This window comes from Simochromis diagramma, unplaced genomic scaffold (genome assembly GCF_900408965.1).
Source record: "Simochromis diagramma unplaced genomic scaffold, fSimDia1.1 OVJJ01000271.1, whole genome shotgun sequence".
Classification (NCBI taxonomy): Eukaryota; Metazoa; Chordata; class Actinopteri; order Cichliformes; family Cichlidae; genus Simochromis; species Simochromis diagramma.
The window spans coordinates 519210-807567 of NW_024386909.1; the positions used below are offsets into that span (position 1 = coordinate 519210).

At 39.8% G+C, this 288358-nt stretch overlaps 2 protein-coding genes and 1 non-coding gene across 5 annotated transcripts; all 3 read right to left on the bottom strand.

The window, feature by feature from the left end:
* Positions 1-14065: 14065 nt before the first annotated feature.
* ntng1a (netrin g1a) lies at positions 14066-130831 on the bottom strand. Of its 3 annotated transcripts, none has more exons than XM_040036209.1 (8): positions 130317-130831; positions 115803-116474; positions 73952-74595; positions 48316-48488; positions 34345-34371; positions 27256-27423; positions 23575-23709; positions 14066-15527 (listed from the first exon to the last, which is right to left on the bottom strand). In XM_040036209.1, exons 2-8 carry the CDS (start codon positions 116052-116054, stop codon positions 15271-15273), a joined length of 1656 nt encoding a protein of 551 aa, XP_039892143.1. In that variant the 5' UTR covers positions 116055-116474; positions 130317-130831; the 3' UTR covers positions 14066-15270. The 3 variants fall into 3 exon arrangements, with proteins under 3 accessions (XP_039892143.1, XP_039892142.1, XP_039892144.1); XM_040036208.1 differs by lacking the exon at positions 130317-130831 and adding an exon at positions 127774-130310; XM_040036210.1 differs by lacking the exons at positions 23575-23709; positions 27256-27423; positions 130317-130831 and adding exons at positions 30047-30091; positions 127774-130308.
* Positions 130832-138337: 7506 nt separating this feature from the next.
* On the bottom strand, positions 138338-140702 carry prmt6 (protein arginine methyltransferase 6). Its single transcript, XM_040036238.1, has one exon. It carries the CDS (start codon positions 140587-140589, stop codon positions 139534-139536), a length of 1056 nt encoding a protein of 351 aa, XP_039892172.1. The 5' UTR covers positions 140590-140702; the 3' UTR covers positions 138338-139533.
* A 52624-nt stretch (positions 140703-193326) lies between these two features.
* trnas-uga lies at positions 193327-193408 on the bottom strand. The gene has a single exon. It is a non-coding gene; the product is annotated as a tRNA-Ser (tRNA).
* Between the last annotated feature and the right edge of the window lie 94950 nt (positions 193409-288358).

A 288358-nucleotide genomic window follows, 5' to 3' on the forward strand; every position in this document is an offset into this window, starting at 1 on the left:
GGAGGATAACATTACCCATCCCCGCTCAGCGCTGCTGTCAATACTCTATTATTACATTGTTGTGTACTTGAATGGTTGCTTGAGAGTCAGCTCTTTCTCTTGGCGATCATTATCTAACATTTCTTTAGTTCATGTTCTCAGTAACAGTCGAGCCTTCGCCCTTTTCCTCTGTGCATGTGTAGTGCACTTGTGGCTCCTGTATGCCACACATGTATGTATGAGTTTTGCTGAGGTCTGTATGGACTAGAGTTGCTACGGGCATCAATTAGCTTGTTAACAAGATCAGTACCACAACTTTCTTGACAATATAAAGGCAATCAAGAAAGTTATCACAATGTGTCAGTAAGGAGGCATCAGTGTGTGGTATTGCCAAATACAAAGACAGTGGGAAAGTATGTAAAATTAATTTAAAGGTCTGCGACAGCCTGGCAGCCCATCCAGCAGCCTCTCGCCCTGTGACAGCTGGGATACGCTGCAGCCCTCTGCACTGGATAAACAGAATAAAATGAATGCATAGTTTAAAGTTTTGGAAACTCCAGGACAGTGCGTTGTCAGAAACAAAGTAACACATTACTGTAATCACATTACATTTTCCAGTGATGTGGTAATGTAACACATTACTGTAATCACATTACATTTTCCAGTGATGTGGTAATGTAACACATTACTGTACTGAATTCAGTAACAGTGTCCAACAAACATGTTTTTCCACACACGTCACACACTGATAATCAGCTGATTTCAGTTCCAGTTTGGGAGGAGGAAAATGGTGGAGCCATACAGATTTAGAGGAGGGACATATGGACATTACTTTTATTTTATTTATTTATTTATTTTTACTGCACAAAAGGACAAGAGCACAATCAGGACAGAAACAGTTGCATTTCTCTGCTAACACAACTTCAGGTCTTTGAAAGCATCTGCACAGACAGCATGCTAACTAGGGCTGGGTATCGTCACTGATTTCTAGAATCAATTCAATTCTGATTCACAAGGTCCCGAATCGATTCGATCCACGATTCGATTTAATTCAATTCGATTTGAATCTGGGAAATTTTGACAGTCAGAAATATTATAATTCAGATCAGGACATTTACATATTTTTGTATCTATAAAAAGGAAGCTGACACACGCAAGACTTTATCAAAGGTGTGAGCATCACAGCAGATGCCTTTGTGTCAAAGTAGCTGAAGATAAAACACAGAAGAACATGAAGGTGATTTTCCTGGCCTGGGATTTTATAAAAATATTCTGCAGTACATAAAAACCAAAGAAAACCATTAATATGAACTTACCTCTGAAGTTACAGCGGTTTTATTAGAGACACAGCTGAGCGTTTTGCATTTTGCATAATTTTAAAAAGTTTAAATTTGTTCAGTATTGAACAGCAGAAATTAGGTTTTCTTTTCGGAAGTATATAAAACAAAAAAAAAAAACGTCGGCCGACAGCGCTGTAAACAACGGTAGACTTGTGCATAACAAGCAAGCGAATAATGAAGAAAACAGATTTTTAGACGGGAAACTGTTCTTGAAGTACAGAGAGAGAGAGAGAGAGAGAGAGCTGTGGATAGTGGTGGAAGCAAAACAGTAAAAGTCAGAGTGAATACATGACAATGTTTATGTGAAGCGTAGTTTGGATCTTCTTTTGCTGCTGGTTCGGTCAATATTGTTTGGAGAGAGATAAAACTAACAGCTTTATGATCAGCGCAAAAAGGGCGTAAACACACAGCGCGGACCCGCCGACAGATCAGAATCAGCGAGCCGTCGGCTTTCAGCCCCGACTGTGAGAAAGGCGACATCTAACTAATTCTGATCCGCGGGTTGCGCTATGTGTTTAAGTCTTTGTGCAGAATCCGTGTTCCTGCTCTCATTTACTGTCTTAGCTGTTTGGTGGTTGTTGAAATTTTGTGAGATTTCACCTGAGATTCTGGCATTTCGGGAAAAATAAATTTATATCAAAAAATCGATTCAGGATTTTAATGAATCGATTTTACGTTATCCAAGCCAGAATAGATTTTAATTGATAAATTGATTATAAAAACCCACCCCTAATGCTAACATAGTCAATTACTTTTAGGAAAAGTAATTTCTCTGTGAATTTCATATTCCCGTGGCAGCATGCTCTGGTGCTTGCTCAGATTTGAAGTTTAATTTTTGACTATAGAAACAAGTTTTCGTCCCACACAGAGTGTTCAGCGGATGCTAATGTTTTTGTCACTTTTTAGGGACTCAAACTCAAAGTAATGTCAGTACTTCCAAGCTTTAAACCAGGGGTGGGGAACTCCAGGCCTCAAGGGCCGGTGTCCTGCAAGGTTTTAGATCTCACTCTGGGTCAACACACCTGAATCAAATGCTTAGTTGGTTGCCAGGCCTCTGGAGAACTTCAAGACATTTTGAGACGGTAATTTAGGCATTTAAATCAGCTGTGTTGGATCAAGGACACATCTAAAACCTGCAGCACACCGGCCCTTGAGCCATGGAGTTCCCCCACCCCTGCTTTAAACGCTGCACGGTCGCACTCTCTCCCTCACTCCATATTATCCATTGTTGATCAACACACGTCTGTTGCTACCACGGACATCGCATGCTTGTACGTCATTGTCATGAGACACTCTCACAAACAAAATCGCATTTAGTAACGTAGCAACATAGCGTACTAACAGGAAAGGAAAAGTAATCTAATTACATTTTTTGCAACAGTAATCCCTTACTTTACTTGTTACCAGAGATGGGCAGTAACACGTGACTTGTAACGTGATACTGCCCATCTCTGGTAATGTCCCCAGCACTAAATATGATAAACACAGCTAGTATGTTAGCAGTTTAAAGGTCTAGCAACCCATCCAGGGTGCAGCCCGTCTTGTGCCATATGACGACATGACATTGGTACCTGATTGGTGAGTAGTCGGGGTTAGTTGATTATATAGTAATAAGTAGGGGTGCAACGATACACAAAATTCACGGTTCGGTTCGGTTCGATACTTTGGAGTCACGGTTCGATATTTTTTCGATACAAAAAAAAATGTTCATGCCTTTTTAATTTGTCATTTATTAAAATTATAAATATATATTTTAACTCAAAAGTACAGTTTTTAAATTTAATGTTGCTGAAACAACAAAGTAATAAAAAAAAATAAATCTATCTGATCGAGAAATCGCTCATCTTTGGAAAAGAGAGTTTATTACAGAGAAATGGCTCTTTCCAAAATAAAAGCTATACTATACGCTTCTTCTGAGCTATATTCTCAGCAGCATATTAAACATATCAGGTCCCCATAAGGAGAATCATGTGCTAACGGCTGTCTAAATGACTCGGGTAAAGTTTGTAGCATGCGTGCTTGTTGTTTTCGTCTGCTTCCACTTGTCTTTGCACTAGGATGATGTCGGAGTAAATGTGCAGTCATATTCGTTGTGTTCCCACTAGTGCTGTCAGCGTTAATGTCGTTGAAATGACGTTAACGCCACAACACGGCAAATCTCCGTTAACGAGCTACCGCGGATCGCCCCGTGCGTGGGGCTGGACGGCCAACACGTTAACGAGCTAACTGCGCTAACACACTAGTTCCCACTAATGTAATTGAGCATTGCGTGGCACATCCGACATACTGTTTTACTTTTGTCCATGACGCGCTTACCTTCAGGGTCATACGTCACATGAAAACCAAAATAGTTCCAAACGCCAGATCTGAATGAGGGTGGGGGAGGTTCAATTTGCCATGTTGCAAGGAGAGCTTAACTTCTGTCTCGCTAGCTTGCCCTGCGCTCAGTGAATCTGCGTTCGACTACTCCGCCTAGGCTGCACTGTCGAGCGCAGATCCACTGAGCGCTCAACACAGACAGCATCGTCAGAAGGAAAGTTGATAAAATAAATTAAAAATTTTGTATTGTTCGATTCATATGCGTACCAAACCGAAAGCACTGTATCGAACGGTTCAATATTGATACGAGTATCGTTGCACCCCTAGTAATAAGGTATAGAGTCAAACTATACCCATATATATATATATATGTATATATATATATATATATATATATATATATATATATATATATATATATATATATATATATAAACAATTTCCCCGCTCGCCCCTGTGGGCGGTCAATCCTCTACCAGAGGCCTGGGAGCTTGAGGGTCTTGCGCAGTATCTTAGCTGTTCCCAGGACTGCGCTCTTCTGGACAGAGATCTCCGATGTTGTTCCCGGGATCTGCTGGAGCCACTTGCCTAGCTTGGGAGTCACCGCACCTAGTGCTCCGATTACCACTGGGACCACCGTCACCTTCACCCTCCACATCTTCTCGAGCTCTTCTCTGAGCCCTTGGTATTTCTCGAGCTTCTTGTGTTCCTGATGTTGCTGTCATTCCTAACCGCTACATCGATCACTACGGCTGCCTTCCTCTGTTTGTCTACCACCAGTATGTCCGGTTGGTTAGCCACCACCATTTTGTCTTTATCTGGAAGTCCCCCAGGATCTTAGCACCACCACCCTTGGGGGCAGCTTTTGGGCATATTTTGTTTTGTTTTTCAGCAGGGCACTAATGTCATACCAAACAGGGAAGACTTCAGTGCAAACTTGCCATGTGTGCCATTATTTCACTCATATGTTTGTGTCCTTGGGGATAAAAAACAGGAAAAAGGTATGTTCTGTTGCTTGCTAATGAAGCTCTTCCTAGGCAACAATCTCAGTTACTGAGTGCATTTGCTCATCAGTGAAACTTGACAAAGGAAAGATTCTCAGCTGGCTGGACACAACTTTTAGGTAACTGCAAGAAAAGGAAGCAAGTAAGATGTTTTCCATGAACTTTAAATGAATTTTAAAGATCACAGTGTCCCTCTTATTCATGCTTCTCTGTCACCCGCCTAAACCTTTCAGTTTTCACCACCTACAACCTGCATTCATGGAAACATTTAACTCATATTTTTGCAGAAGTGTCCTGACTTTATTTTGAGCTGCACAGCCTAGTCCGTCATGTGAACACAGAGCAGATCCACTAAGGTTAGTGGGTTGCTCAAGGGCACTTTAATTCCAGTGGATGTGAAGCAGAGAGGGATGTTTTAATTTACTTTCCCTGGTTGTAGCAGCTGAGCTGCCAAATAACACACTGTGCTATCCAAACCCTGGAGGTTGCCCAGCAGTCCAGTTGCCAGGCCAAGGGACCTTTAGCTATGTTTGTGTCTTTACCATCCAATAACCTGATTTTGTTTGTTTCATTGCCAGAACCTTTGCACGGATACTCCCATCTGTATTGCTGGACCACAATACAGATGATTATGCCATCCTTATTAAAGCTGCAGGGATGCCGACGGTGGAGCAAACTGTATTTACAGCCTCAGAGATGCTATTTTGCTCTCCCAGTAAAAAGAGGATACAGAAATGTTGCCTAATGATGGCACAGATGACCATCTTGGCCCTTATTTATGGTTATCAAGCTCCATGAGGCAACAATCTCTCCCTCAGATCGTTACCTTTTTACTCCCATCTTCCACTACATGGTGTACCTGCAGGAACATCAAAGATAGCTGGAATTAGCCCGCCTCTTTGAAGGCGAACAATGCTACAGTCATGTTAATTCTCCTACCCCTGTCTCTTCTCTTTAAAGTGAAAGAAACTTCAGATAGAAATATCAGGATCTGTCAAGCATGGCCTCATTTTTCTCAGGTGCCAGAGAGGAGATAACTGAGCAAGCATGAACTTACATAAGGCATGAAAACATCAAGCCATGGCTGACAATTTCATTCACAAATTGAAACAAACTAAGAAGCAAACAAACAAACCCCCCCACAAAAACAAATAGCCGGTTCCGACACTTCTTTCTTTTTCCCAGCCAGTTTTCTCTTTCCCACTGTGGGATGTTAAAGCCAAAGCTGTGAGTCTCACATGTCTCAAAGTGTCTGCACATCAGGTGTCTTGCCATGAGCATGGCGCCGAATCAGTTCTATTTCTGATGAGACAGATGTCTCTGGTCTTATTAGTGTGACACAGACAACACAGAACTCTGACATAACTGGCTTTAAGAGAAGACATGTGAATAATGCCGGTTGCACTGACAAATTACTGTCAAAACAAACCCACACTGAGTGACAGTAATATGACAAATGGCTTTTCACTTACATCTCTGATTCATTTACTTAGTTAGCTATTACACCCAACGATTCTTCTTCATACGTATCGAGACAAAGATAAAAAAATACAAACAGGCATGTGGGCTTTGTGACTTTCTGTTTGACCCCGCATTTGTTCAGTCTATCAGTATACGTATATAGTGTTGATGCAGTGGTCGCACTTGCGACCACTTGTTTATCCACGGCACACACTACATCTGTGGAAAACAGCCAGTGTGTACTCAGGTTGATACTATACACACTGCAGGGAAGAGCATGACACAGAAAACAAACACAATCTGTTACGTCAAATCTCCGCACTTCTGTATTCAGTCATGTGCTTTATTTTTGACTTTGACACGAGGATACAGCTTAGTGAAGTGGGACGTGAGACTTTGCGCTCAAAAGACCTTATGTAAGTATTTGTAGGGGAGTTGTACGACTCCTAAAAACATACAGTGATAATGATGCGTGCTTCTCTCAGTATGGCTGAAGAAATGTAATGTTTTTCAAAAAACATTCACAGGACAAATGTCTGTTTTATTTTATTTTTTTCTTTTATTGCAGTGGGTTGGGACAGTATTCACAGTGGTCATAACTGAAGAAAGAGTCAAGCTAAGAATCTAGGTAAAAGTGAAAAATAAGAAAAATAACTGGGAATATCAAACTAACCTTCATATTTGCGGAAACATCGCTGCACTGGGCTATACCCTATTTTAGTTTGGCCCCTGGCAATACAGCTAGCTTAGCCTGCGTTTCATTGTGTTGCCCAAAACACAGTGAAACTTCAAAAGAGCTGCAGCTGCTGCCCAGAGTCAGTTGCTCCTTACACTACAGGAAACAACAATTAAGCACTAAAGGGATTTACAGCAATCCATAGTATTTTACTCCAAAGACAACGATAACAACAGAAAAGACAGTGAACTTGAGCTCAAACAGTTTACAATCAGCACACTCTCCAAACATCAGAAAAAAGTCCCCATCCTTCATACCACACTTGGTACATCCCCCCAGGAACTGAGCTATAAAAGGAGTCCAAAATGGCCTGGACTGGTCTGGCACTTCCTGTGTCCAAACCAAAAAAAGGCTGTGGGTCCAACTGAAAAGCCGCTGTTTCCCAAGCTTCCTTTAACTTGACATGAATGGAAAATGTATTTAATTTAAGGAAATTTGTGAAAGAGATTTTTATAAGGTGAATTGTGACTGTGGATTTTTGCTGTATCGAAAACTCCATACCCCTGGATGCAGAAACGATACCAATAAATACTAAAACTACCATGACAGACATAATGATTGCAAGCTGAATCATGGTCAACTTTGATCGTTAAATCTTTTTTTAAGTTTTTACAAAACCCAACACCTTAACAAGAAGCAGATTTTATCACAGCAGCCTAATCTTCACTGCTCAGCTGAGGATTTACTCTAACAAAGCCTGTTGTTGAAGATTCAAAGCATATCAGCAGGTTGTGTCATCAAATGAGACACTCATTAATGAATATTCACATGCGCTTTGTTGATTGTTTTCAATGACGCCTGGATATCATAGTTCCTTCCTCGTCTCTTCTCCTTTGATAAAGGATGGTCTTATTACAGCTGTCTCACTGATACACTATATGAAGAAAGATGCAAATATTCGTGACAGAATGGGTCGCTCTGAAGAGTTCCATGAGTTCCAGCACGAGGCTGTAAGCGACTGTAATTGTTGCTTCAAGTCATTTTACTGAAAAGTGGAAGTGATCATTTAAAGTTAGAAAGCAAATTCACAGAGTGCAAAAAAAGTCACCAGTGACTCAAAATGTGCAGAGCAAACCTCCTCTGGCATTAACATCAGCACAGCACTGTGTGCCAGGAGCGTCATGGCACTGTTAACAAGCACAGACAATGTATAGGTGTCTGCAGCACTGCCTACTCTACCTTTATTTCCATTCATGCCCAAGGTGCCGAAATGACATAAACAGCCTCAGTGTGCGTAAAATAAAGTCCTTCTTGTGTCTTTTTTAATGTACAACTAATATGCAGAAAAAATTACACATTACTGTGATTTGGATTTTTGTGTCTTCTCTCATCATAATGTGTATGTGTACTTTAGAATTATTGGTTTCTAGAAATTGAACCGCATTTACCATAATACTCCAGTCTTCATTAATATTTATTTAAAATGAGCCCCAGGCATTCTGTGTTGCCCTCTGATATTTGTATATGCACCCATAACATTAGCGAGGCATTTCCGGCAGATCCGGGTACATACAGACGATTATTCCTTAGGTGTATTGGAATTCCATTCATGGAATCCCAAGCTATATCTGGCTGTGGTTTCCATTTCCAGGTGCAACCATTCACAGTGCAGAAGAAGCCTGTCACTGCAACATCAAACCTGCTCTAACCATGTGATGGTGGCTTGTGTCACTTCCCCTTCACTCCAGACTCTCCCTGCCATTAGAGCCGTATTTGACATCCATCAACTGTGTTGAGCCACAATGGGAATTCACTCTTTACATTTCAAACACTTCCCCGCGAAAACACATCAGGGGTGTCAAGAATTTTAAAGTTGTGGGAAAAAGTATGAAAAAATAAAAAGTTCCAACCCCGATGGCTTTTCTCCATGCAAAATTCTCACTGCAAGTCGCAATCTCACTTCTCAGTGACTTTGTGTAACATGTGCTGTGTCCCTTTCACAATGAGGGGCCCAAACTAAATTAACTGAGTGGACTGACTGCATATAATTCACAAGACAATGAAGTGAATAACTTTCTTTTTAGAAGTGCAAAGTGACTTAGTTGTGTTCCTATTGTAGCAAGGGATAAAAATCAGTAAAGCACAATACCACAGATACTAAGACTATACTAATTCAAAACCAGGCTTTTGGTACCGCTGGTTGCACTGGTTCAAAAATATCACTGAATGTGTCGTTCCTCAATCTCTGGCACTCTTCCACAGTGTGTCTTTGACCTGTCTTCCCCCAACTGGTTGTGGCAGATGGCTTCCACTTCCCAAGCTTGGTTTGGTCAGAGGTTTCTTCCTGTTTAAAGGGAGTTTTTCCTTCACTGTCACCAAGGCGCTTGCTCAAAGGTGTAAGTTGACTGTTGGGGTTTTGCCTGTTTGTATCTGGGTCTTCAGCTTGCAATATAAAGCACATCGAGACAACTCTTGTTATGATTTGGTGATATATCAATAAAATTGAATTGAATGGAATTATGACAGTAAAACATTTCCCCGAAGAAAAAAATGGACACAACACTAATACACTGCAGCTATTAAAAATCCTAGATGTGTAACACTTAATCACCAGAAGGGAGACATATTGCTGTGGTAACATCACCGTGGAAACTCTCAGGTGCCCTGGCCTCCAAAGGCATCTGTAGCTTTGAAAAATGGAGCCTTGAAAGTATTCATTAGTCAGCCAAGCAGTGAGATTACCCTGCTAATGCCAGTGTGATTCAGAAATAAATAAAAAAAAAGATGTGGGACAAAGAAAAAAAAGTTTTCAGCTGTTCAAAAGAATTATTTCTAAAGGAAAATATGGGTATGGAAGACTTTCAGTCCCGTTCTGCAAAGGCCCCCAGCTGAGTAGCAGCTTAGTATCCATTAATGGTCTCACTGTGGAGAAAACCGGGCAATGGAAAAAAAGCAGCGGCCACTCAGCACCCACACTGTAGAAAAAAGAAACACTGATCAATAAGTGCTGCGTGCGGTTCGATAAGTGCATTGATCATCGCGCAAACAAACACATCACAACCATAGCGGGAATAATAGTGCTGGGGCAAAGTAAATTCTTTTCAGCCCGACCTAATGTGAGTGTACTTAGGCTTGTGTTCACCCGCCCTCCAAGCATCAGTCAATGAACATTTGAAGTACAGACACTGATGCTAAAATACACTGAAAAGAAACCAGTTTGACATGTGTGATGTTTCTGTTGATGCCTGCAGGTACTATTCTTTTATCTTAAACAATGTCACGATGCAGTGTTTTTTCTTTTACTGTTAGACGTCTGCTAGCTAGAGAAACATGCACAGTGCAGTAGTCTCTATGATTATTGTCTAAATATGAATGAATACAAGGTTTATTGCCCCACCCAAATGTTTCTCTCAGACCTGAGCAGCACTTTTTGCTCATTATCTTGGCTCGGCCTTCAGCTTTGGTTTTGTTCAGTCTTACTGCTCTGCAGTTTGCAGCTTTGCATTTCTAAAAACTGACTGTAGGCTGTACTGCTTATCCAACTCCAAACAGCAGAGAAGTTAACAACTAGCTTTAAAACATTGCAAAGCTTTTAGCATTTAATGCATCTTCTTGAGGAATTGGGCCAAAATCCAAAGGAAAACAGCATTTTTTTCTGGCCACATGCTACTTTATGAATGGAGGTTCAAAGCTACAAGCTATGGCTTGCTGCAGCTCGGGAGGACGAGCGGGTTATCTGCTAATTTGGAGGCTGGCAGTTTGATTCTTCGTTACTCCAGTTGCATGCCAAAGGAACCCCCAAGTTGCTCTCCGATGCATCCAATGGAGGGTGAATATGTGCAAATGCTAGATAAAAAAGAGCATGGGTGAATCAGACATGTTGTATAAAGTGCATTGAGTGCTCCAGTAGTGTAGAAAAGTGCTGTATAAGAACCAGTAAATTTATAATGTTTGCTGTATTGTTTTAAAAGGAGTAGTATGGTTGTACAGGAAATACAGTTAAATGCATAATTATCTGGACAATTTTCAGAGGTTTTAAAGAAAAGACAACATAGGATTTGATTTTCAAACTGATATATATTATGATGTAATTAATGCAACGGTGTGGTGTTTACTAAAACTCTCGGATGAGTTTGAAGCTTTGTGATTTACACCTCAAGATCAAGGTCAGAGGTCAGAAGTCAAGTTTTCTGAAAATCTTGTGAATGCAATAACTTGAGGACAAAGTCACCTAGGATTTTCAAGTTGATACCATAGGTGCATCTACTAAAAATCTCAGATTAGTTTAAAAGTCTGTGACATTGACTGCAAGGCCAGAAGTCAGAGTTCAAGTTTTCTGAAAATACAATTTTTTCAGAGGTTCAAAGGTACTTGGACACACTTTCTGTAATTTCAAATATATATATAAATCGTTTTTAATACATTAAAATCTTTTGTTAGTTAGCTATTGAGATGCTCGGCCTGGGCTTTACTTCTACCTTCAGGTGCTGCTTGTGTGGGGCTCTCTCTGCATTTGGTTTTACGTTACTGGGTTGAGATCAGAGACTACGGCACTGACGAATATCTGATTTCTTTGCCTTGAGAAACGTAAAATCTTAATTGTCTGTAGGTACATGACATCACCAAATACAGTCCATCTCAAAGAGTGATGCCGCCAGCTTCCTGATTTCTTTGAGTCTGCCTTGTTGCACCGAGACACCTTGCAAAGTCCTTGAAGTTTTGATTTGACACTCACCTTTTTATCTTCGAAAATGTGACAAAAAGGCTCGTCCCCTCTGAGCGTCGGTGGCCTGTGAGTGACACCAGTGGATGTTATATGACAGGAGAATTCTACCTAATTACAGCACTTTCAAAGACATCTATTGCCGTTGCAGCTGAAATGCCTTTGCTGAGTCACAGATTCCCCATAGATAAATTCCACGCTGTTTTTGCTACAGGGCAGAAATAAAAAAAATAACACACCCGTGGCCCCTTTAAACACTTTTTACCAGTCGTTTCCACAAAGCACGTTACAGGGGGAGATAATCCAGTGGCGGTAGATGGCTCGCTTCGAGGTATTTCGGCGATGCTTCATGGTTGGGTCAGGCAACAGCTGCTGGAGGTGAGATATCTAGGATGAAGTCCTCTCCCCAAACGACATCAACTCTATTTTAATTCTCCACGCAGCATGGTGCATTGACACCTGGGCTGAACACATGGTTAAAATTAGGGCCGCTGTAGGAGACCTTGACAAACAAGTGACTTTGACTGAATTCATCAGGGCATCCCTGGAGTCACAAAAGTGTTTTAGGAAAGTTGTATTAGTTTTAATTGTCCATATGGCCTTATTTCAGTTTTTCAGATTTCCCTAAAATGGTCTTCCTCATTGTCACATATTGTGCCATCTATAGCGTATTTTATGGTAACGTCATTGTCTCTAATGTGTTAAACTGAGCTAGATTTGTCTGTGTCTGGAAGGAGCTCAGTGTTTTTAAAAATTCATGCTTTGGAAAAGTAAAATATCACAGCTTAAATAGTGTCTTTTTTATTATATTTTCACAAAGAAATCCCAGCACCCGAACGTAAAAGTTAAAAAAGGCATAAAAGGCTTCACTTTTTCATTTCACTAGATAAAACCACGTTTCGCAGAATAAAAGGTTGTGAATGGAATTTATTCTTGGGATTTGGATGTGAGTTGGTGGCTGTGAGCAAAATCGGAATCAATTAATCGGGCATATACGAGCCAACTTGCCAGGAAGCAAGCATCTGTTGTTTTTGTTATTGATGCATTAGCAGAACAATCAGTGGCCCTAAGTTCTTTTCCTCCCTTTGAGTTAAACTTGGGAAAAAAAGGAAAGCAAAAAAAAAAAAAAAAAAAGCTGGAGCAATGGCTTGAATATTTTAGGTTATGGATGAACTGTCGAGTGTCTGACAAGACCCACTATATAAACTTTGAACACAGGCTCTCCGGGACACATCGATAGTTGTAAATATTTAATTTGGTGCCTCCGACAATGCATGCCCACTGAAACAAATCTTTACCAGATTGAATTCAAGATAAATAGCACGGAAATATCGCAAAAGCTGATACACAGACTTTTATGCTATCATTTTGTCAGGTTTGCCTCTTTGGGGCTTTCGCTTCACGTATCGCATATTAATTTATTTGAAGTGTCAGCAATTTTAAGAAGTAACAGAAGCTGCGTGCCCCTTTATACTGCGTGTGCAGTTCTAATTAAGATGGGAATGCATTCGTGGACATCATAAACACATATTTCTAGTGGTTAAGTTTGACTTTATTTGTATATTACAAAAAGGCAGATTAGCGCGAGACTGTGAATGCATGGATTATAAAAGCAGCCATTATAAAGTACATGAAAGCTTTAAGTGAAAGGCATGATCTATTGTCATGATATCTTTTTGGATTATAAGGCATTTGTGCATGAATAGGTTCTAATCGAACAGCTGCTTTTGTGAAAAAGCAGAACTACACAATATTACTATGTATGCTATATGTACACATCCACACAAACATGTCTCTGTGCAGATTATTATACAGTTATTCTATGCAGGCTGTGCTCTCTTGCAGTCTGGACTGAAATGACTTTATTGCATTTTATTGAAATGTTAATGTAGTCTCAGTATGATTTTTCCAGCTATAATAGAAATTGTGTTTTCTAAAGACCTTCTTTTTAATATATACAGACATCATTTATAGCAAAAAAATAAGAAAACTTGCATATTCCATTTGTCACTTTGATAAAGTCATTAAAGCTAAAATTGTTGTGTTTGTTTGCCGATATTTCTACAATGTGGTTAATTGTCATTATTTAAATTTCCAAACAGCTACTAAATTTGAATGGATGATTTCCGCAGCGATGCTCTTATGATGTGGAAAAAAACAGCGATCGCATCTTTTCTTTCTTAGCACGAACAAAAGATCAACACGGGCTTAATTTTTTAACCTTTTATTCATTTAAATTCTCAAGTGTTAAAGCAAGAACAAAACATTTATAATGTCCTTTGGTGGGATTTTATTACACTTTATTAATACTGTATATGTAAACTGATATTCTTTGATGCCAGCACGTTGCCAATACAAAGGAAAATCAACTGCACAACGAAAAGTAATAAACAGAAAAGGTGAAAAAGGAAGTGAAAATAAAAGAGAAAGAGAGAGAAAAAACAACCCAACTGCTTCTGCATTTGAATGACTTAAATAGATACAGGTTGCCTTTTTTTCAATCACAGTTCGGCAAAGATACAAAAGGACTACATGACTCTCTTTTTTTGTTGTTTTTTTGTTGTTTTGTTTGATCTGTCGAGAAAAGAACTTGCAAATACACTGATGGTTTTCTATGCACTTCTCGTCTGCTCAGGTGAATACTATCCCCTGACCATGACAGTAGGGAGAGTGGTGGCTCTAAGATAGAAAAAGAATCAGACAGCTTCACTGGAGTATCTTTTCGGAAGAGAGGAAAGGGGGACGAGGGATGGGACGGGGGATTCTTACATGTGCATCACTAACATTGGACAAAAGAATCTTTCAACCAACAAGGGTTTTACAGAGTAACGTTCACGAAAGCACAGGTCAGTGGCGGCGTCTGGGGGTGGAACTAGGATCGGAGGGAAGGGAGGGGGATGAACGAGAGGATGAGGCCGAGCTCGAAGGAGAGACAGAAAGATAGAGACAGAGAGGGATCAACGTGGGCAAGGTTTTGTGTCACAATGTGGCAGTCCGGACAGATTTCCTTCTATCCACAATGCACTGACAGCAAAGAATGCGTCCTGGGGTTTTTCACCTCTTTCTGTTTGTTATCACGCTGAAGTGTAACGGGTTTGTTTCTGAGGCCAGTCTTTGCCATTCAGCGGCGGGGACAGGTTTGCTTTTTTTTGTTTTTTTTTTTTTTTTTTGTTTTTCTTCGGCATCAGTCCAGCCAACATTAACAACGCACAGAAGCATCCCAAAGGGGTCGGCGGCCACCGTCGGCTTGTGCGAGAGCTGATTGGTCGCAGCTGTTGTTGCCGTGGCAATATGAGAAGAAGTGAACGAGTCTGTCATCTTTAGTTATCTCCTCTCAAAATCGAAGGGGGCTCGTGTACTGTACCTGGTATGGCTTTTGGGGGGAAGGAGAGAGGTAGGGTAGGGGTCGGGGTGGGACTCACCATTCTCTGCTCATTTTACTTTTGTTAGGCAAACCCTCAGTTACTCATATTTCTAATAATATCTGTATTTTTTTTAGAAGTATAGTTTTTCTTTTTAATTATTTCTATATATTCTTTGAAATTAAATGAAAAGCTTCTGCACTCATTTGACTGGCACATTCCCTTTATTGTCAGTGCGAGTGTCCATTGAGTCTGGAGGCGGAGAAGCTCAGAACATTACAGTCCAGAAAGCTCATGGTTGTTCTTTTTTAAATGGTTGTTGATTATCTGAAAGGGGAGGGGGATGAGCTTGGGTTAAGGTGGAGAAGGTGGGAAGTGTGCGACTCCCACCAGGTAATGGGTCACTTTAGAGCACAGCGGGCCGGCAGGAGACCCCTCTCAGCAGAGCCGAGCCTAGCAGCAGGAGCAGCAGCAGCCTGGAGGTGGATGGAGGTGTCAGGTGAGCCTGGCCTGAATCTGGGCCCCCACAGCCTCCCAGCTCTGACTCGCAGCGGCGCTTCTCACACAGCAAACCCGTATAGCCCGTTGGACAGCTGCAGCGGACGTTGCTGATACACGTCCCACCATTTTGGCAGCGCAGGAGTTCGTTGTCACACACCCGGGCTGCGGTGGAAGCAATGTAAAGACAGGAAAGACGTGTGAGAATTTAACACACAAACACGTGTTTGGGTGACACTTTACTTGAAGTGTGTTCTGGTGCATGAAGGAGATTCTCTTCTCATTAGCTCCCATTATCAAACATCACAGCAGAAGCTTTAAAGATGGCCAATTATGGAATCAAAGACTGACAAAAAGTGTTCTTCAAGTAAAGCGTTGCCACATTTTATTCCATTTTTGATGTCTATGAAATCTTAAATTTGAAAATATGCTTATTTATGGTCTTGATAGTTACAGTACAGTAAATATGGAGACAAGGCTTAGCCCAAAGACTGGAAATTGGGTTATACTGTCCTAATTGTGTAGTCTATAATTTCATGGGTGGTTATTTGCCCATAATCTATACACCAACACATGCTGCCATTAAATTACAGTAAAGTAAATGTAGTTAGATTCGGTAGCCTAAAACCATTAATCTTCCATGTAGCTAGCATGATCTACAACAGTGTACCTATATGAAACTGCATTCCTCATGAGGGGCTTGGTCTTTATAGCCTCACATATCTAACCCACATTTAAGTTCTTGTTTTATACGGGAACGCTGCCATATTAAGCATTTTGAGAACCATGCTAGCTGCTGTGCTGGTGGCTACTGCACGGCTAAAACTCATCACTGTTCTTGACAACAAAAACAAGTCTAAAAGCAACCTAACAGAATTTACAATCAGTACACTGCTGAATTAATCACTAACTCATCAACATCCCCTCAAGTCTTTGCATAAGAGAAACTACTGACAATCTGTGCAACCAAATAGTTTTTAAGCTAACTGCGTACTAAATGAAGTAGGGCAACATAACTTCCCTTAATGAATTGTGGGTCGACTCAAGCAAAAGAGTCAGATTTCTTCCACTATGGCCACTCAGACACTAAACATCTCTCACAATGGCCTCCATCTACATTTGCATGTACCAAATCCTGACACTACATGACCCCACACTGGCAAAGCGTGTAGTTTTAGGGAAATGGCTTCTATAACAACTGAAATGCATAATAATTTTAAGTTGTAACATCACCCCTTAATAAGTAAGTTTCATGGGTGCTGGTGGGCAATGCTCTTTGTCTTTGAAACCTTTGAGCACATTCAGATTAGCTGGCACAGCCTGGTTTTGATCTATTTAATGTGCAGAGGCTTAGATCTCTTAATAAACTCAAGAAATCAAATAAGCATATTTTCCAACATGTTCAAGTATTGCTTCAACATTTGGCACATTTTGGATTGTAAAATGTATGAAATATAGATTATATGTCATATCTAATAATTAAATCTAGTAAAATTATAAAATTAAAGTATTAAATGAAATTGACTATTTTATATAGGAAAATAATTAAATGTGATGTAAAATTTGAACAAAACACGTTTGTAAGACAGCGAAAATGTTGTGTAATGTTGTTGCTTCGAGCTGTGGTAAAGATGTACTGTACACAGAGGCTGAGATTAATCTTAGGCGCTATACAAGTGCTAATAAACTCTAATGAATATATACACATGTAATTAAAAGGTGGTGAACACTGGCTTTATCTTTTAATCACCTCTTAAAGAGTATAATGCCACTTGAAATTAATTTCACAGTCTTTTTTCATCATTATTACTTAAATGACTCTGAAACATTTCATATATTCCCCATCAGTTTAACTTTACAGCCTCTAATCTTTAAACAACACCAAATTTCAGGTTTCAGGATATTTTTTCAGCATCTAAAAAGACGCGTCTATTTGTTTAATACCAAAACCTTATTCAAGCCCCATCAAATCAGCTACGTTACAGCACAGAAATCCACACTTTCCTCAAAGCCTGCGAGGCTTTCCCCAAACACCACTGACTTTAGACAAACTGAACGTCAGGTGAAAATTGGTGTATATTTAGAGCTGGGACACCGAGGCCACTCTATTCCCAGCGGAGGCAAGCTGTCAAGCAAGCTGGAGGCAAACAAAGCTGCGCTGCACAAACTAATAAACCAACAGAGACAAATAAACACTGATAAACACAGGGGCCACTTCTGCCCATTTCAGTCCTTTATAGGAGTGGAAAACAATGCGGTGAGCAATCTATGAACTCTATGGGACATAAATATCACAAACAAATATAAGACCTCTCTCCTAATAATCAGGATTGGATGCATGCTGTCTCACAGGAATAGCCAAATAGAGCTTTGATGGGAGCCTTGTTAAGAAACATTGACTGTGCGAATCCTATTTGTGTTTCGTGGGAGAAAAGAGAGCTGCTGTTTGGCTCAGTAAGTTTCGCTCCAGGCCACAGCTCACCAATTACCATGCACAACTACATCCAAATAAGACATCTGAACTCTATCTTTGTTCCCCCTGTTTTGTTTTTTTCATCTGACACATCAATTGCATGACCACCTCAACCACTCAGGAGAAACTACAGTAATGAGTCAATATGAGACTGCAAAACAGACTCTTTCTATGGAAAGCCTTTGTTCACTTTGATTGCTCTCTGTGATGAGGCAGCGGCTAAACTTGGTAATTAGATTGTCTCCTCGAGATGACAAGGAAGAGCGATCAAATGTATTAATTAAAGAATCATGAGGCCTTGATATGATCAGTACACAGGAGAGACTCCTTTAATTAGACAATAACCTTTCGTCTCGTCTATCTTATCCTTCCTTGCTGTCACAATAGAATGATAACGCGAATTTCTAAGAATATTCAGACTGGCTTTTATTCAGAATGTGCTCTAAATTGATTAGAAAAATAATTGGAAAAAAGACGTTGGACACGGTTGTGAATGCCCACTTTTTTGGACTAAAAATCTCAAACTATCCTAGTCTGATAAGATATGATCACGTCTTTAAAAAGGCACGTCTTTAAGGCCAAATCAGACTTGCTGTTTGATATAAGCAACGTCGGATTTAGTCTATGTTCAGGAAAGTAATCCATACTTACAGACAACCACTTCCTAACTTGTTGATTAAAGCTTGGAACATTTTGAAGGTGAGATTCGATTAATTTGTCTAAATTTGAGGTAAAAACTACATTTTCAGCAATTTGATTGGTTGTTGATAGGTTAGGCTTCAGTCACACTGGACTTTAGACTAGTCAGTGACCCCCATTGGAAAAATGTGTATCCCTGCTCCAATCAACATGTTTGAAAACATACAGCGTTTACTTACTAAGACAAATAGTCTCTGATTTCACTGTTTCAATTCAGTGTAATTCAGTTGTATTTTTATAGCTTCAAATCACAACAGCAGTTACCTCAAGCTGCTTTATATTGTAAGGAAAAGACCCTATCACCATATAGAGAAAGCCCCCAAAATCAGATGATCGCCCATGAGCAAGGTGACAGCGGGAAGGAAACGTTCCCGGGCTCAAGGATGGGAAGTCATCTGCAGCTGCCAGCTGGGGGTGAATGGAAAGGAGGACAGCAGAAAGACTGCTTAGCAAGAAGCTGGCAAGTGTTTGCAGACCGGAGTGTGTGTTCCCAGTCACCTTTCTCACTCATGTGTTAATAGACCTCTCTGCATTGAATTGTACTTGTTATTAATCTCTGGCTCTCTTCCACAGCTTGTCTTTATCCTGTCTCATGTCTTCCTTCTCTCACCCCAACCGGTTGCGGCAGATGGCCCCGCCCCTTCCTGAGCCTGGTTCTTCTGGAGGTTTCTTCCTGTTAAAAGGGAGTTTTTCCTTCCCACTGTCGCCAAAGTGCTTGCTCATAGGGGGTCATATGATTGGATTGTTGTTTTTTTCTCTGTATGCATTATTGTAGATTCTACCTTACAATATAAAGCGCTTTGAGGCGACTGTTGTTGTGATTGAAAAATTGAATCCAAAACTGAAAAGATCATATAGAAGTTTTTAGTGCAGCACTGTATACCTCTTTGTGACTGATTTGCGATGGCCAGCAACCTCCCTCACCAACAGGCTGACAAATACATATTGTTGCCTAGCAACCAGCTGGGTACAGAGGGGGAGGCCTGCCTGAATGGGGTTTTTTACAGCAACTACCACCAACCTCCAGCAACCACAAATTTCTCCATAGCGACTGGTGGTTGCTAAGTGTTTTTTTTTCTTATTTTCAGAATAATCCCATTAAAATAATTTTAAGAATCTTTCTGTTCAAAGGAAATTTTAGTTCATTCTAAAGGAAATTTTAGGTCATGGCTATTCCCTGGAAGCAGAGTGATTCATCAGCTGAAGGGACTATAAAGACAAATAGATAGTGATGATTTAAAAAAAAAAAAAAAAAAAAAAAAGGAAAAAAGATCAATAAAATCATCAAGATATAAAAAAAATAATGACAAACAAGAATGATCACGTTCAGTGTTGTAAGATTGAAAACACAGCAGAAGTAGGAACTTCTTGTCCCGCACCTTTATCTGATTTCATTTTCTCACATTAACCATTTTGCATTACTGCACATAAACAGAGCCGGCACAGGCAGTAAAAGACAAGATTTGTTGTGTTTGCTTTTGATATGAGTGATAATATTTAGAGAAGGGGCCGATGAACTAGGTGCGCCTGTCTGGGAAAGTGATGTGTTTGACGAGAGATTTAAGTTTTAATTGCATTTTTCCCCGCTCTGCATGCAGACGGCGTCTCGTCAACGCACAGAACTCCTGCAGCAGCAGCGGGGATGCAGAAGAAGGTCGAGACTAAAAAGTTTTCCCACATCAGCCATAGAATCACTCAGTGGTTTTGGACTAACATTATTCTGGGGGTTTCTCGTTCTCTTTCCTACTTTAGAGGACATTTTGTGAAGTGAAAGCACTGCTATGGGTGCTTTTGTGGCTCATTTGTTGTTGGGGCGATGAATCAAACTCCAGTGAAAAACTTCACATTTGTGTTACTGCCAGAGCAGCAGAGCCTGGAATTTTTTCAGTGACCAAACAAACAAACAAACAAAAAAAAAAAACAACCCAAAAAAGAAGAAGAAGAAGAAGAAAAATCAATCTCTAGGGGAAAAAATCCAGTCAGGAATATAGCAATACTATGCTATTCTTTTTCTCGATATGAGCATACTAATACAGTCTCTATGACATTTACAGCTAAAAGATCCCCCTTCTTTGGATGTTGCACTCTTTGAAATGCCACCAATACTTTGATCAATGTAGAAAAGTCAGTGCACAAGCAGTAAATTACAACCTCAATACAAAGGAACCTCTTTGCCTTTTATTTGTAGGCAAAAGATATTAAAGCAATCAAAGTATGTTTGTGCTGAAAACATTGAGATATTTGACCTTTTCGGAGACTGTCTTCAAATTCATGTGATGAGAATGTCTCTGAGCTGTTGTTTGAGTGATGTAGGAGAAATTTTATACCAAGTAGTTAAATCTTAAAGACCAAAAAATATTTACATGTTAAGACATTCTGGATTTTTTTGTGTTACTATTTTAATCAGGGAGAAGGTGTAGATGTAATTGAACTTCTTTTCAGACCGACATTACTATGCAAATCCCAGTATTATACCTTTCATCGTGTCTGGAGCGGATCTTTAACTTTAGCAGCTTTTTAAGTGAAGTATTACTCAGACCTCTTGGATATAGAGTTTGAAGTTTTGAGAGCATACAAACACTTCAAACAGTAATGTTTGTGGATTTTCTGATCACTGCTTCATCTGACAAATACAAACTGATCTGCTCCGTGCTCACTCCCGCTGTGTGTGGCTTCCTATATGTTTACCTTGGCGCCGCCTCTCTACGAAAACATTCTTTCGCCGTTTTAAACATTTTTACGTTAAATGCTTTTTCCTGCTTTTGTACCACTCAGCGTTCTCGGTACATCATTAGGTTTGGGTTGTGCGCCTCACGTTGCAGGTCATGCTAGGACGCCTCTCTCTCACCTTTTGTTTGAAGCAGATTTTTCCATGCTGACAGTGTCTTTGCACTGTACACACAGAATATATTAGTACAGTCACAAAAAACAGCGAATTTTAATGAATGTCTTTCTGTGTCGAGAACCACTAAAAAAAGCAAGTGACTCATTTTACACTGAATTTAAATCACAATGCAGCAGACTTTAAAGCATTCGCTTTCTTAAGTTGGACGCTAACAAACACAGTATAAGCAGCGGGGGTAATTCGCTATATACTCAATGGGAAACGCTTCTATCTGCTCGTGTTGTATTGATACAGTTCGCATAATGAAATCGTGACACTTAGTGCATCTCAGAAAGTCGTGACAAGTGCTGTAAGTGGCTCCTTCGGTGAAGCCCTTTACTTTAACCAATCTCATCTCCGTCCACAGCACCACAGATAAAACAGAACATGCTGAGCGCACTTTGCCTGCCTTGCATGTTGAGTTTGCTGTTGTGAAAAAAGTGATACTTTGCCTTATATGGAATCGATTTTTCTCTGTGCTGTTTTAGTTACTCTAACATTATTGTAGGGTCTTTACTTTACAATATGAAGCACCTTGAGGTAACTGTTGTTGTGATGTGAATATTAAGCCATGTGTTTTAAACATGTTCACAATGATATACCTTCTTTTGTTTTTTCACAAATGTTCACACTGTTTATTTATTGGGTGTTTCCCAATAAATTCACTAATTGATAACACGAGATTACACTCTACTTATGCCGATGATCACTTAATATCCACATGAAGAAGCAAAGGAATCAGCTTCAGATCACAAACGTTTTTTTTTTCCTGCACTTTAATGTTTTAGATTGATATATATTCAGAGATTGACACTTAAACTTTCTAAAATAGTGATATTTTTCTCTCCAGTCAGTAAAACTCAGACATCAGCCAATTTTAGTCCAAATATTTCGGATACACGAGAATGATGTTGAAACCTGAAGCAAACAGTGGCAATGTAATTCACAGAATTAATATCTAGCGATCAAACTTCTCTAATGAAGAAAGCTAGAATAAATTACACTACCAAAAATTATTTCTTTAAATTAAAATTTTCCCTTTTTTTGGCTTTTCTGTAGGATGTAATAAAAGTGTGGAGTCGCTGTTTAATCTCAAAATCACGTCCTCGTACTCTATTGAAGTGCCTCGTTTAGGACGCCTTTGTTAGTCGGGACAGAGATTAATGTTGAGCTGCAGGAGGCGGGCAAATAGATGTCACTGTCGTGTTGAAAAGGCCTATTAATCTGAGCTAACTTGATACAAAGATGGGTCGCGGTGGGTGACCGCCAATTAGAAGCAATTATCACCTGTTCTGACAAAAAAAATTGACGCGAGCCTTTTTAAACCAGCGCTCGACTAGTCAGATAGATCCAAAGAGGCCTAGTAATGCGTGCCTGGAGCATAAACAGTGTTTGCAATGATGTTTTCAGTCTTTAAAGTTCTTTGTCAGAGAGTTAAAATCCATCATCCTGAAGTGTTTACTCTATTTTGTCTACCTCTTGCAGGTTTGTCACTGAGATTTGACTTGAAGGAAACAATGAAAAATTGGTGACATTTGAAAAAAAAAAAAATACATAGGGCATGCACTGCAAAACGAGCAGGGGAAATATAAAGTGTAGACAGTAATAAATGGGCTGGAACTCAAAACGACCTGCATTCCCCTTTAAAAGAAAATGTTGATGTTGGATGACATTGTCCTGTTGTGGACTGTGAAGGGGTGATGGCTACTCAAACAGATCACAGGCAGCCTGTCAAGCAGTCAATATTGACTCAGCTGTTGTGTTGCTGGTGTGCGACACGCCTGAATAACTGAGTTACCGAGCAGCATGCATCCCGTCATTCCACTGCTTTCTCTCTATTTGAGCCATAAACGGCGCCTGCTGATTCGACGCTGGTAATGCAGCCACAGCGAGTGTGAAATGCAGGTACAGGCTATGAAAGGAATGGCTTCGTATATATCGGGTTAGGTGGTGTTATGTGTTAGCTCTGTGTTTGTCAAGGCAGCTGGGCAGTCTTGCACGTGTGCAGTGTTTTTTTTTTTGTTTCTTTTTCTTCCAGCCAAAGCTTCAGGAATCACGCAGAGAGAAAAGACATCAGAGAGAGAATAGAAGAGAAAGACACAGCTGAGGGGGAGAACAGTCAGGAGCTGCACGGGGAGGGTTACGGTTCTACTTACATTTGCAGCCATTGTCCCACAAATAGCCGGGCAGACACTCCTGACACTTAGGCCCTGTAGTGCCCTCCTTACATATACAAAATCCTGTGCCATTACAGCGATCATTGACTGAGCCATAGGGATTACAATTACATTCTGGAAAAACAAAACACACACATACACACACAGGCTGGAGAAAAAAAGGGTAGTGCTTTGACTTCCCAGCACAAGTCTAGGATTTTCACAGCGTGGTCTGCGGTCCTCGAGCTCTAGCTTAAGAAGGTGCTTGATTATTATAACTGGTAAAAGAATGGGAATAGATTTAAAGACTCATACAGGGAAAAATGCTACCATTTCAACTGTAATGGAGACAGAATGAGTGAGAATGAAGCTGGCTCTAGATACATGAACATTTTCTATTCATTACAACATACTTGTAATTAATATAGCATTAATTTGGCTGTTTTAAAGAACACAGCGTGCAATGAGCAGATATGCAAAGCACTATCAGTAGCTTTGATTTTTTCTTTTTAGATGGACAAAGTGAGCCTATCTGAACATGCTCTTCCAAAATCTGAGTCATTCAAACAGGTAGAGGTAGCAAAAGATGGCAAGAGAAGACAGGAAATGTGATGAGAAGGTAGAGATGGATAATGATATGAGACAAAGATAAAGACTGAATGTTCCAGAGGAATGAGAGAGTACATTGAAATGGGCATTGTAGTAATATGTTCTTTAATTCCCTCTAATTTTTAAATGGCTCTGTAGACTTATTGTTATCCTTTGATATGAATTTGGCTTCATCTTTAATTGCCTATTACAAACAGAAGACAGCGGTGCTCTGGCTGCAATTTGAACATAAAGTGTTTCATGAAAGCAACACGCCCAGTCTCTAGTGCCTCACACTCAACTGACCTTCCCACTTTTCAGAGCACCTGGAACACTCTGCAGTCAAAGTGACACTTATTTTGACAGTCCCTGACCATCACATTGCACCTTCTGTGTCTGTGCTGGCTGCACGCGGCTGCGCCTGAGTGACATCCAGGGGTCAGGCAAGAGGAGAGAGGTGACGGCAAGTGACAAAGTGGGGGGTCAGCGAGAGAGAGGCAGGGTGACGGCGAGTTTGGCACGCAGTAACGCCTCGGCGACTTTTAATGCCTTGTGACAGGTTTCAGCTGCTGCTCCTGAGGCCATTTCATGTATATGACATATGCACTTGTGTGGCACCTCTGACTGGCGGTGTGACTTTGCTGCAACATTTCTCTCAGAACTCTTGTTGCTTGTCAGACTCCCCCCTCAGGACTCACAAATGCACCTGGCACTGAGCGCTGTGAATTCACACTACATGTGCTAGCTAAAAAATTCAACGGGGAACCGAGATACTGCCCTAGGAACCGTAGGAAATGCAAATTTTTACACATAGACAAAGTAGATAATGCATTTTATGAATGCCTGCGTAAAAGTCATGAACAAAATAACAGGAACACCAAGTGGAAATGGCCTTTTACCTCAGACATAACCATAAAGGTGGCATTTGCTTCACCAGCAAGTATTTTGACAATACTGAATACATTTGCTTGTAAGTTCCACCACCAATTTTATGTAGCCTACAGTACTGTGCGAAAGTCACAAGTCACCTCCAAATGTTTTTAATATTTTGCTAGGAAAATGGAGAATAGGTGCAGTGATTATTCAAACATGTAATCATACATGGGAATGAGTATATGGTATAACCATCTTTATTCTTCAACACAGCCTGAACTCTCTTCAGCAATAGTTTTCCAGACTTCCTGAAGGAAATTCAAAGCTCTTCTTTGGAAGTTTGCTAACTTCTATTTCCTTCTCTGTCAAGATGATCCCACGCTGCTTCAATAATGTTGACATCCGGGCTCTGGGGAGGCCAATCCATGACTGATAGCCTCCCACTGCGTGCTTTTTCTATCCAGGCATGCTGTCAGTGTGTTTGGGATCATTGTCATGCTGGAAATTCTTTCTTTCCAGATGCTATTGCATGATGGATCAAAATCTGCTGGAACTTTTCTGCAATTTTTTCAAGATCCCAAACACCACTGGCTGAAATGCAGCTCCAAACCACGACAGAGCTTCTACCGTGTTCACAGATGGCTGTAGACATTCCATTTTGTACCACACTCCTGGCCTCCTTCATACATATTGATGATGTCCAAAATTTTTAATTTGGATTCAAGACTCCATCCAACCTGTAGCCACTGATTTTCCGTCCAGTTCTTGTATAATTTGGCAGAACCTCAGCTCCCCCCTTATTATTTACCTTGCTTGTTGATAATGGCTTGTTGACAGCCACTTTTCCACTAAGACAAGTTGCGGGTTTGGTCATCAGCAGATCAACTAAAGAGCCAAATCTATCTCTCAGGTCCTGTGTCAGGTGTTTGCTGGAATTGTTTCTTATTTCCTAAGGACATGACTTTCAGATACTGTTCATCTGCTGCAAATAGTTTTTTTGTAAGTTCTGCCTGCTTCTTATATTGTCCTGCTTTCCTAAGATTTTATAAGGGTACACGTGATGCACAGACATGCCAAGCTTTTAGCTAATAGCTCTTTGAGAATCTACCTGTTGGTGCAAAAATACTATTTGATATCTGTTAAATTATGTTGTCCTTGGCATTTTATTTTATTTTTTTGTAGATTCCACAACTGGCATATACTAAGAAAGTGCCTAAAACACAATTTAAATTTGGTTCTTTCCCATTTGTCTGTAATGTTGGACACAACAGTGATTCATCCCGTAGGTTAGGTGCCTTTTTATGCTTGAGTGATTCACATGTGTTAAGTGGCTTAACAAAAAAACACTCCTGTGTTTTGCTCACTATTGCTCAAGACCACTTTAAACATAAGAAAATCTGACTCCTGGGAAGCAAAATATTAAAACATGAGGGGTCACTCAACACTTTGTGGTCTATATGTCATGTCATACAAGGTTTCGAAGGTTACCTTTGGACAAAGCAAGACTAAATGTTATCCTTAATCTATAATGTCCTAAGCTAAGGCAACATGCTTCTGTCTGTACCTTAATAATAAACATAGAGACATAACAGTGCTCTCAGTTTTCTTATCTAACTCAGCTATATCCTAACATTTGAACTGTTTCTCCTTAATGACAGAATTTGTACAGAAAATTGTGACAAGGCACAAACCTGCTAACGTTTCAGATGTAGCTGTTGTGACCATTTCACACTAACCAATTTCTAATCACCATGCAGCTATTCAGGAGGACATTTATTCCTCAAATTATAGTTTTCTCACCTCGCCCACATGCTAAACCTTGAAAATAGGATCATTTTGGCTTCAATATACACCTTTCAAATAAAACCTAGCTAGCAGCAAGAGATTACAATAAAACACAATATATGAGAGCTAGTAGGTAAAAATAAAGGTATATTTAATAAATGGTAAACTGCTAATTTTAATATGATGCTAAAGACTCCCTTAAGCATCACCTGCTAACACCCAGGCTAACAAGGAGATTTATGAGCAACAACCTTGTGTGAAAGCAGAAGAAGCAAAAGAGGAAGATGACTGGACATGGAAACAGGAGAGTGTATGAGTGATGACGTGTTGGGGATGAAACTGACAATTTCTCTAATGAGGAGTCAGAGACAGGAGGTGAGGTGAAGAGAGTGTGAAAGCGTGGTGGCGGTGAAGGGGCCCGGATGGGGGACTGACCTATGCACACATTTTCATCGTCCAGTTCTGCTGAGGCATTGCGGTAGTAGCCCAGCTTGCATAGCTGGCAGTGCTGGCCCCTAGTGTTGTGCTTACAGCTCACGCAAATGACGGTGTTTAGCAGCTCGATATAGCTGCATCGGTTGGAGTGGCCGAAGCATTCGCAGTCTTGCAAAGAGAGAGCAAGTGTGAAGTGAGGAGAGGGGAGGAGGAGAGAAAAGAAGGAGAAAGAGACGCGGGCGAGAGCGTTGGAATTGTTGCTTTTGCAGCGAGTGCTACGGCGGTGGGGTTAGCAAGTCTGATGGAGGCTCCGTGGCATGCGAGGTTAAAAATGGAGATGGTTTGAGGAGAAGATGTTGGGGGGAATGACAGGTAAGGTTGGTCGTGATTAGTCTCGCATGGGCATGGCCAGAGTTAGAAAAAAACAGAAGTTTCACATAAAACACCACGGCGTTAGTAGAGAGGTCACATCACTTCAAGCACACCACAGCACGAGGCGACAAAGGCTCTGAAATGACAGCACAGAGACACGATCACATCAGGAGCACCACGCAGCATGAGGCAGGTCAAACCATGAATGAAATGGATGTCTCAGCCGCTGAGAATGGCGTGTGAGGGAATTTAGAGGTTTTTGTGTAAGTCTTAATGTCAGCGGTTGTCTGGTCTGAAGAGAGGATGAGATGAAACCTTTGTGTTTTCTTTTAAAACCCTTTGCAATGACTGATGTATTACTTATCTTTAAAACCCTTAATTCATCCAACAAACATTTCTTTAGTTGTTTTTTAGTCCGACCCAACTGAGTTTTCAACAAGCAATCAGCGAGGCAAGTGAGTGTGTGGTGAATTGCAGCTGGGCGGGAAAGTGACATTGCCTACTATGCAGTCATGCTTAATTAGATAAAGCTATATTGAGTCGAAGCTGCTACAATCCATGATACTCACTGGCAGTCCTGCCCTAAGGCTTGCAGGATGGGGCGTGTCCGGCCCCAGCTCTGTTCCAGTGAGGATCAGCCCATCACTCTGAGTGACCACTGACACCATGTGTCACAGCACAGACAGATGTGACCCTTAAGCCACACTGGCAGCTGCTTGGACAGAATGCCCACTCACAGCTCCACGATAAAGTGGTTAGTGCAGGAGGCTTTCGTCCAAGGGATTGTGTTTATTAAGAATCTGTATTGAGGTCAGTTCTCTCTGTCCAGACACTAATAAACTCGGCACGTCTCGGAAACGAAGGTACAGCAAGTCCAGTCCACACTACCTTTCACCTAAATCAGCAAGTCTTATCCAAATGTAAGCTAAGGTCCTCTACATTAGATGCCTCCCTCTTGCAGGCATACTCTCAGAAGACAAATAATCTCTCCTTTCTAGAAATAGGCTAAGGTTATAAATCATGCACGCACAGGGAATAAAAAGTCTCAGGTACATGTTCCCCCCCAAAATAGTTGTAGCCTCAAACACCCACTTTATTTTCAGTGAAAAAAGAAATGATTCCAAGGGACTTTTATAGTGTTTAGAATACGATTCCATAGATGAATGAGTCGTCCAGTGAAAGCCATCAGTCTAGCTCTGAGCTGGAGATACGGATACAGAGTGCTCTAGCACTGGGGTAGTGTCACAAGGGTTGGGGAGGGTTGGCGGGGGGGTAGCTCACAGGTTAACAGAAACATCAGTTCATACAGGAAGAAGGCTTTGGGTGTCATCTGGGATTGGGGGGGGGACAATGTGGGAATTCCAGAGCTCCTACCTCGCTTGCTGTTTGCAACGTGGACAGAAGGGGCAGTGGACAATGCAACTTGAGGAGCTACTAGACAAATTAAAAGAAACAAACAAACAAACAAACAAAAAAACCCCATGATATTGCAATTCAACATAACACATGTAATGCCAGAGAATTAAGGATACCAAGCATCACGCCTAATAAAAATATAACAATAAAAAAGAAAAGAAAAGAAAGGAAACATACGCAATAAAGATGAATGATGGCATTGAGAAATAAGGAGTGACATTGCCAAGGGAAGCTGGCTGCGTGTAGCAGCATCTGTTACAAATGCCTTCGATTCAACAATTCAAATATTATGGACCCTCTTTTACGCTTCATTTCATTAACAAGTGCTTAGTATAATTCAAAACTGTCTGTGTATGTTTCCCCAGACAGAAACTATACCCTGACAAACTACTCTCCACCTCGGTGGAGGCCAGCCAAGAATTTTCACACTATAAATTTGTGCACAGCTGCGTGGGTAAGGAAACTGGCTAGCAGTGAACACATCAATCCCTCCATTCTTTTACGGCTATAAAGCAAACAGTGGGGAAAAGGAAATAATGGGCCCGGCCTCTGCCATTGTACCAGGTGACATAAGCCCTTGCCACATACATTGTGAGCGCTTGGCTGCAGTCATGGAAACACAGAGCTGAGCGGTTGTGCGCTAGTTGTGAGGTGGCTGAACACGGCATCTACATGATGGATTAAGCTAAGTTGAGCCCAACACTTTCAAAAAAAGACAAAAGTGAAACCTCTCCTGCTTTTCTATCTAATGAGCTAACACGGTGCTGAGAGCTGAGCACCTAACTGAAACAGTGTTAATGTATAAATCAGAGCTGCAGCAACCTCTTGAGCCTCCAGTGTGCGACAGGCTGACTTATAATGTTTTTGGGCTTTTCAAGAAGCCAGGAAAAAGGGAAGGATAGTTTGGGCTACCAAAGAGTCATTTTTGACAACTATACAAACACCTGAAGTAAATGAATCTGCAAAACAAAAACATAATTGTTGCATAATCTTAGATGCCTACCTTCTTTTCGGTTAGCGACACCTAGGGATGACACATTCGGCCGAACTGCGTGCAATTGAGAGAAATCAGGAGTTAATGATGTGTCCTCGTGTGATGCACTTTACAGATCATCTAAAGAGGGGAGACTATGTGGTAGTGGACACAGACAACTGGAGATATGAACATGTCCAGCATGACTCAGATCTGTAAATCAGGAAACAGCACGATGGGGCAGGGCTGACATGGACGGGCAGAGAATGCATCCAAAGAGCCATTAAAAGGACGTCGGAGAGACGTTGTATGTAATTTGTGTGACGTCCATGACCTTGCTGTGCAACTGTATGTTTATGGCAATGGCAATGATGAGTGGGAAAAAAAACTGAAGACAAAAGATCAAGAAAAAAACCCAAACTCAGTTAAACTTAGTATTTAGGTCATGATTTATGCAAGGGACTCTATGTATAGCAAATGAAGACGTTAGGGGGCATTTTGTTTAATTCATCACATTGACTGAGTAATCAATATCTAATTACAGTGTATTTCTGGTGGAGGAATAACAATGAATAAATAATGGCAGGTGTTGGGACTTGGAATGACGGACTGCTGTGGGTAGCATAACCTCATAATTACATACAAGTCAGTATTTCCGTGTCAGGGAAATACTTTGCGGTTGGAAATGGAGAGGACTCAAGCAAAGGGAGGAATACGGATAAGTTTCCTCATCGTGCCCCTTCATCTCTTCACTTGATCTTTCTGTCCTTTCGCTATTGACTCCATGAATCATGCAATCTTGGGTAATTAACATCCAGCGGTGTCTTGGCAAGAAGCCACTTACTCTAACTATGTGTGAATGGAGAATATGACTGCTGTTCACCAAGTGCAATCTTTTAAATAATGACTTTTTTCCCTTGTGAAATAATGGTTTCGACTCTTTTTTTATTTATTTTTGTAAGTGGGCTGGATTTCAATAAAACATTAGTTTTGAGGTTTTTATGTCTTTACAGAGTGACAGTCGCTTTAAATACCCTCAGTGCTGATTTCAAAACTGCTCGAACGAAAGAAGAATTTGATTCTTCGTGGGGATTCTGGCATCGGTGACGACTTTGACGTCTCCGCTGGGTCTGAGTCACACGAGTCACAGAATGAAATGCTGTTTGAAAATGAGATATTAACAAATAAAGAGCTTTTAAAAAAAAGCTCTTTTTTGAAATCTACTTTGAAATACTTTGTTCGTGTGATAATCACTTAGCAGTGAAACCGTTTGGTCAAAACAGCTGCAAAAAAAAGGCTCTGCCAGGAACATTTGGAGGGGAAAAAAGGTGAGAACGCTGCACAGTCTAGATCTGAAATGTCGAACAGCTGATCTAATTGCTAAAGTATGATGATATTTAATCACAACCTGTTTCCAAAAAAAGTTGTGGTGCTGTGTGAAATGTATTTCAACATAAAGCACAATCCTTGTCAAATCGTTTACCTGAAAACGGCACAAAGACATTGAAAAAAAAATCCAGGTTTGATCATTTTAAATTTGCTGCCAGCATCAAGTAAAGGAGGCTGAGTAAACAAAAGCCTGGAACCTGTGTAGCATCAAAAATAAAACAAAGTAAGACAAAAATATTAAACAACTGTTGAAACATCTCCTAACTAATTGGTTATATTAGCATAAGGTCAGTAACACGACCGATTATCAAAAAGAGCAAGAAAGCCTCTCAGAGGTAGCAATGGAGAGGCGTCTGCTCCTCTGTGTATTACTGGGTGTGCAAACAGTTCAACAACGATTCTCTGTGCTAAATTTGAAAGGGATTTAATAATACACGGTACATAATATCATCAGTAGATTCAGAGAATATTGAGACATCTCTTTACATAATGAACAAGGCTGCGATCTTCTTGGGCCTTTGAACAGCACATTTGGTTCTGGAAATCACTGCATGAGCTCAGGAACACTCAGCAAACACAGTTCAAAGCTGCAAATACAAAAGAGCCACGCTAAAGGAGAAGACAACAAGAAGTAAAGAAAACTGCCCTTTTCTGAACCTGAGCTCATTTAAGATGAGCTGAGGTCAGGCATTTAATGTTATCTGTGCACAGTCCAAAATCCAGCCTTCATGCTGGTAAATGGCTGCTTTGGTGTACACTGGGTACTTTGCAAATTTATAAAGTAATGCTATAAATGTTAAACAATACATATAGGTTCTTAAGCAACAATGCTGGCATTTTATTTTCTTTAGAGAAGGTTTTGCTCATTTCATGAAGGTAATACAGCTCCAGAAAGTCTCAATGTATTGTCTTTGTACCACTTTCAGTGAAATATAGTTTCAAATCATAACAATAATTTTATTTTCATTTTACACATTTCCAAAACTTGCATTCTTTTGGAAACAGGGTTTCTGTGTTGGCAACTGACGGGATGTAATGCACATCTAGGTTCCATTAATTATTTTGTTATGGGGAATATTCAGGAGTGAAATGAGTGGTGACGGATTTTAATCAATGCCATACTTATAATGAAATGCAATCTTGCAGAGCCAGAATTGTTTTTTAAAATATTAATTTCACTTTAATGGTCTGCATTAGGCAATTCTGCCTGGCTTAATAAACTTGAAATAGAATTGAGGAAAGTCAATAAGGAATTCAATTACCTTCAAAAAACAACATAAAAAGTGCAGGGCTTTGTTTTTTCTCCCCCAAACAGTAGCTTTGTTTCCAATCCTTAAAAAAACAAACCTCAAGGACATCATAACCTTTTCTCCCCCTTAGCCTGTTCTTACTTTATTAATAATGCGACTTAACGTTGGTTTGTGTTTGCGCTGAAAATGGCCTCATCCTCTTCAGTGTGCTTAAAAAATAAGACAGTCAGCATGTTTCATTTTTTTGTGTTTTGTTGGTTCTGTGGAAGGCTGCTGCAACAAGACAGCCACTCGTGAGAAATCTAAATCCCCGTGGGCCAATCTGGATGAGAAACGAAGACTTTGGTTTGTCAGAGTGTCCTTTCTACATCGCCCATCCTCCCTCCCCAAAACACACACACGTACACACACACGCACTTATCAGCATGCACACCCGCCCTGTAAAGGGTTTGAGGACAGCCGTTGGACATGGTCTGGCCTGGCATTTTGGAAGGGACGGAGAGGATGGATGTGCAGCAGTGAATATGTACATGTACACAGCATGTATGAAGAACATGCCCACACACACTAAGCACTAATAATGCCGTGCATGAAGACGAAGCACAATTCGGAGGCAAGCAGTGGAAGACTGTAGTTGGGTTAGGGTGGGGGGGGTGAAATTGGTCGTCTTGGCCACATGTCCATTTCTGACTCATGACGTCATAGCATCAGACTTTATAACAAGTGTTCACTTACTGAGTAAGCTACCACACTAAAGCCTGATTAATAACCACCCGGGAACAATCCCTACGTCGCTCGCAGCACGTTTTAGGAAACTTGCCCAGAAGTCGTCTTAGCCTTTAAATGATAAAAACAAGACAAGCACGCATGTGTCCTTTGGGGAACCTTGGGCTGGCTTGAGCACACAATTGGATATTAAATGAAAGCAATTTACTACTGAGCTTAAAAAGAGCTCACAAATAATTGGAAATATTGAAAAATGCTGTTGATCTTAATTTAACGGGTAACTTCATCATGGAGGAAGCAATTTATTAATCAATCCGCTGCCCCGGGAATAGAGGATACTCATGAAGAACAGGGCGATGGGAAAAAAAAAGAAAAAAGATTAAGGCGAACTGAGCCAGGCTGTGAATGCACTTTGACTTGTTCAATACAGTCCTATGTTTCCTGCATCACACAGCCTTCCAGGCAGCGGTAACTTGAGACATGGCACCTCTCTTCCTCCTCCTCCTCCTGAGGGGCTACTGTTTGACGAAGATAATACCAGCCGAGGCGCTTGCGGCTTATATTAAAATGACCTCCTGTGACATTACACTGTCAGAGAGGTCTTGGCACTTTAATAAAGTCTAGATGCCATTTATTTATAATGCATGGGAGAGAAGGAGGGGAAAAAAAAAAACAAATGACATTTGCCATGCAGAGCCAGGCAAGTATTATCTGGTCGAGTTGAATCAGGATAAAGTAAATTAATATGCCCACATTATGACAATATAGCCCCCAGCTATGGCTTATCCCTCCCCCTAACCAAAAAAAAAAAGGTTAGTCGACAATTGCTGAGTGATTTTTCATAAGATTGGAATCAGAAATGAACACCTGGCAATGGGTTTAGGGGTGTACGGTGAAGAGTGGGACAGTAGGCAAAGCAAAGCATCAAGCAGTCATATTGTTTACTTGTAACTGTTTACTTACTAACTGGACCAATGTTACTAGGAATACCTGCAAGAGAGGAAGAGAAAACAACAATTAATATTAAGGCACATAACACAGACATTAGAAAAAGTTACTTTTGCCATCCGTCCTCACGGGGGACTGACTTCCAGCAGCAACATCCGTGATTCATGCTGCTGAACTCTACCCCTGAAACCACGACATCTAAAGCAATGCCAGCAGTGTGCACCGTGATTTAACGGCGTTGCCCGTACCCGTTTATCCTTACGTCTGCTTGGTGTCTCGTGGTTTTCCTCTGTTATTTGTCTTTTGATGTGTCTGCTGTTGGCAGTGTCAGATAAGGTCACTGCTGCCCTCTCCCACAGCTAAAGGTGCACACCCCTAAATGTCACAAAAATCACTGGAAAACTCATGTCAGGCTCATGACAGTCATGGGATACTTTTGTGATTAGTGAACAGTGCCTGTTTTCATGAGAATTAAGTTGTCAGCACGTATTCCAACACACGCAAATATCAAATGGCATCAACTCAGTCTCTGACACCAAAGCAGGACATATCTTATCCTGTTGCCTAACCGCCCATCCCTCCACGGAGCAATCTCTTGAGCCAGGCGGCCGCTGAGCAGATAATACAGTCTGTCTCATGCCCACGGTGACCAGATCTCTCCCACACCAGGACACTGGCTGGCTGTGGATCTGAGCACGCTAAGACGTTCACAGGCTTCTTCCGCCGAATCAACCGCTACCATCTTGGTTTGGGTTTTAATTAGGACCTCAGGACCGAGTGACGCACATTTGTGGCCGCATCAGACAGCACGAAGCAAAGATGATGTCAGACAAAGTGCCGAGGACTCTGCCACGTTTCTGTTTGCATCGGTATTCCTCAAAGGCACGTGAATGCACCGGCTGTGTATTTTTGGTCAGCGTTTGTCTTCAGAGGAATTTGCTCTCAACTCTACTTTTTCTAATCATCCCTTTAAGGCGAGGCCCTCCCTCCCATTCGCTCTACCCCCTGCCCTCATTAAGGCAGTCTGCCCACCAAAACAAACAACCTGCTCGCCATGAAAAGAGAAGCATGCTGTGCAAGAGTACCCATACTTCTTCTAAACAGTAGAAACAGAAATGAAATAAGAAGAGATCTCACTCTCCCTCCAGCTCACATCTCCCCTATCATTCGCTCGCTATCACACCTGCTGCTGAAGAAGCTGAGAAGGCACATGTGCAGGATTTTTGGTGGGGTCTTTCATCTAATGGAGCCGTCACGAAATATCTCCAAGTACTCAGGGGAAACGAGGGTTTCCCGAGTGTGTGTGTTTGTGTTCGTGCACTTTGATCAAACTGCTGTCATTCAATCACTCTTCCTCTGATCTCTGCCTGCCGGTTGTATTTAGGAGCCAAAGCTATGACCTGCTTGATAACCGTGAAGTACAAAAGTCTATGCTGACACATGGAGACAGAGTGTAATGGGTGTCAGACCTCAAGGGGGTGGACAGATGCTAACCCTGAGACAGGAAGGATGAGGCAGAATCCATCAGGATCCCAGTCATTTTCATTGTCACACTCGGATTTGGGAAGTTGGGCTGGATACAATCATTTGCAAATGAAAGCTGCCACCTCACAAAACACAGTGCAACAGAAAAAAATAGTTTTTTTTGTTTTTGTTTTTGTTTTTCCTAAATAGAGGCCAACAAGTATGAAAAAATTGTTGGGAGACGGGCATGCCAGAGGCAGTGTTTCATTAGTCTTCTTTTCACACAGGTCCAGGTTGATCGCTAATTAAAGCCACAGAGAGCAACAGATATGCTGCACATATGTTCATGTTAAATACCTAATGTGCAGTGCATGAACAGAGAGCATCACAATGAAGTTATCATATTTTTTTGTACATAGAGATATCCATGAAAATCCACTGCCCCTGTGAAATAAATGTGCATGTAATGAAACCGGATATTCACGAAGAATTTTAGGTCCTTAACTGAACTGTAAAAAGAAAAAAAAGGGGGTGGGGTTGGGGGGGGGGGGGGCTTGCAGTGCTACAGAGGGGCTGGTTAAGTAGCTGACAGAGCAATAATACACAAACGTTATCTGCATCTAGTGTGAAAGATTAGCAGGGGGACCCACTATGTTTAATGGAAAAGGATATAAATAAAGAAGCAGAGCTGGTGTGTGTGTGTGTGTGTGTGTGTGTGTGTGTGAGAGAGAGAGATCACTAGGTCTTGTTATTACTGTACAGACTTTCATTAGAGTGCACCACAGAAAGTTTACAATTTAAGTAGAGATATTCTTCATAACAGAGAAAATATTCACTATGGGCTCCACTGTACCAGCTACACAAATGCCAAACAGATCACAGCGGTCTAAAAGCCATGTGTTCATTATGCAGCGCGGTCTGTCCTCCACCCATCCTCAGGTTAAATGTATCTATAAAAACTGTATAAATCATGTTTCGTACAAAGACGTGGTTCACAGTGATCACTCATTTGACAAATTACACTTTGCCACTTCACTGCGCTCAAGGCCATAGAACTTTTTCTCTCAGGTCATAATCTCAGACACCAGTGGCCCGTCATTACAATTATTCAGTGCTTTAGGCACAGCCTGTGGGGTCCTAGCAGATCCATGGATCTGAAGTCAGGTCACTGAAATGATTTTTAACCGCCATCGTTTCCAATTCCCCTTCACCTGCCCGGCCTCACCATTATGGGCCACTGGCTCCAATCTAATTTTGTCTTATCGCACAGGAAGAGCATTAGGAGCCGCATTTGTTGACTCCATTGATTTTTATGTGTTGCGCAGAGATCGCAGTTCTGAGCTGCTAGGCTGGTGAACACGATCTCCTCGGGCCGTGTGATTCACCGCACATTTGGGGTCAGCACATATGACACATGTGCAGATCGGTGCATTACAATACAGTGCAGGCCGACTCATGTGGGGCATCAACCGATTTGCAACAAATCTCACTTCACAGTGTGGTTAGAAGTCTCATTGCTTGATGTTTACTCTATATCGGATGCTTCCAGCTATGCTGTCAAGCATCCAAGATCTCACTAATGGATTATCAGAAACCCATAATAAAATGTTCTCCCATGGATATTCAGCCTTTAAATCTTTGGCATGCATTCTGTTGCATCACTGAACTGGCTCGTCTGTCATTTATTCAGTGTGTCTGCACATGTGCAGAAAGGGCACTCATCTTAGGAAAATTTCTGCATGCTTTCTAGATTTTACTGTCAAGAGCGTTCGTTAGCATGGGGCTCAGCTGGTGTGTGCTTGCGCGTGTATGACCGTGCGTGTCGCTGTGTTGTTTCTGTCTGTATCACTTCTGTTCTGACCTTCAATGTGTCTCACCTGTTTGCTTTGGCAATACCTGGACTTCCCTGGAAAGGCGCTTATCAGCTGAATTTCCACCGCAGGCAAAGTTGGTAATTACTTTCCGAGGCTGCCATCGTTTTATAGCAATCCATCATCATCTAGAGCTCTTTGGCTATATAGAGCTCAGTGATGGTGACAGGCATTGCTAACTGGTTAGCAGCGGAAAGACTGCCAAAACACAAGCATACAGCATGCAAGCTGATTGAATTCCTCAGGAGCAAAATTACGTCTTGCCCGGCTTCCCTGCTACGTCTTAAAGCCTTAAAGTCCCCAAGAGCCAAGATGGACAAAGCACAGTTAAGATTTCAGGGATGGAACGAGGTGTGCATCAGTGGCAGCACGAAAAGTGAGAAGGAGGGGGGGAAATCTGGAGATGGAAGAAACAAATATTTGAAAGAAAGATTACCGTCACAGCTGCACAGAGCCGAGATGTGGAAAAGACAGAGTAAACAAGCTTGGTCTCTGGGGTGGTTGGGGGTGTTGTGGGGGAGAAAAAGAAAGAGAGGGAGAAAGACAGAGTGAGCATGAAACAAAAGAAAGAGATGGAGCGAGCACAGGCAGAGGCAAGAAGAAGAAGGAGGAGAGAAAAAGGTAGCGGGGAAGATGGGCAGCAGGAGAAGCAGAATGACAGGATGCAAAACAACAGCCAATAAGTTTTATAGAGAACAAAGAAGGAGAATGGGGGGTAAAATGAAAATTCAAATGAGTGGGTGTTATACATGAGAGCAAAGCTCCTGAATGAATGTGTGTAGATGCATAAACATATGACACTAATTGAAATCACAGTAGAGCTCAGAGATGATGAAAAACCCACATTTAAAACAGTTATTGGACCTCACTTAAATTCAAAAGGAAATGACAGACCTTCCTTTTTATCGAGCCACGAAGCTAAACAAAAGAAGAAAACACTAAGCGCTAATTTTCTTTAAATGATATCTTTAACAAATGTACTGTGTGGATTGGTTAGTAAAGCAAAGTCTTACTACTGCAGTTGGTAAAACATCACACAGGATTCATTTTAATGCTTTTTGCAAAAGAACCATTTTTTTAAGACGGGTGTTTATATCTGCCCAAATCTGCCCAAGTACAGTAATTGTAAGGAAGAGTGAGCTTTATTCCACGGTGGCACCATCAGTTCCTGAGGGATTTGGTCTTGCTGCTGAAACACATAAATCTCACAAAAGGAGGAAGATCGATCAGGCAACCTAAATATGTGTGTGCGCGTGTGTGTGTTTGTTCACATTCCTATGATCAGCTCCCTCAAGTTGGCACTCATTATAGAAAAACCACACAAGGAAAAAATTAACATGCTATGTGTAAGTCCAATGAAATAATACTTGATATTGTCACTGCCGGCTCCAGATATCACAGCGCTTCTCATCATGCTAATGTGGAACGTGGGAGAGGCAAGGTGTTCTGCGTGAGTGGGATACTGAGGGTTGGGGGTGGATCTTCTCTTCCAGCTGGGGGTGGGGAATGAATCCTGCTGGAGAAATCCACTGCATGTTCGCGCCTTTCACTGCTTTGATCAAAGGGGATCCATAAACTCCGAGGCTGGCTTTAGCTAAATCTGAACAAGTGCCTCTTAATCCTTCTCTGATAAGCCAATCTATTCATTTTATCAAGATGCAGATGGAACAAATCGGGACTTAATTAATCTGAACGTTAGGCGTCGTTGGATGAAAATGACATTCTCTGAGTGGAAGGAAGTTGCAAAAGTTTAAAAGAAAAGAAGAAAAACTATCTATCATTTCCTCCTTACTACGGCCATTAAAATGTCTAGACACTCGCACCAAAGACTTTCAATTAGCAGTGTCAGTCAAACACATCACACGATGAAAAACCTGCATGCCGGCCCCTCGATAAACCAAAGCATACATGTGTGCCGTGCAACAGTGTGATCGTCATAAAAAGGTAATAGCTACAGGTGACTGGTAGGATATGTTATTATGGCTGCCATAACAGCTATCATCAAACTCAATGACTGAACTTTTACAAGGCTGTCACAGTGCAGCAGAGCCATGCTCCCCTCATAACTTCACTGCTTACATCCCCGTGCTGACACTGGTCACAACCTTCAAAAGCCTTTCTCTTTCCTGTCCCACCAGCTTGTCTTTCACTGGCGATGTTCATCGTTTCTTCCATCTGCATTCGATGAAGACAGAATACACCTATACATGCATGAGTGCATATACTGTAAGGAGATATGAAAGCAATTTGAAATGGATTTGAAGGCAGTGTGAGTAGTGACGCACAAGTACAAAGCTGGTCTTATTTTAAATCTTAAGGAAAATCATATGTGTTTGTGTGACTTCACAGACTACCCGCTTCCTATTGTTCTACTTCCCCATGCTGTCTGCAATTCACTGCTGAACATGTAGCAGCTAAGGATGTATGCTTTTATTTTTAAAAGTGGTTTAGTAATATCCTAAAACAGGTCAGCACTGCAGCCTATCCCAGCTCGTATGTTGTTTCTCTCCAAGTTAAAACTGAGATTAAAACATCTCTTTTTCCAAACGTGACCTGACCAAGAGAGCAGAAAATATTTTTTTACAGATACAGACACAAACAATATAAGGAGACAAATACAAAACTCACAGCTGCCAGAGCTTCCTTCCTGTTAAAAGGGAGTTTTTCCTTCCCACATTCACCATGTGCTTGCTCATAGAGGGTCGTGTTACTGTTGGGGCTTTAACTTAGAAAATAGAAAATTTGGTGCTATATAAATAAAAATGAGTTGAACTGATTTGGAGTATAAATGAGTGTTTAGGTGTTAGTTTAGCTACTGAGAAGAAAATATTGATCATCTAACTTTGAAACATATTAACTTTCTCTTAACTTTCTTTTCACACATACACAACTAACTATATATATGGATATGTGAGCTTCATTTTGGTTTCTTTCAAAAAGTCAGGTCAGCAGGCAATCTTACTAGGTTGGACCTACAGCATGCAGAGTGCACCCAGCCCCATTAGGGTAGACAGAAGGTGACTACTGCACATTTCTCTCATGTGTCTTTGTGAGTTGCTTAGCTCACCGAAAGGGACGGATGTACTGAAGAAATTGCTCAATTATGCATTTTTGCAAATGAGATCGCTCCTTCTCTCCCACTTTGTGCCTATGTGTGATGGGTGGGGGCAGCTGTCTTTCTCACCATGCAGCACACTTGCACACAGAGAAGCCGTGCTCTTAGCGACATCGGTAGAGTGAACTAAATGTTCAAAAGTGTGATTACACTTCGCTAAAGCTGACGTGCAAGAAGTGCTTTACACATATGGTAAAAGTCACATGTGCACCATGGATCTCTCCATCACTGCTGTGGGTGCGTCTGAATGAAGTGCTGAGGAGCATTAACTGAAAAGTGAGTTACATCAGAATAACAGACTGCTGCCACTTTAACAGACTGATGAAGTCAGGAATGTTACCTACAGATGACCCTGAAACCCTGAAAGCTGAAAGTGTTTTTGAAACAGAGCAAGGTATTGTCAACATAGAAGTTCTAAACATGCCAATTTTCTTTAGAGATCATAAATCATATCATAAAATTCGCACACAATAACAGAATAATAAAAAAATTGACCAGGTTCGATGTTATTAGCCTACTGAAAACAGATCTTTTTGTAGACCAATAGCACAAACCAGTGCTGTGAAAACATGTGTTTTAACTTTGTAATGCTTGAAGCTGGTAAAACTGAGGGTTATCTTCCCATTTACATACAGTACAAAAACTTAAGCAGGGGTTTGAGCTGACACTGTCACTGGGAAAGCATTATGCCAATAACTAAAGTTGGGAATTGTAGTCTCAAAGAAGACAGTCACTGGGACCCTGCACGGGAATGAACTGCGAGGTTGCAGACCAAGAAAAACTTCACCTCTGCAGAAAAGTTGCCTTCAAGCCAGACTCAAGCAAGCTAATGACAACCTGCAGACAGATTATGCATACTGAGATGAAACCGTTTGGAGAAAGAAGGGAGAGGCATACAACCCAAAGAACAACATACCCACAGTGAAGCATGGTGGTGGGAGTATTTTGCTGTGGGGATGCTTCAGTATATCTGGAACTGGGAATCATCAAGACCGAAGAAATTACAAAAAAGAATATGTGAAGATTTTGAAAGGAAACCTCAAGCACTCAACAGCAAAATGGTTCTGTCTCATCACTTCCAACGCGACAGCGACCCAAAACATAGATCGGTCCTGGCAAAGTACTACCTTCAGAAGACCAAAGCAAACATTATTGACTGGCCTCCCAAAACCCTGACTTGAATCACAATGAAAATCTTTGGGGTGAACTGTAGGCCAAGATCCAAGCCAGAAGACCATCAAATCTGAGGGAGATTAAGAGATTTGCCAGAGAAGAAAGGGCTGAGGTTGCTCAGGAGACGTGTGTGAGACTTACCGAAGTCTGCAACAATGACTGCAGGCTGCTATCCAGCAAACAGGATACACAGTTTACTATTAACATCAGGGAGGCTAATAATTCTATCCATCTGTATTCCATGTGTGAAAAGAAGTTATCAGGTTTATGTGTTTCTTTCAAAAAAAATTCGAAAAACTTGTATTTTTGACTTCTCAAGTTTATCTTAGATGCATGTACTCTCTCACTGTTTCCCAATATTGTACATACTCTGTATCATACGTTCTCTAAATCAAGAGATCCAGTCTGTAAAGTGACAACAAAATGTGAAGAGTTTTGAAGAAGATGATGCTTCATGAGCATAGTACCATATCACCCCATGAGAGCACTTCGCTCTCACATGCACTAAAGCATATAGTTAGGGCTGGATCAGGTGACCCTGAATCCTCCCTTAGTTATGCTGCAATAGGTGTAGGCTGCTGGGCGATTGCCATGATGCATTGAGTTTTTCCTTTTCAGTCACCTTTCTCACTCACTATGTGTTAATAGACCTCTGCACTGAATCACACGCTCTCTTCCACAGCATGTGTTTATCCTGTCTTCCTTCTCAAACCCCAGCCAGTCTTGGCAGATGGCCCCGTCCCTTCCTGATCCTGGTTCTGCCGGAGGTTTCTTCCTGTTTAAAGAGAGCTTTTCCTTCCCCCTGTTGCCAAAGTGCTTCCTCATAGGGGGGTCATGTGATTGTTGGGTTTTTCTCTGTATGTATTATTGTAGGCTCTACCTTACAATATAAAGCGCTCTGAGGCAACTGTTGTTGTGATTTGGCGCTGTATAAATTTTTTTTATTGAACCGAATTGAAATTGAATGAATGGATCTTTGCATACTGACATCATACACATGCAGTACTTGAACTAACTCATTTCTTTAGCACACAAACTGCACAGAGAAACATGGGTTCTCTAAATCAAGTCATCCATTTGAAGTGCATACATGGATTCTGGGTTTAATATAACACAGAGGATATATTTTTACAATCTGAATTCAACTTTTCAGAGGCCACCAGTTTTCTGCCCCCACCACCGACAACTTCTATTTCCCTCAGTGTCCTCAGCCCTACAGTGAAATGAACTGCCATGGTTAATTCTCCAACTGATCTCTCTCCTTCTGTCTCCACAGAGGAAGGAAGCAAGAATGAGTGAGGATGAGAGAAGCATGGGTGGGGTGGCTGGGTGTGTGTGTGTGTGTGAGGGGCTGAGGGGGTGAGAGACGCAGATGAAAAGAGCGAGAAAGACAGAGCCACCCCAGAAGGCTGAGTTAGCTGTGACAGAGAGCGATGCCCACTTCCCCTCCTTCTATCCTTGCCATTCCTTTTTTCATCACTTTCTAAATCCCGCTCTTCTTCTGCGCTCTCAACACAGAGCCATTGTAAGACGACATATCAACGACCCCCCCCAACCCCACCACCCACACACACACTGCACCCCTCCCCACACCCAGACTCCACACCCTCTCTGAATGATGATTCATCGAGCTCCTTATCGCATCAGACTACTTGATGGGCATAGTAAAAAGAAATTAAATCTTAATTAAATTTTCATCTTTGACAAATTTGTCTCTGCAGAGCTGCCATATGCTCGCTGGGTTTGGGGGAAAACATTGAGAGGGAAGGAGACTTTTGGAATTGGTGTTGAATGGGCTTGAAAATTACAAAACAGCACAAGGTGCATTTTTCTGTCAGCCTTGAGCATTTTCTTTTCTATTCAGGAGGGATAACCTTGCATTCCTATAGATTTTTCACAGCGTTATTACATTATGGATTTTTCTTCCTCCAAGACAAAGTATAATAACGCACTTTATACTCGGACTGTTTTTCATCACTTGCAGGGCAAAGGGAGCATGTGTGCGTGAGTGTGTCCTTGTGTAGTTATGAATGTGTGTATGTTTGTGTGCATGCAGGTCTGGATGATCACCTGTGTGTGTGTGAGTGTCACCTTTTTTAATAATGTGCTGTCAATCTGGGCTCTGGGAATGGGCATTTCACTAACCCTCCCTAAGTCTCATAACGTGGATCCTCTGGGAGGTAGAATAAGTCATCAGTGGCCGGCGGCCGGGAACCCTCGAGCGCCGCAGAGAAAGGCAGAAATCACAGCGGATGCAATAAGGAGACAGGGTGGAATAAAAGTTGGGCTTTCATATTAATGCCACGGCACTCAAAGTTATAGCCCTGCTGCTCATCACTCTTTCTGGAAATGATGTAAGGGAGGAGTAGTGGCTGCTCTGGAGCCTGTGTTCACGAGGGGCAGTTGATACTCACTGTTTTTGTGCTAATTGTTATGTTAAATACACTCACAGATCCATCGCCTATTTACTCACTGAAGTCTGCTAACAGCAGAAAGTCTAAAGGTGAGACGCAGTACCCGGATCATCTCCCAGCCCCTCATTTCAATGACACTAAACTGCTGTATGAACAGAGTACTTCCCATATTGTGTGTGTACCCCAGGAAGAACACACATTCCTGCCTTTCAGTTCAGGAACAAAATAAACAGCGAGCAGTAAAAGTCTGGGGGGAAAGAGGCCATGAAATGATAATATATTCCATATTTCTCAAGCTCATAGACTGCTGTATTTCTCCTTCTTGGCAAGGGAAGTTTTACTGTAAATTCCAATATTACAAACAGTTGCCTTCATGCAGTTGTATACTTCTTTCCCTGAGGTTTGCTCAGGGCTGCAAGTGAGATTCAACAAACTTTCTTAAACTCACATTTTTAAAATCAATTAATTATGATTAATGTGATGAAGGTGATGATGATTATTTGGCTGCTGGGGGGCAGTGGGAGCAAGCTGAGAACAAAGCATTTTCATTTCATCACCTTACACAGCAAGGAGAGCTTTCAAATGAAGTCATGACTCTGGCCACCTGGTGAACCCAGGACTAATTTTCACTCCTCGTTGTTATTTTGTTCTGCACTGTGGTTTGTTACCAACTGCCGAGGTTTGATGTCAGTTCACTAGTTGAACTCTCTCTGCTTGGCTCATCCACAAAACTGCATTTGAAAAGCAAAACAAAAAGTATTAAAAAGTGTAAAACAAAGAATTCCTTGTTGTCTTTGCATTGAGTCAGATATAAAACATGGGTCCACACCAGCAAATGTTCTTCAGGCTCTGTGAGAAGAAGATGTGATGTGACGTCATGCCAACGCATTAGACAAAAGGAGGTTGGCCCACTTACTTCAGCTCGAGCAGGAGTAATTGCCTCTGTTCTACATTAGCATCGCAGCTGCAGCTTAACAACATTATTTATTAACTGTAATCCGTGTTGTTTATTAGTGGAAAGCTCGAGCCCCCTTCAAAATATAACAATATGAGATTATGCAGTCTGGATGCACAATTTCCCCATTGGCGACATTTGTTAGCATTCTACTTTTTAATTGTGACATTCCTTTGTGTTTCCGAAAACACCTCGGGATCAAAAGTAGAGAAGCCTTCTGCTAAATGCGCATTTCAAAATCGCAGAGAGCCGCCCCAACCTTCGTCCCCCTGACCAACGCCTCCAGCGCTTCCGGTGGATAGCGAGGTTTTCCCAACCCGTTTGAGAGTCACAGTCTCTCCAGCGTATCCTCAGTCTGCTCAAAACATCTCACCTTTGAGACGCCCAGGAGGCGTCCCTAGCGAGACGCATTAAAAGTAGCCAGTGGCTACCCCATTGGCTACTTTTAATGCAGAGCAGCAGCGGCTTTACTCTGAGCTCCTCATGAATGACTAAGCTCCTCATCCAATCTCCAAAAATTCCTACCTTACAATGGTGAAGAGGTCTGTATGCCTGAGTGATCCCAGGAGCTGTGCTGTCAGGTCCAACTTGGCCCTACAGTCCTGGTTAAAGGGCCAAACTAATGCGGTCCTACTGACCACTATGAACTCCTTGCATCTTTTGAGCAGGACTGAACAACACGATGCAGCCAAGACGTAATTTTTCAAAAGCATGAAAAAGTAAAGGAGCACACGTGTGTGTTGGTTTGTATTTAGCCTAATGTTACATAACTTTGTAAGCAGCCTGTTCTATTGCAACTTCTCGAAATTCCTGTTTAGTAGAAATAAAAGTTTATAACTAATAAAGTTGTAATGCAGTTTAGAATTTAAAGCAAAATAATCATGTGGTTGCTGAACCTCCCACAGATTTATATAATCAAGAAAAATCTATTTTGCCTGAAGGATGGAAAGAAGTATGAAAAAGGGCACACACTGTTAACGGGAAAACTACAGGCCAGTAAGTCTGACATCTACAGAGGCGATGCAAAACCCCATCAGTACCTTTATTGTTGACAATGCGCCACGTAGAATTTCATCAGCGAGCAGGTGCATTTAGTTTCTTAGGTACACCTGTTTACCTTACAGGAAATCTCTAATTAGCCAATCACATTGTAGCGATTGAGTGCAAGCAGACATGGTCAAATATCAAACTGAGCGTTGGGAATATTGAAGAAAGGTGATTTAAGTGTCTCTGAAAGTGACAGGTTTTTTACTTACCGTCCTGGGCTGGTTGCTAGTTTAGTTTAGTTCTTAAATTAAAGCAAAAAAAAATGATAGAAAACGAGTTTACACAAGAGCTACTAAACTAATCCAAGTGTCAAAGGGCTGTCACCTGTGGACAGGTTAAAAAAGGTTCACAGATACCAGATGATACCACAGTTAAACCTGTGATCCTCTTTTGGAACAACATAGAAGATTTAACATCCTTTAAATAAATTCCACTAACATTGTCCAGTAGTACTTAATAATATGGCCCACGACTAAGAGTGCTGTAATTACATGAAATTTCAATGTATTTTATTGGAAATTACATTGTAATTAATTTACGCGTGGATAGTTAAAGGTAGGCACACTAGAATAAGGAGATAATAAGAAACAATTGCACTGTTAATATTTTATTAGTAATTTTAGGTAGTGCATGAGTAGTTTTAAGTACTGGAACTTCAAGTTTTTTGGGGGGGTTGGTTTTTTTTTTTTTTTTTTTTTTTTTTTTTACAAAAAAGGAGACACAAATTACTCTATAAGTAATTTTAAGTGCTGCATAATTTGTTTGGAGTGACTTAACTTTGCTTAAACTTCCAGGTATTTTACAGGAAAGCAGACAATACTTCCCTCAACACTGCTTTTCAAAGTTATGCTTGGACAGTGATGGTAAAAGACAACAAAGTTGACTCCATCATTTAAAGATCACACAGTCCTGCAAAGTCTGTTTGTTGTTGCTTTCTTTTTCTTGTAAGTTAGTAAGGGGAAACGGCCCTTATCACATTTATGTGGTAAAATACAAGTTAAATAATAGAGCACCATCATGCATAATGAATATTATATAAAGATGTATACATATTCAAAAAACATACTTGTTAAGTGTTGAGTGTGCTTGCAATATAAGCTGGAGAAATACTGTTTGTTTCTCTGCAAAATTACCAAGAAACTACACAGTACTTCAATTTACTTAAGCAGTAGTTAAACAGTATTATTTGTGTCTCCTTTCCTGTAAAATACCTAAAGTTACACACTACTTATATTTACCTACAGTATAATTATTTCTTTGTTTCCTGTAAAAACCTGACTTATTATTCCCTTGTTCTAATGTGCCTAGCTTTAAATATCTGTAGGTAACTAAAATTACATTGTAATTTCAAGTGTTAATTACAGGGGACTTACACTAGTTTGCTAAAGTGCTACCCATGTTTCTCTAAAAAAAGGGAGAAAAATGATTCTTTTTTTGCACAGGCTGCATCAGCGTATAACGAGCTTCCAGAGGACGTAGTGCAGGTTCTTTCACTTCACTCTAATTAGAGCGGTCGAGAAAAGGACATTTTCTAGAATACAGAGCTGTAGAAGAGAGAACAACATCCTATTTACACTGTGGTCTTTTAAATAGACTGCACTCTGGTCTGGAAACATTTGCTTCAACATAACATCACTAATCATACACACATCTTTTTTGCATGCTGTTAATTGCTTCACTTTGCTTTGAAACGCCACAGCTCAGCATCTCTGAATGCAACGACCGTCTGAACTCTCTAAAAGGACACACAGGATACTGATAATTAGGACTGGACTTTTATCACTTGTCTCTGTAGATGCATTTTTTTAAAAACAAATTCAACAAATTTTCCATTATTTTGTTGAGATCTATAAGACCTCCTGAAAGTCCTACACTGCCATGTCATCCATCTTTTTAATTAGCCAACACGTCAGAGGTGTGCTTGTGTTCGAGTGTGCGTGTACTCACAGATATTTGCGGTGCCCTTGGGTATGGGCAGGTATGAGCCAGCACTCCACGCTCGCCCCTGGTAGTTCCTCTTACAGCGGCCGCAGTCGGGCCCAGTGGTGTTGTGTTCACACTCACAGCTCAACTTCTCTTTGTCATACACGCAGCTGTTGGCGTGAAGATTGCACTTGCACCTGTCAAAGCAGAGGAGGGGCAGGGTTGAAAGAGGACAGGCACGTCAACATGAGTGAATTTTCCGGTGCTGAACAGAGAACAGACGGCTTTTATTTTGTTGGACAATGCTGCTGAAGGGCAGCGTGTCCTTGAATAGCAGTGGCACTGGAACACAGGCAGAGCTGCTAAAACAGTCGCCTTCTCAACTTCAAGAACTGCTAGTTCAAAGAAGGCAGGCGACTGCACGAATGAATCCGGCATCATTATTTCCTCCGCTTTTTTTCTCCCCCTCTCCACTCGGGAAGGTAGCTCGGTTTTAATTGTCCCACTGGAGGATGCGTAATTGTTGTAAGGTCACAGCTGATGGACACGAGAAGATCGGGAGGGAGAGGGGGACAAAGAGGTGCAGGGAGGGCCGAGGAAAACAAGCTAAGTTAAATTGCGAAACAAGCACTTGGAGATTGAAGACGTCGAAAGGCTCGCAGCTCCGAAAGATGACGAATACCTCGGAGTCAGCCAGAGGGCGGCGTGGAGCAACAGCATGACTACCTTCTCCATGACAAATTAATATGAGATGAGATCTCAGAAGCACATTTTCAGTTTGGAAAGAGGGACTCCCTCAAGGTGCACTAAATCCTCACTCACATCCTGCTCACTAGAACATCCATTTAACAATAAACTCAGCAGATTCATTTTCTGCTGTGGCTAGATGAGTATTGGGGGTGGGGGTGGGGGGGGGGGGGGGTGTATCTGTTAATTTAATTTATGAGCTTCAGTCAAGCACTTTGAATTTTTAGACCTTTGCTGCAGACAACAACATGACTGAATGTTTCCACATTTCTCAGAGATGAGCTGTGAAAATTTGGTGACAATGCATTCTAACATAGTCTGATTTAAACATGAAGTAGGAGTAGGAGAATATTCCCTGCCCACAAGTGGATTAAAGGATTAAAAAAAATCTTTTCTACTCAATGGCTGTCTACATTTCTACTTTCAGGTTCCGCCAGTGTTATGTCGGTGGTTTCGTTATTTCGTCCATTTTCTTTATAAAATCACTACTTTTATTTTGACAGCTAATGCTGAAAAAGGTGGCACGACACACTCCCCAAAATCATCACCGTCAAGCATAACCGTGTTGTTTTTAAAGAGTACCTGCCATGATCCCGAGCCACTGCCTGCACTGGCTGAAACAGGCATGACTCACCATAGATTAATGGTGCTGTATTTGTTTAGTTTGAGAGAGGAGGAAAAATGCTGAGAGTCAGGTAAAATGCCACTGTTCAAGCCTGTCTCAATCATTTTAAAGTGCAGTTTCATTCAGCATACTGGGAGTCCGTTACAAATGTCTTTTCTTTCTTCTCAAATCAAAAGAAATGTACACAAAAAGAAAGAAAATTTGTGTTTAGTCGATTATTCCTTTGTTGTAAGAACGCTTCTTGGTAATCAATCTTTTACTGTTGGAAAGCCTATTTATTGCTGTGAATGACCACAGCAGACCCGGTGACATCAACATGCTTTGCAGCATTCTTTATTAGCACACACGGTTGCTGTTCACAATGCACACAGAGCTGCAGCTCTCCCGCTGCTCAACATTACCACAACAACCCCAACCACAGGAGACAGTACAATATTTAAGTCGACGGGGCGTGATTGCAGATGCCGTACAGGTGCGTCCGCCTTCCCTGCACGGTACCGCAGGCCCCGCCCGACACAGTTGCCCTTTACATGTTATCACATTTGTAAGGAAAATGCATTTGTGGGTTGAGCAACAGAGTTGAGTCGATGAGTTGTACCCATGAAAAACTTGCTAAATCTTCTCTGTCAATGCCAAACAACTTATTCTGATGTAGATGCTTGTTTGGTGTCATTTATTGGATGTCTGGATGATTGAAAGCTGATGAAACAGAGTGGCAGTTTAACAGCTTACTCATTTAATAAAGAGGGGCCTCAGTAGCATGTGGAAGAACCACTAAATGCCCACAACAGCCTGGCGCCTCCTCCGCATGCTGGTCACACATTGGTGTGGGGTGGCATTACATTCTTCAACCAGCATTTGTTGCAAGTGATGTGGTTGTGTTGGTCACACAATAAGCTGTTTGGCATTGGCAGAGAAGATCTAGCATGTTTTTTAATGGGTACCACTCATCGACTCAACTCTGCTGCTCAACATACTAAAACATTTTCCTTACAAATGTGGCAAAATTTAAGGGGAAATAAACTGGCCTTTTATCTGTTAGTGAGAAACGTCAGTACCAGCTGGCCTCTCTCACCCTGCCCATCCTGCTTTGCCACATCATGACTCATAAATAAACACAATAACTTCTAAAAGTTTTAAATCACACACTGTCTCTGACCCTGGAAATACACCAACCTGCTGTTCGCACCCCTAAATGAAATGCTGCAGAGCTAATGAAGGTATTTAAGACAAACTGTCAAGAACCCCGCGTTTCACTTATAAATGTCACCAGCTGCAAATTATATCATTTACAGCTAATTACCATCAAGTCTGTAAATAATAAGCCAGCATTGTTATTTGGTTATTTTGTTTTTTTGGGGTTTTTTTGTGGCTAGCTCGCTTCACTTTTTAACACCATTCCAAGAACACGAGGAGCACACTGTGTGCTTTTGTAATTTAGCAAAACTAGCGTAGTCACATTCATTTCAAATATTCCATGCATATCATATCATTTTAAATCACACAAAAGTTCTGATGTGGGACATCTGTTGTTTTGAGCAAGTGGCACAGAAACTGAAAGGTGTGAAAAAGCTTTCTCGCTAAGTAATGCTACAGCTTTTATTTCTCGTGATGTCAGGTATATTTTTAATAAGCCGCTGCTACCTTATGCTGGTTGTCTCATTTTCAGGTTACACTGTAGCAAAAGGCTGCGCATAATAATTAGGCTGACACCTACAACTTTAGTGTTTCTAAGACAACAAAAGCTTATTTCATGGATCTCCCTATACTTTTTTTTAAACTACAAATGTGAAAGCTCATCCAAAATGGATATGATTAACTGGAAGCATTCAGATCTGACATGCATTACAACCACGTGAAATGAGTCTATTTATTTCCGCCTGATAAATGGGTGCACAATACTATTAATGCTATTAACCCAGGAGTCACTCCTACTGGTGTGCCTAATATAAACCTTCTCGACTTTACTTTCAATCCAGAGGAGTGGTGGCTTCATTCTGACCTTTTCTGGAAAAACTAAGCTCCTCGTCATGTCTCCAAAGTCATGACCACACAATGATGGAGGTGAAAGGACTATCGAGTCAGGAAAAAGTAAATAAGATATCCAGCTAACTCACCACGAGCAGTGATACCAAACTCCTCAATGCATTTAGAGCCCCAGTGGGGCATAAGCTGCATGAGGAACAGTGGGGGTCTATTGCTTTGTGGACTGGGAAACAATGGCTTGGTGTTGGCATGCTTTTCTTAGTTTTTGTGATATTTTCCTGAATTTTTACTCATGTAATGCATCTGTCAGAAAGCTTTCTGTTGTCTCGGTTCTGTGTTACAGATTAAAAAAGCGTTAAAAAAGAAATAAGAGCAGAAACTCTGTCATTTCACAGTCACCATGTGAGGCCCGTCTAAGAGTCCACTTTGAGCTTTGAGCTTGACTGGGAAATTCTTTTGTTACACTGGCTTAAACGTATCACAGCGTTACCCGGTCGACACTGAGACGTAGCAAAATTGATTGAGAAAAAGTGCCTCGAGTTGAGTTGACGTGCACGCGCAGCTAAAAATCAAGACAAGATCAGAATCGGGTCCCACGGAGTGCCGCTCAGCGCAGCTGCTCCCCACTCTGTTATAAAAATCTGATTTTTACAGTGCGTGTATGTGGAGTGGATAGGCAATGTGGTGTGAAATGACTTCACACAGAGCCCTTTGCGGTTTAACCTTCAGCTTCTTTTAACATCTGCAACATTTTAATCAGCGTCCAGAAGTGATAGTGCCGTCGGCATAATGATGGAGGCCGCCAGTGAGGCCCGCAGGGCCTCATACCCGCCAGTGCTGTTGTGCTTCCAATCAACATCGGCTCCTGAATGCGAACACCAGGGGACTCTCCCTCACTGCTGCACCAGCAACAACATCTTCAGAGAAAGAGCCAAGTAAAATTGTATTTAACAGCAATTTAATAGCAAATCTCCTCCAGGGTTTCCCACGAGTTCGATGTTGTGTCTTCGTTTCCTGTTGGCCCCGCTTTACTTTGAAAGCTCTGTGGCATGTTTTCTCCTACCTTATCATTCTCCTCATTTCTCTCTCCTCCCTCCACCTATTAGTCTGTCATTTTTTTACTTAGCTCCAGTCTCCCCCAATAATAAATATTCATGGACCTAAGGCATCTTTGTTTTTGTGTGGTGCTCTCAAAGTGATATTGCTCAAGGCATTATTGAGTGTGCCAGCCACCTGTGAGCTAAAGGTCCTGATATGTATTCACGAAATAACCCATGAGGCTGTGAGCTCAAATTGCTGGACTGGCAAAAAAGAAGAAGAAAAAAAAAAAACAGGATGGAAAAAAACTTTGAAGTTTTGATTCCATTTTGTCCAAGAGAAAGGAGCGAGCATATTCTATCTGAGCAGGGTTTAAAGTTTTCCTTGAAATGTTGGAAATAGAAGATACTGTTGGGCACAAATTTATTTTTTCCCCTTTATTCCGGTGCAGCAGAGCAGCCCGCTGAGACTTAACTTACCTGCAGCAGCTTGTCCATGACCTCTGCAGTAATGGGATTCTGATTGACACTGGGGGTGCCGACGACATATTGGAGCCTTTCCATTGATGACAGCAGCAACAACAAACATAAACAAGTCAACACAAAGCTGTTGTTTTCAGGAAAAACACCCTTATCCCTTCCATTGGTTCAGCCACTATCCGCGTAATTCCTTTTAGCCGAGTTCATTCCCAGCCATCGCTCCATTTTGCTCGTTGCGGCATCAAAGCCAAAAGTATCAGCCACTAATTAATAGTAATTATCCACAATCCAAGCAACAACATCCCTGATGCACAAAGCTGCTGATCCCAACAAATTGAGCAGACTAAACTCAACACGGTCCTTAAGTGGGTTAACTAAGTGAAGCAATTAAATTTCAATCAAACGGCCAGGTGTTTTCATACTCAAGCCAACTGGGTCAAATGCTCGGTTAATAAATGCTTCTTTTAGCGCGTCTGCATTCAGTGTCTGCTGTACATGAGCGACAACACACCAGGGGTCGTAGGGGGGCAGGCGATAGGGTGAGGGGCAGCTGGATCAGAGGACAGTACAGCTTAATGATGTGTGATCAGAATGGAATTGAAAAACAGGAATGGCTGGGAGAAAAGGTCTTGGGGTGTGTGCTTAAGTGTGATTGGTAAATTGTACAATATATTTGTCCCGCATGATCTCATCCCCCCCCCCCACACACACACACACACGCACACACACACACACACACACACACACACACACACACACACACACACGTGCATCTATCGTAATATCCTGCATTGACATGTAAGCTTGCAGCTGCTGTCTGTAGTAAGTTAAAATGGATCAGCCTGCCTGCTAACGTGTTACCTGCTAATTGCCTCTTCTACCTCTTGCCCCCCTGTTCCCGGCCTGCGGTGCATTGTGGGAAGTGGAAGAAGTGAGATTTCAGCAACAGCTCTCCTGGGATGGACCTCAGCCCCCAACCTCCCCCCTAATTATATCCGCCTTCCCCATCGCTCCCTCTCTTCTCACTAGAAAGCAGACGGTTAGAGAAAAGTGCAGGCTGTGAGAAAAATCACGGCAGATTCACCGAACTCCTCGCCTCTTTCGGGTTTAACTTGCATGAGAGAATACATTTACACAGCCGATGAACGAGCAGACCTTACAGATCTGTTAAGTGAATACGTTCGCAGTTTAACCTTACAGGAGCGATGCTGAACATAAAATGCCTTCACACGTCGATTTGAATTCCTCAACACAATACCCAGCTTTAAACAACCCGAGTGCTTGTGACCTCCACCTTTCAATTTGGTGGAAATCTTTTTATTCTTATTTTCTAACATATTAAACATTTATTTCTGTTACCTTCTAGTCTGCTTTTAATTTATTCGCACAGCTGGCAGCAGGAGAGAGCAGGAGACAAAATATCAGTTTCAGAAAATGATGTGAGGCCAGAACGGGCAGTGCAAGCTACAGTCATAACAGCGAGTTGCACTGGCTGGCTGCGCGCCTTACGATAATAAATACTGGACAAGTGATACGCTTAAGGAGGCAATTAAGTCTTGAAGTGGCACACACAGTGGGGAGCCTGTGAACTTAAAATTTGCAGGACTTTTAATTATTTCAGTGGTTGTTTTGGTGAGTGGATGAGCAACTCTTGCTTTCTGTTGCGTAATACTCTCAACATTATTCACTCTAAATATGAAAAAACAACAAGATCTTGCCAGACTAACATAACCTTGACAATAAATACTTCTTTAAACCACTCAATCTATTACAATCCATATGACGCCTAGAAAACTTTACAGTATATTTTACAATTGCTGTGCAAACGTGGTTCTCCTTTTGTCTCATCCACTGAAAATGCAGAAAAGTGTAAATGCGGAGCCTGCCTGCATCAATCAGCCCGAGTCATCCATCTATCGAATCCTCAGCATTACTAATGTATGGGGTTGGACATGCTATCCAAGCAGGAGTCAATCAAGAGGTCTTTACTGCCTGTGACACGCCAGGCCAGTTCAATAGAATCGACATGCTGGGCCTCAGTGATACTGCGCTCAGCTAAAGACTACTGGCTGTGGACCCAGCGACAGCAAATGCACCGCAGAGGCATGAGAAAGCTCCATCACAGGGAAGACACACAGTTTGAGGTGAGGCCAGGTGGAGAAGCGACATTAGCTGATCCTATCATTTCATAGGAGACATTGGAGCCCTGGATAGAAGTAACTCCCTAAAGACGCTGCAGCATTGATCAGTTTGGGTCCGCAGACTGCGAGGGGTGACTGCTTTTGTTTGTGTGTGTGTGTGTGTGTGTGTCAGAGAGAGAGAGAAAGAGAGAGACAGAGAGGAAGCAAGCATTTGTAACGATGATTTGTAGTGATATAGAGTCAATCTGCAACCATACAACTAAAAAAAAAGCATCAAAAAATAATAAAACACCCCACTTTTCCTTGTTTAGTCTTATCTCACTGCTTCCTACTAACATCACTATCCATTAAACTTTGGCAACACTCTTCTTTGTTATTTAATCCCGGTGTCTGGAGCAGACACTTCACACGGCTACACCCACTAGGGGCCATAATCTGAAACCAGGGTAAGACCCAAAGAGCAGGTGTAATTACAGAAAATGTTGACAGTTTTCCAGAGGGGTTAAGTCTTAGTACACTTTGCTCTTTATCCGGGGTGAGGGTCATTAGTAGCTCAGGTGGTTACTATGTTCGCTTCTTAAAAAAGAAAATCCCCTGAAAGACCTGTAGTGCAATCATCTGCAGTGAGCGAAATGAGGGATCGCAAGGCTTCCCGAATGAGCCAGAAGTAAAAGAACAAAGTGGGTGTGAGGAGGAGATAATTTGAGCCATACATCAAAATATAACTATCTGACTGACTCTGCTTTGTGATTGCAAATCTACACACAAGGACACTGTATTAGAAGGTATTTCTAGATAAAACTAAAAAAGAAATGAAAGTAAAAAGGGACATTTTTACAAACAACACCTGAACAACACAAGCAAAATGCTATTAGGATCACTTTATGGGAGCTGTCCGTTCAGCACCACAGACACACAACCAATGACAACATGAGCTGAAATCTGTAATCGCTCTTTAGTCAGTGGAAATCATGCCAAAGTCGGACTCGAAAAAAATACTCAGAATATTCACAAAAATCTTGCACAATATTATTGTTATAACTATTAGTATTTATTTATTTATTTAGGATTTTTTTTTCTGATAATAATTAATTTACGTGGAAAAAATGTGCAGAAATGTATAAAATTAGATCCAAAAGTAAAAAAACAACAACACTTTTTTTTTTTTGTCATTTTGCCTCTGTACATTACACTTGGAATTGTGAGCTGTTTCTCTCCTTCTCCATACTTTATTCTTTCCATCATTCCCATCAACCAGGTTCATCTAGGTTTCATATGTCCAAAGAATCTTTCTCAGAGCTGTGGAGGCTCTTTTAGGTGTCTAACCTTGAGTGTAACCACTGATCTCCACCTTGTTGTCAACCATCTGTACAATATTTACATTCATGAAGAAATCGCTTGATACACCTACCACATGAAGGACGTTGATTGCATTGGTGTGGTCTGACCTTCTTTTTTATTTGGGAGGCATGGTGTGGCTAGTACACCTTCCCACTGTGTGCTGTCCACACTTCCATGTGTGTGCGTGCAGAGTTGGAAGTGGGGAAAGCAGCCACAAAACCCCAGCACGGAACAGATTCGGCACCAGTGACAATAGATAGGGCATCTATTAAGCCAGACATGATTGAAAAAGCTAGAATGGAAGTGGGTTGCAAAGTGGCTTGTAGATGTGTTGACACTGTGGGCAGTCTAATGTAGCTTAAACAGCTATTGGTTTGCCAATGGTGTACTTGCTGGTGTGGGCTGGCACTGATATACAGTGGGGCAAAAAAGTATTTAGTCAGCCACCGATTGTGCAAGTTCCCCCACTTAAAATGATGGCAGAGGTCAGTAATTTGCACCAGAGGTACACTTCAACTGTGAGAGACAGAATGTGAAAAAAAAATCCATGAATCCACATGGTAGGATTTGTAAAGAATTTATTCGTAAATTAGGGTGGAAAATAAGTATTTGGTCACCTCAAACAAGGAAAATCTCTGGCTCTCACAGACCTGTAACGTCTTCTGTAAGAAGCTTTTCTGTCCCCCACTCGTTACCTGTATGAATGGCACCTGTTTGAACTCATCATCTGTATAAAAGACACCTGTCCACAGCCTCAAACAGTCAGACTCCAAACTCCGCCATGGCCAAGACCAAAGAGCTTTCGAAGGACACCAGGAAAAGTATTGTAGACCTGCACCAGACTGGGAAGAGTGAATCTACAATAGGCAAGCAGCTTGGTGTGAAAAAATCAACTGTGGGAGCAATCATCAGAAAATGGAAGACATACAAGACCACTGATAATCTCCCTCGATCTGGGGCTCCACGCAAGATCTCATCCCGTGGGGTCAAAATGATCATGAGAACGGTGAGCAAAGATCCCAGAACCACACGGGGGGACCTGGTGAATGACCTGCAGAGAGCTGGGACCAAAGTAACAAAGGTCACCATCAGTAACACACTACAACGGCAGGGAATCAAATCCCGCAGTGCCAGACGTGTTCCGCTGCTGAAGCCAGTGCATGTCCAGGCCCGTCTGAAGTTTGCCAGAGAGCACATGGATGATACAGCAGAGGATTGGGAGAATGTCATGTGGTCAGATGAAACCAAAGTAGAACTTTTTGGTATAAACTCAACTCGTCGTGTTTGGAGGAAGAAGAATACTGAGTTGCATCCCAAGAACACCATACCTACTGTGAAGCATGGGGGTGGAAACATCATGCTATGGGGCTGTTTTTCTGCCAAGGGGACAGGACGACTGATCCGTGTTAAGGACAGAATGAATGGGGCCATGTATCGTGAGATTTTGAGCCACAACCTCCTTCCATCAGTGAGAACTTTGAAGATGAAACGAGGCTGGGTCTTCCAACATGACAATGATCCAAAACACACCGCCCAGGCAACAAAGGAGTGGCTCCGTAAGAAGCATTTGAAAGTCCTGGAGTGGCCTAGCCAGTCTCCAGACCTCAACCCCATAGAAAATCTGTGGCGGGAGTTGAAAGTCCGTGTTGCTCGGCGACAGCCCCAAAACATCACTGCTCTCGAGAAGATCTGCATGGAGGAATGGGCCAAAATACCAGCTACTGTGTGTGAAAACCTGGTAAAGACCTATAGTAAACGTTTGACCTCTGTTATTGCCAACAAAGGTTATGTTACAAAGTATTGAGTTGTATTTTTGTTATTGACCAAATACTTATTTTCCACCCTGATTTACGAATAAATTCTTTACAAATCCTACCATGTGGATTCATGGATTTTTTTTTTCACATTCTGTCTCTCACAGTTGAAGTGTACCTCTGGTGCAAATTACTGACCTCTGTCATCATTTTAGGTGGGGGAACTTGCACAATCGGTGGCTGACTAAATACTTTTTTGCCCCACTGTAAGAGACCTGCTGGGACTGAACTTGACTTGGACTACTTGAACTATCTATTAACTACAGTAGCAATCTTGGTTTTCTTTAATTCTGTTATATTTGAAATCTATAAATGGTTTTCACATTCAGATATCCAATCAACCAGTTCTTAAACACACACAATAAATACAGTATATGTTTATAACTTTAAACAGCATATTGCAAAGTGTTAATTATTATTCATTTCCAAATTAACTCAACTGCTCTAAAAGTGAAATCATTTACCAGAGATAAAAGAATATTTATGCTGCCATGGTGGTAATCAGCTGAGAAATAAAATATCAAATATGCTTTGTCTCTAACCCCCATCACCTAACATCACAGTCACCTTCAATCACAGCTGTTAGCCCAAACCATCACTCAGTCATTACCTTGCAAAAAGTTACAGTACCTTCCTAAAGAACTGAAATCTGGAACTTTCCATATGGCACTTTTTCTTTGTTTGAATGCATTGTCCCCCTCCTTTGTTAGTTGCAGCTCTATTGTGCATTCCCATTCTGCTTGAAGGCTAAAGCACCATCAGATGGCAATACATAATGAGCACCTACATTCACTGGCCTCCGCAAAAGATAACTCGCTCAGAATGGCTTTTCATGTCTCAATGATCCCATTATCAGGCAGTTTTTATTCATCACTCCCTGTCGTCTTCAGATCAGAATCAAATATCTTGCTCGGGGAGGTTTTGGATCTTACCACAGAAATGCACACGCCGCTGTTGCTGTGTGTATTTATTTGCGATCGAGGTGATTTTGACAAACAGAAACAGTATGACGACGCTGTCAACAGTTCTCCCTCTGTTAGAAATGCTGTATCTGCTCCAGCTTGTGAGGGGGAAATACAGCCATATGGTGTTTTCTTCACTGACGAGGCTCTCTTCTCATGTCGCCTATGCCGATATGGCTAGCTCGGTGGGAGGTCTGACTGATAAAATGAAGCAAAACTCTTTTTGGTATTTCAGATTATGTACCACTGTAGAACTAATCATCACATTCTTTCAATGAGGTCATAATGAGCGTCTCAGTCGCCTTTAAGTTCTTAGTTTATTAGCATGTTTGTTGCAAAGTCTCACATTTGCTATTTTCACGTCAGAAAGTCATTATAACAATAACTCTGAGAGACTATTTGGGACTGTCATGTAGCTGTAAGTAGGCGCTGTCTTACAATGATGTGTGGATACTGTTTAAAAGTGCTGCTTTGTGAGCCAACCCTACCAGACAAAACAGTATCTTAGTCCATCCACTTACACCCTGAAAAAAATGTTTTTTGAAATACTTTACTCTATTATTTTAATGTCTTCTGGAAGGATTTTAAAATTCAATACATGCTGCCACTGCATGCATGCGGCATCCCTGCTGCTTGGCCAATCACGCACTAAACATTACTGTTGAGCAGCAACTCAGGTAACGCATCGAGTCGATATGAATGTATTTCCTAGAGATATGGGGATAAACTGAGATGGGGACGGGGATAAATGGAAACAGGGTGAATTTAATTCAGTGCCAATGAAATTAATTTTTGCAGAGTTGCTTGCAGATAGTGGGAGGAATGGCATAAAAAATAACCTCTAACACATTCACGTTAAAGCAACACAGTGAGTGTTATGAAGCACAAACGGTCAAGGGCTGTGGTTTTAAGTTTTAGACTTGATGGCCCAACACAGGCCTTTATAACACATAAAATCTGGTCACATCAAATCTAAATTAATTTTTTAAACCATCTAACACAACTACATTTTCTGCACATGCCTGCATGATGATTTACAGTTAAAGACAGAAGTGTATTTAAACTTGCCCTTTATTTTTTTTCCGAATGTTTTTCCTGATGCAAGTGTCAATAACTGCCCTATAGCTTCAAAGCGGTTACTGAATCATCAGTGTGGTGGAGGTGGCTGCGAGTGAACGAGAGGTCAATGAGCAGATTAGTCATGAAACCCCGACAGGAGGGCCGATTATGAGGACGACTGCAGCCGAAGAAGAAGGGGAGGAGACATGGTGAAAAAGGCTCTCTCCATTAATGAAATGGGTCACCGCATGAATGTTGAATGCGCTCGGTGGACGGTGAGGAAGAGAAAAATGTCTCTGATATGCCTGGTTTCTGCACTAAGATCCCTTTTCTAGGAAAAAAAAACCTGGCTTGAGGATAAGATGGTTTTATGAGAAATCAGATTGAAAAATGTCTGACTGCACACTCAATGACAGTGTCGAGATTTTAATGTAACGCCCGTAAACCCTTTGAGTTTATCATCTGTATGGGAGTATTTATATTTATTCATCAGGCTGGGATTAAAAAATGACTGCATTATCTCTCTTGATATGTGTGCGTGTGTGTATGTGTGTGAATTAGGTAAAATTCCCATTGAACTAGATTTGGATTTACGCAGAACAATAACGGAGAGCTATTGCCTGGCACATTTGCTCACACAAATGCACACGCATATATATATGAAAGACACACCTGGTCTTAATAGTAGAAATCCTGCAAGTGCTGCAATATGAAGAGTACACTATTTGTAAACACATATATTTTTCAGTCAAAAAAAATCAGTTTTATATATACGCACGGAAATTAACACACGATCCATTTTGTATGACGTGTTAATGTCATCTTTCAAAGTAAAAAAAATGAATGTTGCTGCATCCCTGAGAACGAGAAAAGGATTTGTCGAGGCGAGGTGCCTCCTGTCCTCTGTTCTGCTGATATAATCTTTCATGTCACTTGTCGCTTTGCTCCTCATATCTGTGGACTTGGTTGATTTCTCTGGCCTGTGATAAAAAGAACGGATTGGCTCGTGCACCTTCTGTGGGTTCAGTGTCAGTGAAACGGTGGCTTAGCTCTTGATTTTTTTGTGCAAGAAGCTTTGAGTGTACTTCATCCTGTAGTTGGACAGAACTGTCCTCTGCTATTAAATCCGTTGTTTCTACAATTTGTTTTGGTATGCATATAGTAAATATGAGCATCAGCTGTTTTTAGTAAGAAAGAGAATATGTTGATATACACTCACGGGACAATTCATTAAGTACACCATGCTAAAAGGGGATGGACCCCCTTTTGCTTCATGGCAAACAGGTTGAACAAAGTCCTGGAAACAATGAGAGATTTTGGTCCATACTGACTGAAATGAGCACAGAGGTTACACTGATCATGTCTACATGACTAAATGAACTGACTTGCTGCCATGTGATTGGCTGGTAAGAAATTCGTATTAATGAGTGGTCGGACACGTGTACCTAATGAAGTGGTCATTGTGCATATGTTCTAATTCTGACCACTGTGGAAGTTAAATAAGCTAAAAGCTGACTTGACTAAAATGAAATATAATTATCATAAGAAACTGTTTTGCAAAAGTAATGCTTGTGTATTTTATGTATGTCACTACCAGCTGACCCGGGAAAGATTTTTTCATTATAGCAATCCGCTTCAAACATCAGCAATAATTTGAAAGCACTATCTCAAAAGCAAAGATTACACTTTCACCTGACTTACTCTCCTCACACAAACTACGCCTACAGAGATTTCTATAGGCTGCCCTCTTTTTAAATTCTGCTTAAGCTGCAACAACTTCAGATGGGGAACAACAGAAGGCAAACACTTTGCTGTTTGTGTTATTAAAAAAAAAAAAAAAAAAAGGGGTCTTATGAAAGTCCAGTACAATAGGTTTAAGCTGGATTGTCTTTGGAAAGGGGCTATTCAGCAAACAGAGACTAAGCAGTCAAAATCCATCCTTCTTTCATCCAGTTATTTGTATGTGCAAGTGGTAGGCACTGAAGGGAGAAGACAGAGGAGGTTTGAAAGGGAGTGAAAAGAAGCTGTACTTGGTAAAAGACACTTTACACGTGGAAATGTTGTGGTCCCACCTGTGCTCCTGATGTCCCAGTGTTTCTGCGGTTTTACCTTTCACTGTGTTTCTTCTCGGTCGCCCGTTTGTCCGCTCTCTCACGGCTCCCCATTTCTCTCCTGCTCCTGACTCACCTGCACACCTGTGACTCATCTACCAGTCAGGCTCCTGCAGTACATATATCACAACTCCACACTCTATTTTCCGCCCCATTGTTCAATCGCCCACGTGTTCCTAATGGCCAAACTGTGACTTTCGTTCAGCCTCGCCTCAGATTGTTTAAGCTATGCTGTGCTTACCTGTGCTGTATGCCCAGTCTCCCAGTGTTCCCCGTGTCCTGTCTCAACCTGTGAGCTCTAGGCTTCCCCATACCACCCTCCTTTCATTCACAAACAAAACTGTATTAAAGTGTTTTCAAATTTTGCCCGAATGCTGCTTTTAACCCCAAAAGTGTACATATACACACAATAGATACAGTTTTTCCTTTTTTCACTTTTCAAGGTCTTTGTAACTGATGTGATTTTTCTGGACTAAGGGATCCAGCAAAAAAAAAAATATATAGAAAGAAAACCAGTAACTGCTTCAGTAAGGTGATATGGTGGTATTCAGGGTGGGGCATCTTACTAGCATGGTTTAAAGGAATGACAGCTGTAAATCATTAGAAAGATCCCCTTTTTGGAGGACGACAAAGCCCCTGTCCTCAGGGCACTGAATGGTTTGATGAGTATGAAAATTATATGGATATGGCCTTCATACTCACCATCGGTCCCTGGGTGGACAGCTCAAACACTTGGTGCCTGCATAATGTAAAACCTTACTGCTCGGTGTGTTTATCAGAGTGTGTGGAGCCTGTGCCAGTGTTGATCCTTTTTTAAATCTAGTGTTTCATTTGAGGACTGTATTCGTGATTTGATCTCTTTGTTACTCAAATAGTAAATCTGGTGATCTGTGTTGTTGTTGAGTTTTTCCTCCCTGTGTGCTTTGACATTGGTCTGCAGTCTAACCCTCAGTCTGTCCTCTCCTGAGGGGTGTAGCATGAGCTTTAGTGAGATATACTGAGTCTAAGAGTGTGCAGTGTTATAAAGGTGCCCCCTTATTTTTAATTTGTAATTTTTAAGTTGGATGGAAGAGTCATCTTTTCACTTCGCTGTCATCTTTATTTACAGACCACTTCAAGTTCACCATTTAGGAAATTTGTACTAAATCTATATAAACATATCTATGTTTATATAGGTAACTTATTAAGCTGTACCTCAGCTCTAAAATTACAACAGCATAAAATGCATGTAGTGCATTGTCACTGGAATTTGCATTCAGCTGATTGTGTAAGAAATGTAAAAATGTCATCTTGCTTATTTCTAATCTGCTTTAAATACTTTTTTTTCACACTGCTGGTATTGCAGCTACATGGACACAGATTAGAAAATTGATCAGCTACATTTCTCTGCTATTTATCACTGAGAATACCTCGTCAATCAATAAAATTAATTCCACTTTGATCTCGTGACAACCTGAAGCGATTCCCGCGCCTCCTTCGTTACTCTGTGGGACAGTGTCAGAGCTGAACATTGTGTCTAACCTTTAACATATCAGGACAAGGATACAGGGCTGTGTGCACCTGTCATGTTAGAAATGCACTGAAATAAATCTGTGAATATGAGTTAGGGTATTTATTTTTCTCCTTTTGAAGGCAGACTCTCAAGATTCGGTGGTCAGTTGAATAATTTTGTGCTGAAAGAAAAGACTCAAAAGATGTCAAATTCCCCCTTTTGTGAAAGTGTGCAGTGATCCTGCAGCAGAAAGCCTGAGTTCACAGGAAGTTAATAACCACTGTTTTGATACCTGTTATCTCAGAATTGGGGGTTTCGGTGGTTTTAGGTTACATCCTAAACGTCTTAAATAGGTGAATATGAATGGAATGAGCATGTAATGCTAAAGGTTTTATTCATGGGAAAAATGACTGCTTTGGTAGAGACAAGGTGTTTCATTAAATGCTGCGCTATAGTTCAGATAACATGACATTACTCTCATTAGAAAAATGTATTTTTTAATAATTACATTTACCTTGTAACTGTTACATTGCTACACTTGTTACATTGTAACTGATGTCTTTATTATAAAGGCAGCAGCTTTCTTTGTCGCCTCCAGAGTTCTGTGACATGCAGTAATCATCCATCCTTGCTCTCACTAACAGTAACTACAGGTGTCAACAAATCAACCAGGAATGAATTCCTTAAAAAAACTGAAAATAAGTTAAAATAAAAAAGAATAAAAATGTACCAAGTGCCTTTTATAGCAGTTAATTAAGGCAGCCTTGATTGACGGGGTACATTACTGCTCACAACACTTTGGTCTCACCATCCAAGAATAATCTCCATTTTTGTCCACTGTCACAGAGAACACAGATGTGGCGACACTTTGCCACTAGCTGTATACAGATGACTTCACACAGCTGTGGCCTCTAAATACGATGCACTATGCTCTGCTGTTGCTACCGCGATATGTTTTCTTCCTGTGGCCTGTGCACTGCCGAATCCTTCAAACTTGCTCTTTCCCTTCTCTGTTTTACCTTCACGGTTCATATGTGTAGTGTTTGGGCAAGTTTTTGCATTTGGGAATATCAGATTAATTGGATGGGAGGTAACTTTCTATATTAATAGGGCTCACAGGGGAACACACCCACGACAGCTGGCTTCAGACTGGTACATGTTAGGTACTGGACCGTCAATACTAAATGCTCCACTCAAGTAGTATTGCTTTCATTACTGACGTTAACAAGAGGTTTAAAAATGGAGATGTCACAGCATGAGTTGCAAGAGAATAAGACGAGGACTCTGTTGAGTTTTTAAATACTTTACAGGGACAGATGGCGCTAATAAATCATACCAGGATTTAGTTTGTGCAGGCGTATATCAGCGTTCGCCTGCTTGCCTCCACCTCTCTGCAGCTGCAGGTTGGTACCAAAGACTCAGATGCTCTTGTCCAAACAACCTTACATCTAGTATGCACAATTTTCAAAGCTCTTACAGCCTTCTGAAGCAGATTCTTCCAGCACAGTAAAGTTTCTGCTCCAACTGATAAAAATTTCTTTTGAGCTCCTCAACCTGGCAATCTCAAGCTGGGAGGGTGTCAGCTAGAGATGAACTAAAGGAGGAGGATCAAAGACACGGAGGTAAAGAAATGGCTAAGACATGAAGTCTGGAGCAACAGGTGATTTGGTGTTGATGGACGGAGGAAGCGAGAGACATAAAGAGGCAACGGCGGCTGTGTGGTAGCTAGCTGAGGGAACACAGATGCTAGATAATAATGTGAGCGAAAGAGGCTTTCTGAGATAAATGAAGGCCCATCAAAAGCATAGCATTTCCTCACGGCTGTCAACCAAGATGTCAATATCTATTTTCCTTTAAGCTATGAAGTGGATCTCAGTCCTCACACCAGAAGCAAACTCGTTGTACTGTAGAGCCATTTAAAGCAGGCTAAAGCTGGGCCAAATAGAAAAACAAAAACGTCTCCAGAGTGGTGACTATGAACTATTGAGAAGAGGTATGAGTTCATCTGAAAACTTGGGGTCAGTAGGTCAATATTTTACTAGTTACTTTTCAGATTATTTCGACCCCTTAACTCTGTTAAAATAAACCATCTCATAAGTCATTACTTTTTTGTGCTGTCTCCTCCCTTCACCCTCAGCCAGTTGCATCTGGTTTTGTCAGAGGTTTCTTCCTGGTAAAAGGGAGTTTTTTCCTTCCCACTGTCCCCAAATGCTTGCTCAAAGGTCATCTGATTGTTGGGGTTTTCTCCATATTATTGTACGGTCTCTAACTTACATATAAAGCACCTTGAGGTGATTGTTGTTGTGATAGGTTGCTTGATAAATCAAACCTAATTTAACTGAATTCTATTGAACTTTTCCTATAATGTGTTTATTCATCATATAAGGAATTCGCCAGTGTGTGGGATAAAAAAATCTGTGGCATGCTTGGTTTCCTAGCAACATGTATCTGTTATACACATTTTTATTATGTAGTGTGCCACAGCTAGGGAGGTGCGATTGGTAGATGAATATATAGGAGACTGCAGTTAGATAAAAAAATGAATAATTACTGCAGGGCTGAGTGGGTCATGGATGGATGTTGTGGGTCAGGGTGGGTCAGTGTGTGATGGAAGGTGTGGAGAACTGGCGTGTTGCTGGCTGTGTTGTTGGCACAGGAAGTGTAGCTGAACTGAACACAGAGTCCAGAGTGTGGTGGAGTTCTAATATGAACAAATAAAGAGTGAAATCCGGAGCAGAGTAGCCAGATTTTACAGTATTTCAGGCCTGAGGAGCAGAGGAGGTGGAGGGCTGGAGACTGAGGCAGGACAGTGTGGACGGTGGATGAGAGAGACTGCAGGTCTTCTACAATAATTAAATTATTACAATGTGTCGTGCTCTCTTGTATCGTTCTACCCATTGTTTATTAGTGTATTTTAAAATATATTTTACCCTTACAATGGACAATGAAAATATCTAAGTTATTTGTAAGACTAATAAAACCACTAATGCCTCATCTTTAATGCTTACTTTGTTAAATCTTTCTTTCAAAATGCCCCCAACAGTTCCACTATTAAAGATTTTTTTTTTTCTGATAAAAAAATATTTTTCTCTCATGCCTTGATGAAGGTCAATAGGACATGTTTGTTGCTAACATGGTTGCAATAAATTGATGAACCTGAGATGTGTCAATTTTTTCTGAATGTGTTTTTTGTGTGCTATTTATTTACTTTTGTGTATTTAACAATAAAAATGAGACTTCTTCCAAAAACTCTTCTTTGTTTGCTTTATTCTGCTTCTTTTTTATTTCAGATTAAATTGAAACACCTCAAATGTATCTTGTGTACAACACTGTATATGAAACAGTTAAACTGAGCCGCATCCCAAGCTGCTGCAAGATTATGCATTAATATGCTGCAGATTAGTTGAAAATAAAAATAATCAATAGCTTGGAATGAATGAGATGGGCCTATATGTGGAAATAATTTAAATTTAGACACCACAGTATCTCGTAAATGTAACTGAATTGGGTCTATGATTACACTATTTTCTCAGCTCTGGCCTTTGAGTGACAGCCACATCATACTTCCTTTGTCTCTCTTTGATGAGTCTCCCTCCACCGTCATGGACAGAGACATACTCGTACACTAGATATTTTGTCTTACAGCCTCATTACCTCTTGAAATGGCTCACTTAACACATCGTTCTCAACCAACAAAAGGCCGTTGGGTCATTTGATTGCAGCCATCAAACTAACATGTGGTGTGGTTTTTTAACAGATGGTGCAAAGTTATCTGGTCCAGTCTCTTGGCCTGTCCTACAAACATGGCATTCTCCCACACAGTGACTAATGTAAAATGCTGGTAAAAAAAAAAAAATGGATGAAATGCAGAGCACAGCTAGATGTAAATAGATGCTCATGGCGGCAGAGAGTGAGGAAAAGAGACAGAGAGAGACTAAAGAGGGTAGACAAGTGAAATGACTTATTCAAGGGGGAAGTGGGCAGTAAGAAACATGAAATTAGCACAAATAGATTATCTGTCGACTACAGGCAGGCCTAAGAGCAAGCCAAGCACTGTGGAGGGAGAAGGAGCGAGAGAGAGAGCGAAAAAAAAAAAGCAGATCGACTTCTTGTTTATTCCTGCCTCAGGGGAGTTTCGATGGAGCCATCACTCACCAAATTGCTGATCTGTAGTTGGAACAGCTGTATCCATAGCACACACGGACTGAACTATACTGCAATTATAATGCAGCAATAGTGCGACCTATGGTCTGTAGGAGAGATGAAGTGTTTAATCCCTTACAGATGGTGTGTTTCTGCATTCCACAGATGAAAAGCTTTCCTTTCATTGCCATTTTTTTGTAGTATTGTGGATTTGAGCCAAAAAGATAATACAGTAATGACACCGCTATAGCAGCGACAACTCATTCTAAGTGATGTACAATTATTGCAAAACGTGCAGCAATGCAGATTTACAGTGGTTTCAAAGCAATTCATCAAACACACACAATGCCAAAAACACACACATATTCCTTTGGGTGGGTGGGAATGAAGACTAAATTGTGAAGGCATGATGACGTGATTATATTCTGTGGGCAGTGAGAATGGGCACAGTAATACGATTGCTACAGATCAATTTCATGCCAGTTTTGTTAAAAAAAAAAATCAATTTTCAGATATGATTTAATATAAGATCAGAAATGATTATAATCCAAATTTTTTTATTTGGAGTGGAGTGTATTCTTTGCTTATTAATGTAAACTTAAGAATGAACAACCTATTTTTTTAACCCAGGTAAATGAAATGAGAAAATAGCACAAGTGTAAAGGACACAGTATACATTAGCCTAATGACTCATACACAGAGCTGAAATGAGACTGTGCTGTTATTTTACAAAGTTTGGATCTGTAATTAATGTCGGCAGATACCCAAAACAATAATATCAATATTGTGTTGAAGCTAAAAGTTGGATCATTGCATCACAAGAAATAATCTTTATCAAAAATATCTTCAGTAGACTTAGTTTATGCAGTATTTGTTTCGAATAGCACTATGTAAATTAGCATACTCACTTACTTATTCACTGATTGTTTACTTGTTACCTTTATTACATGGTGACAGTGTAAGATGGCAGGTGAATTTCAAACTGCAGCATGTATTTGATGTGGTCATGTGGTTTGTTCATCAACAGTACCGCACGGCTATCAGTTTGCTCCTTGTAGTGATTCATTCAAATTGAATGACTCACTGCAGTAAAATCTAACTATTTCCCAAATGCTGCTTAATTTTGGAGAGAGAAGAGAGAGAAGGTTCCACTCCGGCTTCCTCCCACAGTCCAAAGACATGCAGTTAGTGGGGATAGGGTAATTGGTTACTCTAAATTGCCCATAGGTGTGAATGTGAGTGTGAATGGTTGTCTGTCTCTATGTATTAGCCCTGCGGCAGACTGGCGACCTGTCCAGGGTGTACTCTGCCTAATCGCCCTAAGACAGCTGGGATAGGCTATAGCCCCCTCGCAACTCTGACAAGGATAAGTGGAAGAGAATGGATGGATGGATGTTTAATTTTGGACACCGAAACCAAATGTTGGTTGTCCAAATTATTGGTCCGTCCCCTGAGCAATCCCACCCAATTCTTCCCAGGTGAATCTCTCAAGGTCTTTCAGAGTTGATGATCTTCTGGCGTGAAATCCTGGTCCTCAGTTCACTTCACAGAATTTCATTGTGATTTAAGTGAGGGCTCCGTGCAGGTCAGTCATGTTTGGTCTTTTGGAGGTAGTTCTTCACCAGGAATGACGTGTGTTTTGGTTCGCTGTAGTGTTGGGAGACTCAGGATGACCTGGATCCAGTTTTGTTGCTGACTGCTTGAGGTTTACTTTTAATATCTTCCCATATCCTTCTTCCTTTGGTGATTCCTTCCATCTTGACAAGATTCCCAGTTCCAGACGTACTGAAGCATAATACTCCCACCACCATGTACTGTCGAGGCAGTGTTCTCTGGGTTGTATGCCTCTCCCTTGTTTCTCCAAACAGCATCTCTGTGGCTAAAGAGTTTTAGTTTTGTCTCATCTGTTCTAAGGATGCACTTCCCTCACCATACCTCACTGTGGCCTGAAGTCATGTCTTCTGCAGAAGAGGAGTTTTTCTTGTTCCACAGCCCGGCAGTCCATTCCTGTGCAGACTTCTGGGACTGTCATCTTTGAGACTACAGTTCTAGACTTGGATAAGCCATTCATTCGTGTCTTGGCAGTTGTTCAGTGGTCATTAGACACACCTCTCACTAATTTATTTTTAAAGTCTTTTGCTTTCTACCACTGTCAGATTTGTTCTGGACGGTGGTGCTCTCTTTATAATTCTTGATAATACTTCAGTCCTGTCGATGACACCGTGACATCTGAAAAGCTGTAATAAATTTATATATCCATGTCCTGCTTTATGAGCATCAAAACTGATTTCTTTAGTTTTTAGCTTGATCCCTTCTTAAGTGACAACTCAAAGCCTAACCCAATTTATTTATAGTGTGTAAATTAGAAGATAAACCTCACTTTTGGTGTGATTTTACAAGCTTTGAACAAGTTAAAGCAGGTCATTGCACAGGAGTGGTTTGTGCTATGGGTCAATGAAAAATGTCAGATTTTCAGTAAGGTAATAATATTGACCCCGCGTTTTTTTTTTCCTTAATTAATTCTGAATAATGAATGATTTATAAAGAAAACTAAACTAATATGTTTAAAAATTCAAGGTTCTACTGTTAAAAAATCCTTTTGTCCTTATTTTAACTGAACATATTCATCAATAAGTGTACAATGAAAATGATTGTTAGGTAATTCATAGTTTAGGGTCATATGTTAAATGGTTTAAAAAGTAAAAACGAATATATTAAAAATGTAAAAAATCCAATGATCCATGATATTTCCATTTCTGCACATATATGCTCTGGAAATTGAATCACAACTTCCAGGCAGAGGGATAAATTGTTAAAACAAACTTTCTCTTCACTTATCAAATCATTTGCTTAACACAAGCAGGGTGGAAACAGGCTGGAAAAGTAGTTCATGATGGTTCTTAAATGATATTTTATGCACTGACAGTGGGAAAAAGGTTTGTAACAATCTGTTGCCAGATTGGGAGGTTATTTAAATCTCTGGCCTAAAAGGATTGTCCTGGTAGATTTTGGCAATTAAAAACCGTGACGGTGATTAAAAAAAGAAGTGCCAGAAATCCCACCTACAGTTCTTCCTATTAGCTGTATTTTTCTTGGTTTGATAGTGGGAAGTGCTTTTGTGGGTATGTGATTGGCACACACACACAAACACACACAAATATATATAAAACTGTTTGATGTATACAGGCCTGAAACAGAAAAACCGATAGCCAGAAAGAGATCTTTTAGTAGCCTGAATCTTCTCCAGCTTTAATTACACTATATTGATCAGAAGCAGGAGGAAGGAAAAGGAAGGGGAGATCGAGTGAAGAGAGGGACACAGTTGGTGAAACTGTCTCTCTGGCTACGGCTGTAGTTACTGTAAAGCTTGTAAAAAAAAGGAGGGGGGCAGGGTGTTTGAGCAATTACTCCAAAGTCATACAGTAGATAATTAGAAAATTCCCCCTAACCCACCACAGTGTCTCTCTGCATACATCCATTTAGCTTAGCTGATACAATGAAACAGTGAGGGTGTCAAATTCATTTAAGTCACCAGCCAAAATGCATTGTTCACATCCATCTCGCAGCTTCATGCTTGGTTTGATTTGAAATTCTCAGCATTGATTTTTCGGTCCCTTGTGCCTTTGGTCTGTTTCTTTCTTGTAATCAGCTATAATAGAATGGTCATGCATGACACTCCTGGCGTCCCTGTACCAACTTTAGCTATATGTTAAAGATGCAAAGAGGACTGCTTCTGCAAAACTGCGCTTCTTCTCTCATTTTTAGGTTGACCTACTTTGGCAAAGAGCTTAGGTTCCTTTCTTTGTTTCTCGCACTGTTGTGGCAAGGGCAGAAAATCTGCAAACTCTCCTACTGTATTTTCCTCCACACCCACTCCTGCTTCTGATCCAGGCGGATGGTAGATGAGTCCAGCACAGTAAAATATGCCAGATTCAACCTCACTGCCCCAGCGAAAACTTTCCTGGCGCGTCTCACAGAACTGTATTCTGGGGGTTAAGGAGCTTATGTCTAGTATACGACGCATGGAGAAAGGAGCTGAGCAGTGATTCGCCATGGGGGGGGGAGCAGAGTGAAGCCTCTCTGTGTAGAGTGTATCTCATTATGGCTGAACTGTGTGTTACCTTTGGTAAACAGTGGGGAATATTTCTTAGTCGAGCGTCACTCTAAAAGCAGCAGGCTGGTAAACGACCACGGCCCGACGGTGCCGCAATGCCATTGCTCAAATATACAGCCCCATAGCGATGTATGAGTTCGGTCATGATTAGTCAGATAGAATAAATAATCTGCTCTTATGACAGCCCTCTTCATTTCACCGTGTGTTAAATGGATGCCACGTCCAACTCTTTTGTGTTAGTAAATTCCCTCCAGTTATTTTTGCTGAATGACCTTCTCAATCACGAGAAAAGTCAAAAATTCAATTTCTGAGAGAAGCATTCATTATAATAGCCTTTGTGCTGAAGGGTACCTGCCCATTTACTGTGCATTAGAGCGATCCATAGTATATTTGTAGGCAATTTCAATAGCATATTAAGCAAATCAACAAATTAGAGAATCATAAGGCATTTGGCAATATAACGTGAATACTATCAGAGCCACACAAACATGCAATGCCATGAGTATGATGAGAATGACGTCATTTCTAAATTCTTATCAAGTGTTGATGCTCATATTCAGAACTTTTGATTTACTTTTCCCCAACAACTACACTGGCTCAAACAATTATTTGATGAGACTGAACAGGACACTGCTGATGTTTATATTTCTAGTCCTCTTTCCAAGTCTGTCTTGAGGCTGAGAAAAGCTGCAACACACGCACTGCTGTGTGCCAGCCCGACTTCAACACTTCCACATATTTCCTCGAATTGTTGTGACGTTCTGCACACTGTGCTTCTGTACAGCTGAGTCTCTCACATGTGAAGAGCAAAACATGAGTAATTAAATCTTCATTCCTCCACCCACACTACCGCATTCACGTCTGTTAAATTGAAAAACTACACGGTGTAAAACAGATCCACTTAAGTCGACGCCTCACTGACTCTTGTATTATAGCGTCACGAAGCGGGGGAAGCTTTCGTTAACCTTTGCGCTAACACTACAGCGGAGTCTTGTTTTGATGTTATATGACCCTCCAGAGACTTTGTAAATCAAACACTAATTACAGCGTACAGTGACCTGATGGCTGAAATGTTACATCTGATGTGCTCCGTGGGCTAAAAGACAGCTGAGTGAATTCTTGTCTAAAGTAGAGTGTGCTTCAGCAAACTGTAAGCTGCTTGGTTAATTAAGACATGCTGACAACTGGTGAACTCTGCACAACATTATAGATCCACTGCCTAATTGGAAAGAATGGACAACAGTCAACACATTTTCTTCACTTCTTGGCAGCTGCACTGTAGTTGTAATAATGAATATAGAAAATATAGAAAAAAAATGAAACAGTCGATTCTAAAAGGATCCTTACAATGAATGAGTCAACTCATTGTTAGATTAACCTATATGGGCACCTTTTTTGTTACGCCCCTGCTGGCCGATAACTGATTCACTGCCAATTTATATGAAAATTTGAACTGACTCACTTATCAAAGTTAAGACAAACACTGGACCTAGCTTTTTTAAAGTCCCTTGCAGTCTGAGGCTCATGGGTTGTAACCCCCTTTTCGTTTTTGGTAATCCAGCCTTGAGTCCATCAAACAGTATTTGTACAGATTATTTTATGCCTTACCTGCCCTGAACTTTGATGTCAGAAATGGCATAGAAGTATCTGGACAGGTTGTTCTCATCCACCATCGTTGCTCCTGTGGCAGGCCGAAGCAGGCGGATTCTCAGATCAGTAATGGTAAAGAAGTCCCTCAGCTTCTTGGTCGTGTCTAGCTGGCCGTAAAGTGAGGCCATGTTGTGGAGCCGGGGTCCAGCAAACAGTGCAAATCGGTCCTTGATCTCAAAGCGTACAGTTTTGTCGTTCTTCCACACGTACCCTCGTGAGTAGTCCTCGGTGCAGATAATGTCCAGCAGGGTATGCTGAGTTAGGTCTTGCACCGTCTTGGGCTCCATGGTGAAGGCGTCCAAGCAATCAGTGGCGTAGAACTGGTAGGGCTGCCAGGTTCGTCCATAATCTAGTGATTTTTCTAGGACCATCTGTTCGGGTCGGCCTGACTCAAAGGTGAGGACAATGTCTTCAGTCAGCTCAATGGTTTTGTTCCAAGATAGAGTGATGTTGACCAGTAGGGGTTTTGGGTACTTCTTCCAGGAGGTGGACTGCCAGAAGGTTGTGGGGTTGCGGCCCTCAGTGTCGAACATCAGCCCTGGGGGGTGGGCGAGCTCTTCAGTGGTGGCGTCACATTCATTGTTACACATGTAAGGGTTTTCCTACATAAGGGGAACAGAGGAAACAAAGAGCAGAAGAGAAAGCAATAAAAATGTTGCTCACAACAACAACTAACAAGAACAAATCAGGCCATTGTCAGAGTTGATTATTCAGAAAACTTTATATAATAGTTGAATTGTAAATGTCATGCAACACCAAGATATTTGGCGATTTTTGAAGACATGAGCTATTCATGAAAGGCAAGCAGGAAAAGAGTGAGGTTGTCTCAGTAGTGGGCATACAATTAGAAGCAGTCAAAGACACACTGATTTGTGTTGCACATTTATCATTTAAGAGTCTGCCAACAACCTATTGCCAGGTGGAACAAAGAGGTGTCCACTAAAATTTGATCACTTGGCAAACCAAATTGTGAAGCTTGTGTAAATAATTAGGTGCATCAAGTAACTACTATTTTTCTCACTGAACCCTTACTATGGCCATTGTTCCCACACAGATATTTAAACATTAAAAAAACACATCCCTTTAATGACATTATGGGCAAAAACAAAAACTATAGCAAGGATTCTAGACTATTTTCCTCAAATAAGGATTTAAGTCCCTGAAGCATGCTTATCAGGGGTTAAAGCAACCCGATATCATGCAAAGTGTATAACAGGCGCGCTGGTCCACCGTGTCCATCACGCTATGCCTCTACAAAACGTGAAATGTCCCGCTTGCAGAAGTTGCAGTAAGGTGCAGTAACAGCAGAGGGAAATATTTTAATTCAAGCCAACATGAAAATAATCAAAGGAAAGCATTTAAACAGACATTACGTGTGTGTGTATGTATATATATATATATATATATATATATATATATATATATATATATATATATATATGCCTAGCCTGCCTAGCTTAATCGTTTCCAGCAATTAAGGACCCTGCAATGTATTTCATACATTTTCTGCACTTCAGCTTCTTGGCTTTAAATATATTATCTCCTTCTGCCGGTAATGCAACTTCTGCATGGGTGTACATTTCAAATTTTGAACAGGCAAATGGACAAGTGACATGAACACGGTGGACTGGCGTGTCTATACACATCTGTACACAGTATGTTGTGATACTGGGTTGGTTAATGTGGACCAGAATTATCCAGAACAGCACCTTTGATTAATTGGTAACAAAATTTCATTAAGCTAGCTAACCTAGCTTAATACATAGTACTGTAAAGAGAGTTCATTTTTTGAGTGCTGCTGTCTGGCATTGTTTCCAGTTGATGTCATGGAGATACTTGCATAGTACTAAGTATGACGACCCATGTTTTTTTTTTTTTTTGTTTTTGTTTTTTTTGTCACTGTGATTTCATGATTTCATGTCAATAAAGTTGTACTTGTGGAACTTTGTCCTTTAGCTGAGGGCTTTGGCTAACACTAGATCAGCAAGCATATCTGAGAAACATTTGAATTGGCAGGTAACTATAAATTTTTCAAACAACTCAACAAATACTTCTAAACAAAAAATGTTTCTGTGCAGTCTGGACCACAGTGTGTCTGCAAACACTGTATTTCCCAGGGAGAAAACAAAACAACAATGTGTGATCAGTTTAGTCTAAGAGATGGAGAAAGACGTCAGTAAGAGAGGACAGGAGAGGAAGAAGAGATTATTTTCAAAGATAAAAAGAGCACAGTGACATTTGATAAGTCAGACAGCGTCTATGATGTTTTGCAGAAGTTATATTTTTTTACATTCTGAAAAAACTTGAAAGATAAATTGAAGGGTCCTTGAGTACTCCTTGATGGAGGCTAAATTAATTCGTTTGCAGTACTGTGTAAGGTTTACAATGCTGGGTTGGACTGGTGCAGAGCAGGCTGTGGTGTTCATGGTCAATGTTATGTTATATTGAAAGCAGCAGACATTTAAGTTTGATCTGATTGGGCTGCTTATATATGTCAGTTAATTCAATTAAATCTACAAGAAGCAGGAGACTTTAGAGCAGCAGCATCCAAGGTCAGCTGATCACATCCTGTATGCAAAGAAAACAAATCTACTTGGAGTTCACTATGCAAATTTGCATTTTTATTTCCTATGTGATTCTTTTCCCTGTGCTGCACCACCACATGGCTATAGCAGATCTTAGGATTCTCCCTGGCAAATGCCACTTTAACCCCTGCTTATATATGGCAGCCATGCCTGGATAAGCTAATGATAAGCTGGGCCATGAAAAATTATTCTTCAGTCTATAGTGATATGTATGGAAAATGATCTTGTTCTGTTTTTAACATATAAGAGTTTATGTAAAGATAACAAAATTATATGATAAAAGAAATACCTCCTAAAAAGTGACTTTCTTTTCAGTTTCCTTTGGCCTTCATATTTGTCTGACTTTATTTTTCATTTTCTTTAAAAGATTCATCAAAATCTTGTGGGCAGTTGAATCACTTTTATCAACTTCATTCAAAAAAAAAAAATTATGCACACATAACATATAATTTTCACATCAGAAATTTCTCTTGAGGTTTCCAGAGTTTCTTCACATTCTTTAAATTCATCAAGCTCCTTGCTTGAAAGAGGTCTCTCCAAAAACATTTGTCCGATTTACCACAAATCATTACCAGGCAATGTTCTCTCTCCTTGCTCCCTGGGGGCTCGATCTAGCTGTCAGGGGGAGGAGGCACTCTTCCAAGAGGACCTTTCAAGTGCTACAAGCTCCAATTTATCAGGACAAGATAATCCACTACTTGATTAGGTGGGAGATGTCACCCTGTGTGTGTGAGTGCGTGTGGAAGTGAGTGTGGCGATGTGGTGAGGAAACAGGGACAGGAGCGGGTCTCTGATGTAAGACAGTCTAATGAAGCGGCGAGGCAGAGATCGAGTAAGTTAGAGTGAGAAACAGCTCTATTCACCTAATAAGCTTTGCAAGTTTTTCCTCGTCCTCCAAGGCAAGGTGACAATGAAACAGGGCTCTGTCAGGCCTTCTGACTTTTGGAGGGACCCATTAATATCCTGTCTGGGCTATCCCCTACAGGCTTCTCCCAGTACTGGACAGCGGTGACAGAGGAAGGCAGGCTGGCAGTGGAAAATTCCACTTGGGTTTTATTATACCGACTTAATGGCGGAAGGTTAGGTGTGGCATTAACTGCAGCATCTGGTGCACCGTGCAGCCACAGACAGATGTGTAATAAGTCACATGTGACAGTTATGCATGATTAGGGGGTGGGGGAAGTCTCTAAAAACATACTTGGCATGCAGAATAGTTGTGTTTTTATGGCTTGTTGGGAATGTGTATTTATTGAGAGAGACCTAAAACTGAGCTCATATAAGATTCAAGAAGGAAGAAAATTTGGATTTATTGTTGTAGATTTTCCCACTGTTTCTAACATAGCAACTAAACTATTTATGTTATTTCCTATTAAATTATGTTTTTAGTTATAATGAATGCTGCTGCTGACATCATACTATGCATTCTTACACTGAGTCATTATCTACTTGCTTTCCTGCAGAATTTAGTTTTGTAATTAGCTCATTGTAGTAAATAGACTCCATCAGACGTGAATGTCATTCTGAACCGAATTCAACACATCAGTCAAGTAAAGACATATTATCAGCAGGATTTTGTACTGAATCTCATCCACGCTACGTCACTTTTTAAACCTTTCACATTGACATTACCTTATAGCCAATCCTTTCTCCTTTTTTCTAAGTGCTCACATAAATAATAATGAATTAATTTGAATTGAATCTATGTAGATATGAGGGTGAAGTGTTCAGCACGGTGGATCTCCAGACACTATGGTGGTCTGGACACTAGAAAAGACCTGAGCATAGACTTCTTGGATGGTCTGTTAGCAAAATTAAGTATGAAGCAAGCCATCATGACTAATCAGCGACTCAAGTCAACTTAGATGAATTGTGTGGCTCATTGCGACCACCCAGTAACGATGGTTATATTTGAGTGTTAGTGGAGATCAAACAGCTATAGAGACCAAAAATGCTGGTTGGCTGTGAATTTGTTCATTTCTGGCATCTGCTCAGTAATGAACTCTGGCTTTGGCACTTTTACATTGGAGTTTGAGGTTTTTGGGGGTGTTTTTCGGCCCCAAAGCTGCCAGTTGATCTTCCCTAGTGTACCAAAATGACTAGAGCAGGATTTGGCTTTAATACGTCTGAAGAAGCAAATTTCTCATGAATGCCCATCAGCTTATAGTATGCCATGCTATACAAAGTTGAAAGGCACTTGTTTTGGGGTCACATCTGTGACTTACTTGCTTAGGCCAGTGGCTGAAGTAAACAGTCTTAGGATGTCTCTGTGGGAGCAACTATATCATCTCTGAGGTCAACCCTACTTATTCCTTTAAGTCTAAATAATGCTGATCCAATGATCAGCTATTACTGTAACATCCAAACACACACACACCCAGGCTACTCACACAAAGTGCCGGTACATCACAGTAATCAGACAAAGATGTATCCCTATCGATCCCTGTGGCCGTGCAGCTGAAAATCTGCTGCATGTAGCACCTTGCAGCCCTGACCAGTGGTCCTGCGATCCCCTGAACACGCAGGTTAAAAACCTTTCATTACTGTCTCCTCCGCTTCTCGCCTAACGACAAAATACTGCCTTTATGAAGATCAATAACCACACTGGTCTGCCAGAGAAGAGCAAGGAGATAAAATGCTGAGTATACGCCTTTATGAAGATCAATACTAGATTTCTGTGTTTTACTGTGGGGTAGTGCTAAGGCCTTTACTAGTGAATTAATGGTTTGGCACGCGTTTAACCATCTGACAGGACCCGGCACGACAACAGCAGCATTTTTGTAATTACAAAAGATGTTTCTATTAATCCCAGTGTGATGATAAGTGGCCAAGATGGGGGGCAGCCAGCGCAGATTACAAAGCCAGCGCTGAGATAGCAAGAGCGGAAAGGTCATGCCAAATTGGCACTAATAGAGATGCAGTCAACCAACCCAAAACACACTGGATTATTAGCACTGTGATGCAGTGATATAGTGTGAGAGAGCAGTGGTGTGCATGTGAGTGTGTTTGTGTTTGCAGGTGGGTGTTCATATACCACCAAGTATGTGGTTGTGGGTGGATAATATCAGGAAGCTGCTCTAAATTCCTTTGGTGTTGTCCCCATTATAGTCAAACTGTTCAGGCTAATTTAACCAACCGGCTAGAGGAATAAAAATCAGCAGTGCTGCAACACAGTGGGTAATGAATTAGACTCATCTCATTCAGCTGCACTCAACAGACCAGTGTTATTTGTAGTGTTTAGGTCACAGGGAAGTGTTTGCCTATTTGTTTACAGGCTAAAGGCTTTTAGATATGTTTAAGCTATTTGCCTGTTGTAGGCTACTCACAGAAGTAACACAAGACACCATTTTGGCTTCAAATTACGGATCCTGGATCTTTTATTGTGACTCTGTAACTGCTACGATTTAGTGAACAATCATCAGGAATTTAAGCAGCTGCAGTTAAAACGTCCTATTAAACTTAACAAAACCAATTATCCTAGAAAAAATAAATATATTCTTACTTTTATGCAAATTCTCCATGTGTATCTATGCTGTACTATAGTGGAAAAAACAGCATGCTGTTATGATCTCCTGTTAGCATTTTCTCATCACCTGTACAACAAAGGGTCGCATTAACCTTATTTCAAAGGGATCTTTGACCCAAACAGTTGGATACGGAGGCTTCAGCGGATGCATGATGAGCAGACGGGCGAATTCATACACAAAAGAAGAGAAGAGCAGATAAGTTACTGAGGTTTAAAATAAGATATGACCATGCTGGCTGACAGCCTTGGCCTGGCCACACAGTAACCACTGATGGAGGATAGGACCTGAGGGAATATAAATTTACTAACTGCAGACAAGCCATCTTGATAGATGGGCTCACACCAATCAAACCAATCCGCTTGTGTGACAGATGTCTTGGACGTGGAACCCAGATAGCAAATTGAATTCACACTCCATCGATTCGTCTTTCCAACTCGCTCCCTTTTTCTTTTGCTTCCTGTTCTTTGTTTCATGTTCTAAGAAATCTCATTTCAGAGTGGGATCAGTGTTTAAATATAAGAGAAATAAATCAATTTTAATATGTGGCCTGATCTTTTTTTTCTTACTCTTTTAAGAGGAACTTACTGGAGCAGGACCTGTACTACTTCATTAGAAGCAGTACAAAAAAATAAAGCATATTAAATCGATGGGGGGACTTTTCATCAGGTGATCACTGCATATCAGTGTTATTAATCAGTGAATATCTTACAGTTTAGGCGGTACACCTCCAGTGACCTTGCTGATGAAATCACTCCACTCTGAAACCATGCTCTGGTGTGGATACTGTGTCACAGACTTCACGCATCATATCAGTGTAATATCCATGTGTAATTTAGTGTTATAGATGATGGCAGATATGGCAGACATCTAACCAAAACACACGAGCAATCCTTCCTTGCGGGTTCTTGTAACAAACAAGAGAGACAAAGACAGATGATGAGTGGCTGCAGTTTATCACTAAGCACACATCAATACCACATCTTCAGAACACCTGTTTATTTCACTGACCCGCCCTCCAGCCTCTGCAGATTTGATCAAAGGAACCAAAAATGATTTGAAACATTTCTGGACATTAACCATCCATCTGTGGTTTGTATTAGAAAACAGGATATTATATAGCAATGGGATAGTCAAAAACAGTATTGGTGTGGTTGTACTGTTTTCAAGGAATCTAAACATTGTTCTTCTGCATATTCTGCAAAAAATCATGTGGAAATGGAAAAGATGCACCATCATTCTGTATGAGAAATAAATCTACAATAACACAAGTAGAGTGGGGCATCAGTTTTACATGAATCAAGAAGCTCCTGTGATTTCTGTGTTAAATGTCTCTAACTTTGTACCGTTTGTGGAAATCTTTTTTTTTGTTGTTGACAGTGTAGAATTCCTCCCACCTCCGCTGCAGAAATCCATAATCCCTTCCTTATATATATATAAATCTATTTCTCTTCCATGTTTGTACCTCTCTCTCCTCAGCCAGGTGTGTGTATAAGTGTGTACGTGCATGTGTGTAGGATGTGGGGGTTGGGGGTTAAAGCTATCCCTGCTGCATTAATGAGACCTTGTGTTCCACAATAGATTTCTTCACCCCAACCCAGAGGCTTGATTGAAGCATTGCTCTCTCAATTTCAGTCTCTTTCGCTCGCTCTCTCTCGCTTTCTCTCGCTCTCTCTAGTCATGCCAACACCTTCAGTGGATCCCTCCTCTCCCTCTCCCCGTCTCCCATGGTGATGGGTGGTGCAGACAGAAAGAGGAGCTTAACCTGGACGTGGAATGAATATTGGATGCCAGTGTGACAGATTACAGTGGTAATAGACACCCTGGTCAAATCCTCACAAGGATTACAATCATATTTTCAAATGGCTCAGGGTCGGCCGGAGGTCGTCCAGCCTGGACTGTGGTCAACAACCCAGAGGGAGCCCTAAAATCCCACACTTACACATGCTGAGACAGGTTCCTCTGCCAATTGTGTGTGTAAAGCATGGTTTTGCATATAATGTTAGCGCTGATGTTAATATAAACACTTTTTACTAAACCAGTGCAGCTACTGGTCATTAATCATGCAAAACAAGGAAGATGAGGGCCTTAAACTCTGGAACAATTAAGGAAAATAAAATAATACATCATCAAGTTTTAGAATAATATATCAAAGCAATAATAGTCAATACACTTCTCGCTTATTTGCTCTTTTTGCTGAGACACTTTTTGGAGTTGGAGCTAGCCGCCGGTTAGCTAAGTTGACCGTAAAGACTGTCAAAATGTGTCTATATGAACCACTAACCTGTATGTGACTATCATATACAACCATCATATACCAGCATACTGAGCTTAGACTCAGCATGAAATGTGCTGAAGCCCTACACAAGCACTGACTGCAGACCACCAGCTCAAAGGGTCCGATAGATGAAATGTGCTGTTTTGTAGCACCACTGGGGGAAATCCAATAGTGATCCAAAAGGCAGTGAGCTGCACCATTCAGCCACCTTAAGCACCACAGCATGGGCCGTCCAGTCGACTGTGGAGGGGTTATGAGGTGAGACGATGTGTAAATGTTCTCCTGTTTCATTCATCGTGATCACTGGCAGCGATTTAGAAGATTCATGAGCCTTAAAACAATAGCGGGAAAGCCTTCAGCATGCGGCCTCTGCACATTCAGAGGATATAAAAACAATTTTATATTCCATTATCTTTTATATGGCAATGCGGGCCCTACAGGGTGCCACTGCGATATGGTTTGGAGGACAGGACAACACCTCCTGCTTAAAAGATGTTATATTTGTGAGAGCGAGGTAAGTACAACCATTGAGAGCAAGAGCCAAGGAGTGTTTGATGGCTGTAGGTGTACCTTTAACAGAGACAGGTTAATGGCCCGCTACAGTATATTGGCATTGTATTCTGGCACATTTAACACCAAATTAAGAAAATTTATTCATGCAGCACATGAATGTATAGTTCACTGCTTCCCTCCTGTACAGTGAACATGCATTTGAGGAAATTAAGAAGTTGTGCAACATGCAAAAGCCAGTTTGCATGTTGCAAAGACAGTTTGTCTCCAGTGCACACGAGGTTACCCCAGGAGTAGCCAACAGTTGCTCCAGCAGGAAACCACTTATGTAGAAGACTTTTAGAATAATTACATATCTGTGAGGTCTTTTCAAAGAGGACCCAGTGGTAACGGCTGTGTGCTGAAATGTAAAAAGAAAAAAGTATGCATCATTTCAAAGCCTAAGCCTTTTTTCCCCAAGTCTATAAAGTGTAATGGAGCATTAATAATGCACAAGTAACTTAACCAAAAATAAGTTTCAAACTTTTTCTGTTTAACTTCTGTCTGGAGCTGGTTAGATTTTATAGATTATATATTACTCCTGGCATATCAAAGTGTGGCTCATGGAGGGAAAACTCTATACAGTGCTGTAGATTTGGTTCTTTTGTAGTAAAAAACTACTAAAAAAATGTTTTGGATGACTGCATTGCTGCCTGCACCAAATCGCAAATGGAGGAAGGTTATTTTTCACTGTCATTCTCATCTCTTCTTTCATTAAGATGACATTTCTGCAGTGAACTAATACACGAGGGTATAATCGATCCACTGGCTGCTGCAGTGCTACATCTCTCAATCAAACTGTCTTGTCAGATAAAACGAAGACTTTGGAATTTTTCACGACACATTAGGACCAGAAACCTGTAGACATGATCACCCCTTATCTTCTAGCCGTGAAATCCCTCACGGCTTGACAACACGAAGCTGAGGCTACATCAAAAGCTGTCTACCCCACTCCATCGCCTGTCGCCATTCTTTCTCTCTTGCCATCTCTCAATCTACTGGTATTTTTAGTGTTATAATAGTGCTACACATCCTACATGGAGGCCCTCCAGAGAGACATGGATCACTGTCACCTTGACCAAGCTAAGAGTCTAAAGCCCAGCACAGGGAGCTGCCCTGGCTTCCTCCCCGTGGACACGAACCCTGCCTGACTGCAACAATAAGCCTACCTTACAAATTAATTCCAGATCATTTGCCAAAGGCGAATGAGTGGAAAACACAAAGGAATATTTGAGCTATATAGAAAGGCACTGACGTCAGTTACTATTGGTATGGCAAAGGAAAGCATGGGAATTTAGTTTTTGCATCAGCGAATTGTATCACACTGTGTGCTTTAAGTGCATTATTTTAAAGTACACAGAGCTTTTACAGCCATGGAGAAAGTTTAGTAGGATGTGCTACGACGTGATAAGATGAAGTAATTCTTTCATCTTATCGATAAATTGTAGCAGAATTTAGACAACAAACAGAGCACATATAGGTAAAATCCACTCAGAACCAGGAGGTTAAAGAGACGTAGAGCCTCACATCAGGACAGTGCACAGTGCGGTCAATTCAATTAACTGACGCGCCGCGACAGGAAATAAAAACCTCACGCAAGCTCTGATCTTCCTCCACCACTGCTGCTGTGGCGCTCCTGCTCAGTCCCCGGTCGAGGTGTGTTGCATGGGTTGCAGCTTAATGCTGTTGCTTTGTTTGCCCATCCAGATTGCAGACTTTTAAATACATTTCAGACCAATGCTTTCCGCCTGCTCCCCTGCTGCTCTGTTAATATGCCCTCAGAGGAAGCTTAAAGGTACAGAAGCTGGTGGGTGACATTGCTGTTTGAAGCAAGTTTCCTGCTGGAGATAATCACTGTGTAATTTCGGAACAGTCCCTGCCAAGCCAGAACACTCACACAAGATTGTGTGAGTGTTTGGGGCTCTCAAGGTATCCTCTTTACGAGAGTTGACTTAATAATGTTAAAAAAAAATGTGACAACCGTAGCCGGTCCTTTTATGAAAGAGACTTCCTTTGCTGCTTTGTTAGCCTGTCATTCAGTTTTCTCTCAGTTTTATTGTGCTACATAGTGTTTTTGTCGCTACTCCCACTTTTCTCTTTGACACTAAGTTGCGTCTGTAATTCTTAATTACTGTGTAATTACTAACTGGGAGGTGCTATTTACACAATATCATTGTAATCTACTGTAGTTCTTGTTTTCAGTTCACTTTCAGTACAATTCTCGATGTTTTTCATTCATATATTTTACTTCTGTCCTTTAAGTTTTTTTCATGTAGACAATTTATGGTTTCATTTCCCTTTTTTAACATCAAATTAAGTGAAGCGTTACGCTTGTTTGGTTTCTCTTGCCTGTGTTGGGGGAACCCTCCTGTGTGTTTTTGTGTGGTTGCTTGGTTGATTGTATGACCTGCAAAACAACCTGGTCAAGCTCTTTTGCCAGCAAAGTCGCACAATTATTAGCAATAAAATGGAGCAGAAAAAAGGTTACCAGAGCAATACGATCACAGTTGTGGTCAGAAGTTTACATACACTCATCATGGAGATGAATGTCACTGTAATTTGGGGCTTTTAATTAATTCTTTGTTCTTTTGTAAGGTGGGATGATTGCACAGGATACATCTTTAACAGCTACTTCACAAGTTAATCTTTTAATAAGTAGTGCTTAAGGTGCTATAATGTGTTTTAAATTGACAAGACTCAACTTATGAACTTCTCAGTCATGATCATGATCAACTGGTACATATAGGATTTGTCTGATAGCACGCATTGGATTGATCAGTACTTAAAAATTGAAAAAGTGCAATATTGCTTTAAGCTTCTGGAATGACCTTCCTGACCTCAACCCTGTTGAGAACTTGTGGACTATGTTTAAAAGGCCGGTTTGTGATAAGATAACAAGAAATTTAAATAAACTTTGTCTGTTTTGTCAAGAAAAGTGGTCAAATATCCACCCAGAATCATGCCAGAATCTTGTTGATGGATATCAAAATGTGTGGTCGAAGTGCAAATCTGCTAAAAGACATTTAAGAAAACAATAGTGGGGTGTATATATGCATATCTGAGCCATTAGAAAAAATTAAAAATAAATTCAGCCTCGTGCACCTAATTCTTGCTTTTTAAAGCCATTAAAGATGTTTGCTGTACAGTCATTCTTCAATAAGAAATTCGAAGAAATGATTAAAAGCCCAAAATCACACTGACATCACGCTGATAACAAGGTATGAAAACTTCTGACCACAGCGTGTGCGTGTGCTTTTTTCTCCCATTGAGTATAAATGTTGTAGAACAAATGTTTACTGTTTTATCATGTGATTAAAAATGACCAGGCTATTGTGTTTACATCGCTATATTTATTTTACCTTTATAGTTCATTCATGCTATCACTGATTTCCACCACTTTAGTCCAGCATAAAATATTTCCACAACTCCTAAATGAAAGGTCACGACACTGTGGCCAGTTGTGACCTTCATATGATGATGGATGCCTAATGGCTATAGGCCGATCTCTGACTTTTGCATCCAGCATCACTATTTATTTTCTTTCACTTATCCAGTAAAAATATGTCCACCTCGACTAGACAGACTGCTACAAACATACATTTGCAGTTACTAGATTATGAATTTGGAGCAGCCCATGTTTTCCTCTGGTGACATTTGAGTCAATGACCTTTGGAAAATTTTGTACCGACACAGATGCGTATGTTAGGATAACCTTTTTGATCTCTGCTTTGAAAATTTGTGTTTACTGTTTCACCGTATTTGTGCAAGGAAATATTTAAGCATAACATATACATACCATAGCACATTGGTATATATTTGGTGAGAGTATTTCCTTGTATTTTTCTTGTCACGGCGTGTGACTTGCTTCCAGATGTGGCAAATGGAGAGGTAGAATTTTAACGTGAAGTGTTTACATGATGTTACATACACATGCTTCTTAATGTTGAGCTGACTCAACCAGTAATACAGAGTCGTGTGAACCTTACAGTAAGCTAAGCTAATTTATTAAAGAGTTATTGAGAATAAGTCATTTGTTGTAACGACCTGCCCCTTGGCTGTACCGACTAATTTATGAGGCTTTAACAAGGTTGTTGTCAGTATTTCTAACACAACTCTTAAATCATGGCTATCTGATAGATCACGATTGTTTACACAAAAGCTACCAACATATTTCAGCAAATCATTGGGCAGTTCATAATCGTCTCTAATGGAATTAATAGCTCACTGTTTAATGAGTGCAGATAAACTCTGATCCAAACACTGAGTGACACAAATCAGTAACTTCTAATCAATTACTGATTACTTACCCTGTAGTTGCTTTCCCTTTAACTTTAGGATCACGTCACCATTCACTACTGCGTCTGTGTCCAATCAAGTAAAGTAAACCATCAAAACCGCTATTTGCTCAGTAGCTCCTTTTAAGCATATTGATACTTTGCTATTGCTTACCATTAATAATGTCCTGGATGAGTAATTATTAGTTTCTGATAAATGACTCATTAACTGTTCGGCTGCTTCTGATTTATTTTACATTAATTTTCTATTAGCCAAGCAAGTCCCTGTGTCTGTAAGTGTAAGGTATTGTAAAGTCACTTATAGAAATAAGTTATGAGAATGTAAATGATATGAGTTATTAACATGTTAGCATTGTTTTTAGTCTATTAAGAGGTTTGGAGTCTTGTGTGGCATACAGAGGTTTTTCACTGACACACCTCGTGACTTTGGGTTAAAAGACTGTAAGAAAATCAGGGTTTGGAGTGTTTTCATTTAATTGATATTTGATTCCCCTGCAAATGGCTGCTCTGACCCTCAGACCAAAAACGAGATATTGGCTCTTGGATATATGCCAGAGTTCCCCCCCCCCCCCCCCAATTCTGTTTTGGAAGTGTTGAAAAAAAATTTTTTTGTCCTTATAAAGCTCAAAAACACGAGCGGTGATGAAAACGAACACTGTCAGGAGAAATAGCTTCGCGTCTGGCTTGCTGCCATTGAAGAACAAGCAGAGCAGCGTATTGTCCGTCACATGATTTTTGCTCTGAAAGCTCTTACAGTTGTATAAGTGCCATCACATTTCACTTCTAGTGGAGGCTTTTCAATCAAGCTTCACCCCTCATTAGTGGCTCTACAGACAGCCACGAGAACGTCAAGAATCTATTCCCCTTAATGAGCACTTCTGTGACTCGGTCAGCAGCGGCCAGAGCAGGAGGTAAATTTAGATCCTTATAATTATCTCAAAAGTGGTCTGAGAATGTTCGAGATGTCAAAAATATTTCAATCAGTCATCATCTTACGGATTCACAAGATCTCTTTTCCATTTCTTTCTTTTTTTGCTCAGGCCTTTAGGGTCTCCTATTTTATTTATTTCTTAAAAGTCTGAGCTTTTAAAAGGATGATTAAAATCAATAGCGTGGTAAAGCTCAGCATTCCCAGCGCGGATATTTAACTGTGCAGAGCAGAGCGTAGTTGGGATGCAGCTCCAGGCCTGTGTGTCAGATCACTGAAGGTCTATTTAGTCATTCTACGGGGATACTTTCTTCTTTTTCTTTTCCCCCTTTATTCTCCTTTCTCAGTCTCTTACCCTTCCCGCCATTTTTTTTCTTACCGCAGAATCTCAGAAAATGATTGGCAGATGACTCTTGGGAAAAAGAACTTGGGCCTTTTCCTCTCTCACGGCTCACAGGATCACGACACTCAAACGCACTGACAGGCAAAGTGCGTACACACACATGCGCGCGCACACACACAAACGCGCTCTTTTTGAAGGCAAGTCACACAGAACATTGCAGAAAAAAGTAGTGACACACATAAGCACACAGTGGAATTGACTTGGCACTATTCCTATGATCTTTGACAGCTTAGGATATTTGCAAATATGAAAGAAAGTCTTACACTAGACTAAGAATTAATATTTCTGGACAAATCATTTTCATCCTTAATCACAAATTAGTGTGAGCAGTTGTAACCACTAAAAATGTCCGTGCCCCTTTGTAGTCAGCACTTTCAACTTTTGCCATGGGGCTGTTTTTGTAGATGTGGTCTCAGTAGTATGCTATCATGACAAATTCCTCTTTCACAACTATAGAAAACAGCTGTGAACTGTCAACAATAAAAAAGACAGCCACCAGAAACCCCATAAATAACAAATCAAACACCAAAACATGTAGTTGTCCATCATCATACATCATTAAAACAAAATTAAAAGAACCCTTCAGTACTACAAGCAGCGGTGCACCCATGCAAAAGGATCAAGTCTCTAGAAACTTTGCCATACAGAAGTATGGCTCCCTCATCACCATATGAGCTAATAAAAGGCAGCAGTCCATAAAATAAATACATTTAAAAAGTTGAAGGAGAAATGTGAAGGCGTGCAGCCAGCAACAATGAAACACGAGTGTATCCGCTTAATTCCACGACCGCAACTTCAAGCACCCATCGCCATTGTAATCACAACCATCAAAAAGGAGTCAAGGGTGCTCTGCCTGCTGATTGTCTCTGAGCTCCTGATGAGCTGCCATTATAAAAGATGAGAGAGACGCTGCAGTGGGTGGAGGGTAGCAGGGTAAGAAAAAAAATCAGAAAAGGAAATCAAAAACTTAACAGGGCCAGAGGGAAATACTACACTAATCAACTCCACTCTGCCGAAATTATAGATGAATTAAGCTCTCTACTAGTGATTAATTAAACCAAGAGATTCAAACTAATGAGACCATACAGAGATATGGGTGTATGGGTGTGCTGCATGCATGCTTGTGTGTCTGTAACTGGTGGTATGGCTGGGTGGGGGTGGCCTGTTAAATTTTCTTGTGTACATTTCTGGTACCAAACACTGCAGAAGCACACAGGTTTCAGGCTGCAACCCACTTTGAAGAGGGATTAGCTGCAGTGGCTGATCTTGTGATCGCTGCACACAGGGTGTGCTCATTAAGTAGCCAAAAAACAGGCTTAGAAATATCTGAGAGAAAGGGATATCTGCAAGTAGTGTTTGGGCTTCAGGGAGGAGAAACTCTTTGTTTACACTCAGAGGACATTAAAATGTAAATCTGCTGTATTTTAACAAAAGATTCCTCATAAACACACATATTTACCGTTCATGTTGTCCCTAAAAAAGGAAATAGATTTGATTGAAGAGTAAGTTATGTGGTTAGCAGAAGGGGCAATTAAATTTTTTTATGTGAATTGATGGGAAAGCTTTTATATTGATGGCATTTCTTGCATTACATGATAAAAATGTTAAATACTAAACGCACATTTGGGGTGTAATGCAATCCTTCTAGTGGTTAAGTAAATTCAGCAATTATGCATAAACTTATGCGACAGTATCTAACTTCAGCTCATTAGTTTCTCATTTGCTGTCAAGTCCTAGATTAAGGGAGTAAATGGGAAAAAAAAACACCTTTGCAAAACAGCTCAGGCTTAAACCCCCGCTGCCCATCAAATCAATGATCCAGAATGACCTCCACAAAAGTCTGAGTGTTAAATTTAATGGTTTTTTTCTGATCTCTCGCCTAAAAAAAATGTAAAAATCTGAAAAAAACGTTACCATCTGTAGGTGTTGATGTCCAAATAACGTATTCGTATTCATTTAAATATCAAAAAGTTAAAACTGAACATTGACAGGCGTTTGCTTCTGCTTCTTCTGAGGTGCTTTTTTAAACTTAGCACAAGTGGAGTATAAGCAGCTTCTCCGCTAATGAGCTGCTTCTCTGATTGGCAGCCCTACAGGGGAAGAGTCACACTAAGTTAGAGCTGATTGGTAGACTTCAGACAAGTCTACTGTCTGACAGATGCTAGAACAAAGTCAAAGTATGTGTATTTATTTAGTACGTGTGTGTGTCTGTCTGTGTGTGCATCTGTTTTAATATAATCCCTAACTCTGTGGGAATTGTGTAACAAACACCATTCAGATTTTCACTAACTGTCCTGGGAATCTGTCACCATCAGCCTTTAGTCCATTTCTTTAGCTCTTAATAAATACAGTAACTGCTAAATTCTTACAGTGTACAATCTGATCTGGGACATAGAATAAAGTAATCTCCCCCAGCTCTACCATTCCTTGTTTGTAAAGGTGTTAGAAGCAGGTTTTTGTAGACTGGGGTTGTAATATGAAAGAACAGTGCTGACTGCAGGCTCCCATGCCCTATTTTGGTCCTCGACTATTTATGAAATTCTACAGAAATGTAAGCAATCAAAACTGCATTTGTGCAACCACAGACAGATTTCAAAGTATATTTTTAAATTCTGAGGATGCCCATTAAAGAAGATGCCGAGGAAATATTTGTGCCGGAGGAATATTTCTTTACTTGGGTTAGAAACACATATGTTGATGTTAAGAAGTTGGATTCCTACATGCACAATATGGCATTTTACCCAAAGCACCACACGTGTGCATTTGCAAGTGACTCATAAATTACTAGGTACAGCCACAAAGAGGGTCATTAATTAATGAAATCAAGCGTATGTGAATGACAGCCTCGAACCTCACATATAATTCATGTGCGCAATTACTTCTAGCATGGGCTTTGATTTATACATTTCTCCTGTGCGTCACAGTGTGTGTACACCAACAAACCCTGGTGGTGCACAGGTGTAATCACAGGTAACACAGAACACCCCAAATCCTTTCTCTCCAAACAAAATAAGCCCTTGATTAACTGCATAACTGAACACCTGTAGCTACAAGTAAAAGATCAAGAGGATCTGTAAATGGCTTTCAAATTCTAATAAAGGTTCATTGTATTGTTCTATCGAGTTAAGTCACACACGAATATTTTGCTATGCTTAATTAAAAAGCTAATTTGTATTTTATGAGCTACACTTGACAGATTGTGTGCCCGGTGTCTATGACTTGACTGTCACTAGAATGAAATCCCAATACAGTGATGATCTCCAAGTCTCAGCTACTGACCATATATTACCATCTGTGGTGTTCTATGTGTAAATGAGGCTGTCTGTGTAGAATAACGTGGATGGTGAGATGAACAGGTGAGGTTTATTTTGATAAATACTATAAAACTATTAAATATAGGCGTGCTTCAATGCTGAAATCATCTTGCTCATCATGGGGAGAAGTAGATTTTCAGAATCAATGTTCTACTTCAGCCCACAGGCTCTATACTTCCTTATTTTTCTCTGTTCTCCAAAGAAGCCAGGATGGAGACAAATATATGTGGTCTTTGTGGGAACCGACTGCAAGGCATTCTAGTTGGGGGATTTTTCTCCTTTTGAGCAATATGGGCTAACAAAGTCCTTTTCCTCTGTTTTTGCTGTTTACCTGTTTTAACAATAACTGCATTTCCAGCACACAGACAGCAAACCTTTGTAACACACCTCAGTGGTCTGCTATTTTCATTCAGGACAGTATCTATAAACACTGTGGTTGTTTAATTCCCAGGCACTTAACGCACAACCACCGTTTCCCTTCTCAGTGTGCTTTTCCTGTTTATTCTCACCCTTGGATTCCTGTTCAGGTATTCTGCACTTCCCTCCACGTCCACACACACCCGGGGCACAAGTAAGATTTTATTTTATTTTTTGCTTGTGACTGACAACAATAATAATACATAGTGAAACTGGGGTGCAGTGTTTTCATCGCCAGCATCTCCTCGCTAAGCAGAAAAATATCCTGCTCTGACTCCTCTATGTGCCTCCTCCCTTTCCCTCCTCCACCACCTCTTCTTTTACCTCTCTCCTCTCTGAAAGTTGATTTCATCTGACGTGACAGAGTTGTGGAAGCCATGGGCGGAGGTGTTACAAATGCTCTGTCACAACGCTAAACATGGCAGGAAGCGAACGCCTCGACAGCTCTCGGATGCAACTTGGGAAACAAGCGACGATGCTCTGCCTTGCCACTGCCTGTTTGACTTCAGCCTTTATCTCTCATTTCAACTACACCGGCAAACTGCTCTGTGCCTACTCTCTTCGGCTGGCCTAGTTTTGTTACTGGCGAGGGAGAACATGCTGGCAGGGAAGAGGTGGCAATGAAAAAGGCAATGGATGCCGAAGGGAAAAATTCCTAGTTCAAATGATGCATACAAGAAGTAAACATAGTTTACTATTAGGCTGAACAGACTATTTGCATGTTTGAAACAATGTTTGTACTAAAACACCATCGACAAATAAGACACATTATCAGATGCAGTGTGCAGAGCAAAGCAAATAACAGCAGATTTTTTATGAGAGAGGGGGATTGACAGTGTCAACACCACTCAACCTGGCATTTCTTTCAACATAAACAAGGTGTCAGTGGTGCAGTGCAAAACAGAAGATAATGTATATCACGAAGGAAGATCAAACTTCAAGCTTTCCTCTGACTCAACAGTATTGATGGGAATGAGCGCTGGCTGTAATTCAGCCTTCCCTATGGATTTAATCTCTCGGGCGCTGTCATCCCACTGCCTGGATGTGTGGGTTTGTAGATTTGGTGTACTGTGTGTACTCACATCAATAATGACTCAGATTTGGTGATACTGATGATGATATGTAAGTTCCTATTATATCACATTATCATCAGCTGGGGCTGGTGTAAAACCTTTACACGCATTTGTATGTGGACATATGATGTTAATGTCCATATGGTCATATATATATGAGAAATCTTTTGGCTGGATTTACTAAACAGGGCAAATTAGCATGTGGGTACAATCTTGCTGATTACAGGTGACTTACAAATATTTTGCTGTTTTTTTTAAACAAAGGTGCAGTCAGTTCATTTCAATATCACGAGTCCAATCTGCCAACAGCTATGCAATTTTGAGCAAGGTCACAGAGTAAGCAGTGGTGCCTCCAGAATTTTTTCATATGGGTGGCCATATGGGAACTATTGAAAATATTGGGGTGACACACCAACAGAACAAAAACAGAATTTCTTCTTTTATTGTGCTGTTGTCAAATATAGATTACTTGAAAAATATGTCAAAAAGAAAGAGAGAAAAGAATTATATGTCTAAATAATTCCCTGCTAGTTAATATCACTGAAAATAGGTACATATGAAAACCAAATAAATTTTGAAATCCATAATAATCTGTTTTAAGCAGGTATAAATATCAAGTTTGTGTTTCAACTCGATGCCTTCCACAGTCTTGTGCTCACATCTATTTGGATTATTTCCAACATAGGGACAATCTTGTTGGGCGGAGGGCCAGAGGGCCAGTGCCCCCTCTGGCCCTCCCCTTGGTGGAATATCAAAGATGATATTCAGCTGTTGTTTTTTTAAGGTGTGCTAACAGGATAGGCACAGTGTGAATTATAATTAGAAAAGCATAAAAATGTAGGCCATAGATGTATACGTTAAATGTAGTCCTGTGGCAGTGACAGACAGACAGAGTAGTTATGATGAAAACAGGCTTCAGTAATTAACAGCCTCTGATCTACGTCTGACTGTGAACCATGCAGAGTCTGTAGCAGTCTTGTATTAAGACAACTATAATCCCTTTAAGGGGTAAAAACAGAAACAAAACATACATGCCTGATTGACAAAAGATTATTTCTACACTCTGCGGCTGGTGGTGTTAACAGTGTGTGTGTGTGTGTGTGTGTGTGTGTGTGTGTGTGTGTGTGTGTGTGTGTGTGTGTGTGCGCGCGTGTGAGTGTGATCTAACATACTGCATGCAGCTGAATATGTGTAGGTCCACCAGTTGAAACCTGTTATGTGCTACAGCACAACTCATGGCATCACAATGAAACCCACATGCTCTGTCCATGGTCCTGAAACTATAACAGTCTAATTAGTTCAATATTTCACAGTTAATTTGAGTGTAATAGAATGTTATGAAGGAAAAAATATGCACTCAACTCTAAGAAAGCCTTTTTTTCTTCTTTCAACCAGACAGTGACACTCTGCTCAAAGTAAGGGCCACAAAGGGCATTTCTCTCCAGTGGAGAATCATCTGGCAGAGTTAGGCCTAAAGGTCTGATCACATATCAGACCTTTAGGCCTATCACATGTGATGCTCAGTTCTGATCCGCACAACCCTGCATGCAAGCTGACAGGTTGCTGCTTTGCAGTAGGATAATGTGACATATTTTTGGACAGTGTGTTTCAGTATTCCCACAGGCACGCTAATAAAATCTCCTCAGTCAAACATGAACAAAGGTAACCTGTGGCCTTCAAACCTACAGGGGCAAACTGAACACTCAGTGAAATAATAATAATAATACTAATAAAAATAAAAAAAATGTTTCATTTCAATTTTCTTAGGGAAGTTTACACACATCAAAATACTTTGAGCATTTGGTGTAGATTGACATTTACATAGAAGCTTCCAAAGACAACACCCAGACCTTCTCATTTTAGGCACGTTATCATTGCCAACAGGTTTTTAGTATTATGTAAACTCAGTGACTGTGGAGCACAAAATCAAATTTGTCTTGTAGCATTTGGATGAAGATACAAAATAACAAAAAACAAATCACTGACAGCTAGCAGAAATCTTGGTGTTTTCATATATTACTTAATCCACAAAAAGAAGCCACAGCACACGAGGCTACTTGCACTGACATGCACACTGAAAGCTGTTTCGTTTCACTGGCTCTGCACTGTGTTTCAGTGTGTGTGTCTGCCTGCAGTTCCAGACTGAAACCCTTGGAGAGAGTCTGTTGGCAGCTAGAATGAACGGCCAAGCCAAACCTCCTCCCAAATTTAACTTCTTAATAGGAACGTGGCAGCCAATCTATGTGAATTAATAAATCTCCCAAATATCAAGAAAGTCTTGAAAATTAGCTGTGGCACGTGGAAAGAAATGAAAACTGAACTGTTCATGTTCTGGCAGGAGACGTCAACGCATACTGTAGGATCTCCAAGTGGGCAACACAGTTTTCCATAGATCCAACTTTCTCCCAACAATGAAACCCTTTATTTACACTGAATGACCAAAGAATTATCAAATAAAAACATACAAATTTCAAGTCTGATATTTTTGGATTGTAAACTTTCAAAAACTCAAACACTTGGTGACGTTTTTACACTTTACAGGTTCACGAATTGGATGTTTTAAGTGTAAGAGTTTATTCTGATGCTTAACAGACTAGAAGATGGAAAACTATGCTGAGCTGTGCAGAAGCATAGAAAGCAGGCATGCAAAGGCTGCTCTATAGAAGTGGTGTGCAGTCCTTATATAATACACAGTCAGTGCCATTTACAAAAAGCTTAATGTGCAGTCTCCACACAGATCTATGTGTATGCTAAGTGCTGCCTTTTTTGTTGGATTTTTGTGTATTTTCAGATTAGAAACAAGCTTTTTTAATAAACCAAAATCAAAGAGAAATGGGAAACACACTTTTTTCATTTGCAGGACATGTAATACACATTTATTGCCACAAAAATAAATCTAAAATCTAATCCTAAAATATGATCAGCTTAATGACGTTTAAAGACATACAGTTCACATAGCAATGCAGACAATGCATATGACAATACAAAATGTTGATAATTTTGTTCTTTCTTTTTGTTTTCCTCAGTTTGGTTTGTGATGCTGACACAGGCTGGAGAGACCGGACAGATGGCCTGATTCTTAACCCTCGCTCTCCTGCGAGGGATGCTGGGTTATTCATCCAGATATTCAGATGTGGAGTAAAAAAGAAAGACTTGTGGCTTTATTTTGTGAATTCTGTTACTAAAGGTTTGCAGTTTGTACATCACAGCCTTGATTCAGACATATGTGAGGCTGCATTAAATGAGCTGGAAGCACAGACTCCATTGTAAATCAGGTAAGGAAGAGAAAAAAATGTTTTGTAAAGCAGATGTTTGCAAGAAAAAAGAAAAAGATTAAAATTGTATATAAAATCAAAAGAGTCTAACAGCTTTATTAAGGAAAGACGAACCAGTGAACAAAAACGACACAGTGAAAGAGAGCGATGAAGAGGAGCGCTACAGAGAAATCCTGGTGTTTTTACCCAAACCTGTAGCTCCTCACAGCAGGATCTCTCTACCAGGGGAGTAGGAAGGGTGTGATCAGCAGCCAGGCTGGCTGTCAATAATTCAGGGTAGTCTGCTCCTCACCTCAGCGTGCTTCACACGAGTCAACTCACATCCAGATCTCAGCTTTAGATCTCTACCTTCAAGAGACTCTGTGAAATTGAGTACATCTATTTAGCCTTCAGCACAGGACCTCTGCACACGTCCAAAACACAAGGCACAGGTCACGAACACTGGTTCATCTCCTGCAGGTATGGTCTATGGCTAATGGGAGAGTCCAGTGTTTACAGGTTGGTCTGCCTCAGCCCTCCACGTCTTTCAGCAGAATAAAATATTACTGTTTGTCTGTTTCAGAACATTAGCTGATTACTCCACAGGCTCCACTTACGCTGCGTTTTATGGCCAACAATGAGCCTAAATCACTGCCGTAATGCTGGTGTGATTTAACATAATGATTCTTTTGCTATTTCGCATGCAGCTGAGGTCTACAAGCGTTTTGATGCTTAACAGAAATTGATATGACACCCAGCAGCTATGCTGACAGCTCAACTAAGTCCAAATTACTGCACAGTTGTCTTCGCCTTCTTTTAAACTCTGAATGCAAAACCACACCTGTTAGTCATTTAAATGACTGCAAAGCTACAAATCAAACTTTCCTTTGTTAGATATTTCACTGAGCTGTCAAACGGTTCAAAAATATAACTTTATCTGGAGTGTTTTTTCAAAGTTTTTGTCCCCTGTACTCATCTAGCTTGTCCTGACTACTAAGTGGGCAGTGCTTATGCGGGAGATCAAGGCTTCATCATCTCTATAATGAAGAAGATTAAAGCACATATGGTAGAAGACAGTTTGCACCATAGACAGTACAAAAGAAAGAGATTAAGCACTGTTCATACGCAGCAAATCCAAACCGAAATACTCAGAACTTCGTTAATGGTGGCAGTAAACTGCTGCAAATGTCAAATCAAACTGTCTGTCAATTTTCAGCAACGCGAACACAACTCGCGCCATGCCTGGCTGCATTCCCTCAGGGTGTACTTTTTTCTTTTTCAGCAGAGGAAAAACAAAGACCATTGTGAGAATATCCACTCGCTAATTTAAAAAGCGAACTAAACAGTGAACATGGCTGACTTGATGACAGCTGTCAGCACGACAAGAGGTATTATCAGGTGGGATTTAAATTGTTGTGCTGGAGGCAGCCAGGCGGTGTCCAGAAGGGATTTGTTTGGGGTGTTTAGTGGCTGTCACTCAAACCTATATCATACTTCTACTAGCCCTTCAAGTAAAAGTTTCTCTTTTGAATATTCATAAAAATATTTTATCATCCATCATAACTGCTAAAGAAAACACAAAAAACATGCTACAACAAAGTCAACACTGGATTGGTGAAAACTAGCCAAAAATAGAATAAAGTTTAGTTTTCATGTGTACTGTAATTCTTTCAGGTAGCATTTATGGTGGTCACAAAGGGTTAACTAGATTTGTTATGTTAGTTTAACATGTTAAAGTGTAAAGGCGACAACTGGGATCCTCTACCTGTAGCACCAAAAATTGTTGTTTTTAAGTGGAACTAGCAGTTAGAAAGGTGTGCTGTAGCAACGTTTGGACAAAGTGATGAAAAATAAAAACCACTAAGGAGTATGTGAGTAGCTGCGGGGCTGCTGCACACTGCTGGAGTAGCTTCAGTGTGCTGGCAGTGAGTCTAAGGCTCTCCTGGTTGAGACATCATGCCGCCAAAACAACATTCCCTTATTTGGTGTTTTGATGATGGTTGTGAAGAGCTCTGGAAACCCCAGCATATGGGTTACATCATTTTCACACTTCATAATTCAGCGACTCCTCAAGTCTTAAATATACAACATAAGACAGTCCCACTGTAGGGGTCAAGGGCTCAGATTTTTTCTTTAATAGAAAAAAAAAAAATAAAAACATTTATTAATTTTTTCCTTTACGTTGTCACTGTTCCATTTTTAACCAGCATGTTCTGTGTTGGCTTTCTTCACAAAGTTGCAGTAGTACATTCTCAACCATTGGCTGCTGCTTAAGCTTCCCAAATATAAAAGACACATAAAAGTTAGCAACTCGGATGCAAGCATGGAACAAAACAATTGTTTCTGGAATCTTTCATATCATATTTAAAACAAAGCGCTCTGTGTCTAAATGTGTTTTTAATGTTTTCTCTTTACCTTCTTTCACCCTGAGTAGTGTCCACAGGTCTTATCAGCAAATTATTACTCATTCACACAACAGTAAGAAAACAAGGTGATTGCACAGTTCACCTGGTGGGAGGCAACCTGTCTGCAAACAATTGCAGCTGGACTTAGAGTGACTGCAATCACTCTCACACAGATGGGTGAAGTTTGTAAATAACTCCTGTCTAATTTATAAATGCAGACAGACTGCCAACATGGAGTCAGATGGAGTTGGTCTGTGCAGAAGAGCGAAATTCATTTATGATACGCTTCTTTGTAACAGGATACTTGACTCAAATGGTTTTCAATTGATTATATCCTGCCTATATTCCCACAAAAAGGCAAGGTCATTTTGCACTTCAATCGCCGTCGTGTAGCAACACACTTCAAAGCGTGTCAAAATGAAGATAGCAGCTGATTGCAGGTGGTCACAGCACAGGTCCCCATCTTCTATAAAAGTGAAGACAACAAAATAAGGATTTTGAAAGCAAAGGCAGACACAACTTCCCTCTCCATAGCCAGTGAAATGTACACCTTCAAATGCACAAATGAAGAGTAAATAGGTCCACAAAAAGGTCAAGATTTAGCCTTGATTAAGAGTCTGATCTTGTAGCAGTGCAAAGGCAAAGACACCAAAACGCAGACAAGACTGCACTAAATCACATAAAGGCAACATTTCCTGTTAACCAATCACCCCTTTTCTTCAATTAGACAGCTCCTCCTTTTCTCCAGCTATATCCAGATACACCCATTAATCCAGCTGGTAACCCTTAATATAGAAGAAGTCTATATTTAGCAAATGAAAGATTAGTCTAAAAATATTGGAATTAATTGCTGGATAATTTTGGTAAATGACTGGCATGACACTGCGTGCTCACTGACCCTGCTGCCTAACAATATAAGAACCTGAAATATCACTATGGGATTAAATTATCTCAGTTCTGCACACAAGAAACAAGCTAAAAAGGCGGCCTAACAAGGGTAAGCACTGGTGAGCACCATCAACCATATGCCAGCTTCCACCTCCACTTCCCAGCAGGCACTCCCCTCTTGTTGCCGACCCGTTTGCTGACTGCTGCCAACATTTCACTGGCAGAAATCTTCTGCAAGGCATGCATCCAGTCAGCACAACAGTCTAACACCTTTACTTCAGGAGCCAGTCTCCCCCTTTTTTTCCCTCTCTGTACTGATCTAAAATAACAGATTAAACGGTATCTATCACACGGCCGAGCTGGAATGAAATAAGGTGCTTAGGTTTAAAGTACTTTCATAATTAAAACAATTAGACCTACCTATTACACGCTAATATCCCAAACCGCCACGTGAAGCTGTCCTCGATGCACAATGATTTAACAACCCTACCATTTCTTGCCATGGCAGGATTTAACTGCTTTTTTAACTGCTCTCAAGTGCTTTGTCATTGATAATGTATTTCAAATAGCTTCTTGCGCTGAACATATACAGTACATAAAGTCAATATGGCACTCTGCAAGAACTGTCACATTAGAAATAGAGCAGCCCTACAACTTCCAACAAAGAAGATTCAGAGGTGAAATCCAGTAGGCTGGCGCAGCGAGCAGCTTACCCTGTGTTCTTATCTCTTGGCAGAGCAAAGCCGAGTCGCTCAGTGCCACATGGCACCCGGATACACAGTGAGACGCAGCCACACACATCAACAAACACACAAACACACGTTGGCTTTTATGATCTATTCCCCCAAAGCACTTCCGCAGGTTCAAAAGCATCGCTAGCAATAAATCAGGAGCTTGAGCCAGGTTTTGCTTAGTTATATCATTAACATGAGGAGAAAAGCTGTAAATATGGATGTCTTGGTTTTTTGTTTCACCATCAGTTGTGCTTCTTCTTTGTCAGGATCATTTTGATACTTCCTCAACTTAATCATTATTTTATTTCTAGCTCAGACTTAAGACAATGAAGTACTATGATGGATTTAATTTCTCACGACAGCTGCTAAAATTTGGCAACAATAATGTTGCAGAAGAATTCTTGGACAAAGCTCAAAATACAGGAACCCATACTCACGGCCAATCTTCCATACACTGCCTGATACCGATCCTGATTATAAATCAAACGTTTGCTGTTTAGGAAATTTGGCATCTAAAATCTAAAATGTAAGCAATATTCTCCTAAGGGTTAACGGCTATTAATACCTTGTCTCCAATAATCAAACAAAAACTGCTTGGTCTTAAACTGGGTTGGGTTAGACTACTTAAGGATGATAAAATACCAACAACAGAATGTAAAATCCTGTATGGTTATCATGTAATATTTGCTAGTTATTGATAAGCACAAAGTCTGGTGGAATTACATGTATTTGCATGTATTTTTCCAGAAACCAAAAATACTGATAAAGTTTTTTTTAAAACTAAAAGATCAATACACTCTTTCAGTTTTTCATTATGGACCTGAATAGATGCACCACATTATCCACAAATTAATATAGTAGTTATAGTATTAGTAGTATATAGAAGAGAATTAAGTCACAACCACAAACCTCCAAATCGCCTGGTGGCACCAGATCACAGGTACGGCCTGCAGAACATGCAAGCCAGAGGGGCGAGTTAGGCTGCCCACCGTTTGGCAGTGCAAGATGTGAAAAGTAATTATTATTACTAAATATAAAATATCTGGATACATTTTTATAATCATACAATGTAAGTTGTTTACTTATAAAAATGTTACATTTGCTGTTTGTCAAAATTGCAAGATATCTCATGCTGTTCATCATCTGGTTTGTAAACAGGTTAAATTAAATGCTACTTTTCACACAGTTTATTACACCATAGATTTACTGGTCCAGCCTGTCTGAGATCAATTTGAGCTGTACGTCTCCCATGAGCTATGAGTTTCACAACTCTGCACAACACAAGAAGTCAAAGGTTCACCAATATCACTTTCATCTGCTGCAAACTATTGTGGTGCAGCTCTAACTCAAGGCAATCCATCAAGGCAAACTAAAGTCACACAGCATTTCTGCAAGTGCATATTTACTGTTCACAAACATAATATAATAATAAACGGTAAAACTATATCTCATTTTTTGAGGTAAAATAAGGTTATAAAGTTCTTATTGTGCTAAATACGAGTTTCAACAGCAACACTTTTACCTCTTGTAGTGGCTGAAACTCTTCATCAGGCAGACAGATTAGAGGTAGTGGCTGAATAGGTTCCAACCTCAATTGCACACCAGAGGGAGTATTTAGAGGAGTGTGTGGGGTGGGCGGGGGTACATTAGGGGAGCTAATTAGGATTATTAGCACGGACGTATTTTATTCAGCTGGGACTAAAACAAATTGCTCAGTCGTTGCAGAGCTAAATTGAAAATGACTTCAGAATTACTGACAGCCAAAGTGCATACTCAATTTTTAGAAAAAGAGGGGGGGAAAGCCACAGTGTGAGACACAGTGTTGCTACACGCCTGACATGGTGGGAATCGGTGACACTAGCGATGCCATGTGTTAGTCAAAGTGACTGTTATGAAGTCTAGTCAGCAGCTCTAACATGAAAAACAATGATCTTCCAATGAATAAAACATTTTGTGGGACTCCACTAGTGTCGCCCTTATTTAACTTAAACCGACCTCACAATTCATCCACCGTCTGAAATGAGCTGTTTAACTCCTCTCCCTTTCCAAGTCCAGTTTCTACTGACCGGTTTCCAGTTTTTAAGCTAAGCTAAGCTAACCTATGTAGAGCTGTGGAAGTTAAGCACACAGATATGGGAGGTTTCATTCTTATCTATCATGAAATGTAGAGTTTAATCAAAGTTGTCATTTGGCTCAAGCAGTTTATGAAGACATTGTTCAATTAAAATTCTGTAGCATCAGAAAAGGCAAATATGCATGTATGCTAACTCAGTGACGCTAGAGTTAGCATACAGTCAGCAATGCAGTAACGTGAGAAGGAAAACAGATCTTGTAACTACATAGAAAAAAAATATTAATGTACTGAAAACTAATCTGTAATTGTCTACTTCTCAGTATCTTTTTACTCTCTAAAGTGACAATGGTGATGGCAAGCCAGAAAGCCAGCTAATAATACAGGTAGAAGAAAACCCTTGATGAAATCCAAGGGAATTCAGGCAAGGAGGGGTACTGCAGTCATATCAAACACCAATGCGCCCCGCCACTGTGTTTGCAGCTTGGCGTATCGCCCTCGTGTTTACGGTGGGGGAATAATCTGAAGCGGCGCTGACTGTCGTTGAAAGAGAGCCTTCAATGTGACAACAATGTGTGTCCCAGAGTAACAGTTAATGGCTGGCACCTCTAACTGAATCATTTCATTTAGAGCCTCTGATGTGCAGACAGAGGGGATGTAAAATGCATTTCCATGCCAAGCCACTCGATCGCTCACTATCCTTGTGAACATAATGAACAGATTACCGTTTGCACCCTTGTCACATCATGCCTCTGTGACAAGTGTCTGACACCTTGAGGGAGATGCTTTGAATGCATGTCCTCGCAATGCAGATGGCAAGGCCTGAAAAAAAAAAAAGTCAGGAAACTAGTTTGGTAGCCACAGGAAATAAAACAACTTGCTAATTAGAGGAGCAATGGACTGAGGCAGACGGTATTGCCTGAGTTTGAGATGGCTTGGGAGATGGATAGGGTGAAATACCAAGTGTCTATATCCCAGCACCCTTAGGCCAAAGTCCTAGAGACAGCGCAAGTCTACACCCAATTTACCACTTGCTCTCTCTGTCCTGACTCGGGTTAATAAAATGCTAACCATCTCAATATCCGTGACGACATTTTGCTAACTACGTCCCCTCTAGTTAAATTCAGCCTCTCTTGTCCTTTTCTCTCCCACAGAAATATACTCCTGCCTGGGCTTAATCAGGAGGATTGCTTATTAAGGAAAAGCTCTCGGGTACTTCCTAAATTGGGGAGAGAACAGTCTCGCCAGTGCGATAACTGCAGATTTATGTCAGAATTAGGTGTAAATAGCTGCACTGGTTATTCCCCTTCTTTAATTAAGCAAGCACATTTTCCAGGTCTTTGTCTTGTGCGCTGACCACTCCAGTTCCCTCTGCGGGGCAGATGCTAGCTTACAAAGCAACTCGGTCATGTGTAGGAGAGTGCACAGACAAGCCATTATAATGTGCTCCCAAAAGTTCAAATGGCTAAAAACTCCATGACAGCTCATATAGTTTCTTTTTTGGTATTTTTTATCATTCTTATATATGTGCTTTTATGGGTCTGATAAGAGAGTTCATAGCCCAGTCGTCACTTCATGTTTCTTACTTTGTTCTCTGTCGTGGTTTCGAACTAGTACTCCAGCCTGATTGAAACTACCAACGGGTAGTTACCCAAAATGATACATGGCGGTAACTGTCAAATTACTTTTCGGAGTCAGATCAAGCTGAGTGCACAAGAAAATAAGGTGAGTGGAATAACACTTTAAAAGACTGCCGACTCTGTACTTTGAAAACAATTCCATCCATTGCTGCTCATCTCTCTGAGTTCTATCTTTATGCTCCACTCTTAATATATGTTCCAACAACCTTTACACTTTCTCTTAGCTGCGACTGTGCTCACATCTGCCAGGGAGAAATATAACTGAGACGAGCACTGGAAAAATGCTCTTATGCAGTTCATGAGGGGGTACTCATCGTTCAGATTCCGCATTCAATTTCCATCACTGATAGTGTTGCTATTGATCTAGAGTTTGCCCTGTGCTCAGTGCAGGCCAGACATAACAGATTTTATGGTTTGGGATCTGTCACTCAATGTAATCCAGGGGTCTTTTTCAAAGCCTGTCCAGGGTGAAGTGCACCGACTCACATTTCCCTCGAACAAGGAGAATGACACTGTTGGCCTAAAAGCTGTCTGAGAAGAGAGAAGTGTTTCATAGGGCGAGTCTAAACAAGCAAGTAGAACTTTGAAAGTGCATAAAATATATCCCCCTTCTTTTTTCTGAGTTAAACAATAATGAATTCTCTTTAATGCATTTTGACTAGATGATGTTATATCAGCCCCTTGTGTTAGCAGATGACTCGGCTTCAATATGCTTTACAACTCCTTATTGCATGTGTTTATACTACAGCTACACTTTGCATGGTTTCTATCCCCATCCATTCATCCATCCATCCATCCATCCATCCATCCATTTCCTTCTTGTATCATAAGGAAATTATTGAGAGTTAAGTTTTCAGAATGAATGAGTGACCTGTATTATTTCAGATGTGCATCTCTTATATTACATTTCCATTAAAATAAACCGTGACACCAAAAACAGGACATTGCACCTCAATTTCATTTTTGTGTTAACACAGCGAGAAAACGTTAATCCCCATCTTTTCACCAGTCATTAGTCCAATTAGGAATGAAACAGTGTGGTTTACTAAGGTGTGGTGACAGTATGCCCTCCATCAACTCCATCCACCTCCAAATGACTCTGAGACATGTCCTAATACACAGTAGTGCATTATAGAAAAGACATTACAAGCCAATAAAGGTTAAATAAACACCTACATAACTGAGGATATAACTTTTAGATTGTGCAACTAAACTACAATCAGTGTTGCTATGACGATCCTAATGGTGTTAGTGCAATGGTAGCATTATAATTTGGCTGAGGGACAAAATTATGTTGCATATAGGTGGAAATTAATCATTTCTGACATGTTGCAGACATGTTGTGCTGCTTTTTTAAAACACATATCACTTTGCATTAGTATAGTATACAGCAGCGTACATCCCAAAATAGATAGAAAAGCCTTCTGAAATAGTACAATGTGAACTGCAGTTCAAAATTTAGCAAAGTGTGTCTGTACGTACAGACACAAATAGAAGCAAAGTGGCACAAAACACATACACTAGTCACACAACACAAGGTATTCATTGTGCTGATAAGGGATGGGAGGCCCTGCTGCTTTGAAATGCTGAGTAGAGGAGGGAGAGCGTCTGCCACAACTGTAGGAACATCTGACCCCCCACGACGGGTAAAAATGAGGGATGGGATCACTGGGACTGCTCTATTCAGAACACACCCCCTTATCTGCTGCAATTAACATTAAAACCCCCCCGAACACAGCTAAATGAAAACATGAGTGCCTCAAAATATGAATGCTACCATATGCCATGCTCGGGGCTCTGTAAACTTCTCTCTATCGGCCTGTGCTCGTGAATGCCATTTGTTATTCAGTTCCCAAAGAGGGAAGGGGGATATTTAGAAAATCAGTGTTCAACCAAGTGAGCTCCGAGGGGAAAGCCACACCAGAGGGTCAAAGAGTCATTTAAAGTCAACGGATCTCTGCAGAAGCCAACCACTGTATCTCCATATATATTCTCCAACCCCTCGCGCACAAAGGAGGAGGAAGAACAGGGACGGCTATAGGACAGGAGGGGGTGTGTGGGTGTTCCAGACCATAATTTTCCTCAACTGATGAACTGTGAAATGCAACAAAAGCCCCCATTACCACAAGAGGGATTTTGAGTCCATGGAGCTATAGGAGAGAAAAGAGGGTTAAAAAAATGCCTTTGTTAAATAAAATACACGGAGAAAGAAAAGAAAAACGTTCCCGTGTAGCAGAAATCAGACTGTGAGGGCCAACATGGTTGGTATATATTATTTGTGAGGTCTCCGGTCCCTAGAGTATGGTGACCACTTAACTGTGAGAAAACGTGATATTTCTGGGTGACTTGTAGTCAATAGCAAGAACTTTTAAAGATATTCAGAGGCTAAATCTGAGCTATGAGAGATCATCCCTTCCTTGACTTATATTCAATAGCAATTTTCTCGGAATATATCATTTCAGTATCTGGAAACCAAAGCTGAATGAGAGGGAAATATAATGTTTTTGCTTCCCGGGATGAAACGTTAGCCCTTTTCCTATTGACTTTGTTTTATACATGTAAGAGAATATGTTCTGATTTGCTCTTTCACAGTCCAACATGTGAGTTCACATTTAAACACAATAATGATCCTTCAGCTTCTCCGAGGTTCCTCGCCATAGTTTATGGTGAGGGAGGAAATGTTCTGCTTCAAATTTAAAATAAAAAAATCTACAGAAAACCCTGTGGGAGGCTGGAGCCGAGGGGGCCCCCCGTCATCCTGTGATGGCAGTGTAAATGGTGAAGCAACACCGAATGCCTTGATGGAGCCCAGATATACAAGTCATACACTCACACAGCACAACATCACAGAGCAACACCTGATGTTTTCTGCATACCAACTTTTCGCTAACTTCACTTTGCCAAACTTTTTTTTCCCTCTCTGGGAGTAAACATTTCCTCCTCTTCACAGTTTCAAAAAGTCCTCCCATTTCATTCATGTACAACCAAAAGAAACAAAAACAAAAATAAACAATGACACATTGTAATGATAGGAGGTGGTGTAATATGCCATTGCTCACATTGATCACTAAACCACACCCCCTCAAGTGTTGCTACATCTGCAAAGTTTTCCATTTTCCCATGACACATGCTCAGTTTGTAATAATATTTGCAGCTCTGCTACTTAAAATTCTTGGTAAACAAAACAAAGTCTTTCATTTATTGCGGGTGGCCGTTGGTATGCCTGCTGAAAGTAAAAATATTTTCCGCATACCATGAGGTGGTTTACAACGCAGTATCCAGCGGACTCATTAAAAGGAAAAAAAAAATCATTATTTTCTGTCACATGAATTATTCTGCAGTAGTAGACGCTCATAGTAAACATCGCAAAAGTTTTTGAGTAATGAGTGTGTGTACGTGCAATCCAAACGCTCTGGCTTCTGTTTGCTCTAAACACTCAGTTTCAGATAGCTTTTTTTTTTATACTCTTGGCTTTGATGATGTCAACAAGAGCAGATCTCCCTATTATGGTCATGTCATGCTCACAGCTCTGGCTGTGAGCTCAGGAGCCTTGCCCACCTGCTGTTCCCACCTTCTGTTCGTTAGAGGCAGCCAATCAGAAAAATGTGGGCTTAGAGGGAGGAGGAAGAAGCTTATTTTAGATGGAGGATGAACTGAGCAGCTGCACTGAGGGCCAGGATTATTTTCAAGTGTGAATCATGCAAAGCTCCTCTAGCAGAGCTCCAGATCAAAAATATGTTAGTAGAAATGAGGATAATAGGTTCCATTTAATATTTCCAAGTGAATGACTGTGAAACAATTTGAGAGTCTGATCAAAGACTGTATCCATAATCAAACCTGGTGCACCTTCCATTGTGTTTTAGTGTCTGCTAGAAAGTACATGAAAATATTCACAATGAAAGAATATATAATAACTATAATAACTTAAAACTAGGTTTGAAAACTCCAAAGATGTTTTTCCATAGCAACTCTGAATTTCTGCTATCAACAGTATCTCCCATTTCAAACATGTCAACTCAGTTTGCAGAACGGCTGGAAATGCACCTCTTCAGGGAATTACAGCATAATAAAATCAACGCTAATCCAATTGATTTGGAAATATTACAGAAGGTACTGTTTGTGTTGTATGTGCGGTTTCACTTGGCAACAAACTCAAACAAATGCATAGCACAACAAAGTAAGTGAATTTAGGCTCTGTATCCAGTGTGAATACAAGGTTCGCACTGCGGTTAACTGGTTACATCAGAAAATTAGCTGTTCTTATTCTTTTGCTAGCCTGCTGTTTCCTGACTCTAGTAATTGCTACTTACATTAGAGGAAACACACTTTGCTGTTGTGTCTTTGTGTCTGGATCCTTGATCATAGCACAAAGATGATGTGGCAACCATACACTCAAAACTCAGCGAATTCATATCAGAAACTGAAATTTAAAACAAAAGTACTGCTATACAAGGCTGAGCCACAACATGCCCATAACAGGAAGTGGGATTTTCTGCCAACACCTGTTTAATGGACTTCTCTTGAGCCTGGTCTGGGCTGGCTGACAAGCCCATGTTCATATTGGTGCTCGAAGGCTCGGGAGAAGGAGCGCTTGGAAATAAGAAAATGATAAAAATTCAGCCGGTGCCCGACGCTCATGCAAAGTTTATAGCACAGGATGTGTCGGACAGAATATGATGAGATCCTCCCCTCACTGCGGTATCTGTAACCTTCACACTGGTGAGCCACAGTGTGGGTGTCTAACAGTTATCTGCTGTCTTAGACAATATTAGATCTATTCTCGCCGTGCCGGCAGTTGAATTCATCAAGCTACAAAATTAAAGATTGAAAGGTTCATATTTGGAGAACACGGGGGAAAAGTGTGCAGGCTGTAGGTTTCAACTCATTAAATATGAATTTTAACACTACATGACTGACATTATAGAAACCCATCTGTTAGTCTGTATAATAACTAAACAGTTCTGTTTACTTAATATCACCCTTTGTAAATAAGGAAGCAGCCAAAAGCAGCTTCTTCATTAGTAAGTCCAATTTGTATTTTTCATTATTTATTTATTTATTTTTTAATTATTGTTGCCAGAGAGTCTGGACCGTGCACCGATTTTGCACTCTGGTCACAGTGGCGGCTCAAATCCTTAAAAAAGGAAAACAAAATAATTTTCTCACAAAAATAAAATACAATAAAATTTAAAAAGTCCTGATTTCTCTGCATAATTGGAGAAATTAGCAATTTTGTCTTTTTCTATGCTCAGACAATGTGAAATCACACAAAGCAGAGATGCTGACAGTCCAAAAGCTTTAAGAAGGGAACAAAAAGTAGGGAACTAAACAAATAAATGTATTTAACACAGTAGTAGCTTGATGGTTAGTTTGAGTTATTCTGGGTTTGACAGTTTCAATATACAATTTATGAAATTATATATTCAAATAAATATGTGTTTTGTTAAAAACATGTATGCCAAAGAGTAATCAAGCTGTGTCATTAAAGTTACAGTGTTAAACAGCAGCCTGGTGTTGTTAAAATCAGTGTGCATGACATTATGTTGCTGATAGAATAATTCAGGTTTTTTTTAATAATGAATGACCTCATGTTATGAGTGTAAAATATTTTTATAGTAACTTTTGGAAGCCTGGCCCACTTGTTATGGAGGATATATTTAGTACATACTTACATACATAAGTATTACTTTACCTACTGATTATATAGAGAATTTCATCTATTTTTTTAGTTGCAGATAAAACAAAAAACTAAATTGAAAAAATATTGAATCTGGTGATTTTCAGTTTACAATGCATCAGTTCATCATATTTCATTAAAGCAATAAATCTAAGCATCAAAATTGATGCAAATGGACTAATTAAAGCACAGTGTATTTAGCAGGCATGTCTGTGGGAATGTGGCTTCAGCTTGTAGCTTGTTGAAACAATAAAGTACATTTTATGGCTCTTACGTGATGAAAACCGCTCTGCCCATAAAGAAGAGTGTTTGAAGTGTGTCACGTTAAGAAAAAAAATGAATACGCACTATACTGAGTACAACCTTCGCCTCAACTTGTTTGCTGAGGGTTGATTAGGCTAATTAAATCACAGAAAAGAGACAGAATTCCCTTGAGCGCAGATTAAAATCAGCTGTGAAAAATTCTGCTTAAACATCGCCTGCTGGGTAATTATACAAAAATAATAACTCAGGCTTTGTTTGCCACTCCAGATAGCTATCAGTAATCAAACAATGAAACAAAAAGCTATGCTGAAAGAATCTGTGGATTATCCACAGATTTTTTTTTACTCCTATTAGCTTGTTTTGGCAAAAAATTCAAAAAATGCAATAAATGTTTGCCCTTGTTTGGCAAAGATGAAAGACAATACATAAAGTGGATCACACTGATTTAGTCCTCCAATGTTAAACAGTTCTACTGAATGGAAAATGTTTTTTATTGGTGTTTAATTGTAACAATGTTCCTGATATCTGACCTTTTTTATACCAATCAGCGCATCTGAAATTCCATCTTTGTGCTTGTTTTTGCAATCTCACCTCACAAAAAAATCCAATATAAACTGTTTATGAGACAGACACAGACAACACTGTAGCCCTGTGAAAAAGCAGCTGTCTCTTTTCTCTCGATATCATCCTCCTCTAACCCTTGCATTGAGCGTTGCAGTATGAAATGAGACATATTGCTGCTGACAGCGCACTCGTTTTCTCAAGGAAATGTCAACGTGGAGCCCGTTGGCGGAGTGGGATGGTTGAGGCATGGGAGAGTTAAAACGCTTTGGCTGTCTCAAACCTTTAATCGGGATCAGCTTAGGAAGAGGGGAGATTTGTATACCTCTGAGTAAATCTATGGGGGCTCACAACAACCTTGCCTCCCATTCACTGGTTAACACATCTAGAAAACCTCATCTAAAAGGATGACCAAGATGCAACATCGAATAGCAGGTTATAATGGGAAAAAAAGAGTCGTTGTTACAGAAAAATAAAAATAGATTAAAAAAACATCAATCCTGGCAAGGTTCAAGGAAAACATCTTAAATCTGTAGTAAAATCAAGCAAGAGATGCACGGTTCATCTCAGCCAGAGGTTAACTGGAATGTACCATCTTGTCTGGTAAGCACAGGGGTGCAGGTGCTCACAGTCTGCACACTGAAAAATAAAAAGGAACACTATGTCTGTGTTAGGGAGTAACATACCTTAATGACCAAATAATGGAACTATTACCAGTGAAAAAACACTTTAGTAAATTAAAGTTGCAAATGAAAATGTTGACGATTACAAACAAGGCTACATCTAGATATTATTTTCTGTATAAAGACGTTATGTAGTATATAACTCATATTATATTTCTCATGTTGTTGCTTCCTTCTCTACTTGTGCATTCCAAAGCCTTCCTAGTACTGGCCATAAGCACAAACAAATACTCCTAAGCAGGTTTTGTTCAAGATAACAAATCAATAAGTATAAAAGCACCAACTACTGACCAATCAATTCTCTTGGAAATTGGCAGCACCATTTGTAGAAGATCTTGCAGCGCTCGGTGTTCAGATCATGAGGGTCTCTTAGGAGGGCAAGAGTGTTCAGAGAAGGTCTAAACCCTCTGGCTTTCCCTGATGAGCATCAATAAGAGAGCTATAGATTCTCAGCGGAGGGAATTGCCTTTTCATTGTTCTGTAGGCCTTTGTATAGCAATATAATCCTACAACAGAGACTGATTAAAGTACTAGTAAAGTCTTGTATTTTATGTCCTTGAGAGTAAGCCTACTAACCGGGTTGAATTATGTGTTTATATATGCTCTTTTTTTACTGGGATTTAAACATGTACACAATAAGTCAAACTTTGATTAAAAATATATATATATATCTTGCATATTTGCAGCTTAAGGGGGAAAAAATAAAATATGACATGCTATAAAATGCTTGATATGGGTATGTTTGCAGGCTTAGAAATGGCAATGGTTAACAAAGTTCACATTTTAAAGCCTATATCAGTTTCTAATGAATTATCCAAATTAGTTACAACGCCATGTGTGGTATACTGTCCTCTGACACAGCATTACAGTCCTTTGATTGAGGCTGAAATGGGGTAAAAAGGCACACACTGCACCACCTCCTAACAATCCCCATAGCTTCCTCATTTAGATGTGATTGGCTATGAAATGTACTGGCCTGCAGGACTCAGGTTTCAGCATTCATCAGCACTTCCTGGTTGTAAATTGATGGCACAGAGAGAAGCATCCAGTACTTGCACGGGAATGCAGAAGGACATCAATGCATGCAAGAGCATGGTTTCCAAACACGGTTTGATTTATATATCCACACCTACTGAGTAGACTCATTTATGTTTAATGCCACGTGCATCAAAGAAGAACAAAACTGTGCGTTACGCTGAACGATCATTTTATAGCCCAAAAAGCTCTGCGGCGAGGTAAATGAAACACTGATAATTCCCTTGAGTGCTCTTGACTGTGATGCGGTGGCTAGACATAGAGGAAACGCAGCTACTTCTCGGTTTAATCAATCTGTACTGGGAAACAAAGACGTATCTAAATGCAACATAATTACTTCCATTGGTTTTATAAATATGCAGCTTTTTTATGTTTTTAAGGTTTTCCAAATACACAATCATCAAAGTTAATTGTTTTGCACAAGAACTGGCTTTTTTGGAGATTGCACATTAATTTTGTATGAGCTCAAAGATGCCCTCGTGAACGCTGCACAAACCCGACCATCAGGCTGAGGCTGTGGGAGCCGTCCAGGCTTTTAAAGGCCAGTCTGAGTCTAACTGGAGGGGACCGTGAAAACTCATATGATGGCAGATTCATGTGCCGGAGTTCAGTGAATGCCAGCTTATTGCTAAGGAAAAGGTCACTGGGCTAGAAGGAGAATTAAAAAGTCTTTACTGGGGAGGGTGGTGTGTGTGATGTTGTCTTCCCTTATCTGTGACCCTGGGATGAAGGCCGCAACCCGAGATAACCACGCTCATATAAGCAGCACGCCCTCAAGCTACTGCATCTCTTTCCGTCTCGGTCTCCTCTCGTCAGGCTTCGGTGTCTGTTACCTTCTGCACTCCAGGAAGCAGACACAACGCTTTAAAATACACCCGCCTCTATGAGCGCAAAATCAATTACCAGAGAGATGGAATTCTCCGATAATGCAGCATAATGATAATTGCCCTGGATCTGCCGTGATTTGACTTATGATACAAACCACTATTGGCATTGTAGCAGCGTATTGGCAGCCAGAGTAGCTGAAATATCAATGATAATTGTTCCAATGTTGATTTGGAGCCACGTTACTGCCTGGGGTAAACATAAACCAATTGCACAGAATTGGACTCCATGGTAAGCAGCAGGGGTCATATTTCATTGATGTTTGTGTGATTTGCGATCAGCACAGTGCAGCAAGAGAGAGGAAATGGTTATGTGGGAGCTAACCGCTGCCTGTTTAATTGAAGCACTCCTATCACATCGACTGCCGGAGACACGAGGGCGACAGCGCGGCACAAACTCGCGCTAATTCAATAAGCAATAATCAGACTGTTGTTAAGAGGCTGTCATTAATAATCACAAACTCCCTCTCAGTGAGTCTAGAAATAGAACATAGATCAAAAACGGATGGCTGCTCGTCCAGGATTCAGCCAGTTTATCCACAACATAGCCGCGGCAGGCCGCACAGATACTACGACGCGCTTCAGACTCAGATGTGGATCGCTCGGAGGTCAGGGAGTCACCCGGAGGGGAAAGAAAAGCAGAGGGTGGCTGCATTTTGACAATGACCTCGCAGATATGGAATCCCATGCCCTCTAACTCACTTTGCCTTCAACCAACCTTGGAGTCAGCCAATCACAGGAGTCAGCATTTTTCAAAAGTGCCTCAGAGATGTCGGGCTGAATAATGTGTCCTATGAATAAAACACATTAGCTACAAAACATGCTGAATTATTCACATTTCAGAGCCTCCTTGCCTCCCTACACTCGAGATATTAGTTCTTCAGTCATCATATGCTTCGCACACGGTCCTCGGAGTCTCTGTCTCCCTCACGTTCACTCCTTCTCACTTCTCCGTTGATCATTCTCACTGCCTTTGTCATCTGTGTTTTGTTAATCCCTCTCTGTTTCTCTGTCTCTCCCCTCAGCTGACTTTCTGCTGATGGCGAGTGTCTATTTATACTCCCAAAGTTACTACTTTTCCTGGAACATCTCACTATTTATCTAAAGAGCTCTTGAAGCCGTTGAGGAGTACATTTGTTCTGAGAGAATCTTTGATGATTTGGTAACACACGGTGGCCCAAAATGGATTCATCATTCAGCGCTAATCTGAGGCGACCAGCTGTGAGCTTCAGAGCTAAAAGGACCTGAAATAAGGAGGAGGGTGTTTTGCTAATTAAATACTTGACCTAATATGCATCTTTTGCTCATTTCACTTTCAGCTCCATCAGGAATTTGTAATTTTCATGATTGCGTTATAATTTGCAGAATCAACACCATCGCTGACACTTGAAAGGGTAAACCAATCAACCAGTCGCTGCTTTGAATTTTGCTTTTTTAAATCAGTCTGATCCCGCAAAACATCCCCATCATTTGCTGGGTAGTTCCTTGTTGAATTTGTTGTGATATTAAATGCTCGTTGGATAATTTTCTAAAATGTGTTTAATTATTTTATTTATTCCGACTCCACTTTAAAGTGTTTTTTGATCATAAAACTGAAAATAAATACAGTAAGAAATCCTGCTGATGCGTACAGTTTTGCCCTGCAGGTCACAGCATTAAAATGTTTATATATGAGAAAACATTTTCCTCACACAAGAACATCTAACATCTTTTTTCAGAGCTTCCCAAAAAAAAAACAAAAGAATAATAAGGAATGCTGTGTGACTGATTAATATGTCTGAACACTGCATGGGTAAAAACATTGTGCATATACCATCATACACCACACTGTTATATTTTTAGTCCACCTGTGCACTATTTCACCCACCCAGAAACTGTTTGAATTTTTAAGCCACTCACTCATCCACAAACATGGGTGCAACAGCAAAGCTGTGCTGGGACGTCTCTTTACTCTGAAAGCAGAACGACTGAGGAAGCTGTATTTCTATATGAGGCTTTTGTGTGTGCAGAGAAAGAGGTGAGCGCTTGTGTTTTCATTGAAAAGTCACATTATACTGTGTTTTCTGCCGTGTCAACAGCACATCAGACAGTGTTTGCAGTGCACACCAAGAAGCAGCTCTCTAAACAGCAGAACATGACGTCAATGGGCACAAGCCTCTAATTCTTCAGCCACAGTAAGGTATCTGAGTCACACAGGCTTTTGAAAGTGTCTGTCATGGCTGTGGGGTTGAACAAGCCGAGAAGCAACTTGATACACGGGAACAGATAAGAAAGACGCCTTAGGTTGTCTTTTTTTCCCTACTAGGTGTACAACTTAAAAAAAAAAAGTTTCACTTTTCAGCGTACTCACCAGGGCACAGTACGTCTCTGGAGGGTCTCCACAAGTGATGTTGGGAGGATCTAGAGTCACCTTTAGGTACTGGGTCATATCTGCTGCCTCGGGTTGGCAGGCCATGTAGTCCCAGGTTAAGCCTTCATCTGAATAAACCTGGGACTTGCACACATCGTAATGTCCCCATGCTGCAGCAGGGTAGTGCTGCATGGCTGCCTGGCAAACACCAGTCCACAGTGCCTGCAGCGTCAGCGCAAAGTGGAAACGCATGACTGGCCCTTTCTCAGCTCCTTGTTAAGGAGCCGTATCTCCTTCTGAAGGGTGTACAAACAAGGGATCGCTCTTCGACTTCCACTTACTACACTTCACTCAAGAAGAGTGAGGAGGCATGCCAAACTCCCTTTCGGTGGAGCACGGGTTGCTTTACAAGTGTTTTTCAGTACAATTTCTGTCTCTTTCAGGTTTTCGAGGGGCGGTGGATGATTTGAGGGATGGTGAGGCTACCAGCCCATTGAGAAGATAAGACAGGACCGAGGGAGGGAGGAGGATGGTGGAGGAGAGAAGGAAGAGGAAGAGGGGGGAGGCAAGACGGAGATAGCCCTCTGACACGCTGATAGGAAGATGAGTGACGGGTCTCCTCAGCTTGCCTGGCTGTCAATCATGGTACTCGTCCTGCGTGACGATCTGGCACTGCAGAGAAACAGGAGAAGGAGAAGAAGAGGCGGGGTGAATATACCTCACTTATGGGAATAGAATTTGACAGTGAGAGAACATTAGCTGGGGCCACGTCATGAGTAAAAGGTGTACGTGTGAAAAGAAAGTTGGATGGGTGCGAGAAAAGGGTGCCGTGCTGGTGTTGGTTGTCGATCAAAACACAGAAAATCAGTAAGCGAGGCCATCGGGGTAAACTGGATCCTGCTGCTTTCACGCCAAACCCTCATCTCACACTCAGCGGTATTAAGCCTACAGTGTTACAGCTTTCCCACAACCACACTCACCTTACACCTCAGTCAACTCAAACACCATACAATGCATGGGAAAAAAGGACAAATAGCATGCAGAACATAACGAAATTTCATGTGTTGTTCATTCATGGAAACCATTCACCTCAGTGCTGCTTTAATCATAAATACTGGACAGTACTCTAAATGGCTGCTTAATGGTTTAAGCTAAATGCAAATTTCAGCTTCTCTTTTTGGTTAGCGCCACTTTGTATCAGTGCTTTATGGGATAATACAGCAAAAAATCAAGTTACAGCAGGGAAAATGTGCAAAAACCTCACATCTATAAAACACAGACATGCTTGTGCACTTTTGTATTGGTGCATATACATGTGCAAACACACCAAAGTTCATATGAAAACAAAAATACCAATAAGCACCAATCGGTTCAGTGTATTGATGCTAAATTTGATCTTACAGATAAAACATTTTGTCCGAGGTATCAAGGACTTGTACTGTGTCAGCTGCACAGGGGGATGGAAAAAATGATATTGTACAGTTGAAATCAATTGTGTAGTGAAAAACCCTGAAGTAGTTCAAAAATAAAAGTTGGCAACATCGGGAGTATTATGATACTTTAACAGCTATCATGAGCACTGGAGTCGATGATCCAACAGGGAGTCAAGGGAGGCTTTTATGTCCGTGTTGTCATTAATAATATATAAATATTGTTTTTTTCCAGTTCAAGTTTAAGTTCTTGATTAAATGTACTCAAACAGAGATTGATTGATTTTTTTTTCACTTGCAGGCAATGGTAAGACACATTTTGACTGCCTGATAAAGCTGATGTAACATTTGTAGAAACTGTGAAGGGTGTGAAGGACACAGAGAATAAAGAGGTAATATTATTTATTATCTACCTGATTAATGAAAATCCATTAAAGAAAAAACAAAGAGCCCCATCAAATGCTCCATTAAATGCTCCACTATCTTCACCTGGGAGAGCTCTCCTAGTTGTTACAATCGAGCATAGCATCCGGGGGTCCATAAAAAGCTAGCTCGTCCGGCCCACCATCCATCACTATTCAAAGGTTAGTATAATGTGTGAAGTACGTGGGAACATTTTCTTGACAATAGCTGGCTGCACTGCACAAACGAATGAGAATTAAAAATCCACTGAAAAAAGGTAAAAGTGACCTTGACCTTGAGCACAATTTGGATGAAGACCCATTGTGTGTAACTTTGATTAAATTCTGATTGGAGCAGCAATTCTTTCAAATTATGGAGAGATGGGCAGACGACAGACATCTCACCACCCTGTAAGCTCATCTGACTGATGCAGCTGAGTTAGAGGTAAAACGGTAAGCTTTCTAGCTAGTGCTAAGTCTAAGTATACTACTGTATATGTAAGAATTCTGGGTAATTTATACGCAGAACATTGCACTCTCTGTTACTACGTTTTTTGTTTGTGGAAGTTTGTTAGCAGATATACCGACTTGTGACCGATCGTTAGAAGCCACCGCAATACAAAAACACTATAGGAAGTTAAAATGTTCTCAGTAAAGGTGCAGCCCCTGTGTGTGTGATCCAATAATTCCAAACATCCTATGGCAAGAATAAAGAGACAAAACTGTTTTCAACATTACAGGTTAGTAATTAATGATGACTGGATAATGAGTCATGGAGCTCCAAAATACTGTATTCATGACATATCACACTTAATCAAGACAACATCCTCAGCCAGGTAGTAGAGGCTTTGACCCAGAAACAGGGTTGCTAAATCTTTATGTAACAAGTGCACAGATGAAAAGATGAGATGAAGAGATACTCATGAGATTTGTGAGAATGAATCAAAGCAGTGAAATCAAGACAATGAGCGGAAAGACAGTGAAATACTCATGTGTACTCCAAATTCCTTTCTATGGGTTTGTCTATGCAACCAGAATATTACAAATATATGTAACAGTTATCTGATCCATACTGATATAAACCAAGTGATTAAAGCTGCCTTAAATGAAGGACGGAGTGAACCATACTCCACAAAAATGAAGTGGCCACTTTTGATATTGTCCCACATTTCAGCATTACTAGTTCATGACTGTTCACAAGTTTTAAAGGAGTCTCGCAGATGGTGGATTGTCCATTGCAGGAGCCACAGTCCTATATCACATACAGTGATTTACTTCATAGCGTCTATAGGATCCATTTATAACTGCCAACCATTGTGGGCTATGGCCTCGTTTTTTCTTCTGTCTTCAGCCTTCTCTTATTTATTTTTTTCCACATATGCTTTTTATTCCCCTTTTTGTGAATTTAGGTTTCTTTTTTACTTATTTAAAACATCTTTGAAGTAAAGATGTCTCCGACCCACATTTATCTTTATATTTCAAAAAGCAAGCCAGATGACCAAGGTCGTAGGTTATGTGAACATTTCCTGCTTCCTGCCTTCAAACAGCAGCCCAACTGAGAGTGATTGATGGAGAGCAGACTTGGAGACTGAAGGCTCCTTCTCTGGTCTCTGTTGTGCTGCTTTTTCACAGTATGTGTGCAGCAACAAAACACAGTTTGTAGTCATGCCTGATCACTTTCACCTAACAGACACTAAATTAGGTCTAAGCGATCTCTGATGTTCACTGATGGTGTAGTATTGTTTTAATTGCTAACTTTAATTGCAATTAATGATTAGATTAGATTAGATTAGATTAGATTAGATTAGATTAACACAGCCATGTTTAATAAACCCTAAGGGCAATACTATGGGTAAAATTGGATCATGTTATCATACTACAGACACACACACACACACACACACATATAGATACACATATATATTTATTCATTTATTTAGGGAGAAGTTGAATAAAAACTAAAGCTCAGAATTATCAAAATGTGCTAAGAAGCAGCTGAGCACAAGCTGTGACAGGATTATAAAAGGAAGTGTAGTGTGAGAGTGTGAGAAAGTCAGTATGTGGAAAGAAATAATACACTTCTATAGAAGCTGAAGTCACATTTAATGGTCTACCTGAAGCCTAAAGATGTGTTCAAATGAGTAGATGAGCATAAGCATAATAGAGACGGAGATGAATGCCCAGATGAAGGGAGTCCACTAAGGACAATGTAAAGACATATTTAGTTCTATTTCACATGCAAATGTAGCATTAAGGCTATTTTTATTTGCCTCTTAAAATGTAAATTGGACGCATTGTACCAAAGTAGGGTAGATATGCGATGCTTCTGTGTTTCACACTGTGGCATTTGGAGTCATTTCAATCCGACTGAATGTAAATCATAATTTTTAGAAACAGTCAAGGTCAGGGGCAAAGACTCAGTAGCATATAAATACACTGTGCAAAGCAGCAGAGGCACAAAGTGGGAAAACATCCATTAATAATGTTGGAAGCCAGATGATATAAGCAGAAATGCAAGGTACCTAAAAACGGGGCAAGATAAGATGAAAAAAATAACTCCAATTGATCACTAACGCACATATCCCGAGCTTTAGCATTCATTCTAAAAAAAAAAAAATTCCATTCAAGAATCCAAGAATTAGTGGAAAGAATTTAATTTTGCAGGTAAAATAAGCGAGAAATACAGTGTGAAATATAGAGTAAAGTATTGCAGGTCAGTGGGCAGAGGAGGGAGGAAGAGATTTGGGGGCGGGGGGGGGGGGGGCAGAACTGAAGCACCTTAAATGTAAAATGTACAAATGTCAATGGGGGAGATGTCAGCAGGTGAGGAAGCAGCCAATTATCCAGACGAACTCTTGGCACAGAGCTCCCTGTTCCCATTAAGAGACATAATATTACCGTGTTAAGAAGGAGACTAAAGAGATGGCTGGAAAGTGTCCGTGTGTGTAATAGCGTGTGTGTAATAGCGTGTGTGTAATAGCGTGTGCGCACGCCTCACGTGCAACCTCTGGATAAAAAGTGGTTCGAGTCATGGGTAATGAGACAACAAGCACGGGCGAGGGCTTCGATAACAAGCAATAGAGATCACAAAAGCTGGGTCATTATTACTCCACTAGCCTGGACACAGCAGCCCCTTCCTCTCATTACTCCCTGCTTATAACCCTCTGTCGCTCCAAGCAGACGAGGTGAGAGCGAGAAAAGGAGAGCAGATGGAAGAAGTGTGGATGTGCATCTTAAGTGAGAAAATGGTTTATTTTAGGGCAGGCTGCTTCCTCCAACCATCGATCAAGGTCTAAGGACATCAGAGGAGGTGCGTTCGGAGGAAGCCTGAAAATTCTTCCACGTATAGGAATATATACTGCATCGTATGCACACGGCAAGTAACAGTGGGAGGTCGCTGAATATGAGAGAGGAGCGGATGTAGAAAAAAAAAGTATTATTTTAAAACTTTAAAAAATAGCTTTTCTCTTTCAACAGAACCGCATATTGCTCAATCGCCTAGTCATTCAGAAATATGGGATTTAACTACTTTTTAAAAATGTTATTACACTGATGTATTAAGTTGTAATGTACGTTAAAAAAACAATCAAGTCATTAGAAAAAGTTTAAATACGTCACAAGACCTGTCCCAGTTGATGAAAAAATATATTCAGTATGATAAAGCAAAGCCCCACAGCATTTCTTCTGTTAGACGTGGAAACACAAACAGATATGTTATAAATGAGGCTATAACTAATAAAAGTTTGGATCTCACATCTTTATCCTGTTAACAAATGTCTGAAACAATGATCATTTTTAAGGTTTTCAGTCATTAATCGTTACTTTTTATGTTCAGTCACAAAAAAATACAGTCATGGAAATATAAATTCCTATGATCTCATATTGGGAAGAAAGAGTTGCTTTAATTTTTTATTGATTTAATTATGATATTTCTAATTATTAGAGTATTATAAAACCTTTAAATGCAGCTTCATGGAAAAATGGTAAGAACTACAGCTCCATGTCTGTGGGTGCCCCTCAGGTTGCTATGGTATTTATGGGTATGCCTATTTTTATATTATTATCTTTGACATGTATTTTATGTCTATTCTGTGTCATAAAAACAAATATCATATTTTCTATTCAAAAATGTCAAGGGGATGCTGATGTTTACCAAAATAAGATAAAAAAATCTCCACAGTCTGCGACGGGAGTTTACAAACAAAAAATCAACTGAAAAGATAAGAAGGGAAAGATTACAACCAAAAAAATGGAATAACAGGCACTTCAGGTAAGTTTGGACAAGTACTGAAAATAAACCAGTGCACACTGGCTGTAGGGATACAAAGCTACCAACAGAGCACCTTCACACGCTGTAGATGTGCGACACCAAATATGTGCATCATGTTCTTTTCTAGGCTTGAGAGGCAATGCTGAATTCACAGAGTGAATTGGTTTTGGAGTTTTAAACGTTTAAACAATCGCACTAATTAGCTTTACCTCCAGATCCTTGACTTTGGCATTGTTGTGACTGAAGGCAAATCGGATTTGTTTCTCAGATCAGGTCTTAAGGGCAGACTGCTGACTTTCGTATTTGCCAGTGATCGGATCAGATTTGCGTATCCAGACAGTACCAGAACCAATCTGCATGAGCTGCTGCGGTAACAACACAAGTGTCAGTAACTGCATTGCTCCACTTGTGACGCAGCTTTCTAAGAAGCCTTCCCTAACAAAGTAGCAGCATATAATTTGCTTTGGCATCTGTTATTCTCCATGTTGCTCTCTATAGCGCTCTGCAAGTGGCAGCATGAATTACACTCAAACTTACATTTCTCATAATTTTTTTTATTTTTTTCCACAATTCCTAAAATCAATCCAAATAAAATAAAATCTCGATATGGCGAGAAACAGATTTGGGCTGACAAATCTGACAGTTACGTAGTTGCACATACTTGTATCGCACATTTCTTTTTTTTCGTCTAGATTTGTGTCACATTATCATTTTAAACACATTATTAGCTGATCAGAATACAATTCTACGCAAACCCAAACTCCATCTACATCTCTCATTATTTCTTTCTGCTCTGGAAAACCTTTTTTTTAGAATGTATTGTCCTTTCATCGTTCTGGTCATTAAGAGCATACATTTTTAAAACTTTAATCATAGGAAACCATATTTCCACCAGTGCTTTTGCTTTTTTAAAGTTAAGAAACCCTGCCACTGTAGCCTCGCACTTTTCATCAGTGTGAAAGAATTGATCAAATTCCAGCATCAACATAAATGGGTTAAACCGAGTTGAAATGAGCATAAAGAAACTTTCAAAAGGTAAAAATATAAACAGCACACACACACTGTGAAATATACTGAAGGCCAAACATCCTAGTAAAGCAGTGACAAATGGAGCACGTTTTGAATAGAAGTAAGCTTAAAAACATGAACATTAGATTGAGAAATTGAATTATCAAGATTTTTACACATACAGCCATACATTATTTTGCTTCTGCTCTGTTTTGTTAAGTTAAAATAACTGTTTCTTTGTTTCTTCAGCAGGGACGTTGTTTCGATATGACTGTATGTGCAAAAGACCTACTGTGTGGGTCGGAGTGGAGTTGCCATTTAGACTGAAGGTAGACTTTTTAGTGAACATGAGGGGTTTAGGGCAGACCGTGCAAAATAATAAGTCTCAAAAATCTTACATAAGGATTTAAAGAAGTTTTCATTTTCTGAAAAGCAGATTTGTACGGGAGAATGACGCAAAAACCCCAGTAGACTGGAGAGCACAAGTCTGGGAGCTGAACAGATCTTAATTTGCGTGCTGAAGAAAAACCCTTTATGACTGCGCAGTTAGTCAAGAAGGTACTCCAGCATGTGTGTGCACAGGTTTCAGTGTCAACAATCAAGAGAAGACTTCTTGCAGATGCTCAGAGGACCTGCTGCAAGATGCAAAACCCCGGTAAGCCTCAAAAGCAGAAAGGCCACCTGCAGCTCACATAAACATCCAAAAAGAAAGTTTTGGAGCACAAGCGTATGAAATGAGGGAGCAAGTTTTGTCTAAACGTAGAAAGAAGAAAGACAGGAAAACTAAAAAATAAGCAGCTCCACCCAGAGCATCAAACATGGAAGTTGCAGCTATTTTGTCTTGAACTGCTTCCGGTGGAACTGATTGTTTCACACATGACACGATGCAGAGGTGCACAAATTCAACTGATGGGTTAAACCTAACTGGAAAATTTGTCATCATCCAGCAAGACTGTTTCCCTAAACAACCAAAGAACATTTTAAAGTAAAGACGAGGTATTTCCTCCACTGGTGGAGAGCAGACACCCCACAGAACCCACGAGCTCAAGGAGATTACAGTGAAGCCCGGAGAGAGCATCAAGCATCTGCTGATATCTGCGAGACAAAGACTTCAGGCCATCATTTACTGCAAAAGTTTTCACCAAAATGTTATATGTGAGGATTTGCTTTGTCCAAATGAATCCCTGTGCTGTGTCTCCACTCAGCTGTTTCCATAATGACACAAACCCGATGAAATTAAACATATTTAAGGTGTTGGTGCTTTAACGCACAGTTACTATATGTCAACCTGAATGGGCTGAACACAGAGCCTGGAGAACAACAGATGCTTACTACTGGATTGTAAAGAAAAATTACTTCAAGACGTTAAAGCAGTGATTTTAAGGTGGGGCAGAGGAAATAAAAAGCAGCTTTAACTTCTATTAAAGGTCTTTACAGAAGTGTGAGTGTGATTAAAAAAAAATCTTAGAAACAAAAAGTGTTAGTCACTCCGGGGAAAATAGCAACGTATTCAAGAGCCTTGTTCAGGCAGTGTCATAAACCACATACAGTAGAGCAGTTCCTCACAGCCTGTCTGAAACATCAGGGGACTGTAGACATCAACCCGCCAGTGCTGCAACCTGCAAGCTTTTATATTTAGACACATGAATCTTTCACAAGGCCCCGTAGAACTGGGATGGGGTTGTTCGGTTGGTGAGGTCACCACCCATCAAAAGCAGCCTTTTCACCCAACTGAACACCTCTCTCTGGGGCTGAGAAACGGCCCTCTGCGTCCTCTTCCATTTCATCCCAGAGGAGCACACGAGCACTGACTGTTTATCCTCATCACAAGGAAAAAGTTACGTGCATGTCCCCAGAGCTGCACTTCACTACTAGTGGGAGTAACTTGTAAACCATGCACATTGTCAAATAAACTAATGAAAGGACGACTCCTTATCAGTTTGTAGTTCTTCCTTTTTTCTCACTCTAGCCCTAAATGTGTACGTCTGAATCTAAATCCAGTGCTTTTGTCCCACTTTAATTCCCCATTCTTCCGCTTTCTAATTTCTGTTTATATTGAAAATTCATTTCTGTTGACCAGTGGTTTGTGTGGGTTCAGCATTTTCTCCTGCGATTGACTGCCAACATTCTCCACTGCTTCGGGCAGCATTTCTTTTATTTTTTTTAGTCCGCCTGTGAACAAAAGAGGCCATTTTGTCACCCAACCAAAAAGAACTATCAGGTCATAATCGCTTCCAAACCATCTACAGTGGCCCACAGGGGGCAGTACTTACACACCGGCCACATTATAAAGCAATTTGATGAGTAATAATGTCCCAAAATGTAAAAAGTGTCCACTTTAGCTCTAAAGGGTGCACTCAGGACAGGGTGCGGTGGAAAAATTACGAGCTTACAGCTGATATTTGAGCTATTTTCCTGCCTTTCATTTTTAATTTCACACATTTTATGCACTTTCAAGGGCAATTTCTGACCCTGCTTCTGTCCTGTCGCTACCTGCTTTCATCTTTTCTGACTCCACCTGTTTCATATTCCCTACCAGTGCCTTACTATAAGAGAAACAAGAACGCAGGAGTGAGAAGGGGAGAAAGACAGGATGGCAGACAGTCGGAAACAGATGAAAGATAGATAAAGATAGAAGCTGGCTAGGCTTCAGGAAAGAAAAAACCCTCCTGCCTGCTCTCTGCGCGCCGCTCACCAGATTTCTCTGCCTGCTTTTTTTCAGAATCCCTAATCTTGCCTGTTAACAACCTGCCAATAGGGCCGCTGTCCTCATGAATAAACATACGGAGAGGGGAGCATGGCCCTGAAAACATGACAACCAGCGTTCATGTGAGCACGCCTATAATGCGAGTGAGCTTGCCTGCGACTCAGTCCATCACTTAGCACTTTTTTTCCACTTCTGAAAATGTTGCCACCTTCAATTGGCAGGCTTATGATCTTTTAATAATGATGACAGGTAGCAAATGGGTGGAGTGCTGAAAGCTATGAAGAGGCTGTGTGGTGGAGATGAGTGGGCTGACTCACAAGAGCTCAGAGTTAAAGCTCCGCTGCGGGGTTAGACAAATAATTTGCCTGTTTTTGTTAACTGGGCTTGCACTGGCCCTTGTTTTCCTCTCCTGGTGTGATAAATGTCTGACGGAACCAGATGCAATAAAAGAACAAAGCCACGAGTTCTGTCAACCTGATGTTCATTCGTTAAGAATTTCAGTTGCTCTTCTCCGAGAAGCTTTCCCACCCTCAGGAAAAAAAAAGTGAAAAATGGACAAGATAATAGGCAGTGAAAACTGGATAGTGCTGGCTATCAAAAAGCCATGCTGGAACTCTAAGGTAATCATTCCTTAAACAGGATGTGGCTGCAGTCTGTCTTTGAATCAAGCATCTACTGGAGCCAGACAGGTCAGGCCTCTGAAGGCGCACAAATCCCTGACGGCCAAAGAAGACGTGCTTCACTTGCCTCCACCAGCTGTATCCGCCACCGTCCTCCATCACTCCCTCTTTCCATCCACCCCCACCCCTTCCTCTGAGCTGCTCAAGCTGCCTTGTGTGCTCTGTGTGTGCGGGAGCAGCACTTTTGACAGGGTGACTGTGGCGATGCTGACCCAAGTCGAGCTGAACGCCCTCGGGCGTCAGTTACTCCAGCTGCACATATAGAGCAGCGCGTGGGGCACCCGATGAGACAGTGAGACAAGATCACTCCTACTTGCCTCCTCCCTCCCTCCTCCTTTTCTCTGCTTCCCCTCGCCACCGAGCATGCTTCTCTTTGCGACACAGGAACACCTTATGCATTATTAAAGACACTTTTCCTAAAAAGGCTGCTAGCACATTATTCTGCAACCACAGTGACATGTCTGGATGCTCAAAATGTCCACTTTAGCTCTGAAGAATGTGCTCACCCAGGTAGCTCTCTCAAGCTGACAGTATTGTGAAAAGGTTGGAATAGTCACACAGTTTAAAGCGACAGAAGCTTGGACCACACAAATGATGGCTCAGTGTTACCTATGAGTTTTTGATAGCATTAGATATAAATGACAAAGCACATAAAGCACAAAGTGACTTCAAATCTGATATCAGTCACTCATTTATGCCAAAAGCAACTGTAGCTGATGCTGTGTATGAAGTGTAAACTAAATCCAGAAACCCTCTAATGCACACTGTGATCCTCCAGTCAGAATTTGGATGGAGCCTGAACCAAAGAGCGCTCATGTTTAATGATAATAGGTTAAAGGCATCTGCTTAAGGTTTTTTTTAGACTAATTCAAGGTGAAGCCATTCTAGTCTTGAAGATTATAACTATTATTTAAAAAAAAAAATAGCATAACTGTACTGCCACATACTGCTTTGTGACAGACCTGGTGTCACTCATTGGGCTAGGAAGCATCTTTAAATCACATCAGGAGCTACCAAATGTGCAAAAGTGACCAACACCTAAACCAAATATACCAAAAAAAACTTCTAAATGCAAGAGACAACACAAGGATGCATTAAAGGTGGAGTAACTGCTTGCAGCGTGACACTAATATAATTATACATGGCAGTGAAGCAAGGACGTTGTAATAAGTTCCACAAGGGGGCGCCTCTAAAAAATGACCTGAGGAAATTGTGTCATGTTTTTGGATGAATTCAAGGGCACCTTATTTCTACATGTTAACAAGTCTTCTTTGCTTTAAACTTTGTCAAGCTGTCCAGAAACCAAAGCCCAACAGCTGCCTGCCCCATCCTTAGCTGTTTATTGCTGGAGATAAATGCATATAAACCAGACTCACCAACTTCCAGCAATGTTAGAATTTATTAACCGGAGTGTAAAAATTATTCCTCAACGCACAAAAGAAAAAGTAAACTTCACAAGCAAATGGAAAACTCACATTTCTTTGAGTGCCTCTCTGGGAGTCCCGCTGCTCTTTAACGCCGCTCAACAAGTTCAGAGCAGCAGAATGAACATGAACGAAGAATGAAGCTCTTTAAGACGCGCTCCTTAACGGGAACGTGATGAGTACGCACGTCAGTCTCCGAGGAATCGCTGCGCGCACCATCTCTCGCTCTTGTTTCAATCAAGAGGAGGATTTTCCTGCCACTTCAAAACAAATGACTGATCACCGTCCTGAGGGCTCGGTCAGCACCGCGCCTGCTGGAAACGCGGGGGATCTCTGAGCAAGACTCCGGTGCCAAAGTGTCCATCATCCTCTTTTCTGGTGTCATTCCATCACGGCGTCAAACCTGAAGCACAATGATGTCCACGGAAAAGGGAACCCCCCACCCCATCCCATACACACAAACGCACACACACACAGTACCGCGAAAGAAACTTTGACCTGCTGGCGCGCTTTCCTCCTCTCTGCGATCTGCTTCCTATATTTCCAAAGACTGCTGAGAGCGGATCTCTGCGCGGATCCCGTCCCCACTCTCCCCTTTCTCTCCTTCTCCCTGGCTATGAATAGGTTTCAGCCACTCAACAGGGACATGAATCACAGACAATTAGTCTCGGCTGCTGAGAATATCCGCTCACATCAACGCATCTTCTCCTGGCCGTTTCCCCAGCAAGGCGCAGCACCAACCGCACAGACGGAGATGACGGGGAAGATAATGCGCTCCGAGGCTCTATTAGATGAGACGCACACTCAGCGTGTTTCCCCCCCACACACACGCATACCTATGGTTTTTCTCCACACCCCTCCAGCCCTTCTCCACTTCGACATACTCCTCCACCCCCCACCCACACCCCTTCTTCACAGACATCAACACGCACAATCCTCTTTCGGGACCCGTTAGAAACTCAGAAGGGAGGGGGATTGTCTGTAGTTGAACCTTGTTTGGTTGAGTTCACACGAGTCGGCTGATCGAGTTAAATTATCCAACAAATGTGGGCGTGAATATAGTCTCAAAGGAATGATTGCATCCGGGCAAAATAGAGGGGGGGATCATACTCTTGGTGATTACTACTTAACATCCATCCGAGCATGTGAGAGGAAAAAAATAGAAGAAAAAAACAATATTTGTGCTTTTGATTTCACATGCAAAGCCATTGTGAAGTGTGAACGTGTTGAAATCCCAGGATCTTATTTATAATTAGATTTATTAGCTATAGTTCTAGTAAAGCGAATTTAATGTGTGTTGTAACTATTCAAAATGGTGCGTAATTGCTCCAAAATCCCTCTGATGCAAATAAAAACAGTGGTACCATACGTTCACTGTTCCCGCCTCGTTAAACGGGCTGTTTTAATTCCAAATACGTGTAAATTGGGACAGATTAGCATAATATAACCAAGACTGAAAAAAATGGAAATGAAAAAATAAGGGCGAAGGCTCCACTGAAAGTGTCTATTTTAAAATTTTAAAACTCAGTTACTGTGGGTGAATACGTCCGTGGGATTACTTAGATATAAATAATACAAAAATCTGTTTATCAGAGTTTAACATTCGAAGTTTAACATCTGTGGGTGAAGAAGCGACGTTGTTTACATTAATTTAAGGATCTCATAACCTACTTTTTAAAAAAAATTATAATAATAATAATTATTATTTAGTTAGCGCCCAGTGTGTTCTGTATTATCACCCCTTAACACAAGGAGCAAGAGAAGACGGGATGTTAAGGAGTCGGGTCATGACACTTGGCGCGCAGGTTAACCTCACAGTAGCTTGACAGCCTTACAGTTGAACGAGTGTCTACAGTCTATCTAGTCTCTAAAGGCCAAGACAGGCCCCTAGTCACCCCCTACCCGAAGCCAACCTGTGTTAAGGCTGGTGATGTTCAAGGATGTGGTTAAAAGGAAAGCACAGACACACAGACTTCATAGAAAACGTTCGTTGGGCTTTTTTCTTCTTTTTTTAAATATCGATCAAAGAGCCTGAGAGAAAAAAAATGTATTTGATGACAAGTGTCAGCCTTATTGTAATTTTTAGTTTGACTTTAAAGTGGGAATATCGGCACGCAGCAGTGCTGATTCGTTTCGAGTTAGACGTGGAAATGCTTCCTGCTTTGGTTCTGTGCACCTACAGCGCATCCACGTGTCCTTTAAACAACGTATACAAGTGATTTGGAGCAAGATTTTAAGATAAATCTTTCTGTTCAAAGAAAGTGTGAAACAGCACTTTCTTAGTAGGACAGCGGCATTCAGGCTACACCTGATCTCATATTGGATGTACCACAGAAAAGGTACCGCTTTTTATTAGAGCATCTCTCCGCACAGGAGAGTGTGGTGCCGAATGAAAGCACAGCAAAGAGAACCTGAAAGGTAAAAAAAAAAAAATAGCATGTGATCTCAAAATAGTCGCCTTACTTTCTCTTATCACGACGCACCTTTTGGTCGCCCACTTGGCGCGCGTCGTAGCGAAGCTTCAAAAGTTTATGCGCCCCTCCATCCAGCTGGACGTCAATTAAAGAAATAAATCGGCTGCCTGAGCCTCTCACCTTGGGCTTTAGTGGTTCATTCCGTCGGTAGCAGCCGGTAATGTAGCCTGTTGCAGACAAATAAATCCGCTTTAAAACGGGACATCTTAGCACGGCGCGAGAACGGCACACTCCGCGACCCGCTTGTCTCTGCCGCTCCCGGGGAATGGAGAGGAGCTCCCTGCACCGACGCAACGTCACTTAGACCTGGACACACAGGTGGAGATTTTTCCAGGAGAAAATCCCACAAAGTCGAATGTAATTGTATCTTTAAGCGTTTGGTTATTAAAAAAAAGAAAAAGAAAGAAAGAAAGATTTAAAAAAAAAGGAGAGACACAGAGATACCTCGAGTGGCCCCTTAAAAAAAAGAAAGAAAAAAAAAATAAGATCCTCGGAGACGGCAGAGTGGCCAGACCCACTGCTCTCAGACACAATGAGGTGGTGAGGCTTTGACAACTGGCTTTCACCTGAAGTTTAATTCTACGAAGTGGCGAACAATAGCTGAGTGCAACCATGAACAGAAATATACATATTCTTTAATTTTTAATTTTCTTTTTAATTTTTTTTTTTTACAATTATATGGCTTTAAGTAGGAAATGCACTGTCTAAATATGTGACAACATTAAAACTTTGGAAACAGGAGCATCGCTACTGAGTGGGAAAACTCTACTGTTTGTGGCAGAAAAAAAAAGCTCTATGGAAAAACGGCTGGCAGTAATTCTGTTAGTCTTCATTTCGAGCAGCTGCTTCCAGAGAGGTGTTTTGTTTGCTTAAAGTCACGTTGTTAAAAGTCAAAGGTGTACCGTCTGAGTAGACAAACATGTAAAACTTATACTGCTAAGCAAAGAGCTGGAACAATGGATTATATAAGCTGTGAATGACAACATATTGCAACACTAGAGGGGTTAAGCAAGTCAATCAACTGATAAATCAAACAGAAGCATGCCGTGAAACAACTCTTGCCTGATTTGTTTTTTTTACTTTTCAAATTGGAGAATATTGCATTATTTGCTCACTTGTCTTGCATCTTTAGCAGTTACAGCTGAGGGAGTGGGCTTCCAAGGCAGCATATGAGTCAGAAACAGAGTTTTCAAGGCTAGAAATCTCAACAATAAGTCAGTTGAGTCACTAATCAATAAACCCTATCAAATCCAGTACTCTAACATGGCCCACGAAGCATTTTGTTTCATGGGACCGTTCCAGTGTCAATTAATTCATCTCTCACTTTACTCGTGTCACTGTGGAAAGGTTAAGGATACAGCGTTGACCATCTGAGCTGAGAAGACAGCTCTTCATGCAGCTGCCTCTCTCTTTTTCCTCTCTTCTGTGAGCCCAAGGGCAACTTGCCTGACATGAACCTCTTTTTCTAATTCACTCAGCGACAAGAAAGAGGAGAGCGCAGAGGAAAGCTACCAAAGAGCACATTTAATTCCCACTTATTGACTCAATACAAAGACACCATATAAAATGTGGACTCACAATACATTTCTGAAGCTCATCTACAGACTGTTAAGCCCTATTCTGTCTTTTATTCAAGGCCTAAAAACACTAAGCTCACGCAGACTGGGTTTGAACAGGGATTCTGTAAATGAAGCCATTCGCCAATAAAAGGCTAAAGTACCTGAATACTAAGAGATAACCCCGTGTATGTTAACATGTTAAGGTAAGGCTGTGCCGAACAAGACGCACTAAAGGTCAGCAAGAGAAATGAAAGGAGGATGTGTTTGAATGTGGAGGAGTATTATTATTCAAGGACAAAATGACCATGTGCCATCAAATCCATCAGTGGGTTCAATAGATGGCTCTTTACTTAAGAGACCAATAATCACGAGGCCCACTCTTCCAGTATCTCACCACTTCACTTATATGCTGTTAAGTTTTGTTTTCCTTTTCCTCTTCTTCTTCTTCATGGTGGTTATTAGTAAATTGATGAGTTATGCTGTTTTTGCACATCCCTGTCTGGAGGATGCCAGGGACGGATGTATTGAATTTTTTGCACCTGTTGAATGGACGGTAATGTTGCCGGTATCCAGAAGAGTCTGTCCGTTAGTCAATGGGGTGGAAGGAGGAGAGGAAGGCAGGTTATTAATACAGGAATAGTGCAAGTAATAGTAAAAGTTAAAGAGAGGGCATGCTAGGGCAGAAAGTAAACCAAAGGGTTAAATAATCAGTAACCCAGAAGCACAAGGAGATCACAGAGGGTATGCACAGGGAGGCCAAACAGAAACATAACAACGCAGCTGACAAACAGTCTGACAAGGACAAAGAGGAAGAAGGGACTATTTATACACACTGGGCAGGCTGGGAGCACAAAAAAGGGGGGGATGAGACACAGGTGCAATGAAATTACACACAGGTGAAAACAATCAGGATAATCACACAGCAGCAAGTAAAACTAACACAAGATGTGAAAGAAATCACACCTTCAAAGTAAAACAGGAAACAAACCAAATGCAAATGGTTAACACAGAAGCAAAAAGACTTGCGCTACATATGACAGAGACAGTGGAACAACGCTAACAGACGAGACAGAACAGACACATAAAACTGCAACTAATAAAAACAAGACTAAAAAATAATTAAGAATACAAAATCCTCAAAATGACACAAACCAGTCAGATTGTGTCAGAAAGATAGTGGCAGAAGTATTCTGAACATGAACAAGAATGAAAACATCTTACACACTTTTCTGCAATTCATATTTACAGACACTGAAAGCGCTGTCGTAGATTGTGCCACTGACAAATACATGAGGCGCTACAATGTTTTTAAATGCAATAATGGCAGTGGGTAAAGTACCAAAGCTGATTAATGTTTAACTCAACACAACACTGTTGCATTGCTTTAAATATCACAAATCTCCACATTCCTTCAGAGTTGTGTGGAGACTGGGTGAGTTCATATTGTTTGGTTATAAAACATTCAAAAAGTTGAGGAAGGAAATTTAGGGAATCTCATTTTAATCACTATTATTCAAGTTTTAATCACCTTTTAGTGATGACAGGGAGTCATAGCTTGCTATGTAAAGCATCTACGTGTCTCTTTGGAGGTGAGACAGTGAGTAAGTGTCGGGACCAACACAGGGCTCACGTCACCGGGTGGGATGCGTTTGGAAAAGACTGAATCAGGTCAGCCTCACCACTATTATGCACCTGCTCCATTCGGACTTTGTGTCAAACGTTTATCGTGCTCCTTTCAGTCGGGCACTAACCCTCCGCTCCAATCTGCTGCCTGCAGACCTCTGCTGCTTATCCAATCCTGCACGGTGTCCTAAACCCATAACCCAACTCACCCAAATTGAAATATCATATTAAGTTATAAAACAATACCTGAGAAGAATTACAGAAAAGCATAATCCAAAAAGTGCATGATTGAAAACGGATTAGTGGGGAACAAGAGGGGAGGAGGATGTGGCCACACAGTTTGGTGGATTTGTACTTTGCTCACAGGCAAAGAGCCGCCTGCCTCAGGCTGATTGTGAATCAGGGCCATCCCGTTCAGATTTACGTGCCCCTGCGAGTGATTTGGGATTTACTTTCTTAACAGGCGCCATCCAGATCTGTCCTTGTTGTGCGGTGTGTGTCCGTCCATGAAGTCATGCCTCAGTGCCTACAGCTGGATGCTTTTCTGATAGGCAGTCGCTTTCTCTGCTGAGATTTGCAGCTCAGGGGCAGAATAAATACTGTTTGTCATTTAAATAAGTCTACGGTTTTATTACTGTTGAGGAAAAAATATGTGGACGTGGAACAGCACAGTTATTTTGGGGTTTAGCAGTAGGCACATGGGTCAGTTCCTGTTGCTAATGATAATGATGACAAATGGTCTGGCCTGCTGGGCCCCAGAGAAATGAAGTCCACCACTCTGAGGGCTCTTGCACCAAATTAGCTTTTGTCAATACCATGCTCCCAATTTGTCCTCACAGGATATGCTGACAGAAATATTGGTTACAGTAACCGACTGTGGGAATTGAATCCCATTGGCTTATTCACGGTGTCATTAGCATATCAGGATGAATGAGCAGCTACAATAAGATATCGTGTGCCACCAGAATCCAGCTCTGAAATACACAGTCAGTGATTTTCCACTTTTTATAGGATTAAATGTAGGATCCACGCTGAACTATAAAGAGTGTTTTGATATGCATGTTAATCTGATCATTAAAAACATCAACAGGGAAAAAATTACTTTCTTCCAACACTGACAATTATCTCGAATCAAACCAGATTACTTTACGCAGATTTACATTTTTCTATTTAAGTTTCAAAATGCATAATTCATACTTGTTGATCTCTCAGAGTCGCAGTGAAATGTTGAATATGGAGGTGAGCTATTGCCTAGCTTAAGATCCATCACATTTCGAATAGTATTTTACAAAGTGTGAACTGGTTTTACAGATTTCCATTGCGGGTTCTGGTGAAAAGCCTTTTTTATCAAAGTTATTCTGTACGGTTAGGTTAGGTTTCTTTCTTCAGCTGGATTGCTGTTAATACAGATGTCAAACAAAATATATTAATTTTCAGGGTAATGAGAGCATTGTAAACTGAGCTGAGTGGCTCAGATGTGAGGAACTGTACACTGTGTTCTTTCTACAGGCTGACAACTCAAGGACAAAGCCACCATATCACCATAATAACATGTAACATGAAAACCCCTTATATATAATGGGTTCATATATATATATATATATATATAGCCTACTATGCTATACTTCTACCTCTATATATTTTAAACTTACAATCTAGCAGGGTAGTTTTGCATGATTCACTGTTCAAAAATGTAATAATGCATCATGTGTTGGACCTTAGTGAAACCTCAGTTTATTGCCTCTCCCTTTAAGGTTACAGCTCCAAATAGGTCCATTTTTGTGTGATTGGCTGCCCCTCACAAACAGCTGGTCCGAGGGCCTGCTGAGCTCGCAACCACAACTCTGTACCTGAGGACCATCGTAAAGGATATCCTCTCTGTATGACATCAGAAAGAGGCAAAGATAGAAAAAAACAACAACTTTACAACTTGAATTTTTAAAGCAGTCTGAAGCCTGAGATTTTGGCAGTATTAGACAGTAGAAAGGGATAATAGTTCCACTTATACAAGATGGTATACTGGATGAGTGCTCTGCATCATGAATTAATTCATGACATGTCCTCAACGGTAGTGGCTACTGGAGTCTATTAAAAAGTATTACTAGTTTGAAGGTGTTTAAATCATCAAATATTTCCAGAATTCCCTTTTTGATGATGCACTATATATGTTTTTAACTAATATCATACATTTGTTGCACTAATTACAGAGTATAAGTCTAATTGTACGTCCTTTCCCCGTCTCTTTCTACCCCCACCCCCAAACTATAGAGACATTTGAAAACTGTATATTCATTGTCTGTAGGAACACAGTTGGCTTTGAAATTAATAGACTGAGGGTTTCTTTGCAAACTGTAGACACAGTCAGGAAAGATTCAATAAAGGACCATTTGTTGACAACAGTCAGAGTTTGTTAAAAGGCAGATAGAGGAAACACAATTTTCATCTAATTTTATGGAGAGATGAAATCAAAAATAGACTTGCAAGTTTCAGTGTCGGCGACATCATAGCACGACACAGGACAGCTCTTTGGCATGAACTGGGAGAGTTTTGGCAACAGAGGAAAGAAGGAACTGAAGCTGCTGGAGAATGCCAAAAAGCTCAGACTGGGTGTTAGAACACGACCTGGGGCATAGAGGCCGGCCAAATCAGCTTTGGAAAAGCTACAAAACAAGAATGAGGATATCTTGCTTGAATCATACAGAAAGATTAGCCGTGATAAATTGTAGTTGATCACAGATGTTTTCTGTCCAACTTAAAGAGGCTCGAGCCAATCCAATTGCAGGGTTGGGAGAAAATCCCAAAATTTCTAATCTGTGTGCCAAACTATTAAATTTGGCTTCTAATAGAGCCAGTGAGTTAATAAAATATATTTCTGGTCTTTTTTGAATCCATATGTAAAAGGCTGTGAGCGTTCTTACAGTTTTGTGTTGGGACATTTTGTTTAAAGCAGTACATTTTAATATTATGACCTCACTGTTTGAACTCTGCACAGTGATTCAACATGGTTTAAGTCTTTTAGATTAAAATAAAGACAGAATTTTTATACTGTGAAATTTTATTATTACAAGAAATAAATCTGCACTAGATTCCTGCATTTTCATTTGCTCATCTTTACAGTGAATAACTGTATCCTGCATTTTAGTAGTACTGATGATTTTGCTACAAAAGTAAACATTTTCATTTCAACACAAATAATTTTGAATACACAGTAATATAATGCTATACGCTAATAACATCACATTTATAGTTAGATAAAATTAAATCTAAAGATGGCTTCATGTTGTGATTCCAGTTCAGCAAGTCCCACTCTGTCCTGTCTCCGTCTCACTCGCCAGACCTCCAGTGAACAATGAGTCTTGAAATCTGTTAGATTAAGCACATTGTCTATTGATTGGCTCCTAAATTGCTGTGCGATGCAACCCAAATAATCCCATTTCGAGTTTCAACACTTGTTTCTAATGGTTTCCAAATCATTTCAGGCAGGAATGGATCACAATTAGTTTAGCATTTAGCAGCCGAGAGTGGCCGTGCATGCAAGAGTGCGATTCTGGGCTTAACGGCGGCTGCCTGCGCTGCATTTGACATTTCTATTCTCTGGACACCCTCCTTTGTTCTGCCTCAGGGCTTTTTTTTTCAGCTACCTGTGGAAGTCAAGAAGAGAGTGAGCCTCTGTGGGTGTGCATTAGGACAGCTGCAAAAGAAGAATTAAATTTGTGTGGAAAGTGTATGGACACAAATGTAGTTTTTGTGCTGCAAAACGACTCACAAAGACCCACCCAGCTCGCTACCTGTGGTAGAACACAGCCCGTCACAGTGGAAACCCCATCTGACATTTGACTACAATGACCTAATGTGGTCATAACTAAGCCCGCATTTTCTGAAACCAATTTAAGTATAAAATATTACATTTTATATTTAAAATTCTATAAATTAATAGGCTGAATTTTAATTTAAAGAGACTATACAAGACAACAAAGTGTACAAACTTGAGATAGTATCCATCCATCCATCTTCTTGAACAATTCTTTTAAAAATTGCACCACTGCCCATCGCATTTCACCGTGTTTTGTTTCTGATTGCAAACAACCCTTTTGTGACCCTTTTATAGCAGTAATACAGGAGCCAGTGAAGCAAATGACTGATAAAAGAGCTTAACCAGGTTTGGCCCAGCTCCTATCCACAGACATCAATTTACAACTACAGTATAAAAACTATTTCTTTGCCTGGTTCTGCTTGTAAAGCACATTTGGCAGTAAATACAAATATTAATTCTAATTCTGGATATCTATTTATTAAAGTGCCGTTGTACACTTCATCTTTAGACTTTAACTGACTGACTGAATCGATACACAATGGGATTGATTTGCAGACACTACAGCTCATGATTAATTTTACATACGCTCATTAGACAATGGGTAATATTTGTATTGATGATGCAGAAACACATGAATGCCAGGTGATAATGGGGCCTGAAAGAACAATCATCAGTGAACACTGTCAGGAATCTGTATTTAACTGTTGCATCAGAGAGGCTGCATGCTCTTACTCCACGAGCTTTGGCTTTAAGTCTTTACTAAAGGTTTAATCAACACATTGTCTCTGATTCAAAGCACCTACAGAAACAGCAGCTCGCCTTTCCAATAATGAGTAGGTGTCATTCCTGCTCCTTGGGCACAGAACCTCTGCCTGTGTCCACTGGTGTCTGGCATGGAGCAGTCTGCATTCATTTGGGAACTTTGGGATATGGATGCAACATGTCCCAGCATCTCCTGTAGAGTTCTGATTGGATGGGGATACGGGAGGTTTAAAAGTCAAGCCAATGCTTTGGGGTCTTTGTCGTGTCTCGTGAGCAGCTTTTTTTTTTTCTCTTTAGCACAGCAGCGGGGCATTTTGTTCTGCTGAAGGGAGCTACCCCATTCTGGAGTGTCGTTGCTAAAAACTGCCGTTGTTCAGCAGTGTTAAGGTGAGTGGTGTGTGTCGTGATTGAATGCAATAAAGTTCTTGAAAAAGGATTGAGACCCACAAATTAAGAACAAATGAATCTTTTCTCTAAATCTGATTCTGGCCCACTAATCAAAGTTTTGCATTATACCTGAAAACAAGCACTGCAAACTCCGACATAAACAGATGACTTTTTTTTTTCTTCAGTCAATAAATGATGAGTTACTTTTTGAAACTCCTGCCTGGTAAAGTTTATAAAACTATCATTTCAAACTGTTCAAAAACAGGTATAACGGCAAGATATCTTGTGCTTTTTTTATGTAGAATGCTGAAGTAGAATTATAAGTTTTTATTAGGCTGGTGTTTTCTATCAACAGATGACAGTGCAGCCTAGTTTTAAACCAAAATAACGAGCCAATTTGGTACTTCATTAAAAAGTAACTGAACAGCAGCCAAAGTCATGTAGGATGCAGCCTCCTGCCTGACTGCAGCTAGTCCAAGTCAATATATTGGTCTGATGCTCATTTGAATGCAGAATTTTGATGAGATTCCACACAATATAAATGGCCGAGTTTATCAGAATATCAGATGCCTGCAGCATGGTGTTGAATTTATTTAACATTTTATAAACCTGCCTCAGAGCGACTGATTACAAGCAGCTACAAATTCACCTCAAACTCTTCTTTTAGCCAGACTTTCTGAAGGTTTCTTCCTAGTACACACTGATGTATCAAAACTTTTAAATCATCTTAAATATATTGATAAACAACTAATTTTTGAAGGTGTTTTCTACTAAGACAAGAAAAACAAGACATTTGAAGATGTGGGCATAAACAGGCTGTTTTCCTTTTGTAGTTCAGGGGCTATTTAATGAATGATTCAATCAATTAATGAATTGTAAAAGAACTAAACAAACACACAAAATTAAAACCAAACACTAAATAAAGAAAATGTGCTTTTACTTTTTAGACATGCACAAAAAGGTTAAATTCCTTGGCCAATCTTTATTCTGTGTCTTAATCTGCAGCTGTCCATTCATTTGCTGGGGAGGCCTACTGTGATCTTATATTTTTGCCAATATATTATAAAGTGACACCACTGCCTCATTTTCCCAGGAATTTTAAGATCCATGGATAACCATGACACAATAAGAGGACTCGGGCATACGGGTGTGACACATGGTGAATGAAGTGCATTTTGGTGTTGATGGCACGCTATGGCTGAGCCTCAGAGCTCCAATCAGGGATGGAAAAAGTCTTGGACTGTCGCTTCTGCTCTCCTATAGAGTAGTCCACGTGGATACATATATGCCTGGCGTTTTCCTCTGAGGGATACATTCTAACCTCTCCAGTAATCGGTGTGTCCTGCACCACTTCCACCGGAGCGTCCAGGTACAGCACCGCTTGCTTCCAGTGTGTCTCTGGTTTGCACGGAGACGTGGAGAGAACGAGGGGAGCCGTGCTGTCCGGGCACGGGAAAGTCACCGTGAAATAAACGCAGAATGCGTTCACTGCCGACGAGCCGAACGACTCGCACCTGAACTGGCCCTTCACGGACCGCAGCTCCTCCGGGGTGACCGAGTGCAGGTCGAGCTCGGCGAAGCGGGCCGGGTGGGAGAGAACATCCTCGCAGGTCACAGAGCTAACAGTGATGTCTGAGTTCATGATACATTTCCGGGCGAAGCCGGACATGCAGGACATGTCCACTCCGTACTGGTCCTTGACTGTGTACCAGAAGTGCAGGCGGTCCTCCACCACCGGGTCAATAACAGGTGTGATGTAGAGTTCGGCTTTGCTCGGCAGAATGATGCCGCCCGGCTTCAGCCACTTGTCGCGTGCATAGAGGACCGAGTTGAGCATGGACTCGTGCAGGAGGGCATAACCCATCCACTCGCTCACTATCACGTCCACGGTCTCCGGCAGGTCCACCGTCTCCACTGTTCCTCGAATGACTTCAATTCTGTCCTCCATGTTGTTGTGTTTGACTGTTATCTGGGCTTGCTCCGCTATTGAGCAGGCCTCCACGGCGTACACCTTTTTAGCTCCAGCCTGAGCACAGAAGATGCTCAAAACGCCGGTTCCTGCCCCGACGTCCAGAACAACTTTACCCCGAACTGACTCACTGTTCTTCAGTATCGCCGTCCGGTACGTGTTGGTTCGGACGTGGTCCGCTATCATTTCCTCGTGGATAGTCACATCGGAATAGCTGTCAAAATAAAGCCTATCCTGTCGGATTTCGTCCAGTTTTCTCTTTTTAACAACACGCGACATCTTCTCCGCCGTGTTGTGCTGTAGCCTAGCCGTGTTTTGTCTCGCTACTTCCGCCTTAAACAATCTGGGACTTGTAGTTTCGCCTGGCACGTCACAACGAAGGGCTCAAGCAAATCAGACTACAATTCCCACAAGCAAACCTCGGCCATGCCGTGTTGCCTTCGCTGTCAGGTGAAAGGTGGTACACGTGAGCTTCTAAAAACTAAAGTGTCGGAGAGAGAAACAGCGCCTTCTGCACTGTCATATCTGCACGCGTTAGTGATATTTCCATGGCACTGACTAGTATAATAATTATGAGGGTTATCAACATGTGCAACATACAATTAACTGCTTCATTTTGACTGTATGATTATTTCTGGAGAAAATGTTAGTTTTTCCTTTCTTATAAAGGACAAGATAAAGACATAAGGAATAACTCCAGTCCAGGTGATACCTGACAGTGGATACTTATATAGATGTTGCAGTTTTTTGATAAAACTATTTACTGTGTCAGTTAAAACGTTACTGTTTGGATTATCAAAATGCTTCCATACAGTAAAAGTAACAGTAGTATGACTGTAATACTACATTTCAAATAAAAAAAAATGCTGCTGATTTCAGTACAACTAATAGTTTAGTTAGATGTATTTGCAGGAGGAGGACGGAGCACTACTGGATGATTTTGTGGAGCGGTCTGGAAGAACTCCTCTGCTTCTTAAAACCAGAGAGATGTTGATCGAGTTGAGAAGGAAGAGGACGGCTACATGCTGAGCTAGGATGTTGATGTGGTGGTGGAGTACAAATACCTGGTTGTCTGCACAGCAGGCTGAACTGAGAGATCAACATACAAGAAGAGGATGGGCAGATTCTCTTTTTTACTAAAGAAGATGGAATACTTCAGTGTGTTTGCAGTTAAATGTTAAACGTTTTCTAGTGGTCATTTGTGAGTGCAGTGTGCTTTGCTGGGTCTGGTGGGGGACTGACAGACTGAATAAAATGAAGGCTGGCTCTGTGATTGGCTGCAGACGGGACACATGTGAAGTTTTGGTGAAGAGAAAGTCACTGAACAAACTGTTATGCATCATGAATAATCCTGACCACCCTCTATACCACTTACCGGACAGGTAGTGGAGCACCTTCTCAAAAAGACTGATTCAGCTCAGCTGTACAAGAACAGAAAGAGGAAATCTTTCATACCAAATACTATCTTTTGCTAAACTATTATGTATCTAATAGAAAGGCCTCTGCCACATATTATTATTATTTCATTATCATTTCAACAGCTGTGACAAAAGAGCCTCCTAAATATGGGATGATAAAGTATTTATCATCTCATCACCATCATCATCACATAAATCATGTGATAAATGACTAGCATTATTCAACACATCATTTGACCGTGCTGTATCAATCTGGACTCTCATGTTCCTGAAAAAAAAGTGTAAAATTCTTATAATTTATTTTACACTTTGTCAAATTAAGGGTAGCTTTATTTTGGTACCATCATCATCATGGTGCCTCGGTCAGGATTACAGCAGATAAGTCCTCCTTAGTCTGTTCAGAAATCCTACAAAGGGGTTTGCTTGATGGCAAGCCCCCTTATGATACAGTGGTTTCAGTTAGTATAAGCCACCACATGTTTTCAGATAGTTCTTTGTAATTATTAATTACAAGCATTTCTGTTCAGGAAGCTGAAGTCATGTGAAGCCTAGCAATAACCTAATAATTTGGGCTTACCGATACACAAACTATTTTTATGTGTATCAGGCTGTGTAGCTTTAAGGTTAGAGAGACCATATAAACACAGTACGCCGCAAGACGTCTAAGAAGCATGATAACATTCTTTAGGTAGCTTCTTCTCGTCATATTGCCTTTGCAGGGTTTTACAATCAAAGCAATAAATTGCTGGCAGCATTTCACTGTTTATAATTAGTACAGAGCCTAATCTTCTATAGCACATCTACAGTGTCTGCAGAATACAGCATGGCCATTACCACTTCAGAGCCTTCCCCAAAGTTATGGCAGGCAGAGTATACCTGCTTTTGGCTGAGCTCTTCTCTCTTCTAGACAGTCCTGTGGGACCCTCTCCACTCTGTTTCAGAGATCTTTGGCAAAAAGATGCTGGACAAATGAGCAGGAGCTGTATCCCATTTCACAAAGATGAAAAGCAAGAGAAGGAAGCTGTGGTTTGTGCACAGCAAGATGTCGGGTAGTTTGTTGTTTTCAAGACAGCACATTGTAATGCAGGAATGGGGAAATAATAGCATCGCAACATAAGAAAAAAATACATTATATGGGAATTTGTGTGTGCATGCGTGTGGGTAGATCGGTGGGTGTTTGTGCGTGCAGGCACATTTAAAAGCTTCTTCTAAATTTATATCCAGTGCTGCTTTTAAAGCACAGATCCTCATGGGGAAATGTGTGCATTTAATTATTCAATCTTTTCAAAAGTATATGAAGAATAAATCAAGGAAAGGATTCTACATTAAATTATATGTTTGCAGCTTATATCAAGGGGAAGTAAGACCCATCTTTGGAGTAAACACTGATTTTATATTCAGAGCTGCAGTTCGTCTTCGTGGGTGCCTTTATGATAAATCACACACAAACAAAATTAACACTAAATATTTACTTGTAGTGTAAGCCTTAACTAATCCAACTATAGAGGCTGGCCTCCCACATCTGACTGGTCAGATTCAAAGTTGGACGAGGCGCAAAGGAGGAATGGCAGTAAACAATAGGATAGATTACTGGACTGTGAAATACAGACTGAAGCATTCAGACTGTGATTCTACATACTTGGCAGGCAAGTTTGCATGCGTTGTCGCCGGTAGACAGAACAGACAGACAAGCAGCTGTTGGATGTGTTCTGCTCTCAAGCTTTAGTATAGAAGCACTGCCAGGTCCAGACACAGCCAACACCTAGCGCCCAAGGAAATGGCTACCGTGGTTTACCTTTATCCTTAAAGTAAGTGTCTATATTGTGCAGGATGTATTCAGGCCCACAGAAGTTTGTTGCCGTCTCAGTATTTGGGTCACAAATGGTAAGGTCGTACTGTGACTGTGTTAGAGCCACCCTGTAAGATCATACACTGTGAGAAACCACATTAATATGTCTATTTTTTTTTCCATCCAGTTTCTGTATTAAGGATATATATGCTTTTTCCATTTCTTTTGCCTACCGCTCTGCTTACTAGTATGTATGTGTTGGGCCTGCAAAAGCATTTAGTTTTAATGAGAAAAAAATAAATACATTTTGATTTACATTTTTTAAACAATCAAATGACACCATATTAAGTAAAGGTTAATCTGGTTAGGAGTCATTTGTATCGGCCAACAAATCGTTTTAATTACAAGCAGGCTTGTTATGTCTTTCATCTATGGTGTGATCATATCCACGGATGAAAAATCAAAAACTTGAACTGATTTAACTTCTTCCTCACCCTTTAAAGTTATCTCTGGACCTCTCCACTGAGATGATTTTTAGATTCTTCCATGCAAGTCCCACTCCATCCCCTTGTGTTGGTGCCTTCTTGATGCATGCTAGATCACCTCCATTGTGTCAAAACAGGGAAAATTGAACGTGAATGTTGGGGAAGCAGACCAAGTTGGAAAAGACAAATCTGGGAAGTAGGGTGGGTGGTGAGCAACAGTTATGTTGGTATGCCTGCTGCCTTTTGAATGTGCTGTGTGCAAGCATGCATTTGCACACTGGCATGAGCAGCAGTTTGGCTATTTCTGTTGAATGTTCTAACTCAGATGCCACAGAGCATTACACTGTAAAACTGACAGTCTGAACCTTAAATTCCCAGTGCAAAGACCTTGTGAATGTACAAAGAAATGACCAGCATGCTCCTGGTTGCTTGGTGACAATGTGTAATATAATGCCACCTCCATTATTATTAATACTAGCAAACACCAGGACTGTGGCGCTTTTTCAGCTTCTTTATCCTGTATTTAGTGGTGATATGATAAAAATTCCTTCACTGATACGAATTTTGGTGACTGCGAAGTTATGTACGCACAATGTGGGATGAGCATGACAAGTGAAATAAATACTAATGGAAAATGTAACATCGCATTCACAGGAAGATGAGAAATATGAAAATCAGAAGAATTCAGATTTATAATAAATCTTCTTTCAAAACAGATAAATGTTAATAATCATGGAGCCTTCAGCTCCACATACAACTGTGTATGGGGAGCAATAAAAGGAGATCCACTAAGACTGAGAGGAGGAGAGAAACTAGTATTACTGTAAAAAACATCAATATTCAACAACCTATGACTTTCATGCTGAACTGACAGGAATGAAGAGTTCAGATAATGTATAGGCTATATTAAGAAATATAAATTTGCAAACACATAGACATACACAGGCCAGTCCTACCAGTGGCTGGATGAAGCTGGAGTGGAGGGTGAAGGCTACAGTGTTCCCAGTGCTAATCAGAGCACTGGAGGCAGTGACCCCCACACTGGGGGAGTGGCTGCAGCCTAGGAACATCATCTGAGATCTCTGTCCAGAAGAGCACAATCCTAGGAACAACAGAGATATTGTGCAGCACCCTCCCAGGCCTCTCTTGAAGGATAAAGATATTAGAGATTAGCCCAAGAACAGTGTGTCGAGAGCTTCATGGAATGGATTTCCACGGCCAAGCAGCTGCATCTGAGCCTTACATCACCAAGCACAATGCAAAACATCAGAGGCAGTGGTTTAAAGTACTCTAGCTGAAGCTGTTAAAGCTGCAAAGGCTGGGCCGACATCATATTGAACAGAGTGGATTAAGTATGAGATGTCACTCAAGTTCATATGAGTGTGAAGGTAGACGAGCAAATACTTATGGCAACATAGTGAATAAAGATGAAACTGACTGTTTTCTGAATAATGTTTGATCTGATACAATTTCTGATAAAGTTATGAAGCACAATTACGGTATGCTGAGTTAAGCATTTTCAGTAGATCTTTATTTCAGAATTTTTCAAAATTTGAATTTTTCAAAGGCTAAAATACCTGGGGTAGCAGCTCAGGAAGTAAAATAGGTCTGTTAATTGGAAGGTTGGTGGTTCAATCCCTGGCTGACCCAGTCTGCATCACAAAGTATCCGTGGGCAAATGGGTGAATGAGACGTGTATAAAGCGCTTTTAATGGTCAAGTAGAATAGATGCGCTATAAGATTCAGTTTATGTATTAATTTTATTTTTTTCATATTATAATGAAAAAGTCGAGCAAAATGCATTATTACATGAGAACAGCAAAATAATCCTTTTGGTATGGTCATGATTTACAAACCTTGGATTTGTCCCGTTGTAACTGTCACATGATTTACATATAATTGAGCAGTCTGGTGGAAAATTAACAAATAATATAGAAGAAAGTAGTCATGATTTTACAAACGTTGGATTATGTCAAACCCAAGTCAAATCTTCTAAATCAAGGCTATTTGTGTCTAACACTGGCAGTCAGTCAAGACGTCAGTCACTCTGTGCAATACAGCCAAACGGTCCATGAATGCAGCTTGATAACGAAGCTTGCTAGCATTAGCTGATGAATTAGCAATTTAGCTTTTCATGCAGAAATCTTAATGTCTGGCTCCAAAAACCTGATGCTTCAAAACAAAACCTCACCAATGTTGTATCGCTTCACTGGCTGTAATACACTGTTCATTTGCATTTAACCATTTATGAGTTATACACTTGAAAAACAACTCAAATATGGACACACACTTTCACAGATGCATGTAAACCTTATACTACTGATCAGTTTTAAACTCTAACTATAAAACCATTCTGCCTAGCATTCACTTCTTTTCTCAAATGAGTGCAGCATCCTAAAAACACACATATTTGCAGAGAGATGCAACATTATCCTCTTAATTAAACTGGGCCAAGTCCTGTTTGCACACCTAGTCCCACATACAACTGACTGAGCAGGTGTAAGAAAAGGAAGAGCATTTATATTGTATGCACTCTTTGTGACTTAAACATTTTCAGAAAATCCAGGGAGGAGATGCTGGGAAAGACCGAGTTGGTCAAGCATGGTGGTGCCAATGGCAGATCACTTTGGACAATGAGGGGTGTCGTGGAAAAATCAATAACTGGCTTTCTGTCTCCCCTGTTCTTCTCCTCCCTCAGGCTTCAGCTGTGTGTTGTTGTGTGTGGAGAATCACAGAATTCATTGCATGTGTATGAGTGTGTGTCACTTCAGTTTATAGACAGAATGTTTTTACATCAAGAAAAAGCAAACTACCATTTTGCTTTTTAATGAAATTCAAATAAACAATTAGTAAAAGAGTAAGTGAACATATAAATAAAGAAGGATGGAGAGATAAAAGGCGAGGCTCAGTGTGGGCTCTTTGTACTGGAAGCTCATCAGCAGCTGTTCTTTTTCTCGACCAGCTGCTGTCAGCATGCACGGCCTCGTGGGAGTTGCCTGCATCCTGTCACTATTACAGGACCTGTCAGCTTCTGCAGTAAACACACACATGCAATGAAACAACATGCCACATCCAGGTATGTACACACTCATACACAGAAAGCATAACAAAGCTGCTTTAAAACTATCCCACATCCCACAGTAAACTTGTACACATGAACACTGAATATATACAAGCATCCACACACAGCCATCAGTTGTGGTGTCATGATCACAGATTTTAGAGGAAGGCAGACTGCTGAGCAACAAATACTAAGGTGCAATGGCTTCATATTGATTGTTCCCAGGAATCAATACCAAGCTACTTTGATATCTCACTCTCAGAGAAAGAGCCCCACCATCTGTAAATGCTGGTGTGTCATAACACATCTCTTCTTCAACTCTTTATTCACCCGTTTCTTACAGCAAACATAATTCATCTCACCCAAAAGACTGTTTCACGCATGAATCCTTCTGGATGCCTTTTCCAAGTGTGTGTTATCTAGTTCCATGCTTTGACATCTCCCTATACGGACACAGCGCGCCAGTACTTATCAGTGGAAAAGTTATAACAGTGGCTAGAGCAAAATTTCCACCCCAGGCATTTTCATTCCTCGTGTTTGTACAGTCCACAAATCATCACACGTACACACACGATTCCCCAGCTTGCTTCCTTTCTATACCTCCAACCAATCACTTTGCAGGACCTCGGCCTGTCAACACAGAACACCGGTAATCAACTCATTAATTACGTCCGTTTTTTGTGGAGACTCACTTCCTTTGTGCCACACTGGTATCAGTTACATTACACTGCAATTATATTGAATTACTAAGCACAATCTGCATGCGACAGCTGTTATGGCTAAATTATGCTGACTCCAAGACAAACCCTCTGTGCAATTTGGAAAATGGAAATATTGTCTGTTTGTTAATGGGGGTTATTTGATAAGAAAATGAGGAAGCACTGCATTAGTCCTGTTAGTACTCTTCAAAACATTCAGAGATTATACCACTTAAAAATAAGATTTTTTTTTCGATAGTCTACATTAAAAAACTGTGCTGATAGTCATTAGTTCAAGAGTTTGACATTTAGGAAAATGCACTGAAACACTTTCTAGCCAAGTGTTGGATGTATTATGACTATTAATATATGAAATATAACACAGATCACATGTATGTGTGTTGAATCTACACACACGGGGGGAAAAAGACAAAACTTAGACTAAATGTTACATTTTTATATACCAATGAAATTACTGACATATCAGTGTCTGGCAAGATAACAGAAAGAACTAAACATCAACTAATTAAATGTTATGTTTGACAATAAATCAAGAAAATGAATACTTCTATGGATAAATTACAGTAAGAGAGTTAAAAGTCTTAATGTCCTTACATGGATACACAGAGTAGGTGGCTGATAATAATGTAAAAACTATGGAAACAGCCAAGTTAGATATATCACCTGCTTCCAGTCTTTATAATAATCTATCATTTGATAGCCAGCTTCACTTTTTCTTTTCAAATTTTTAATCATGTTCATTTTCTATTTTTTGTTTTTAATTTTATGTATTTTTTTTTTCATTTAAATTTGTTTTTACATATTTATTCTTCTGTGCAGCTCATTGGTTCATTGTGGTTGTTTTTAAAGTGTTTTACACATTAGGCTGGTATGGTATGCTAACAGTATTACTTCCCAATCTGTGAGTAGATTGGGAGGTAATCTATAGTTTTATAGTCTAGTACTATAAATAGTGCTTGAAAAGCAATATCTTAGAAGCAATTGTGGAATTTTTCATGATTTATCTGCTTTTTCCAGGTTTTAAGACAACTACAGCAACTACCGTGATGCTGCAGTCACTCGTTGTAATTGTAAAGATTCTCAATAACTCGTGCATTTAAACAAAGTACAGACAAAAATTTTCACCTGATGGTGTCACGAGAATTATCAGGGAAAATCTGTATGGTTCAGTCATGAAAGCCTGTCATGGCAATTATGTTTTACTGTGGACGAAAGCTGCTGAATCTGTGGCTGAGCAATGCTAACGCCCCTAAAGCTACACTGTTAGAATGGCTAACAAAGTCCAAAAGCCCAAGCCTCCTTTAAGGACAATAATCAACTGAAGTAAGTTTATAAATTCAGTAGTAACAACAAAAATCTCTGCTCATACAAATCTCCTGAGTCATCACTTTTACAACTTTTTCATTTGAAGTGAATTATAATCCGATATGAGGCCAAAAATAGACAAATGAGACTCTGGTGGGACTAATGCATTCACACAGGTTTGTGGTTAAATGTGGGGCCATTGCTAAACTGCAACTAGTGTTCTGTGAACAGCAGGGTTACCCGATAACCTTGCCTTACACATGAGACGTGGAGTTTGATGTTACTGCCACAGTAACATCAGGACCAGCACTATAAATCACCACTGATCCCAAACCATATACAAACCACGAAAAATCAATTCAGCCTTCACTCCTTTGCCAAGAAGCCTATAATTCACTTGTGATGCAAAACAAGCACGTGAGGCAAAGGGTAGAGGAAGAGTTGAGAATACTGTTAACTACATGCAAATGCATGCTGCGTTTGCCATGATAGGATCAACCCACTTGGGAAAAGCCGATGACATACTGCATAATGCTAGCTGCTTTCACATGATTACACATGATATGAAAAATTTCAAGTTGTAAAGGCCCTTTGTTGTCACAGTGGTGAGAGCAGACGAAAACACCCAATAGTGTCAAACTCCCAGGGGGATTAACAGTTATGGTTATTAAGAGATTTTTACCAGTAACTCCATTAGAGAAATAGTTTGACAAATTATGAACGCCTTCTTTTAGCTGCCTCACTGATTTTGATGAGACAATGTGAGTACAGAAAACACAAAGCCTCCGTTAACAATTTGAAAGAGTGAAGTATATCAGCAAAGCCGAGCTCTGTGCAGTGACATCTTGGATTGTCGTTGCAGTGATAAAAGAACATTACATTACTTTTAAGTATATCCAGACCAGCTTTTCCCCCTTGATTGTGTTTATATGCTAAACTAAGCTGGCTGCTGCCTGCAGTACACACACCATACTGGTATCACACATCTGCAAAAAAGCAACTAGGCATATTTTACAAAACACCAACTATTACTTTTATGACCTACTCTAGATGTACTTTGCAACAAAGTACTGTAGAGTGTATCTCCAGTTTAGACTTATTTAATTCCTCCATCATTTACATTGTGTGTGGAAAAAAACCCATAACATGGATTTTGGGGATTCTACTCACGCACCACGAGCACATTAATAACTTGACTTACTGAAATGAAAGAATAAAGCTGATTGATAGTAATAAAGACGCATTTGGATGTGTCATGGGGGATTTCCAAAAAAAAACCCAACCCAGCCCTGGAATGAGAGTGTTTGTGTTTGGAAGATGTGCCTTCTTCATTTAGTCTTTGATGGAGCCATACCTGCTGTGTTGTGCTGTCAGGTCTAGTTCTTCTCATGCATTTTGAGCCAGGTTTAAGTCATTCACTGGGAAAGAATTAATTTGAAAGCGCCATCATCTGCCATGATTAGTCCCATTACTTGTTTTCTGCCTCCGAGGCTACGCATGTCTTGTCTTTTGCAGTTAAAGTATGATATCCCAAACAACCAAGAAAATGCTAAAGATACAGAGCAAGATCTGAAATGTCCCAACACTTCGAACTTTAAACACCTCAAAGTTGAAACATTGCTGTATTTGTACATGCAAGGTCAAAGTAAGTCAGACAGCTGTGTTCTCAACTTCATTTGTGTGCATTTTCCCTTCAATAAATAGACCGAGAGGAAGGCCTGTACTTCTAAGGTGATAAGATCCTCCCAGCTTGTTCTTCACGCTGACCTTGGGTGCCGCAAAGTAAAAATCAATGCTTTTTTTTTTCAGAAGGACAGAAGGCAGTATTCACTTTCTGGTAAGGTACTGTGCATCTTCCATGCAAGACCAAACAGTGGACGAGAGAACCTGTTAGTCAGTGCAAGAGTGTGGAGTGTTTATTTAAACAGACAGATGCACACACACATGCATGCACACACACATGCATGCACACACACACACACACGGTAGTATAGGTATTAAGCGATAAGGTAAGACTATAAGTCACCAATAGCGGCGTATTAGGTTTACATTATATCAAATCAGCCTCCAGAAGCCACTCACACATATGAAATTCCTTTCATAGCACACTTTTAAAGCTGCTAAAATTGATATTCTTATAATACTAATGATCATATGATCAAATATGCATGGTATTAAATTGACTAATGATTTTAATTAAATGATAAACATTTCTCTGCAAGCAGAAGTAAAAAAATGTGCTTGCATCTTTCTTTTTTATGCAGTATCATGACAGAAGGAGCTGTAACAACCGCACTGGAGAGCTACACAGATACTTCTAAATGGAAACTTTCGTTGTGTTGTTATTCTTGTTGTGATTAATAATACAGTAACTGATAAATGCTGAATGTTCTGTGTTTGTCATGATCCTCTCAAAAGTTCTAGAAAAATGCATCACTTGACCTGCTATAGCCGTCCTAAATCAGGACGTGACACACCGTCTGTACGCTCACCGTAAATGACTCTGGTACCTCAAATATAATTCCGTTGACCATCTGTATGCTTTCAGGAAGCAAAGCATTAAACTATACTCCCATCCCAGCACTGTATTTGTCTCTGTTGTGCCTTTTGTATTGTGCGGTAATCGGTAATCACAAAGTGGTACTGTTAGTGGACACAAGTGTGTTATATGCAGCTTGATGACTGACGCATGAACGATACAAAAAAGACTCGGGAACACTATTTGAGGAATTCAGCCTTCACTGCAAAAATAGTTTTTCCATTAAAATGCTGTGAAAAATGTAAAATCCACCTTTGCGTTTAGAGATACAATCATTTCTGGAGAGAGGTATGAGGTAGAGGTGCTTCACTCTTCTCTGACTGTATACTGTCAGGGGCATGCTGACTGGGGACAGATAGCCAAAGATTTAGCTGTACCGTATTGCTTTCCTCCAACCAAATCGGAAAATCCATTCAAGCACATTAGCACTACTGCTAATTGCTGGGCTGTGTGTGTCTAATTGCACACATTGATCTGTTCGCAACCTCCCTCAGTTGAAATGGAATTGTGAAATTAAAGACCTTAAGTGGACAGAAAGCACCGTGCGCCACATTCAGACATATGATTCAGATATTTTGGATAAAAGTGTTTGTTATGAGTATGTTTCGTGCATGTACAGTGGTGGATTGGAGCAGCTGCGTTCAGGCTTCTTTAGCTGAGAATGACACGTCTAAGACTTTATTATGCCCGCACAAAACACTGCACAGCAAACATAATAAGTAATGCAATATGCAAGTGGTATTTTGAACATCCTGTTCTGTAACCTTGCTGAAATAAAGTAGAAGCCACTGTCCACAAGCCCAAAATAACCTGGAACAAATCAGTTAATTCAGCATGACTGATCTCATTTTTCATTTGCTTTTCAAATTCAGCACAAACTGTTTGGAAATGTATGGTAAATGTTGCTATATCACTGCACTGCCTAAACAAGTCCAGTCAGCTCGGTGGATGTCCCGTCAGTGAGTGTGTCCAGTGACACCAAAACTACAAATTTAATCAGCATGTGAGAAGTCAGTCATCATATTTGATTTTAGCAGATAGTTTGACTACAGGACACATTTCAACCTCAAGCATGAAGCTGAAATAGAGAGTAAAAGTGTAAATTTAAAAAACAAACCCCTTTAAAGGAATAAAAACTTAACAAAAATGAACAATACACAAGAAATACAATTTATGAATGAAAATGCAAAACCACCACAGCATCACTCTGCTGAATCAAACAGTATTATCAAATGAGAGTCAAACCATTTTGGAAGTTACACCAGCAGCGTTGCTGCATTGCTGCACATTGGCACTCATAAGCTTTATCGTTAGACAAAGATGACACAGCATGTCTTTATCCTGTCTTCCTTCTCTCACCCCAACCGGTCGCAGCAGATGGCCCCGCCCCTCCCTGAGCCTGGTTCTGCCGGAGGTTTCTTCCTGTTAAAAGGGAGTTTTTCCTTCCCACTGTCGCCAAAGTGCTTGCTCATAGGGGGTCATATGATTGTTGGGTTTTTCTCTGTATCTATGAAGCGCCTTGAGGCGACTTTTGTTGTGATTTGGCGCTATATAAATAAAATTGAATTGAATAAAAATTGAATTGAATGACCCACAGTAAAATGTACAGTCTTGCCTTAGGTGCTGTAGATGTCCCTTTTAAGCTAATCATGGCAACTGTGTAGGCCCCAAGGGAATATATATATATATATATATATATATATATATATATATATATATAGGTATTTGTTTTTACCTTGTACTTCCACTGAGCCATACCTCATCATTGTGGTCTGTGCTCATCCCCAAACAATGACATCATATATCTAAAGCAATGCTCTGTACAAGTACCTCTATTCTCTATTCTGACCTCTAATTGGGGAGGTAGTATGTGCCAGAGGGAGCGTTCCACTGCATTCCTAAATGGCTACACTGGGCCACTGAACAGGACATTTAGTTAAAGTTGGTCATTCTCCATCCCTTGAGAGCCAGTAAAGAGTTTGCCACATTGCCTGGAAGAAAAGTGCAAAGACATACAATGTGCTGTAGATGACAGGTTTCTGCTGTGGGATCCCCAGATAGGAGTCAAGTTGGCAGGCCACACAGCATGGAACTAAGTAATGCCCCACTGTATCTGGCTAATAAGCTGTAAATAACCATCTGAGTCTCACTCTGCTCTTTTTTTTTATCTGTATTCTTTCTAATATAACAAGAACACATTCAGTTGGATCAAGCTTTTTTTAAAGGCACTGGGAAACGGTTCCCTCTGGAGTATCCCTTGTTTTCCAGCATTACCTTGGCATAACATGGATGCAATTTACAGACAGGACTCGAACACACTCCCTATGAACCTTTGTTTTATGCAAGACATCAATGTGAACTCATGCTGGCATTTTCTTTTCAAAAACATTGTAATTGGATTTTTTTCCATCTTCCTGCCTTGCCTGTGATGCAAGTCCATATAGAATATTTTCATTCAATTATTTCATTCAATATGTGGGGGAAAAAAGAGGCTTTAATAACAGGGAACGCATTGTGTTTTCAATGTTATTGTCCTGAAACGGGTACACTAATTAGGAAGGAAAGCCAAACCAAAAAATATTAAGAATTAAAAGGGAAAAAAAAGTGTTAATCAGTGATAATGGCCTTCTTTGTCAGTCTCACTAGTATGGTAGAGGGACTGTAGCCTGTTATAAGTGCAAAGGGTTTGTTGAAAACAGAAATGTGAAGGATTTCCTAAATTAAACACCACAGGCTAAAGCTTTTGTTGTCTTCACTATGTTTTTAAGATAATTATTGTGCACTGTAGAGTGGGGATAGGAGCCAATGGTGTTTGATTTAAAATGCTCACACCATATGCAAACATCTACTGGCCTGGGTCATTAAAAGCAGTTTAGTAGCTGGTAACTTAACCCTAACTTTTCGGGACTCATGGCTAAAAACTTTCTAGTTTTAATGTTCATATTCAGCAGTTATAGATCTGGACAAACAAGCTGCATCATGATCACGCTAGACGGGATTGTGTAAGTTGCAGAAGGTGTAGCTGCATTTATCTTATGGGAGTTATTCTGGGAATGAAATGTCACATACAGACATCACACAGTGGCTCCGGAAAAGGAAAGACTTTTATCCCTGTCAAAAATGGGACATTTATTTTCCTTTAGTTGAGAAGTTGATTCTCTTTGGGCTTCTCCTTTGAATATTCACCATAAAATGCCTTACCCTAATGTATCATTGTAACCTTTGTGCTATTAATTCTTCTGTTATTCTCTTTACAGATGAAAAGGATAGCAAAAGTTAATAATTCTCATAAACACTTATTTGATTTCAGTCTCATTTGTCTTTTGTTTTCCAGTTTGCATGCTCTCACTGGGTGATTTTTTAGCATGCACAGGTTGAAAGAAAGGCAGAGATATAGAAATAAAACAGTTTTTTAATTGTTTATTGTACTTTTTCTTCCTTACCACAACAGATTTCATCAAAGTTTACAACTGACATCGGCATGTGACTCCTGATTTTCCTGTTATCTTTGCTCAGCCGGACACTGGAACCACTGGTTGTGTTTGACTAATTGTGATACTATAACATTAAAGTAGCCTAATACTGTAATGCAGCCAAAAACCCAACTATGTTTTTCATAGGAGAACATGATGTGTCAATATGTCTATCCATTTAAACATGGTCAGATAAATGCTGCTAGACCATTAAGGGAAACAGTGTCCAGTAGGGACTAAGACTCCATGCTCTTTGGTTTAAGTGTGCAACAAGAAGTGGACAAATCTCTGCACCAGCATCCAGAAGTTTTGGGGTGGACGCTAAGATTATGTGGTCACAAGTAGAACGAGTTTGTGGCATTTAAAGATGCAAAATTATTTGATAATATTATCACAGCAGCCGCTTATTATGGCAAATTAGAAGAAAATAGTTCCCCCAAAATTGCAGTTTTCTTTCACTATATAGAGCATTTTGGGCTTCCTTTAGCACAGGGTTAACTTTACAGTCACCAATGTGATGGTTTCATTTGCTCACACTGTGCAGGATGACTTCAGTATGAATTCGAATAAAAAAAAAACAACTAGCTGATAAATGCAGAGGGCATTTAGCAATGATCATATATTTTGACATTTCCCTCTACAAATGGTAAACGCTAAAAACAAAAATATGAAGGAGGTAAGAGTTCAAGAGATACAATTATAATATAGGAAAAACAGGAAAAGGGAAGGCAGCACCAGTGAATAATGGGTCCCAGCTAATTAGCTCACAAAACAGTACACAGGGTGGAAACAGGGACCTTAGAAATCACAAGCTGGAGGGTGATCGCCTGCATTAGTGAGGAGGGAGGGCCTAAAGCTAAAGACTATGGAGCTCAGACCATAAACAAAAAACACAGAGGGTAAGCATAGTGGCTCATCATGATCCCGGAAGGAATAACAAGTGGAAGTTATCATTTGAATTCTTTTTAGGAAAAACAATTTCATGATTTGGGGCTGCTTTACTTCCACAACACATCTTTTTCAGACTAGTGGAAAGAAAATGTCATGTCAGTACACATTCAAGTGTTATTTATTTGATTAAATAACATCTATTATGGCATTTAATGAGATGTCACATCATTTGAATATTTACACATTTAAAAAACCTACAACAAAAAATAATTTGTTGTTGTTTAATGTTAATAACAAACATGCGCCATTTCATGGTCGTATTTATTTGTTAAAACCTTTATTTGTCTGTTTTCTGAGATTTTACAAAGAGCTTTGTACATCACTCAAAGCCTGATTCATCCAAAACAGCCAAAAACTTTCACTCCAATATATCAACTGAATGAAACGAGAATTTTAAATCTGTTGTCATCCAATATTCAGAGCTGTATTCAAATTACAGATAATGACTCATTTCCATATTTAAAACTTGTAGCACAAAAATGATAATATAAGTCATCAACTGCAAATTTCATGATAATAATATCTTTAGATTTTTGTGATGGAATCCTCTCAGTTTTTAATGAGAAAAGCTCAAATTTTCACCTCAAATACACCAGAAAATACAAACAATGTTACATCCAAACCTCAACAAATACTTTATATCACATTAGTAAGTTGCATTATTGTAAAAACTTTACATTTTCAAAGAAAATCAATGTACAATTTTGAGGAACTCAATATTGTTAATAAATTTTACTTCAAATTACAATTTTTCCATTCACAAAAAGACACTCTGTTTCCACAAGTTGCAGATAAAGATTTTTTTGCATATGTTAGATCAGCGCTTTATTTATTATGTGTTATTTCAACCCCCCTGCAGTGTGCAAACACACTGGGCGCCTTCATCAGTAAAGCGTCCCTTGTTACCTGACATAATGAAACTTCACTAAAAACCAAATGAAGTGCTCATCTAATGAATCCTGAAACTGAAAAGACCCGGCGGCACCTACAATAGGAACAAATATACCAGACGTGACCTTTTCAACCCCTCACATATATATTTCCCCTCTGTATATTTTTTCTACAATACCATAGACAAGACCTTTATGATGAGATTGCACAGGATTGTCTGCAAATTGAATGCTATCACTATTAAAAGATGTTCAAAATGATCCAATCTCAAAAAGTGCCAGACTCATACTTTGCATTCTCTTCACTGTGTAGAAAGTATGAAGGATCACAGGCTCTGCAGAATTTCCTGCAGCGCTTGACAGTGATGTGTGAAATGGAACAAAAGAGTAGTTACATTTTCTTTAAGTTCCCCGCTGTTTTGTTGTCTACTTCTAAATGTAAACCAAAGCCTGTATTAATCATTTTAATCCTTTTTATTGTCATGGCCTAATTACACTTCTTAATTAGCAATTAAGCATCTCCTCCTCCTGTACTACACAACACATCTGTTCAAGGGTCTCTGCTTTTCTTCAAGGTGACTAATTTAATTTCCCTGATTTGACTGACCTTTGCCAGAGTTGTTTTGATGGCAATGATTTCCTGTCCCTTTGCTTCGGTTGCTGCAGCAAACAGAGCAAGTGTAACAGTCTGGTTTATGTTCCTGGCTCTCGGATTAAATGTGAAGTGAGCTGTAAAGAGATCCTTGTGTGGGACTGAGGGTCAATATGCAGAAACAAGTGAAGCTAAATAGCTTTTGAGACAATACATTAAACTGCCGCAAATTGCTTGTGTCAATGGGTTTGTTAATTGTGTGAAATTTTACAGAGATAATAAAAACTTTAAGAGATGTATTAAAAGAGTAATTCTTGATTTTGTTTGAAAAAAGTGTGACAGAAAAAATTAGAAACCAGCGTCAGGCACAACTAAAGTATATTTAAGAATTATGGATATCTAAATTCTTCAGTGTGTGGCTACAAAATGAGAAGTCAAGCAATTACACACTAAAATAAAAATTAGACCGATGTCTTGCATGCATTGTGCACTTCATCTAACCTCATCTTACCTATACAGTCTGTCAGTACTGTTGAATGTAAGCAGTATACAGATAACCAGCACCACCCTTACATGCCATAGATTGTTAATGAAAAGGAGTTACGGAGTCAGAAAGCTATAACCAGTAACCAAGAAGTGGCTGCAAAGTAGTCCCATGGGGCAAATGTTGGGGTCAAAGTTTTTGCCACATACAAGCTAAAACAATTTTTCTTTTGATAATTTCTTGGGATCTTTTTTTAATGTTATACTCAGCTTCTGGGTGCACTGACATCAGGTCGACAAATAATTTTAGCCAAAGAGGAACTCCATTCTGTCTGCAAACACATTTGAAGTACTTCTTCTATTTTCTAGAAAAAAAAGCTCTGTGCTATCAGATTTCTTCCCACTTTTGACAGCCATAAATAGCTGCTATGGCATGCAGTCAGCATGGTCATTGCAAACACAATGGGCTACTGGGCACTGCACATGGACAGGAGTGCTTCCATCCATTCAGAGCACAACTAGCCACAACTTTATTGTGTGCCATTTGCCATTGTGCCACTTGCCATTGTGTTGCCACAATTCAGAAACGCACGACAACAAATCGCTGTTTTTTTGATCTTTCAGGTAAACTTCCCGTACTCCATCGACTCCACTCCTCCCCAGACAGCTTTATTCAACTTTTCATTCATGTTTACACCGATGTTTTCCTGCAATAAACTCACTCCCAGCATGATTTCAGAGCCAAACCTCTCTTTGAGGGAGACTTCTGTTACATGTTAGACAACTCTATCTCTGCAGGGATCCTTTTCATGAAGCTATCAGACACTTATAATAATCTGAGCCCACGAGAGGCAAAAACAAGCACTTTTATGAAGATAATTTCCTTGTGGGATTACATTGCAGCCATTCCACAGTTGCTATTTGAAGATCAGCTTTTTTGGTATTTTGAGCCTTTATTTGATACATACCCTCATGGTATGCTCCCTAATCAGTTGGCTATTGAATCAACCAGGGGTTATGTGATCTCACTAAGTAGTAGGCCATTTCAAACCCTTTGTTCCCATTTTGTGTAACCTCATAATTATATAAAGCATACGATGATACTTCTGTAACTTGGTACTGGAGTAAGTGAGCAGTCACTCACAAAGGCAATATTAAATTCCTGAAAGCTGTTATTTATTTATTTTTCACAGGAATCTTGTGAATGCAAAAGAGGCTTATTAACAAAGAAAAATGGCAGCTTACAGTTCTTTGTTGCACTTTCCTTTGCATTCAGTAAGATTCCTTCGGGCCTTGTTTAAGTGTACTACCCAAGGGAAGGGGGTCTTTAACAAAAGGTCTGTTTGTGACAATGGTCTGCATGGCAAGCAAGCTTATTTTTTTTGCATTCAGAAAGGATTGGGATTTTAATGTCTGACAGCCTTCATATAAAACTCTAAACTATATCCATATGTACTTCTATCTGCCTTTTTTACTGATCTGCATCCACAACAGATAATAGTAACATATGTTACTATTTACTGGGCTTTAGCTCATTGGTGCAAAGTTGCTTCAGTTTCATATTTTCCCTCATGCGGTCCATAGCATCATGAGTCTGTAAATGTAGTATGTCCCATATATTGTAATGGTACGTTGTCATTGACGTCTTTAAGGATTTAAGACAGAATAATACAATCTGCTCCAAGTGAACCAACATTACTTTAACTAAAATGGAAATTTAAGTAAAGACTGTTGACATAATGGAAACACTAGTATTAAATTGCAAATCCAGCAAATCCTCTGGAAGTATGATTGCAGAGTTTTAAATGGTACTTCTATGCATGTCAAAAGCTAAATCATCTTTCGCGGTGTATTACAGCTAATGGGCCATTTGTTTTGACAGTATAGTTTATTTGGATAATTATTTGGGCCAGTTATTTTGTGTATGATTTGTGCAGAGGAGAGGTAAGTTTTAAAACAGTTTGCATTTTTTTAATCTACACAAATGTAACTAATTACAGTTATTCACAACCAGCTTGGTTGAGCTGTCAAGCTATTTAATTGGGGGAAAGCCATTGTTTACTGTCTGGAATATGACTTGGTCTAAATCCATGCCGGATGAGACAGTTATGTCTCATGGTAAAATGCTGGATGTCTCATTATTGTAATATGCACTGTCTCCTAATATTTTCTTCCAGTGTCGTATTCTTTTTAAGATCAGGTACTCCATCCCTGTAGGCTTTAAATGTAGGCGTAACAGTTATCTGCTGACGTGAATTTAGTCTCCATAAAGATTGAAACTTTAAACTTGAATCGTGTGAAAATTCAATGCGAAGAACAGAAGATTTGCTTTTTTACTGTACCTGCAAAAAGCTGTAGGAATTTAAATAACTTTTATTTGTCTTGTTCAGTTTTGATCAGTTTTTCACACTGTCAACTCTCTGAACTTTCGCAGCTTAGTCAACTATAAATGCAAAATGGAAATACTCTAATTCTGAGTGACATTATGTAACTCTGAGCATAACTCCACCCAATGATGAGTTAACTCAATTACTTTGATCTAAATGTTTAGAGAAATTAAGAACATCAGTGAAAGTGTTAGAATGAAAACTGAGCACCCGGACTACCTACCACAGGGACATGTGTGACATCCAAGTGTCTAGTCATGCATGGACATTGGAGTTCTTGATTGCACGGCTTTATCCGTAGTCCTAAGTGAAAAGTTCTAGTAAGATTTGTTGCCACACTAAATGCATTAATCCTTTACAAGGGAGAGGTTTACCACACAGGCCAGTGTTACAGCTGCACCTATAATATTAAAGCTTGTGTATCTATCTGCCTTTAAACTGCCAGTAGAATATTCTCTTAGCAGGACAAAACCTGTGAGTGACAGCTAAGTACATTATATTTTATGACCGGGCAGTGGAAACAGGGAGCGATAGGGCTCTAATCGGGGACAGGCAGTGGCATTCTTTTACATGGCGAGGAGCTGAGTCAATACAGGGATGCGCTGATAGCCATAATCTTTAATGGGGGGCATTTATTTCCAAGCTCCACTGGCCACAGCTGCAACAGTTGTTCATCTGGATAGTGATAAAGAGGCAGCAGCAAGGGGCGGCGAACCAATTTTAGAGGGTCGACACGGGTTAGGAAAGGCAAACTGAAAACAATATCTTTGCTCCTGTTATACAGGTCTGCAGACCATTAGGTCACTGTGCATGAAAGGACCAGCAAGTCTCAGGACACTACTTGCCTGGAGACTCAACATATCAGACTGCTTACCAGCATATTTAAAAATCTGATGCAGTTGCAGTTGCGTGTTTCATTGATGTACAGAAGAATACCTCCAGCGTTCTGGGGGATGGCCTTTAGCAAAAGTAAAAAGTTTCCCAACAACACGAAATGGAAATGGGCTGTAAAAGTTGAGTGAATAGAAGCACAGTTGCTGATAAACCTGAATACTTCAAATACTCTCTCCACAAGGAGATATCTAATGTATCTAATGTGTCCCACTCATGAGATGCATAGCACCAGGTAATTTCCTTGCAGGATTTGCAGTCCTTGCTTCTACGCATCCAGCCTATCTCTGCATGCAATTAGGTGAGCTACCGCTTGATTTCTTCCATCTCCCTTAATGTTAGTTGCAGCGCCTTTAACAGTGCCGCTGCACTCTTATTGCCCTGACTCAAGTAATAAAGGGCTTTCTGATACTTTCAGCTGACTTAAATGTAGATTTACTATTTTATTTATCGCCCCCCCATCACGAGATTGGTTTTGCTTGAGGCTATTATCACTGTGCGTGAACACCGATATAAAACGTTGAGGCTATCCTTCACTCAAATAAACTAGTTTAAGATTTACCACACAGCCTGATAATTTAAAGCGTAACAGAGCTGTTAATCGAAAGCCCGCATTTATTGTTTGTAGCTGCATATTACATTCCACAGAACACTGGCTCTCTTAACTCAGCTGTCATCTGCAGGAACTTTGACATCTAATTTAAAATCTTGTGATTTCACTTTAGCTGCGCTGTTTCTGCTGCTTTTTTCAGAACCACCTAGCACACCTACTTGTCAAGGTGAGTGAGGTTCTTCCCAAAGAGTTGCGCTCGAGTCCCTGGGAGTGTCAGTCGGCAGCTTATTAAAGCACTGTCAGACTGGAGGTTTCAGCCAGAGAGCTCATACCATTATGAGTTGCCCATGGCCCTGTGAATGGCTTAACCCAGTTGCCACAGAACGCCAGGTGATTTAATAAGACCTGAAGAAAGTGAGTGTTTATGGATAATCCTCCCTCACTCACATGCATCAGTAGCTTCTCTGTATTTTTTTATGCTCTTAGCCTTCATTCGCTCAGCTGTTAGAGGGGTGGACTTCTGTTGGAAGAGTCAGTCTAGTGGCAACAGAAAAAGGGGCTTTAGTATGGATTTTTTCTCCTATCAGTGAGGCGTTGAAGCCAATATATTTATTTCATCAGTGGTTCTTGAGAAGCGAATACACTCAAAACACTTTAAATGGAAGGATATGTATGTGATGGCTTAGTGCTGTACAGGGGAAAAAAATAAACATAAAATAAATACTGGATATCAGTCGGTGATCATCAAATATGACGAAGGTGAGTTTCTGATTTTCCTCAGCAGCTCCAGGGTTGTCAATAGTAAACATGTCCCTGTCTGTTCCCTTGGGGATTGCTGAGATAACAGGCCAAAGATTTCAGCCACAGCATGAACTGCAGCATCCCACTGGGTTGGGTCACATATGACCTCTCCGATGCTCTCCATCACAGTTCAAAAAACGTACATCTCTAAAATGTGACAACATATTCATGCTCATGACCTGATAGCTGCAGTATGTGTTGTGATTTCCTCAGCAAGGTCTGGAACAATACTCTCTGCTTCAAGATTTCAATGCTATGCTGTGAGGAGACAGATCATTGCAGGCACCTTTCATCCTCAACAAGGACTTTTAAATCTGTATAATAAGATACAATCTAAAAATCTAAAAAAATACCTCTGGCATTTTTTTAAAGTGTGGATTTTTTCTTCTTCTGCATTTATTGTACATTGCAGTGTAGAAATGAAATCGCCACAAAGAGCTAAAGCATCTTCACACTTGCAGAATGTACTTGGGAACAGTCAAGAAAAGTAATCATTTTGTTTAAAAAAAAAAAAAGTTTAAATCTTGGAAGCCAAGTGCCTCAGACGGGGAACATGAAGAATCAGCGTCCGAGGCACTTAAAGCTGCTATTATGATCTGATTCTGCTGGGTCCAGCAAGCCGGTGGGCTTTGGGACTCAGTCAGACTTTTGGCCTATGATCAGAGTTTTCCCTTAAGGGGCATAGGAAGATAGATTTTAGTACTGAAAATGGGCAGAACTGTCCATTAAGGAACAACCAAAGAAGAATTTAATTAGTTTCAGTGGAGAATTTGACTGTCACATCTTGGTCTACATGCTGTCTTAGAGGCTTTTTAAGAATGCCAAGAATAGAAATCAGGGAGGGAGAGTCCTTGAAAGCAACTGCCAGTTTTTTGGCTAACAAATAACAACTAACTGTTTTACAAAAGCTTCAGTTTAAAGAGTTTCTGGTGTTTGAACTCCAGTTTCCCTCATAAAGCTGTAACCATGTGCACAGATTGGTGATTGAACAGGGAATTCTACAAACATTAGAGAATGATGTGGAATTTAAGCCGAGGTGTAGCTTAACATGAGCACACTTCAAATATTGAAATCCCATGGGTGTAGCCGACGCATCCAAACAAAGTGACTTGTAGTGAATTGTCAACACAAACACTTGCAGTGATCAAAGCTCTGACCTCGTGGCTAAATGACAGCTTCGGTAAATGCAAGTTCACTTTGCCAACCAATTTGACTGAAATTATAAAAAAAGCCTGTGGGCCTGAGTGTGACTGTGAATATAAATCAAGAACATGCTTACATGAAGTCAGTCTCATGCCGCTGAATAGTAGCAGGCTGTTTATGCATCCCTTATTAAATTGACATGGTGTGTGGACATAGGCAGGTGCTGCCAGCGGGACGAGCGTGTATAAATAGGGAAGAGAAGTCATTCAGAATGGCAAAAAGGTCTCAGGAACATGACTTGGCATCACATTAAATTCTCCTGTTAGGAATCTCCATCTAATAATACATTGCAAACCAGAAGTATCTTGAAGTGGGTTTGTCTGAATACTTATTGGTCTCGTTTCACTCCTCCTAACATCATCATTACTTTTTCCACTTGTTTTGCAACTGATTTTGTAAAGGCATGTATATTACAGACAATATTGCCAGTACTCCTAAAAGCAAACTGCTTCCTTGATTTTAATTATATTAAAATATATATATATATATATATAAAACATGGACATTCTCAAATAACACAATATCAGATACAATTCTACTCGCACCCCAGTAAAAAAAAGTTAGATATACCACTTTAAAGATAGTGGGACTCTTTAAAATCAGCATGACCAGCCTCACTCCATCCTTCTTTACCCATGTATATATACAGTGTATGTACAACTTGCAGTCTTAATAATTAAAACGCTGTCTAAAATACATCTTTAGACTAATTGCAGCAGAGGAGTAAAAATTCAGGAACTTGCCAGTACCGGATGTTTCGCTGTCTTTCCCTTCAAACGATAATGGGTTTTCCTAAAAGCAGACCCTTTATCAGTCAGATGCAGACGGGGTGAACAGAGAGATGGCAAGGCACAAGGAGAAAAAGGCCAGAAACCTACACATTTTTGTTTTAGAACTGAACCTAAATAGGGCCGATATTCTGCTTAAACACCCTATGGTTCATTTTTTTAAAACTAAACACTATTTACAAAATGTAATGTGGGTCTACTCGAGACACAATGTTTCAATATGTTAAAGGTGGCAATCCAGCTACCTTGGCCTGAAAAGAATATAAGTTGAATTACATCTGGCCGGCTAGTTTAATCATTTCCTCATTGTTTTTTCTTTGTATTTGTGTTGATAGTGCAAAAAGGGAAAATAAATCCCTTTTGAATAAAGTCTGGTTTATGCTGTTAATTCACTCCTATTTTCTGTATATCTGATATGGATGACTCGGGAAGAGAAATTACAGAAAGGTTTTATTTTCATCAGCTGCTTGTTTTTCACACTTCATATTCAGAGCAGAGGGTTGTCAGCACAAATCTGCTCCTGTACAGTTTGTCAAAGGATATCAATCATAAGCCTGATCTTTAATATCTATATATAAATTGTTTCAAATGTAGGAACTGTCACTGTTCCTGATCATGGCAACCCCGATTCCTCAGAGGACCCCCTACATTACAAATCCCAGCATATCGCCTGGATATAACCAAGATAAGACTATAACAAGGCAACAAGTGTGTATGTTAACATAAGCACTGACATACTAGGGCAGGAGTTTTAGACCTTTTCCACTGACAAGTAGTTTTACAAAATAAATGTCAGTAAGAGCAACCCAGTCTTTACATATTCTATCAAAAATAAAAAGAAAAGAAAATTCAGAATCTAATTTACTGGTTCAACTCATGTTCATTCATATGATGTTAATGTCAGAAAAAGCTAGACCCAAACAGAGCACAGAGGGTACTTGGATACTTTTCATCACATTTCAGAAATTCTTATGAAGTTATGCATTTTAAATTTTGCCTGGGATATTGAATCTGCACATTGTTTTTGAGCATTATAAAGTTTACGTCCTCAGGAGTGTCACTGTCACCTGCTCTGACAATAATAATGGATTGCATTTATATAGCGCTTTTTGAGACCCTCAAAGCGCTTTACAATTCCACTATTCATTCACACAGTGGCAGAGGCAAGCTACAGTTGTAGCCACAGCTGCCCTGGGGCAGACTGACAGAAGTGAGGCTGCCATATCGCGCCAGTAGGTGAAGTGTCTTGCCCAAGGACACAACGACCGAGACTGTCCGAGCCGGGGCTCGAACCGGCAACCTTTCAATCATAAGACGAACTGCCAACTCTTGAGCCACGATCACCTGCTCTGACAACTCTCTATTGTCGAACGCAGCGGGCAACATGGCATCCTAACAATACAACATAAAACTGTCACTACATGCTGTTCTTTCCAGAAACCACTTCTTCAGCTCTGATAGTTCCTGCTTTTTATTTGCTCACCTCTCATGTGTGGTCACTACAGTTCTGGGTGCAGGATCATCAATAAACTAGATTAACGTGCCGCAAACATCACTGCACTTCATCAGCACCGTGACTAAAGAAAATAAACTTGACAGCAGAGTAGCTCATTTTTCTGACACCTGATTGGCAAATAATGTTTAGGTGTTTGAGGTGGTTGAACTGTCCTTCTTGATTAGGCTGTAATCACAACAGACTGACAGAGTGAAGCTGTGTCGGTTTATGTTTGTATCATGTATGCACAGTTTGTAATCTTTGGACCTTAAAAACATGTGGTGAATTACTACTATGCCAATCCTTTGAAGAAATAAGATCACAGACTGTCCATTTATAGTATACCACTACTAACAGCAGCTGTTTCCCAGCAGGGAATGTAAATGAATATACACAGACACATTTGCCAATAAATTAAGGATAAACATGTCATTCGCCACCTCCACAGAGCAATCTCGTCTAAGGAAACATGCTGCTTCTGTAGTCATGTTTTCAAGGCTTTCCACGGCCTATATTTGACAGCTGTGACAGACCTGTCATATAAACAACTGTATATGATATAGTGGAACCAATGTGTTTTATAGCCAATGGGTGATTACTTCAGTCTTATTAAGGACAGGTAAATGATTTCTTCTTTTCATTTCTCATAGAATGTGCAGTCAAGAAGCAGGAGGGCTTTAATCTGCACTAATTAGCTGTCATCCGCATTCATCTCAACACGTCATTGTAGGGCTTAATGTACTTAATAAGATTCAAGCTAAAGGTGAGTGAAATGTAAAGGAACTATGATCCTAGCAGAGTGAATTGAACATTGATTTGAGCACATTTAAAAGCATAAAGTGACCAGTTGCAATACTCCAACTTCTTCATGTGTCTCTAGTACATACTTTACAACGCATCTGCTCAGAGACACAGAGGAGTATTAAAGCTGTAAGGCGACAGGTTCAGAATGTTTTGCAGTCACCTGTATGCCACTGAAAACACAGAATCAATCATAACAACTGAACTTATGAGCAAGGTTTCAAACAAAACAGCTGAATGCAACCTTTGCTACACATTGTCTTGTTTTTCCACGGATTAGAAAGCGCTCACAGTTAAGCACCCGATTCATTTTATGCTGAATTGTCAAAGTGAACCAAAGGGCAAAGGGAGCAACGGGAAACATGTTCATTTTGTAAAACCACATGTGAGCGCTGTGGGCACCAGCAGCCCCATTACAAGCTCATGTGAAGTATATTAAATCTGGTTAGAGGGTATTCTAAAGCAACTATAGAAGACACATAATTACTGTTCTGCTCTTGCAGACGTCCTCCAACAAATCTCATAAAACACTTTCCATTTAAACCATGTGATTTACGAACCTGTTGATTTTTCCCCTTTCTTTTCTGAAGCAAATTCATTGCAAATGTTTGAAGCTTTGTTACTTTGCTTTGCACTTCAGCACTGGCACTTCATATTCTATTAATGCGGTCTTCAGTGTCACCTCATGCTTTCATAGTTCCTGACTTGATGATGTTACATCCTCAAATGAAAAAAAAAAAATGTCTAGCATCCTTGGCAGCTGAGGTTTACAAGCAAAAGTAAAACTGGTCATGAACTGGTTGTGAACTGAATTCCTGTTGTGTCAGTCAACAACAAGTGGCAGAAAAATGAACATTTCTGAAGATAAAAAATGCAGACCTTTTCTCAATGCGGAGCCGCTTTCAAGTACAGGCTAAAAATGCAAGACTATAAAAAAGAAACGCTGCATTTTTAAAGGCAACACACTCAACAACTAAAGCTGTATGCTGTAAAGTGACATTTTTTTTTCTATAGTATTTTCATGCCTGCAAGTAATCAAGTGCATTCCAACATGTAAGGAAAGAGCTTTGGCTCTGACTGCAAAGAAGGTCGTCTCTATCTCCCCTTTCTGTGTATAAGCCACATAAATCATGTATGCACACACCCAGTTGAGCCCTGGCTCACCTGCACTGCACCCTAACACCAACCCCCCATGCAGCGGCCGAGATAAACACAGGCACAGATGAACTCTCCAGGTTATCCTCCTGATTCCCTTGGGTACACGTCAAGGAGATTAAACCATCAATGAATATGCAAACAGGGTCCAGGGAAAAGCGACAGGAATGTAGGAATGTACAGATAGCGAAGACTCGGCTAATATTTCAGCCCATAATGATGTCATCCCCATTGTTGATCACTTAACAAGTAGTTGCTGTTTATCTTTTCATTGAGGTCACATGCAATGGAACAGAAAGTGCAACACTGTTTGAATGGATTGTGGGGGAAAAAAATCAAGACAAAGGATAGAGCAACCACTTAGAATAACTAACAAGTGAGTCTTTTAACTCTTCATTTAAAAGCCTCAGAAGTGTGATTGGACTGGTGCGGGTTAGGAGAGCTGGCAGGATAGACTACACAAACGAGTGCAGTGACGCCTAAGTACACCACTTCCAGTCTATACAGAGCCAAGGCATTGATCAAGCTCATGTCTGAATGAAGTGAAGGGAAGGCGACAGAGGTATCGCCTTTCTTCTCCAGAGTTAGACATAGACTCTAGACTCGTTGCTGTCTGTAGCTGCAAGGTCCTAACAGCAAGGGGGCTGGCTAATGGTAAAGATCCTACCCAGCACAGTTCCCTTCATCTGCTGCATGAAAACACCAAACACCACATGCTTCAGCAGCTGAACTCTACTGTATACTTTAATAGTATCAGGAAATTCTGATGCAGTGACTTTATGCAGCTCTTAAGTGGCATTAAGAATTGTAAACAGAAAACACTAAGGCTGAAAAACACAGCTACATTTCTTGTGAAAAATAATGTTTGTTTGCCTTTAATACTCCAAACCCACAGAAGGACATCTGCTGAAGTGATGGCAGTTTCTTTGGCCTTGCGTATTAACCCTCTACACCCTGCTAATGCCTACCAAACATATGTAACCTGTCGCTAAGATAGATTCCCTCCATGATTAATCTGCACCCCTTGTCTTCTGGATTAGGAATCCAAAGGCCGTAGCGCTAACCATTATCCCCGGGCCATGTTCTAATATTGGACACTGAAAAATAGTTTCACTCAAATATATTGCCTTTCTCTCTATTTCCCTTTATCTCTTGTACATAGACATATGCATACATCTACTGCATCTCTGTAAGGATATTGAGACCTAATCATAACTGCAAACTAACTCAGAAAATCTTATAGCAGTATTCTGGAAATCTAGTTATAATACTATACTGTACTGCTAGCAAATCTACTATAAAAATAAGTTTAAACCCTGATATTATATGATTTTTACACTAACCTGTTAAAGGGACAAGTTGATAGACGATAATGATGGAAAAGAAAAATATGCTCTTTAGTCATGGTGCTCAGTCATCTATTGTAGATATCCTGTATTATCAGAAGGGTCTTCAATAAGATTTAACCACGTTTAGCTCAAAGATGTCTCAGATTAGTCTGACAAATATCAGTTTTGCTTCATAATTGGCATTTATTCATAGATATGTAAAATATGGAGGTTATTGAGAGGAAAATGGAGAATGCTGCCCTAATGCCTAATGCTTTTCTGATGCTTTTCTGTTCCATTGGGGATATTTAGAAAATCTATAAGGTTCAATAATTGTTGTGAGTTTTGCCATTTTTGTGTGAAGAACTGTGAAGAACTGATCATCCACTTCCACCCCAGACACACAGGTCTGCAGTCCAAGCTTCTGACTGTGCATCGGTGTGTCTGGAGTGGGTGAATACCCCTCTCCGTCCTCTTAACGAACGGAATTCTGTACGTGGAAAGACACAATTGCAGGATTTTAAAACCAGCTTAACACGCTGATGTTTATAAGGTATATTGTTTTCTATGTTAACTTGTATTTAGGTTAGCATATTAGCAGGCTAGACTTATTAAATAGGGGTATGCACAAGATCACTGAGGTGAAAGGGAATGTCATTATATTTTGGTTTTTGTCATAAACCAAAGCAATGGAGAATTTTTACCAAGGGCATTAGCAGTCATTAGAAATTACCTTCTAAAATATGTATGTTTGCACCATATTTAATCACCTTCCATTACATCTCGACATTTTATTCTGAACCAATCAGTCAACCAGCTCGCGCTTGTGCAGGTTTAGTTGGGGCATCTACTCAGTTATAAAAATTTGTCATCTGGGAACCACAAATGTCTTTGTGTTAATATACCTCAAGATAAACATTCCATATGGTCAGTATTATTTTGAAAACAGGAAAGTCATTAGGGTTTATTTATTCATAGGATCATAAATGTTACACACATACAATTGTAAATATTAAAACTGCTGAGCTCTGCAAGTGCTAGAGCCACCGACCAATTCCATTATATTGTTGCAAAAGATGTGACAGTGAGTACAATGTTTTTGTTATACATCAATTTAGCATTCTAATCACTGTGGATATGACTTTACTGAAGTTGCAAAATACATTTTTATACATTTGTTATTTTTTAGTTTCTTCTATTACTCAAGTGGCACACTGTAACTTTTGTAATCCTCTATGTTGTCTGCAAAAATTACTAGTTGTGGTTATTTGTTCGGCCTCTTGTCTTGCCTGAAAATGGAGACCCAGAAATGGAGAGAAAGTCAGAAGAGACTTCTGTCATTCTATCCGCTGGGTCCACCACCCTTCATCGACATTATATTGAAATATCAAAGGTGAGGCAGATCTGCACCGACATATTGTAAAGAGCACTGAAGTGAGTGGAGGAACGAGGGGAAGAGCAAGAGGAAGCAGAAAACTGTGGGGTATAGACAGACAAAGCAAAGGAGGCAAGGGACCTGATGCTAAAATAGAAGTGTGTGTAGGTGACTGAAAGGCAGTGGCTGGCAAAGTCATAGTACAACAGGCAATCATAATTTCTAAGCCACTAGTGAGAGAAGCTGGAGAGCAGGACAAGTGGAAGGAAATCTTATTGACACAGGGCTGAGGCAAAGGATGTTGGGAATATATGTGCTGAGAGAGGCTGCGAACTCAAGAAAGGATGTTAAAAACACCAGCAAACTATAAAGGCCCCAAACATGGTCAATAGTTACTTTGGGACTAGATACACCATTGACCACCACTGTCTTGATTCATGCTCAATCATCCACCTCAGGAAATCCAAAAAAGTTGATTCTGTTCATCTGGATGTAGTGTTTTCAGTGGGCGCCGACTCCTTGCAACTTCAAAAGATTTCCAATTTGGGGACTAATTGCAAGTGGTTGCAATAACTTGTTTTGATGGCAAGGTCACCTGGTGGGAGGCAACACATCCAAAGGGTCATGTGCTGACTGACTGCAAATACTCTCAGACACATTGGCGAAGATGTACCATCTAATTTATAAAACAAGACAGATTATTAGAACTTTGCGATGATTAGTGCAACTCATCTGTGATGCATCACTTTCGGAGACTTAACTCAGCTATATTCCTATATAAACCCAAGGCTGGTTAATGCCTTTAATTTGCAGTTAAATGGCCGTCGTGTGGTATCTTCAAATCTATAATTTCAAATCTGTGATGTCCTGGCTGAATGTAACCCAGAATTAATAAATTGGTATATTTAGTATGCAAACAGAAGTATAGATTATTTGTAATTGAGTTTCATAATATATGTTACAGTCATTTAGTTTAACCGTGATACCTCCAAAATATAAACGTGATGTTTCCTGTCATCATAAGAATCCTTGTGATGAAGCATCCAAACTGAGTATGACTGAGGTTGTTTGAACCAAGGTTTAACCTCTTTACAGTTGTATTCAAAATCACCCCCAAAGCCAATTTTTTTGCAAATAACCTATAAACTCTTCATAGCCATGTATATCCAAAGAAGACAAATGACAACGACACCTCCCTTGAATGATAAACACATTCATGATTAGGCAGATACATCTCTAATTTTGTCTCAATATAGTCACATAAAAAAACAACTTTGAGTTCCTTTATGTAACAACAGCTATTTCTACAGTTATTTATGGAAACTACAGTTTGCTTTAATTCAAATTATTTTAAGACTTCAGTTTTTTAATATAAATTAAATAACTTTAAATAGCTTTGAGTGACCTGTGTGTGGTTCTTTTGTCTTGTTAAAAGTGTTTGTCCAGAATAACACCCTAAGGAGTCAGCTCTTCAGTCTTACAGGTGTGTGTGTGTGTTATATTTTAAGCTTCTTTAAGTTAGCTAAATTTGTCATCCTATTTAACCTCCTAAGACCCAAACTCTTCCACGGCATGCATTTTTAATTTCTCTTCGATATTTGGGCTGATTGGGGCCCGATGAATGTAAAAACAAAGAATTACCAGATGTTTTTTTTTTACCTTATTTTTGTTTGTAAGACAAATAAGAGCCACATATGAGGATATTCGTTTAAAATTTTGATAGAACAGTAGCAGTATAATGTCCTCGTAAGTGGATATCAGGCCCATTGTAGAGCAAAATTGAGTATTTTGGGCTAAATAACCCAAAACGTGATGTCCACATATGTGGACGCCAGGTCCTAGGAGGTTAATGACCTTTGCTAATCACACTAATCAGTCATTGTTGGGCTCAAGACAATCCAAATATAATGCTTTTTAAAAATACTTAAAATACTTTCTAAATGTGCCATAAACATATCTGGAGAAGCACACACTATCACATCTCAGCTGTTATGAAGGCATGAGGTCTCCTCTGCTACTATATTGCCCTTTAGAACTGTAACATTATTGCTTCTAATTGTGCTAACACCGCAGTGTTCTGACATTCAAGAGCAACATTATTACCCCATCGTCAGAATCTAGCTGCATCATGTTACATAAAAAAATGAGGGTTTACAGATAAGTCAGCTTTAAATTTCCTGAGAACACAGTTTAGAGTATACAGAGCTGATGATACATTTATGAAGCAGCTTTCAACAGATTCCAGTATTCTTTAAGACTGCTGTTGTACAAGAGGTTCATTTTGTCAGACTTCACATTCACCATAGCAGCTTTCCTCATATTACCAAGATTTGTGGTGTCGGATGTTTTGTAGTTTATTTTAAAAACTGCATCTGGTCATTACTATTAAAAGTAACTTAGTAAATATTTAATGATTTTCTAGTGCTATTGGCATAGTATATATAATATGGTTAAAGGTAGGGCAATGCCAGTCAGTTAGTTACACCATCAAACTGAAGTATTTCAACATTTGTTGGATAGATTATAACAAAAAGTAATCTCAGTATTCCAATCTATAATTACTGTGTACTTTTTATTAAGTGCTAAAAAGAAATTATTAGGGTTGTGGTAAATATTTTGTCAGTGCTGGCTTTTATTTCGAATGATCATTGTAAAATGCTATCTTATATACTGTAGGCATTAAACAGAGGAAGAAATATGCCAGAGCATAGCAGCTATTAATGCTGTCATTTATTAGAAAAATTTAGAAACTTTGCAGAACTACATTTCTTCTATAATATGCTTAATAAAGTAGAAAAAAATGGAAGACAATCTTAAAAATCTTAGGCCAATAAATCCTAAATAGGTTCAATAGAGTTTGTGACTATGTCACATTTAGACAGTGAGCTCATGATAAATGTAAAGCAGAGCTGGTCAAACGGCTATTTGAGCACCTGAAGTTGGTCTTGATCTGTCCAGCAGCTTGGCTCATACAGTAGCATGCAAACTGTGGCCGCTCAGCATAATAAGCACAGTTAACAATGAATCTACAGAGTAGCTGAGGTGAATAATTGGAATGGAGGCTTTTTGTGTGTATATGTAGAACTGTATATATATCTGAAAGATGGTCCTTTTGAAATGTTCTTTTATTAGTAGCATGCAAAACTAATTTCAAGTATTCATATCTTAGTGCTTTAAGTTTCTTTTTTCTACAAATTTTTATAAACAAATAGAGCTAAAATGAAGCCGACTGAGCAGTTCAGAATGTAAGATGTGTGGTGTAACTCAAGCTTATGAGGTGTATTTAATTATACAAAAATATTACTGGATAATTATTGAGGCGGGCACAGATCATTCATAATTTAGAGAGTGCAAATGAACTTTTATTGATTATGGCTGTATACATGTCGGACGTATTAGTTAATCAATATCTTAATACTGTTGTGGATAGTAGTTTAAAATGTGGCTAATTAAGTTCATTAAATGTGACTAGCTAATTAGCTTTCTGAGAAAAGTTCAGGGTGGGTTTGAGAGAAATATCACTTCCTTTTGGTTTAATTGCTTTTTGAAAACTTGGGCTACCTGACCATGATGCAGTCACAAGTTAACCCTTGAAATACTGTCAGTATTATTGAAGGTTTGTTTTTCCAGTGTTGCCATGGAAGAATTTGTCTCTGTGATGTGGCATAAACACTGAATGTTCCACCTTGAGTACTTGAATACACTAGAATGAATATATATATATTTGTGATTCAAGCTGCAATGGTTGCACGATATATATATATATATATATATATATATATATATATATATATATATATATATATATATATATATATATATTTATTTAATGATGATATGGTAAACCAGCAGCAGTAGCTTATGAGGACATGATCACATCTTATGAATTTTTTTTTTTTTTTTACTTTCCCCCTTTTCTTGCTGTTCCCCTTTGTTGGCACCTCAGAACAGCAGTAACATGGCTTTACTTCTGCAGCTTAAATAACACAAGCCAAATCATCATGGCTCAGACGGATTGTAAATAGTCAAGGGGGCGATAAATTTGTCACCGCTTGGACAGAGATAGGGCACATTACCTTCAGAGGAAGCATATTTCACCCTTCCCTGGGGCTGATGAAATGCGGAGCACAGGGGCAACACAGCATCTGTAAGTGAGGCTTTCTTTATGGCCTGATTAAGTCATCTGATGCTAGCTATATCCAGCTGTACAGCTTTATTTCACCTCCCACTGTGGCACTATTGTAATCATCCAGGAGGACTACAGAGGTAAAACACCATCGGAATAGCTCTTGTAATATGATGAGGACACTCATTTCCCTTCTAGTTTTATGTCAGCTATTGTAATGTCTTATAAATTAATACTGCTTAGTAAGAGCATTGTCTCTGATTGTGTAAATGCTTAGCACTGCTGTGATTGCAGATTTGTAAATGTGTACAATGTTTAATTTATCTTTACTGGGGAACCATACAGCATCCTTAATTAAAAATGTGGCATTGAAGTGGAATTATATGGATGATAAAATGCTGTGCTGCTTTTTTTCTTTTAAGCAGAACTGCAGAAATTCTGACCCACTCTGACACATGAATGAAGTTTCATCTTTTGGCAAAGCTTTTCTGGCAAACAAAAGTTATGTTAGTGCTTTTCAATGAACTGCAATGTTTTTTTCCCCTTGAGGCTTAATAAAAGTTTCAAGTGCATTTTCTGCCTTAGAAGTCGTGGGGAGCTTAATATTTTAGTATTTCAAAAACTGCATGCACTTGTTGATTTCACTAAAATATCTGCATTTGGATTTAAACCAGAAAGGGGTGTTACTTATGGCAGACGTTCTGAAACCTGTTGCTTCTCCTCGTGCATGCGAACAAATTAAAATGCCAAAAAATATGCATTTGCTGTCATTCATTCATACTTCCAAAGCTACATGTAGAACCTTAAATAAAACCCTTGAAATAATTACCCTTGAAGTTGTACGCTCAGAGTAAGCAGAAACTTAAATGATTACAGAGTTATCTGCAACCATTTATTATAGTGCTCAGATTAGCAGGCATCATATTACTATAATGCACCTTCCTTTTATGAAACGTTAAAAATCAATAGTTTTTGAATGATACTGTGAGAGATATCGGGTTCTCCCACTGTACTCTACACAGTGTATGTGACCAAATCCGAGTGCACTTTACGTGCCACAGGGTTTTGCGAAAGAAATGTCTCTTTTAGAGAGAGAAGGTGTGTATGTGTGTGTAGGTGTGCACACATGTGTGTCCAAGCAGCATTAGCCAGCCAGTAGCACTTTGGGCTTCAGTCTCTGTGTCCAGACTCACAGGCTCCGGACAAGAAGGGGCCAGAGGGTGTATGATGCAAAAATACCAGCAAAGTATTTAGAGAGCATACACTGTTAACCCTTTACTCAATGGTAATAATACAGCATGTGAAACACAGAACTGTCAAGGTTTAAATAAAAATACAGCCTATGTATTCCCTGATTTAACTCTTAGGATAAAGTCGCTAGGAGCCAATGCAGTTGACGTTGCAATAAACATCACAGTCATCTATTTTCTCTCTCTATAGACATCCATAGCCAGTGTCCCTATTATACTAAGAATGTATGAAGAATGCAAGTTATTACAGTGACATACACTTAAAGCTTGCTGTCTACATCATCTATGACATGCTTTAATAATCTGTAACAGCTCTAGATAGCAGACCTGCAAAAAAAGCAGCACAGGCCATCACCACAAAACAGTTATTAAGCTATTTTGACTGTTTCTAAGGTGATGCTAACTGCTTAAGGGCTGGTTTTGCTAGTGGCTAGGTCCACAGCACAGAGACTAGCCCAAAGTAGACATTGGGAAACAAAGCAATGCATTTTAAGGTATGGTCTTTAATATGTAAGAAAGGTTCAGGAATAGTGAGGGATTATTAAAACGAAGCCGTAGAAAATGATTCAAACTGGAGAACAGGACAAGTAGTTGTAAGACTGTTTTAAAGCGGGAATCACATGACACAGACACCATAGCTTCTGATGCTAACATGTGCTATTTATACGTTCAGACACTCTTCCTGCTGTGTGACAATTATCTTTGCAACAGGTGATCACTGTAACTTCAGCGCGTCTAAATCTTGCTCAGTTGTGATCTCATAGATGAAAAGCAAGTCTGTAATGAAGTGTGCAAACCTGGGATGACCCAACCATCATCTGGAGGTTTCAGTGGTAGTCACAGCTGGGTCAACAACTATAACCCAGAAACCAAACAGCAGTCTTTGCTGTGGAAGAGCCAACAGTCTCAAAGTCCAAAGAAGGGAAATCATTTTTGGAGTGTAATTAACTTTAACACCAAATTTTCCAAAGCGAATTAGACTTCCAAGCAGTTTTCCATGTGTTGGCAGTCTGCTATGCTATTAATTCCACTTTTAAGGAATATCTCTATTTCCTTTCTTTTCTTTTTTTGGCATTGTCAAAAATGAAAAATTGTACTTTATATTTATTGATGTAGTTAGTGTTTGTGTACCAGACTGACTTATATTTAAAAGCATTACCAAATATTGAATCTGTCTAGGGATGTTCAGATGGTAGGGTTATGTACTCATTTTAAGAACATAAACACTGCAACAATGTTTTAGAATAGAATAGAATTCAACTTTATTGTCATTGCACATGCACAGGTACAGGGCAACGAAATGCAGTTTGCATCCATCCAGAAGTGCTTTAGTGATATAGATATATTACAATATATATTAGCAATAATATAGATATGTGAGTATATTACAGAAATGGGTCTATTATGGTATGTTATAATGTACACGGTATGAAGTATGTTGTGAATATTCTATAACTATAAGTATGTACAGGCTGTAGTGAGTACAAGCTATGTACAGGCTATGAACAGGATATAAATATGAAAAACTATACAGAATATGAAATAAATAACTTTACAGAATCTGAGATATACAGTTATACAGAAATGGGAACTATGCAAGTTGTAAACAGTTGTAGGATTAAAGATTATCGAATGTACAGAATGATTATTTACACAGAGCTATACAGTAGTGCAGTTAAGATAAGTGAGGGTGTAGATAGTTTCTACAGAGGCTATATAAAGTGCTAGTGGTTGTGAGTGGTGGTTCAGTCCATGTTATTATTGTGTGTTTGAGGGTACAGTTGTCCATTGTGGGTGTGTGTATGTTCAGTCCATGAGTTTAACGTGGGTCAGATGTCAGGAGGCTGAGTTCAGGAGTCTGACAGCTGTGGGGAAGAAGCTGTTCCGGTACCTGGTGGTCTTAGTCCGGAGGCTCCTGTGGCGCCTCCCAGAGGGCAGGAGGGTGAAGAGTCCATGTGATGGGTGACTGGGGTCTTTGATGATTTTCCCAGCCCTTTTCAGACACCGCTTCCTGTAGATGTCTTTTATGGCAGGAAGTGGTGCTCCGGCGATGCGCTGGGCAGTTTTCACGACCCTCTGCAACGCCTTCCGGTCCGAGGCAGAGCAGTTCCCATACCAGACTGTTATACAGTTGGTCAGGATGCTCTCGATGGTGCAAGCGATAGAAGTTCACCAGGATGTCTGAGGACAGGTGGTTCTTCCTCAGAGTCCTCAAGAAGAAGAGGCGCTGGTGAGCCTTCTTGACCAGCTTGGAGCAGTTGGTCGTCCAGGTGAGATCCTCGGAGATGTGGACTCCCAGGAACTTGAAGCTGCTCACACGCTCCACAGCCGTCCCCTTAATGTGGATGGGTGGATGTGGGTCAGCATTCCTCCTGTAGTCCACGATGAGCTCCTTGGTCTTCTCGGTGTTAAGCAGCAGGTTGTTTCTGTCGCACCACTCAGCCAGACGATCCACCTCCTCCCTGTAGGCGGCCTCATCGTTGTCACTGATGAGGCCAATCACCGTGGTGTCATCTGCAAACTTAATGATGGTGTTGGAACCATCAGCAGGTCTGCAGTCGTGGGTGAAGAGGGAGTAGAGGAAAGGGCTCATCACACAGCCTTGTGGTACACCGGTGTTCATCGTGATTGTAGATGAGCAGCGGTTATCCAGCCGGACATGTTGGGGGCGGTTGGTCAGGAAGTCCAGTAACCATTTGCAGATGAGGGAGCTGATGCCCAGGTCTGTCAGTTTCCTGATGAGTTGTGAGGGGTGGATTGTATTGAACGCTGAACTGAAGTCTATAAACAGCATTCTGGCGTAGGTGTTGTTGTTGTCCAGGTGTGAGAGGACAGAGTGCAGTGCGATGGAGACTGCATCCTCTGTGCTCCTGTTCTGGCGGTATGCGAATTGGTGGGGGTCCAGGGTGGGGGGGAGACAGGATTTGAAGTGTGCTAGGACCAGCTGCTCTAAGCACTTAGTGATGATGGGGGTGAGTGCTACTGGGCGGTAATCATTGAGGCAAGATGGGTTGGAGTTTTTGGGTATCGGGACGATGGAGGTGGATTTGAAGCAGGCCGGTACCACAGCGTGGGCCAAGGACAGATTGAATATGTCTGTGAGCACTCCTGCAAGCTCCCCAGAACACGCTCTGAGAACACGCCCGGGGATGCCATCAGGGCCTGCAGCCTTGTGGACATTGATCCTGCTCAGCACCGCTCCTACATCAGTGGGGGAGAGAGTCAGAGGTTGGTGGTCTGGCGTCATGTCTGCTTTGGTTGTGGTTGTGGGGTTCCCTCGCTCAAAACGAGCATAAAAGTTGTTGAGCTCGTTGAGGAAGGAGACATCAGAGGATGCGGGGGAGGGTTTGGTGGTCCTGTAGTCTGTAATGGTCTGGAGTCCTTGCCACATGCGTCGGGGGTTGGAGTTGGAGAAGTGTTCTTCTACCTTCTTTTTGTAATGGTGTTTGGCTTTTTTGATGCCCTTCTTTAGATTAGCCCTGGCTGTGCTGTAGGCGTGTGCATCTCCTGACCTAAAGGCAGTGTTGCGGGCCTTCAGGAGGAGACGAACATCCCGGTTCATCCAAGGCTTCTGGTTGGGGTACATGGTGATCCGTTTCTGGGTGGTGACACTGTCTGTGGTTTCGGAGATGTAATCCAGTACAGATGAGGCGTACTGGTCCAGGTCTGTGTGGGTGAACATATTCCAGTTTTCTAACTACATCACATCAAAAAGGGTTACACAGAAAAATATTGTTCAAATATATATTTTTTTTTTCGCACAATTGATTTTACTTGATGTGCCCGGACATGTTTGTTTCCACATGTGCAGCTACCATCAAACTTTCTAAGGCCAATAATATTTCCGGATCAGAAATCTATTTATGTTCAAAAAGGTGACGCATCGCTTGTACATTTTGGCAGGAGAGAACAGATGGTGAGGCAGAGCCATCTGACAGACCTGTTTGTGTTTCTCAAATCAGGAAATTCTATATAGCATGTCCCTTAATCATTTTATAACCGCCCCCTCTCTGTTTTCATCTGTTTTTGTCTCTCTCTTTTTCTCTCTCCATTCTCGCTCTCTCCCCTCACTTTCCAGCCTTGCTTATTATCATCTCAGTATGTGCCAGACTTTATCTAATCCTCATGCCTCTCTTCTCTTTCCTTGTTTTAGCCCTCAATGAGCGGTGCTGTTTTCTCATGACACCTCAAATATGGAGGAAGAGAAGTTGGTTTTATATGCAATAACTGAGTGTATTTTACCCTGAACCACAACACGGTTTACGCCATTTTGTGGGGGTTTAACAGGGTAAGAGTCCAAGAGAATGTTTTAGAAAGATCCATCATGTTGCAGGCAAGTATTATCAGACGGTATTGTCGCTGTCCGGAAACACTATGTGTTTTGTATCCACGAGAAATTTCTCCACATTCTTATGGTGGAGTCGATCCATAATCCTGCTTCTCGTGATTACTTTTATTCTTAAAAATATGAAGTGACAATGGACAGAAAAATCTCCTTAATCACCTCTCAATATTGGTGGGCTAATTGCTTTGCCAGTTTCCTGATTAGGTGAAGCAATTCTTGCCAGCAAATTTATCAGCTATTGCAATGAAGTGATAAAAGATATCAAAGACCGGTGCTATACTGTGTGTGATGGCAAATTAGTACCCTGCTGGTTGCCAATTTTCTGCTTTCAGGAACTTTTATAGTCGTGTGAATGTTATTAAACCACTGTTTGGTAGGTATTCTTGTAAAATTCCCAATAATAGAAGAATATTTGTCTTAAATGTTTCAGGTCTCCAGTAAATATTGTTTTGATGTACCACGTGGAAATACAATCTACTTTATTAAAAGTCAAGTTACAAGCTTGATAAACAAAAATCAGAAAAACTGACAGAGACTGCAACGATAACATGAAGTCATGTGACTCAATATGATTCATATAGCAATTCAGAAATCATAATCTGAATTTTTTTTCTCAAATGTCCTTCATCTGCTGACAACAGCTTCTCCTGTACTTTCTCCAGACAATTTAACTTGAGAAGAGGTAGAGAAATAGCAAATTGAAGCAAAATCAAACAGAAAAAGAAATGTAAGCATCACGTTTTCAAGCGACAATATTAAGAAAATAAGAATAATGCTCTCAAGGTGGTGTACGTTCAAAGTTGTGGAAGTTTCAACACACCAGAGGAATCTTTGATGTGATGGATGTTAAATACTGTGCCTAGTAAATTCATGGCCAATAAAAAAGTGAAGGGATTAAAATAGCTTTATTGATTCTTAAGTTATTATTTTATATTGTAGCTATGCTCAAGATTTGCCTTTGGTAACTGTCAGTCCTGTTGATGATCTGAGTGCATGAAGTCACAAGTTTTTGTGAGTTTTGTCAGTTTAAGCACAACAAAACAAAACTGCATCTATTATGGACGTGACATCTGACAAAGCCAGCCAAAGCATGTGGAGGGACAAATAACAGATGTGTGAAAAATATTGTTTTTTCTTAAATCACATTTTTCGTGAACTACCCTTTCAGAGGAAAGCAATAACAGAAGCACTAGGAGCTCCAGATTTGTATGCTTAGCAATGCTTATTTCTCGCAGATGCAATGCCGTATTAATGTCTTTGGCCTCTGTTGCCATATCACAGTGAGCAGGAAATCTTTCCCTATTGCCTCTCCCCTGGTGGCCTGGTTGGCGGTTTAATTTTGTTGAAGTCTTGGCAGATTACCGCTACCTCGGTGCTGCTGTCATGGAGAATGCGGCCCAGGCAGGCAGTGAGCGGGAAGCCGGCACATTGATAAGGACAGCTGTTCTTGGGAGATTTCCCCGGGGAGAACAGTGAGACAGGGCCAGCAAAGACACGTTGGACGTCAGGTGAAAACACCAGGACCACCCTCATTGCAGCATACCGGCTGGTATTCAAGTCCTGCTTATTATCTGATAGGCAGCTTACAAGGTGGGAGACCATCAACTTTAGATGGTGGAATCAAGGGGCTTAAGGCTTGTATTCTGATTGGATTCACTGGCCCAGATGCAAAAAGATCAGAAAGCAGATTGATGAAAGAAAAAAAAGCACTTCCTCCACACAGTGGTTTTATTACAGGAACTATTTGAAGAAATTGTTCCCATTTCTCAGCAGCTTCTGAACTTCAAAAGGAAGGCAACAGGAACAACAGAACAAAAAGTTATTGACAACAATAAGCCTTTAGGATCAGCTTTACATGAGAAAACACATGTTTTAATGGGCTCATCAGGGAACGGTTTGTTCTTCAAATAAGGTGGTAAAAACTGCATTTATTTCACCAGGTTTGCTATTGAAAAAACTCCCTGAGGCACAGTGAATAGCTCCCACCATTTATCTTAAATTCTCATTCCATCTAAGTCCCTTTTTGTTTATTCAGGACAAAGACCTTAAAACAAAATGGAATTTCAATAAAACAGTGAGAAAGCCACTGTCCAGATGTTTGGTTTTTACAGCCAGGCAGCAACACAAACTTTCATTTGAGAGCCCTGCCGTTACTTTTTCCCAGGATCCCAATAGGTTACCTTTAAAGAAGTGTAGCGAGGAGTGACTTTGATGAGAAATGCTTTCCTGTCTAGGTGGGTGCTCAGAGGCAGTAGAATCACAATTGAATGTTTGTGTGCATGCACATAGAATATGTCAGTCTGAGGATGCACATTTCTAAACAGGCTGTCATTGAAAGATCGGTTCTGTCGTGAATTCTAACCATCTGCTTCGTTTTCTGATGTTTGAATAGGAGTACGTGGGAATGCTGATGAAATCCTTTCACTGTGAACCTTCATATACTGTGATAATGACACGTGTGTGTTGTAACTGGTTGGTACTTAAAAAGAACAAATAGATAATTGCAGAGCAGCTGCTCTGTTTACTGGAGTAGTGACACACTCCTGAGCTTCCTCTCTGGCTTGGCTTGTCAAGCCCCCATTTAACTGACTGAAAAAAATGTTTGGTCCATGACTATTGCTCAGTAAATCTGCATTTGTGTGACATGAAGGAAAGTCACAAGACAGGTGTAATCAGTTTAAGCCGATTTGATTTGAGCTTTGTGTAACAAATAGGATACCTGCATTCTGCTAATGAAAGATCAGCATCCTTTATGAATGAGCCATCATCATCAGACCATTTTAGAATCATTTGCGATGATCTTATGATTCAGTTTTATATATCAGGGCCCAGGTAAACTTTACAATTCCATTTAAAATGGGTCTGTCAACCAATGTTACTAATACTGATTATAAAATGAAACATATAATAAAATTGTTACCAAGTGCAGAAATTAATCATTAATTCTAGAGAAGAAAAGCATGTCTGTTGTCTACCAAGTGGGACAGAATGCACAAGAAGTTGTTAGACACTAGAGAAAAGCTGCTAGAGGGGTTAATGGAGCATCACCTGCTAGAAGTCTCAAAGCACCCACTTGTGTCAAAGTCAGAACAGCTGTTTGACATAGGACTAGGTGCAGCGCTCTCTGCTTCAGACTTTATATATACTGCTGGCAGTGCAAGGAGAAAGAAAGAGAAGTTTACGATTTAGTCGACCATAACTGAAGAACATGTCATCAAGTATCAGCTCAGCAAGTAAAGGCAAACATGGAGGAAATATTAGTTTATATTCCAATTTCCAATGGTTGGATTCTGCCTGGGTCTTTTTGAATGAATACTGGAACATTATATTTGCCCAGTTTTCACAACCTTAATATGAAATAGCAAGTAATCTCCTTTTAGTTTCCCCCTTTTCAGAATCAAAGTTGTTTTGTATGATCAACCCCTGATTTGTCTTTCAGCATTTTCACATAATAATACTGATTACCTGTGGTAATAAATAGGTTATAACAGACACTCTATATGTAGGAGGAAACAGAGACATTATCTGGATGAAGAACAGAAATGGCAAATAAACAATCCCAAACTCACAATAGCAAAGATGGAGATAGAAAGTGCAATATCAAAAATTTGGTTGCCACCATGTTGCTTTTTTGAAGTCATTAATCACCTTACATGGGTGGAGCGCTAATTTATTAAATGGCTAAATTGGTTAACAAGCCTGATTGTTCATAAACTGTATAGCCACAATATAGAGCTATACATATCAGCTAATTAATGCTAAGAAACTAACAGTAAACTAGACTATAACTCCACAAAACTTAAGCAAAAACTTCTGGGATGTTCTGCCATAATACTGACCATACAATTCTTTAAAAAATACTCAAAAAGCCATGTCATATGCAAGCAGTGATTGGAACTACGATTTTGGCCACTTCCTGTTTGGGACAAGCTATATAGATATAAATAATTTTGTTTACAGAAACAATAAAAATCTTAACACCCTTTTGTAATTCAGTTCAGTCCTTGTTAGGTGATTACGTATTAACCCTGCCTCGCGATCCAAGCTCCTACTGTGTTAATTAAGGCTGTGGACTTTTTTTAAGTGTTGTATTGGGTTTTATTTAATATAAACAGCTCTCAAAATACTCTGTGGTTATTGTCAGCCTTTGTAGCTTTTTATCAGCATTGTTAATGTGCAGGACATTGTTAAGCTTTAGGACGCATCAGAAATAAACCACTCTGAGGTTAACTAAGATTTTTTTGAGGGGAAAAAATTTAATACTCATCCTCCATCCTGCTGTGCCAGTGTTTTGTATTATCCTAGCCATAGCTCTGTAGCTAGCCACCGGTACCACATCATTATATGCCATCTAGCCGAACTTCACTAATGTTACAAACACTGATGCTGTTTTCTGTCTTTATTTATGCCCAAAGTGATAGTAGAACTGTTTCAGCTTTTTAGAATTCCCTCAGTCAGAACATGGTGTATCATCTCTACATGGAAACTAGAAAGCTAACTTCATAAATCCTCTTTTTCATGAATGAATAGATGTTAAACATTATTGTAACACCTGGGAGAGCAGCCACACACACTGAGTTTGGAAACTGAAGAATAGCTTGACGTGGAAATGGCCAATGATGTCAGAGTTATCATTACAACAACTGTCGCCTCAAGGTGCTAGAACAAAGACCCCTATAATAATAAAGAGAAAACATCAATAATTAGATGAACCCTTATGATCAAGCACTTGGTAAAAGTGTGAAGAAAAACAGGAACAGGAAGAAACCTCTGAACCAAGCTCGGAGAGGGGCAACAATCTGCCACGACCCATACAGGGGAAGGGGAAAGAGAAGAGAGCAGAGAGAGACTGGACAAAAGACACAGTTTAAAGAGTTTATGACCAAAGAAAAAGCACTGAGTGTGTATCATGGGAAGCTCCCACCAGTCTAGGGCTGAATTGAACTAAGCATTGTTTCAGGGTCACCTGATCCATCCCTGACTGGGGAAGTTGTAAGCCTAATCTTAAAAGTAGAGAGGGTTTCTGTTTCCAAAAGCCAAACTGGGAGCTGGTTCCACAGAAGATGGGACTGAAGGCTTTGCTTCCCATTCTACTCTTACAAGCTCTACAAACCTGTGGTAGCCAAACTGAACAAACCGTCTTCACAAACCCTTTACTTGAAGTACCATGACACCATGTTTCTAAAATGTTTAAGGCCAGGAACAATTACCTCAATTCGTCTACATTTAGAAGCCTGAAATTAGAGGTCATCCAGGCCTTTGTGTCTTTAAGACACGCCTGTAGTTTAAGTAGTAGATTTGTGTCACCTGGCTTAGAACTGTAGTTCTGTTTTCATGAACAAATTAAAGTCTGTTAGAGAGATGTGATTCAAAGCACAGTTTCTTTATTACCTACATGTATGTTCTAATCTCTGTAGTGAAATATTGCGGTCAACAATAACAAGTGCTATACTGAGGTCTAAATAAAAGGCACATATTATCTTATCTTAGAAGGATACTTTAAATGATTAAAAAAAACCAAATAACTTCCCTGAAGTTAAAGACCAAATCGCTGGACCTCATGATTTAAATAGAGCCAATAAGAACAGAATTCAGCCCGTAACACCTGAGATTCATCCATAGCTCATGCTGATGAGCGGTCATCCACCAGCAGCAAACCAACTTGCAGGAATAATCATCCTGCTGGCTTTCTTACAGTGATGAATGACTGCTCATTAGTGTCAGCCACCCTCTGAAAGGTTGGGCTGACATGATGAGTCTTTTACATGCAGAAGAAGCTTTCTGACAGGCTGAACATTATATTTCTGGATCTTAGTTGATGGTCTTATCTAAAGCATTTATAAACTAGTTGAATGTGCTTCTCCTGTCATGTCATTTGCTCAGGGGTTCCCAAACTTTCACATATGACTGTATGTAAGTAGGTGAGGTTGTGCTCTATGTATCTTAATTGATATAGCTGTAATTTCTAATCCTGTAGCTTCTGAGGTCATTATAGCTGATTTGTGATGTTTTTATCCTTCCAGTCTTAAATCAGGCAAGCTTGTTTGGTATTCATGTAAGTATTCCATGGACAGTCTATTGAGTAATCAGATTTTATCATACTCTGTACTGTAAAAAGGAAATAACAGTCTGTTGTTTCCATTTTTCATGTTAGTTAGTATGTCTCCCCTTTAGGATTTGATTTTCACACTATTCTCCCTTGGGCTGACATGAAAGACCATTATCATAGCCTTATGTGACAGCATTTGCAAAATCCATTCAGCTGAGAGCCAAGTCTGTACTGTGGTCTGAATGGATCAAAACCCCAGATTGTGTCTAGTGGTGCAAGTTTGATGTATTGCCAGCAGTGCAGAGTCCTTTTTATATCCCATGTCTAGTATTGGTGTGATGCATCACTATCACAGACTCAGTTCCTTTGGCAACTGCCCGCCGGTGTTTCGGCGCCCACACATCACAACAGCATGATCACTTCCATGGCAATACTGTGCAAACAGCTCAGCATGTTCTGTCATCTCCAGTAAACACGCCTTCATGTACACATTCTTTATGCCAAAACACCTTTGAAGGTCACAAAATAAAGCATGATATTGAGAGTGAAAGCACTGCCACACAATATTTTGTACTAGCACAGAATAAAGATGTAAAGGTGGTTCAAAATCAAGCTCGTGGCTATGTTTGACATACTTTGTCCTTGTACAATTAATGGTGGATTGTAATTGTATCCACATTGATAAAATATTTGACCTGCGTGCCAAAAAATTCTGTATGACTATCTGAATATCTATTACCGGTATCATATAAAGTGTAGTTACAGTGCAAGTAAGCTTGGCCTGCAGGTAACCAAAGAACACATCCGAAACATTGTTTGTCTAAAAGCCATTTGCTTTCCAACATTAGTAAATAAATATTGAATCATCTTTCAATACTGGTATATTACACGCATGTCACAGAGGTTATTTTAGTCCTCCCCATTTGACACTGATCTGGGGCGTTTTTCCAAGAGCACAGGAGAGAATGGAGACATTAATGGGTGCTGTAATTGCACGGCAAGGCCAAAATAGAAAGTTGAGTGAAAAAAGATAAAATCACAAAAAAAGTAAAGTGCTGCTGTAAAAGATACTCAAGGAGAACCTGAATACATTTCAGCACAAAATGCTGGATAAATTGCAGCCTTGGCAATCTATCCATGGCAATTTATCCACAGCAGCATTTTGAGAAGAATAGTTCTGTGCTGTTGTTCGATTACACATTTTGCCATCACTTGCTCCAATGTCTTTATGGTGACAATGAGCACTTCAGCCACAATCTACAAGGGCTGAAGGCCCTGGCTGTTTTTTGTTTTTTTTTTGTCCTCTTTTTCTCTTTAAGCCAGGAGTAATATTAGCCCCAGAAGTGTTATGTACACTGATTGGTGATTAACGGGTTGGCTGTAGCTCGGGCGGTAGAGCAGGTCATCTACTGATCAGAAGGTTGGTGGTTCGATTCCTGGCTTCCCCTAGTCTGAATGCCAAATATCCTTGGGCAAGATATTAACCCCAAATTGCTCTCCGATGCATCCATCGGAGTATGAATGTGTGTGAATGCTACTTAGAACAATGTGCACAAGTTGTGTAAAGCGCTTTGAGTGCTCAGAAGAGTATAAAAGCACTATATAAGAACCAGTCCATTTACCATAACCAAAGTCTGATCACAAACTTGCAAATCCTTCAGTTGTGTGTGAAGATCCAATAGCTTCAGAATCAGAGATGGGCAGTAACGCGTTACTGTAATCCGATTACTTTTTACGAGTAAAGTAAGGGATTACTATTGCAAAAACGGTAATTAGATTACCGTTACTTTCCCGTAGGAACGCTGCGTTACTGCGTTACTAAAACCGTGATTTTTTTGCGAGAATGTCTCATGACAGTGACGTAAGCGAGTGCGACGTTCGTGACAACAGCTGTGTGCAGATCAACAATGGATCATATATCGAGTGTGGGAGAGAGTATGAGCATGCAGCGTTTAAAGCATGGAAGTACTGACCTTACTTTAAGTTTGATTCCATAAAAAGCGACAAAAACATTAGCGTCCATTAGCATTGTGCGTGGGAAGAAAACTTCTTTTTACAGCGAAAAAAACCCCCTAAACTTCCAAGCAAGCACTGAGTGCACAACGACATAATGGGAAACTCACAGAGAAACTCGCGGATTCTTCCACTGACCGCAGCAGCACACCTGCACCAGGGTAAACCTCCGCCTACCCTTTTACAGGTGAAAATAGAGCAACAGGACCGCTAGTCTTTGATTTTATTTATTTTCTGCTGTGTTTTAATTGCATCTATTTGAAAGAGTGAGTGTAAACACAAAAAAAAAAAAATTTTATGTGCTGGAATGTGCAGAAAATAGTTTTAAATATTAAACAAATTTCTTCCAGTCAGAGAATGTTGCATATAATTAAATGTTTGCTTGATGCATAAATTTAAAAGACTAAAACTAATAAAACAAGTTTTAAAAAGAGACTTTTCCATTTGATTACATTTTGTATGATGGATTATGCAGAAAAAGTAGAATTGGGCTGAAAGACCTATTGCTTTATCACTTATTCAGGTTTTAAATCGTGTTTTTAAAAAGTAACTAAGTAATTAATTACTTTTGAAAATAAGTAATCAGTAAAGTAACAGGATTACTTTTTTTGGGAAGTAATCAGTAATTAGTTACTGATTACTTTTTTCAAGTAACTTGACCAACACTGTTCAGAATACAACGAGGCAGTAAGCTACGCTACACCATAATTGTGCATTTTTACTCATAAGTTCATGACAAAGAGAGTAAAACCATACTGACTGGTGACTATACCCTGACTTTGCATTATCTGCTGTAATAAGATGAGATGTTTTTGTTTTTATGAACATTTTTTTGTTTGTTTGTTTTGTTTTGGGCACTATGGGTATGCTAACTGTGTTTCCTAGTTGTTAGCAACAGCATACTGACCCAGTGGGACTGAATATTAAACATCATCATCTGCCAGCTCCCTACCACAAAGCTTGTGTGATAACAGATTGCATTGATGTGAGAATACTGCAGGTGTGAACTCACAGTGAGTGATGGGTTGTCCTGTGTCCTGCCTCCTGCGCGCTCTCCTAGACGGCGCCCGTGCCAAAATCAGACAGATCGTTTCCAGTAGCGAGGACGCCTTTGAAGGGGACCATCCCCTGCTCTGCACTTGTGAGAAAGGGCAGTTTAAGAAAATCTGATTCTCCTCAAGTCTTGTCAGTTATTTAACTTTGTCATGTAGTGAAAAGTAATTTTAACAAAATATCTTCCTTTCTTTTCTCTTGGATCTGTCTGTCAAAGAAATAAATGACCTTAGCCTGTTTGCTGATGCAGTAAAGAGCAACAGAGTTTTACATTTTGAAGACTTTTTTTAAAATGCCAATCAAAATACACAATCTTACTTTTTAACAGTATCCAGTGTTAAATAATTATAGTTTCCCTTCAGCAGTGAGTTGAAGGGAGAATATAAAGCTGCACTGCTTATGTTGACCTGTTAAGTAAAGATGGTAACATGTATCATATCAGTCAGTAAAGGCAAATGAGGTCTATTGGCGCTCCATTAACCTATTTAAAGTAGTTTGCTTTGGATTTTGTGGACATCAAAGAGACTGGCTTTGAGAGACAGCTTCAAAGCCATCGCCCTTCCATAATGGGCATGGTCATTGTCTGAGAAAAATCATGACGCTGGCTATCTTTCAGATGTTAGAATTAAATTAGATTAGTCAAATGCAAATGGTTAACTGGTGTAACACAGCCAACTGCTAACTACAGAGAGTGAAATTCTAATAATTTTGTTTCTCTCTCCAGAAATGTACACCTTCACTGTAAATTTGAATGTATGCAATGAAAACCGAAATAGAAAACTGCATAAGAGAGCCCAGAGCAGGGGTGTCCAACTCCAGGCTTCAAGGGCCAGTGTCCTCCAGGTTTTAGATATCACCCTGGGTCAACACACCTGAATCAAATGATCAGTTCACCATCAGGCCTCTGGTGAACTTCAAGACATACTGAGGAGGTAATCTAGCCATTTAAATCAGCTGTGTTGGATCAAGGACACATCTAAAACCTGCAGGACACCGGCCCTTGAGGCCTGGAGTTGGACACCCCTGGCCCAGAGTAATATTTACTTACTTTGCTTATTTGCTTTCCTTACTGGATTCCTAACTATAGCCTGAGCCGATATGAATGAACAACAATTCAGTTCAATGGTTACATAGATTTTATATCTGGAGATATCAAATCAGTGAGGCGTGTCTAGCATATTGGCGTGGTACTGAAACACTCACATGTTGCTGTAGAACAACATCGGGGTAACATTGTACAGGAACATTTCAGAGCCTGTAAGTGATTTACGAGGAGTGGATCAGAAGAAGCAAAGCCCAACCATCAGATCAGAGGCACACTAATCCCACCCGCAGATTGGACTGCTAATGATAATAATCTGAATGGCCCTCAGTGACAAATTATCTGCCCTTATTGGTTGGGTAAGTCCTGATGCACCTTAAATATACACTGGCTCTTATCAAGAAAAAAAAAATCTACTGTTGGTGTGAACAGCTCATCTGCCCGCTTTTCTCCTCACTCACTCACTTTTTTTTTACAGTATTACTGTGGTTTCTTGTTGTTTGTTTAAAAACATCTGTGAATAAGGGTGAAAATTTTTTTTGTTATAATCTTGAAAATTCTATTTTCAAATAACATATTCATATTTGTAACACTGTAATACTAACATGCTATTTTTACCTATATCCATATTGCATGTGAAATTGGACAAAGAAAAACAGAGTTGAAAGCCACACATCAGAGTTGGTGCAGTGCAGTCGGTAACAAGCCTCATGACGATATTGTTAAATCACTACAGCAGCTGAAAATAAATCAGTCTTATCCAGCTGTATGTAGTGAGTTGGTTCATTCACTGAGAAAACACCAGCTTGCTACTATTAATGTGCAACAAAGCTTACAAACGCTGCACACTCACAGATCTTGTCAGGTATAGAGCACAATGTAGAGGCCTCATTTTAACAATTCCCCTTGAATTAGATTTCACTCTTGACTTAATCTCTTTATTCGTGTGGAGAGGCTTTTTTTTGTCAAGGAGGTTGTGCATGATGTGGCTTAATCCTTCTGCCTGCATGGGCACAGGCAGGCCTTTGATCAGCTCCTGTTTGATGAGAGATATCGACAGACCTCATCTGACACAGCGGACAGCAACCCTCCCTGCCCCCTCCTCCTGCACTTGTTGAGGTTGATGAGATTAAAAGGGGAGAAGATGGAAGCGTCAAATGTCGGGAAACATGGTAGTGGAAAAAAAAAATTGCGGTGGCACCAGCAACTGGCTGGACCTTGACTTGATTTATGAGCGTACTCTATTTCTTTTTATTTCTGTCTCTCCATCTCTCTCTCTTTCTGGGTGTTCCCCTTCACTCGCTTCCTATCTCATTGTGCATACACATGAGCAACACAAAATCAGAAATATGAGAGCACACATGCAAACAGGGAAAAATGCACACTCCACAGCCTGCCATCCTTTTGCAGAAGGTTAATAATGATCTCCTGTGTGACTTTCTGAGAGGTCACAATGGACTCTGAACAAAATAAGAGTTTGGCTTGTACATGAAGGCTTTTTCCCTATAGTTCAGTGTCCCCTTTGTGGCTGTGTGACATTTAGAAACACTAATAATGTGCTAATGATGCAGTATTTTCACAGAGCTGCCCCATGTCACCAGGTACTGCAGCTTTCTCTTGTTTGCCCTCTGAAAGAGTCAAACACTTAATTAATGTCTAATTTAACCTGAGACAAAAGGTGACAGAGGATGTGCTCATTTGATTTGATATACAGCGCGTTCCTCTTGTCACTATGGTGCCAAACGACTGGCTGAAGAAGCAACTAAATGGTACATCCATTTTACTGAGAAATCCTGACTTCATTGCCAGTGAAAGATAATGATTATCATTCGGACTTTTACATGCTTGGGTTTTGAGTTAACCTACTGAAAATGTTTACCCTATATATTTTATATTTAGATTCTCAGAAGAGTATGTATCTTCAAATTACAGACAGTTAAAAGGCAAATGAAGGAACACGTGAGCAAATACTTAAAACCACACTGGAGTCAAAGCACCAGCTGCTGGTTTATAGAGCAATCACACAACTATTTAAGACTAGACAGTACAACCTGTCCACTGTCGGAGTTCACTAGAAGAAAGGCTATAATTCTGTGGCACATACACTATAGTACATGGTGGTGTACAAGGCCTCAAAAGAACGTTATACAGAAATCAACACTCAAAGTCAACAACAAGGCCACTGTGCATGTTACCGTTAAGCAACATATGCCAAAGTGATGGAGTATCCATCTGTTTGTTCTCTCTGTGTAAAGCTCATGCCTTTATGTTTTTCAGTCATTGTTCCTCACTTCCTGTTTCAGTTTGGTACTCATTTGTCTTTATTTATTTCAGCTGTGCTTCATGTCCCCAGCTGTGTCCACTTCCCTTCATTATTTTGTGTGTGTGGGGGTATTTATAGCCCCTTTTAGGCCTGTTAGCTTTGTTAGCTTATCTTGTGTGTTTCCAGCCTGTTTCTACAAACTCAGTGCATTTGATTTACTTTCCTTCTGATGGATTTTGTGTTTTATATCAGCTTGAATTAAATGTATGTTAACTTAACTTTTACTCCTTTTTGGAGGCCTTGTATTTAGATTAGATTAGATTAGATAAAACTTTATTAATCCCTCGGGCAGGTTCCTCCGGGACATTCTGTAAAGAAAGAAAGCTTCACATGCACTGCGAGCAGGGTTTGAACCTGCGCGGGGAAACCCCATTGGATTTCAAGCCCAACACTTTAACCACTCGGCCATCACAGCAGAGTACTGTCTTGTTACAAAATTTTTAAAAAAGCAAGAAATTGCCAGTTGCTGCCCTTTTATGACGTGTAATACAAGACAGAATCAGTCTGAGTGTGATGAACAACGACAGTACATTTAATTATAAATAAAAACTAAAAAAAAGGATTTTTTGTGCCAAAAATTAATATTTTCACCGTGTGCTGTTGTAATCATTAGAAGTGCTTCTTTTTGAGTCTGATGCACAGAGCACACATATACATTGTGGCAAAAGTGAGAGAGGCTGATGTGTTGTCAGAGCAAAATGCCCTCTGCTGAGAAAATAACCCTGCTTGAACCTCTCCTCACACACAGGAATGAAAGTGTAGTTGAAAGCTATTTTTTCCCAATTTGCTTCTGTTTAAGCAGATTGTCAACTGCTGAATACCAAAGCCTGGCTGCCCCTGACATTATTCATAGAGCAGTGGACCAGACTCACAGACTGCAGGAATTAGAAAATACTGAAAGAAATTCTATACAAAGAGCACTTCAGCCACGATCTACAAGGGCTGAAGGCCCTGGCTGGTTTTTTTTTTTTTTTTTGTCCTCTTTCTCTTTAAGCCAGGAGTAATATTATGGGTGCAATTTAATATCTGAGAGGAGGGAGGGATCTGGATTTTCATAATCTTATGATAAGGAAAGGGATTAAGAATAAAGAAGGGATTAATTCGCTTGATCTGCCAATATGGTGGACCAACAATTCCCCCCCGATCCCGCCCCAGGAAGTGATATGTTCTCCTCCTTGTACAAACCTAAGTATAACCCAGTTACTATTCTCTGAAGAAACTTAATTTGGACACATCAGATTTTCATAACTGGACCTCGTAACCTGGTAATATTCCAATACAATATTCACATAAGATATACTGTGGTCACGTGATACAGAACAGTTTACAAAACACAAGTACAGTAAGTTAGTATTAATCAGTGAACTGAGTGACACACTATTTATGTGGATATGTAATTATGTGTAAGTACAACCCAGTGATCCATCACAGCAGTTAGTGATATGGGATTTTTACCATAACGGCAGAAAACCTGAATGCAAGATCATAAGTAAGCTGTGTGTAGAGGTGCAAACAGCCACATGTAATTATCTCATTTTGAACATACATTTTTATCTAATCAGCTAGGCACAGCTGGTCTTGTCATGTGTTTCTCTACCTGCAGGCCTCTCTTGGACCGAAGCTGTCATCACATGCAGATTTTATGGCATCTTTCTTCTCCTCTGCAGCTTTTGTGAGGTGTCTGTGAATTTAGCAGAACATGAACCAGTTATCCTCCTGCGGCAGGTTCTGGTTGAAGTGCCTCTCAAGCTTACAGCAGATCTCCCGGAGAGCAGAGCAATAACTTTGGGAATAATTACAACTAATAATAATGCCATTCATGGGACGAGAACGTCAGAGAAGAATATGAATGGCAACAAAGGCCGCTACAACAATAACAACCTGACTGGCTTATATTCATGCTCCTGCCAGTACAGCCCAGTTTCTCAGCAATTTGTGATATAGTCCCAAACTTCAATCTTTTGATTTGTGTTGCTGGATGCAATATTTCATCAGTCTACTCTCATATGTAAGCTGCAGATTAAAAAGCATAGAAGTCGGCATAAGGGGATTGGAGAGGTAGCGAAAGAGTACTTTATTGACACAAACCCAAGTGTGAGTTATGTATGTCACAGTTTTTCACATATATGTTATTCATTATAAATATGTCGCTTGGTTAAATGTGCACATTAAAAACCAATGGGTGCATTACTTTCAATTCATGTTGATAAACAGGAAAAAATAAACTACATTATGAACTGCCATTAGACTGGGACTGAAAAGATGTAAGTGAGATAGGTAGATCGCTTACTACTGATCAGATATGGCAGCTAATGTCGTGATGAATTATTAAATTGGCAAAATTGGCAATCAATCATAGATAACAAGTCAGAAATGACTAAATGACTTATTTTTAAGATGCAGAGTTTAGTGAAACTACAAGATAGAACATGTAAGGATATTATTGCAGTGCAATATTCAATACTAGCCAAAACTTCATGCTTTATAAGTTTGTTTGCAGAAGATGAGATGCCAAAACTATTTATTTGCACGTATCACAGAGCCATGGCTCAGTGGCTCAGAATGCCTGACTGAGTCCCAGTCAGAAGGCCTGAATGCACGCTTCAAGTTGTTTATACTCACCATCATATTTTCAGAAAATGTCAGGGAACTTCAGGGAGCATCAATGCCTGTGAGAGTAAAGTGACAGTTGTTTGTGTTAATATGGATCACGCCCTCCTAATAACACCTCATTGTTTAGCTTCTCTGTGTAGGCCATTGTGCTGCTGATCTTCTCAGTGGTCAGTTTTGTGCCATCCAGCCTCTTCTACTCATTCTAATGACATTTTCTCCTGGCATCCCACATAAATCAACAATCCTATCTGCAACTATCACAACCACATTAGCCAAAATATAAGACATGCTTTTTTTCCAATTCAGTGCAATTTCCAGTACACTGCATGTGCAAACAATAGTGAGCCAAGATTACATGATTCCCGTCAGTTTTGCAGTGTTGCTACCATTACAGTAAGGCCAGCCAGAAACATACCTGTGTCCATGCCTTTCAGTTATTAAACTCACATTTTGCATCTTTAGTAAATGTCAACAGTAGTTTTTTTTAACCCCTAAAGATGCTTTAGTGCTGGCGCAGACAGTCAGGAAATCTGGTCCCAAGTCACAAAGCAGTGTTTTCTACAATATGTATAAACCATTCTGTACAGGGAGACAATCTTCTTAAAGCCTGGTACTTTATGAGCTTTATAATGGGCACTGATCTCGATCTGCAGTGGGGAGGGAAGATGAAGGTGATTAGAAGTTGATGCTCCCTCAGGCTTGGGATTATGGTAAATATACTGCCTGTCTTTGGGGATCATTAAAAAGAGCTTCCTCATCCCCTCCAAGTGACTGCTTATGTTACTGGACCCTTGGAGAAATAGCAAAACCAGTCACCACTGCTATCCAGTTTGAGGGAAATGGAGTGTATGGTGTATCAAAGTGCTGTTTTTAAATATCTATAAATGCTTGAGGCCGTATAAAATATGGGGAATTCATTGATATTTCATAGAAAAGCAGATATTTGTTGTAAGGTTTATTTATCCAAATATTCCTCAAATAAAATAGATAAGTTATAATCCATCTGCAACTAAATATGGCTCGTTAAAAAATGAGTCATCATAAACCGTTCCTACATGTGAAGAAGCTTGTGTTTACTTAGTCAGTCTGCTGGCAGAGAGACTTTAAGCCTCTCCGTTCAAAATCAACATGTTAAAGCCCCCTGAGATATACAGGGTCAATAAGCGGACTCCTGCACTTACTGCAGCGGCAGTGAAGCCCCGTCACCCAGCACCACGGTTTGCCCTTTGGGAGGTCCAGGCGGAGGCTGTGCCAGCCTTCAAGTTTTTACATACTTCTCACCTTCAAGAGACAAACTGCTGGAAAGGGTCTGACATGAGACAAAAAAAGAAAAATATATATATATATGATGTGTCATCAGTAAACTCTTCTCACCAAGCCCTTTTGATGACATGCAGGAAGGTAAATATAAGACCAATTAAACTTTAATGAGCGGAAAACTCATATTCAGATGTCACTGATAAATATTCTGAAATATCTCATTGACAATTTGCTCCTTCAGTTGCTAATATCAAGCTTTTCATGGTGACATTTTTTGTGCAGCACAGAAGCTTGCTGGTTTTAAAAATTTAACTAAAAGACTGTTGTTGGCAAATTTTATCATTTGCCAGTTTCGCTAACACCAGCTTTATAAGGTGCTTAAAATTAAATTGATAATTATTCTGTATATAATAATAATAATTCTCAAATAAGAACATCTCACTTCTTGTTAGTTCTGAGGGTTAACTCAGTACTATGGTGCATCTGGAAGAAGACAAACGTCACCCTCGTCACCAAAATCCACCTGTACCGCACACTGGTATTGCCCATTCTTCTCTAAGGATCTAAGACCTGGGTCATCCTCAAGCACCACCTCAACAAGCTCAAGGTCTTCCAAATGCGCTTTTTGTGTCAGGTTGTCCGAGTGTCCCTCTGTGACAGTCTCAGCAACGGCGTGATACCTTGTCAATGTTACCAGCAGCCCTCGATGGAAGAGCTGATTCAGAAGCTGCAATGGTTTGGCGACATGTGCCGCATGAGCAACCATCGCCTGCCTTCTGCTGCAGCACCCAAGAAGACTTGGATCAACCAAATTGAAGGTGATCTTAAACAACGATATCTAACCCTTGAGCAAGCAAAGGTCAAGGCAAAAGATCGCAAGGCCTGGAAATGCACTTATTCTCTTGCTCACCAAGATGGAAACCCCACGGCACCCACAGCGACGTATTGGCTTCGTGGACGACCTGCCCTGCCAACCGCCAGCTTGGTAAGAAAGAGAAGGTTTAAAAGGAACTTGCCATGGTACTACAAAGTAACTTTGATGACACACAGTAAAACATGTGGTGCAGTGTAATGACTCATTCTAAAAGCAGGACCGGACCAACTTCATCAATGGACTGAACTTGCATGTGCAGAAAATCCTAAAGGACAATGTCTGTCCATCACTGAAGCACTTTGGTTATGAAACAGGAACATGATCCAAAGCACACCAGCAAGTCCATCTCTGGATGGCTAAAAACAAAAGATAGTCTGGACTTGATATGACCTTAAACGGGCCATTCAGTCTCGAAAACCTTCCAGTATGGCTGAGTTAAAAATAATTCTATGAAGAAAAGTGGGCCAAAATTTCTTCCACAGCAATATGAAAGACTCCTTGGTAATTATTGCATCATCCTTGTTTTTATTTGATGATCTGAAACATGTGTGACAAATATACAAAAATAAATTAATTACTGTTTCAGTGTTTTCTCAAATACTAAATAAATTATTTATAATCTATATAATGTTTATTTGTTCTTTAGTCATCACCTTGGGTTGAACTCTTGATATTTATTTTTCACAGGAAAACCTTAGAAGTATTTTAGCTCGTCAGAAGCTTTAGAACCTGGACTTTCAGCTTGAACACTTTGTATCTTTGTGTTTATGCAAATGAGTCTATAAGAGTTTCGTAAAACCAAGGGTTCTTCTTTTTTCCATCCCATATAAAAGGGGTTACAGTGTTGTATCTAAGTTTTCTAGCTGAAACTTTTCAGCACTGCTGCACCCATTTCTGTTCTGGCTTGGTACAGAACAAGGCAAAAATAATCTTGAGAACATATGGGAAGATTATGGGCAGATGCAGGTGTAAACAGAACAGATACGCCCAGTCGCAAAGCTTGCCTTACATAACAGCACCCGTACACTTGTGTATGTATGCCACGCTCTGCATGTCCTTCTCACAAACACAGAGAGAGCTGAAAGGAGAAGATGAGAGATCCATCTATCTTTTAACAGATGTGATGAATATCAGTGCATGACCCACGCTCCTTCCTTGATACATCACTGCAGTGTGCTTGTCATCTTTGTTTTTCGCTTATTATTCTCGGAGAGAGAATCCACAGATTTGCCTCAGGTGCATTTTTCATTCTCCATTTCATTATTTGCTCAGATTAATACGAGCAATGGTATCAGCGGTGGCGTGGTCGGCTAAGCTGTGTCTAATAGGCTAGAGTCTAGACATACCCATACCAATTATCCACTGTAAATAGAATCCACGCTTTGGCTCAAGGCTTTGTTTATTCAATTCTATTCACTTCATATCCGCATGATTATAATTAAAGAAAATAAACACCTGCTTAGAAGGTAAAGGCTCAGAAATGTGCCGTCATTAGTGCAACCCCATGTAGGTGTGCACTAGTATATCAACTGTGGTAAATGTAAAGGTATACTTATGGAGCCATTATGTTGATATACAGTGAAAAGCAGCATCTTAATCACAAAAGTATGTTTAGTCATTTCAATACTGTATCCTTGGAAGTGCTCTGGTTTCATAAGCACATGTCTTAAGATGGATATTCAACAATAAAATCATTTTTATGCTTTTTGCAGGACATTATCTCTTAATGTCCTGCCAAAGATCTGGAGCATTGCTACACCTTTGGAACCATTGGCCTGATGCATGATCCAAATTAAACCAAGTTTTAACTGTCAGGGAGATGGAATTGGTTGACTGGTAAGTTAACCAAAATCATCACTGCGCCACCAAAGTGCATGACAGTTGGTATGAGATGTTTAGGGGATACAGTAAAATACAATTGTTACTGCTTTTTGTGGATTTAGACACAAATAGCTAATTTCCAACCCCCCTAGTACAAAAGACATAATTCAAAATTAACTAGTTTAGTTTGCTTTTCTTACATCTTTCTTTCTACATTGACTTTTTTTCTCTCCCTGGGAAATACAGAAACGGTATATTCCTCTTACAGACACATTTTGTGACAAACTGGACAGAAGTATTTTGCATGTTTAGTGATTATTTGTTCAGCTTTTTTGAAAAGGTTCATTTGAAATGACCTACCAGTTAAAAAATGTATGTATAAATGTGTTTGCTCTTCTTCGACAGGTAGCTAGGTGCTGCAGTAATGCAACCACAACTTTCTGTCTGCACCATGAACACATCACAGGAATAAGAAAGAAATTGTTTAGGTGGCTGTGGGATGTCATTATTTCCTTATTACTGAGCAAATAACTCCGTGCCATCACTGGAAACAGCACCAGGCTGCAGCATATGAAAAAATTTGCCTATTCAAAAGAAATAACCTGCCTATCAGATTTAATCACTCATTAACTGAAGGTGCTGGAAACCATTTGAGGTTTGTGTTGATACGCAGTTTGTTTTTTTGCCAAACCTGGTGCTGTTTCCAGTGATGACATCAAGCTATTGGACAAACATCTCTGTTTTGGTCTTGTCTGCCCAAAGGACATGGTTGCAGAAGTCTTGTGGTTTGTTGCAAGATGCAACTTCACAAAACTAAACCAAGCTGTCATGTTCTTTTTATAGAGAAGAGGCCTTCTCCTGACAAACTTTCCACACAAGCCATATTTGTTCAGTAATTTGTGTAATTGCCCTGTCATGAACTTTTAACATTTAACATGCTAAGCATGGCACGGCTGCTTTGTTCGGAAGACGAATTTGTTCAGAAGACGAATTTGTTCGGACATCCATTTCTGGGAAGAACGTTGTATTGTGCTAACACACACCCAAATACTCTAAAACCGCAGAACTTGGCTGGTACTTACAATCCTAATTCCTCATAAACAGTAAGAGTGTAAAACAGTCCGGATTTACATGATTGTAGCTCTAGTATATGCATTTTATGTATTCTATAGTACAGGTTATGAAAAATGTAATTGTAAATCAATAAGATCTAGACACTGAAATAAGTCCAATACAGTATAGTTTTTATTCATGATCAAAAATCATAGAATTAGAGTTCAACAACAAAATAACAACAAAAATGCTTCTTTGAGGGAATGTGTCACCTGTGAAATAAGTTTATCTTAACCCAGTCCATTCTCTTTTTAAGTAAAAGGTAATGAAAATACAACTCCAAGATAAAAGTAGCCAAATAAAAAAGTCTTTTGTAGGATTTGAAGTTTAGTCTCTTGAGCTTTATTCTCTAAGTACCTGGATTAAACAGTCAGGTATTTATACCACTGCCAACCTTCTTCCCTCCTAATGAGAACTTTATTGCTCCATTAAACTGGAAGCACTGTAAAAACAACACAGGTCAATAGATACAATATTGTTACAATTTCACAAACTACTGTCAAACTGGGTAACAGGAGTTGTTCATATGAATGCACACACAGGTACCCACACACTCACATAACACATATTCATGAAAACATGTCAGTGGATTATGTTTTCAGGCCAAACCGTGAGATAATTTTTGCAATAGTGCTCTGAGAGGTTATTTTTTCTTTTAACGTTAAGTATGAGGAGGACATTTTTTCATCAAGCAGCTTTAGTGATCAAAAAAAGCTCTAAAATAGGATTTTTTGATGCTTTGTTTTAAGTTTCACTAGTAAAACACAAGTAAAACAATACTTAATGTTAAAAAAGAACAAATAAATTAACCTTAATTTGATGTCCAGTCATTATCTTAGGTCAACCCTCTGGCAGTGCTGATTGTTTGATGAGAGGACTAGTTTTCTATTTGACTGATTTAAGAAAATTAATCATACCTTAGTCAGTTACAACTTAAGATCCCAAAATAGTAATTATGAGACGGTACACAGCTGTCAGAATCCAAAAATGAGTTACAGACTTTTTAAGAAATGGGCTTACAAAGACAATGCAGCTGTGAGTGACAGACATACCTTCACCTTGTCATGTCGTCGTGCTCGCCCACTGGTGTAACAAGACATTTGCTTACCACGCAAAAAAGAAAGAAGTCGGAAGTACTCAGCCACCAACTTGAAGTCATCACTGGCGCAGCGGTACATCGCAAGTGACACAAAGTCAGAACTTAAAATCTCAGTATAGACAGGGCTTAATATTTCATGAATTTATCATGTCTTATTCATTACAACTCTCTACCTACCGTTTTTTTTTAACGGATCTGCAACTGACGCGAGAGGTCCTTGGTGTGTGACCTTGTGGATGGAGGTAAAGTTTGAAAGTGCAGAGCTTACTCACCGGTGCTGTTGACTGGATTTTCCTACAACACGCCACACTAGCCTTCCATTAAGAAAAAGTAGTAGAAACTGCTAGTTCATAACATTTTCAAGCGACAGTGTGTAACAGCCTATATGGCAGTTTGTGATATAATCTATTGATTCATGCAGCTGGATACAGAAATGTTCAACTTCTTCTAGTTCTTCAACATGAATCCCCCGACAGTATTTACATAAAGGAACAAGTTGCATTCAGTTTTGTGCTGGAAACATTATCAACTCCAACATGTCACACATCATTTTAAAAAAACGTTATTAATTAAAGGTTATGTTGTAGCATTAAAAAAAAGTTACCTGTTAAAAACTAATAGGTTAGCATTAGGAAAATATGGTTTGGTTTAATAGCATGGTTGGGTCATCACAAGTTTTAACATTTAATTTTTGTTGCTGGTTACATGTTGACATCCCCCTGCTTTCTTCGTTTTGTGCTCCTGACACCAAACATATTGTGGCGTGTTGGGAGCAGCTAGTTATCTCCCATCATGCCTTGGGAATATGTGTTGCCATTTAAGATGTTTATTTTTTTACTGTTCTTGTTGATGCTGCAGTGTAAATTCACCAACAGTTACTGTTTGATGGAAAGAGTTCAGGCGTGAGGTTATTGACACTCTGAAGCACAGCATAGTACAGCTGAAGTGTTCAATGAAGAGTTCCCCCGTTCTGCTTGGGGTGGAACAGCAAGCTTAACCTCTGTGTGGGTTCTTTGTTGTTAAGGTTTTTTAGCTTGCCACGATATATTAAATACATTACTTGCAGATTTGAACATAATGAAACAAAGTAATTTTGTTGTGTCCTTAAACATGTGAAGAAAAAAGATGCTTTTCATGACTATTTCACAAATTGTTATGAGACTGGGCTGATTTTAGGTTTGCAAGACTCTCTGCCCTTTGAGTCAATGACTTATCCCTTTTTATTTTATTTAGTTTTAACTTAAAAAAAAAAACAGCTCTCTTTCACCCAGTTAAATTGATTCCTTGCTTGTGCGACGCCTCGAAGTCAAGCCTCTAGCAAAAGACTCTAGCAAAAGACAGTAAGGGCCAAACATATCCAGCGTGATCACAAAGGCGCACGTGACTGTCACCGAACACTAAATATTTCTTCACCAGTGTTTTTCAGAATGCAAACAAATGCTTTAAATTCCTCCTTTGAAAACGTCTGAGTGAAGCACTGCCGCATTGAGAGCTGCACCCTGTGTGGGCCTTTCACTTATTCTCACTCTCTCTTTGCTACCCAGTCTTTCATTATCTATGTGAAAATGTCAAATCCCTCAGCTCTGCAGGAGGAATTTATGCCACACATGGCACCGGCTCATCAAGAATCATGAAGCACGCTAAATTGTTAACCTAATTTTAGGTTCACGTTTCTGGCCATACAGGTCATTTCCACATTCTAAATAGGAAGATAAAATAAACATTATAAAAAGTGCTATCTTATTGTTATTTTGTTCTTCAGAGTTTTGCGCCCTATTTCAGCTGCTGGAATCATAAACCAGGCAGGGGCGAACTTGACCTTTGGTTCTGAAATTGGAGAAGTTAGTCTATGACTACAAAGGGACCTAATTCTTCTTATTCCCTTTAGTAGAGTCTGAGAGACAAAAAGTGACAAAGCCAGCTGAGCACAGACTAGAGCAAGACAAAGTTTTCTAAAGTACTGTCCTTTTCAAAGAGTCTGCTTTTACTAATATACATAAAACACATGTATTGTTAAAGAGAGCAGTATGAAAAAAAGAGACAGTGACAGTGTAATATGATGAAGACCTGTGTTATATGTCTAAATAAACTGTGAACTCAATTTAATAAACTATCAATTTGTAACTCTGATCATTTTCTAATTGTGGATGTTGGTTTACGTGCCAGCAGTGCATGCACGATGCTTTTGACTTGCAGTAATTCACTTCTTCTAAGCAGTAGTTTCTTCTGTACTTAAAAATAAAATACATCACTCAGCTCAGTAAGAGTCAGTGTAACGTAGTTGTCATTTACAGTCGCACTGTCCTCGCCTCCTCAGCTCTCTTTTTCACCAATTCCTCTATTGTATGTCTATTCCAGAAATCCCACTGTGTGCACACCAGTGCTGGTCAAGGTACTTGAAAAAAGTAATCAGTAACTAATTACTGATTACTTATTTTCAAAAGTAATTAATTACTTAGTTACTTTTTAAAAACACGATTTACAACCTGAAGAGGTGATAAAGCGATAGCTCTTTCAGCCCAATTCTACTTTTTCTGCATAATCCATCATACAAAATGTAATCAAATGGAAAAGTCTCTTTTTAAAACTTGTTTTATCAGTTTTAATCTTTTAACTTTATGCATCAAGCAAAAATTTAATTATATGCAACATTCTCTGACTGGAAGAAATTTGTTTAACATTTAAACCTATTTTCTGCACATTCCAGCACATAAAATATTTTTTTGTGTGTTTACACTCACTCTTTTAAAGATGCAAGTAAAACACAGCAGAAAGTAAATAAAATAAAATCAAAGACTAGCGGTCCTGTTGCTCTCTTTTCACCTGTAAAGCAGGACTGGGGTAGGCGGAGGTTTACCCTGGTGCAGGTGTGCCGCTGCGGTCAGTGGAAGAATCCGCGATTTTCTCTGTGAATTTCCCATTGCGTCATAGCGCACTCGGTGCTTGCTTGGAAGTTTAGGGGTTTTTTTCGCTGTAAAAAGAAGTTTTCTTCCCACGCACAACGGACACTAATGTTTTTGTCACTTGTTATGGAATCAAACTCAAAATAAGGTCAGTACTGCTATGCTTTAAACGCTGCACGCTCATACTCTCTCCGCACTCGATATATTATCCATTGTTGATCTGCACACAGCTGTTGTCACAAACATCGCACTTGCTTACGTCACTGTCATGAGACATTCTTGCAAAAAAAATCACGGTTTTAGTAACGCAGTAACGCAGCGTTCCTACGGGAAAGTAACGGTAATCTAATTACCGTTTTTGCAATAGTAATCCCTTACTTTACTCGTTACTTGAAAAAAGTAATCGGATTACAGTAACGCGTTACTGCCCATCTCTGGTGCACACACAGAGCAGAGCTAAAAAGAGAAAGGCAAAGCGAGCACTACTGACATTGTCGAGACCTAGTTACATTACTGTAATTACATCAAATTGGTCTTAATCTGTCCAAAGCCAAAGATGGATAGAGGTCTCCCCCAAACTTCTAACAGGTCAAAAGATCTGTGTTTTTAAATGTACCAAACCAGAGAAAGGACAACAGAGGAGACTGCCATTGTCTGTACCCTAGACTTTGCCACTGTGTCAAGCATCTCCCTGTATAATCAGAGTAAACAATGTGATGCAATACAACATCCTTGCAGCAACTCCTGACACTTAACTGCAATTTCGCTGCTCAGGGCAGTTCACTCGTGCATGTGACAGAAATACACTCGTTGAATCACTGAAGAGATTCGTTCTTCAGAGGTGTAGTGGTCAAATTGTCCCTGTCATTAACTGCAGACACAAAGACACTAAATACACATCCCAAAAGAAACTCTTCTTAATGTTTAGAAATGATTGGAAAAGAACTCAAACGGTTGTCTGTCTTTTGTCGTGGTTATTTTTGGCATGCTCCCAGGCTTTCTCCAGACCTCTCTCATTCCAGTGTGTTCATTCTGTTAAAGCTTCTGGCATATGGCATCATTTGATTTCAGTGTTGTAACACTATGATGTGTCATGGCAATAATGGCTTTTCAAGTTGTCACACCTGTAAACGATCACATGGTGTTACATATAAACTGCAACCTGCAGGGTATATTTTTCTTTTAATTCATAAATAGTATTTCATGGAACTGAACATCTTAAAAGCTCATTTATGATTTTTGACAGTATGTTTTTTGAGATATATATGCTAAAGTTCTAATGAGTAAGTGTGCACTTTGTTTGTGCTCTGTGCAGTAGTAGGTGGTAGTAAGTCCTTGTGTGGTTTCACATACTTAAACTTTGTGGGACATAAACTCCATCCAAAATGTCTGGCACTAATTTGAGAAATTAGGGTTATATTCCTGAAGATCGCTTCAGTTCTTGGGGGAAACCAGGGCTGAATTTCAGGAATGTTTAGGAATACCTTTTCATATGGGTGCTGCTGGGAGCAATACTGCTTTGCTTTAATCAAATATTTTAAATACGCTACTCACCACACACCCAAGTAATGATTAGGTATAGCCTGTGGAATTTGCCTACACCTTCTCAGTGGGTCCAAAACACTGAAAGAAATCCAGTTCCATCAAAATAGAGTCCCTTGTCAGTTTCAGGAGCTTTCTGAGCCAACACATATGGAGCACACTGGAGACTGCTAGCAGGCATTACTGAAGCACTCTTCAGGTGCCTCTGATTGTATATAGTCTGACACATTACAGGTCATTAGGACGACCAGGAAGATGTTCAACAGGTGGCAGCTCAGAATTAGGCAACTTCTGACACTTACCATATGACACCTTTGAGCTTACTATGGTATCTTTATCAGTCTGGGAATCACGACTCACTACTTTGGTCAAGCAAAGACCTTTCAGCTTGGAGCATGCTTGCTGCTTAAGTTTTAATTTCAATGCCTAGCAACAAGGTAGCAAGGTTGGTAGCAGAAGAAACAAAGTTTAGCCTTGGGTCTTGAACCCACAACACTCCCAACCTTCGTAACTGTTGCGCTGCTAGCTCTTCAAGGTAGAGTATGGTGAGAGGGGAGGTCATATTTTGCTGCATTTATGATGTAAGACCAGCATACTTAGTATAGTGAATCATACATTAAACAGTCTATACAAACTTACACCTATTCTTAACTACATAAAACATTACTGGCAGTTTTAGATTGCTAACAGATGCAGATACACTGCTTGGTCATGTTCTTTGGTGCTTTGGTACTCACTAGGAAATTAGTGAGTACCAAATCTCAGAAAAAGAAGTGTTCAATAACAGCTGATTCTCACATTTGTTTCTATTACTGGTTTCTTAGGTATTAATATTTTAGCAGTAAAGGACACTTTTGTTATTTCCAAAAACTGAAGAACCAACTTCACATTACTGGTCAGTAAACTAAAATTAACTAACTGGTTTGCTTCACATCATGCACTAATTTCTCATTGGTATTTCTCCTGATCCTTGTGGTCTCTTTATATTTTTGACATATTTAGAGTCTAAACTTCTGTTTGCATCTTTCTGAATGCTGATATTTTTAAACTTGTGCAAACTTTATTGTAAAAAAGACTTTTTTTTTAATAAAAAAAATTTGTTTTTGCTTCATTGCTTCAGTTTTATTGCTTCATTGTCATATGAGTTCTATCCTGCAAGCTGTAGCCAGCATCAATTTTATAATGTGAAGAATTACTTAACCTGTTAAGCCCCCAGCGGTTTCTGAACTTCCTGCTCGAAAATGAAATGCCCAAAATAAATGGAGTATTTCTCGAGTATTTGTGTGCAATTACAAACTCTGTGTATAAATCTTGGTATTAAGATAAAGCTAACACTTGTGAGATTTCATCAGAGGTGTAAATAGTACTTTAAATGTTACTATGTCAAAGTTACTGTGACTCAAACATAGAAAAAATTCGAATTTTTATTTTCTTCGCCTAATTTTCAAAAGCATTTTATAGCATATAATGCCTTTGAAAATGCACACATTTAACTCCAGAAAACCACGTAACTGCTCTTTTAACTGTTTGGTGTGTCTGCTTTGTTTGGTGGTTGTAGAAATGGTTTATATGAGATTTTAGCTGAGATTCAGAGGTTTCTCTGGGTACCACACGTCAGGATTTATATTTCTGACCCCGTGTTATATTTAAACATGGTTTCCTCCTTTTTGTGCCCATCTTTGGGTGCGTGGGTGCTTAAGAGGTTGACCCTTCACATTAAAAGACAGATTTTTCTTTTTTAATTTAACCAAACCATAATTTTCCTTTTACTGCTCCTGACACAAAAGCAAACCACAGTCTCCTGGATCCCAGACTTTTGTTTTCATAAAAGAGGGCTGTTATCTTCCATGTCCAATATTGCAGTAGCACAAGTGTCAAAGCAGTGACACCTTGGTCGCTTCGCTGAGACGCTAGCTGTATTGGACAGAACTAAAAAAATTGACACCCTCGGATAAAAACATGCTTGGTTTTTTTCCTGTGCGTGATCTTCTCCCTGGATGTAGCCTCTGCTTGTGATCCCACACGACCTGCAGCTGGCACACCTGTTGGTTATTATCTCGACATCTCTTGTGGTAAAACAACCCCAGGGTTTCCACCAGTCTTCTCCACATCATTCACTCACCTAAAGTGGTGGCTAGCAGCTTTCAGGACAATCTTCATATTAACTTGGTCTGAACCTGCTTGTGTTATTGTTTTGTTTTCTTTCTGCATCATGCGGTAGCCAGCTTGCTTCGTTCACCACACACCAACATGTTGAGCCACACATCATTCTTCAAAATCTTCTGATTCATTCACTCACAGCTCAATCATTATGAGCTGCTTCCCTCCTGTTCAAGCCTACTACAGTGGCACCACCTCCTACATCCACCTTGAGCCCATCCATCACTTCAAATGATGCTAGTTTACCAATCAATCTTTTAAATTTTCCCCCATGTCAGCATGCAGCGTAGACGTCCAGTCATTCTTGTGCAAAAAATGTAAAAATCTGGTGGAGAGAAGGAAAAATGTTGGGAACACAGTCAAATTACTTCTGGCTTTGATGTATGTATGTGCTAACATAATGTTATCATTATAAGTTAATCAGTGTTTTAATAATAACATTATATTTTTCACTAAAAAGAGGCTAGCTGTTGATGATTGACGATTGTTGGCTCTTTTTTAAGTTCAAAAGATTTTTTCAGCAGCGTGTCAAGGTGTCTAACAAGACACTGTTTACCTGCCTTAAACCATGTTGCCTCTTTACTGCCTATCACAGCTGACAGAATTAAGAAATTAGTCGTCTTAGTAAAAAGAAAAAAATCTTATATTAACTCCTTTAAACCCTGATGAAATATATCTGCTATTGCTCAGTGTGGAATCCTGGTTATAGACGATAAATTGGAAATTTTATTTTTCAACATCATTATTATGCTGTTTAGTTCACTGCACTTACGCCTTGTAGATAAAAGTGTTGTCATCCAGGAAGACATTGCAATTAGTGGAGAAATGTGTCATGGGAAGAAAGTGGTAACTCAGAAACATCATGATAATGATGATCAGAATTATACCAGCATACTAAAGAGGAAGTGCATAGTCCCATGCCACATTTGTGGCAATAACATACTGACTCAATTAATTACCATAAATCATTCACATTTGCTATGCTGTTTCTCTTTTCCTCCTGTCACAGTTAGTTATTGACTTTTTAATGTTTGTTTTTATGAAACAAATGGAAAGCTACTACAGTGTTTAGTGCTTGTCCATATCTCAAACTCTGAGCAAAGGCCACTGGCTCAATGGCTTGTGTCTTTTGTTTGGGCCTCTAATAGATGTCAACATTTTCAATAAAAACTATTTGGTGATGCTAATGACATATGCAAGAATAGAGACACTCAAATGCATCACACTGTCTGCATGCTGTGCTTGGCACCAAACTACTATATGGTTACATTATGTTGATGAAAGGAGGGAAACATGCTTATAATTCTCTGACTATACCATTCAGTAATTCGGCTAATGAGCCACAGAACAGTGTGTCCTTTTGTGAAGCTCCACATAAAAGAAAACTACCGCAAAAAATGAATATGCACATGACCTTTATTATTATATTCTTTTAGATTTCGTCACGTAAAAAGTGAGGTGAATCTCAATTCAGTTTAGCTATATTTGTAAAAAAAACGATTTGCCCTGTGGACATTTGCGTATGTAATGTTCATAATTTTTCTCTGCCTTATCGTCAGTGTACCTATTCATGGATTAGTTGTTGCACAGACCTCTTTTTCATGTTCACTTGTGTTGGTGTTTAAGAATATATATAATTTAGCAGTCATTTTCCCATATAGTTTGACCTTTATGAATTATGTTTCATGTAGACTTTGGACATGGTCTTCCCATTAAGTTGGACTCCGGCCTAAGGCTGGACTGTAGCCTTGAATTTTCACACAGTCTAGTGACACTGTGCTGCTATCTACAGCATGTGTGTACCCTACGGCCTTCATGAGTGACATTCTATTGCATTTCACAAGAGTAAAATATGCCAATGTATTTGTCAGCATGTCTGTGTTTGGCCTTTTGAATAAGTCCCCTTTGTAGATACATATTTCCTAAGGATACGAGTGCTTTCATAGTCAATCAGCAATGCCCTCACTACAACAGTGTGATAGTATTCATGTGGCCATGTCCACAGGTAGTAATGGAATCAAACTAAATTAAAGTCTCAGATGAAAACAGATTTAACTCCTGTTATTTTAGATATAGAATGAATTGTGTGTGTGTGTGTGTGTGTGTGTGTGTGTGTGTGTGTGTGAGAGAGAGAGAGAGAGAGAGAGAGAGAGAGAGAGAGAGAGAGAGAGAGAGAATAATATGGAAATATTTGTTTGTTTGGTTATGTTTTTTACTACATAATTATTATAATAGTTGGCAGTTTTGCATCCAATATTTGGGAACTATTTGAAGGGCATCAGTGTGTAGGAACAGCAGCTCCAAAAAGACACTTTCTGAATTGAGAAACTCATATTTCTGTTGAATTTATGAATGCCAGAGTAATCTACTGCCCTCACAGATGGGCTGAGATTGCACAATACTTTAAGCTGAAAACACTACAGGCTGACGGTTCATCAACAAAGTAGGAAGTCCTCAAACTAAGTTTGCCACTCACGGTTCAGCTAGTGTCATGGTAATCAGTTTTGTATTCTGGTGAGTGAAATATGATGTATGAGCATCTGCTTTCCAAATGAGTTTACACTGAAGTCGGGGCCTGATATCTCTGGGCAAAGATAATCATTTCTTGTTCTGTCTTTTAAGCTGTGAGATGGAAGAAGGTGCAGCAGAGGTGGGAGAGCCAGATGGATATTACGCTGACTTTTGAGGAATGGAAGGCAAACAAAAGGGTAACTGGGGAGGAAAGCAAACTCAATCTTCCATTCCCGAGCTCCCCCCCCCCCCCCTTATATCTGCCATGGCTTTCTTGTGTACTGTCCTAAAGACAGCAGGCTGGTAAACTGAGAGGTGAAGAACAGACTCTCCAATGACATTTTTACTTACACGTGTAGTATCGCATCACGTGCAACTTGCAAAATAGCCGTACAAAAGATGGGCAACGGATAAAGAGAGGGAGAGTCAGAAAAGTGACGTTTGTAGCACTGCTACTCTATTTATCCTTCCAAATATAGACAGCTTTGTCGAGGATGTTTGTCTGAGGCCATTCAAATGCCTGAATTGTTGTTATTCTTAAAATTGAGCTTTATTGATTTCAGTTAACTCAAGTAGATGTGAGAGGGAGAAGATATACCTTGTTAAAATGTCCAACTTTACAACAGAAACAAACGTGTTAACAGAACACATTTAATTTTCAATTTTTTCTCTCTAAAGCCATTTCTTCCTTTAACATTTCTTTTATTAATCAGCCTTTATATAATTATACATTGATTAGATGTTTTTTATTAAGTAATAGTTCTTTTGACTGAGCTAACTGTGATACATACACTCATTGGCTAACAACTTGGTAACCACAAGTCATTTGGTGTCATTTGGTGAGCCCAGGAGCATAGTGTGCCACATCGACAAAATCTTGCTCATCTTTTATTGAATATGACCAAAAATGAGTGACTGAGTCTATAAACTCAACAGGAAAGTGTTTAAGTCAAGTCAAGGGTCAAGTCAGAGAGACATTTTTCACAGATGTCTATAGGACCAGTCTTTTTGCAGACATAGAAAAAGACTTTGTCTTATTTTTGTATATATTTCTCATGTTTGCTATTTATTCCTACTGTCTACTATTTATATTTTATTCTGGCACAGCTGGTGTGGAGCTCCTAGAATTTCGTTGTACATGTGCAATGACCATAAAGGGCAATTCTATTCTATTCTGTTTTATTCTATAACTATCATCCATGGTTGTAATTAAAAATAACTGTTAAATGTTTAAGGCCCTTTAGGTGCCAGCTTCACTTTTCAGATTAAGAAATCACATCCATGTTTTATACTGTCTGTGCTGAAAACGCCACCCTCCCATCTAAACAAAACATAATGTTCTTATGTAAGCCATATATACTTTATGGCACAAGGTTGCTTTCCATGACTGGAATAGAGGCCAAGTGTAAATAGAAAGGTTATCAAAACTGTTTCACAAAGTTCATGTAAATGAAATAGCTTAGACATCATATACATGAACTCTTCACAGACAGAGAAGTAAGAAAACAGCATAAATCTAATGTACTTTTGTTTACCTGATAGGTTTTATAGGACTGAGCAAGGCACATTTTTGTGAAATGTTTGATGTTAAGAGACAGCAAGACTTTCAAAGTTGTCTGTCTGGTCAAACTCTGTAACCAGGCAACACGGGTCTTGTGAGGGAGGTGACCAAGAACTAAGAGCCTTGTTTCTCTGCAGAGATGAAAAAAGACTTTAACAAAAACAAGCATCAATGCAGAAATTCATCAGTCAGGCCTTCATTGTTCTGTGAACAGGTAAAAAAAAGAACATACATATGGCAGTCTGTCTGAAGGTTGCAAATGACAAAAGAAAAAGTTCTTTGGTCGTTTTGCTGTTGGAAGTAAAATATTGTTTCAGTGGCAGGGGCCTTGAAAAAGAGTCAAGTATAATTTTGTCTTAAACAAAAGAGTATTCCAAAGTACACCTGATCTCAGCTTTAACAAAAACAGTTAATTTAGTATTTTCGAAAGCATCGGACAAAAGTATTGCAGCCTCCAGAGTAAGTCTGCCACTATCTCATGCACAGCCCATGTTTTATTGATCATGTGGTGGTATGCTTTGTGACAAATGCCCTGTGTGAGTTCTCTGGATACAGAAAGACTTCAGTGCTCAGTTGACTGTTTAATATTGCATTGTGATCAACCGTTTTTCAGCCACCATGATTCAAGGGACCAGCCACAATTGTGGTTAAGTTGTGAATTAATCTATTCTGCTACCCTCAGACATGAATGCAAAATCCCATCAGTATGTGAAGTCAACTTTGTATCCATTTTCCTATTGTGGTTGTGAGAGGTCCATATGTCAAAACAAGACTGCTTTCTGAAATTGGTAACACATTACAATTTTCATCATTAATAAATTGCTAACTGAATTCAGCTTTAGCAGATAATTACATTACTGTTAGGAAACAATGGAATGATAATGTTATTTACCAATGTTTAGTCATTTAGCTTTGTTGATACATTATAACAAATCTCCTACCCACTGGGTAACCTTAAATTAGTAAGTTCTTCAGTGGCACGCAATGTCAAGTTAAGTTTATTTATATAACAGGTTTAAAACAACCTCCATACACCAACATGCTGTACAAGTTATACAAAATATACACTATATAATACAAAACTTAAATTAATAATAAATATACACTAAAAATTAAATAAAACAAGTAAATAGGACAGTGATTTCATAATAAACACACAGGGTATTCTGCTCAACTACACACGAAAACACACAAGAACAAATAGTTTTTGAAAACTGTTTTGAAATGATTGAGAAACTGGGCAGCTCCTATGTGAAAAGTTGTTCCAAAGATTAGAAGCTGCCACTGAAAAGGCTCTATTGACTGTGCTTTTAAACCTGGATCTCAGAATCTCCATTATCAGCTGGTTCATAGATCTCTGAAAAAACGTTTTGTTAAGTAAGGTGGCACCAAACCACTGAGACTCTTAAAAGCGGGCAATAAAATTTTAAAGAGAATCCTGAAATGGACTAGAAGGCAGTGTAAGGAGGCCAGTTTACTTGTAATGTGATCGCACCATTTCTTTTGCGTCAAAAGGCGAGCTGCTGCATTTTGAATATCTTGCAGGTGATGAAGTAAGGACTGATCAGAGTCAGAGTTACAACAGTCTATATATATATGAGTGGTAATAAAAGCCTGAATTACTCAAAGTCATGGAGGGAGGGAGGCCTTCACCTTACTGAGGAGCCTTAATTGAAAGAAGTTTGTCTTAACAAAGAGCTAATTTTAAAGCACTGTCAAAAGTCACACTAAGGATCCTTGCATCTAATTTGGGTGCCTAAAAATACAAACCTGAAGCTAAAAGCAAGTTAAAAGAAAACAAACAAAGTACAGCAACATAAAACAGCACATGAAACACTTTTGATTATAGATTAGATTTTTAGATAAATGCAGATATACGATATACATTTGAAAATTTGCGATAACGATATAACTGATGATATAATTGACACTAGACAAAATACTTTACAACTCCACAACTTTATTAGTGCAAAAAACCCCATCAATGTATTTTCACTTAAACAAGCAGGTGTTTTTTATGTGCATTAAAGTTATATAAAAATGTAACAGTGCAAATTCCTTGCTGGAAGTTTAACCAAAAGGCATTTCCAGTGGAAATTGGCCGACATATCCTCAGCATAACCATGTATAATATCCACAAAACTTAAAAAGAGGTTATACACACACAATACAGTAATATCATGTTGAATCACAGTACGTACCACTTCGCGAGGCTCCTGCCTACGGTAGCTGTAATGCTCCGACAATCCATCAAGCGGTGCAGCTTCGTAGCTTAGCAAAGTCGTACTAAAACATTTGACAGATTTGAGCGCCGTGTACATAAAATTGTTTCGAGGTCAGTAAACACAACCAGAATTCATACATAAGGCACACGGGATTATAAGGGGCACTGTCGACTTTCAGAAAAATCAAAGGATTGATTTTAAGTGTGCCTTATTTTCCAAACAACACGGTAATAACGACGGCCTCTAGCATGCTCTACCAAAAATAGTGCTTTGTTGTGTATCTGACGGACGAAAGCTAAACCAGTTCCACACTGAAGTTGCAGCATTTTTACAAACCAATTCTGGTTCATCCGTTTCATTCAACGATCCACTTCCACTCTTCTCATTCTGCATCGCCGCCATGTGCGTATGTAAACATAAGCACTGCGCATGCGCGTTTTACCCATATTCTATCGCGATATTTCATTTTCTTATCGTTGCCCAAAATTACACCAGTATTAACGTGAACGGTATGATATAGCCCAGCCCTATGCCCAAACACCTTGAAGAGGACACGGGCAAGAAAGGTGAGTAATCATTATCTTACAAACACTTATTTGCACCACTTTTAGTCCTAGATTTCCCACACACACATTTACGTCACGTTAGTTTTCCTTATTGGTAAAGCTTAATCACAATCTCAGTCACGATTCTTTTTTCTTCACAACCACCACGTTCCTTGATGAGGAGCAGCTGTGCAGGATCTGAAACAAGGCTACCAACTGATTTTAAAATTCCCAATAAATATTCAAAAAATAATTAAACTTCTTGTGTGCAAATGTTTTACTGTGCAAATCCATGCTTAAAGTGCGATGCTAAATAAAGTGAAAGGTGTGCTCTAAAGTGCTATACAGATAATATAATATAAATAATTGTAGTAAGGGAGTCCTCCTTACACTGCAGCACCCCAATTCTCTTTGCAACCAATTTCACATAGCTTCTGCCAGCAACCTCCAACAACCTCTCACCACATTTTGCCCTAGTGTCCGTGGTTGGCAATTTAGAGTAAATTTGTAGTTTATCATTAACAGGAACACAGTGGAAAGAAACTATAACTGTCATGATTCGGCTGTGTGGCAGGCAGGAGAGGACCCAAACGCAAACTCACGGAGACAAAACGTAAACTCAAAAACACAGCTTTAATGCTGGCAAAGGGTGAAACACAAAAACAGTACTAAACTAAACTGGGAAAGCTAAACATAAAGTATACCAGGAACCACGGGGAGAATCACACACAGCATGAGGGAGACTACGACACAGAACTGAGGGAGACGCAGACATAAATACACAGAGGGTTAATGAGGGAAGTGGGAGCACATCGGGAACACAGGTGACACTGATAATCATAACGAGACATGGCAGGAGTGAACACAACACTGACGGGAGACGGGCAAAGTAAAACAGGAAGTACAGAGGTTCAGACAGGAGGAGAGAGAACACGGGGAGAACACAGACATAACGGGCTGGGGAAAACATAGAATAAAACGCAAAGAGAGACGAGGGCTCATAAATACACAGAGGGACACACAGGGGGTAAGAGTCACGAAGGGAAAACACTTAGGGAACAACACAACAGGGCAACTCAGGAAACATGGCCTAAATAAGGAACGAAATACAAAAATACAAGGAACTAAGAATACTGGGCCCACATGGCCCAGGACCATGACAATAACATTCAGATTGTCTACATTCAAAGGAACTACTTCCTCTTCCGCCTTTCATAGTCATGTGCGAAATACGGCTGTATAAATGTCTCGCAGCGCCTTGGCGTGCACACTCACAACAATGGCTGAGCGTAATTGTGCGGACGTATTTTACCTCCACAAACAGCTACATTCTCACCTGAAAATATGTTAAAAGTTTTTTGCGACCCAGAAAGAGAAATAAGAGTGATATTAAAACTAAGTAGCTGCCGCCATTGTTGGAAACTGGAATTGGCTGGGCCCACTATGAATTCTGCGATATGGTTTTTCAATTTTGTTGTCCGGGTGGAAAATCGGGAGAAATTCAGGAGAATGGTGGCTCCGGGAGATTTTCGGGAAGGGCACTGAAATTCGGTATTCTCCCGGAAAAATCGGGAGGGTTGGCATGTATGGTAACATATGGCAACATCACTAACCTTGTCAAACACCTCAGAGTAAATCATATCACAGAATATGACGAGCGTATGTTGAGGCGAACGGAAGAGAAGGTAAGGGACAGGTGCTGCTAGGGCGAGACAGACGTCTCTCAGCTTTCCTTTAGTGCTGCAGGCAGGCAAGGTGTTCAAATAGCGCACAACTTCAGTTTTTTTATTTCTATATGATGAACCCTGCATTATTAAGTGATAAGAACAAGTAATCTGATGCCCTGTAATCATTATGACGCTATAATTTGAGATACAATAAATAAAATACGTTTTTGTACAAGGTATCAGATCAGTATCGTTGATACCACCCTGAATATTACTTGGTATTGGATCGGAAAGGAAATCAGTGGTATCGCACATCACTAGTTGGCAGGGCATCATCGAATGGTCTCTAGGGTGTTAATCAGCTAATTGAATAATCAAAAAACATTTTTCTGCATTTGTCTTCTTAACTTTGTTTTATTTTGTTAGTTGTAATTGTCTGTGATGATGAAGTCTAAATCTGTATAGTAACTAGTAACCAAAGTTGTCAGATAAATATAATAAAGTAAAAAGTACAATGATGTGATACTGAAGTTGTCATGTTCCTGGGTCTGGTGACCCAGTGTTTTTGTGTTGATCATTAATTCTCTATTTTGTGGGTTTTTTTATGGTTTAGACTTTTGTATTTGTAGTTCCCTAAGTTAGCTTTCGTATTTTGTGATGTCTAGTATTTTGTTTCTGTGCCTCCCCTTCCTTGTGTTATGTCTGGTCATCCTGGTTTGCATATTTGCATATCCTGTTTTACTTTGACAGTCCTGTGTTCTGTGTTAGTATATTCTGTTTTGCTTCCTCCTTGTCTCCTGTGTGTAATTAGCAGTGTTGGGTAAGTTACTTTAAATTAGTAACTTGGTTACATTACTAGTTACTTCTATCAAAAGTAACTCAGTTACTTCAAGTTACTCGTTACTTTCAAAGTAACTAGTTACTAGGGAAAATAACTTTGGTTTTACTCAGAATTCTCTTGTTAATGTGTTGCTTCTGTAACTGGATACCCAGCCAGACTGCCAGTCTTCTAGCTTGCTTACTTGCCACAAGTGCACTGTGCCACCTACCAACAGAAAGGAAAAGATAATGTGCATATTTTCACGAGAGAAATCCCACGCCTGGACCGTCATTGACCGCTGCCATGATTCTAGCCTACGTCATATGGAATCAGAAAGATGCCACCTTGAAACGAAACCGAAAAATGGATTGAAACCGAAAAAAAATTGATAGTGAAAAACAGTTAATTGAAACTGTAATTTTTTTGTTTTCGCTTACAATTTTTTTTTTTTTCGGTTTCAATCCATTTTTCGGTTTCAAACCATTTTTCAGTTTCACTCTGCTGGCACTGTTTTGGCGTACGGGGGCGCGCTGGGGGGCGGGGATTCCGACCCGCATGTATTTGCATATATTATAATGCTGACCAATGACTGGAGAAAACACTGACGACGCGGCTGCGGTCACGGACAAACTCGCACGTGTCTGTTCGGGAATGGCAGATGCCAAGAGGTCCAGCGTTTACATTACCGACTATTTCAAAGTGACAGCCTGAGGTGTTCTTCAGTAAATTGGACTACCGGACAGGAGGACCTGAGGCCCCACCGCATTATTTTTGGTAAGTTAAATGTGTTTGTAAGCTAATCCGTAATTTAGGTCCTTAGCTAGCTACCTAAGGACCTAGCTAGCTAAAATGAGCACTCGGCTGTCTGGGAAACATGTTTTGTAAAGTTCGTTTAGCTAACCCGTGCAGGTGAATGAATTTACCCTGACTAAAGAAATCAAGAGAAACGCACCGGGCTGCTCAGTGACTAACCACGGTTACTGTACTTTTATTATGAGTATTATACTGTAAGAGCAACAGGCTGGACTCTGCTTCTGCTCCTGTGCAGAGCTGATTATTAAATATGTGCAAACAGCAGCATGTTTTCTGTCGCTTTCCACATGTGGAAGGACATTAACGCCAACTTTTAAATTCCCCTCATTAGTCAATAGCTACGGATTAAATAGCAAAGCCCGATACTTATGTACTGAAACCAACTACTTCCGCTTGTCAGCTTAACTTAAAATGTTACATTTTCCCCCTGATTATTTTTTTAGCTTTTTTTTTTACTGAGTTTGTTACAAATATTCAGGTTAAAAAACTGTCCAAATTATTTTTAATGAATTATGTTCACAAAGTCACATGTTCAGTACTCTGTACAGCTTGCATCCTTTAGGACAAATAATTTGAAACATTAATATTTCTTGTTCAATACTGAGCTGATAACACCTCTGTATGTTGTGACCAGGATGCAGCAGCAGACTGAACCTCGACTGAAACCTGCTCCATCATCTCATCTTTGCAGATGTCCATTTATAAAGCATCAACAACTCAAAGGTAAACATGATATTAGAAAATGTGTTAGTAAGGCCTTTAAAACAAATAAAAAAATAAACAGCTGTCGGCAGAACTGTAGGACTGAACAACTTCAGATCCCGAGTGTGTGAGGCCGGAGAAGGATCAGCTGTATTTCAGATTTGAGAGATAAACTTTATATTTCAGTTTGTGATGATTCTGTTCTGTTTGTGATTACAGGAGCTGTCCTCAGATTCAGACCTCAGCACCACCCGGTGACAGCAGACAGATCATCCTATATCTTCAATCTTTGTAGTAACTCCAAAATTAACTGAAGAAAACAGTACAAAGGTTAAAGTACCACATGTGCTGTCAGTGAAAGCTGCAGCTGTTTTATTGATAAATTTAAAGACAAAAAGTCAAAAGGATTAATCACCCCTGTAACTGTGTCACTATACATCAGCATTAACAGTACCTCAGTTTGGTGTTTCAGAAAACTGCTGATCTCAGACCTGCACAACTTCTGTTTTAAACACTGAATGTATTCAGCTACATGAAGAGCACATGATGTTTTCTCTGACACAATTAAATAAAACCTGATTAAAAGTCAAAGGTTGTTACTTGTATTTGAACTAAAAACTTGTGATCTGGAATTCTTTCACTGTTTTTTGACAATAGTGTGTTATTTATCATAAAGTAATTCAGAGTCATTCATACCAGAGTAACCAGTGAGCACAACATATTTAACTTTCTACAGGACTTAAAGCTATTACTATAGCTTATAGCTATTACTTAACTGCACTACTGTATAGTTCTGTGTAAATAATCATTCTGTACATATGATGATTTTTAATCCTACAACTGTTTATAATTTGCATAGTTCACATTTCTGTATAACTGTATATCTCAGATTTCTGTATAGTTTTTCATATTTATATCCTGTTCATATCCTGTACATAGCTTGTACTCACTACAGCCTGTACATACTTATAGTTATAGAATATTCACAACATACTTCATACCGTGTACATTGTAACATACCATAATAGACCCATTTCTGTAATATACTTACATATCTATATTATTGCAAATATATATTGTAATATATCTATATCACTAAAGCACTTCTGGATGGATGCAAACTGCATTTCATTGCCCTGTACCTGTGCATGTGCAATGACAACAAAGTTGAATTCTATTCTATTATATTATGTAAAAGTCCAGACCCTCTGAGGATTATCTGAGTACTTCTAACATTACACAAAGCAAAGGTCTCCATCAGTGTTCATGAAATGCTGGGTTTATCCTTCTTGTGAGGGAGCTGCTGGTGAAGATCACGAGCCCTGCTTGATCCCGGCGATGAGTTTCAGTCTTCCTGGTGTTTCTGAAATGATGCCTCTCACTGTGGGTCAACAGAACTTCTGGCACAGGACAGCTGTAATGAAAGAAATTGAAGTTTTGAAAAAAAAAAAAATCTTGGAAATGCCCTAAATGTGAGAAGCAGATTTTGTATTTACTTTTCTTTTGCCAATCAAGATAACAAAGTATAATTTTCACCATACAATTACTAACCTTGTCATCTCCTGCACTGTCTGTTTTGGGCTCTGGGCTCGTCCTTCCCAGCGCTCATGAGACTGCTTTGATGCACTGTGGTATGAGGTGCTAACCTGTTGACAGTGTTGGGAAGGTTAATTTTAAAATGTATTCCACCAAAGATTATAGAAGTAATGTATTCTGAATACTTTACAACTACATGAATGTGCTATTGCTGTGTGATTTATTACTATTACTGAAGGCTACTCGCCATACCAACACCAACTAGATGTTAAAATCTTAATATAAATGAGTAACAGTAGGTGGACATTAGGTAAGGCTGCAGCGATCTCGTGTAGAAAACTATTCCGCGCATAGATAAAACAGGTCAGCGGCTCCGAACCGTAGTAAAGGGACCTCTGGCTAATACGTTGGGTTCGTGTCGGGCTCATAGCTGAAAACTAGCTTTACTTTGTTGTCTGGGTCAAGTTTGCTAGCGAGAGACAGAGAGAGGCGTTGAAAGGCTGCTTATTGTTTCGGAGGAAAACACGAACACGGTGTACAGTCGAGTCTTAACAGCTTACTTACAGCTGGGCTCGTCAGGCACTCTTTTTGGCTTTAGTGGTTATTATTATATTTACATGCTTCCAGCTCCCGTTTCTGCTCCGTGACAGCTGTACTTTTCCTTTTTCTCCCTCCTCGCTCACAGACACATAACAGGTATGGCAGTCCATTCTCCCTGCAGCACGGACTACACTGCCCATGAGGCTACATTGTTTAGGGCGATGCCTGTTAACACTCTGCTATTGCCTTCATATTAAATCATTTTTGTATAATAATTTTTAGAGGCTCTTATTGTGTGTTTTGTTTGGGTTTCCACCGGCGTGGAATTACCAAAAAAATAGAGAGACCACAGCCTAACATATGAAACAGGTAAATACCGCCATGTAATCCATTTATTTCAACAAACTAACTGTATTCTCAATATCACCTATTGAACAGTAATTGTAACGGATACATTTACTCATATTTTGTATTTTAAATACGTAACGCCGGTGCATGTATTATGTTACTGCCCAACACTGCCTGTTGAGATCCTGAGATCCGCTCCTAGAACACCGGCCTCCAACTCCTGAAGAGACACGGGTGTCCCTAAATTTAGCAAATATTAGCTTCAGGCTAGCTTGCTACGACGAATAGGCTAATACCAGCATTTTACCACAACTTCACCAGATGTAGCTAAAAAAACTAAACTAATGTCCAGCCCAGTGGGACAGCAAGAAAAGATGACAAAAAATGATTACTTACTTGCGGTTTGGAGGTTCAAGCTGAAATTGAAGCAGCCATTGAAAGACGGGAAGAGAGAAAGATGGCAGCTTGGTCAGCACTAGTGGCCTCTATAATATATGCAAATACATGCGGGCCGGAAACCCCCCCCCCAGCGCGCCCCCGGACGCCAAAACAGTGCCAGCAGATTGAAACTGAAAAATGGTTTGAAACCGAAAAAAAATGGATTGAAACCGAAAAAAAAAATTGTAAGCGAAAACAAAAAAATTACAGTTTCAATTAATTGTTTTTCACTATCAATTTTTTTTTCGGTTTCAATACAAGATTTTTCAGTACATTTATTTCAGTTACAATATTTTTTTTCGGTTTCAATCCATTTTTCGGTTTCGTTTCAAGGTGGCATCGTTCTGATTCCATAACGTCACAGCGTCATGTGCACTTTTTACATCCAACACAAAAACTGCAGTCGTGGTGCTTTCGATTGTACTCAGAACTCGGAAATTCTGCCTTCCGAATAGGAAGATGTAGGTAACACCAGACTGCAGATGAGCTGCATACAGGGCTGGTTTGGGACAGAAAATTGGCCCGGGCATTTTGACTAGAGAGCAGCCCACCATTATAGGAAAAATCATAAAGCCTTTGAATGAAAACAAACGCTATTGTGACAGTGATGTACATTGTTTTGATGGCATATATGTATCGATCTATCAATCGTTTGTTGTAAGATTCAGTTAATTATTTTTTAAAAGCTAGATATTTTAAATGAGAATAAGAAAGAAAAGTATTTCTTTGTGCCCCCCTCTCCCTGTTAATGCCCTACCTGCCCCCCTGGCAAAACTTTGCTAGATCCGCCCCTGCACAGTTACCAGCTGTCAGCTACATAAAAAAGGATCCTGGGGTTATTTGTCTCTCAGAAACAGTTCAAAACTTCCCTTCAACTCATTCATGTCATCTAAAAGAAAAACCTGTTTCTCCATCATCTGTTCAGCTCTGATGATTCAGTAAGGACATCTCCTGGTTTCATCTTCATGTTTCCCTCTCACCACATATCCAAACCAATATCATGACCAGCAGCTTTACAGCTGTGGCTCCAGCAAACATCAGCTGACACTAGAAATTAATATTAAATAAATTCTAACAACAGCTGATCAAGCTTAAACGTGCTGCTGCTGTTTAATGCGACATCCGCTGGTTTCCTCTTTCTGGCGCAAAGTGGGCGATAAACAAACAAGAGAGAAAAGCCGATCAGCTGATCATTGATCAGTTTCATGATTGAAGTAGAAACAGGAGAGAGAGGGGAGAGAATTATTTATACCTTTTTTCATCCAAATAAAAGTCTCACTTTTTGTTAGCATCCATCAGCTCTGTGCGTCTGCTTTTGGGTCCACACTCTCCTCACTCCCCGCCGTCTGCCTCTCTAGACGTGACACAAGTATAATATGGTAAAAAAAAAACAAAAAAAAAAAACTAAACATTTAAGCAATGTAGTCTAAATGTTTAACATTACTTTTCAGTTTTTATGCTACACTTAAGGTTTTTTACAATAAAACTTACATCATGAAAAACAGCAGATTCTACTTTCTCTTCAACTTTCCATTCCAGATTTTGTCAAAAATCCAGAAACACCCATTGTGCTGATTTCCTTATCTTGCTGTTATTGTAATGTGTAGGCAGTATTTTCATTGAGTCAAATGGCAATTGATAACAATGTAATTCAAGCAATTACTAATAAATTGCATTAAAAATATACATTATTTGATTCTATTCAGAAACAGTTTTATCAATCCTGAAAAACTGTGTTGTGTCCTGTGATGAAATGGGGTTTGGCTTAGGTGAGTTATGGTCATATTTCTTCTCTGCTAAGTTAATCTCTCTCGGCGGATGAGAGGATAGTCAGGGCAGAAACATTTTAATTTGGAGATGGTACAGTAGCAACATTGTTTTAATGTTTTCAGGGCTTTACAGGAAAATCTTCCTCTAAGCTTCAGCCACAAAACAAAGCTATTCCTTTGATTTTGAATTACAGTAAAAGCCTTCTTCCTGTATCCCACTTTGAAGACGATTACATTTTGTCATCCTGATCAGACATGTCACCCATTCACATTATTTAAAGGTACCTCGGACAACCCTGGAGGTCTTTCAAGGTCACATTTCACTTATTCTGTATGTATCTGAATATTTGGCATCAAAGGCCATAAGCTGTATATTTGGAACTATTTGACTGGTGACCTTTTTGTGTAATATTCGCACATCAAACTGATGTCAGTGAAGTCGTGTCAAAGGGTTTGGGGTTTTTTTCAAAGCTACATACTATTAATACTACTTTTCTCTGACTTTTCTAGTAGCTCTCTCCTTATCCGACCTTCTATAATTAGATCAACCCCTTATTGTGAACCACAGGTACACAGTGGCCCACATGTTACTCCGACCAATCAGCCCCAAACGTCCAATATAATCTTCCCACCTTTGATCATGATTTCCTCCTAATCCGGTTGAAGGTGTTAGGTGAAGACAGCCAACGGCAATATGTCTGCTCAAGGTAGGATACCCGCATCTTCTTGTGAAGAAACAGCGTTAATTGCCTCTATTCATACACGAAAACTAACCTAAGTGACCAAAGTGAAAGTTACATCTCTCGCTGGATGAATCAGCACCACAGATGATCGAGTTCCTATTGATGTAGGCTGGGAGGCACAGCTGGAGAGGCGGTGGGAGCTCGGGCTGCATCATTTCTATTCAAACTTCATTATAACTGATTAAAGTGACTTTGCAACACTGCATCATCTGGCCACATTAGATGACTGGATTAGCAGAAGGGATATTTTTACTCCTTAGAGTTTTACACAGACTGTGCTTGTAATCCTCACAGCATCCATTTGACACATGAAAACACACAGACTTACATGCACACACATCCAAACCACTGTCAACTGCCATCGCATACAAAGTTCTAACCATTTGTTCTCTACTGGTTAAACTAATAACAGTAACATAATAAAAACCAGCATTGGAGTTTTATTGTGAAGCACTTTGATGTACACTAGTCTTTTAAATGTGCTATAGAAATAAACGTTGACTTGACTTCACTAATGACAGTAACATGAGAAATCATTTAAAATACTTTGTGAAACTGTTACAAAACCTTAACCCTACAGGACTGATATGATCTCTAAGGATAAATGAGCAGATAAACAGATGGAAAAAAATAATGATATATAATAATAATATATATGTGTATATATATGTGTGTGTGTGTATATATATATATATATATCTGCCCTGATTGTGTTATGTACTTGTTCTATTTTTTCCTCTGATCCTGATCTTTTCTTTTACACTCATTCATAAGTTCCACATGCTGTATGAGTGTAAAACATGTGCCCTCAAACTCCCTGCTGTCAGTTAGCCTTTTTCTGGCTTCTTCTCAGCTGTTGCCTTTGAGACTCCACGCAGACAAGTTGGCCCCTACTAATACAACGTCTTACACAAGTATCAGTCCCAACCATATCTGACTCTTAGAGTAGCATATATTTTCAAAAACATCCAGTTTAAGAGCAAAATGGAGATAGAGATCAGCTCACAACTGTTGACGTAAGTTTTACACACTTTAGAACACCTACTGACTCTGTTTTAAACACCCATCTGTTCAAAAACCTCAGAAAAAAGTACGAACTGCTGACATGGCTGATTGTAGCAGGCTATTGAATTCTCCACGAAGCTAGAGAAGGTGTTCTACATGTCCACTATGTAAACCTTTGACTTGCATTGGCTGACATAAACTAGAAAGCAATGAGTCTCACCTGGTGTCACAATCACATGCATGTAAGGCTAATTTTATTCAGGCTGCCCTATTAGAAAGAAATGGCAGTTTTGTGTGTGTGTCAAATTTTGCTAATCTCTGAATAATAGATTGATTTCTTGATTTAGTATCCATTAAAATAAAATCTAATCTTCATAAGAATACTGAGGCTCAACATATCAAAACTAATAATGCACTAATAATGAACAGCTGTACTTTTAACATACTAATTGAAAACACTGAATTTAGTAAACCGTGAAAGTTTTTGAGGTAACATCCTCATATTATTCCTAAAGCCACTTAGGAGTCATTTTATACCATTCCCATCTAAAAAACTCTTTAATACAGGGTTCTTGATTGATTAGCCCTCTTGTGGTTATCCCATAGTAACTAAACTCATTTTAGCTGACTAAAGACTGCAAGGTTTCCAGTCCCTGAGATAGCAAATAACCCATAAACCATCATCCTCCCTCCACCCTGCTACACAGCTGAAATTATCTTTTGGAATTGGTGTGTGGTATCTTTTCTTTCCTTCAAATTGAGAATTTCTGTCATGGAGTTTCTGCTTGTGCCTCATATGGCCATGGAATATTGGGAGAATATTTTGGTGAGATTAGTGGGGTTTTTTCATGGTATCATCAAGTTTTTATTCAATGCTTTTCTTAGAGTGGGCTCAAAAAAACAAACAAACAAAAGAAAAGAAAAACGAGGTTATCGAGCTCTGCAATTATATTACCATTCACCTTGAGCTTTTTTTCAGCTCTTTTAGTTCTGCACAATTTCTCCTATGGAGTCAGCTATGAATGACTAATAAATTACAGCTTGGGAAAGCTCTAGTCTAAAGCCTTCATAAAGGCCTTAAATGGGACCACACTGACCTCTGGTCTTCGAGGACAATTTAGCACTCTTTTTCCAGGTGAAAAGCTTTTTATACTACTGAATTTTACTCAGCTCATCAGGAAGAGACAGATTATAGACTAGTCTAGTCTTGAATTACAATATGCTGAATGACTATGTTTTATTATTTTTTGTATTTAGTTATACCCTAAATTTACATGCAACAACTGCAGTTCAGTAAGTTTTAGTAGCACAGAGGACATTTGCTTCTTCCAGCCTGAATTTTAAATGTTTATTCATTTACTCAATGCGTTCAATAAAGACTTGAAAAGTACAATTGTTTGTGTGTTTTCACTTTAATCAAATCGTGTTTGCTTTTAGTTGTTACTTCGATGGAGATCAGACATAATTCAATGAGTAGTCAGCACAGATTTCTTGTATCTTAGTAATGTGAAATTTAGGAAGTTAGTGTTTCTCTGTCCACCTGCCTTTACTGCTTTTCAAAACGCCAATGAGTCATTGTCAGAAATCAACATATATTATTGTCAGTTGCTCTCACAGCTAATGAGTAATTAACACTAATGATAGCAATCAGACTTAGCACAATTCTGGCATCAAGATCTCCATAATAATCACTTGTCTTGACCTTATTGCTATTTCTGGTGCAGCAAGCCACCAGCAACTTTCCCCAAGAGCACAATATATGGTATAACATTTGATTAAAAAAATACATTAAAAGTTTATTTAAGTCCTTTTTTACACATTATCGTCCTTGGGCTGCAAGGTAACTGGACAATATAACATATTCATAATTATGCCAATTATTTGTAATACTTTGATGCATAATGTTTGAAAATAATTACTACTGTTTGAAAATTGTCTTACAAAGCAATCTGTTGCACTCAATGACCACCTGCAATCTAGAACCCAAGGACATCACCAAATGCTGTATTTCCTCCCTTGAGATGCTCTGCTAGGTCTGTACTAAAGTGTTTGTGTTTGTTTGTGGGTCTCTCGGTCTTCAGTTTTGTGTTACAGTGAGTTAACTAAAAGCATGGTCTAAATTGAAAAGCAGGAGACTGATATTGCTAATATTCAGTTTCACTGCTTAGAGAAATTCTTTGGTTGCTCTTATATTATGCTTTATGTCAGTATCGATTTGCACTGTGTATCGCCATCGAATCTTTTTTGTAGTATTTGGCTTAATCTGAGAAGAGAGTGTAGTCCTGTACACTTCAGAATTCATTGTGCTATTTGTATTAGCAGTCACATCATCAATAAACACTAGTGCCCTGATCCCATTGGCAGCCGTGCATGCCGATGCCATAGCGCTGTCTCCATGTCTGGCAGATGATGCGGTATGCTTCAGATAATGAGCCGTTCCTTTCGTTTTCCATATTTTTCTCCTCCAGTCATTCTAGTACAAGTTAATCTTGGTTTGAACTGTCCAAGATTATGTATTTATTTATTTGGATGTCTTCTAACAAAGTCTAATCTGGCCTTGCTGCTCTTGAGTACAGTATAACCTGTATTTACAGTCAAGGCATCTCCTGAGACCTTGACAATGATAACGTCTTCAAGAGCATTCTTGACTTGGTTAGAGACAATCAAGTTGTTTTTCGTAACCAAAGGAAGAATTCTGCAATCATCCACTTTATTTGTCCTTTTTGGTTTTTCAGAGCTTTTGGTGTTGCTGAGATGGTATTCATTATTTTTAAGAATGCACCCAACACCTAAAGCTGTCCTATCTGTCTGATAGGTTTAGTTTGATTTTTCAGCACAAATGGGGCCTGCTTCACTTGATTCAACATTTCCTTGGAATTCATATTTTAGAGTTCCAGTGAACAGCTTACAAATACACTGATTTCAAATCTGCTGTTGTCAAAACAATAAAAATCATATAATTATCCAAAATCTTATGGACCTTACTGAACATAGAGAGTGGCAGAGATGGGGAGGTGTCTATCCATTACCAGTCACATAACACATAAAAAATGTGCCTGTTTGATATGGCACAAGTTTCTCACTGCAAATATCTAAATCACCATCACGATCATTGGCTTCCACTTGTCAATTCTCTGTTCAGTGTGCTTTATAATTCTAACAACGACTGAACAATGGCTTTGCCAAGTATTTGTTACTTGAGTTTTATGGGAAACTTACAACTTCTTACCTACTGCTGGGAATGACTGTTGAGAAGAAAGGGGTGGAAGGTCATATTTTGAGAGGTAAGCTGTGTAATGATACCTACTTTAAGAAAGGTCAGCTGTCAGTTGCAAGATAAACTCACAAAGGAGCATGAGAGCCAAACACAGTGAGTGGAACAAAATCCATGAAATCCATGAAACAAAAAAAACACAATGTATAAATGACTTTTCACACAACGTTTGCTATTGTCTTAAATTTCACTAGCAGGGACCACTCCCTTGGTAACGATGAGCAATGAGGGATGAGGAAGTGTGATTAGTGCTGCGGTTTGGGGAAGGCCTTGAAGGGGACTGGCGACGGCTCTCAGGCCAGGCAGAACCCCCAAAGACGGCATCCCCTGCAGGAGCAAAGACTGGGCATAACGGAGGTTTTGGAGAATGTTGTGAATGTATACCAGGTAGGCTTGTGATGACCATCGACCCGGGAGCTTGAATGAGTGGTCAGGGATTCCTTTGTGGGAGGCAGAAGTTGCGACGCCAATGAGGAACGGATGGCCAGGGAAGTGATTTGGAGGAATCCCGGAAGACGAGGGCACTTGGCGAAAGTGTGAGAGGCGCCTGTCCTGTCCTGATTGGGGCGTGGCCAGATTCAGTGATGAACGGAGGATCTGAAGGTAAGATGTGCTGAGATTTTCTGAGGTCGAGGTAAAGGGTTAGTCGTTCGAAGGGTCTTAAAGGAGAGTTTATTTTGAAGTAGTATGTAGGCGTGGTGCTGCCCGATTGATTGGTTTGCTTCGTTTGAGGATGAAAATGAAGCAGTCTTCGGAGTCTGGGTGGATGGCAATCGTGCACGGGTGAAGAGTCGGATGGAACTTCGAGGATGAGGGGGTGAATTCGGAACAGCGTAAGGCCGAAGAGGCAAGCAGGAACATGGCTTCGAGTGTGCATGCCAGGAAGTAGTTGCTATACTTCAGCCGGAGGGTAGAGATGCAGCAATGCAGAAGATCTGAAGTTAGGGGTAAGCGGTGTAGGGTCGTGGCAGGTGACCGACGCTGGAGACTTTTGATGAGTAGTGATATCTGGAATGACATAATGTTTGGGCGTGGTGAACCTGTGAGCAGTTTGGCAAGGAAATAGATGCCGCTTTATGGAGGGAATTTTGATCCTCTGGAACCCGAAGGCATGGATATGAAGCTGGAAACTGTTGCAATGTCGAATGACAAGAAGGGCAGGTTGGAGTTTTGATGCAATGAACAGAAGCTTGCTACGAGGCTATTTAAAATCGCTTCTTGGGAGATGCTGATAAGTTCTGCGATGCTGGGGTTTAGATCTCGAACGTCGTGGCTGAAAATGAAGGAACTGGGGTTGGAGCTGCCTCTGCGTGGGGCGCCAAGGCTCTGAATGTCTGGAGGGAGAGATGAGACAGGAAGTCGGCAATGGAATTGAAGTGGCCTGGAATGTGTTCCGCTCTGAATAGGAACTGATGGGTGACTGATACTGATGTTGATAATGTCGACTACAGCGAAGTTGTCGGACCAAATGAGGATAGATTTTTTTGACCATTCGTGGCCCCACAGTAAGGCTGCGATGAGTACCGGGTAAATTTCGTAAACAGCTGATGAAGGCAGGAACCGATCGTGGATATATTTACGGAACTCGGGAGGCCAAGCTGAAGAGAACCACCTTCGGCCGTAATAGCCCCCAAAGCCGGCAGAAGGGGCGGCATATGTGAAGAGCTGAACACCATCGGGGTGGGACAGCCGATCATTGTAGAAGAAGGTGATGCCGTTCCAGTTGGCGAGCAGAAGTTGCCAGAGACGCAGTTCGGCCCTGGAAGAGCTGTCCAGCGTGATGGAGTCGAGGAGTGACGGTTTAGATGCAGCGAGTGAAAGCAAGTGAGAGATGAAGGAGCGGCCTTGAGGGATGATGCGTAGAGCGAAGTTTAAGTGTCCCAACAGGGAGAGCAGCTGTCATTTAGAGCAAGTGGGAGCAAGGAGAAAGTTTTGGAGGAGAAGGGTGATGTGATTGAGCTTTTCAGTGGGCAGGGAGGCCTGGAAACGTTCACTGTTGAGGGTTATCCCGAGGAACTCCAGGGATGTCGAAGGTCCCTCTGTCCCTCTGCCGGCGAGTTTAATGAGAGAGATGGCATGGTTCACTGTTGAGTACTTGAGAGAGTAGTCGTCGCTGGGAATGAGGCTATTTATGCTTGGAATCTGACTGCTATGGGAAGCAGAAAGATCGATGATTATGCGCTTTTTTCCTGAATATTTCCTGGTGGCAATGCCCAGAGGGTTGACGCAAAAGAGAGGGAAGGGAGGTTCGGGGAAGGGTCCAATCATGAAACCCTCCCTGACTTCCTTGGCGAGCAGGCTGTCGACGCTTTCTGGGTCTTTGAGTGCTGACTGCAGGTTATTGCAAGTGCAAGCAACCAAAGGCTGGGCGATGATACCTGGGTGGAAGCCCTCCGAGAAACCTTTTATTAAGAAGTTGACGAAGTCTGGGTTAGGGTGATTTTGTAAGGCGACTTTTAGTGCTGGAATGTGGATGGGTTTGGAGGCTGACGGAGCTAGCCATGGCTTGGTGGGGTTGTGGGGGCATGCGGGGCGGGAATGGTTGCCGCCGCAAAAGGAGCAGCAGTGAAGATAGCGGCGTTGAGACAAGGAACAGCTGGAGTCGTTGAAGTTATTGCAAATGGTACGGCCTCCAAGGTGCTTGATGGGCCTGCCCCGTCTGTCTGAATCGTGAGGAAAAGGCATGCTGGGGGTGGAGATTGTGGGTTTAGAAGGTTCTGGTACGGGAGCTGGGGTCAAGCGGGAGGGAACGGAAGGACGGCACAAGGGCTGCGAATCTTTTGGGCTGGGACTATGCAGGCGGAAGCGGGATGTGGCGGGGCGCCGCACAACTTGCAGGAGAGGGAAGAACGGGCAGTGAAGACGTGGCAGTAGATTTCCTGATCGGGACTGCCCCAGAAGGTGTCTTGGTTAAATTGCTGAAGGCGAGCAGCTGCCTGAGAAGCTCTCTGTATAACGAGAAGGCTAGAGCAATCTCGACCGGGGTGAGCTCTTTCAACTGAGAAGGGGCTGCACCATGTATAATAATGGGACCATCGTGGCCATCTAGCACCCTAGGAAGAGCAGGTTGCGTGGGAGGAGGAAGAATGAGCTGGCGAAGGTTAGCAGATACAGGAGAAGGCTTTGGGGCCAGTGGGTTGGGAGGAGGAATTGCTGTGGCCAGCAAAAACTGGGTGGTGTTAGCTTGGAGAAATGGAGCCTGGGCGAAAAGGCTAGGCCAGGTGCAGCTCTGAACTTCACCGATGGGAGAAGGAAAGGCTGCTGGGTAGGAGGTAGGAGCAGTCGGACGGCTGGTTGTAGGAATGTTAGCTGAAATACAGTGGGAAGTAGCGGAGGTGAGAGGACCTGGCAACGCTGTGCAGGTGTTAGCTGTGGCATTTAACAGAGGAGGAATGAGTGGCTGAGAACCCAGCATCCCGGTGCTGAGGTTACTAGTGGTGTTTAGCAGAGGAGGAAAAGGTGGCTGAAAACCTGGCATCCCGGTGCCGAGGTTGGTGGCAGAGTTTACCAATGGAGGAATGTGTGGCTGAGGGCCTGGCAACTCGGTGCTGAGAGGGTTTGTTGGGGAAAGGGGGGATAGGGGCATGCAGAACTGGCAACCCTAGACGAGTGTCACGCTGAGTGGGAAGAGCAGCTGAGGAGGGAGCATGCGGAGTGGTGGCGAGCTGCGGCTGTAGCTGGCTGGGTGAGGCTGAAAGGAGCGAGGAAGCGTTGTTAATGGAAGCGCTAGCTTCGTTTGTGTCCGGAAGAGAATTAACTGCGTTCGGTGAATGAGAGCGGGAGCGCTGAAATGTTAAGAAGAAACTGAATAATGTAGCCTTGTTATCGGATCGACGAAAGTGAATGCCCCTCTCTTTCAGGGCTCGTTGGAGACGGGCGACAGTAAAGTCGGAGATATTCGTGGGCAAAGAAGCTTCGGGAGAACTCACCAGAGCGTGGGAACGGCGACGCGACCTCGGAGTTGAACGCTGAGATCGATCGTGTTTCTGGGAAGCTCCACGGGGCTGGAGACACGCCTCAGGGCGATCTGGAGTGGAGTTCTTCCGAGAACTTTTACTGGGAGGGGATTGTCCTCTAGCAGATCGAAGGTTGGAGTATTGCGGGGAAGGGGAGCGACCGGAGCCGCTGTATTGTAGAAGGGAGAGAGGAGTTTTGGGGGATGCGAATGGCAGAGCTGACGGCTGCGCGGCGAGGACGCTGCTGGAAGGCTCGCCGGACGGGGCGGCTGTAGTAGGGCACTCTACGGCGGCTCCACTAGGAAGATCAGATTGCGGATCCCGAGCTGCTAGGGGAAAATCAGGCGGAGAAGGAGTGAGGTCGTGGTCCGATGGGCTGAGCGACGGGGAATTCATGGTGATGAGCCGAAGGGTGAGTAGGAATCAAGCTCCTAGAATTTGCGAGGTGTCTGACGACGAGGAGTGTTCGCATGAAAATGAGAACAGCGGGTATTGGAGAAGGGGGGCTTTTATAAGCTGAGGCCAGAGGGGGCGTGAAGGGGGAGTGGTCCTGCTCCTGAAATTCAGATGATATCTCCACTTAACTGTTCATCATACATGTTGTGGCTGATTCCCCTGCTTATTTCATTAAAATATTTTTAGCTCACTTTTAATTTAAGGAATGATTTTGGATTAGGTTTTCTATGTATTCCACCAAAATAGTTCTGGAATGCTACATCAACCTTGTGTATGCTAACGTTGCAGGTTATTTAATAAAAACATTTTAACTGTCATAAAACCAGAATCTGTGATAAAACTAACATTTGGCCACTGTAACAGTCCCATAAATATGGAACTGGTTATGACCACTGGTAAGACCAGTTTTTGCATATTTAAATTTTGTCACTGGATTCAAATCATAGCTAAGGATTTAGCTTAAGATATATCCCATAGAGGTAGTAATCTATTAGAATAGAATAGAATAGAATTCCAATATATTACCACATAACAGGCAAAAACCTCATTCTCAACTATTACGGCCACTTAAGCCAGACAGTCTGGGACAACAACCTCAGCATGGCAAGCTTGAGAAGGGGATCATCACAGTGTGCACCATGTTTGTAATACTTTTCTCCCTTGCCATAAACATGGTGGTAAAGGCTGCTGAGGTTGAGTGTAGAGGATCCTTTACCAGGACCCAGTGGTGACAACAACATGTGTCCCAGGACGTAGGTGGATTCTGAAGGGCCTCAAGGAGCTAATTACCTGGGCCTGCATGAGCTTCAAACCATTAAAGTCCAGATTTCTGGTGCTAAAGAAAGGCAAAACCTCCCACAAGTTCTGCTTCACACTTGGTAGCGTGCATCCAATCATAGAAAAACTGGTAAAGAGCCACGGGAAGGTACTCAACTGCAACCTGAGGGACACATTATCCATCTGAGTCACTAACCAAGATCTGGAAACCTGGCTAACTCTAGTCAATAAATCAGGCCTACCTGGTAGGTTTAAGGCCTGGCTGTACCAAAATGCTATCCTCCTGAGAATTCTATGGCCTCTTTTAGTCTACAAGATCTCTACAGTTGTGGGCTTCAAGAGAAGAGCCATAGAGCCTAACTAACATTGCCTTGTATGGATAGTGCAACAAAGTGAAGCTTCCCCTCAGCAGCCCGAATGAAGAGTTCAGGATGGCCCTGACAAGGGAGGTACTTCAGTACCAGGAATCTTCTGACTAAAAACTGTTCCAGGCAGACATCAAAGTCAGGACAGGCTATATGTGGAAGGCAGCAGAGGCTGTGATGCTGCGGAGTCATGGCTGATGCACCAAGTCTTAATGGGAGTGGTAGCTCAAGGAAGAGCAGGTATTGGCACAAGTACATCACCTTGCTACAACAAGACACAGGGGGATTCCAGGTGTGTGCACCAGTGGAAAATGAGCGAACCAGCAGGGCAGTTGCAATGCGAAAGCAGGGAGCCTGGGCAAGATGGGAGCAAGCAGTGGAAGACAAGGTCTCATAGACTGCATTGTGGAAGGCTGTGCCCCAGCGCATCAAATCCCTTAACCAGGCTGTCTACGATGTTCTACCAAGGCCATTCAATTTGTTCTGCTGGGGGAAAGTGGAGTCAGGAGCTTGCCAGCTGTGCTCAGAGACAGGGACTCTTGAGCACATCCTCAGCTGCTGTTTGAAAGCCCTGGGTGTGGGATGCTACCACTGGCACCATGACCAATCTTGAAGGCGAACGCAAACACAATGTGTAGTGGCATTAGCCACTCCAATTGCCTCCACCCAGAGAAGAAGACCATTGCCTTTGTCAGGGCTGGTGGAAAAACTTGGCAGCAGCATTCCTTCCAGCCTGCTAGCAATGGCACAAGACTGGTAACTGAAAGTTAACCTGAAGACCATTAGTAGAACAACGTTAAGGTCAGACATGGTACTGAGCTCAGCATTTAGAACTCATGACTTCAGTGATGAGTACTGTTAAGTACTGTTAAAGATGGGGATTTTGAAGTTCATCATTAAACAAGGGAAACACAAGCAGATTCATTACCATTAAGATGTAAAAAAACAAAAATGAAATCACACGTAATTTAAAACTGAAGAATTTCAAATTAAATATCCTGTCAGTTTAAAATATTTATATGAAATATTAGTAATACTTTTTATTAAAACAACTATGTTAGGTCATTTAATTTTTCTTAATTATTGCTAAATATACAATGTATTGTTCATTACCAAAAAAGCATTACAATCCACAATCCAGTCAAGTTTAATTGTAATTAAAGTTCAACCTTTGGATAGACAAGACTGCAAGTCACATTAATGGCTCAAAAAAGTGTCTTGCTGTGTCTGCCTAGAGGTTGTCTTTGTCCTGGTCTCACTGCATCTCATTTCGACCTCTGTCAGAATGTTTTATCACTCTCTCATCATTCATCATGGCCACCTTTAAATTCTCTTCTCTCCTCATTATGTTTCACAAAGGACTATTAGAACACAGAAATAGTGATGCAACATTTCTACGATCTTTCTCAAGGACTTTTTACCAGTCCTTACTTCCTCCTTATTCCACTTCCCAGTGCCACAGAAGTACCACTGCCTTCTATCAAGGTACACACACACGCACACACAGACACACATGCACATCACTAGAGAAAGTCCCACACATGGCTGCTTGAATAAAGTGTGAAACAATATTCAGAGCTTTCTCCATTACTTTATTTTAGGTGCACACTCCCAGAACAGTTCCACTGGTGCGCTGGGTCAACCTCTTTTACTCAGCTAGCCATCCTGTGACATTTCCCTGCCTTACTAATGAGACAGGCTTGGCGAGGAAGGCCTGTGCTGACACCAGCAACCTGGCAGAGTTTGGCCCCTGGGGCCTTTCACTGGGTCTTTATTCCCATTTATCCCTGTGAAATATTCTGCTGCTGTTTTATTACATAAAACTAAAAGTCCTCACTGCTCTCACTGCAGGTTACTGGAAGAATGATTAAAAATCAACACAAAAATCAGCAATAAAGATCTGTTGGAGACCTACGAAATGAATAGTTTAGTAAAACCTTAGGTCTTTTTTTAAAAAATCAACATGTCCTTATTGATTTTATGTTAGTTGAAGACTGAATACATTTTACTAGTATAACGCCTCTTAGCTCTGAAAGCTTAGTGAGTGTTAGCAGTTTGCATATTTCTAAATAGGAGTTGACTTTAGCAACTAAGACAATCTGTGGATGAGCTGAGAGTGTTGAGAGGGTTGTTATTGTGGTATAAAGACTTGGGTATTTGATGTCGACTGTAGCTACACTTCACCTCCACGGGCATCACTAAACAACAAATGGACATACATTGATGAAATTTAAGATAATTTTGAATAATATATACTTCCTCTCTGTTCTGTTTGGTTACAACGCAGTGGAATATACTGTATTGCAAAATACTACCAAGTAGATGTATATCATGCAAGAATCTTTTCTCTGGTGATAATTAGACAGCTCAGAATGTCTTGACTCTTATATTGTGTGTGAAGTATAATTAGAAATCTTTGTGTGGTTCTGCCTTTCACCCACTGGATGGTGAAGACATTTTCTTTTATAATTTATATTTCTGGCACAATTCAGAAAATCTGTACTGAAGGAAATGCAGAGACCTTAAAAACATCTGCATTTGGTGCATTGTATCCTGACATGGAATAAAACCCTTGTGTTAATAAACAGGATATTCACCATGACCTTGTTATCAGTATCTGAAACCAGGTTGGCATGTCTGCTCCTGATTCTTTGCTTTATTTAGGACATTTTGTGAAGTCTAAAAGCATTTCTGCACCTGGTGTTCTGACATTGCCTGCTCAGGGCAACACATTTTCCCTGGACACAGTGCAGCCACAGGGAGCCATTTAGAGGTTTCTGGTCTCTCTCTTTCACCTACGTGTGCTGATAGCAACCTGTGTGACTAACATATTTTAACCCTCAATGTTCTCCTGTAACAGTGAGAGTTGCCAGACTTGTTGTGACTCTAATAGAAAGATAGGTTTTGACCTCTACCATGCAGTCAGGCCATTCTACCACTTCGGAGGGGGCATGTTCACCGAAAGAAAAGAAAACAGCCCATGGCACTCAAGCAGCAGGATACTTTGGAGTTGAAGCTGTGGATATAAAGGCCACAATTGATTTTTCTCCAGTCTTTCTGTAATTTTCACTTCTCATCTTACTTCATAGCTTTGTTGTGGATCTTTTTAAAGTGCAATGGCCAGTTCTCCTACCATTGTTAATATTTTCAGAAGCAGGTGTGTATGTGTTTAGTCAGTGGATGCAGGTGGTGATGGAGGGCTGGTAGTCTGGTTTCATAAGTGTTTCACCTGTAATTTATTTATTTATTTTATTTATTTATTGCCTGTCCCGTTTGGTTCTTTTGCCATCAGAATTATTGTCTAAAGGCGAAGAAAGATGCCCAACGGATTTACTTTACCAAATGGACCATCCCAGCCTTGCCGTAATGGTCTATTTGATTCACCTTTTATTGTTTATTTTATTTTTTATTTTCACTTGCTAGATACCGGACAGACTTGAATGAGGAAAAGAAAAGGGAGAAAGAAAGGGGGGAAAAAACTGCAGAGAAGAGGGACGGGGATAAAGGGCAAAAAACAAAAACCAACAAAATAAGCAGACAAAAATACATATATCAATCACCTGGATCACCTGTTGAGAAAGAAAAAAGAAAACAAGCATTTAACAAGGGATAAACAACATCATGATGATCTATGGGAATATAAGAGTAAATACTAAGTGTTAAACATTATTGTGCAGCACGTAATATCGACAGCGCACAGTGTGCTTTGAGGTAGGAGCCAAAAAGGGTGTAGTTTGTGTGTGTGAGTCCCCGTGTGTACACCTGTGAGCATGAACGCGCTTGTTTTTAAAAGGTTCCTTCATGTAATGATCTGCTAGAGGGTGTGGGGAGCCCCGTCCACCAGGGCATGAAGCAGGTATGGAGAAGATCAAAACTCCAGACATCCAGAGGCCCCCAGAACACAAGAGACCAAGGAAGACCAACAGAGGGGCAGCCGCGCCACTGTCCCAGAAAGAGCTGAGGAGAGTCCCAGATGAGGGGTCACTCAGCAGCCGCGGAGCAGAAGCCAGGGGGGGTTGCAGTGACGTGCCCGTGTGCTCCGCCGGCAGCCAGCTGTGCCTGAGTGACGGTAATTAATTCACCTGTAATTAAGACACTGCAGCTCAGAGAAAGTACACTGAGCTATCATTGAATATTAATCACCATGGTATTTTTCCTCAGAAACGGTATTGCTTATCTGTGCATAGCTGACTGTGAGTCAGTGTATGATATCTACAAAAAAACCTTTCTTTTTAAAAACTTAATCTGTCCACCATTCAGGTTTTTGTTTGTGTAGGCAGATTGTTAAAAGCAGATTTTGAGGTTCTGGGAAAAAAAACTCTGGGAATTGGTCTTCGGCCCAACTCTCCTTCAATCTCTTATTGTTGTCTACCACTGGACTGCTTTCAGCATTTGTAGTTGTTATTTTAAAGTCCATCATTGCAGGTCATGGACATCAAGCTTCTTGAAACCCAATGAGAGGATCACTGTTGTGAGAACTGGGTCGTCAGCTTGACCCATTAGACTCCATAGTTTCCAAGCCCAAACATGGTTTTTAGGCTTTTTCTGTTAATATTCGCAAGGTCTGAATTGTGAAACTTGGCACCATGTGCACACACAGCAAACTGAAAACACCTGCCTTAGCAAGATTTACCACCCAGTGACTTTTCCCACTTCTACAAAATGAAATTTGAGATGAAGAGCTATTGTTTTGACATAATGTTGGAAACTGAGCATGCACATAGGCACAAGGAAAATGGAGGCAGAAAAGGACTTGCAGATGTTAAAACTTCAAATTACAAATAAACTACATATCTTACAAAGTTCATTTATACCCAGTGCTAACATTATAATGCTGCATTTGCTTTGGACTTTGGATGTTTTTTCAACTCGTTGTCTGTCGAGGCCTTGAACCTGACCATTTGCAGATGATTAGTTTTCTTTTTAAATTAAGCCACGTAACTAAGAAACACTCAAATGTAAAAACAGCACCTAAATAAAGGGATGGACGAGTGTTATGTGTACACATAACAAACACCTTAACAAAGACCTAATTTTAAATAGTCTTTAACCCTTTAAGACCTACCATAGAACCAAGTCCGGCAGAGCTTACTTTATATTTTTACATGCTGTAGTGCCATTTTTGGGAGCATTTCAAGTTGCTATACATCAATACAACTGTTATAGCCCATATTTCAATAATATGTATGCATTAAGTCCATAGTAACTACATGAATTGCAAAAAAGTGCAATAGGTTTATCCCTCAAAACTTTAATACAAAAAAGTTCCAAAAAATAGTTTACAACAACAGGAGTGTCTTCATAGTTTTATTTTAGAGATACACCAATTTTTATATACTGCAGGAAAAACGAAAAACAATCCTATGATGCAAATTTGCAAAGAAAACAGCATGTGCATCAAAAAAAACTATTTAAAGCAGTGCAATTCGAGTTCTAAGCATCCCAGAAACTATTCAGAAAAGCATAAAGTCAAACATGACTTATAAAAACACCAGTATAGGCTTTTAAGGCCTACAAGTAAAAAACTACATTTTCCGCGTCACTTCCGGTTTCGGGCAGGAAATGGCGGACATGCAATAGTTCAAGCTGACGTCTGTTTCAATGTGGGAAGTGTTACAAACAGCTGATCAGATCGGCAAAGCCTGTTTCTGGAATATTGTGTTTTTGTTCCTGCAAGCGCTTTTTATGCAATTTTTGCAAAGCTTTATGTGGAAGGAAACTGTGACCTAGGACAAGCTGATGGCATAAGATGTAAGTACAAGTCCTCCGGTTTCATATGCAAAAAAAAGTTATTGCGCTAGCTTACGTGGTTCCGGTTCTACAGGGATTTAAAAATAGTTGCCCGCTCCGACCGGCTTTAAAGGGTTAAGCACTTTGTTACTATTAACCTGTTGGAAAATATAATTTGTTCCAATTTCTTGAATTTCATTCTGATAATTGAAGGACAAGTGGCCAATGGAGAGGCCTAAAATATCTATAGCATATAAACGGTATCTCAAAAACGTTTCCTAAAGAAATAAGAAAAATTCCAGCAAAGACCCATCACAGCATCTGCAAGACACATCTGGCCCTTCAGCTGATCCATCTACTGTTCAACAAAGCTTCATCAGAACTGTGTCAGTAGAAGGGTGGCCATCAGCCATTCTTAATGATTTGAGACATAGAGAAAAAGTGGAGGAATGCCAGATTTCACAAGAACCGGACTGAAAATGAGTGGCTGCAGGTGTTATGGAACAATGGATCTACATTTTACATTTTTGATTCAAATAATCATTAATCTGTATGGAGGAGATCAAGAAAGAGGCAATATAGTACAACAGTGAGTGTCTACAGCCATTTGTAAAACACTCACATAGTTTGGGGCTACATTTCATTCAGTGGTGTTGGGGATTTTGTCAAAATTGATGGAAGAATAAACACAGAAAGGTACATTCGACTTTAATCTACCACACAATCATGTATTGAAGGCATTTGATTGGCAAAGGCCTTATTTTTCAGTACGACAATGATCCCGAACATACAGTCAAGTCTGAATAGAAAAACACACAATGGAACTCACAGTCATGGATTGGCCTCCCAGAGCTTCCCAGTGCCTTTTAACCAGTACCGTAATATGTTAGTGAATGCTTCTGTTAATTCTGGGCAAACCAGCCTTTACAGGGAGTGTAAATGAGATGCACTGCACCTCCCTCTTTGCACATACTTGTTGTTTTCATTATTCCACTGGTCTGATCAGACATCCAACATTAAAGCTGTGTTGGACACAGACAGGGATGGCTAGCGAGACATATAAGGGGATGCTGTAAACATGATCAGCTTGAAACTAACTGGGGCAGAAGCGAAAAGAAGTGACAGAGTCAAAAATGGCACCAGATTATGTGCATACACAAAAGACTTAGATATGCTGTATCTTGCTTGTAAATAAACAAAAAAACCCATAACTTGAAGTCATTGATTTTAGCAAGATCCCTTCCTATTTAATGCAGAAAATCTTTACTTATTGTTTTGCCTCTTGACATTGTTCCATCATTTGATCACAGGGTATAATGACACACAACTCTTCTCACTATCAGTAAAAAAATCAGGCTTCAATAAGCAATGACAAAATGCGACAGAAGATTCATTTTATAACAGAACTGATGGCACTTTAACACCATGTTATGTAACACAAGGTGATCCATTGTGCACCTTTTCAGTACAGCAGGGTTTATAAACACTTAATTGAGTAATACAGATTGAGTGTGCCCCAGCTTGTCCTCACCACCAAAATACACCTGTCATCACCAGAGACACAGCCCGGTGTTATAAAGCTAACACACACTGATAAGTAAGCTTGAGCTTTAAAACTTTTCGGCTACACTGAAAAATTCAACACAGTTTTTTAAGATTGTCAGATGCTTCATGTCATGACTGGAACTATTTCTGCATATAAATACAATAAAACCACAAACAATCTTACATACCATGTCTACCAAATATTTAAATTTTTTTCGGTTGATAGAATAGAAAATTACTATATTGTAATGTAATGTAATCTAATGTAAGCGTCCCGTTAATGTTGGTGGCGTCAGTTACACAATGGACCCGGAGCCAGCACAACAGAACCAGCAGCGCACGGGCAGGAATGCATTTCTTACTTGGAAATTCTGACACCACTTCACATTTAAAGAAGAAAGGGATGGGTGAAATCTGACCATGCAATGCAAACTTTGTTTGCCAGCAACCAAGCTGCTCTCAGCTTCAATAGACTCCACCTCCAACCTAAAGAAATATCTGGAAGTAAGTTCTTTTTTAAAAAACTAATGTCAGCCTACTGCAACTACCTTGTTTTAGTTGTGGTAGCTACCTGGGTTATGTGCCACTTCAGTATCTTCGATGTACTATTACTGTGTGATTTGTGAGATTTATTACTTTTAATAAAGGCTACTCGCGACTGAGCTAACATTGTTAGCTGACGTTAGCTGAGGTTAGTTCATAGACTGCCGACTGTTAGACTTGATGATAGCATTAACAACCTGCTAGCTGCAAATAATCATGCACAGTCAAAAAGAAAACATATTACTGATACAGAAATAGTTTTCTAAATGAGATAACTGCTAAAAGTGCAGCCTTACCTAATGTCCACCCTACTGTTACTCATTTTATATTAAGATTTTAAAATCTAGTTGGTATTGGTATGGCGAGTAACCTTCAGTAATATTATTAAATCACACAGCAATAGTACATTCATGTAGTTGTAAATGCATGGTAATACATTAAGTACATTTTGGGGTATGTATTCTGTAATCGGTAATGGAAAACATTTTAAAATGTAACCTTCCCAACACTGTACAGAGTGAATTAAAGTTCTAATTTCTCCATGTTGTAGCTATGGCCAGAGCTGCTTTTTGGAGAAAATGACTCCAGCTGTCTGCACCAGTAAGAGGCTGACAAACAGATGTTCTTTATAATTTAAGAGCGTCTTTCCAACAAACCCAATTATGAAATGCTCACTGATCGCTACCTGTTTTCTGTCTCTGCCTCTGGCTTCTATTAGCATTTAGACTCCTCCAAGTGGGGACACATGATGTGCATTAGAGTCCAGTATCCACATTCTGATTGTGGAGTATCCCACCTCTCTGCAATAATAAGAATATGTGAAATGGATACTGTTGCTCAACAAAAGTGTTCAAAAGGTTGCTTTTCCCAGTTCTTGTGTTTTGGCCAGTATATACTGTAATCTGTGATTGAGAATGATGCTAACAGCGGAAAAATCGACAGACAAGATGTAACCAATTCAGAGTCTTCCAATTACTCCATCTAAAAATATCCACAGCTATTTAAAAAATCTAAAGAAATAACTTATTGGTTATATCAAACCTCCACCCGTGGCTCATTTTCTTTCTCCCCAGTCAGCTTTCTTTAATCATCTTTAATCATCTACATGCATGTATATGGCAGATGTTCAATTATTTAATAGCTTGTGGGAATGGATGACAATTTAGCCAATAAATTCTCTTTGATTAATACAAATGATGGTTATAAATGACTATTAACTGCAGGTTTCACTGAAGGAGGAACTACTCTAAATCTTACAGTAGTTTAAATGCCAATAACTATTGCATAAAACAATTATTTCTAAAATTACAACTGAACCATCACACCTGAACTTTTACATATTACTGTTGTATTAAACAGCCAGTATTACAATCTGTACATCCTTACTGTTAAACTATAAGTAGCACACACAGTGATCTCTGAATTTTTTTGGTTGTTTTTTTGCTCTTTCAGTTTGTAAAAGCCTGACGTAACTGTCACAGGCATCCTATTATCTATACTTCCACTAAATGAACAACAATGGGGATGAGTTGGATAGTCATCGTGAAAGTGCTCCGTTTGGATAAGAGTGACCCCGAGGCCAAATCATTTTCCACTATGAGGCCTGTGTTTTGCTTGCATGATAAATACTTCATGCACTATATCATGCAAAGTCTTCTCTACTCTGGCAGACAATGAGAGGAGGACCTTTCCGCGGCATAAAAGCTCCAGTCAGCAACGTCATAATTGCTTTTCTTACGGCAAATTTGCTTTTACTTTCTCTCAGTTAATGAAATTAAACCAGAACATTCCTCCCACAATCAGCAGTGCAGTAGACCTAAATGTCAGTGGCTGCTGGATTTCTTCATTCAATTTGAGCAAACACCCAGGAGAGAGAGGGTATATGGCATGAATTGATTGACAGAGTTCCATTACAAGGGCTTATCAGACCCCTGTCTGCAATTATCCAGGTTCAGTATGGTGGCGGAATTTGATTTGTGCCGGAATTATAGTCACAAAGATGTGCACAGAAAGGGGTACTGCTCCACATTGTGACTCTTCTATAATTTGCATTAGCATGTTCTCCCCTACTAACACTCGGCATTTACAGAGCCTTGAGGTGACTGTGCTATATAGCTTATTGTCTTATTGATTTTTCAGTTGGTGTTTTTGTTTGTTTTTGTGTTTTAAGTAGATTTTAATATTTAAATCTAATCATTTCATTGGCTGTAGCCTTTGACCAATGTTGTGCAAGGCAAAAACGGCAATAACTACTTTATTAGCTGGTGACTTTTACACCAACGCTCTACGCTTGTACAACCCACTCTGTATCGTCACATGAACTGCTACTTGTTACTTTTGTAAAATCACCACTGACAGTTGATGGAATACCAAGAAGGGGGAAATATGGCGTGACATGTTGCAACACGGGCATCCTTTTACCGTACCATGCTGGGATCCAGTGAGTAGACTGCACGTCTATGTGCTTGATTTTACACACCTGTGATAATGGGCCTGAAAACACCTGAATTCAAAGATGAAGATGTGCAGCCCAATACCTCTCTATGTAATTAGATTTCTTTTTTATTTATTTATTTTTTTTAATAAAAGCAATATGTTGATGAACCAAATTGCAGTAAGATGAGCTACTGATGTTTGCCCATCTCTCTCTGGAATTTTAATATTCTTAATTAATAGAGTCAAAAGACTATTTTCTTGCACAGGGTAGTAAAATGAAGCAAACACATTGTGAAGTTCACACAGAAGAAGCAGAATAGAAGCTCTTTATTCCTTTTCCTACTTCACGTGTCTCGATGTGGTTTTCTTTTCTTTTTTTCTCGCCCTGTTTTCTTGCAGCCTGTGCATTTTTCGGCGACATGTCCTGCGGTCAGCACAATTACAACAGACTGAGGCCAGTGGATGCTTGATAGGCTGGGGAAATAAATGCTTTCAGTCACAGATGCAACCAATTGTTGAAGGACAGCCGTTCCTCACAATTCACTCAGAGGGAGCAGCATGTGGTCAGATTGGTCCATTGTGGAAAAAAAGGCGAAGAAATGCGGCATCATAAAGTTTTCAGCATAAATGTGATCTATAATTATCATTCCAAAATAAGAAGAGCTAGAAGAGCTTTGTTTGTTATTTTGTGTATGCTTTTTCTTCTCTCAGGCTTTGTTCCTTGAAGTTCTTTGTTTTTCTTTTGCATTTTCTAGGTTTTTCTGACTTTGGTCATTACATATTAACTAATGATATGTGATATGTGGCTGTTTTACTCAGGCAGTAAACAGTGATGCAAAGAGCTTTCAAATGTAACTAAAAAAACAAACAAGAAAATACTAAAAGCTGAATTGAAAAATTTTCTGTTGTCAGACTTGCATACTGATATATGAAATTGTATTGCTGACAGTAACAATCACGTGAAAATACTACAAAATCCTACAGTGGATGGATAGTAAAGGAGCCGAGGTGTCAGCTATCAGAAACTGAAAATCAGCCGCAACAGGTCTCATGAAGTGATCCATACAGAGGTGGCTGTTGGTCTTGTCAAAATTGATGGAATTATGAATGCAGAAGTATCATCAGATTTTCATCAACACTGTCGGTCATGGATTGGCCTCCCCAGAGCCCGAACTTCAACATTACTGAGGCAGTGTGGGATCATCTTGACAGAGAGCAGAACAAAAAGAAATCAACGTCCAAAGAAGAGCTTTAAATGTCCTTCATGTCCTCCTAACTTCACAGAACGATCAGTGTAACCAACCCTCAAAAAGAAAAAAAAGAAACTGAGGAAATGTGAACTTTCTGCACTTTATTATTTCTATTATTTTGCTTTTGTGTCTCTTGGGTTATTCATTTATTTATTTGTCTTGAATTGTTTGCGAGTCCACATTTTTGGTGTATTTTTATTAACAGGAAAATGTAACCCTGTGGAGCAGGAAGAGGTGTGCTGAAATAGTTTGTTTAGGGCAGCGCAGGACACCAGAGCAGTACTAAATCTGACTCTTAACATAACACACTGCATAAAAAATAAGTTATTTCGTTAAGTAAAAGAAAGAACTCACACAGCAATCTTAGTACAAACACCCAGATTCTCTGGACACACACACCTGCAAATTCATACACAATGCTTTATTCAAGTGAAGGCGCTCCATTATATCTTTATTCATAAACATGCATGCACAATCACATCACCACATCAAGACACACATTCACTGAAGCAAAACACACAGCGGCTATGTACTTGCGCATGCAGTCCCAACATGCTGAGGGGATGATATAATGGCAACACGCTCATCGTAAGACACATAGACACCACGCGCACGGCACAAAGATCATCTCTAGAGGCCTCTAAACAGAGAGGAAGCAAGAAGGAATATAAAATGTAAATTTTCGTCTTGCTACATAAAAATGCAGCCAGCACAGACAAAATGTATTTCCATAATGACTCTGGCTTGGCGTGCATATGGGGCGTTAGCTTCCCCTCGGCAGGCACTGCATGTGAAATGAGCTGCTGCTCCGGCTGCCTCTTTCATGAACTCTCGGGGGTTTGTCTGTCCACTAGCTCTTGCTGCTCTGACATTAAACCCAAAAGCTCCGAGCCAGACAGGTGGGCAACTTTATTCAACATTCGTGGCGCCTGTCTGTCCAGATTTCAAGTTGACTGGATGAGGTGTGTCGTATGCTACAGCTGTGTTACATGTAAAATATTTGTGGGTGGAATGAGAGCACATGATCCATTTATGTTAATAGTGATTTGATGCTGTTTGAGTCTTCAGAAATATTTAAATGATGGTGACTGGAATGAAAAGTTTGTCCTCTTATTCCCTGGTTATAGAAAGTTTGGTTTTGGGAGAGTTTAGGGCTGATTTCAAATCAGATGTCTATTTTCTGTGATGCTTAATTTAGCAAATACGCTAAGATGTAGTGTAGTATTTCCTTACTTTAACAGAATTCAGTCTATTCTTAAGCGTCCATGCTCATCTTCTCTCTTGGCTCTATTATTATTATTTTACAGATACACAGCAAATCCAGCATGTCCAAATTAACACTGTCGGATTTGATTTCAACACTATTAAAGTGTCTATATGGGTCCACACCAGAGAGTGTTAATTTAACTCTTTTTGGAGAGTTGGTACGTTAACTCTGATTTAGTGTTAAACACCAAATCTGTCTGGAGTTGATAATTTAACACTTGGTGTTAAGAGTTTATATATTAACTCTCAAAGAGTATTTTAGTTTAACTACGTAAGAGTTATCTTCTAATTCATTCTAAAAAGCGGGAATTTCACTGTTCTGAACTTCTAGAAATTTCTTTTGGAAATAAACATTTACTAAAAAGATGCAATGGTTTTTGAAAAACATTTATTCTGAACTGTGCACCACAATTTCAAAACATTTTCTGAAAGATGTAACAGTATACATGTTCTCACTTTCATTAGAATTTTGTTTATCAAAAGGTCTGACATGGTAAATGCAAATAACAGCATTCTCATCACTTATTTCTTCAATACAATATGCATGTCCTTCATTCATCCCTTTGTGGAACTTCAACGCACTTCTGCTCTCCCCCATATTCCATCTTCACAAGCATATCCTGTGTGGAGATTGAATAAAAATTAGTTGACACTAATTAATGGCACAAATAATCCAGTAAACAATTGCAGCACAGTAAAAAAAAAAAAGGAATCCTCTTTGAGCCATTACTTGTGTAAAGTATTTTCCCAAAAGACAAAGACACAGGCAACAGGTAATACTGAACTAAATGTAAAACCTCAACCTTTTTCATTTTTACCTAAACCGTGTGCACAAAACTCTGGAAGGATCTATGCTAACGTAGAATCCAGTCAGGACGTCAGCTACTGCTGTTTGCTCGTGTTTTTTATGGGCGATCGTTTTCAGGCTTCAAGTAGCACCATTATACCAACATTTCACATTCTAGACATTGTTTTAGGTGTATTTGACCAAAAGTTTGACTGAAAATTCACATGCAAGCTTTTTTTCAAGGCTGTGGTATTTGCCCGCAAACAATACCTTTCAGCTAGCTAAAACAGAATACTATGCTATCAGCAAGCAACATGGCTAATGCCTTTCACACAGCTTTGTCTCAACTCCAAAGAGCCACAGAAGTAAAAGCTCATAATAATAATTGAAACAATCTTTGAAAAAATGACTTACCAAGCATGGCAAACAACTCAAATATGTAGAGCAAAATGTTCTGAAACGGCTTCACTTCAGCTTCGATTGGAGCCGTGCTGGGGGCGGAGTCTGTGAATTTACTCTATTGGTGTCATAGCCCCTGTAGGAGTTCAGAGTTAAGAGGTCAAGAGTTAATGTTTCCATTGTAACACCTCCAGATTTGACAGAGAAACACTCATTTTTAACACTCGATTTTAACTACTATCATTTTACACCTCAGAGTTACATTAAAAGAATGTGACTCTGCTTAGAGTAAAATTAACTCTACTTTTGCAAGAAGACGATTAACACCAAAACATTTAACACTTTTGAATTTGCTGTGTACAACATGCAGTGTGAGCTCAATCCCCAAATAACCCTCATAGGTGTTCTCAGTTTTACGAGTGATGAAGGAAAGTTCTGCTGTTTGTTGCAGTAATTAGTAGTTTCAGTCGCAAATGTAAATAAATTAATTAGCATGCTTGATTTAAATATTCTCCTTCTTATATTTTGTGAAAACAAGGAGCTCCCAAAAATACACACACTTCAGGGTCAGTTGCAAAAATCTGACCTCTCACACACCATCATGTCAATGCTTGCTCTCTTTGTAAATACTTAGAGTTGTTTTTTACCTGGGCACAATGTCTTCAAAAATCTAGCACTACATTTTCTAATCTATAGAGATTTTTTCTGACATTTCTCAGGCATCACATACACAGGTGTCACTATGTTTATGATAAATAGTTTGGTTTTTTTTGCTTTTTTTAAAAAGATCTTTGTATTCAGTGTTTTGTTTTTAACAACTTATAGCTGCATGAGTTCAAGGTTTATTCATTTTTATTTGTTTATTTTGATCTTTATTTACAGTGCAATATTAAAACTGGAGGTAAATTGAGATGGGGCGGATCTCATGACTACAAGAGAAATACTGCTTTTTAATTCATGCTTTACTGGAAAAGTCAATAGTGTTGCTCTGCTCATCAATAAAGTCATTTCCACCAGGGCAGCAGCTTTCGTTACACAGAATGGTGAATAATTATATGAGGTTGATAATATTGACAAGACAGTTGTGCTGCAGATGATGCAGAAATGAGAAAAGTGAAAGGTATTGCTTAATAACTGACAAAAATAGATTGGATTGTCATTATGTTTTTAATATTCCCTTCAAAATGCAAATACATAGTATTATTATTGAATTGTCTTTATTTTTGAAATGCTGGTTTTGCATCTTTCTTTTTTGGCGTATCTTAATTGATTCTGAGTTTGTTGCCCCTTAAACATGTTGTGTGTTTTATGGCCTTTGCAGCGATTTAACCATTTGCGCTTTGCAGTGAAACACATGGGAAATAAACAGCTCAGCAGAGCTTAGCACGAAGGTGCAAAATCTGGCAGAGAAGCTTGGGAGATAGAAGATGGGGAAAAAAAGGCTTCTTCAAATAAACCCCGCTAATGAGCTGGTGAGAGATTTACATAGCCTGATGACTAAGGATCCTGGGTAATTACCCGTGTGCAACCTCAAGGTATAAGCTGTGATGAGTGTAGGTCTGGTGACAATCCCAGCCAATCAATTGCTGCCTTGGGAGGTCAACAGGAACAGCACCTCCCCCGGTTTAACATCAGTTTATCTGTTGACTTTTGCAGTACAGCTCGAGCTCACCCGTGGCTTTATGAATAATTTCTTCATCTCTCAAGAGGACAGGAGCATTAATGCAGATGCAGACACACCTGAACTAATCCAGGATTTCAATGTGTTAAAAGCCTCAGAATGGGACATTTTTTTACCCCACAAAGCGGTGATGTATTGTTTATGACAACAGTGAAAACAAGTATTTCGTGGAAACCTTGGGTCTAAATAGAAAATGCAATCAAGCAGCAAGTTAAAGCTGAAGATGAGGTTGCATCTCAGCTAAACAATCTATTTTGTAAGATTTCTCTGAAAATAAAGGATGGGGGAAACAATGAAAATCAGCAACAATGAGAAATATGTAATGTTTCCTGAAAGCAGGATTTCACTTCAGGGGCTAAACATGCACTCAACTTCTAAACCTGCATGTTTTCCATGACATTACTAAAGCCATTCAAGGACTTGACTTCATTTTGAGTGAAAGCATGTCAGATTTGATTGATTGGAATGATATAATGCTTGCCTTGGGTACGACATGACCGTCATGGAAATGGGTTGACAGCTGGAGCAGATACTTTATCAGACTTATACAAACGGATTTATCTGTGGCGCCTTGCCCGCAATTGTATTAAAATACGTATCGAAGCTTTGAAAGGACCCAAGTGTTAGAGTGGAGGAATTTGCATTGTCTTTAACTATGACAGTTGTGGCAGGGAAATTAAGGTTCTGAAGTAGCTTGATGCACACGTTGCCTGGAGAAGTGCGTGCAAGGATTTTCTTGAGTTCAATTTAAGGCCAAAATTTAAAGTTGCAAGACGTCCTCAGCTATGTGATCATGCCTTGAAAGCAAAGGCAGATGATAAGTACTGTTCAAATGAATATTAATGCAATTTAGAATGAATGCTTAAAAGGTACTTCTCCCTAATTACTCACTGTATCAATAACTATCACAGAATACCTGTAAACTACTTAACTGCTTCTCAAGAGAAGAAGAATTTAAGGACATTAATCAAGGATGAATTCCAAGATTCACAAACAGATGTTTCCTCTTATTTACAGTATCAGTCCACAGTCTACAGCTTTTTGAGTCAAAACAAAGCTTTCACTTAGATATGTGCCTCGTGCTCTGCTCACCTGACTGATTTCAATATAGATTTCTTAACAATACAAGCCGTTGAGACGGTCTTACATAAGGAAGCCAGGAAGATTTATGCTTGGTTAAAAGTACACAAAAATCCCATATTTTCCACCATGCTTACTGACATTCACTGAAACATGGCAAACAATGGCTCGCATGGCAACCTGTGGTCACTCAAAATCTCCTCTTGCACTAGATCAAATAAGAGCACGCACACAGCACTCAGAGCACTTTGAATAGTATTAGTGGTGACAGTTCTTGCCACAGAGGTAACAATTATTTTGGTTGTTCAACAGTCAATCTCTGTATAACACCACTTTTCATTCTTCGGGGGGTGGGGGACTGCATGCTGGGCCTGTGAATCAGCCTTAAATTTGTAAATGATACTGCTATCAAGGGCTGTTTATTTTGAAGTGATTAATAAAAGGGAAGTAGTGCACCATAGGCAGATCCATTCACATGCTGGGAGACACAGCTCAGCATAAACAGCAAATATTGCATTCAGCCAGCACTCCTTATCTTTCTCGAAAATAAAACATAAACACAGGCTCAGTATCACATCCTCCACCCAGCATGAGACTGCTCTGTTTTGACTCTTGCCTTCCAGTGGTGATAAAAGACCCCCATGTGATTACAATTTCACTGGTGAAAGCCTTCAATAATTCATGGTTACGCATTCGTACAACGAGTGGTGCTCTATGTCTCCACTTGTTTCCCCACAATCCCGACATCATCTACCTTCTTTCCTTCCTCCCATCCTCTGTCTGTCATGTCTACAGAACATCCATCCGTGCTCTGACCTCTGCTGTAAATCTCCACGCCCAATGCTGACACCAGGCGGTGTAGGCAGGTCACTGGGTGATGAGATCGAAATAAAACAACAGCTTTTATAGCTCTGGAGGAAGAAGTGGTAAAGCGTTACACTTGATTGGAGTAAGTCACATTTACTGACCGCTGATCTCCCACTCCATTAGTTGCAGCACATAAATGCCATTAATCCACGGCATCTCCACCCAAGCTGCCTGAAAGTGGACAAATACAACAAACTGACTCTAGTAGACATGGGAGGAAGTTCAATATGGATAAATATAAACTGACTTACATTTTAAACTAGCTTAGTTATTATGGCTTAGATGCTGTGGCGCTGCTGCACCACAAACACACATGCACCACAGTGTGAGGTTAACCTCATTTCAATAGAGAGCCACTGTGATGCTGAACACAATAGCTGAGCGTGAAGCCTTCTGAAAATTAAGGCCTTTTCACAGCCCTCACAAGCAGTGACCTGGAAGGCTGGTATACAGCACATAAATGAAGTCATGGATATATAGTGCGTGACAAGTCTCAGACAACCAAACAGATAGCAAGTCATCTATCAAATGTGCCAAATGCAAGATAAATGCCTGTGCAAGAGCCTGCCAAATACACATGATGAATCTGCATGGCATTAGCAGGAAGTATGCTTCGAACATATGCCAGACTCCAGACCAAGACTTCAGTGAATGCAGCAGGAAAGTGAAACACATAGCTCTGATCTCTGCTGGGGCCACAACAAGATGAGTCTGATCTTGGTCAAGCCGAGCAGTAAGAAGGCTTTGCAAGCTAAGAAATAACAATCTACACGTGACAACAATAGGGCTTTGTAACACTTTACTTGAAATGATTTTATAATATTATATATTTATCAGACATGCATGATGCAAACGAGAGTCAGAACACATCAGAAATGCCCTTAACTGTGTCTAAATATACACACACATGCACAAGAACATTGCCTTAATATAACTGGAATTCAGAGTCTGCCTGCAGAACTGATCCCCAACAGGTCTTTAAAAACAGTAAGAAGGAAATGGAAGATGAAATGAAAGAAAGCTAAAGCCTGACTATACCAAAAATGACTCTTCTTCTTGGTGCTGAATTCATGCAGCAATAAGAATGCAGCATTGTCACGATGGGCTTTTCAGGAAGTGGACATATTCTCGACTCAGCAGCGCTGAAGGCTGTGTCCTTGACAAGTACACTTAATTAAAGTCACAATCAGCTGTTGACTGCTTCCCCTGCCTCATCAATAAAGCAATTGAACCTGCATGCTGGGGCACCTGTCTCTTCACGTTAACTCCTCTCCTCCAAGCTGGATTGTCGGCTCATTTACCTCTGAAAAACCTGAGCTTTATTAACATTACAGTCCCCTAAAAGGTAGGACCATTCCATTAAACTGGCCTGATTCTGTATTTCCAGTATTATAGGGGTATAAGAATTAGAGATGGCACGATACCACTTTTTTATGTCCGATACCGATATCATAAATTTGGATATCTGCCGATGCCGATATGAATCTGATATAGTGTGTTTTTTAATCAATAAAACTGTTTTTTAATATCTTGCTGCATTTTGTATAAGTTCATACTCAAGTTTAAATAAACAACAACACTAAAGCTATTCTGTTATACCTGTATGTAAAAAATACACTGCACCCAAAATATTTCATAGTTCAGCAAAACTGATCAATCTAATAAACTTAAACCTACTCAATCCTTACTATTCTGGTATTTTAAAGAGCACTTAGCAGAAATATTAAGCAACCTAACTAATAGGGTTGCAAACTCCCAGCAAAAAAAAAAAAAAAAAAAAAAATAGGGAACCACCCCCCACCCTCCACCTCATGATGCTTAATCGATGTAATCAACTTTAATTTGATGCAGTGTGGTAAAAAAAAATGCACAGAAATAAATTGTTTTTCAAGAATAATTAAATAGATTCAACATCTTTCTTCTACAGAACTGCAGACTGCACAGATGGTATCTTCCCAAAGGACAAAGTATTATAGCTTACTAGGGTATATTAGACTCAACAGTTACTATATACATTAATGGACTTCTATATATTTTACATCAGATTAAAACTTTGGGTGTAAGATTCGGATAATTATTTATTAAAAGCTAGACATTTTAAATGAGAATAAGAAAGAAAAGTATGTCTTTGTGCCCCCTTTTCCCTGTTCATGCCCTATCGGCCCCCCCTGGCTAAACTTTGCTAGATCCGCCCCTGCACAGTTAGCAGCCGTCAGCTGCATAGAAAAAGATCCTGGTGTAGAATTTATTTAATATTACTTTCTAACAACAGCTTATAAAGGTTAAAGGTGCTGCTCTTGTTCAGCTGCTGGTTTCCTCTTTCTGGCGCGAAGTGGGCAAAAAACAAAGAAGAGAGACTGACTTGCGACAGAAAAGCCGATCAGCTGATCATTAATCAGTTTCACGATTGAAGTAGCAGCAAGAAGAGGCACTCGCTCCATATATCGGTTGTTAAGCTTAACGCAGGAATGCTTTACAAACATTCAGAGATGAACTTACACACTTGCTTTACTTCTCTCTGGGATAACTTCCTCGGAGATGAAATGCTGGTTTGGTAGCGAGGCTACAAATACACACAGCTGCTCTATCACGTGACCACACTGCTCCCACGTGCTACGGTTATGAGCCGAGTTACGCTGTGTCGCAAGTTTTGTCAGGTGCTTTTTTTAATATTTAATGGATCGGATTACATTTTTTTATTTCTCTCCGATATCCGATCCAGTAATTTACGTCAGTATCGGACCGTTACCGATACGTAATATCGGATCGGTCCATCTCTAATAAGAATTGCATGTTTTAAAACAAAGAGCGATGGTATACAAGTTACAACTTGTCTGCTCAGCATGTTGTCCCAGCCAGTAGAATCCATGTCTTATTGATGGCATGAATGCATTACTGCTAACACCTTAAATTACAGTTTATTAATACCACGTATTGACATTTTTTGGCAAAGCACAAAAAGTTTTTCATTTGCACATCTTCTCTCTCTGTCAGTCTCACTCAGATCAACAGCCTTCTGATGTTGATCTAGGTGTCATTCATCAAACTCCATGAGCACATATAATGGCGCAATTATATAAACAATGATTGGCAGCCTAAATAACATCATATTTGTGAAGAACCTTTCAAAAGGGTGTATATTTGCATAAGCGACACGGATTAATGCGATAGTCAAGCAGCTGCTCTCACCGGGAGGCCCGAACGATAACAACTTTCAGTGATTTGGTGTAATCAGGAAAACTTTCTGTTTTGAGGTTAAATTTGAGAGAATCTGAAAAGTGGAGAGAGCTGGTGAGTGGAAGGTGAACTCAGTCAGAAGAGACACGGATACAAATTCACACCCATTAAATTAGAAAATAAAACTATTCGAGTTGTTAGCAAACTGTATGTACTTCTAAATCCAGACACAAATCTAAACACACTACGAAATCTTACTGCATCTCAAATTTGAGGTTTTCAATCACTTAGATGACAGATGGGGCCTGTACTGAACTGCTAAATAGTTAAAACTGGTCGATTGGAGACAGAGACCTTTAGTAACAGTTGACAGAAAAAAGCAATAGCAAACACTCCAGCTGGACTTTTTTCCAGCTCCCTAGAGAACCACACACACACAACAGAAAGGTAAACTTAAATAGATTTTTACCTCTGCTGTATTTTTCCACCAGACATTAGACACAGCTGGGTGAAAATGTTTTTGAGGCAAAAAGTATCGATATGACTGAGTCAAAAATGCACAACCTGATTCAATTAAAATGTGAGGATAAAAGAAACATTAAAACTTAATTTGGGGCTGTGTTTAGTATATCATTATAGATGGTTCACAGTTTAAAAGTTATTTTCATTTGATGAAACTGACTTAAATTGAATTTCTTTACTTTTTTTACTGGCGGGAAGTTGGATATTTTAACTTTTGGTTGTCAGGCCTTAAAAGCGTCATATATCTCTGCGTGTTTGTGTGCTCAGTGCACCTTACATCACACCCTTTGAAAGACCCTTCGACTGAAACCTCAGCCATTCTCCCTACAACAGTATTAGACCTGTAAAATGTCTGACACATTTCTATTTGACAGTTTCTTCCTTTCTTTTGGCATTTCTAATTTGAACCAACTGAAGCAGGTGTCACTCTCCGCCAATCCAGACTCTCAGCCTGGCTTTTCATTACAGAGTCCTGGATTGCACTAGGGTGTGAGATAAATTGGTTATGTCTAAAGTCAAATTATATCCAGGTCTTTGCAATTCAATTCACTTATCGAAAAGAGGAGGGGAAAAAGCTGCTAAAAAGAAATGTTCCAAGTTGCTGCTTTCGTTAAAAGATGGATTCACAAAGAGTGAAACTCATGCCAGATTGCCTGCCAATTTCTGGTCTAGACATGAGCGAAGAGTTCTTTCACTGCCATTCATGTAATGCTTGACGGCAAAAGGAATGGTTTCAAAAAAGAACAGCCACATATTTTTCAGCAATTATTTGAAAACTACAAGGCTGCTTTTGAATGCCGTCAATACTTCAGACGGATATAGACTGTTGTCTAAATGTGTTTTCCATTTGTGTCATTCAAAGTGTTTGAAATTAGGCTAAATACCTGTCTCTCTCCTCAGCTTGATTATATCACACTGGAGTTCCATTTAATGCACATTTGTGTGTTTATTTATTTATTTAATGACCCAGATTGGATTTTAATAAGAATTTAATATTAACCTTGTAAACTTAGAAATGGCTGTTAATTTGTCAATTGGTCAACTGGAAAAGGATATTCCAGGTATCCAGCAGGCTTAGTGTATTAAAAATGCTTTAACTGCTTAAATACTGGATTGAAAGTTGTGGTGAATAAAGACTTTTTTCACATTTTTACAAGGTGGTTTACATCTAGAGATTAAAAACTGAAAGGGGATAAAGAAAGAGTTGCGGATCAGACCTCCCCGATCCTTACTGTGCATGTGCAAAGTCAGACCGTACAGATCAGGTCAGGTCGCATGTGCAGATGTTCTCTTCTTCTTCTGTTTCGTTCAATGGCAGTTTACTCCCCAGCATCATTACAAATCGTGTTTGTGTATGAGTGTTAAATTTAATTTAGTGATAGTCGAGTGTGTTTATGATTGTCTGTGTGGAGAGGATTTATTGGAATTGTTATGATGACGTCAGCTATCACCGTCAATTGTCAGTAAACACTTAAAAACATATTACAAGCTTTTATTTTTATAGACAATAGGTTTGTATACGGAAGTAACCATTGTTTAAATGTCCCGGGCAGTTGAGAAGGAGGCAGAGCTGTCGAGAGATGCTAGGTGGGTGCTAACTGTGTCATTCAAATATATTAACTGTCACAATGTTGGCAAAGAGAGGTCAAGTGAAGAAGTGAAGTAAGATTCGCGCATGCGTGGCACGGATCGGGCAGCGACAGTTATTGCACTGATGATTGTTGATTGGAAAATTTTTACACATCGCCCAACCTTAGGAGGGTATGGGGTTTTTCTTTCAGCAGCCCAGGGACACGGTCAGATTACGGCTAGTCATAGATGCAATTTTATTCCAGAACGTCATTCTGTGAATATTCGTGAATCTAATGCAAAATTCCATCCCTGGGAAATCACTTGGAAAAGTTAGATATCTTTTAAACAATGTCTGCCCAATATTATGTTACTGTATTATTGGTGTACTTGTGTTGGATAGAAACTAATCCTGTTGGTGCAACAAATTAAAGCAGTGAAACTGCATGGAGCAGGGAAAAGGAATTGGGAATCCTCGATAAGGGACTCTGTATTAGCCTGCAAGCAACCAGTGTGACAATGACAAATACAAGCAATCTGTAATTGTCTTGAGTGCCAAATATCAAATACAAAGGTACCATGTAGACCAGTAGAAATGCTGTCAAGCAGAACACATGCTAGTGTTTTTTTTAAAGATGGAAACCTCTTACTGCTGCTGGAACATTTAGTGATAATATTATACTGTACTACATGGCTGATGTTTTACTTTAACAGCTGCAAGGGGCGTTCCACTTATGTATGCCTATCAATCATGGAAGTGACTCTCTCTAGGGCACAAGTGATAGCAAGGCTGACACTGAACTCTTATGCCACCAGTTCATGACTCATGACCCGCTCAAACTCATGGCCTTGAATGAGCTGTGGAGCTCAACGGTCCCTAAAAGGATTCAGTAAATGATGAACTCATGCCTGGGGGTTATGAAGGACACAATGATAGTTTTAGTGGTGAAACTGGACCAGAATAGAACTGGGGAGCTTTCTGCACAGCTAACCCTAAGCTGTCATCTATTGTCAGTGCCAGGGTAGCTTATTGACAAGCCCATTGATTTCCTGATTAATGGACCTCTCCGCCATCTGCATTTACTGCTTCCGACATCATTTTAATGTGAGCATGATCAATACCTCCATCAACATTGAGAATATCCCGCCGTCAAGCTGCGGGGGATTTGTCTGGGCATATGTTCCCGTCAGACTGATCATGGTGAGGTCCGATAGGGCATACAGTATGGGTGAAACAAAAGTCGAGTTAAATGTGAATGAGGCACATAATATTTACGAAATAACTGTGAGTATGACAGTGCATAGGCAAGGCAAGGCAAGGCAAGTTTATTTGTATAGCACAATTCAACAACAAGGTGATTCAAAGTGCTTTACAGAGACATTAGAAACAAAAACAAATAAAAAGCATGATTTAAAATTATACTCAGTTTCATGTTCATAATAAAAACAAGCACTTGTGAGGGATACCATGCAAGCAGTTCCACCTTAGTGGCGTGAGCTGTTTCCAGTTTAACCTGATGTGGTACATGCAATGAAATGCAAGTGTTATGAGATATAGAGAAGGTGTCAAAAGGAGCAAATCTCTATTGTAAAAGGAGATTTAATTAGATAGTTTCCTCCTCTTATAAAACCCTTCTTTTAAGTTGTTGCTTACACGGATATATTACCTTATAAGCAGGCTGTTTGTGATTTGGGATTTAAGGCAATGCCCTGGGCCAGATTTACAAGGCTTGGTCAAGGCAGTAGTAATTACCTCGTTAGTCCACTTTTACTCACTTCGAAACACTTCATAATATTTCTGTAGAGACTGTTTCATTTTAAAAGTGAGATATGGAACTTGTGGCACCAGGATAAACTGTTGACACATAACAATCCGACAGGTTTGCTCTGTGATTAGCAAAAAGACAGAAATTCAGGAATTTTTTGGTTTTTAGCAGAAGTGCCTCTTCCAGTAGTGTAAAGCTGTGCTGTACCTAGAAATTTAAATGAGCTAGCCAGAAAAAAATGAAATATTATGAATTTCCCTATCAGTTAGAGGTAAAGACTTCACATGTTTTTTAAAACTCTTTGGAGATACAATGCCACATCCAAAATAGCCTTGTGTGTATATATATATATATATATATATATATATATATATATACACACATTTAAGTTGCCAATTAGGCCAAACTTCCACAAGGTGTTGTTTTTTCTATATTTACAGGCGTGATTATGATCAGCAGGTAATTTTGACTGACGCTACCCACCAAACATATCACTTAGCAATCCAGAAATCTTGCAGCAACAACTGTTAAAAATAAAGAGCACATTTCATCGTGTCAATGAAAAAAACTGAACTATTTTTGAAACCAGGCTTTTCATTGTTTTTGACCAAAGGTGAAAAGACATCATTAACACAAGCAGCATGCTGAAAAAGGCAAAGGAAGAAGAAGAAATTGTGATAATAATAATAATAATAATAATAAAAAAAAAACCCTCATGGATCCTTGGACTTTATTGAGACCTGAAGGGTTTCCATCAATATTTTATGGCCAGCAGGAGCAGATCATATATTGAGAATTTCAGCTAACTTCCATTAAAGTAGGACAAACCAGAATATTCTACACTTGATAATGCTTCCTTGTGGCTGTGGTCAACCTGCCCTTCCCTCAAACTCCATAACCTGAACTCCAGTAAGCTATCAAAAAGACAAAGGCTTCTTCTGGATGACCACCGCTAACATTCAGTAACTAGTGAGAAAAAACAACACACCAACAAACTTATTTTATGACTCCCATCATTTCAGCTTCGGAAAACTTCATATGGCATTTTAAACCTCTATCATAAATATTAAAAATGTTTCTCACTGGCTCATAGCAAAAAGATTACTGTACTGACCTTCAATACTGGCTAAACTGCTTTTGGACTGCTCTAAAGTTATGAGATTCTCTCAAGGATCGTGTTTATATTATGTGGTGCACATTCTAGTATAAATATCTGAATAAAAAAGATGTCACTGCCAGCAAAGTTTGATATGTGGTGGTAATTTAAATACATTTCATCAAACAATAATAATAGTTTAGTCGTACCTACAATATATACTACTCTAAGGCATGGACTTAAATGTCACATTAGTTTTGCCATCTGATATAAGCCATATCTAAAGGTCTTACCATACGTTTCTTAGGAAACTCTGGCAATATTGTGTTGTACACATTAAACACATTACAACAACCTAAAATTATGTACAGCTAACAAAACTAAGAGTGTAGTGTGAGTTCTGTGAAACTGCACTGACTCATGGCCTAAAGGCTAATTTTTGCATGTTAAAGTGCTCCAGTGATAATCACAATACGTTCACCTTTTTCACACTCTTGTTTTAGCTTTACAGTAGAAACCTTTTTTAGCTATCATTTTTGTCCCATCAATGGTATTAAAAAAATCACAATAAGTAATAATTGCACCAGAGTTCGGTGATTTTTTTGATTATGCCTTCCAATCAGTGCCATTTTACCTCAATTCAAGTCCAATAGGAAGGAACACACACAATTACATTCGCATAAACAACAACACACTGAAGTTTCATGGGAAATCTTGAGCTTCTGTTTTAGCATACAACTAACAATTTTAGACACTGAAGTTTCCTTCAAAGCATTTTCTCAACCCGGTTGAATTACCTGTTTTTTTTTCTATTCACATCAAACAGTGTACATTTAAAATTATATCTTGAAGAGAGATCTATATTTTGTGTACACAGATGCTTATCATAGTGCCATAGATCACAAACAACATGCTAGCTTGCAATAACCCAGCAAACCCAGAGCCAGGCCACTGGGTGAAAAATGCAAGAGTGAACAGTTTGAATGTACAGATGAATGATCCTGACGATTGCCCAGGACTGTAATAAAACACTATGTCAACTCTAATGTTGTTACCATTTCATTGGTCTGCCATAAGAGGTGGTCTTTGACTTGTCTGAGTGCTTACATTAAAAAAAAAAATGTTCCTAAATTAAAACCAACAAGTTAAAGAAACTGAGAGCAAGGGAGGTTGTGTTACAAACAAACCTTTATTATTCTAATTTAATAAGTTATTTCCATGGAAACAACAGTGTTCAAACATAGTAGGACTGAATAGGTGCAGTGTGTATCACTGAGAGTACACTTAGAGCACTGCTGTAGAAAGATAAGGCATTGTTTTAGTTATTGTTCCTAAGCTAACGCTAATATTTGAATCATTTGTAAATTCCTATTTTTATACTAGATACAAATAATACTCCTGTAATTTTTATGTGCTTCTCTGTGTGTTGTGGTGCCTTTGTGTGTGCCGTAGTTGTCTCAAAGTTATTACCCTGTCATACATTTAAGCACCATCATCCATCAGGATAAAATTTCTAGACAGTTTCCAGGCTAATTCAAATTGTCCAATGATTTATGTGATTAAAGTGACAAATCACAACTGACAGCGAGCACATAAATACAGCAAATTTATATGTAATTTTCTAATTTCCCCCCCAAGTTATTTGTTTTGTGGTAATTCTCTGGGTTGTGTTGATGCAAAAATCCTGCACAGCACATGTTTCAGTGCACAATGCCACACAGAGATCAGTATCGTTCTGTCAAACTGTTTGCTTTCTGTCAGGCTCTGATTTGATGCAATAGGGCTTTTTCGGTCTCCCCGGAGATTCGATATAATCCCAAACTTCATTCAATTCCAAATATCAGTTGTTAAAGGCATCGAGGAATTTCACTTTTTGTCAGTTTAAATCCTACTTCTTTTCTGCACTTAATCCCAAGTGTGCTTGTGGTTCTAACCTTTCATATTGATTTTAAGCCAAATAGCTGAAAAGGTCTTTATGGAAGCTGCGTATGATGGGAAGCCAACTTGGTTCCCATTCGTAGAAAGCTTCTGAAGCACAGAGATGCTCCCTTGAAGCAGCCATGGTTGCTGAGCTGAGCATTCGTAAAGCCTTGCGCCCGAGGCCGTTCCTCTGAACAGCTCTCATCTCTGGCTTCCACAGAGAGGGGCCTGATGGAAAGCTTCATGGTGACAACTGTGGAGGAGTGGCAGAGAGAAAGAAAGTCTCACCCACCAAGACGTCTTCTTCCATTCTTAACTTGACTACTGAATTTACCACATCAAGTGGAAATGGCTGGATTTCACATACAATATGTAAAAACGGAAATATTACATTCAATAAAGTTATAATAGTGTCTTAAAATGTTTAAAGGATTGACGTGCTTGCTCCAAGTATTTTATTTTAATTAGATTAAAATAGGATTATCAACATCTTTTTTCACGTGACACCTGGCCTTATAATTTATTTGTTAGTTTTTTGTAATCATTTTGTCTTCTAAAGTTAATGGATATATAACAAATGAGATAAAACAATCACAGTGCTCAATTCCATTGATTCTGAATTTAGTTCTACAAAAAAACATAATAGCAGGCACACGTATAAAATTAGGTAAATAACATAATATAACATAAGATAAAATAATATACGATGGTTCAAAGAAATAAACATTGAAAACTATTGCCAGTAATAAGGAGGGAAAATATTTAAAAGAAGGACGATTAAACAGCAATATTAGTTAACATTACTAATTCAATGTCATCCTTGATTCTCAGTCATATTGGACTCTTCTGATCATTAATTTTGTCCATTAATCTTTTCAGTTATCTAGATATGACTTTTCTCACCAGCATTTTCTATGTAGCAGTCTATTTAGATGCCAGTTTCTTTCTACTGTCTTATTTAGATAGAAAGGAGCACTGACTCCTCTCCAAACTTCCTCCAGAGGTTTAAGCTTCTTACCACACCTCTGAGAGTAAGCACAACCACTATATGGAGGAAGCTCAAATCTCTACTCTAAGCCCACAGCCATTCGTGAGGACTGGATAATGGCTCGACTACTAAAACAAAAGCGCTGCCTTCTGGCTTAGCTTCCTTCTACCCAAAACAGTCCTATACACCATTCACATTACTAATGAGTCTGCACCAGTCCACCTGTCCATCTGCTTTACCCTCACTTATGAACAAGTCCTCAAGATACTTGAACTTCATAAGAAAAATGACTCCCGGTCAGTTTTGGAGTTATTGACCATCAACAGACTGTCTGTTTAGGCTATAAATTTTAGGCTGTTATTTTAAGCAGAATGAGCATTCCTATCATTTCGTAAAGACACTCCCAACACCTATTGAACAGGTTCTGGCTGCGCCAAATCAAACTAAGACAAAACAAATGTATCATTTGTAATGTTAAATCAATGGGAAATAACTTACAAGGAGGACAAAACCAAGACAGTGTCTCAAACTATAGACAGGGCATCACATGGCATTGCTTCTAGCGCTAGATCAAGACACAGGGCTCCTTCAAGACCTGGCACTCTCAGAGTGCACCATCATCTAACCCTTTCATGCCAGAGTTCCAAGATGCGTATTGTGCCATTTGAATGCCTTCAAGCTGTCTGCAATCCAATTTCCTACTTTGTATTCCCAATGGAATCCAGATTGGAAGAGAATGGACACGTGCCAAATTATCGGTAAGTTTTACTGTGAGGCCTTTAAAAGCCCAGTCTTTACCTCTTAACAAGTATTTGGTACTGGTTGCCTGACTCTTAGAAATCCAAATATTGTACAAAATGTAGGTGATATACTGAACTGTCAATTGAACAGAAAGAAAATGATGAATATATCTAGCATCATGTGGCCTTCTTTTCACAGAGTGGGTGGGACGAGACCCCTCCTGGCTAATACCATTGTAACCCTGTTTTTGTAACCACCTCTTGGAGTAACTTCTTCAGCCTTTAGAGAATGCTTAGCTCTGTACATCCACACCAAACTTCCTCTTCAGCCTTGAATGGAACCATTTACAACCAGAACTACTGCTGCACCCTCATCATTGCCTCAGCCATTACCCCACAAGTGAGCAATAATAATAATAATAATAATAATAATAATAATAATGATACATCCAGCCATTCTGTCCTTATCATGGTTGCAGGAGGACTGAAGTTTCTAAAGGGTGGGAGGTACACCCTGAACAAGTCTCCAATCTGACACAGGACTAACAAAGAGAAACAGACAGAAACAGACAACCATTCACACCTAATGGAAATTTCAAATTACCAAAAAGACAAAAAAAACTAAACAAAAGCAAAACAAAACAAAAAAGTAGCCAGATAAGTTACAATAACCATGAAAAATCAGGTGATATAATTGTTAAAATAAAATGAACAAAATGACAGCTGTTGCAACAAGCTAGTATTTCTTAAATTGCTGTCAGTAAGTGGGCATGTTCTCTCAACTCTCCTTGAATGTGCATCAAGAGAGGTGTCCTGTATAGTGTTATACTGATCCTACCTTAATATCTCACTGACTGAATACTTAAGTTGAGTTTTTAATAATATTGCACAAGAGATTTTGAATAATTGTGAGACTAATAACTTCTAAAGTTGCAACATACTTTTCAAGTGTATATTAAAACTTTTGCAATTCATGTTTTTTGCAATTCAAATCTCTGAAATGGGTGTTTGTCCTTCAGCATTTCTTCTGATACACTGAAGCACAGTAGAAAGGAAAAAGAGAGTAAACCATAGACTATTTAAGGTAAATGAAGACACCATGACATCAACATTTGGTTTGGATTTGTAGCCGGTATCATATTTGGATGCGAGGGTAAAGGCGCTGAGTGATAGTTGTAACCCTATCATTTCTTTAAAACATATATAGTGCCAGGATAATCCACCAATAAAATCAAAGCTGTGTTTATAGCAACAGTGTGGCTAACCAAGCTTTTCAAAGAGCTTGGTTAGCCACACTACTGTGGTGCTATTCTATCACTACAAGCAGTGCTCGCCATGCTTTCTCACCACTGCAACATCCTGAATCACACCATGGCCAACAGCACAAGCTATTATACTACCGTGAACAGTATGTGTAAATTTTTTCCTCTCAGTAGTCTGACAATTACGTCTCACAGTCTGCCCAATTTGTTAGCATCAGGCACTTCTTCATTTTCAGGTTTCACACATTTATTTTGTGCACTGTCTGCAGCATATTTATATTACGACATCCCATTTACAAAGTTGAGTTAATATGAGCTGCATAAAGAATGACAATTTGTTAAAAGTCCATCTGATGTTTTACAGAGTATCTGGATGAATACAAAAGCTTTTTTTCACATTCTTCATGAGGCTCCGTCTCTTCATCCTATAAGCACACTGACCAGTCACCCAGGCATAACTGAGCCAGTAATTATCACTGCTTTAAAAGGTGACACGTTACATTCTGTCAGGAGGTAATATACGCTCTTGTTGAAAGATAATGCATTGTAGTGTTCTTGAGATATGGCTATACAAATGTGTATGTTTTTCATTCATACAGCAGGGTGCAATCACCCTCATTTCATTCTCACAGGCTTTTCAGTGAGCCCTTGCTGTATTAACTAAAGGCTAACAGCCACAGCTGCACACAACTATCTCTTGCTCATTAAACTGTGTTCTTTTAGTCAGCAATTAGACATAATTGTGCGTTTAAAACTCATCCTATGTCCAGAAACAGTCATTCACGTAATGCAAAGGGAAGCATGGGTGGAGAGTAATCTGCTATCTACCTGCCTGTGGAAGATGCATTTCTGTCGTTGTCTGAAATGCCACACAGCATTTTTTATTTATGCATCTTGTGTTTGCATCCTCTGGGCGCTACAGTCTTCTTAGGTGAACTGGAAACTGTGAATTTCCCCTAGGTGTGGATGTGAGTGTGAATGTGAATGTCTGTGATAGAGCTTCAATGGACTGCGGACTTGTAAAGGGTTTTTCCCTTTCTTTCACTCATGCCGTGAAATGCTGACCCTGAAAATAATAAGTGAGTGTTGAAACCAGACGTATTGTACTCAAATTTAGTGTAGACAACAAGCTTCCATGAAGGTGTTAGTTTGTACTTCACCAGGTTGTCTGAACATGTCTTTAGACCTGCAACATACAACTTGCATAGAATAGGTCATCACTCAAAATCTTACCTAATATTTTTGATGTAATGTAATAAAAAAGTCAACAAAATGAAGAATCTTTCCAACATGAATAAGTTGTTGAGTTTTATTTTTCATTTCCTATTCTTATGTATCTATAAAACACACCTCAGAATTTATTATTTAAATCTAAAACAAACTAATCTGTGGCCCAACCGAAAACTTAGCAGTTACATACGTAACAAGGTGACGTCTTTTATAAGTAATTTTTGTATAATTTTGCTCCACTGAAGGGGATGTTTTGTAACGCCAGGCAATGTCTTTTTTTCAACTTCTATTAAACATCTAGTGTTGACTCCGTACGACTTCTCTGTACGGGCTTTTTATAGTCCAAATGTGGACGTTGCGGACGTCTTTGCAAGGTCAAACTTAGACTCATTATAGACATTGTTTTTATACTGCTTCTATAGGCTCAGTAGTCCCATGTTTCCAGAGGGTGGAGGGCATCGTTTCTGTACAGAAACAGTTATCTGTGAAGGAATGCAGAGTGATCAGTCGACGTCTTCAAGATGGTGTGGGCTCTTGATGCTAAAACAAAAGTGAGCAGCTGCACGGTGGATTTCGAGCAGAAATGTCACCAGCTTTTCACAGGCAGTTTGTAAAATGTGCACATTGAGAAAGGCTGTCGAGCAGATAGTCCAGTTCATACATTCACACTTGCACAAACTTCTCGTACTTTCCATCCACCTTCTCTCATAGCAGGCTAACGATCACAACCACATTTGCATCCTCTTACAATGCAATAAAACAGGATACCAACCTCGCTAAACTATATAATGCATATGCTCTTTTAAACTTATTAAACACGTTGTACTTCTTTTAAAAGGATGTGGTATGAATAAGGTGCGGCGGGACCACAGGTTGTAATTATAAGCCATTTAATTACATCGACTGCAGCTCCCAAGCTGCCAGCCGCACATCACACCACAACACAATCACCAACCCCTGAGTCTCCGTGTTTTAACAAGTGGGCGTGATTGCCGTCCGCACGGCACCGCCAACCACGCCTCACTACAAAGGAATTCCCAATTTTTTCTAAATACTTTAACCATTATTATTTTACATTTTAACATGAATTTCAACGTTCCTAATATGTCAACACATTTTAATAAATCATAGTTTTAACTTGGTTGCAAATAATAATTAGTTTGTTTATAAATAATCCTTGTTCATATGTATAATGTTGATAACAACAATGTTGATATTTGTGATTAAAACATATCACATTTGTTAATCATCTAAATTCCCTGCACCTGTCATAGACGTTCATATGATGTATAAAAAAAAAGACCCAGTCCAAATTTCAAATGTTGATCATCATATTGCCGTTCATGTTTGGTCATGGTTGGACGTCCAAATTGTGGACCAAGTTCAGATGTCGTATAGAAGTCCAGAATTGAGCGACGGTCCAATGGACCCAATATAGACATGGTCTGCACATCTGTTTGACAACCAATGTTTAAATGCTTTCTAAAAGACAAAGAATTTCACATTGTGCATCATTAGGCTCTCTGGGATTATTTAAAGATCATAGAAAATCAAATCTGTACTGGGTTCTTTATCTTTGTCACTTGTCACCGCAACAAGCTGAAAGAATTTAGAAAGCAGAGGACAATGTTGGTCCACTTCTGAAGTTAGCAGCGCTTCATTTTACTTTGTGAATAATGTAAAAAAAAATGTTATAACTATTAAATTATTCACATAAACATCAATGACAGTAGTATTGCAGTATAAAGTGCTGCATGAACATCCAAACACAAAACTCATCCTTTTACACAAATCTCACCTTGGCTACACTCCAACATGTCGCATATTCTGCTGTTGTCAGTGACTGTCTACACAAGTGGATCTTTAAACTGTGAGCATGCAAGGAATGAGGTTGGGAAGGATCCATAGTTTCCATTAACAGTAATTTCTCGTCCAATCATTTGCTGAGTAAACACGCAACCCTTCCAAGTAGCCCATTATGAACAAAGACAATGCCAAAGTGTGTAAAATCAATTCATCAACATAGGTGAATGTTAAGTTGGTTTTATTAGCTACAAAAATGCATGGTGTGGCTTTTATTATTAAAAATGCTTAGCAGTATTGTTGGTAATAGTATTTTGGTTTAAAGAACTGCAACAACACATTTCAAGTAACTAAGGCAGATACAGAAAGTGAGGTCAGAAATGTGAGTCTACATTAAATCAAACACACAGATTTTTATTATGTATTCTGAAAATATAGATCTAAAAGCCTATGAATTGCACAGCATCACCACACTTCTCATTTATTTGCATTTTTTCTGAAAGGATAAAGTGTCTGTTACTGCTTGAAGAGTCCACTTCAAGGAAAAACTGCAGTCTTTAATAAAGAGCCCTTCTATAAGTTCTCTTTGTGCACTGTTCATTACTAACTACAATGACGAAACGCTCAACAATAACAAAAGAAAAATCGATAGCTCCTTTATATTAACTTCTGCATAATAAGGCAAATGAATTCAATTCATTCTCGTCCTTGGATCAATTTACAAATGTCTTAAAAAGGGACGATAGGGTTTTGATTTTAACCTCTTCAGCGCCTTTTATAGAAACTAACAAATGTAAACAATAAAAGTCCAAAAAGGGAGCTGTGAGGTACTTCAGTATGTTAAGTACTTTAATGTGGATGAAGTTGATGAGTCTACACAAAGCGTAAGGTGGAAGAAAATGTTTTGACTATAATGCCGGTATCTTTCAGTGCCACTGATCCTCTTCTTGTTTTTCTCTTTACAGCTCAGCAGGGACACAAGCTGTGATGAAACTTTGTTCACTGCACATCATCAGGAGTTTTGATTATCTCCCTTATAAATAGTTTCAGGAGTTGCATTGAGACTGCTCTGTAACAGCTGAGCTCTGACTGTTATAAGACTGTTTTGTTTCTGCAGTGACGATGATATGACTGACTATGACAGGTCAGCTCAACACTATGAGTGTTTTAGCTACTTAGAAATCCAATGCATGTATTCAGGGCCCGGTGAATAAGGAAATTTTTGTTACATTTGGAAAGTAATGTTTCACAATAGGTGTTTCTATATTCTGGCACTGGGAGCACATAGTTATTAAAAGAGGAAATCAGAGTTACTTTTAAAAAAAGATTTGGAATTATTGTCTACTTTTAAGTATAAACAAAGTGAAGACTTGTATGTCAGCCCCGAAGGGGCTTTCAGGTAATTTCTGATGTACAACAACACAAATCCACATATACATGTTCAGTAAACATAAAACACTGAGTTCCCTAACTATGCTGAACAGGTTGTGTGCTATTTATATAACAATTGTCATTTCTTTTATTAGGCATTATTTACCAAACTGTGGAATACATCAAAGAAATTTCTCCTCTTACACTCAAGCTGAATTAAAAAGCTGTGGTTGGTTCCCACAATTAATGTCATAGCTGATTGGTTGCCAGCTATTTGGTCTAATGGCTGCATGACATGGTTTATACCCCTTAATTATAGCTAGATTATTGCCAGCCTCGGCTCTTCTGGAAAAAGCCAGGGGTGTGGATGAGCGCTGTCAGCTGTTTCTGCCCCAAGTCTCTGAATCGCAGCTTCATTGGTTGTTAAGTGTAACATATGGAATGCCTCTCCCTGCCCATGCGCTTGTCCCAGATGAATAATCAAGCTCAGAAGCTCAGACTGTGGCTGCCCATCATTGTAAACTCACAGTCCATTCGCTGTCTATCTTCCAATAGCCATTCACAGCACCACGAGTGCAATCATGGGTGACACAGAAAGATTAACAAAAATTTAAAGGTCTCTTTTAATTTTTAACAGTTAACATTAGAAATTTGTAATCTTAATTACAAGAATATTGTGTTTGTATACCACATACCTCTGACTACAAGCACTGTGGTAAATCCTTGGGTATCAGTAAATAAACTTGTTTTGTGTGTTGAATCAGTCAGAAAGTTCCAGTGAGACAATAAAAGCCAGATGAATTGGCTGTATTTCCATTTCATAGACATTATATGGCCATTGAACCTTGGCAGAGACAAGGAGGGAAAACAAGATGTGATACTCCCAGTAGCTGGCCAAAATGCCGAAAAAGGCCTTCTATGTATTCAAGGTTGATTCGTCTCCTTGGGGACCATTAGTAACAACCTTTCAGAAGTACTGATTGGAAGGAGCGGTGCTCTGCATATCAACATTCCCAGAGGTTGCTAGTCTGCTTCACAAAAGGTGTAAAGGGGAGTTGACGAAGGGAGGTGGTGCAAAATAAATGAATGAGCAAAGGGAAGGATGTAAAAAAAAAGAAAGGGAGAAAAAACCTGGAAAAAGGACACACGTTGATGCATGGAGCATCCACAGCGGCGCAGTAATTAAGATGCATTTAAACAACTACTTAATATGTTCAAGTACTTGTGATAGAGGAGGCATATAAGCAGGAATAATTTCATACCTCTGACAAAAGAGAATCAATGCACACAACAAACAATGCAAAGCACAAGAATATCTACAGCATGCTGTATATAAATAGGTTGCTTCATTTGACTAAATACACAGGGTGAAGAAAACTTATATTAATAATATCCATATTTCAGCAAAAGTTTAATTGTATTCATGATATGGTAGTGAAAGAGTTAAAACAGTTCGTGATATTTAGATATTTTCTTCCTCCAGTGCATCAGTATGCATACTTTTAATGAAGTGGCTCTGATATTTCACTCAGCCAACAGTAGCTATTTGATCACTGTGCTTCCTCCCCCTCTCCACTGATTTCATGCAGCCCTTCAGACACAACTATGCCATGTTTTTTTTTATAGTTCAGATAGCGCGCTATTAGCTTGTCATTAAGATATGTTCGGCTCAAGTTTTCTCTGGCGCTGAAATGAAGAAGAGCTGTGGCACAGTCTTTAGTTCAGCAGTCAAGGAAATAATAAAACACGGAGATGTATCCTAATGAAGACATCCACAGCCAGAGACCTGCACTGCTGCGCTGTGTCACGGCAAAAAGGGTGAAATATCACCCCAGCAGGAGAAAAGTGAATCAAACAGCGCACACTGCAAACCTAAAGAAGAAAGAGTTTAGAGTGTATTGGTTCATCTATCAGCACCATCTCTCTCTTCAAGGCAGTGCAGGCAGGAAAGCCATCAGTCACATTTTTAAACAATAGTCTCTCCATCTTTGTCATCCGGTGCAGGCAGAATGACATTATTTCAAATGTCTAGGGAGAAATTTGTGGATAGTGCTGGATTTTGGGGTCAATCTTAGAAAATGGCTGGACAGGCTGTTATGGAGGTTTTACTTCAAGAAACGGGTCCCTCAGTCCCCCTGCTGTGTGAAGTTAAATTCTAAGAAATGGCGGTAACTGTAACAGCCTGCACAAAGACAGCGTCAACATATTGATGGCGGCTCGCTAGAAAGCATCGATTCGAAGAGTGTGAAGATTTCTATGTGAAAAGAGCCTCTTATAAAAGTGCCATGAGTCATCGAGGTTATCTCATCCCTTTCTGTCTGTGCACACAGTCTGTTTGAGGCACAGAAAAGAATATGAATGTTACATCCAACTCTTTTATGGTGCGTTTAGAGAATGCCCGGCTATTTTCATGCAGCAATCAACTTAATTTCTATTGACATGGAAAAAATGTGGAAGTAGTATCCCATCTCCCTCAGGAGCATAAACTTTGGTTTAACCCTCCCCAGGTTAAGAGTGGTGGAAAACAACACTGCATGCGGTAAAACCTACATGTACAGCCTTTATCATCCCACTGAAATGTTTCTAGCTGCATTCATTATGCAAACAATGAATATTTCCCAAAAAGTCAATACTAGATGTGTTGGCAAAGAAAGCGCATCTAAACCAAAAAAATAACAAGTAAGAGCTGGTGCAAAAGACTAATCTCGTGGCTTCAGCACCCAATCTGATTGTGAAGTAGTTCCTCCATCTCTGTGCAGTGTGAGTGCCAGCTAAACTTTTTGCAAAAAGTTGTTGCAACAGACAATAGCAACATCTGGCTCTTTAACAACATATCACTCAGAATAGTAGAGTGACCACAATCCTCTGATTCTGGGGCAGTTGACAAAATTAGAATCGGACACATTAGAATAATGCACAAAGTAAGATTACACTGATTAGCTTATCCCTCACCCTACATGCTACGTTTTGTAGTCTTTTGTTTTCCAAGAACATGACAAAACGTTTTATAGAATAGACCCTTCCACACTCATTGCACTAGTGGAGTGGTTCCAAACCTGAGGATGTGATTCCAGGCAGATACCAATGGTCAAAATTTGATTTGGAAAACAAACAAATAAAAAATAAATAAATAAAATAAAGCATCGATGGCAAAGTGACTAGATGTTATATCTTACATATGTATGTTCGTTATGTCTAAAGCAGTTTTAATGGAGGTTATATATGCCATTTTATGTGAAACAACAATTTCTGACTATCAGAGACTGAAACAGCAAATCACAAATGCTCCACAGGCACCATGTTAAAAAGACACCAACCGCTTTCCCTCAGCCCCAGTGGACAATGCAAGGGGGGCAGCTGACAGACCAGAATTAATTGACATGCCTCCGAGAGGTTGTTCTCTAATAACATATTGATCCACCAGGCCTGATATGCAAAGCATCTGCCAGCGAGTGTCGCTGCCGAGGTGAGACAAATGCCCCCAGAATACCTTTAACCAAGCTCTGTTGATTAAGAGAGGTATTAGAGCCTATGATCACATACCAGTATGTCAGGTATTCCACTTTGAACCATGTCAGAACCTGTCCTCATTAGCAGGCAACATACTAGACAAGCACTAAAAGCTGTGGCAGACTTGCATTAAATTTTCATAAATTACAAGAATTCAATGACAGGGTTTTAGATACCAGCTTTTTGTTGTGAGACTCTATTTCGAACTAAATAAAAATGATAGTTTGAAACATTCTAAAACATTTCTCACATGTTTTAAATGCTCGAGCTGCAGTATTTGGGGCCCTGTTGAAAGAAAGGCATACAATTAAATCAAGAGGTCGGAAATGCTTCATTATTATGTGAAAACTGGTTAAAAGGCAGAGTAGCACTACAGTGTGGAATAAAATGATGCGTCAAATGAACCAACAAAATGCTGAGAAAATCTGCAGTGAAGTCAGGAGAAACTAAAACATGGGAGAAAGTAGGAGTTCACAATGAATCAAATTTTTATCTCAATTATGATTTTGGCTTTCTGCGATTAAATGACCATGATCGAATGATATTTAAGATGGATGTTCTGCTATTTAAAACGCAAAGCTAAAGCAAATCAAGAACCCCCTAAATCAATGGCTGACAAACTGCCTGGACCAATCACAGCTGTTCCCTTTTTCCTGGATGCATTTGAACAAGTAACATTACATTAAAGGACAGATATACAACGGAAATCAAATATCTGACACAGCAGAAGGGGAGGAGCTTTACCCTTGAAGCAGATCACCACCCACTGTTTAGAAATAATTTGAATTTGGCGTAATGTTACCCAAGACAAGATCAAATGCAAAGAGTGCTGTGTATCTACCCTGCAATCATCACAACTAACCAGGTTTTCAGCCACCTGAGAAGACGCTACAGCCTGCAGTATAATTAATGCATGAAGGTTAAAAAAACAATGCAGTGGTTGCTAACGTGAATCGTCCAACATTAATCTGAATGTCTATAAACGCGATCGTTCACTGAGCGTCTGTGTATTGATCCAGCTCGCAAAGATGCGCTGAAATAACCAATGCAATCGTTTTCTGTTTGGTCAAAGATACGTGTTCACTAAACACAGTGCATAATGAATTTTTCAGGAAAAGGTCTATGGGGCGCCGTTTGTAAAGTGAAACATGCTGAAATTAACGGCAACATTTTTTCACATTTAGCTCAAAACAAGTCATTTTTTACAACATTTAGTAAAATATTTGTAACTTTTCATATTTAACACAGAATTTTAAATGTTAAATCTAAATGTTAAATCTAAATATTATATTTAAATCTAAATGTTAAAGGTTAAATCTAAATATTATATTTAAATCTAAATCTAAATGTTAAATCTAAATGTTAAATGTTAAATCTAAATATTATATTTAAATCTAAATGTTAAATGTTAAATCTAAATGCTAAATGTTAAATGTTAAATCTAAATGTTTAGGCTAACATGCAAATTTATTGCACGGATCAGCGGAAATACCAAAATAAAAGCTTTCCGAAAACCTCCGGTGCAAAAGTGTGCCGGTAGTGGTCAGACACGTTCTCACTCCCAAAGCGTAATAATTTTCGCTAGATGACAAATTGTCAACATTTTATGCTTTCGGGTACCCAACACGTTCCTAAATTACGGCATCGGAAAAAGGAGAGCACATGAGAACCGTTTGGACTCAATCTACACATGTTCGTTCATTTTCTAAAAATCGATTTGGAAAACACTATTTTACGTCATTTAACTGCTAGTAAAGGTTAGGAATAAGGTTATAGTTAGGGATAAGGTTAGGTTTAGGGCTGGAACGTCTATTATGGCGGGACCGTCATTCCACTGGAATTCAGCCATAACCCGACCATGAGAAAGCACGTCCGGCGATTTAGCTGAAAACATCGGAAGATCCGTTTTGTCGGCCATCCAAAGGTTTAGCAGTAGTGCACTCTTAGCAGCTGCAGTCTCCACTTCACAATCGCTGCAGCACATGTCCAGCAAAATCGCTGGACATGCTCGTAGGCAAGAAGTGAAGCAGCACATGGCGGGGAGAAGTGAGGAGGAGAACAGACACAATTTTGCACCGGAGGTTTTCGGGAAGCTTTTATTTTGGTATTTCCGTTGATCCGTACAATAAATTTGCATATTAGCCTAAACATTTAGGTTTAACATTTAACATTTAGATTTAACTTTTAACATTTAGATTTAACATTTAACATTTAGATTTAACATTTAACATTTAGATTTAAATATAATATTTAGATTTAATATTTAACATTTAGATTTAACATTTAACATTTAGATTTAAATATAATATTTAGATTTAATATTTAACATTTAGATTTAACATTTAACATTTAGATTTAAATATAATATTTAGATTTAATATTTAACATTTGATGAAAAGTTACAAATATTTTACTAAATGTTGTAAAAAATTACTCGAAAAAGTATGTTTTTGTAAGGTTTTGAGCTAAATGTGGAAAAATGTTGCCGTTAATTTCAGCATGTTTCACTTTACAAACGGCGCCCCATAGAATGGAGTGAACGCTTTATAGTATTTGCAGTGTTCACTGTTTTGACACTAAAATCAACAAACAATTGTGAGAAATAATCATGATCTCAATACTAAAAGAACCAATTATGAACCATCCATTCTCTGCCCCTTAACCTTTTCAGGGTTGCAGTGGGGCTGAAGCCTATCCCAGCTGTCTTAGGGCGAGAGGCAGGGTACACCCTGGACAGGTCGCCAGTCTGACACACAAACACAGACTCGCATTCAGACCTATGGGCAATTTCAGGTTTCCAATTAACCTCTTCCCACTAACTGAATGTCTTTGGACTGTGGGAATAAGCCAGAGTAACCGGAGAGAATCCACGCAAACACGGAGAACATGCAAACTCCACACAGAAAGACTCCACCCTGATGGTGGAATTGAACTCTTGCTGTGAGGCAACAGTTCTAACCAGCATGCCACCGTGAATCATGCACCCCCTTGCAACTTTTGTTGCAAGATATATATTATTTAAATCTTAAAGACATTTGTTGAGTTTTTGTGTGTTTTCAGTGTGTATGCTCTTCATCCACCAGGAGCACAATACACCCTTTCTAACTGGCCCAAGGGAAAAAAGTGAAATACTGTACTGTAAGTGGTTCTTGAAAACTGGTATTGACAGGGACATTCTTTACTAGAGCAAGGTCCTCTCGAAAGGTCAGACAAGACACTCTACTTTAAATGAGGTTGTTGACAGTGAGGGCTCAGTTAGGCAGAGATATTGTTTTGGTAAACCCGACTTCCACTGACTGATCAGCTCTGTTTTAAACGCCGCCACACTGCAGATAATAAAACGAACAAGACTGAGCATACGAGTGAGCAGTAAACTAGGCAATTTATGATCCGCATAATTTTTTTACAGGCTTTAAAATGATTCTCAATGAGTTCAGGTGGTTTGTATGTTGCTGACTAATAACGCTGATTTATTGATGGCATTTAGAGAGCTATCGAAGCACAATAAAGAACAATTTAAATGCTTCAGTGTTTGTAAGAAGGAAGAACAGGTGTTTCGCAAAGCAGGGCAATGATGTTGCTCAAATAGTAGCGTGGAAAAACAGTCTCTGAAAAAAAAGACGGTGGTTGCTCAAAATTCCTTCTTACAGTAGCCGGTTTTTTCCAAAAAGGATTGTCCTGCCTTCTACAGCAGCTGTTTTTCATGCCTGAAGAAACTGAAGCGTGTTGTCTACATCTGTTTGAGTATAATTTGCAGTTGGGGAGAGAGTGTTCAGGGATAGTGGAAAAAGCTGTCTCTTCGTGTAGTGTGAAACACAGCTCTGTAAAATACAGGACCTGAGAAAGATTTTTTGTCTTCAAATACACAGTGAAACACCATCAGTGATTACATTTCCATTTAACTTATTTTCTTGTAACTTGGCCAGTGTGTTTTTTGCTTTTATATTCCCAGCAAAGTTCTTTGAATATCTGTTTTGTCTGGTCAGTAGTTTATTTAAAGGTTTATTTAAAGTTCAACTGGATGGCTGCAAGTAATTTGTCCATCAAGCTTTTGCTAACTGCATCAAATTACCTATAATTCACATGGTCGTGTTTCCAGTTCTTGCTTTCTATGACTATGATGACAAGACAGAGCAAGCGGCCAATCTGCTGTTCCTGGCTGGGATACAAAGCCCACTAATTAAAAGTCTGTCCGGTGTTTAGTCCTCTCTTTGCAGACAGCTCTTATTGGATAGGAGAGCTCACAGCCCTCTGTTTTGCATTTTGATGTCTTCATCATTGTAATGGCTAGTTAAGTTGCCCTGAATTATTGATGAGCCCATACGGTAAAAACAAACCAAACAATATGCATGCTAAACAAATGCCCTCCAGTGCACAATGTTCACATGGGCTTTCACATTCTTATTGTTTTCACTTGTGATATGGTAAAGTTTGCACACCAGCTTTGGGTGTTTCATAGTTTCTGACTGGAAAATGCCCAAAGGGGGATACAGGGAGGCAATTATACACTGTGACTACAACTGTGTGTGTCTGCTCCCTTTAGTGCCATAACCAAAAGGACACATGCTGTACACAATGGCTTTATCTGTGAAGGAATGCAGGACAGCTACGTCCTCTGTGATCTATTTAACATAGTTCTTTTGCATTGAGTCTTGATGTCCACCTTTAGTTTAGTCAATAAACAACTGACTGTCCCTTACATGGCTGCTGGGAAAACACTGCCACCTGAAATCATGGCAAAGTGTGTAATCGACACCCTGGTCCACCATATGCATGCCATGCTTTGCTTCTCTTAAGCTTGAAATGGACGGGCATGCTTAGAAAGCTGCAGTAAATCAGCAGAAGGCTACATTTTATTTCAAGATATCCTGAAAATAATAATGGCATAGAAGGAACTTGGACTGTACTTTGCACCTTCCTTGGTCATTAGCGACTTGTTGGCTGTAAAAACGGCAACTTCTCCACATGTGTCCATTTCATGCTTTCGTGAAAGCTGTTGCTGTGATTGTAGGTCCAAAAAAAGCATGTCTAAAAAGCAAGTTATTGAGGATCATTTACATACTTACTCTTTGAGTACTTGTAAACATGTGGCTGATGCGAGAACTGGACTTAATCATTGCCTTCCCAGAAAAATTATTACATTTACATCTCTATCAGGTTTTCCACAGACATGAGCTAAAAAAACGAGAAGAGCATTGACAGAATTTCAGTAAATCATAAGTAGACAAAAAGTCTCTTGTATATGAGTGAGCAAATGCACAGACTCACAAGTCATGACTACATTAACCTACTGTATATATATCAGCCATTATCTGGGCCAACATCTTTTCTCTAACATTTACATATGAACGTCACTCCCAACCATGTGTTAGAGATTCCCTTTAATTTATAGCTCAACACATTTCTCCCCACTTTTCTTACATTTTTGAGAGGAAGAAATTTGTCATGAACTACTCTAGTATTGTGCAGGTTAATAAAAAAAAATTGTAATTGTACATGTATAAAATGCTGCTTTGAAATATAAAAGGTTATATGATGCTAGTAATCAAGTAACCCTGTGAAAAATGTAATAAGTAATCTATCTACTTTAATTACGTTAATGCACTGTAACGTATTAAATTACTTAATTTAAAAGGGTTTTTAAAGTAGCTATAATTAAATAGGAGATGTCGCCAGCATTTTCACTGCTTGTAAACCAGCTTTACTCTGTAGAGTGAGGTTGGAGCCCTTTCGTAGTTTTTTTATTTCGTGTTGTCAGCTGATCACAGGCATGGCCGAGTCTGGTGGCAATATGCAATGATTTGACTGACAGAACGCATCAAATGTATCATATTCATCAAGAATACCAATCCATTGTCATGATTGTGTTGCGCACACATCAGTTACAAAGCGACAGTTTGAATTTCATATTTTGCATGTTAAGAGATTTAAAAATATATCTTGTGCAATGGTTTAACTAGTTCCTCCGATTAACTAGTAATCACTTTAACTTTCAAATGTGTTTTGTTTTACTATTTGTATATAATGTAAATTGTTTACTAAAGAAAAAAAGTAAAGTGAATACTGCATTACTTTTACTTATTTATTGGTTTAGTTCTATTTGTTCCATTATGTTTACAGATTTATGTTCAGTAAGATACTATTTATCTTCATGTTAGCCAAGTGAAGCGCTGGTGCTGTGAGTACAGAGAAGACATCAGATGATGCCCATGAGAAGATGCTCCTGTTAACAAAGATATATATATATGTACTATATATTCAGTGTCTATCTGTTATTGCTAAAAGAAACTGCTATACACAGAGTTCCACTTTGCAGCCATATTTATATGCAAGACAAAAATTGGCCTATTTGACTCGCAATAAGTGCACTGCATACCTAAAAATCTGGGCCACCTACACATTACCCCATAGCAGCTGCCTGGCTATGTAAAGTTAATCCACTGAAGCTCCCAATGCAGTTTTTGTGCTGATGTTAATTCCAGGGGAGGTTTGGAGCTATCCAGCTACTGAGTCAGCAGAATGCTGGGAACTTTTACACACTACGCTAAGCACCTGGTAAGCTCTGCTCTGTAACTTTATGTATGCTGCCATTATGTAGCAGAGTTGCTGTAGTTCCTGAAAACTTCTGCTTGTAGTTCATTGTGAAATATCTAGAAGATGAGAAATTTTACAACATGACTTGCTAAAACCAGAATTCACTGAGCTAGTTAGAATGATCCATTCTTTCAGAAATGTTTGAAAAGGGACACTGCATAGCCAAAGAACTATTTGGTAAACTAGACAATTCTTAGATCTACAGTAAATCATGCATTTATTTGTCTATTTATTGCTACATAATGTTATTAAGCAGTGTCTTCTGTTAATCTCAAAATAGACAGCATTGTGTGTCGTAAATTAATTCCTTCTTTCTGTCCTTATTTCTCCTAAAGCAGGGTTTATAAAAAATAAATAAATAAAAAAAAAACAGGTCGGAATTCAATAAGCTCCTAATAAGAAGATTATTTATTTCTCATGAGATAAAGAAAAGAGTACTATAAGCAACATTTTTTCCTCTGGTGTAGCAGGTGGGTCAGCCTGCCTTAATGAGATAAAGTAATTCCATTTGCTGAATTCAGTGTCTGTGATGGTTAAAATGCTGCTTAAGAGGACCTCTAACCCATCAAGAATGATCTTCTCTGGGCACATCAATGTGTACAATAACCACTGGATATGCAGCAAAAAAAAAAAAAAAAAGACGCAGTTTAAGTGTTGAAATGGATTTTAAACCACAGTGTAAGTTACTTGTCATGCATCATGCTGTGCTCTGTCTGCCAAGTCAAAATTTATTAGTCATAAAAAAGTGACAGCATGGTTCTCCAAACTGCATGAGAAACTCATATTTATGCGGAACAGTGGATTAGGGCTGATTGATAATTGTTTATGCCGTTGGCAGTGGTGAATATGTGTATTTCAGGAAAATTCACCAAAGCCAGGGCTACAAAGAGAAGAAGGAGTGCTAGCCAGCGTGCAGAAGTGGGTGGTAAGTTTAGAGATGCATATGACACAGCCTGCTTAGTAAACACACTGTGCTAACTCCTTCCATTCTCTGCTTTGCAGAGATCAAGCATAGGCTGGAGTGTTACTGCTCAAACACACCGAAATCTCAATTATATAAAATAAAAAAAACATGGCACAAGCATTACCATCAGCGAAAAGACCAACCAATCTAAACCTAACACAAAAGATGAACTTGTTTATTTGTGTTTCTGTTGATTAGTGTGGTTTTCAAATCCTTTTTAAATATTTTAGGTGTAAGTAATTTCTCATTTGCATTTTAAATATATTTTTAATGTCTTTGAAGTTAAGCACCATGCTAAAACCTGCAATATCTGATCTCATCACTTCTTTCTCAGTTAGCATAACTGCCTAATTTAAGAGTTATGACAGGTTTGTTAAGCAGTAGATAAGAATAATGGTTGTAGAATGACCATGAACAGTAATGTTCTGGCCATGTCTCAGTCTATTCTATTCTATTCTATTCTATTCTATGCTATTCTTGTGATCTCTTAAGTGGACAGCTCCGGGACATATCAAGCTTTGTTCTAAGCATTCCTTATACTGTGTGTACAATGGATATAGACAGAATAAAATATTCACAGGCTGATCATTCACTTCCATTTTCTTTACTGCTTATCCACATGATAGTCGCAGGGGTACAGAGGCTGTCCCAGCTTTCATAGGATGAGATCCAGGGAACGGTTGCCCGGTTTATCACAGGGACAGACTGATCAGTCATTCAAAAATGACAACTCACAGTGGTGAAGTAACCGTATCTGTTCTTCTATCAATAACAAGGTCTAAGACCAGCCTCAAAGGTCATGAGTTGACTCGAATCATCATAGCCCCAGTGGGCCTCATAGCTCAATCTAGGCCTCTAGGAAACTGTAAACTAAGCCCTTACACTGATCAATGCCTTTTCAGTGTACCCCACCCTGCACAGAAACCACATGTGGGCATCAGATCCCTGCCCCCAATCCATATCTCTCTGTTTCTGTATTTACAGCGAATGAAACATTCAGACAGAAAGGCGGCTGACATCGATTGGCTTGTGGGTACACTTTTTTGAGTGACATTTCATAAATGGCGTCGCCTCTTGAAATAGTAATGAGCCGATGGTGATAAGCATTCAACTTTAATATGGCATGATTGATTAGATATTCAAATTTCACTTGGCCAAGGTTAAATATTGAAGGCAAGTATAAGAAAAATCCCACAAACAATACATAAACTATTGGAGGTTTTTGTTCTTTATTGGTTAATGAAAGCCATGCCATTAGCCACTGAAAAAAAGTCATCCTTTGAGAGTTTGTGCATTTCTAGTTGGTACTTTAGGTGGGAAACACAAACAACCTTTCATAGCAGTGTTGGTATTCTTTAGCACATAAGGTAATATCTGTACAAACCAATAATTTCAAATATGTACAGTAAGAGTGTAAATGTTTGCTTTTATAAAGAAAGAAGGATTTTATAACTTATCTAAGGCCTATGCCGTTATATAAAAAAAAACAAGGACACAGTATAGGGAGTGCACACTTAGTATTCCAGCCTTGTATACAGAGAGAGATTGCACCTGTACAAGCTCTTAGGTGATGTCTGTGTCGCTTGGACGACCACTATCTGTAGCCAAGCATTTCCTTGAGGTATGGAATTGGTTGTCTCAGGAAAATCTGATTAGTCACCGCTGACAATGCAGAGACAAGGAAATTACTTTCTTGTGCATATCATTAAAGAAAAATCAATATGACAAATGTGGTGAGGCCCAAGCCTATTTATTGTGGCTGAACTAAGGGCAAAACAGGCTCTGTTTGCATTGGCCTCTTGTTATAGCATTTAATTTGTTCCCAGGACAAAAACTTACCAGCTGCAGTTGGTGTTTCCTGTAGTTTCCTCTCATTAACGTATCACAGTATGCACCACCAGTATCTTCCAAAATGTCTCTTAATTGTAGTAGAATGAATAGTTTCATAGAGAAATGCAAGTAATACTTTAAAGTTCGACATCTTAATTGTTCTGAGAAGAAATATTATTACAGCGTTATTCTGTTTTTATGGCACTTCAAAGCCTTAAGAGGTGAAGTAACAAGGAAAACACTTTATAAAGAATGCATTTATGTATGCATTTATAAGACGCTACAAAAGTACAATACCGTGAAGGGTCAAGAAGGTGTTTTTTATTTATTATCAGAAACACCTTTACAAATGAAAGGCTCTTTAGGACTTCTGTTTTCTAATATAATTAAAACATTTTCATTTTACTTGTGGTTTTTCATTGATATACGGGAGGACTTTTAATATTTAAAAAAAAAAAATCACATTTTAATATAAAAATAACAGTGAAGTCTCAATGACATTATTTCATAGATCAGTAAATTCTGATTCTGCCTAATGTGAAATAAAAATCATCCCTATCATATTCAGTTGCCAGGTGCAACACTTTGGTTTGACAGCTTGATGTTACGATGTTGTACTTGTAGTCAGGTTCTTTTCCACCTCCTACGCAGGTCAGATGTCAGATCCTTTGCATTCATTACAATGAATGGGCGGCTTTTTCCTTCGGGATATGCTTATTAGGACAAATCAATAACAACAAAAAGACAAAAACAACATCAACAAAAACACATATGGGTTTTTTTTTTGTTTGTTTGTTTTTTTTTTTACTTTACTGTAGTTTGTTTTTGTTTTTGTTTTGTTTTGTTTTGTTTTTGGGTTTTTTGGGGGGGGGGGGGGGGGGGTTGTACTAATGACAATCTACAAGGCACTAGTCAGTGAACAGGCAATGCTCTCTACAGAGAGTTTTTTCTTACCCGATCTGTGTGTGATTAGATTTCTTGCATAAATAAGAAAGATCTACAGTATGTTCCTATCTGTTCCAGCATTGCTTTTTCTTTGGACTTGTCCTGCTCTTCCACTCTATTGTTATTTCAGTTTTCTTCCCTGTCAAACTTGCCTCATCCACAGTCCTATCATCAGCCGTCTTCCCAAACTTCAGTCTGCACTTCCAATTCCTTAAAAACCGGTGCTATTATGCCAGTTTACCTTTTAGACCACTGTTTGTGCAAACCACCTCCTCCATCATCTCCGTTTCATCCTGGAACATGTCTCATCCAAGTCACTCCTTGCGATCTGTTCCACCGCCGAACTCTGCAGACTAGTGAATAATAATCTTTATTGTTAAATGATCTTAAATGATTCACCAGCAAAAAATCGAACATAAGTCAGTTTATTTATTTATTTTAGAAATCTTCAAAAACATATTATAGTTAGTGGTAATGGGTTACTGAGTGTATTCCAACTGACAAAGATAGTAATTTTATCCATGAAAAATTAAATGTATACTGCCAGATGTGTGCAAAAAGTCTTTCTGGCGTCTCAATACTGGATAATAATGGATTTCTGACTTTCATGAGCTATAAGCCATAATCATGCAAATTACGTTTAAATTAAGTTCAGCACTATTAGCTACTCATCTGGACCATGCTTCTTATACACAGGTGAGCTATCGTCAGTCAGTAATAATAATGCTTGTGTTATTCATCATTTAATTTAAGTTGAATTTAAAATAATATTTATTGGCGTGAACATTTCATATAATCTATTAACTAATAAAGAGGTATTAACAAAAAACAATTTCTTTCCACTTAGGCGATTTTATTGGAAAACCTACAAGCGTTAAATGAAGGCAGATGTATCTTAAGCGATCTTGTAAGATTAAGATGATATCATAGACATGGCAGCGAAACACTGTCCGAAAAATGACTGACTATAATAGAGAGCTTGTTATTGGAAAAGGGAAAAAGTTCAACCTAAAGATTAATTGGTTTGAGAGAAAGTCGCCATGTTTCTAAGTTCAAGGTATGACATTTAGAGCCAACAGGGGAGTGAACTTCATTATAAAGATTTATGAAAATGATTCAGGTAGAATATTCCATTCAGCCTTCCTATTATTAATTCTATCTTAAAAAGCAAATTGAATTAAGTGGCACATTATTCTTTCTAATTATGATGTCCATATTAGTTCTTTTAAAAAGTCAACTGATGTTGAATAAAAGAGATGTGAAACACAAAGCCTCTCTAACCTGACCAAATTTAAAATGAATCAGCTTTGTTCTGTTAACTCTTTGTTGTGTGAGTAATACCACGTAATAGAAGAAGGAAGCACAGACTACAGAGTTGTCTCTCTCTCTCTCTCTCTCTCTGCAAAGTCTTATTTGTTTCTGTAAAGCCAGCTTTGACCATTAGTATACAGAGGAGATGAGAGGTTATTGAACCATTATTGACTGTACACTGGGAAAGTCTAGTGATTTATATATTGTCCTTTTCCAAGATAAGCAGCCAATAAGTATTGGAATGATTTAATTCCACATTTTTGTGGTTTGTTATGACAGTTTATCATTTTCTTACTTTTCTTACGCATCATACCCATCATTCCAAATGCAGAGACTTTAATGGAAAATTGAAGCAGATGGCACTAAACAGTGGTGACTGATCAAGAAACATAGATGTGACAGACACATTTTGTTGAAAGAAATTTACTTATTCACATATATGTATATTAAGTTCAGTGGATAAAACACAGTCATATTATTTGTTGCTAATTAATGTTAATTTAATGACTACAACGATCACAGATCAAACTTAAAATCTGCTGCTGATGGTCTTTATACCTTAAAAACAATACTGTAGAGTTACAAATTATTCTTCCTGGAGTTTCAACAACTCAAATTAGGTGTGCAAATCAAGGGCAGCATTTATTGTCATAATTCAATTCACAGTTTTTCTTTGTTTAAACAACAAAGAAATAGTGTCGATCTGCAGGACAAACAAAAAAAAAAACCCTAATCCCTGATCTTATGATCCATACCCAGATAGTGCGGGGTTCTGGAGTTGATGTGGGTGAGAGGACTCCCACCTGACTGCCCCGACGTCTACCTCAGGTCACACGACAACAGGGATACTATATTACTTAGCTTCACTGGGTGCCAAAGCAGTAACTCCTGCTCTTGAGATGCAAATGGCAAGTAAGTGACAGTACATCTGAAAGGCTTTGGCAAATTCTGAATAAAATAAAAGGAGTGTGTCAGAGTTTTATAGTTATATATATTAGGGGCCTATGAGAGCGTATGAATATGGAGACTGGGAATACAAGGAAGAGAAAATGTAATCACTATGGCAGCTTTAAGATCTGCTGCTTCTAAACAAAATCAAATAGCTTTATAAATTTTGTATGCATTTGCTTACACAAACTATAGCGCTGTTTGCCCTTCACTAACCTTTAGTATGGTGCAAACACAAACCAGGTAGCTGGAAATGGGAATGTGCATGATAATGTACAAATGAATTTCAAAACCCACACACTATTCAGTGGAAGAAGCCAAAATTCATTTTGGGCCATGTTTGCCTTAATTTGCCATCTGTCCTTGTTGAGAAGAAGGTATCTGCACTTAAATGACGTTGACAAATCTTCCGCAAAGTCCTGCTTTCAAAGTGCTAGAAAGCCCAGAGAGGACTGACACGTGGATGGTTTCAATTTCCACAATTTACATTGCCACAAAAGCCAGAACATGTGCTCTTGCTCTCTTTCTTTTGCATTTTTCTTTGTGTTCCCTCTCCGACTCGCTTGTAAATCCAGTAGCATTTAACATCTGAATGTAAAAATTACTTGTTAATTTTCTACCAACAGCTCTGTTTGTATCACTAAGTAATGATGTAACCAGAAGCTATAAAGCTTCTTAAAGCATACAAGAATAGACAATGCATATCACATGTACCTGAGAAAGAAATGCAGAGCACAATGACAAAAGGTCTGTGCTGAAGAACGGATTGCTTTCTATTTAGAACTTTCAAAGTGAGCACCACTGTCGTGGAGACATCAGGTTTCTTATTACTTGGCTAAGCAGACTCCCTTATTAAGGATTCTGGTTGGACGCATTTTCTCAGAGAATCCTAATTAGTGTGACTTTAACAAAAGATGTAGGATTGTGCCATCTGCCTCATATAACGAGGATTCCTCACTAATTAAAAACACCTAGAAAAGCACTTAGGAAGTAATACCTGGTTAGGTTTGAGAGGTTAGTGAGATCTAATGAACATGAAAATCAGTTTATACTGCTCCAAGTTCAAGTCGAGTCCTGCTTCTGTAATGGTAGCCATTGTCTCTTTGGGTTGGCACATCTGTGCATGACAAATGTCCCCTGCTTATGTTACAGGTTACACGCCAAAAACATATGTATAGAATAATGTTTGTAGTGCATTCATTTAGGCACAATATCACAAACATGGTTCAAGATAAGGACCCGTTCAGTAGAGGATTCAAACACAACTTCACCTTCTTCCAAGGTGCATGCAGAAGTGGCTTTATCACTTGTTAAAGAAACAATGTGATTTATACATTACAGTGTCCATGTTATAAAATATCTATCAGAGAATTTTTTCTACATTATTAATCCTTTGCTAAGCACCGAAAATTGTGCTTTTTTATTGTTTCTCTTTTTCTTGAAACATGTAAAAGCTTTCTTTACATTTGAAAACTATTTCTTGTACTGATTTTTAGATTTGCTGACTCTAAATGGAGGTTACATACATTCCTTAGGTCAAAGTAGGTGCTGCACCAAAAACCTCTTTGTGACACTTTGGTCGGTAGCATATTGTCACATTCTCCTGTAGTTTGAACCGAAGATGCCAACTTTTCTGTAAACATGCCAAACAGTTGTAAAACTTGAAAAAAGCTGGCGTCCACCAGTTCTGCTCCTCAGCCTCCTGCTAGATGCCCCATGGTTTAAATAGTCAACACGTCTAGTTTTCGTCTTTCTCAAGTTATGTTCACAAGAATTTCAGAAATCTTATAACCTGGACGTTGAGGGTAAAGTTCCCCGAGATTCAGATTCAATTTAGACTTGTACAGAGGCAACAGGCCTCTCTTTCTGTTTTGTGTTGCATTTTTAGCAGTGTCACTGTCGCTCAGAGTACAGTTTGCAAGTGTTTTACAACTGTTCAACTAGTAAAAGTAGCAATACCAAACACTGACCACTGAAAATACTTCACTATATGTAAAATCTGTGTTAGTGACAAAATTAAAAATTTCTTTAAATGAATTATTCTGGAGGAAAGTGTCCCCATCACTGTTATATATGGATCATTATTAATAGATAGAAAAACTGTCGACGGATATGTTTTCACCTGCAGTATTAGGTGGACCAGGACTAGACTCTCCAGGATCTTCATCACATGTGATAAGAGGGCGTCTGGTCTGTCTCCTACCTCAGACTCATTTTGGGTTTACAGACAGTTGGCTAGTCCAGGTCATCAGAAGGGCAGATACCCTCAGGGTATTCAGGATCTGCAAGCTATTCACAGTAGCTGACCAATTTTTGCATGCCACTCTAGATTACACATGCAGCCCTTCTGTGGTGAATGATTTATGCCTGTTAACTTCTATATTAGCTTCTATACAACTCTGAAGTGCCCCAAAAAAAGTTAATTTTCATGCATAACACTGGAGTACACTGAAAAGTTGCATCTTCACATATGGGAAAATGTCACCTTAATGACTGTCTGTAGTCATCTGCACAATGACATGCGCGTAAAAATGTCTTTTTTTTTTTAATAGCAAAGTGCCGTCAAAGTGACTGAACCTGAGGAGAGGCAAAGCAAATTTCTGCAAGTCCGTAATTGATAGCTGAGGCTAAAAACTGATTCACTTGAAAAGATATTTTGGTCAAAATGAATTTGTCACAGAGTGTTTAGTTGTCTGAGCGTGTCAAGACAAAGAGAAAAAAGGGTTCAGTAATTGTCAGGCTACAACAGCATTTAAGTTCATGCCAATTTAAGTGAAGCATAATTGAATAAAAAGAGGT

What these genes read in the sequence shown, in the direction of transcription:
- prmt6 (XM_040036238.1), bottom strand. Translation starts at nt 140,589, where the DNA reads ATGTCGCGTGTTGTTAAAAAGAGAAAACTGGACGAAATCCGACAGGAT.
- ntng1a (XM_040036209.1), bottom strand. Translation starts at nt 116,054, where the DNA reads ATGCGTTTCCACTTTGCGCTGACGCTGCAGGCACTGTGGACTGGTGTT. An exon ending in CAAGGGCACCGCAAATATCT is followed by an intron (nt 34,372 to 48,315) that starts GTGAGTACACGC and finishes CCTCTCTTGCAG; the next exon opens with GTATTCCTAGTAACATTGGT. An exon ending in GTGGGACAATGGCTGCAAAT is followed by an intron (nt 15,528 to 23,574) that starts GTAAGTAGAACC and finishes CTTCCACCGCAG; the next exon opens with CCCGGGTGTGTGACAACGAA.